General features: G+C 38.2%; 5 protein-coding genes across 10 annotated transcripts; 2 read left to right on the top strand and 3 right to left on the bottom strand.

Annotated features, from left to right (window-relative positions):
- Positions 1–29781: 29781 nt before the first annotated feature.
- UMAD1 (UBAP1-MVB12-associated (UMA) domain containing 1) lies at positions 29782–107784 on the bottom strand. 5 transcript variants are annotated; one of them, XM_058806495.1, is made up of 5 exons: positions 107738–107771; positions 105787–105892; positions 100600–100718; positions 48225–48310; positions 29782–31487 (listed from the first exon to the last, which is right to left on the bottom strand). In XM_058806495.1, exons 3-5 carry the CDS (start codon positions 100679–100681, stop codon positions 31230–31232), a joined length of 426 nt encoding a protein of 141 aa, XP_058662478.1. In that variant the 5' UTR covers positions 100682–100718; positions 105787–105892; positions 107738–107771; the 3' UTR covers positions 29782–31229. The 5 variants fall into 5 exon arrangements, with proteins under 5 accessions (XP_058662478.1, XP_058662514.1, XP_058662496.1 ...); XM_058806531.1 differs by lacking the exon at positions 107738–107771 and adding an exon at positions 104932–104983 and having other exon boundaries at positions 105787–105825; XM_058806513.1 differs by lacking the exon at positions 105787–105892 and having other exon boundaries at positions 107764–107784.
- A 3-nt stretch (positions 107785–107787) lies between these two features.
- Positions 107788–111750, top strand: RPA3 (replication protein A3). Its single transcript, XM_058806546.1, has 4 exons — positions 107788–107976; positions 108212–108286; positions 110214–110322; positions 110841–111750. Exons 1-4 carry the CDS (start codon positions 107878–107880, stop codon positions 110921–110923), a joined length of 366 nt encoding a protein of 121 aa, XP_058662529.1. The 5' UTR covers positions 107788–107877; the 3' UTR covers positions 110924–111750.
- A 2112-nt stretch (positions 111751–113862) lies between these two features.
- Positions 113863–126504, bottom strand: MIOS (meiosis regulator for oocyte development). Of its 2 annotated transcripts, XM_058804102.1 has the most exons (11): positions 126351–126504; positions 124274–125640; positions 123978–124076; positions 122781–123038; positions 121781–121950; positions 120082–120147; positions 119307–119465; positions 118408–118560; positions 117040–117244; positions 115837–115966; positions 113863–115623 (listed from the first exon to the last, which is right to left on the bottom strand). In XM_058804102.1, the coding sequence occupies exons 2-11, from the start codon at positions 125568–125570 to the stop codon at positions 115527–115529; spliced, it is 2634 nt and encodes an 877-aa protein (XP_058660085.1). In that variant the 5' UTR covers positions 125571–125640; positions 126351–126504; the 3' UTR covers positions 113863–115526. The 2 variants fall into 2 exon arrangements, with proteins under 2 accessions (XP_058660085.1, XP_058660096.1); XM_058804113.1 differs by lacking the exon at positions 126351–126504 and having other exon boundaries at positions 124274–125738.
- A 10443-nt stretch (positions 126505–136947) lies between these two features.
- Positions 136948–195043, top strand: COL28A1 (collagen type XXVIII alpha 1 chain). The gene is made up of 36 exons (XM_058812752.1): positions 136948–137066; positions 137751–137906; positions 138386–138945; positions 139603–139623; positions 140262–140318; positions 141555–141608; positions 142096–142137; positions 142782–142808; positions 143923–143967; positions 145903–145947; positions 146242–146295; positions 154514–154582; positions 155996–156064; positions 157216–157284; positions 158217–158285; positions 159045–159113; positions 159628–159696; positions 161015–161083; positions 162044–162115; positions 164000–164068; positions 164633–164704; positions 165281–165349; positions 168147–168215; positions 171982–172053; positions 174149–174217; positions 180347–180415; positions 182616–182684; positions 186482–186550; positions 188186–188266; positions 188357–188392; positions 188573–188609; positions 188912–189466; positions 190623–190804; positions 192865–193081; positions 193522–193698; positions 194322–195043. The coding sequence occupies exons 2-35, from the start codon at positions 137774–137776 to the stop codon at positions 193689–193691; spliced, it is 3498 nt and encodes a 1165-aa protein (XP_058668735.1). The 5' UTR covers positions 136948–137066; positions 137751–137773; the 3' UTR covers positions 193692–193698; positions 194322–195043.
- Positions 195044–207227: 12184 nt separating this feature from the next.
- Positions 207228–216358, bottom strand: C1GALT1 (core 1 synthase, glycoprotein-N-acetylgalactosamine 3-beta-galactosyltransferase 1). The gene is made up of 3 exons (XM_058803607.1): positions 216118–216358; positions 213825–214492; positions 207228–212627 (listed from the first exon to the last, which is right to left on the bottom strand). Exons 1-3 carry the CDS (start codon positions 216338–216340, stop codon positions 212418–212420), a joined length of 1101 nt encoding a protein of 366 aa, XP_058659590.1. The 5' UTR covers positions 216341–216358; the 3' UTR covers positions 207228–212417.
- Between the last annotated feature and the right edge of the window lie 19240 nt (positions 216359–235598).

The following is a 235598-nucleotide window of genomic DNA, read 5'->3' as shown; positions in this document are numbered from 1 at the left end:
TCTGGCGCTGTCCCTGTTCCCAGGGGACTGTCGGCCTCCTCACGCTTACTCCGCTCCCATGCGGGGAAGGCTCAGAAACAGCCAGAATTTCTCGCAACGAATTCTGTTCATGTCCATCAAACCTTGACCGTATTTCTACTTTCGTTAAGAAATCAGGATGTTCTTCAAAGTTTAAATAAGTGTGGTTTCATCATTTCCTATAAGTGTATATAGAATATGACTCTGTTTTTCCTAATATGCGTCCAAAAACACTTCTCGGAGAACATCAAGAGGAAAAGAAAAAGATTTACGGTGATATTTTTTAAAAGTGCTTTTGTTCTAGCAAAAAGAGCTGCCATTAGATGAATTCATAACCTGAAACGATGAGAAACAAATTGAGGGTTAGGATGAGTAGCTTAATAGCTAAGAAAATAAATGGCTGTGAGATCAGAAAGATAAGTTGAGCTGAGTCCATCAAGAAAACAGTGCTTATTTTGGACCTGATGCAAATAGGATGCTAATGGAGGAGAAGGGAAAATGCAGGGAGTCTTGCTATGTGGAGGAAGTCAGCTCAATGGTGGCCTCTCAGATTCAAACATTAGGAGAATAAAAAGGACATGGAATATACATAGAAGTAGAATGTTTAACAAGATACCCTCTCTTATTTTAGATACTGCCTACCAATCAGGAATCATTAAGTGTCACAGAATTAACTATATCCCTTGTACCATTTTTTGATTATACAACAAACACTAATTTTTATTTTGCATGCTTCAGATGATTGCACTTCTATACCTCCAAAGCTGTCCATAGCTATCCTTGTCCCTTGGTAGCACAGGAATCAGTCGATAGTCCCAATGAGAAACCGTATTCTCGGAAAATGCTCCTATTCATGGGCTGTTAGCAAGACTTTGTTTGCACTGGCACCATGTGACGCAGTGACCGTGGTTATGTTACAGAAAGAGTTGGAATAATACGCCGCACATCCACGTGAACGTGCTCAGCCAACAAAGCCACTCCTATAAATTCATTTTAACAAAAATCAGCAACCATGTATTTTTCCACAAGTCCGGTCTTTTTGTTTTCTGCTAGCATGAGCCAAATGTCTTTGTAAAACTGGGCTGTAGAGACTTTTTCCCCCAAGGATTTTGCACTTAATCACAGCTATGAAGTCCATCCAGTTTATTTTTTTTTTCTGCTTCACTGCACTGGGCTTAAAATGACTGGAAAGCATTCACCTGTAGTAGCCATCTGCCAAACAGTAATATCAGCAGCATTTTAAGCAGTAAGCACGTTTTCCTACATCTGTACCTCTGTCAGATGACATTGCTGATACAGTTATATCTTACAGACCAAAAATCATCTGGTGCCAGCTGAGAAATAAAGTGCACCTTTGACTAACAATAGCTGACAAATTCCAGCTATTGCCAAGGCTGAGGGTTATGTCAGACTAAAATAAGGATGAACTAATGTAACTCTTGAATTTGTCTGTTTAAATACTATTTTACAATGGCTAAATTTTACAATTTCCATGTTCTTGCGCATGGAACAAGCAAGGTACTTGGATAAGGAGAATAGATGTGTAAAGACAAGGTAAATGTCTGACAAAGAAAGTCCCACCAGCCCCAAAACAAGAACACCCACACACACCCCACAGGGCATGTTAGAGTGAAATATCATAGCATGTCTTCCTTCCCAAACAAGCTGAGGACCATGCCACAGCCTCACAGTCCAAACTGAATCACCACTTCACTTGCCTTCACAGCAGCCAGAGAAGAAAAGATCCACTGGGGCTGCTTCCAGCCAAACTGTTACCAGGCACATGAACAGCTGTACTGGAAGACTTTGCTCCCCAAAAGTTATCTCCATCCTAATTCCTTCTAAACTAGAGTTAGCATACATGTTACAGCACCATGCCATGTGCCTAGGGAAAAGTGATTTCAGAAAAGATGAAGAGAGTGTTCTTCTAGAAGAAAGTATTTTAAAGCAGGATACCAAGTGTTGAATTTTTCACTGTTTTTCATCTAGGTTCCAGAGTAGTTCCCTCAGGGAATACCACTGCTGTATAATACCAAGAAGATATTACAGGAAAAGTGAAGTAAAAACTGAGCTCCTGTCAGAATTTTCATATCTTTAAAAAACCCATGATTGCCTTAAATACCCTTTTCAACTTTCCAAAAGCCACGTTAAAGGCATTTTTTGCTTCTCTTTACCACTTTAAGGAGCTACCTTGCCAGCTGGCATGTGCTTAAGGGAGTTTATACTGGAGGTAACAGGTATTTCTGAATCTTAAATCCTCCTGGGAGACAAGGAGATCCTTAACACAGCTTCTGGGAGAGGCATCCTGAGAGCAGTGGAAATTATACATCACAGCAAGAGCACAACAGCAAGGGAGTGAACTCTAGGAGCAGGGTAGTGACAGACAAGAGTGAAACAAAATTACATCTCTCCATCTCTCCTACTATTATTGATTGATAATGGGTTCATGTCTTGAGGTCAGAAACAGATTTACATGGGTGCCATGAGCCATGGAAACTGAGAAGTTTTAAGCAGTCATTAGACACTATGCAATCCTAATCCCTATTTTGTTCCTACTTGAAGGTTTTAGAGAGGGCAAACTCTTCAAATCTGGACATAACTTTTGTTTCTATGCCCTTACCAGGGCATAAGACCATCAGTACTCTGCTCCCAGTGTATCTACCTGCTTGTTTCATCATTTTTATGTCTCTCTTATCTCCCTCTATGTTTTCTTTGCTGCCCTTTCCCCATTCCACTTGTAATCAAGTCCTTTGTGAATGTCTTTGGGATATTCACACAACACCTAAAACAGCAATGAGAAAGGGTGCATTTGTCTTCATGTATGTTCAGGTCCATTCCCTGTGTTTCTCTTATTTGCAATGAATATACAGTTGGGAATATTACATTTGGGAAGAGAGAAATAATAAGAAAAATTACTTATATCCCAGTAACATTCTGAAAGAGATGATGACCAGAAAGCATTATCTGTGGCCAAAAACTAGAACAACCCCTAATGGCCCAAACTGCAGCTCTCAAATGACAAAACTGAGGCTAAAACAGGCTTGCCTCTGTGGCCGTGGGACATCTCTAGGCAGGAATGGGAGCATCACCTGTAGTAAGGGCCCCCATGTGAAATGTAACTCCTATCTGGAGCTGAGTAACTCTGCTGAAGCAGCAGAGGCCCATTTTCCCAGAAAATATCTGTCTCAAGCTGTGGAGATGTTGGTTTCATTTTTGGCCTGTTTTGCCTTCAAACAAAGTTCTAGCCAGAATGAGACAGTAACGGGGAAAAATATATATGGAATTGTTTTTACTACAAGGATTTTTGACAGACAGACACTGCCTTCATCAACCACACTCCATCTTCTCACTGCTCCCAAATGTTCAGTGGCACAGATATGATCTCCTCAGATCAGCCAAGCACTCTCTATCCCCAAGTCTCTTGGGAATTACCTTGCATTTGAGCCCTTGAATTCTCCAGGGCTGCTGATACAACATCATTATCCCCACTGCTGGCTTTGTTGGTATGAGCTGGGGATGAGACTTACAAATCATGATCGCTCCCAAGTCTCTACATGCTCAAGTTATCTTCCAACAACCAAAGGAGACCCACTACTGAGGACTTACCTTAACACTTTTGATCATCCAATTTATGGTCAAGCATCTGGTCAAGTGTTGCGTTTCCTTTTCTCATGCCTTTTTTTCCTGGATATGGGAAATATGCATTAAGTAAAATGCTGTTAGACCTATGGTCCAACAGTATTTATACTAGGTCAAATTTGGTATTTATGAATACTCACAAACTTCAGAAAATTTCAGAATTAAGTTTACAGTCAAATTTCAGCCAGAAGGTATTATAGTACTTTCTTTTTAGTCAAATGCTATTATTCACATTATTTCGTTCAGTGCAAAGCATTGTCACTAGCAGTGAGGACTGCATAATGAACAAGCCAGGAAACTACAGGATAAGAGCCAGCTGTAAGATTTTCCCTTAAGAAAATTGAATACCATTTTGTATAATTGTCTTTTTTTTTTTTTTTCCTATCTGTCAGAAGTCTTTTTGTGATACTGAATAACTCACTTAAACCAGAACCTGCCCATTAACATTAAGTTTGTTATAACAAAGTCTTATCTCATCTGGAATCAGACCTACTACTACATTCTCTTCTCTTCAGGAAAATAGGCCAACCACTTTGGACTTTTGAATTATGTATTCCTTAGGCATCTGCTTTAACATAAAGGCAAACATTTAACACACAGCTAATATCACCAAACCTCCCTTCCAGCTCTGCATTTAGTCTGAAGTTTTTCTTTCTGTTCTTTGGTACAGCTAACTCTGTTCAAGGCTTTCCTTTACTGGCAAGTTAACCATGTCAGACCATGTCCCATGGGAAGCTGAGTTTCCTGCAGACAGCAATCCTGCCCTACATTTCTATTCTGAGTTTTGTTGCTTGACTCAACCACCATCTTCATTTCCCTTCCCCTGCTCATAATTTGTGAAAAAAGTCTGATTTGCACAGCTGGAGCTAAGCCCAGGTTCTTCAAATGAGGAGCTGAGGGATCTTGCAGGTTTATTTTCCCTCTTTTCCATTTTTAGGCATTTGGTATGAGGACACTTTTGGACAAGTATGGGTGGTTGCTATTCTCCAAAGTGAAACTGATTGAAACACAGGTAAAATGGCTGGTATTCTGATAACCTGCCATGTTAAATGTAATGGACACTTCTAGCAGTTCTTTACTATAATTTCTCTTACCACTCCCCCATCTAAAAGATATCAATAATAATAGCAAAATAATGCAACACTTCATGTTGACATAACAAAAGTGATTATTCCTTAAAATAGCTTCATACCACATCATATAACCATCTGTGAGGGGAAAAAATGTTTTCAGAGTACTTAGGTAGTGTCTATTATGCACAGCAGTAGTATTTTTAATGGAAAAGGTAGAAAGAGTAAGCAAATGCCAGTAGCAATTTCAATATAATGATATTGTTATATCTGTTATCATTCACACCAATATAATAAAAGAAAGGAGAAGCACCATTTCATGTGAGCAGTTATCTTGCTAAGGATATTAGGAAAGCACAAATGTACTTATAGTACTTTGATTTATATTATATCAAACTTTTTAAATGAGCAGCATCCCCTAACGAGGTAGATTTGAAGCCATTGTGAGCCGTTAAAACAGTAATAAGTGTCTGATAGTAGAGTCCCTGATATCTTTCTATTAAGATTTCTTGATTTGGTCTGTATCTGGTTTTGTGTTGTTTATTTTGAACTGCATTAATCATGAATGCCCCTCCCACACCAGTGTCCTAGCTGTCAGATTAGTGCTGGTGTTAATAAAGGTGCATTTTGACAACACTGGTTTAAAAGGCAAATCTGAGAGTTAGGGAACTTCAACCTTCATTTCAGAGAGTCCTTTTCTGGGTTGCTTCTACCCCTCTAGTTATCCTTCTTCACCGTTCCTGACAAATAAAGCCTTGTTCACCACGACCTTTCTTTCTAGGCACAACAAACAGGACTCAATTTTATTTGGAACTTATCATCACTGTTCCTTTACCAGCCAAATGGGATGCTGTTGAGTGACATGGTGGACTCCACTGGTAGGTAAACACGCTATGAATTTTCAAAGCAGGAGAATATTCTCTTTTAAAATAGATTTTGCTGTGCCTGATAAAAATAATAACAATAAAATGCATTAGAGAGACGCATTTAAAGAATTTTAGGGCATGCTACTCCTATAAGCAAAGCATTCTTTGTAAGAATGTTCCGTTCTGTGCATACAACAGGCTGTGGGACTGGAGCAGAGGCACAGCCCTGAGTCAAAATACTGGAAATAATTATCATTTCCAAGTAGGTAATATACTCACCTGTAGAAACAAATATTTATTTGTAAATGTGGTTTGTGGTGTGACAGCTATAAAACAGGCTTTAGGAGTTTGCCTAATGCTAATTTATAATACATTATGCTAAATACAATAAAAGTGCATTTACATGACAGTAAGCAACAAACCTGTAAATGCAAGGAAGTGTGCAGTTAGCTTAAAAGTGTTCAGTTGAGGTGGCAGAGAATTTAAGTGAAATATATGATGGATTTCTGTTTTAATTGCACGTTTCCTTGGATTTCTGAGTCCATGTCAACAGCTTTAATTGCATTTTAAAGCAAGTTTGGGGATGTGAATCTTTTACATCCCAAAGTAAAATATAATGCAAAACTTCAGCATCATTAAAAGAGAAAAGAAAGAAAGGGAGCTGCTAGTAGGCCCTCAGCAGCTGGAATAATCTCCCACGGGGAGAGGTGGAAACCTTATTCCATGAGTCATTTAATACCAAATAAACAAAGCACTGGAGAATAAATTGTAAGGCATGATTTTTTTTTATTGTTCATTGACAGAGCGAGGGCTATTAGACTCCATGGAGCTTTTCCTTTTAAACAATTCTTTAGTAATAGAAAGTGTGGACAATGTTAGAGATACAGTTTATTTCTCATTGTCGCTTTGGCCCTTACTGTCCCTGTAATAAAGGCACGAGTAACTTTAGCCCCTGCACACTATGAAGTATGCAAGATCAGGTCCTCAAGGGCTGCTGAAATTCAGGATCCTCTTAGGCAGTGGCCCTCACTTGAACTAGTTCCATAGTGGCTTAATTATAGTTCCATAAAAGGTTTTGCGCACCCAACTATCCCAGCTCCTGCCATTAAATGCTTTGCTTTAGTGACAACGCTCTGAGGAAGGCAGCTGAGTAAGCTGTGTATGTGGCATGGCGTGATCTCGGTCCCCAGTGGAATCCAGGACAGATAGAAGGCAACAAATAACCCCCTTGCATTGCACAGAGCCTGTGTGTAATCAAACATAATTATGGAATCACTACCAGTCAGAGCTGTTACAGTCTTGCCTGTAATCAAGAACAACATTATTGCAACATTTATTACTCTCAAAAGTACTCTGAGATTTATGGGTCCTTGGAAAGAAAAGCATTGTTTGGCAAATCTACCCATAAGCATTATTTGGCCATAAAGAGAGTTCTTTCTCTGAGAGATCAGAGCAGTTCCAATGAAGCACATCTACTGGATAATTTCTTCAGATTCTTTTTAGCCCTGAATGAAACAAAGCACACACGTTACTTGAAGAAATTCAAACTTCTACATGCCAGCCAAGTAGATGTAGCCAGGCATTATTTCCATGATGCTTGAGATACAATGTAACCACTGCTGGTGGAGAGAGAGCCTTCCAATAAACAGTGGGAATCAGTGCCATCATGCAGAAACCAAACTCTTTGATGTTATTGCTCAGTTATTATACACCCCTGATGAAAGGTCTCAAGGGGAAGACCTTCCCCTATTGTACTGAGTTATGGCTTAGGCTCTACCAATAAACAGGAATGTTAAACAGAAAATGTTTTTGGAAAAATGGTGATATGTGACATAACTCATAAGGAGTCTAGAAAAAGGGAGTAATAAGTACAGTTGATCATGCAAGGGTAGAAGAAGCAGTATCTTTTAATTTTGGAAAGAAAAGCAAAAAAGAATAATTTTTTGGTGACTTCTTAGCCCACAAGGAGACAGAAGAAAGCTGTATATTCACAAGTGGATGTTGGTGGGAAAGCAATGGTGAAGAAAAAACTTGTTACCTTGAAAATGTTACCTCAGAAGGCTTTGAAACCATTAATAAAACCACCTCAAAGCTCCCCAAGGAAACCGTGTGTTCTTCTCCAAGTTGCAAAGGTGATCTGTAGAGTTGATCTGGAGGGCACAGGAGCTGATGCAGACACCTCCCCATACCAAGCCTCTGAGGTTAGGAGTCAGCTCCTCTGTTTGTGTGTGTGGTGACAGTTCTGCCAAATACTTTTCAGATACAGCAGCTTTATCAGTGAGAAGGATCTGGGCTGCCCTGCAAAGATAATCCTCCCAGTGGTGTGTCAGCCTCAAAGAAGGGTGTGATTATCATTCCAAAGGAGTGCAATGTGAACCTGTGCCTCCCATTCAGCCAAGTGAAGGCTAGATCAAGGAGGCTTCTGCTCTTTGCTCACTCTTTCTTTTGTTTCTTCTCTTTATTTCCTTTTTTTTTTTTCTTCCAGCAAACAATTTATGTTCATATTAACTTCTTTTATCATGTACATTTAAGATGTCCTAAGAGTGAGCCGATGTCCTAAGGCACAGTGGTGCTTAGAAATGGATCTCCTGCTAGACCATCAGCAGAGTACTAGGTGGATGAGTTTCTCATCTTGGGATGCCTGGAAATTTGCTGGCTCTGATTAGCATTTTACAAAGATAGGAGATAGGATTTCTCTGCAAACCATCTGGTGGAGTCTTTCAGGGTACCTTCAGCTCTCCTAGGCCTGCTGTTTCAACATTTTGCTACCAGCTCTGGCCTGGAACACACAAAGCTCCTGATGTAAGGGTGACTCACCCCTTTGAGTGAACAGTTCTTAGAGATGGATGCTGTCTTTTCTGTCACTTCAAGAAAAAGGTCTTCATACAGTGAATCAGGTGTCTGATCTCCCAGGTCTCCTGAACTCATGCATGTTTGTTGTTGGTTTGTTTGTTTTCCACAGGAAGGACAAGAAAATCAAACAGCAGATGGGAGAATGGCCATCCTCTAACCATATTGAGTGGTGCTATTCATGGGTCATAACCCAAAACCAAATTGTTTGTGTTTGTCTGCATTCTTGTTCTGATCTTGCAGCAATGATTGAGTTCAGCCTGAAATTTAATGCACAAAAAATACAGAAAAGTAAGGCTGACAAAACTCAAGATTAAACAAATGCATGACAACAGCAAGTGAGTTTGATCTTTAAAACCAGAAAATTTTCTGTACCAAACTGCCTTTCCTCAGTGCAGTCTGCATAAAGGAAGGAGCAGAAGCAGCTGCAACCACCCCAGCTTCAGAGATGGAGCTCCCAGTAGTCAGTCTGTAAGAAAACACCTGGCAGGCCTTAACGAACATTATTTTCTAGAATGTTCCCAGAGCTCTGTTGGCAGGGAAATATTCATGACTTGTAAGGGAGAACATAAAGAGGCAGTTCTCCGTGGTTTGACTTATAAAAGCTTTCCTTACGGGCAGAATTAATTATATATCATAAAGATCTGTTATATATTCTGTTTATACAATTATAAAGCATTATGGTTAATTAGTTGTGGTACAGACTCCTGAAGCAGAATCTGGTTAGAGAATAAACAAAACGCTCAGTCAGCTGTGACCGTGGTTAGCAACTCACACTTTCATATCAGCTTTCACACTTAACTCTCTTGAAATGATTTATAAGTTATGCAACCCAGTGGGCTTGACCTTTGTGTATTTGGTAATTTTTTGGTTTATATAAAATTAGAATATGCTGATCAGAAATGGTCTGAGATTCAGACGTTTAAGAAATTAAATTCAAAATATTTGCCAACCAACTTTATTTCAACTATTTTCTTACCTGTTAGTTACTTGTGATGCTATTATGTCTGGCATTGTATATACACAGAAAATAAATACTTCTTCATCCCCTTATTCTGCCCTGATATGGACAATTCTGACTGGCAGCAATGGGAATCCCTATCTACATCACTATCCTAAAAATAGGGGTTAAATCTAGATTGTGAAAAGATATTGATAGAAGTGTTTGTTTGAAAACACACAAAGATTTGCTTTCAAGCTACATTTTTACAGTATTTCAATGCTATGATATGAGTTGACAATATTAATGTATCAAACCCAAACCATCTGACATTTTCAAACTTAGTTACTTTTTTGTCATCACATAATTTAGCACTGGGTCTTATTGTTGTGCATGTGCTAATACAGGTGTCTGGGCCAAGTGCTTTCTGAAATCTTATCAGTGTCATGTGAGTAGAGCTAAAAAATTAAGTTAGTATTATTTGTCATGTCATGGGATATTATACTTGTTACTGTGCATGCCCGAAAACCACTTTTTAAAACAAAAAACCCCTTGCAATATTTATAAGAGAAATTGAAAAAAAAAACCCTTAAGATGGGAGCAACAGAGGAACAGTATGTATTTAGTATAGTCTAGATATTTAGGCTGTTAAATGTAGCACACAGTATTTTTTAAAATCTACAAATAAATGAAAACAAGCACTGCCCACTGAAAATGCCACAGCCTGGTATCCATCCTGTTTCCTGAATGCATCATGAAAGTAGTGGGATTTGAGATAACTTTGAAGGAAGGCTTCACAGCCTTTTTTAAACTCTATTTTTTCTAGTTTTCTAGAAGAAAGCTTGAAATACATATATGAAAGAACTTGTGAGAGACAAAAGATGTAAGGGCAACTGAAAATGGCATTGTCGGCCTGGAACAACAAACTGCACAGTAAGATAAGAGATAAGATTACAGGTGAGTGCCCAATGGATACTCCTAACTTCTATTCAAGAAGGCACTGAAGGGAAATGAGTGCCAGGAAAGGATACAGAGAGAGGCTGATAAAATCAGAGAGAAAATTCAGGGGGGTTATCTTTACTTCAGTGTTTTAGGCTCAAGGGGAAATCCGGCATGGGTAATGAAAAGTGGAGAAGTTGCATTCTAGATATGACAGTTGCACTGACAAACTGGAAGAAATCACCTAGAAAAACCCACAAGTAGAATACTAAGAGGTAAAGAGAGAGCCTGATGAGGCATCTGTTGAAATTCAGGATGGACATCTCCCACAGCTGAAAGAAACATTAAGGAATTGGCAATAATTTGAAAAATAAGACGGAAAAAGAAAAAAAATAACCCTTTCCATCTCTTCAATGGTAAGTCAAGAGAGGACAATATTTCTGAGTGCCAGTATGAGCAATAACATCACAGGCTGTGGAGGTGGAAGGAGTCCTGAGATTTGATCACATCACTGATTGTGACCTCAAAAGATCTGAGTGGGGCATAAGCTGCTGAAATTAAAGACAACCTGGGAAAAGGTGAAGTTGTCAGAAAGCCATCTGGGGTCATAGTTACAGGTATTCTTAGTTGCATTATTTTACTTTAAAACTTATAGACAGGAGGAAAATTCAGTAGAAATATGAGAGGAAAATTAGTTCAAATGTAGGATTCAGTAAAATATGGAGACAGTATGTATACTGGGATATTTCTGAAGAGTTACAGCAAACAAGGGAAGAAACCCTACAAATAGAAATTACAGGATTACTGGTAAAGAAGGAGGGGTAAAATGAAAATCTGATAAGAATTGCCAGGAAAAGGGGTTGGGAATAGAGAAGAAAGTGGGAGAGTGAATGAAAGGAGAAAGAGCATGGTTTTGCTAATTAGATCTTCTCTTGAAAAAGAAAGAACTGATAACGCATGAGAGGAGGTAGAGGTGTGTGAAGCTGATTTCAGGAAAGCATTTTTTAAATTAGATGTTTGTATTTATAAATTAAACATACTTTCAGGTTTTAAACATGGAGAAGTTATTACATCATTTGAATCAATATGACAGATATGTACAAATTTCTTGTGTAATTTGCATCAATGTGACAGATATGTAAAAATTTTAAAACTGTTTCCAGTCTCATGTCCAAAGTGTAAATAAGACTCAGATCCTTGTACAGTGACAAAAAATTCAAATATAATCTTGAATTTGTGTAGGAACTGATTACTTTTCAAGCAACTTTCAGAGAGCTAGTTTTTGTATTCTGCCACTCAGGAAATACATATCTCTGTAGATTAAAACAAGATGACATTTTCAAAATTCTTGCTCCCTGTCAATAGTAATAATTGAATTTACACAAAGAGATTTTGAAAATAAAATCAGAAATCCTATTCCTGTGCTTTATGCAAGTGGAAGCCCACTTTTGCTGTTAGTGTTTTGCCAACTCCCAGGCATTTATTTCCCCATTCCCTCAATAGTCCTGTGGATAAACAGCCCATAACTGCTATGTTAATGTCATTATCTCCTTACAATTCTTACATTACTATAATTTAAGCTTCATGCTGCCTAATTTTAGCAGTGACATGATCAAACACATAGAGTTTGGAAGATTTAGAAGCTTGCCTTATCTATCCAATAGTCTGAAAATCTGGAACATATCATCCTGTGGAAGTTTAAGTTCCCAGATAAATCAGCTTTCCTTCTCTCAAGCAGCAAGCTTTCCAAGGAAGAATTCTTGCTCACAATTTTCCCTCAAACAGTTCATTACATTTCCATTTCTTTATTTAGTTGCCATATATACAAGCTAGCCATGCTAAACAACACTAAAAATATCCCACTTTATTATATGCAAATAAGGAATGTTAATTGGCATCAGTGTCATAGAAACACTCAAGAACATAAATAGCTGTACAGGAGGGACTTTGCCACCATGTAAAAGTAACTATAAAGTTTATGAGAGCAAAGATCCCAAGGGCTGAGCTTTTGCAATAGTAATGTGTTTAGAAAGGGTAATACATACATGGGTGGGGTCACTTTGGTCCTTTGATGCAGGCATTGGATTCCATGCATGGAATGGACATTGCTGTGACATCTGAGCACCACACTAATACACACCTCTCACTTGTAAGTGTTTGCTTTAGGCAGGTAGGCTTTTACCATTTGTGCATTGGCTTTGAGCGTGCCCACAGTGCAGCACCATCTCTCTGAGGACGGCTTAGTGTTTGGAAAATCCCTGCTTTGCCCAGAGCCAGCAGAGCCCTTGGCAGCCCAGCTCTATCCCCCAGCTTGCGTGGGCTCCGGAGCCTCTGGCACGCAACTTGGCAGCCACAGAAGCAAAAATAACTGTGCTTCCCTCCCACCGCCTTTCCACCCCAGTGCAGGGGGAAGGAAAGGATATTTAGTGCTGAAACTACAGAGAGTTCAGGTAATAATAGCATTTTAGGAATAAATTATGAAGATATGCATATTTCAGGCAGTTCCAACCTGCCCCTAAATTACAGCCTGTAGTGCATCACTCCCCTACACACTTGGTAGAAAAGTACTGGGCTGAGCCTACATAAAACTAAAATTTAACATGTTCAAAAGCAGCATAAATTAAAAGTACAGAAAAAGCTGTTGTAAGACATTTAGGTTTATCTTGAAACCACCATTTTCTTTCAAGATGTGTAGCATACTCACAAGCATGCAGCAGCAGCTCCAAAAAAACATCATCCTCCAACATTCCAGTGTTTATGGGTGTGCCTTAATTAAAAGTATTCTGCCAAAGAAGGAAACCTGACCCTTTAGGAGAAAAATATTGATTATATAAGGACACTATTACAAATTCATACAGATTCAGAAGAGAAAAGAACTTGCTTATTGTATCTACAAGACAGGCTTTTAAGAAAAAAAAAAGGTGGTAGATGTGCCAAATTTTGTTATGTATCAGCATATATGTCTTTGGAAAGAGAAATCTTGATTTCAATCTACTGCTGTCCTATAAATAAAAATAATGTTACTTCAAATGTCTGGTGTAGTCCATTTGAGAAACAAACATCTACAAGAAATTAATTGGATAATGAGAGTCAGAATTATGGGTTAATTTTTGTACCCACGTATCTTATTTTCTTCATGAGTTACTGTGTGACATACATAGAGAAAATGTGTGGCTATTCACACCAATGCAACATGCCAATGGACTTTCTATGAGATGCTTTTTCATATTTTCCCAAATCAGTCCTAAATGGTTCAAACTATATATGATTTCTTAGAAGATGTCTATTTATAGTGGTACTGGTATGTTTACTCTGGAAAGACAAGGAAGTCCCAAGGAAGTCCCACAAGGGCAATTCTGCCCTTTTGAAGGTTTATTTTTGAGTATACTTATTGCTGATAGTATATACTCTATAGTTGTCCCACTGCCTTTTTTTCTTTTTTTTTTCTGAACAGGTATTTCCTGTCTCTCAAACAGTATATTGAGATTATTTTGCACATTTTGTGCAAGACAAATACTGCTCAACACACAGTGGGCTGGCATGGATTATTCCCATTAATGGGAACACAGTGTTTGCTGTATCTTAAAGTCATCTCTCTCTTCATTGGTCTTTTTACAATCACACCGACAGGATCAGAGAGAGCTTTATCATGGTCCCTTCCTTGCCTTGGAAAAAATCCTTCAAAGGTCCACCCACCTGGCCTCACTCCTATACTACCTGTCCTGGAACAATATTTCAGTCTTGAAATAAAACACTTTGCATGCAATTATTTGCTTAAAACGTTCATGACATATGCGGGTTGGCACACGTGGATCCACAGCTGCAAGACAAGGTTAGACCTCACTGCACAGAAACCATCAAGGCTGATTTCAGAGGAGTGTTGCAAGAGGCAAAAGTTTGCTTTTCCAATGTAGGAAAATCAGAACAAAATTAATCTTTGCCATGGAGCATACTCCATAAATACTTGTTAATATTGAGATGGCCTTTTTCTAATTATTTTCTTGATGAAGCTTTGTCTCCTTTTCACAATTAACTCTCAAATAAGTTGGATACATCATAAATACAGAATCTACACATTGTAAGTGAAAAGATTATTTATGATACTACCTGAATAACACTTCAGTGGAACTGCAGTATCAACCTGCTCCATGGATTTTGGGAAATACATTGCTGACATGAAATTCAAGCACAGCAGAGCCCTTTGCACACCTCAAGTGCTGTGGTCCAGGTCACGGCTCCACCACCACTGCCCAGCGTTCCTGGAGGACAAGCACAGGGAGCGATGCCTGGGCTGCTCTCTCCGTGCTGAAGGACAGGGTTCCCCCTCACCAGCTAAAGAATGGTCTGGGCTGAAATGTAGGGACACACCACAATAGGAAGGGCCGTGTCTGGAAAGAGTAGGGAATCAGAAAGTATTCTTCCAAGCAGCACAGCTTACCCAGCTGATTCCTTTTGCAATGGAAATGAATCTAAAAATTCTTTCTTACCTCTCTGGCAGCAGCCTTTACCCTGATAAGAGCAGCTGCATGTCATCTTTTATCAAGAGAGTGGTTGCTAGCCAGAAGACCTGTGTTGCTTCTTTCTGGTTTTAACTTTTAATTTTCACCTGCAGTGGAGAGATAAAACAAATTCCAGTTTAGCTTGACAATCCTGCCTGCACAGGTGTGCTGTAAGAATACCACTGTGGTGTTCAGCTGGGTAAATGTTTTAGATGACTACAGTAATTATCAAAAGTACTGGGTTTAGTTTTCCCCCACTTTAATCTGCATCAGATTTGCCAAATAGTTTCAGCTGGCTTTTTTACCTAGATAAATAAAGCTGGAGGAGGAAACAAAAGGATTTTTGCTTCCTTTGATACAATACTTGGCACTTGAATAATGCAGAACCTGGGAGATGTATGGCCAAGACCTTCTTTCTTCTTCATGAGATTATTTGAATTGAACTTTTTAATTTCCTAAATTAGTCCTTTAATTACCATGTTATATTCCTTCCTGAGATGAGGTCCCCAATCCCTGTTCCTGATACTGGTGTGTTTTGTGCATGTGAGTGAACATCAGGTTGGAGCAGCACCTCTAAGGGCAGGGCACAGGACAGGGGAGGAGCAGCTCAGGGTCACCACCCTGAAGGTGTCCGGCTGCACACTCCTCTGCCCTCCTCAGACTGGGAAGGGAGGCAAGAGCCAGTGACTCTCCTTCTGTGCCATCATTCTTTCCATCCATTTGGCAGTGGGAAAAAAAAATTATGAGGACCAGAAGTAAAGAGTTTGTGTCTTAGGGATGGGCTCTGACTGACCTAATATTTATTATGCATTTTACATAGAGGGAGGATTAGTTATATTAGAGGAAGAGTTATAGCAGGAGAGACTGAGTGAGATTCAGCTCCAAAGATCCTGGTCCTCGAGGCTGAAGGATCCCTCCAAATTTAACCCAGTTTCTCACATCTTAGTGAGTGAAGCAGCATAACCATGCAGGTGTTCAGCGGGGGGTACCCCCACTTCCAAATTTCTGTGATCTGAGTGCTTTGATTCCTCTTGTTCTAGTTACTTCTGAATAAAAGAAGCCATTTCCTGTCAAAAGTAACAACTTATCTGAACTGGGACTTCTGCAGTTTTTCTGTTCCTCATAAAAAAAAAAAAAAAATATTTGGGGTCAGTCTAAACAAAATGCCCTCTAATTAAGAGTCATTAATTTGCACTCTGGGGTTAGTACAGAAGAAACCCTAGGATACAAAAGTATGCCTAGATGATTTCTCTCTGTGTTAGTACCAGCTGTGTCAGTCAAGTTAGGCCATCTGTAACATCCTTGTAACCTACAATTTCTAAATTCCCATCCAGCTACACCTATGCCACTCCTTTGTTTCCAGTAGCATTAAATGGGATTAAGTGAAGGAGGAATTAAGCTTCCAAAGTTAATTAAAACATTGTTGATGATGACCAGGAAGGCATACTTTGCAGCTGTAGGTGGAGAGATGTAAGTGCTCAACCTGGGGCACTTGTGCCCTGGCTTTAAAGCTCTTGATCTATGAAAGAAAAATGCCTCTGGTTTCTCGTGGCAGTGTGAGCTAACACAGAGTGAAGTGGAGCTGCTTCAGCCTCTCCCACAGGCTCCCATCCTCTCTTTCCTCTGGAGGCTCCATCTCCTCAGTCTGGTGCTGTTACATCTTTAATAAGATCAATAATCTTTCTCGACTTCAGCAGCTTCATGAATTCTGATTAAGCTCCAGGACAGCAGCCGTGTATTAAGAAAAATAGGCGAGAAGAAGACTTTAGTGTCTCAGTCCATGAAGCATGATAGTTTCTTCTTTAGGCAAACTGATATTGATTTGATTTGGGGTTTTCTCTGTAAATAAAGTGCTAGCACACAGTGCACTCAGTGTTCGACTCCTCTTCCCTGCAGACCAATTCTTTCTGTGGAAGACTTACGTTAATTGTTCCATGACTACTAATGTGTTTAATTAAGGCTCACGTGTTCAAGTCTTTGGTGAGAAAATTAGGCATGCTTACAAGAATTAATATAGTAAGAAATCACAAAGGTGCAATCAGGAACAAAAAATGGGAATGGTCTCTAGCACTGCCTTTCAACAAAGCACCGGTGTGTGAGATTCTGCACGTCATTAAAATTCAATTAAGTATTTGGGGGGAAAAAAAGCCTGGCACTGACAGGATACATCATCTGACCACAGGAAGCTGTGCTGACAAAAATTCATAAAGTGGAAATTGGAAACCCATACTCTGAAGCTTTCCTGGATTAACAGTTTAATGTCCAACTATGTAATATATAATTTATGAGAATTCTCTAATGTGATCTAGCCTTGCATATTTTGCAATTTATTATTCTTATTTAGGAAGGAGTGGAGACAAAATGAGTATTTCTGATTTCTGGAGCCATTTTTAATAATTTTTCATATATACATCTTGTGGTAATTTTCCAAAGACTGACTTTGCAAACCCCAGTTTTCAGTTCTCACTTGTGGGTTCATTTCAACTTGACTCGTGGCCACTGTTTTCCTTTTGAAAATGGAATTTTTCAGGGAATTAGACATCTGGGGCAGGGAATGATGCAATTACGAGAAACACAGATAGAAGTATATTGTTGCTTCACTGTTTTTTATGGAAGTGTCATTCTGGAATGATTCTTATTGTCAACTTTTGAGACTTTCTGTAGCCAGAAACAGCCACAAATCCTCTTTCCATATGCTGAATTACTTGTTTTCTATAGTCTTTTATACACTTTGTGTTCCAAAAGTGGATCTTTTTATTGCTTATGGTCCTTCTGTGGCTACAGTAGTGCCTAAGCATCTTGGTTTAACAACTTTATGGCTCTTGTGTATTTAAATGCTTTCATTTCTGCTACTTTTTCTGAAATACATTCTGTGAAAGAACATTCTTTGTAAATCCCATTTTTGTTTTTTAATATCTACTCCTAGTTGTAAGTGTCCACTCCACTAGGAGCCTTGAGAGATACAACACATGCCAAAAATACCATATTTGGGAGTAAACTTACAGTGGAAAAAGAATAAAAAAATCATTAACGTGCTTTATTTGGGAAGGAATCTTAAAAGTGCCTTTTAATAAAAAGACAGAGAGGAGAGTGGCCAGAGAGTATTAAAATATTGACTAGGCTAGCAGGCAGTATCTTACTGCTTAAAAAAATATGCAGGAATGCAAGGAGAAGGAGCAGTTGGTGAGCCCATGGAAAAGGTGACCATGTCCTTCAGAGCTGTTGCCTCTGCAGCTAGATTGGAAAGCAGATATCCACAGCCTTGGGGAATAGCTTGTGGCAGGATAAATATTCCACAAAGATGAGGCTAGGGGAAATTGAATTCAGAAATAGGGAAACTAAAAGTAAATGGAAAAGAACCCGATAAGGAAAAGTCAAAGAATAATCAGTGTGTGGAGACTAATAGAGGTTTTTTCTTCCAAGTTATTTCAATCAAGAGGCAAAACTTCCTCCACTAATTTCTATTTACATTTTAAAGTAGTTACTCAAGGTATCTAGAAGAGGATTAAGCTGCTTCTGGTTGGTTCAAAGGTGACATAGAAGGGTATTAAAAACAAGTTTGTTAAAAAAGTAAACTTCACCAAAGTTTGCTTTAAAGTTTTCCACACTGTTGCTCCAAGAACTGTCTGAGATTACTGGAACTGAGAAACAGAGGTAGTGGTGTGGGAAAGCTCAGTTTTAGGGTACTTATGTGTAGGATATTTTCATGCTTTCTATTTTTAATAATAATGATAACAACAATAACACTCCAGTTGGTTGTCTGGGTCTTTCATACAGCAAGAAGAAAAAAAATGTTTAGAAACTTGACTGTACAAGGCTGAGTGCTTACCCTCATTTAATGTGACATTATAAGAGAGTGACTGACTCTTGAGCTGGTGGTGTTCTCACAGATCCCACTACGACAAGTGGAAAGTTCCAGAAAAGTCTGGAACAACACCATGGACAAAGATCAGGATCTGGGTCTGACCAGCACACCATTAACTTCAGTGCACTCTCACTTGCAAGAACCTGGCTTATGGTGTTTGAGTACAACATTGCTTTTTTCTCACCAACTCCTCATGCAAAGATAAAACAGCTTTGCCACTTATGCCAATGTGTAAAATAAAGGAAATTACCCTCTTTGTCCTTTAGAATGATTCCCACATTTCCAGCCCTCTCTGGCTCATGCTGCTTTACACATGCAACTGAGGATCCCAGTAACCATGGAGATTAGGGATCAATAATATAATACTATTTGTTTATAAATTATCCATAGCCCAAATATCTTTTGAAAAAGGGAAATAGGCAAGTGAGATCCAGGCAGCATGCTCAGCTTATTGTTATTTTCTAAAATCAAATGTGATTATACTTTCTGTGGGTGCCCACCTTCCCGTTAATAATGTTCTTTTCAAATTGTTCCATACAGTATGGATTAGGGGAGGTGACTGTTTACAGCAGAAGTACAAAGCCCCTCAATATAGAAGGCATATAAACAGGAGTCATATAAAGCTGCATATATCAATATAGAAGTCCAAAAAGTTACATCTGAAGGCCATATAGAGAAAATTGCTTCTTCTTTGGACCAAAACCCTTAGTAGGTACTACCAGGCTGTGTTACATCTCATGGTGTTTTTTGGGAAAAAGTTATAAAAAGCATATGTGTCATACACAAAGCACAATTCACATTCCTAATTATTTTTTCAGTTTAAAAATGCCCATCATAAAGCTCCCAAATGGTGGCAGTCATAATTAGGTTATCTCAGATAGTATCTCAGTGAAGAACCTGGAGGAGGTTTTAAAACTTTATAGTTGCTTTGCCTATTGGATAGCTAAGGTATTTTCCAACTAAATATTGTTTCTTCCTCCTTGCTTTTAAAGAAGCAACTAATCAGTTTACTGAGAATATTTTCCACTGGAAAGTCAATAATCATCAAAATCTAAACTCTTCACATGCTTTACTATTCTGGTAACTTTTAACTTGTAGGGCAAAGAGTAGCTTGTCATTAAAAATAACTCCAAATGTTTTGTTGTTTTGAAAATTACTTTGCCAAAAAATAATATTAAAAGTGGAAAAAACATGTCACATTATTTTACAGTTTTAAGTAATGTAAACCCAGCAGTGACATATTTTATGTTTCACTCCATGTTGAGTTTGCTTCCATTGTATTCGGAATAATAATTTTAAAAAATTGTCAAAAAATGCAACATTTGTCTCCACAACATTTACATTTGAATAAAAGGCAAAGTATAGAGAAAAAAGAGCAATAATTTGTTATAGTGTTTCATTATATCCAGGGAATGAAATAAGGTAGGAAACTAGAGAATATTCTTGAATAAAATTATTGTTATCTGATCTGCATTGAGAAGCTAAGAGGATAACTGATTTTACGACAAATCCCACTTTTGTAGCAATTACATAATTATTATGTAATTGCCATGATAAATCCCTGGTTTATGATTTCACAAGAACAACTTCAGCATCTCCTGAGCTCGAGTCTGAGCTTGCTGAGCTCTCACAGTGAAGTCCTAAGGTTTAGACAGAAGGGATGAGTACATGTCAGCATTTCAGCTTGGGACTTTGGCTCCAGGAAATTCCAACTTACCATGTTTCCATTTCAATCCCAAAGTCATCTCAGGGCAGGAAAGCTGGTTTCCCTTTGGGTGAAACTAAACCAGGATATGTGATGGGGAATCCAGAGGACATTCAGCCCGTGGGGCAAGAGCAACAGCAGTCTAAACTAGAAATATGTGTGAGAGTGGGTGTTAAGCCTTCAGCCTTGGGATTTTTACTCTATAGATCCATTCCCCTTGGGCAGCATTACTTGCTGACATGGCTAATGAGAAACATTACTACTCTAAATAATAACAAAGTGTCATCTTAAACTGACCTCTATTTAAGAGGATGGATAGAGCCCCAAATTTTCTGAAAACCTCCCATCCTCCAAAGGTGCAGCCCTCCTGCATGAATTTCAAAGCCAGCAATTCCATTACTTGCTGCTCCCACTGCATCCTTGCTCTGCAGGTTGAGGAACTGCCATTACACCCTGTCCACCCAGAGACACCCCCAGTGAGCAGCAGGTGGATGTGAAGCTTGCTCTGCTGCTGTCCAGGTGCCCAAAGGCATTGGTCCCGGTGGGATGGGACAATTGCCAAGCACCTCCAGCCCAGGAGTGGCACCTCCACCTCACCTGGAGATTGCTCTGGGCTGCCTGAGGCACTGAGGGAGCTGCAGGGCTGCTGTGGTGAACCCAAGCGTGCAGAACTTGTTTGCCCATGCCATCAGGCTTACTTCATCCTTCACTCCGAGCAACACCTGGAAACATTTGTTCTCTAATGGTATTTGGCTATAAACAGACTGTACTCAAATGATCTTACTTAGGTTGTTTTTCTTAAAACTTTCATTTTTTTATAACCAGTTATATAAAGGTGGAATACATATCCTTCTGTTTAAGTAGAGGAGGAAGGTGAGGATTTAACCCCGAGGATGAGGAGCCCCTCATGAAAGCCATGAGACTGCCACTGAGTTACTGTCAGCTTTGGGAAGGGATGCTCTGGGATGTAGGAAGCTGTGTGCCAAGGCCTGGACCTCTGAGGGCTCAGGTGGGGATCTGACAAAATGCAGAACTCCTCCTCTAGCTGCACACACTCCTTCCAAATGAAGGCAAAGTAGGGGAAAAAACAGCAGATGCCACAGCCTCGTCTTGATGTGCACCCAGGATACAATTTGGGTGTGTGTCTAGGAAAGAAGTCTTTTAGACCCCTGAATTAGATGCATAATTACTAGTAATTGTGAGTTAGGAATCTGTGTCCATGAGAAGCAGAGTTCAGATCCAGCAGGAGTTTGGAAATGGGACACAGTAATGGGAGCAAAATTTTGCCTTAGTAGTCAAAAAAACTTCCTCTTTTCCAATTGATCTCCTTGCTTCCACTGAGATCAATGATTCCTCAGTCTGCAGGATCAGCAGGTGAGCCCAGTGAGGGGCTGCAGGCTCCAATCTGTGCAGTGAAGCTGGCAATTAGCAGGATGTGCTGGCCTACAAAGCACAGCTCCTGCTCTGGCTGCCTTTTAGGAACCCCAGGAACAGCCACGCTGCTGAGCTTCTGGAAATACTCCACAAGGAGAATATGCCCCCACAAAGCAGCAGAACTCCCATGCTATGCTTAGCATTGCAATATTCATGCTCTTTTAGATTCGAATGAAATGGCTTAAATGGTCTAGATTTTGAAAAGAAAGTCAACCTCAGGACAGCCTGAATGCAGCTCTTGCCCCAGAATCCGTCCCAGTGGCTCCCAGTGCCACCCCACCTGGGCTACCAACAGCACTGGGGTTCAGGGGCTGCTCAGTGGCCCCAGCAGCCTGAGAGCTGAAAGCACCATGAAAAAGGCACAGATGACTGTACTGATGAAATTCTCAGATATTTCCTAAGAGCACAGAAAAGGTGAGATGGAGTTGCCCGAAAATGGAGATGAGATGCAATTGAAGGGCGTGCACTGTTGACTGGAACACACAAGATGCAGACAGACTCCTTGGCAGGCATTGCACACACAAACAGCACATTTTAAAAAACCATGGAAGGCAGCCACATTTTAATAGACTTTCTCCCTGTCCTTTTTTTAATCTTACTTCAAAGAAGAGGTCAGCACAATTCCTTTTCTCTGAGCCTTGTACTTGGAAATATCTAAGTCATTTAGACTAAAAAAAAACTAAAAACAAAATGTAGACTACAGAAAAAGAGTTGGACTTGATCCTCTACCAAGAGGGATCACTGTTCTTGACCAGATTCTGCCAGCAATTTCCTGATGAGTATTTTTTCCACATATGACATAAAGTCAGCCATGGGGAAAGGGATAGAGAAGATGAGTAAAGAATCAAAATAATACATTATATGATGCCTGCTAGAGAATGAGTCTGTCTTTAAATGACAAGAAAAAGATAGTAATGTGTTTTCACATTAAGTCAGTATTGACGTTTTAAAAAAGCTTTAAAACATACAACCAGATTTTGTAGTTAGGATGGGAAAATATTTTAAATTGGAAATGTGAATTTAATCCCCTCAATTAAATAAAAAATATTTAAATACTTAACCTGATTGCTGCCAACTGCAATTTCCTATAATAAGGAATTATGAGGATAGAGAGCAGTTTTTAAAGGCACATGGTTCACATGGAATGAGCAAAGATTCAGGTCTGGAAACTGCAGCTTTGTCTGTGTAAATAGTCTCTTTGCCCCTTCACACAAATTACAACTGGGAAAATTTCAAGTAGTATTTTGTATGTGGCATTAAAAAAAAAGAGTCTGGTATTTTTTTCATGTGGACTGTTTGGTACCTGTTATTGACAGAAGATATGGCAAAACAACACAGGTTTTCAGCCAGTAGAGCCATATAAGGCCTCTAACTGAATTAAAGTACATACAAAAATTTTTCTGAAGATACTTAGGACCAGTCTCACTCCATGTGGAATTCCCTCTTTGTGAATAATCACCTTGTATGTCTATCCATACCTACATATACAGACACACATGTAACATATATCCACATTCTCTGTACATATATGTACCCTTTACATTAATTACATAATTACTAATACATAATTTTGCTGTGATCTTTAGGACAAACCCTGTTCTTAGTTATGATGGTGTAAGATATAACTTTGCTGGAATACAAGTTCATATAAAAATCTATTTTCCCTTCTAGAACTGCTTTTTTTGTCTGTGCATAAAATATCACTGTGCTGAGGGCAAGATGTAGGCACCAACTGGCAACTGAGCAGTGATGTGAACCCACAAGGCTGTTTTTTCACACATTTGGAGGAAGCAGCAGATTGAAAAATTCTGATTGCTGGCCTACAACTAAGCAGTATGTTCTGAAATCCACCTCAATCCATTTTAGGATGTGTGTGGTCATTATAAATTAACGTCCTCTGCATCTCCCTTCTCTGAACTGCAGTTCAATTCATGAGTAAAACTGTATCTACAGAATTAAGTTTTATTTTTATCTGACTTTTTCCTTAAATGCTACATATTCTAATTTCCTCCTCCTCCCTCCTCCATGGCTGGCAACAGACCAGCTCTTTCATTATATTTGGAGCAGAGAAACAGCCCACTGAATCTTCCCCAGACCACATCATCAGGTCTTAAACACTGTGAACAAATCAAAATACTTCTTTAAAAGTAAATTAATTCCCATTTATAATACAGCCTAGTGACAGTTCTGATCTTTGCAGATATAATCCATAGGGAGACAAGAAGGACAAAAAGCGGAAATAGATAACTTTGTCCTGTTGCAGGCATGCTGCTGGAGCTGTCTCTGGCAGCAGCTGGCTCCCTGCATAGACAGCCAAAGGAAGAGAGGACAAGCCAGAGGGTTATTCTCATCTTAATTGTGCACAAAGAGCTCCTCTTTCCCGTCCCTCCTCCCAGCAGATGGAAACTAGGATGACTGGGATTGTAATTAGGCACATCAGCATGGAGGAAGCAGAGAAGAGAGAAGATTTGTGTCTGAGAAATTCCCTGCTCAGACTCTGTGGCCTGGCCTGAGCCAGCACACCACCAGGCACTTTGGAAAGGCACCTGTAAGGTCAGGCTGGACGGACCTGGGACAAAAGGGTCAGGGAGGAAATCCTCAGGTAAGAATCATTCCCCCTATTTACCTCAAATTTCATCATCTTCATAATGTAATAAACATTACTTAATAATAATAAACACTGTGGAAAGGGATTTCTCTAGGCCAGAGGAGTTTTATGATCAATAGATACATACAAGGGGAAAAGGTAAATAGAGCAACCCAAGTGTTGCTTTGTAATTGTGTTGTTAAAAGCATTTCTGTCAGCTATTAGACCCTCAATACTTTTAAATATAAGAGCAGACAGCCAAATTGTAACCTTTTTTTTTTTCCTCCCTGATCAAAAGCTTAGGATATTCTAATTTCCAATGCCACCAGTGCTCTACACTAAATCTCACTGTGGGGATGCCTTCTCTCCTCTGTATTGCTCAGGCAAAGCCTACACTGATCCCGTTTGCTGAGACTGCTCTGCACACATCACCTGTTTGAATACCAATTTCAGTGGAAAGCCTCTAAAAGAGACAAATTATTGGTCATAATCTCCAGACAACAGTGATATTATCAGAAGTGATCTCCAGGCTGCAGTGATATATCAGAAATGGATGATGTTTCAAAGGAGAACTTTTTCAGTGTTATCTTCATCGTTTCTTTGGGAGAGCAGAATATGAGTTTGTGCACAAGCCAGAAAAACTCTTTGAAGCAAGATGAGGCAGAAGGTGCCAGAAAGGCCTTGTTCAGTTAATTTATCTAAAACCAGAATAACCTATTTGCAAATTTCCAAGTAAGATTTTATCCTTCAGTTGAATTACTTCATCTGTTTAATAAGGGTGTAGTAGGTGATTTTTATTCTTCCTAACTATATAGGAGAAAATAATCTTTGTGCAGCTAAATTGCTGTTGCCAAGGTCACACTGGGAACATTTTTCTTGCTCTGTGCCATTAAGATTATAAAACCCAATCTAATACCAACAAGTAATGTTTTGAGACAGTGTGCATGTAGTCTTATAAACAGCCAGAGACTTCCATTGCTACAGGAGATCCTTGCAGAGCAAATCTTATCTGACTTTTCTTTGATATCTGTGGTGAACAGACCAGTCTTGGAGTGACTCCCTGTTCTAGCACACAGCCTTTAGCATCACATCTGAAGTCTCCCCTCCTGGTTTAGGCAGGGTGAAGTGGCACAGGCAAACTGCTAAGGCTGGCAGATCACAGAAGACGAATTTGCTCGGTTTAAAAAAAGGCAAATTGTTTTCCAAGAAGGCAGAGTTTGACTTCATCAGCGCCTCTCATGCTTGGAGGAGCTGTGTCAGGCATCTGTGATCACCTTTGCTTTAAGCACTACCACCCTGCAGATGTGTGTCTACCAGGATATGCCCCATGCTGGAAATCATCTGTCAGTCCCAGCTGGGTGGAGCAGAGGATCTCCCAGATACTGATGTTTCTAAAATAGGGTACAGCTTTCTTCAGAAGAACAGACAGCCATCAGAGGTGGTGGTGAAGTCTCTGAGTTTGAGAAGACTCAGAAGTCTTAATTATGAAGGTGAACAGTTTTGGACAAAGCCTGGAAAATGGCTTTATTCCTACCGTTTCTCTCAGATTTGTACAAATCAATAGCTATAACAACAGTGTTACACAAAATTTCTGATGTGAATAACTGTAACATGAAATAATTTAGCTAGCTAGCCTCTAAGTAAACCAAAATATGTCAGCCATCTTTGTTCACTCGCTCTATTTTTTACAGCTGTCCTAGGATTAAATAATTTGTCTTCAATGTATGATATTAAGATTCAAGATGAATTTTAATACTCACTTGTACTGTAAAGCATTTGAGAGATCTTCAGGAAAACACTACATTTCCATTCCAATCAATGCTTCTTTATTGATGCCATTTCTTAACAGGATGGCAACTTCAAGTTTTGAAGCAGTTATTTTAACTTGATCATTGGGTAGGTGCATATACTGCAATCTACATCTGGTAAAAAGGAAGTTTTAAATTCCTCTATTAAACCAGTATCAATTGCCATTACAACACTTTCCTACTTTGCCCCCAAAACAGAAGTTCAATTACAACATGAACTACATTAAAGGATAGTGAACATTAACCCCATGTGTCCACTTTTAGCCATAATTATACTATGATTCATATGTAATACCTGCAAGTACTGTACTATTACTTGAAATAAAATTTGGCAGTCCTTTCTGGGATAAATTTAGTGCATATCTTCTATTCCACCCTGACAAATAGAGGGAGAAGTGTAGATGTTTTTTATTTGAGAGACAACTGAAGGAGAACTAGGCAAACTGCAGAAGATATAATAACAAAACCAATAAGAACAAAAAGATCCTCTGAATAAATTGATAATACAGATATTAAATATTCTACATAAGCCCTATCTAAACATATCAGAGACAAACTCAAAGGAATCTAAAGGAACAAAATGCAAAGGAATCTTAAAGTGTCTTCAAGAGCAGAATAAGCCAAGCAGTAGTTTGCACCAGTAGTTTTAAAAAACAGCTGGAAAAGGAAATTACACTACAGCTCAGCTCACAATATGTCACATGTTGCTTCATTTTCTAAAGGAAAACAGACAAATAGCAGAACTCTTCATAAAAAGGCTGGCACAAGGTCAGACTAAAGTTCTGCTAGTATCAGTTGCTTTAAATAAGTAATTCCCACCTCTGTGATGGGCTATTCCACCTGGGGCTTTGTTTTCTGAGCCCATCTGCTTCTTTTCCAGTGAGATTTAGATGGATGCTCAAAGCTGACCTCCCAGAACACTTACATGAACATTTGGATGTGAGAGGCTACTCTAACCATGATGCTGATAGCCACAAAGGGTTGGATGAAGGATGTTTATAATCAAGGCTCATCTTTTTTTTGTTTGCTTGTGAGCAGTTTCTTTCATGTTTTGTTATTGAAGTACACGTGTCAACTGACTTGAGAGGACAGCCTTGTAAATTAGATCTTTGATCTCAAGGGTTTATTTTATCTTTGCAGCAAGGAAAAGTGAATTGAATTGGCTAGCAGAACTAAGACCTCTCTTGTCTCTGGTCTACAGCTGCTGCATCCTTCTGGGGTCACCATAACTTCCACTTCCATCACTAGGTACTCTCTTTTGCTACAGAATTAATAAAAGGCTTCTCCAACACCTCATCATAACCTGTTGAAATCTTTACAACTTCTGGTTTATTTTATGAACCATACAGCCAGACTTTTGCTTTTGTAGAAGGGAGAAAACGCTGAGCTGTGATGCAACAAAGCTCTTTGAGCTACTCTGATACAGTATCAGAAAGTAAACTTTAATGGAATATTCAATGACTGTTTTTGGAGTAAAACACAATTTAGAAAGAATTCTGCATGGAAGGCTGCAGACTAAAAAGAAGGATCTGTTCCAAAATGTTCACACAGTATGTGATCCACTGATAATCTCCCATTACTTATGCTAATGGGCAGGCACTATTGTGCTGTCTACTACATGTGCACAAAAAGGACTATGGGACATGATACTGATTTGTGTCCTGATTCAGATCACCAGTATGATAGTGTCAGCATATTCTTACCATCTGCACTTCATTCAGTTTCCATGGCTGTGATTCCGGCAGGACAGCTAAGAAAGGGTCTGTGGGAACTCGTCTCTCAGAAGGACATTGAAAAGAAGAGGTAGTAGTTCTCTAGGAGGCTCAAAGTACAAAAATATCTACTGGTAAAGAACACAGTTTCAATGGAAGATACAAAAAGTTAAAATTTTTTTCTTCATTTAAGGAATTTGACATATTGATGGGAAGAAGTCTGGCCTAACACACATGCTTCCTAATTTTGTGAGCTTGTTACAGAAGGTCAGGCTTAGTGTTGATGAAAAGTTGCAGCACAGCAGGGTAGGCTGAATGAACTCAGCTTGGCTTACTAAACCTTTGTCTTGCTACAGCACCAAACAGGAGTCTACCTTTGGAATTTAAGGAGGATATTCTGCTTCTTTGTTGTTGCACAGTCTCTGGCTTCAGGAGATCTGGTTAATCAGGAATGGCCCTGTCATCAGTAGAGGAGTTGCAGTTACTCAGGAAGGGAAGGAGTTACCCCCAGGAGTTGCACTTCTGGTTCCTCTCCCTAGTCACTAGGCTGAGCAGAGAAAACCCAAAGCAAGATGAATGATCATGTCATAACAGAAGGGTGGCTGTGGGCAGGAGGGCAGTTTCTCAAGCTCCAGTTTTATGCTATCGTTCAGAACAACCCTCTCATCTTGCCCAGGAGGCTGCTTTAGTGCTTTTGTGAACGTAACAGGTTCTCCAGCTAAAAATGCAATAAACTGTGTGTTATTTTGAGATACTGTAATTGCTGTGGTGAACATGCTCTTTGCATTTCTCCTTTAGGTGCTTCAGGGTGAAGCCCTCTCCTCTGTGACAACACAAGTGTGTATTTGCTGACTGTCATATCAGGGTTTGGATCACACTGTACAGACACAGCAGAAACCAGATCTGTAAGCACCACCTTGACTGACCTGCTGGACACAGCATTGTCTGGTTCCATCTCTGACTCTGTCAGCAGGGAGTTGTCTGTAGGGACCATCCCCCAGTCAGCCTTCTGACAGGCTGCTTTGGATGCAGTTGTTCTTTGATTTACCTTTGAACACGTGCCATAAGGCATCAATCCAATTTTAGGGACATTCTCAAGCAAGGGGGAGGTTTGAGGCCCAGCCTCTGCTAAAGGGAGAGCAGTCAGGAGACACATTCCCAGTACCCTTGCTCATCAGTGGTGCTTTGCTGGGTGTAAATTTTACCCTTTACAGGAGACAAGGATGAAGACCAAATGTCTATACCTACTGTCCACATTTCTCATCATGGTGAATACAATCTCCTCCCTACTCTCCTTTGCTGCTCCTTTCCTTTTGAAAGGACACATGTGAGTGCAACAGAGCTCAAATCTGACAAGGTGTAATTATTTTAGATAAACTGTCTAACTTTAGGCAAAAAATTATTGCAAAAAATTACATACCAAGTCAGCTAGCAAATAAAGAACCAGTATTGTGAGTTTGTTTGGTCTTCAACAGTGCTTTACAGCTCTGCTTCTAGACCAGCTCAGCTGAAGAAACATTTCAGATTCAAAATGGACAGCTTGAATGGAAACATGTTATTTGTAGAATGATCCATTTTTTAACTGCTGGATATAAAATAATAATAAAAATTATTTTAGTGCTTTGAGTATGTGTTAACTAAAAAACTCAGAAAACAAAACAGTTCTGAACAACTTCATAAAATTAATTCTTCCTTCAATGTGGCCTGAGTATCTGAGTACTTCCCAGCTCCCAGCCACAGTATTCTCCAAGCAGTGTCATGGATGCCACCTAAACCATTCCAAGTCACCAACACACCACACAGAATCCATCAGATGAGAGTGTGATATATTTTATTAGAAGGACACTAATTTTAAAATGACACTGAAAAGATTTTCAAACTGAATTTCCAAGTTCAAGTTCCCATGAAAGCTGAATGGTCAGAGCTGTAGTAAACAATATAGGTGAAACCACATCATAACTCTCACATATAAAAAATAACTCATTATTACTTGGCTTTTTTATTTGAGTGCAGCACAGATATTCCCCTTGAAACAATACCTTCAAAACATTTAAGAACACAGCTGTCAAAAATATAAAATATGCACATTTAAAAAATTCTAAACCATTAATATTTAACAACCTAAGACATATTCACAATGTAATTTCTTCATCATTTTACAGTATCTATGTCAAATACTGTAAGAGGACCCAAGTCTTAAAATATACGTACTTTACGCTACCACAAGAGTGTAAGAGCATAAAAAATACAGGAAAATATCCACCAACGTTTAGCACAATCTATATATTGTACCTCAAGAGAAAAAAACAAGTGTGTACCACAGGTCACACATCCATCACAAACTGTGATGTGACATCAGAGAGCTGTTGCTGGTGGAACAGCAGCTCTGGTCTTAGCTGGTAAAATGCTCAAAGCTTGTGAGTGGGGACACAGTGGTCTGTGAGAATGTGTGTTTAGGCATTTAGCAGTTTAATTTAGTTGGATAAGAAACAATGTAATGTTTTCCTGTTGTTAAACATTGCCATCTGTACCTCTGGCACACAAATTAAAAAAAGAAGGGTGTGACCATTAAAAGTACGTGTCCTGAGATTTCCTTCTTCAGGGGGCAAAGAGGTTAAAATGGAAAAGCTGATCTGTATATAAATCAGGAACACATGTGGTAATGAGAACAAACAGCAGCCAACAGGCAGGCGGGGACAACTTCTCCAGGCAGGCACAAAATGAGACAGACAAAATACAATCTACTGGAAATGGGAAGGAAGCAATTGATTCTCACTTTAAAATTGGTAAGTTTAACCAATTCTATTAAGTCTTAATGATTACTTAAGGGCTTGTAATTAACTCTGAGTTTAAAAACTTGGTTTCACTGAAAAGCTCTCTGTCCAGTAGTGCAGAGCAGCATTGCTTTAGCATTAATATTGGTTTCTATCTGTACAAAATCAAGAGGTGATCTTAATATGTGTAACAGGATCTATGTGTTTTGTAACTAATTGAAATAACAAAACAGTTGAGACATAGACTTCCTCTTAAAGTCAAATGTTTGTGTCTGCAGCCTACCTACTGGAAGTAGATACCAGCAGCCAGTCTCCTACTGAGGCTTGATTTCTTTGGAAATAAATGCAGTATTTAATGTACTAAGTTATAGTTCTCTTAAAGCTAAGAAATATATCACAGTTGTGAATAACTACGCCTTTGATATACCAGCGGCAAGCCCCCAAATATTAGTCAATTAAAGTAAGTCTTTATCTTCAACTTAAGACTTGTTCCTTGACAGAGGCAGAAAAGATAAAGAGAACATTACGGATCACAAAGCACTGAATTTTCAAGTGTGAAGTCATACCAAAACCTTGATAAATTATCATTGATGTCGTAGGTGAGCAGCCGGTCAGGAACGTCCCCGTGGGTGCCCTGCACTGCTAACACATGTGGCGCCAGGGCAAAGGGGACATCGCTCAGGAGATCTGACATGAAAGGGCTGCTCTCCAAAGCCTGGCTCCTTTGATTTCCCATCTCTGTGCTTGATACAGGCAACTGTGACCGCTGCCCCGCATTTATCTAAAGAGAACAGAGGAACAGAAATTTACACACTGCAAATCAGGCTGCTATGGCTTTTTACTTAGAACCACAAGGACCTACTAACAAAGGGAAACAAAAGAAACCCCAAACAAATAAATAAAAGCAGTTTCAGAGTTCAGTTTAGGTAGATCTAAAATAGCAATTCTTAATACATGTTGATATAATTATTTGGTTCAGGTCCACCAGAATTAAGGCTGAAACAAAAATACGACTATTTGTAATGATTACTGAGATCACAGAAACACAGAATATGCTGAGTTGGAAGGGAAATTTGGATCATTGAGTCCAACTCCTGACTCTGCACAGAGCACCCCAAGAGTCACACCATGTGCCTGAGAATGTTGTCCAAACACTTCTTGAACTCAGACTGGCTACCCAGCATTACTCTGTATTTATGAAACCCATAAGGCTCATGGGACTTTTTGTCATTATGTTCAGTCTTGTTTAGGGGAAATTATTTCATACAATTCCTTTCATAAACTGATGAAGCTCCATCTTTTGTTCCCCTTGTGCCTTTTCAGAAGTTGTCCAAGAAAAGCATGACTTTAAGTGATTAAGAACTGTCCTATCCCAGTTATTTCAAAGGATTAATGATGTTGCTTGCCAGTGTGAAATAGAATTGCATGACAGGCTGGTAAGTTCTTTTGTATAGGGAAATATATGCAGTGCCAAATAAGTTCTTTATAGAAAAAACACAGTTCAAACTTAAAAAACAACAACAACAACCCAAGACGCAAAACCAATAAGGAATATAAAAACTTGCAGAACAACAGAAGTAGTCAACACAATTTAAGAGAATAATATTGGACACAATAGACTTGCAAGCTTTGATCCTGACCTACCAATATGATCTTACCAAGTGTTTATCCTGGCACTTTTGCCATTTAACAAACAAAGAAAATATTATTTACTCTGCCTCTAGAAATCAAATGTAATTTTTTTACTGTTTATAGCAATAAAATTCTATACAAAATGATACCTCTCATTAGGCACCCATAATGATGTTCCTGATAACAGGCTCTGAGCAACCTGGTCTAGTGGAAGGTGTCCCTGGCAATGGCAGGGGAGCTGGGATTTAAAGATGATCTTTAAGGTTCCTTCCAACCCAAACCACTCAGTGATTCTGTGATCTCTAGGAGCGAGATGTTTGTTGTAAGGATTTCTACTTTGTATCAGCACACATACAGAGATATTCAGTAACATGTTCGAAAGTGCTTAACAAGTCATGTCAGAGCCATGAACACAGACAGGAATTTTTGACTTTGATGAAGCCCAGACTTCTTCCTTTCAACCTCCCATATTCAACATGCAGCCAGAAAACTCCAAAGCTTACACAGCTATTAGGGAAGGAAGAGCACTGAAAGCTTGAAACACTAATTTGGTATTCGCTTGATCCTAAGAGTGAAATGGGTCCAGTCATATGGAGGTTGCCTGCACCCATGATTTTTAGGGGTGTAGTGCTGCTCAATATCTGACCTATGCTAAAGTTGAATATCCCAGATGATGGCTGTTCCAGAGACCCTGAGGGCGTTGCTGTCTGACAGAAGAACAGCTTGGGTGGTGGGGTGGTGGTGGGTGCTTTGTTTTCTTGCCCAGAGCATTTAGCCCAGGGAAAAGGTACTTCATCTTCTTCTGAAAGAAAGGACTGGCTTTGCCTTGAACACAGCCTGAGCACTAGTCATTCCTTACACAATCCAACATTCCCTCTGGTAGGACAGATAAACCAGCACTGTCCTGGGTGGCACGTGCTCCTCCACAGCCTGCTGGGCACAAGGGTTAGTGAGTGGTGCTGCACTCAAAGGGGCCCTGACTTGGAAGCTTTTGTTCATACAATGATTTGAAACCAAAGGCTTAAGATAAACTTCCCAAGATCTGTTACTATCATGTCAGAGGCTAATAATGGAAAATTTCTGAAGGTTAAGAAGTTTATTAAAAGGAGTGATTGCTACATACAGTTACTAACCTTACTGGTTATGATCCAATACACAACAACATTCTCCATGCTACTGTAATACTGGTATGGCTATTACTACAGAATTCCTACAGCTACAGTTTACAGATATGTCTTTATTTTCCCTGTCTTCCCTTTTCTCAGTTCTCCATTTTTAGATGTAGTTAACAGCTCTTCAGAAAGCTACATGCAACAGCAAAGGCAACAGCTCTTAGAAAAGATTTATTTTGGCTTTCCTTACTGATTCTGGCACCTTTAGAGGACAGGGACAATAGGAAAGCTAGCAGAGAAGTCAGGAAGATAGTCTGCATAATTCTCCTATTCCAGCTTTCCAAGCTGTGAGCAAAAAACAATGGGCAATAGTACTGGAATTCTGTAAGTTCAGGAAAAACACTAAAACCTCTTGTACTTTTCTCATCAGCACAGTTATCTCCAATCAGCTCTCCCTTTAAGAGGTATTAGCTTCTATGGCTGCTCATTGCTAACATTTTGAGAGAAGTCTTCCTTCTTGCCAGGGCCCAAGGTATGCATTAGAACAGAAGTCATAAACATCTTCTGGTACACACATATTCTCTTGCTAAGAACACTGCCAAACAGACAGAACATTTATTTATGTTAATATTCATCTGAAAAAATGCCCCACAACACTTCAGGTGAGTCCTTAAATTTGTTGCTGCTGTAAACTTAAAAACTTCACTTAATTTCTACTCGGCCAGAATTTATTACATTCCCTCTTGAAAGAAAGAAAGAACTTCATTTATTGAGGTGTTGGTATTTGCTTGTCTTTCATCATTCCCATATTCTGAAGGGAAGCCAGAAAGCCCCAGCTGAAAAACTGGGTTACATCTAGGAATCAATTAAACCAGATCTTCAAAGACCTTTCTGCCTCCCTCCCCTCCCACATTTCAGGGGAAAACGATCCCTCACTCACTGTCCTATTCCCATCATTCAGATGATAATCAGAAATCCCTAGAATCTAATGTTTATTTTGATTGGCAAATTATACTTTTATGAGCACCTGTTTATATCTCAATTGTCCCCCAAGCTGGGTGAAGACAATTTACAATTCAAATTAGACCATCACGTGGCGAAACTAACTTCAAAGAGGGGAAAAAAGTCAGAGCAAGAACAAAGCATCTTGGATATTTTTTCCTCCATAAACTTTACATTTGTTAGAATGGTGCTAAATGGGCAGACCCAGAAATTGAAGACCTTTCTGTACACAGCAGATACAATATACTGACAGTGATGGAGCAAGGACCAGCTTTGCTAACTCCCAAGTCCCATTCTATGGTTGAAAGCAAGATTGCAGTAAGGAAGGATGAATTATGTTAGAATTATTTTACTGTGAAAGCATCATATTACCAAAATCCATCTCTGCATACTGTCAGTGAGGTTCTTAATAGTCTTAATAGGTTATGATTCTATTTGAATAGTCAAAATATTATCAGAAAGAAAATGGTTGACATAAACACAGTACTGGTAAGAAACAAAGGAAAGTGTCAGGTCAATTTAACAAATGCCATGATCTTATCTTAATTCCAGTGGTCTTTGGGTCTTAGTTTACTCAACCCCTCATGAGAAGGTCTTGGGCCTAATATGACAAGCTCCATTCACAACACAAATGAAAAAGGAGTCTAGATTTTCTATTTCAGTTTCACATTTAATCTACTACTATCTCTCCCATGAGAACAGTTATTTTTAATGATCTTAAAAAGTTTGCCTTCACTTTTTTGTTTATAAGAAATCACATTTTATATTACTTCTCTATATGAAGAAAAAGTTCCTGTCCTGAAGAATTCAGGTAACAAGAAGTAATTTTTCAGTTCTGCCTAGAGCAGTCACCCCAGGCATTGCCCTTTGCAATGCAGAACTGCTTCTGAGCATTCCTGTAGTGATATTTAGATGCTGGCCTCCTGCGCAAGACCCTATCAAACCAGACATGTTTCTGTGCTTCCAAAATGTGAAGATAACCTTAAATGGGCTAAGATGTATCTTATCCATGTGCTGCAGCACTCACATGAGTGAAAAGGCCTTGCTGAAGCCAGGTTCCCCATCAGGCTTTCAGGTAATGTGATGAAGAACTGGACCCTCTGGTGGAGAACATCAGGCACCCATGGGTGCAAACACCAGCACAGAATGGTCAAGGTTACACACACAGGTCAAGGTTATGAAATGGCTTATGCTTTATGCATGCATTCTTCAAGCACATATAGAAGTGCAAGTCCTAGAGAATTCGATATTGCACATTAGTCACACTGGTTTCTACTGAAATGCCTAACTTGCTTAGCCAGAGTACAGTGCATTCAGAGCATATTATCTGGACATTAGCTAAACTGAGCACTGCCAAATGCTATGACACACAATCCTGTTGTGAGAAATATTAATTGAATGGACCGAGAAGATCACTGATTTATATTTCACCATACACCAAGGAGTCGAAAAATTAGTAAAAATTACATAAGGCATGGCAATAAAATTTAATTCAAATAAGCACAGTGTCTTCTGTATTCTTGGTTTGCAATCCAAAAGAACAGGGAGAAGAGAAACACTACGTAAATATATATAGTAGCTGGCCACCAGATACTAATTGTGCTCTGAAAACAATGTTATTTTGAAACAAGCAAAGTATAAAACTACCCTCTAAAGTAAATTATTCCTTTTTTCTCTTTGTTAAAAGATGTTTCTCAGCTGTTTTTAAAAACATCTAATTTGCTGCATGTCTTTGTATTAACCATAAAGTTTGCCAAGAGTCTCATAAGGAAGAAAAACCACACATTTTACAATGTACTGGAGAAACTGCATTTACAGTGTTCTGAAGGAGAATCAAAGATTAGTGCCAGCATTATTATTATCCAAACCCTCAAACAAGGTTTTCTATCAAAAATTATTATTTTTTAAAAAAATTACACATTTTGTAAGAAAGATGGGTTTTTTCCAGAAACAGACCTATTTTTCTTTTAAAAACAGCCTTGAGAAAGAAACAGTACCTTTAGTCTTCCAGAATATTTAGTAAATATCCAGCAATATAATACTTATGACAGACACTTGCTATGTGACTGGTGATAAAAAGTTATCTTTATTTTAGGCAACTTCATGGTATTACTGGAAATAGTGAATCATAAGGTATCTAGAATTCATTTAGCACTATGCAGTAGTTACTGATGTACCTAGAAATGGAAATTGTCATATGGGATTGTTCCTCCAATGTGCTTTGGTTGATGCTTTAGGGTACTCACTGGATGTCCTTAGAAAATTTGTGGGAACTCCAGAATGAGTATCTCCATTGATGACAACAATTCACTTTTCAAATAGAAATGGTAATGGCAAAGATGAACAGAGGAGGAAAGAAAAATTATTCACAAGGTTTGCATTCAAAAATTTAACCTAGAGGAACAGAATAATAGAATCAATAAGATTGGAAAAGACCTCTGGGATCACTGAGTCCAACCTATCACCAGACACCACCTTGTCAACCAGACCATGGCACTGAGAGCCACGTCCAGGATTTCCTTAAACACCTCCAGGGATTATGACTCCATGACCTCTCTGGCCAGTCCATTCCAATTTTAACAACCCCTTCTGTGAAGAAATTCTTTCTGACATCCAAAATTCCCTCTGATGTCCATGCAGGATCAGTAAAACCTTGCTGGTGGTGGGGAAAGTGCACAACATGATAATTTTCAAGTACCACAAAACCCCCAACCCAAAACATGAATACAAAACCAGCCCAACACACCCGTAAGCATGTGACGTGCTTCCTTACAGGACTGTAAGGAGGGAACAAACCCACCTGGACAAGCACAATACAGATGCCCTGTGGTTTCAGAAAACCACATGTGAATAATGAGAGATGCTATTCTTTCAAGGTTCACTCAAAATTGTAATCAGCCCTCTCCTCCAGAGACTCGAGAGAAAAGCTACTCTGAGCTGGGAGAGCAAAATTAGATGTCTTACATCTAATGTAGGACATTAGTGCTGGAGACCTTGCAGTAGCTTCTTGCTATATCCAAATTTCTTCTGGTTGGTTGCTTGCTTTCTTAGCAGAATTGCAGTGTCTGGGATTGCAGCAGAGGCCAAGGACTGGTGCTCTCAGGGGCTGCAGGAGGGCAGACCTGCAGGCTGAAGGGTTTGGGTTAACACTGAGTCCTTGAGGAGATTTTTAAAAGCAAGAATGGTTCTCAGTGGAAATCAGCTTTCCCCTTGGCTTTGGGCTCTAGTTTCCAAGCTTCTTATCAAACTTATTTTGCAATACAGCAGCAATTTGTCTTTCTTAAAGAGCTGCTGCTACCTGTACAAGTTTATCAATACTGCTATTGAGAGTAAAATAGAACCATTTTTTAAAATAAAGAGTTTAAGAATATTTTAACTAATTTTTGACATACATTTTAGGTATTTTTCTTTCTCCTCTAGAGTATGCTTTTCAGCTGTTTCTTAACTAGAATGGAATCAAGGTCAGGTAATTGTCACTGAAATCTTAAAGAAAAAAATTCTAAATAAACAATGAAAAGAGGCTCTGACATTCTACAGTTTTTCTTTATTACAGCAAAGCTCCTCATGTAGTATCTTGATCTTGGCCTGCAAAGAACAGCAGGAAAAGTTTTGCTAAACCATACTTTCAGTATCAATACTGATGTACATTTCTGAATCCTTATTGGCATTAAAGCAATTGGAAAAGGGCAATTACTAGAAGAACTCTATAGTGTAAATGCAGAATAAACTTGCTGTAATTAGATGTGATTATTACCCTCTCAAACAGCCATAAAACTGTTAATCTCTGTAGAGGGGGAGAACTGCAAGGTCACCATTTGGACTCTGGATACTCTGAATGTTCCATGGTTAAAGTGTGTTAATGTAAAAAAATGTACATTTTCTGTAAAAAATATGGTTTTTTCCAGAAGCAGACCTATTTTTCTCAATAATCCTAGTAAATACTAGAGATGCCTGTGAGTTATTTATGAGAACTTATAGAATGTAATTCTACCCTGAAAAGTATTCTAAAGTACTACAAAAGACTTCAAATCTAGTGTCTAAACCAACTACCTTATTTTGTCATCCTAGGAAAAAAAAAAATACTTTCTTTGTTACCAATTTTGCAAACTCAAACCAGTACAAGATGAAGGTTCTGGTTTTACTCAATTCCCTATAACAATACATCAAAGAAAATATTTTGAGGGGGGTTAGTGATAAATTTAGATATATTTATAAATATATATTTATAAATATATTTAATTTAACATAGCCAAAATTGTATAATGATATTTTTATTTCAAATTCATACTTTTATTCCTTTATTCCTAACTCCTATTATTTATTTCATTCAGTAATTTTTTGAAGACAGAGAACCAAAACATCACAAATGTGGGCATCTATAATAGGAAACTATTAAAAAAAAGTTCTAAACCTTTATTAAAATTATAAGGCTTAATTTCCTACCATTAAGTAAATTAATTATGCTCTTATGTTTCCTTCTATCCAAACCAATTTCCCCACTGTTGGGTCTGATAATTGAAGACCTGTATCAACCCTTGTGCCCCCTAAATATCAGGGCTCCTTTCCTTGCTGCCTCCCTGTTCCTCTCTGGAGGCCCCTGAGTTTTAGGGCACCATCTTTACAGTGCAGTCCCCTCTGCAAAACAATTATTATTATACAATAATTATACAAGATAATTATTGTAACAAAAATTATCTTAGAAGAAAGACAGGGGTGTGGGTTCAACAAGGAACAGTTTATGTAGATTCTCTGTTCCTTCATAGTATTATGCAAGCTATTCATAGCAAAGATCTCAACATAATAAGCAACATGAACAATATTTAGTATATTGTGCTTCTGCTAATGCCAGGAAATTGTACTAACAAGGCCAGATATTATTTTTCCTTTTTTTCTAAAGCATGTGTGCTGGAAGATTAAAAAGTTAATGAAAATTACTATAGTAAGTGAAATGCAAGCCAGAAGAATTTGAGTAATTGAAAATGCACACAGCTCTAGACATCCACTGCATTCCACAACCACAAATCAGAAGTGAAGGACAAGTCAATATATTGCAAAATGAACAGGCAAGTCTGATAAATGCTGATAATGGATTTGTTTTGTAACTTCAGTATCATCCAGAAGCACAAAGCATTTACATTTATTTTGCTGCTACCTTCATTCATGATGTAATGCAAAATTCAGGTAACTGAGTTTAAACATAGCCAGAGAATATACTAAGGCATTATTTTAATACAAAACTTTAACAGCATAATTAAACAAAAAAATTAAATTAAAAAACAGTATTTAAATAATTTGTTTTAATTTAGCAGCTACATTTCGTCGATGTACTTAGTGACAACAAGATGTGGTATTTTCTCTACTGCCTCAAGCAAAAAAAAAATATCCTAAAGACTTTTGGGAGGTTTATCTCCTGAACAGGAGAAACTCAGACTAACTGGGTCTCTGCATTCTTGTCTCTCTATCTCTTGTTCCCACCCCCTGCTACTGTAGAAGCTCCAACGGGGTATCCTGCTATGGTAGGAAAAAGATGACAGCTTCTCTGAGATGGCAGATGCCCATGGAGCAGAACCTCTGAAATGAGGGCTAACACTGCATTCTCTCATTACTATACTGTGTGAAAATCCAAGGATTTGAATGCAAAAGAGAGCTGTCTACAAGAAAAAAAAAAAAAAAGAAAGGATTTTGACAATTAAACAAAAACAGTAAGAAAATATTTAGCAAACATAGTTGCACACAAAAATAAAGCCAATACATTTTCCAGCAAACTAGAGCAACTGGGAAAAGTATAGATCAGAAGGTTGTTTTGTTGTTGGTTTTGGGGTTTTTTAAAGGAAAGGAAATCTTTACTTGAGTAACTGAGGGAGTCAGTAACATCAATGAAATATCTCCCTAGATTGTCAATATCAATGAGAGGAAAAAGAGGGGAAACAATTTCTATCAGAGGACAGAAAAAGAAAATTATCTTCGATTTGACCTTCAGAAAAGAAGTAGAGGGAACAGAAAAGAATTACTAGTCTGAACTCAGGTCAGTCTTCCTCCAGCAATACCTGGGAACAACATCCTCAGCTGTGCTTTCAAGAGTTTTGTTAAGTAACTAAAGCCTTGGATCTTAAAAGGATTCTTACACAGATATATCAATAAAAATTGCTGTACCAAATGCTATGTTCTGAGGATTTTATCATGCTGCTTAAATTCCAAGCCTGGGGCAAAGCTACCAATATGTCCTGTTTACAAACTTAAAATATTTTAATGCCAAAGTAAAAAAGAATTAAACAAGTATCTTCTCATACAACTTTCCACCTGCTTTCTCCATAGAGATTTGGGTCAGTAAGAGAACGGAAGGATGGGTATTTGACTTTAATTTCCTCCATAAACAGTCTGTTACTGGAACACTTGTCAACACCACCTTCAGCAAACAGGTTACCAGGAGCCAGAGTTTGTAAATCTCCAGACTACAAACAGCAACAAGACTGAGTTGTCCTCAGCACCGACTGAGCGGGTTTTCCAGATTCAGGAATAAAAGTGTCATGACTCTAAAAGCAGCAAAAACCAAATTAATTAATTAATTAATTAATTTTAAAGGAACTAATACTGGTCCACCTCTTTTAAATAAGGTAGCCTCTTTGACTCCTTGTTCTCTATGGATAGAAAATAATTGGCTCACAATGAAAAGCAAGAAAGGTACTTTTTTTTTAAAGATAGATCTGATTTTATCTAGCAGTGCTGTTAATCACATTAAAACAGTAGAAACACATTCCTAAAATTTGTAGTACTGTGGAAGCAAAGAAAATAAAACTGTAAACAAATATTTTATTTTGTATTTTTAAAAAGTGCTTTAGAACAAAATTTGAATATGTTCTTCCCAATGCACAGTCTCTCACAAGAAGGACAGGAGCTGTGAAGTTCCAGTTTGGTTTTTTTCAAAGCAAAAATTACAGCAGAACTACATTGCAGCAAAAGGATCAAACAACACTGATGGGAAGTACAGAAAAACATATTCCTGTCTACCAATATTAGCATTCTGGGCTGAAATGGGACAATTTCCGTGCCATATTTTCTTTCATTAAAATGGACTGCCCACTGCTATTTGTGGTGAGTTTAATGTTTGGTTATTCTTTTCCCTCTGAAAGTGGCAGTGCAACTAAGCTAAGGACATTGTTGTTTCCCTTATTTGCTGTTTAGAGTAATTGTGAACGAGCTGCCCTGCCCAACAGTCTTTCACCCACCATTTTATGCTAATGCACCACCTAGTAAATATCACTGTGCCATATTCACACACAGTCTCATCAAGTAATGTATGATCTACACTGCATTTTAGATCAATTTTAATATTGGGAAAGCCCAGAAGGTTTGCTCTGAGAGGCAGGATGACTAACTGATCAATTTGTTGACAGCAGCAAAGGGAACCAGCATTACTGGCTTTTAGTCTAACCACGTGTATTTGGGCAAGAGATACAGGATAATCAGTAGTTTTATCTGGGATTAGCTAGTCAGAAGATCCCAAAATTAGAGAAAGGCTAAAAAATGTGATGGGAACATATGGGCACCTAGTTTGAGCATCTCTTGCTACAAATAACCAATCAATGTAACTGAATAAGCAAGCAATTAAACCAAATATTGAGTCTCTGCCCAAACTAAATAGGGAATTATGCATAGTGTGCTGCTGCATACATGTACCTTGATCACCATTTGGTGTATATGTCTGAAAATCAGGCCAACGACACTATTTTATGAACTTTTTACATGTGGGAATATACTTTGCTATCTACAGGCACTGAATTATGAAAATATACCACGCCTGTGTGTTGTCCTTTCCCTACAGGATGTCATTTTGTCTTCTGTTGCTCAAACCTCACAAACTGTGCAATCTGACTGCAGCACTGACTCTGGACTCCACAGGCAGGGCTGTGGGAGAGGGGGCTGCTCCAATCCATTTGCTGTGTTCACATGTCTTTGCTGGCCACACAGAACATTCATGCCCCACCTGGGAAGACGGTAAGGCTTCCTCAGTTCTTGTACTGAAATCTCAGCTGAAGTTACACAAAGGGTTTAACAGCATTTCACACTTGCAAAGTGCTATAGAAAAGTGTAAGACATCACTGCATTACATTATTTTAAATGAACTGTTTCCTAAGTTCAGAGAGGAAGTTGGTGACAGCCACGTCAATTCACATCTCTCAATTCCCACCCAAGTTCCCTATATCTAAAAATATAATGCTTTCCTTTAAAAAAAAAGACAATGGACATAGTATTTATGATGCTGCTATGATTACTAAGTATCTGAATGAACACAGCTGGGTATCATGTTACAGAAACCAGTCCAGCTATTCCCCTTAGAATTGAGAAAAAAGGTGATAGTCTCGCAAGACCCTGGGTCTTACTGGTTGACCCTGGGTCAGTAGCTTGCACAAATCACAGTTTATAAAAAGCTGTTTGTGAGGCCACTGAAACGAATCCTTTGTGACATGAGGAGCAGACTTTCTCATATACATACATATACCTAATATATTTATACATAACGTGTATATAATCCCTCCCCTTCCCCCTGAGTTGTCCAATTGTTGTCCAGTAAGGTCAGACAAAAGCCCACTTGTCTACATGTTTTGGAGATTTTCCTAGAATGAAAAGATCCCCTAAACATTTTGGTAAATTATCTAACAGATAGTAATATGAACATTGTAATTTAATGCAGCTTTACAAAGTAAATATGTTATTGCACACTAATACTTGTAACACGTAACAGTTGTAAAATGTAATAGCTGTTATATGCAATGTATTTTTTTTAACTGAATAGGCTATTTACCTTTGTTCTCAGTAAGATCACAAGCATATACTGTGCCTTTCTTATCATATGCCAGCTCTACTTCATATGCACTTTCCATCTGTGGCTGCACATGGATTCCCCAATGAAGTCCCAGCTATTTACCATACACACAAAGGATGAAGGAAGCTAAGAAAGGTGATGTCCATTGCAGCTGCCAAGGCTGCCCACAAGTCATTCTTATTTAAAGATAATGTTAAAACTTCACTTCTTACAGCCTGTGATCATGCATGATAGCTGAGTAAAACATAACATCTTTCTTCTGATGGTACCAGCTTCTCTTTTCAGAGAAAAGTATATGCTTGATGACTCACTGCAGACAGTCTTATTCCAGTCCCTTCTAAGAATGGATAATTTCATTAAGTGATTATTGCTTACATATGCAATTAAGAAGAGAAAAAATATGGACCAACATGCTTTATGGGTTTTGTATATGAAAAAGAAGATCTTAGAGTTAATATGACATATGACAAGCAATTAGTCTGACCAGGCCGTGACTAGAATTCTACCTTATAAGAGCTTCTAAAAAAAAAAAAGCCAAGCTAAGCAACAACATTTTTAATAGATTCTGGATTTTGTCAAAAGAGAGCACACTAATCACAAATAATGTGATCACAATAAATTTGAAATATAAACTGCTTTCTCTAAAGTAAATGTAGGGAATTTAAACTGATGCAACAAATCTAGCCCAGAACACCCTTCTTGTGATTTTAAATATGGGACCCCCTGAACCATAAACCAAGAGTCAGTAAGTGAACAGAGACATGATCAGTAATAACTCCTTTTCCAGTAACTTGTGAAAATAATCCGGACAAACAAACTTAAGGAAAAAAGAACCAAATAATAGGTCTGATAGAAGCAAATTTTTGAATTGAAAAAAAAAAAAAAAGAAAACAAGATAACAGTAATATTATTCATGCCCTGGAATTATATCACCTGATCTGCTCTAAAGGATATCCTAAAAGTCTATCAGCTTCAGCAATACCTGCTAATTTCACTAGAAGGGTAAAAAAAATCTAAATTATTTTTCTACTACTCTGTGGATTCTCAATTCTCATTATCACTTCTACTATATATCTCTTATACTATATATATCTAAATACTATGATATATTTTATATATCATATAAAATGACTCATACATCCCCATACCAGATGTCTAGGAAACTGTTATTTACATACATGCAGAATCCTTTACACAGCAGCTGTATAAAGGATGATTTTAATGAGTCAATGCCAATTAAAACATTTTAAAAATTCCTAATTTATTTAGATACTTCCTAAAATGGTGCATACCTATTTCTATATGCATAAAATCACAGATAATTTAAAATTTACTTCAGGAACTTTGATCTGCTGTGTTCTCAGCTTTTAGCAGCAAATTATGAAAAGAAAGGGCACAAGAATCATAGCAGAACTATTACAATTCATAAAGAAAATTAAGTCCTAAGATGATAAGAATCACAGCAAGGTATATAATTAGAGTGGCTATAACAACAACATATAAATTAGATAATTATGGATTAAGTAATCCCTTGGGAGATTCTCTCTTGGCCTAGAAAACATATAACAAGCTCCTTAGATAGAAGGCAATAACTATTAAGTGTTTGAGGGAGAAGTAGGACTACAAGGAAAAACAAAACAAAAAAAAGACACAGCAAGATAAAAATCCTAATTTAAAATCTAAAGATGGCTTTCAATTTTAGTAGTTTATTTTAATACACTTACTGATCCAGTTTTCCCCCATTAAATCTGCTGACATCTGTTGGCTAAAGGGCCCATGTCAGATTACCCAGAAGTGCAAGATCAAATAAACATGAACTGCTTTTTAAGGTGACAGTAGGGAGATACAAAACACTGCAGTGATTACCAGAAATAGAATTTTTGTTGTTGTTGTTTCTTACATCAATGTAATAATCCCAGGTATGGACACCAGACATACAATAATCTTCATAAATCCTAATTCAAAGCCATACCATCTGTCAAAAATATTTTTTATGTCTCCTAATAGATATGCTACATAATTGCTCTCACAGTAGGGCAAAAATATATGGTTGTACTAATTTGCTTTACCAATTGAATAGCTCATTATCAAAACTAACCCCATCACATTACTGGGCTCTCTAGCACTCTTCATATATCAAAACTAACCTTTCCATTCTGCTATTTTCTATAACCTCAATTTCCCAATGAAAGTAGATAAAGATTGAATTATCTGGAAATTGTATGGTAATAATGGAAAAACCACAAGCATAAAAAAAAACCAACCATAGTGTCTCTTTCTATTATGATTGTGTTGCAGTTAAAATTAGCTTTGTATTTCATGGTCACTAATTTACCAATTTAGTCACTAATAAGACTGATCTAAGTTCTCAGCCCTGCAGAGCACTAACCCTTTTGGACTCAATCCAGAGAAGCACTTAAATGTGTGTGTGACTTTTAGCTCACGAGCCTGAAGCAACTTCAGAGGGATCAGCCACGCTTGATTAGGGCCAGAGCACTCATTACCCTGCTGGACAACAACACATCCCCCTAGGACTGACCAGCGCCAGGAGATGACCCTCCCAACCCCCTGCCCACACTTGAGGAGGTGGAGAGGACATTCCATATGGGAGCTGGTTCAAAGCAGGACACAAAATGTTTGGGCTTAAGTTGGCCTTTGAGAACTCCTTCCTCCAAGGAGTTTCCAATGACCTGCAGTTCCCCTAACATGCATGCAATATCCAAACAGCTGAAAACAACCCCAACTGGGGTATGGCTGGGCTTGCAAGAGGTTCTGCTACACGTTCCTAGTGACAGCAAGACCGGCTTGATGTAAACTTTGATTTGTGCAATGGTTTAAATAATTTATACAAAATGATACAAATATACGAACTTGACAATTCAGTGATTGTACAGCAAACAAATCCAATAGTACCTAAGGAAATGGGAAATTCCAAAGATGACAGCCATTACCAAAAAACAGCCCAGAAAACAATTTCTTCAAAAAATCAAACTCAATTTTTCCCCTTTGAAAATCCATGAACAAAGTATTACGTCATTCTTCTTTAAATCTCATTTCCAAAAGCATTTTTCATGTTCCACAAAGTTTATATCTAATAAGTAGTGAAAAAGCTTATATTTAAAAATAAAAGCAGGTTTCCAGCAACTGAAATGATGAAGCAGTTGATGAACTAAATGTTCTTTTGTTCAGTTCTGCATGATAAATATCAGATGCCACTTTGCAGTAACAACTATATTTTAGCATACTGTTCTACGTTTATCAAGAATTTCTGGTTTTATACTAACAAGGTTATTACTTCAATTGATGTGCTATGTCTCTATGACATATTGAATATGTAATACAATGCTTTTCCAGTTTCTCTAAATTGGTAAATTCTCCCACTAATCTACAAAAATATACTCACCACTGTAAGGAAGAACATTACTTTCCTAATGGTCAGAATTATCCATTTAATTTCCATGATCCACAATTATTCTACTTAATTTGAGAACTTGAGAATTCCTTTGAGTAAATGTAAAGTCCAAATAGTGAAATCTAGACTGGAAAAAATTGCCTAAATAGTGCTGGATCTTAATTTAACTGATTCTGTCCCAAGCCAGTTCATATTTTTGTATTTTTGTGTATTGTATATTTGTGACATGTAAGTAGTTTAATAGAAAGGTGAAAATATATCTTTGTTTCATTTTTCCTATAATATCTGCTATTTTGTTTTGAAAACTTTGCTTCTTCTCTCTAACTCATAAAACTTAAAATCAATACAAGTTCCTCTTTTCCTGAAATTCCACAGAACTGAACAAACCACCGAGTCTGCAGTAACTGGCAGTTCACCATCCCCAGCAAGGACATCACATTAAAGGACACTAGGTTTGTCCTAGTTTGTCCTGCCCAAATCTGCAGGACTTCAGTTGCAAAACACCCTGGCTCAGATGTGGATGTAAAAGTCAGACTAAAACTTTGCAATTGGTTGGAACTAATTCATACTTTAACATTATCAGAAGGCAAAGTACCCATTACTTATAATGAATTAAAGATTTCTGTACAGAATACAGTTTTAATTTTTTTATTAGAAATGAAGACTACAGGCCACACATACACAAAGACCATCCTTAAGAGGTGGAAAATTGTCACACACACCTCTACTATACCTAGGGACTCAGCAATAACAAATAGTGAAACAGCATTGAAAAGAGACAGACAGACAGACACTGTTAGTACCAAGGTGAGATATGGGAAAAAGAGACAGGATAGATTAAGATAAAATAAATGAACCATTGCAAAAGCACAAAAAGTCCAAGCCAAACATCTTCAGTCACCTTGCAAATGTCTAAAACTACATGGCAATGGAAAACAGGCCCATGCTTGGTACAAAAACATTTTCAGAGTATGTGGAGAAGATGTACAGCATACGCAGAAATATTCTGAAAAGCCCTTGCCTGTGAACATGTATCAAATATCAAATATACCAAAGAAAAAGAAGTTCAGATTTACAGCCACACAGTAGAGAAACAGAAAGGAAACACAAAAAAGACAATCTATTATACTCACATGTTTACAGGTTACTCATAATGGCAGTTGTGGAAATAGACAGTTTATGTAAATGTGTGACTTTTGCCATCACTACTCACCACAGAAATGCTTCTATGCAATTCATTAACATTCTAGCTACAGTTTCATGCTTGCACCACTCAAGTATAAAAATAAGACATTCAGCAATACCATACAGCCCAGATTTCTACTATTTCCTTTTCAAATCCACAGCAGTGGGCTTCATATTATTGCCATCTAATTAACAGCAGTGCTGCTTTTATGACAGATGACGAGGAAGGCTGGGAGTGACTCAGCCAATGGAAGATGTGAATGTGGTGAAATCATCTTCTGCAGGACATTCATGCTTCTTAAATGAGCTGCTATGGAAATTTCATGTGTGCATAAGGAAAAAGTCTCCTACCTGTGAAGGTTGACTGTACCTCGGTCTGGTCTCCGGAAATGAAGTTTTATCCTTTGAGTCTCTACTTTGATCATCAGTTGTGTCACCTACCAAAGTTAAAAAAACCCTTTTAAATCACTGAAATTTTACATAAAGTAAGAAAACCTCTTCAGTTTTCCTAAAATCAAATTATACCCTGAGAAAGGGGACTCTGTTGCCACATTTTATTTACAATTTTGAACTTGAAAGAAAATTAGAGAACTGAGAAATTTTGAACATAAAGACAAAAGCATTGCGAAGTGATCTGCAAAACCCAGGAACAAACCTGTATAAATTATTTAAAGGAAAAAATTCTTGAGGAAAAAGGGGAGAAAAGAAAAAAGCAAGGCCCCTATTTTTGCATACTTTAGGACCATTAGGTTCTAATATTTAGCAAATGGTACATAGCAGTGTGACTATGTAGTGGAAAGGAGATACCAGGTGCACATCCATCCCATCCCAATCCAATGGCAGGCTAGAAGCACTGTTACTCTATCCTCATTTGGAGCCTCATTTCCACACGGTTGATATCTGTGCATGAGTGCAGAGAGACAAAGCATTCTGAGAAATGGCCTGGTTTTGACTGTATGGGGACAGAGACTGCTTGGTAGGCTGGGCACTAATCTCCCATTGCATACATGGGGCTACCTCTGCCCAGGATTTTACCAAGAAGACACAACTCAGTTTATCCCAAAATCTGCAGCCGGTACTGATCTAAAGATGGGCAGATCACAGCAATAAACCAGGACAATTATTTCTAAATTTATTTTTAAGACAGAAGGTACATTATCAATTTTATTTTTAAAAGGTAGAAATAGTAAAAAAAAAAACAAACAAAACCAGAATTTGTTTCTCAAATGTTGCAAAACATCTACCTATCCTATCTTCCCCAACTTTCTTTGTCAATGGAAGAGTGTACCAGAAGCTGTAAAGATGTTGCAGATTATGTCCTTCTGCTGTTAGTACTAGTCAGTAAACAGTTTGTAAGAGCAGAGAACTGAGAAAGACTAAGGATTTAGTTACATAATTTTGGTTTCATTTTTATTTGAATTCATACTGCTTTCTGTAATGGCATATATTTGGAAGTCTGTATCTTTAAAGAGTCCTGCAGCAGCAATTCAAAATAAAAGGGTTCAAGTTACTGTAGTTTAACTTTGCTAAACCAGTGGTTCTGGCTCCCCTATTCCATTTTTTTCAGAGGTTTACTTAGAGCCAATGCACCAGGCAGAAGCCTTTGGAAACAGCAGCCAGCTTCTGCCAGTGCCCAGCTAGGCTGAAAAGTCAATGGCACTCAGGTCCATGCATGTTTGCTCCATACAGGTCTGACTGGTCAGATCCCTCAAGTACAATGCAATATTTGGTAGTTTTTTTATGAAAACAAGCACTAATATCTAATTTTTGTGTCTGCTTTTAGTACCCAAGTATTATTCCTAGCAGTGTATACAGAGAATCATCATCATCGTCTTTGTCACGGGTCTTTGATGCCTATTAATTTCATTATTGTCTACACTTTCCAAGGCCTTTTCCAGAGTTCAAAGATGCTTCTTAGGAAACTAGTAATTCTCTACATAAAATACTCCAAAGTACTTGCATTCACAAGAGCTATTAAAAAAAGGGGTGTGGAAGAACGAAGAAGATGGGGATTCAGTTAATCTTCCATTCCACTCCCAGTACCTTGAAAAACACAATTTGTAAGCACCTATAAGATAATAAGGTAAATAACAGTAATGAAAATCATGAATGTTAAACAACTATTTTACATTTGTAATGAAGTAGAGGCCTGCAAACAAAAATTATTATAAGCTTTGTAAATGCACCCTGCCTCAGGGACTTGTAAAAGTGATTAACAGATGCAGGAAGAGGGCAGTAAGGTGTATTTTTGGTACACTTGCTGTGGATGAGACTGCAAACAGATTTAAATTGTACCAAATTCAGGCTAGATCACTTTCTTCAGGAGTAAGGCTACTTAAGCACTTTGAACAACCTAACAAAATGGTTTCTCAATGCATACATGTTAATGCTATCCAGAATATACTTTTTCCACATGATTAGTTTTCCTTAAGATGAAAAGAGTCTTGATTCGTAATCAGGACCAAAAGGTCATAAATGATCATAAGAAAGGAAGAATAAAAACAACTCATTTAGAGAGAAATTAAATTTTTTACTTAGAACTTTGTCATCCAGCTCCCAAAATTCATAAGCTCAGTATAGGAATACCTGTATTGTTTCACAATTCAAAGTGCCTTTGTGAAACTGCACTTCAATCAGAATTTTTCTTTGTTAAAAAAAAATAAAATGGGGAAACCCCAACATCTTGCCAAATTTTCAGGCATATGGTCCTGCAAGGATAAGCCATGACTCTTTGTACAGACTTTTATTATTTGAGTTAATGGAGTTGAAGCAATGATAGGCAGCTGCCAAAGACATCAAACTGTCTAAGACATCCAGCAGGATGGAATATTTTTCCAGATAAATTGGTATTTTCAGTGTACTTATTTCACTGGTTCCTATCTCAAATATTCGACCAATTAGTCATCCTTATTTCTACTGGCCCAAATAATTAATTAACTGTGACATATCTCCCCAGCTCTATCAATTCTCAACCCTATCTAGCTTGCCATAGCTGACTCATCATGTTTAGCCACCCACAATTTATTTTGTGGTGTTTTTTTGTTTGTTTTTTTTTTCTTCTTTTTGTTTTGGTTTTTTTGTTTAGCTTGCCTTGGTTTCCCAGTGATTTACAGTCTAATCTCTTTCCTTAAGTGGAAGTCATAGTTTGTCTTTCCTCTTCAGGCTCAGCTTTTAAAATGCTTCCCTCTGCTCTGGGTTTTCCTTTTCTCCTCTGCAACCCTGTGATCTCCTCTTCCTGCCCATCTATGTGAGTAAGGGGGAAGATGCCAAACACCAAACAGACAGACATCCATGAGAGCACAGACCTTTGGGTGCAGGATCTGTGTGGGTCCTTTTGAGCACTTCAAACATTTTACTTGATAGCTTTTGACTGGGGAAAAACCCCAAACAACCAAGCCACCCTCCCCTCCAAACCTGGGAGAAACCCCCCCCAAACAAACTCAAACAAGTTCTCTTATACAATCTTGATGTAAATAGGTATATCACCATATTTTTGCCAAACTAAGCAACTGAAATCTGGCTCTGGAAAAAGATCACAAATACATGACCTTAGTGGAAAGCACCCCCATAAAGTCTTTCATCAAAACTGAAATTCATCAGAACTGCAAATATGTTCACAGATAAGGGCAAAAGGACCATGGTAATCACCTAGTCTAAACTCCTGTAAAAATATAGGCCATACGATTGCTTGAATAATTTGTTTGAACTAGAGCAACTTTAAAGCTGTATTTTAATCAGGGGATAAAAGACAAAATTGCTTATTTAAAAAACCATTTAGATTCTGGCTCATATATTCCTTGGTTTAAGCATTGTGTAAATTTCAGTCATAAAACTCCTCTAGAAAATAAATCTAAGTCATATATCAAAAAATTATGTATACTGTCTAAAGTCTATAAAAATTAGAAATAGAGGGCACTTCACAAAATGTAATATGGTTTAAATATCAGCAGCATAATCTGTAATATGCAGTATTTTACTGGGAAAATTTATCAGGAAAAAAACCAATCATGCTCATTGCTGTAAAATATTCCCTTCCTTAGCAATGGGAAAATATTAAAAGTTTGAAAGGAAAGTAGTAGGCGTATTTATCCTACTACCCAGATAAGGTTGTATTTCAAATCCTCAGTCTTGGAAGGCTGTTTTTCAGTTATATTAAGCCTTTTCCAGGCCCAAATAATCAGTATTCCACTGAAAGATCACAAATACATTTCTCCTTTCACTAAGCTGATGCTGGATTTTCACCAACATTCTCCAAGTTCCACTGGTATCTTTTTCTAAGAACTGCAGCCAGGTGTTCCACAGGAAAGAAATACCTAGTCTAGTCCTCAGTATATACTATGTATATCCTCCCTCAGAACTCAGAGGTTTTGGTGTCTTCAGAAATCTGCATTCAGCTGCCTATCTGGACCTTAGCAAACTCTTATATAGAAAGGTTCATCCACAAGTTTGGCTTCTGCTCAACAAGGAAGTGGTGTTTCTATTTATACTCTTTCCTCTTCCAGCATTTTGTTAATCTCAAACTGTGTAGTCTCAACAGACAACATTTAAAAACCTAGCCCACCCTCAGTTTAATAAATTAAAACCAATTGTAAATGTACTTTATAATGCAGACTGCCATTTGTCTGGGTCTGTGTAAAACTCCTGTGAGACACTGAAGCACGTACAACACAGCAAGCAGTGACTAGCTACCAAATACATGGATTTTCAAATGTCACCTTCAGCTTCAAAAGGAAGACAGCTATTTTCCATTATACTTTAGTTAGTTGCTTAACTCTTTGTTGCCTGTCATTATCTTCTATGTCCTGCATAGAGATGGCAAGAACAAAGAATATTCTGGCTTCTGCTTGGCAGCTAAAAGACAACAAGTTTTAAGAGAGGATTAGTAAGATCTGAAAACAGGAGAGACTGACTCTGTGGAAGCATCAAAGTTTTGCTGTAGTTTCTTTTCCTTCTTTCCTACTCATAAATCTTCCCCTCTCTCCCTGAGATAAGGAAGAAAGGTCAGACACAGCAATTTTAAGTTACCCTGCTCCAGGATAAACTAGCACAACTTCAGGCTTCAATCCATCAGTCCTGACAGTGCTTTCAATCTCAGGAGGTATTTAAGAAGTATTGTAATTCCCTCTGAACATCTGAGTCCCAGGAGTCCCTGCAATGGCACTTCCATGTAAAGGGGGCTGATAGCACCACTTTTTCAAGTCCTGCTCTCCTCTCTGCCTCCAGGCCTTTCAGCAGGGATGAAATGTGTTTCTGCTCAGTCTCTTCCAGCCCTGCTTGGTTCTCCAGCACTCACTTCCAGGGTCTCACATACTCCACTTACCAGCCAGTTTCTACCCAGTGAGTGAGCTGGGGACTGCACTGGGGTGGTGCCAGCGAACCTCGATGGCAGTACCCCAAACACAGAATTGTGCTGATTTTATGGGATCAAGACAACTAACAGAAGACAGGGAAGACAGAGGGAAGACCCTTAGAAAACTTTGCTAATGAGCTTAGAAGCACTGAATGGTTTGGGTTGGAAAGGAACTTTAAAGATCATCTATTCCACCTGTCCTGAATAGATTGTACACAATAAACTGTAAGTAATTTAACAGTTTGCATTGGTGGTCAACAGATCATTCAGTGTTCCATCTGAATCAAATAAGGCACTGGCCAGTGCTGTCCTCTTCAATGGCACATTGATGAATAGTTGGTTCCTCCATTTGCTTAAAAGTGGGACTATCACTCTGTCTATATTAGTGCTATAAAACTACATATTAATCTTCATTATCATCCACATGAGCATGGCCAAGACATTATAGCCTTATAAGAATATGTATCTAGTTGGCAAAACAATGAAGTCATCCTAGTTTCAGGTCACCTCATCCTGGTTTCATATTAAAGCTTTTCATATCAACAGCAGTTTCATTTCAACAAGCTAATAATATCCCCTAAAAAAACCCAACATATCAGCAGAAAGATTCTCCACAGCTGCAACTTCCAGAAAAACAAGAGTTTAAGAGTTTATGCTGCATAAGGGTGAGTGAGAAGGAAGTCTGGCTAAGTCCATGCTGAGGCAGAGGTCTGGCAAGTGTTTGGCAGCCTTACATTGAGTTTCAATAGTGTATTAAGAAGTCCTACAAATAAATTTTTGATAGGGGTTAGAATTTAACCAGTATCTTCTCTAATTCTCCTGATGAACCACGAGAAAAATCTATATAAAACCCACAATGAGACTCCTGAAACTGATTTCCTCAAACTTGTAAAAGGCAGGGGGAAAAGTGTAACAAGGTAAACATTATCCTGAATGGTTTTGCATTTGCAGACATGAAGCAACAGGGTTCAGTCCTTTCCCAATTAAGAAGAATAGCAAATCCAGCTACAGCACATGCCATTGGAGATTATGGGAGTGGCACTCCACATCATCACCCAGTCTGATTTTGGTATCCCATTCTTCTGCAGGCATTCTTAATGTAGAGTCTCCATTTTCCTAAACAATTCTGTCAGGGTGTCCTCAACCTGCTCCCATTATCAAGATCACACTGAACCCATAGATTAAAAACTTGCTGTGAAAAATATTTTGTTTCCCCAAACAAAAATTTTTCAGAAGATAGCAATAGAGAAACAATATAAGAGGATTAGAGGCTCCTGTAGTTTCCATATCCCAGATGTACATATTTTTAAGTTTGCAAAAAGTGTTTTATTTCTATATTTCCAACTACTTAAAAGTTTCACTTCTTTCAAAGCTTTCCTGAATCCTGAAACAAATGACCCTTAGAGTTTAGCTCTAACTCCATCTCCAACTACTTCACTGAGGCTAAATCATTCCAACTCCTCCAAGCCCCATTGCAAAGGTTCTCTTTTAAGAGGTGCCCAACTCTTCCAGAAAGCTGACGAATCCAAAGCCAAAGCTTTGTAGCAAAATTTTGGTTGGAAGGAATCCTGGAGATCACACCAGTCCAATCTCCAGTTCACTGCAGGGCTAACTTCAAAGTGAAAGAAACCATGTACCTCAGGTTGTTTGGCTGAATTTTGAGGCTCCAAAGAAGGAGCTTCCTCAGCATCTCTCATCTCTCAGTTTTATCTATCCCTCTACTGTTTGTTACGTGCAGGTTCACAGTCACATTCAAAGCAAGTTGTAGAATTAATTAGTCCATGAGCCACAATCTCTGTGATGAAATGTTATGTTTCTTTGGTTTTAAGTTATGAGACTTTCATGTCAAGCATAAAGAAATGTCAGGAATTAATCTCACTCTTATTCTCTGGTGTGATGCATCCATGTAAGTACCTTTCATCCCTTACATGTGCACGCCAGCGTTCCTCAGTAGTCCACCAAAACACTGAGCTCCCTCACCACAGCATATCTTTCCAGAGATCTCGTTTTTCCATTCTGCTATTTGGAAATGCTATTCTAGACTTCATTACCTTAGATATTACCACACCTTTCTTATCAGGTTGTGCTATCAGAATGAGCAAGTGATGGGATTTACCAGCTACTCAATACAACCTTAGGACTGAAGCAATCAACAGCATAGATCCAAGTAAGGGCTTATGACATGTTCAGTCATTTTTTAAGGAAAAAGTTGAAAGAAAAAGCTAAACAAGATAAATGTACATCTTCTAAGTCTTCTGACCCAAGATTTGTGCTTATCAGTGTGTGTGTGCCACTGCCTCAGGGAAACCTCAGAACTATTCACTGCTCTTCCGATGTTCAGCTGATACTTTGTGGACAAGCCCCCAGCATATGTATTGGATGTTGGTATTTATCATGAATATTGGCCCTAAAAAAAAAACAAATCAGCAAATCTGCCTAGAAGGTATAGATCAGATGCCATAGGCCAGTCTCTTCATGCATTAAGTCACAGATCTTCACATTCCTAGAGAAACTCTAAATCTTCCCGTCACTCACTTCATCTGTCAGTTAAGCCATTCCATATCAAAACAAATGTAACCTTCCAAGGCCAAGTGAATCACACTTTTCTGGGGAAGCAGACCATTTAATGTACTTTTTGGAAAAGTTTTATAAACTGATTTGTTCTCTTTTTATTTTAGACTCAGTGATACCTGATTGTCACGGTCAGCTAGACCAGCTGAATCATCCCACAGAACAAGTACATTGTTCTTAAGACTAGGAATAAATCAAAAAGTCCTTTACATTTTTAGATATTTAGAACAGTTTAGCATTAATTCACATAATCTCTTTCCACTTCACTCTCAAATCTGCTTCCTGGAAGATGTCTACACTTCACATAATCCCACTCTGCTGTATCAATTGGCTGGTATGCAACAAGTGCAAAAGAAGCCTCAGTTTGCAAGCTTAATTTTCTTCCAGGATTACAGTCTCCCACTAGATCCTTTTTGCTTTTCCAAGGGACGGAGATAAAGACAACATTGTTTCCCTTTATTTGTTCTATTTCTCTTGCCTAACTTTCTCTTGTTTACCTTTGAGAGAATATGACAGTCACAATCTTCACAATCCTTCCTGCGTTTTCTTATTATGCTTGTGAGGATGATGATAAATTTAATCTCAAAACAATAGAAGTCTTTACCTCTTCAGTTCCTGATGAATGGTAAAAGGCTTTGGGAAAACATCAGTAATAACAACAAACTCAGAGGAAGACAATAGTACAGCTCACACAGAGCAGTGCTGGCAAGGAACCTCCCCTTTAACATGTTTTAGCAGCATCATTTCCTTGTCACTATTTAATCCACCTATAAAACCTATCCCAGATAACAGGCTCAGTTGTTTCTCAAAGGTGTATATATACTGTAACATTCCACTTTCCACTATGAAATCAACATTATTTCAGTATCCTCACTGAACTGTGACATTAGGATTCCCTTCCTTCTGTTTTATTCATGATGTGGTTCTAAAGTCAATCCTGTCTAGAAAGCAAACAGCACATGCTGAAGCCACTGATGAGGACAGAGATTTTCCTAGCACTTAAAAACCTGCTGCATGGTCTGCCTGTTCAGTGTCTTGGCTACCCTGTGCAACTTGCATTTCAGTAGGTCCAACATGCATTAAATTTATTTGCCTGTCAAAAACTGAGGTGCTGATAGCCTGATATTTGCATATGAAGCTTGTTACATAAATGTAAATTATATTAGAAAACAAACAATGCAAATTTAAGCTGGTTTCCTATGGAATTAGATTTACATGACCAGTCTTCTGTCCTTGATAACATAGGAAAACATTGTCAAATGTGGTTGAAACTGGCACAGAAGATTTGGAGATATTTAGAATTTACAGAATATAACCATCTACACCTGGGTAGTAAAAAGAGACTAGGAGTAATGCTCCAGCTGCAGGAAAAACCCATTGCTCTGTTATTCTTGGCCTGCTTGGTCAAGTGGCAAATCCTGCTGTGGCTGGTGACTGTGAATGAAGGGAAGACAAGGGAGGCCACTGTAATAATGCAGGGAAATGCTCAGGGCTGTTCTAGCAGGGTAGAAGGACTAGGAAATCCTCAAGGAGATCCTTGATAAACTATTCCAGGGAATGCTGTGTTTTATTCTCTTGATAGCATTTCAGCTATTTGAAACAAGAAATACTCTTCTTATAAAGAGGAAAAATCCCACCTAAAAATTTGTGAATTTTTACAAATCAGTCAACTCATATTAGGGCCACTTATACCTTTGTCCCAAGATGCACTGAGATGAACTCATGATCACAGACAGCCTCATGCCAATAACCAGCCTTCAAATGAGCAGCTGCCTACAATATTCACATTACTTGTTATAAACCTTTTGTCATGTTGTCTAGAAACCCTGAAAGTACCAGAAGGCTGAGTTAATACTTTGTGGGAGAAAACTGATGATAGGACAGAACACTCATTTAAGTTAACTTTTATGTAGCATAGTTATGAGAAATCTCCAAAGTAATAATCATTTCATACCCAAATGCTACTATCCTCTCAGAGGCATGGAAACCCCACTAATTTTGAAACAAAGTTAAGCAGAATTAATTTAAAACATAAAGACCACACACAAAGTTATAGAGATACCCTGAAACACACTTAAATGTCTGCATGCCATACAGGCACAATACAACTGATGCAGAAAGTTAAATCATAATACCTAAGATTCTACTAGTAGCCTTACAAATACTGTGGTTCAAAAAATATTCCCTCCCTACTTTTTTTTTTTTTTTTTTTAAAGTTATTTTCTAGACATCAGCCTAGAAATCTTATGTCACTGTGACTATATAATGTCAATTCTGAGCAGAAAACCTTATGGTGCATCCTCTGCTGCTTTTGCATTTCTGAAACATGCTTGCAGACTATTTCTGAACAGCATGGGGTTTTTTCTCTAAAAAGCATAAATTCTCCGTATTTTTTGTAGTGACAAGCACAACTTTATAAACATACCTAAAATTGGTACAGAGAGGCTTTGAGTATTTTTTAAAAGGAAAACCTACATCCAAAAGCAATCTCAACAGATTATTCAATACCAAAGTATCTCTGCTTCCACAACTCCTTGAAAAACTACTTTTGGGTTACACTGTTAATTCTGTTGTATTAGTAACATCTTCTGATCTCAGACTTACAAAGGGATCTAAAACTAATCAACCAAGTCTCCTCACAAACTAAAACATAAATCCATTTAACATGTCCTCAGAAAGGACAAAACCCTGCATAGTAGCTGAATTTTGGATCATACCTCTGTCATGAATAACCAGCTCTGCACTGATGATTAAAGGACTACCTAATTTTATTTATTTATTTAGAGCACATAGGTCAATAATGTGGATTAACTAGGATTAAAGTGTTATTTTCTGATTATTTTTGTGCTTTAAGCTGGTTTAGTATTTCTAGGAACTTTATTCTAAATCCAGCTTTGTAGAAGAAACTATACCGAACTTCTGGATTACTCTTGACTAGTGTGTAAACAAAATGAAAATGTTCATTTCAACATATTACTGCTAGATTCCTTTGTTTTATTGGCAACAACATAAATAGTATTAAATATTCACAGATTTTTAGTATGTCTGGTTTCATTACTTTAAAACCTTTCTAACTATTCAATTGCATTTTTGCATTACACAAACATAGTAGTGCAGATCTGTAAAAAAAAAAAAAAAGAAAGAATTATCAGCAGAAAAAAGAACTAGAATAATTCTTTAAAAGTATCCAAAGAGCAGGGCAGAAGTTATTTTGAGGAGGAGAAAAAGAGATGAATAAAAATTCCTGAACAAAGGAATTTGCTTTACAAAGTCTAAAAAAGCCTCACCACATTTAAATATCCATTTACAAAGATACAAGAGCAACAGATGTAAAAGTCCAGCTGATATGTTTTTAGCTGTATTATTCAGTGAAATGCCCAAATGTTTGCATGTACACCAAAAAGTGACATTAACACTGCCCACAAAGCAAAGAGAAAAAAACATAATTGTGCAGTACTTGAATAATTCATTTTAAAGAAAAATCTGCCAGGACTTTGTACCATATTCTTTTTATATGTGGAGAAAATGAAGAAAGATCAGAGCAGCTGTTTTATTATCAGCTGTCCATGGTGTGAAACTGAGGGTTACAAATGCTTGTGTTAAGTTATGCCTACACTGTAAATCAGTGCCTTCCCTAAACTCTGCATTGAAATGGAATTTTCCAGCTGAATATTAAACATTTCGATTTGTAAGAAAAACAAAACCAAAACACCCACGTAGGATTCATGCCAGCTTCAAGAGCAGAAAGGCAGATGGTCAGCTTTCAGAAAAAGAGCATTTCTTTTTTTCCTGAGATGGCAACCACCCACCACTTCTGCAGAGGCCCTGGGGAGCTGAAGGGGTGAGCCACGGTGGGTTTCAAACTCTGCAGCCAAGGTTTCCATGGAACTCCAGGCTTAGGGGCACTTAAGATCCATGGTGATAACTGGTAAACTGCATTAACAGGGGCTACCAGATCTTCTGATAAAAACTTCACAATGTTCAAAGATGAAGGACCATTCTCTGCCTCAGGCTTTCAGGCTGGCAACACTCAGCAGAATAGAAGTACAAGTGTTTCTGAGTCCCTCCAAATGCAACAGGCAAATTGTCCCAGAAACCAAAGTACAAAGTTTTCCAGGTTCTGTGGCTCCTTATCCACTTGCTCAACAGCAAGTTCCCAGACAGGTCCGCCCTGCACATGTAATTTTTCTGCAGAACTTTTTCATGCAATAACACGATTAGAATAGAATAAGTATCTGTTTCAAAACACAGCACACTGAAAACAGACAAGGCCACCCTACAAAAACAAACTGGGTACAGCTGGTAACTCCCTTCTGGCTACTATTTGAAGAACTGTCAGTCAACCTGTAGTGTGAACATTATTACCTACGGGTGAGCTTTCACAACATGGCTGAGTCAGGCTAACACCTCAGTGCTGCCAACAGGAGCAGTCCTGCCTCTCCTCTCAGCATGGGTGCTCCAGCTTTTACTTTGTGGTGGCCCCCAAATTCCCCCAGGTGCTTGTGAGCCACCTGAGCTCACTGAATTGGCTTACAAAAAGAAAAACACATACTCCCTATTTTGCTGGGTTAGTTTTCTGCTGGTTTTGTGAGCTAAATCAGAGATGTCAAATGAGCTGGCAGAGCTGGCACATGGGTGATGGAAAGTAATCCTGCTGCCAGGAGCAAGAAGCAGTTACCCTCTCTTCAGACAGTCAAACTGCCTTGCAGAAGCAGACCCTATCGTAGAATCACTCTTGCCTTCCACCATGAAAAAGCAGGATATTTCAGATCTAAATGTACTCTTCACTCCAGACATAAGAAAAATCAACATGGAAAGTTTCAAAGGTGTGCTAGACCTCATATAACAAAAACATGAAGAAGTTCTTAAACAGGAAAAAAATCGCAAATCGCTATTATATTAGGGAATGCTAATTTTTATTATTATCAGTAGGCTGTAGGAAACTAAAGATTAATACATATTCTTAGTTTTCCTCCTTTTCTTCAAGGGTTCAACAGTGCAACTTTCTCTCTTTAGCTTTCTTCTCATGAGAAAGTTGCATTCATTTTCACTCCATCAGCCCCAGCGAATCAGACAAGTGAGCACTTTACACAATGCTGCACTGCTGTGTTGAAGGAGCCCTCTGTGGATGCAAACAGTATTCGTCTGGATGACAGCTCTTTAGCTACTTCCATAGACTAGCTTGAAAAAATGCAATGGATAAAGCAGTGTTATGAAAAATCTAAAATCTGGCTTGGTCAATGCGAAGAGTCCATCCAAGTATTTTAATTTCTTTCAGGTATTAACAAAGTAGGTGAGGTCATACAATTTTGGTAAATTCTGTTTATGATGCACTGATCTGAATCCTGAACACGAGGAATTTTGTGGACATGAGGGCTGAAACAGTCATATTGATAATCTTTCCCATTCCTAGCCATGCTACTTATCACTTCCTACTTGAACTCAGTACTCAGAGAAAAGCACAGACCAACAATGTCACCCTGATGTCTCCCTACAAAACCAATGAACCAGCCATTCCTCTGCACAAAGGGCTGTGTTACCACAGACTGATTCAACTGGCTGCAAGCTGGCAGATGAAATTCTAGGTCACAAAGACCTGCACTCCTGTATCTGATAGGCAGCTGCTGTGGTACATTAACGATTTTTCACAAAACAAGAGAGAATTAAGTTTCCATGATGCAGTTACTGCTTTATGTGTGCTCTACTCAGGAACGTGTCCTATATTCAGATCACACTGCAATTTGCTCACAATCATGCAGCCTGATAGGTAGAAAAAACTAGAAGGAAAAAAAATCCAGAGCCATAAACAACATGGCACCATTTTTTTCCCCAAAGACACAGCTTCTGTCTGGAAGACAACTGATTTCATATCTTCCTTTGTATCTCCTTCATACCTCCTTTAAGGTGAGGACAACAGATTTCATGCCTGGAATTTTACACACACAAACACTGCAACAGAGCAGAAAATGTATGTGGCTGCCAAATGCTGCCAGAATTTGTGACCTGTCTTTCCTCTCTACTCTGAGCTGTTTGCTCCTGCCATTCACCTCATCCATTCTGAGGGCAGTCTGGCTCCTTAGGCTGTCCTCTCCTCTTTCCAAATCAAAGAACTGTTGCTGCTGGCTGAATTTGCTCACATCTTAGCCCTGGTTCCAGACCTGGATCCTTGTCAGATACGTGAGCAATGAAACACTCAGAGCCAACTGAGCAGCACCAACAACCAAGGATGCATTTCTATCCATACCTCCCACTTCTGTCTTCCCTCTTGCCATACCTGCTCTATCACTCAAGCCCTTTGAACCCATTCACCTTCTTAGAACAGCATAATACTACCCCAGAAGAAAGTTCACAAAATTGCAGAAAAATTAAATAGCAGAAGAGTAGAGTCTGTAGCAGGACAAGGGGGCTGGCCTCCTTCAGGGTGACAAAAGATCAGCCCAGCTACATAAGAGCTAGCCTAAGACAGGGTGATTTTCTCAACAGAGCAACTATTTTTGCATGCAATATGATCAGTCATGTTTAACTGTAGCCTGAATAAAGGTGATGTTGTGTGAGACCACAAGAGCCCATCTAATCACTCACCACCATTAAGAAAGGGAATTTCTGTTCCCCTCACTCAAAGGCCTTTCCCTTGCACTGACTCTGACAAAAAACGAACTTTCTGCTTATGAACCCATTTTCTTCTGGGAATTGAGCCAATTGACTAAGTCCAGCAAACACCAGAGCTGCAGCAAAGCAAGATTCACTGAAGTGGAGGAAAGTAGCACCTTTGCTTTTGGGTAGTGGTGAGCTGATAAAATCTAGATTATCCTCATTTGCAAAACCACTACTGGCCAAAAAACTATTAAATGAGCAAGATCAGAAATAGGAGAAAACAACATATAGGATTATGCCTTTGAGACACTCCACACTACTTTAAAACTTTGTGGTTAGAAAAAACTCCTTTGTGTTACTGTTCTGCCCCAAAGGGATTAAATAGGAACAAAGGCCTGAAAAACATCCAGTCTCAAACTTTCTAAGCAACTTGGAGGTTAAAAGACTGTGCCTGTTGTTTGTCAAAATGCAGATGTAGTGTACAAATGTGGAGAATGTTTTGAGGCTAACTTACTGTGAAAGGGGTATAGCTGTAACACAGATCTCTAATTTAGGAGATCAGGCTCCCCACACAGGTACTGCTACCAGACTTTCCCTAAAGGTGCCCAGGAGGAACCTGTGTTAAACACCTGCTCAGTGTGCAGAGAAGCATCTTTCCATCCAGTGAGTAAATTGGAAGAATTGCTCTCAGATGAAGACATTTGAAGTCAAACACTACTACAAACAATCTAATCCGTGATTTCTACACCATCCTCCAACACAAAGGGTACACTAAACCTAGGCAGCTGTTCTGAAAGGTTGCCATCAGAAGAAAAGGTCTGCTATAATATGAAGTTTCAGATATGGCATGTGAGCATGCCTCTAGGATCACCCCAGCAACTGCAGAGATCTGGGAAAGAAGAAAAGGGAAGAGAAGTATTCTGAGTGTGTCTTGCTGGAATTTGTTTCTAAATTAATAAAAAACATTGTAAAAAGTAACTGGACTACAAGTGTATCCTGAAGGATAATTTCCTTTTCCGTACCTGCTTCTACAATCAATTTACAGTTGCAGATGTAATCAAAAGTAATGAAAATACAATATATCTTTGAATTAGTGTATCTTTATTACTGTCCCAGAATCCCAAATTAAAAGCTCAGGACAGACCAAAGAAACATTACCACTGTATAAATCGTCAATCAAACATTTTCAAAACTTTGTCACAGGAGTTCTGGCATTTAAGAAAGGGGCTCTCAGTTGCAGAAACGTGCCTGTAATTATTTTCTTTCACCATCTCAGTTCTAATGCCTGGGTGTCAGGTGAGTATATCCAAAGCTCAAATCCCCAGCAGCACAGCAGAGAAAGGAGTTCAGAAAACAACCTGACCACCTTTTGATCTATCACATGTGAGCTTAAAACATCCCTACCACTGCTCCCAGTGTTCTCAGGGGTCCAGTAGGAAAACAGGATTATTTCTGATCTCAGCCCACATGGCATGGATTTATCTACCTGTATTAACCTGAGACCAGGCTGCTCTCCTCCGAGGTCTGCATTACCTACAATCCTCATAGCTTGCTTCCCACAGAACTAAGTGTCATTTGTGCTAATCGCTACTAAGTGAACCAGAAAGGAGAGAATGGCAGGGATCCAGCTGACTCATTAATACCAGTGTAACAGATTAACCCTTTTACATTGTCTTCCCACCCCCCCCAATTAGTCAGCATCAAAGAGGTTTGAGACTGCACACACTGGAAACATAAAATGGGACAAAGTGTTTGAAAACAAAGGAGGACATCTAGGAGCAACATCATATTCTGCCACAAGGCCCCTTATTTTCATATTCCTTGGGAATAGGGTTTGTTTAAAAGTTAAGCTAAGCTTTATTTTAACATCAGTGAGGAAATGAAATAGTCTGCCTGAAGAAAGTGAAACATTCTGATAGGTATAATAAATCCATAACAAACTTGTGATGTAAATGAAAAGTGTATAGTTCAGTGAGAAACATACAACTACCCACTCCAAGTTCAAAATAGTTATTAACTGTGACTATAAAATTACTACAAAATGTTAAAACAATTTTTTAACATATGGGCAGCGCTTTTTGATTTCTTGTTTGAAACAAGATATTTTTTACTAAGTCAAACTGCTATTTAGAAAAATCCCTTCTAAAACAAACTGTCGGTCTGAGGTTTTACACTATACAAGATGGAGCACTTATTTTCACAATACTTACCTGCTTGAACAAGTTTTTCTAAATGTGTAACTGCCACCAAAGATTAATGACTCCTCTCTGTGCCTCCAGTGGCCTCCTATTCCATTTGATAAAATGCAAGCATCTTTATTTCTTATAATAAGCATCTGTATGAATGTGTGACATGCATATCTGCATTTTAACAAACACGTCCCAGACAAATTTAAGAAAGAGACCTCAACTACATTTGCAATGATGTTTTTGGAAAATTGTGGCATTTCTCGTTATGCAGTTATAGACACACTTCACCAAAACTTGGATTACTGTACTCTATAACTTGAATGTTAATGCTGAAGATTTAAATCCTGGTTTATGCAATATATGCAAGAACATCACTATACATAAAATGTTTCATCATGTAGTAAATTCTTGCCTGTATAAAAGCTTCTCATCCTTTAAAAAATTCAGTTACAGTTTAGTGAATATGCTGCTTTTAAGACATCCATCCAGCATTTATATTTGCTTCACATAGTCTGTCTCAATTATACTACAGCTGTCTCTCAGGGCAGAGCTGGCCATCTCCATCATGAACAACCATCACAGAATCTGAAGTTCTTGATTAAAAAGCAAATGGTTTTGTGAGCCAAGCTAAAACCACCGCAGCTGCTCCATTTCACAAACCAGGCGCCATTCAGCTGGGAAGAATGGCACCGACTCTGAATTGTTCTTCCTGAGAGTTTCCACAATAAAAACAAACCACACTACTTCCAAATTTTAAAAGACTGGGGGGAAAAAAAGAAAAAAAAGTCTTCACTATTCTGGAAACAAGTGTTTTCTTTTTACTTAGAGCTTTTGATTTCTACATCAATGTTCCTCTATGAATAAAAAAACAAAACTAAAGCCAACCCCTCCCCCAGGCATGCACACACCACACGGCTTCCTGGAGATGCTTTTAATGACCATCTACAGCAAGTCTGCAGATGTATTGAAGAGAAATTGCAATGCTTAACCTTAAAAAAAAAACCAACCATCAATACTGATGCTGTTAAATATCATATTCAATGACAGGATAAGGAATGGAAATAAAAATAACAACAATAACAACAAAAATATTATTTTCAATATACATTAGAACAATTATAAAAATTGCAATTTATTTCATAAGGACAAAGTATCAATCAATTCCTGATCACATCCTCTCCAAGAATATACACTTCTCTACAAAATATGAAATAAAATAATCGTATTCCAGTGAAGTTGCAACAAATGAAGTTGCAATATATATTTTGAATAAAAACTGGGTTTAGTACAACTTACGATGCACAATTTCTGTATGTGTCAACTCATTTTTTAGGTAATGACAAGAAAATGTACGTGTTGATAACAAGAAACCCAATAAGACACCCAAAATATACTTACAGAAAAGCTGAAATACAATTTTTTTCTTCGTACTGAAACCACTCTAATGAAAATATCAAAATCAAAACCATTACATAGGTTTCCTACAATATCCTAATAACACTTTCTTGGTGGTCAGGCCAGGAAACACTTTGCACCTCAGTTAAATTTTATACTTCAGCAATTGTGAATGTTTAATCAGATTTTTGGGGTTTAGTTATTTTTCTACATTAACGTTATTTGATGTCCTGGGCAGAAATAAATTGGATGTAGCTAAAAAGAGTTCCTATTTTACTGAAATGAAAATATTTGGTAGTTTTTTCCTCAAGCTAATGGTGACTGACTGATGCAAAAAGAAGAACCAACTCCTCCAAGTTGTTTAAATTCAAAGTTTCCCAGGAATGGAAAAAAAAACCTTGAGTTGCCTTAAGGATTTTTCTTTAAAATATTGTCTGTTGCTTTCCTATGACTATTTCATTTATTTTGCCTTTATTCATATTGTATTTGACCCAGATTAGAAACACCAGGCTAAGGATAGACCACACATTACACAAGGCTTCACTAAATTATAATTTTTAGCTTGTAAAAAGAGTAAAACCCCAAAACTTAGTCTACCAATTCATTCTACTTTTAGAAGCTGGAAATTATTTGATCTTGTGTTGCAAACGAATGACAGCTTTAAGGTTAGTGAGTGTTTAAGGGGCTACAAATATCACTGCAACATTTTTAGAATGATTACAAGCAAATTTTACACATTTGTTGGGTTTTTTTAATGAAGTAATAACTCAGAGTAACGATCTAGTAAGACTGAACAACTTTTGAGTATATCTTTAAAAATACCTCAGTATTTTAAGAACTTGATAGATTTGATTTTACAAGTCAAGACACTCTATAAGAAATGGTTAACAGATTTGTAAATTATTTTACAGGATTTTTTAAAGTTGGTCCTGTAAACAAAAAAAAAGGCACCCATAAAGATGAGACCAAGTAAATGTTTATCTGCAAATTTTACTTACTGATTTCAATGGGAACACTACTTTCACTTTCAAAACTCTATATTTCACAGTACAGAACTGATTTGCTTGGGGCTTTTTTAATTGTGGTTTTGTTTTGTTTATTTGGTTTTGTTTTGTTTTTCTTTAGACAAGTCCTGGTTCCTGTCACAAAATTATTGTGTTGCTTCCAAGCTGTTTGGCTTTTGGGTTTGTTTTGTTTTGTTTTGTTTTTTAAATCTTCGAGGCAGTTGAATTCAGCACAACTCCCCAGCTTCCTGAAGCAAAACTATTTGTTTCATTTTGTAGGTTACTCCTTAGTACCTGACCAGCTTATGTTCACTTTGGTAAGACTGCATATAAGATAGCATAAGAATTGAAAATTCATACTTCTAGGAGCAAAATTTAACAGCTTGAATCTACATTTGATTTTTGCTGTGCTTCCAGCTTTCAGTTTTGCTACTTGAGAACAGAGAAGTCACAGGCTGCCTGGAAGACCCACAAAATGGCAAGAAAAAGTCTGCAATTTGTTAGTGCACCCATCAAATCCAGGTCAATGGATCTGATGCACCAATGTTCCACAGCCCCTCCTCTGACACGAAAATGTTTCTGGAATTCAGGTGTTTGCAGAGTTATATGCACTTCTTTGAACACTAGCCCAGTTAAGAGATAACTTCCCCCAGCTTCCTGCAATCTTCAGGCCAGACCAAGAAGGAGAAAAGTGAACCAAACCAGGTTCAACACACAACAGTCTCTCTTTCAGGCTGTTCTTCTAAGAAGAGCAACCAACATATTTCAACCAAATGACACAAGGACAGAAGTCTCAAATATTATTACATCTTCACAGACGTCATGAACAAGGCAATGAGGTGGACAAGAATTAATGTTCTGTCTAAAGAAAAACTTTCAGCCAGATTTTACAATAAATCATAAGAAAAATCTCTAGAAGTCAGGACTACAATAATTCCAGCCCTCTCAGAAACAGCCGTGTAGCTCCTGCTCTCAGTAACTCTTTTTTTTTCTTAATTTTTTAGAATAACTAACATACAAGGAGCAGGGAGAGAGGAAGGAGGGAATATATTGAGCCTACATTCACCTTTTTTTTTAAAGTTTCTTAATAATTTCTTATTGCACTAGATCTCTTAATAATTCTCTACTTGGAAAAGTTCTAGGATTATTGCCTGCTCCAAGCCCTCCAGTAATTTTACAGAGGCAAAGTTACTTATTTGCCGGCAGTTTCCCTATTTTGAATCCTTTTTTTCAGTCATGGAAAGGACTAGACCTTGTATGGGCATGAAAAAGGCTCACATGAATTCATCAGGGAAGAGGGTGTGGGGGAGAAAATAAATTTTTAATGAAGAAGTCTTCAGATGAGAGACCTGCTACTGCAGCAATGGGAGTAAGATAAATCAGGTGACATTCTTTAAGAGCTCAAAAGAAAGCTAGTAAGTACTTAGTGAATTAAAGTCAAAAATCTAAGTGAAATCTCAAAACTCTTTTGAAGCAACATTTTCAAATATATATTCTTCATAATAGTTGCTCTCAAGGAAGCAAACACAGACATTTTAGATGTGCAAAATAAAAACTAATCCCAGTCAATATTCTTTCAGAAATATCAAAATGCACTTGGCATATACAGCAGTCTTTGTTAGGCTTTTAGCAGGGTCTGAAAGGTTGTACTGGGCATCACAAGGACATAAAATACCTGCTCTGAAATCTCAACTATTTATGATTGACAGAGATTTTGTGACAAAGTGCAAGGCACAACCTACAAAGTCTAAATCAAAAATAAGATCAGAATCAGAAATAAGCAATCCTAGCAGCATTTCAAGAGGCAACAGAAGTGTTTGGATCCAATTCCCATTTTGATGAAATACCCTCGTATTAATGGAATCAACTGGACACTCTCATAACCTTTGTTAAGAGGTAAATCTAGATAAACATTTTTTAAAAGTTAGATACATTATCATTTCCTATGAAAAGCAGTAAAATTCCAAGCATTTTCCTCCCACTTGGTATTACTATATTTTAAGGTCAAGTTCTGACTGAATAATCCAGGATTAAAACCAGTGAAATCACATGAGCCCTTTGTTCTCAGTCATCTACTTCCATTAATTTGAAAGTGGCAGTGCTGATACTGATATTTGAAAGAGTATAATACCACCAGATTCAAAGGCTACAACATGGTTTTCCATTACAAACCTCTTACAAAAAAGTCCTTTTCAGTGTGGATAGCTGAAAGAAAGAGGTAATTTCAAGAGGCCATAGATAAGCTTCAGTAGTACAACACTAATATTATCAATAAGTGGATATACATAACAAAGGATCACCAGTTTCTTCTCAGTGCAATGGAATATTTTCCACATTGTTTAATGGTAAGGTGATAGAGTTGGGTGGGTTTTTTCCACACAGTATTTACACACACTTGTTCTGAATAGGTGAGTAAGTCTAAAAGTATGCTCTGCAAGTGGCAAGCTAAAGAGCTGGAAGACAACATCAAGAGACTGAACCCACTGACATACCAGGGAAGCAGAGAAAAGCAAAAGCACAGTGCCTTTGGAAGACAGCTGGCATGTGAAGACTTTGTCTGTGTTATGTGAGTCACCATCTTGGACAGGGTTCCACTTCCAAATTTCACAGACATTCATCACCTCACACTGTTTGCACAGTGGCCTCCCTCCTCCAGCATTAGATTAGTGGCAAGTGGCTTCTGCACACTTTCATATATATTTCTCCCTAAATCTGCAGCATTTCACAGAACTGGCAAGGGCTGGTCTTACCACACAGACGTTTTAGAGATCAGAGAAGTGAAGTAACTAGTACATAGAGTCAGCAAAGTAGTGCCTGCAAGCTCCCATTGAACTGATAAAACATTTGTTCAGTAATCAAATGATGTTTTAAGTCTCCTCAGTTTAATGAGGCAATGCAAATATGGGGCTGCCATATTTGAAAGGGCTAAATGCTTTTTAAAAATACTTCTATATTTATGGTACAGCAGCAGAATGTACAACATTTCTGTCTGGTCCCATGCAAAAGTTAAGGCCAATGGGAACCATCATTTGGGAATGCTATTCCTTTGGGCTATGAGACACAGCTTAAATAGGCTACTCTTGATGGTAATATTTGTCTTTGATGACTATTGTAAGAATGACCAAAAAAGCCACCCTTTCATTCAATGCCTTCTGTCTTGTTTTGCTCTTAATTGATCTCTTCTATGCATTGTTATCTTCCAGTTACACCACTTCCTTTTTACGCTCTCCTTAGTACTTGCCATCTTTGCTAAAATATTTGTTCAACAGTAGAAAATCTTTGTGTTTTTACTGCAACTCAAGACACATGACCTCTGAATGGTATCTCCAGCTGGTTTTACAGAGTATTTACCTGAAGTAACAGAATTCAGTTTCTTATAAATTATGTACCACGCAGTCATTCGTAGCCTGTAGCTTTGGGACAGCTACGCCACAGTGACATTTCTCTAAGGGGGCTGGTCCTTCAGACTGTCTCTGCTGCTCATCTGATACTTCAGTGAGACAGTTCAGATTATTAAGCAGGCAGGAAACCCCAAAATGTGTGTGGGTGTGGGTGGGTGAGTTGTTTTTCACCAGCTTAGTGAAATGAATCAAATCACCAAGAAATCAGACAAATGGCTAGACTGAGTCAGGTGCAGGAGAGAAGCAGCCAGCCCCTTGCAGTGGCAGTGATATGTTAAATGAACTTGTCAGTCCTATCTGCACCTGAAGTGGAAGTCTCTTGGGCAAAGCCCCATGAGATTATTCTCCCATTAAACATAAATTATCTGTCCTGTTTTTTTAAACAGAAGGATGTTATAAGAATGGCCCTTGAAGCTAGTCCTAGACTGTGCCTCAGAGGGGTGTGTGTGAACACTGATGAACATTTATTGCAAATCAGCTAAAAATCAGCAATTCACTGAGCTCTAGAATTTCATCACTTATGGCACAGAATGCAGTACTGTTTATTGTATTAGGTTTTAATATGAAAACATACCAATCAAGAAGCACCATGTCTTCGGCAGTTGAAATCAGCTATTTTATATTAAATATTTGTGATGGGTACCTCCAGGGGCATATAATGAAGGTTTGTTTTAAACTTTTTCCTCTGGTTCTGAAATTATCCACAGGTAGAATGTTTCTTTAAAATTCTCAGCAGTAGAATCTTTTGGCATTTAAAGCTGCCATGGCAGAGTAAAAAGAAAAAAAACCCAACTATTAGAGCTCTGCTCAAAGTGGAGCAGGGGAATTTAAAAAAAATCCAAACACTTTATTCATGTCCAATAGAATCCAAATTACTTTTTCAAATTGCAGTTTGGGATTTAGCACAAAATGTCACATACTCTAAATTTCATTTGCCTTTGACTCTATAGTGTCTCAAGATACCAGTACTTTTTCAGCCTTTTATTACCAAGCGTTTTGGAGCATTCACAGTTTCCAAGATGCTGCCACTGCTTCTCTTTATTACATTTAAAGTACTTCTACAGTGGACAAATGTCTTAAAACACTGCAGAAGAAAAAACACACTTGGAAACATGCAAACCCAAGGCAACACAGTGAAGTTAAACATCATTAACTGCTGGACAACATCTGCATGCACGTCCTGGGCTGCAGCAGCACCACATTAAGCACATTTCACTCTGTGTATGACTGTTGGACCTCATTGCTGTGTCTAATGAACACAGTGCTGTTGCACTGGCCCAGAAGCAAATATTAAAAAAAAAAAGAAAAAAAAACACCTACTCAGACAGATCTATCTTACTTTTTTTGTGCTCTGAGTAGGGTCACTTTATTTATTTTCCAACAAGTCCATATTCCGGTTGGCAACATTCCTCTGTGGGTAAAAGAGGCAAAGCAGAGTCAAGTTGTGTTCCCCCTCTCCCTGTTCCCTCCTCATCCACTGTTTCTGGAATTGATTTACATTAGCCTTCTTCTTTCTGTTTTAAATAAGGCTAAATATTTTCCTTCCTTCTCTCCACCCCCAGCCCCTTTTCTTTTTTTAAACTTTTTGGGTGGGGAGAGAGAAGAGGGAAGGAATTGAGAGTAATTTTCCAAATAACCAAGGGAGTAACACCAGGTTACATATGCTTTGTAATCAGGCATTCAAAATACTAAGTAAACAAAACTAAAAGCAGCAGAATCAAAACCCATGGCATCACTAGCCAACTTAGCACAGCTATTAAAAATCCACTGGATATCTATATGGCATCAGTCTTTCTCAAAACAACCCCATTTCAAAAAATTGCTAAGCAGATCCCTGCATGCTGGGGAACTAAATGGAAAATTGTACCTTTCTGAGCTGCCCTGACATGTGATGTTTGGAAAAGCTTCAGAGAAGTAAGCCAGAAATTCCAGATAACAGAACATTTCCAGATAATGTTATTTCTTCCCTTAATTGTGTTACCCTTGAAATATCCTTGTATCCTCTCATGGGGCTTGATTCTGGTCCTAAGAAAAGCAATTACCTTTCATATGCAAGATCATACTATAGCAGGAGAAAGCCTCTACTGTTTATATACCGAAAATCAGCTTATTACAGACATCCACATGATGAGAAATTCAATGAAAGTACCTAAATTGGAGCCTGGTGCATTTACATGGTCACCAAAGCTTTCTGGGGGCTATTCAAGGTACTTAAGTAGAAATGCTAATTTTTTCAGTATAAGTTTCAAATTTATTACAAGAGTTTGAGCTCTTGATTTGCTTATAACTTCTTTCTCTTTGCATCTAACACAATGCTGCTGCGCCCCTCTGTTTATCCATCTTAGATCACTTCCATTATTCTGGTACTGAGGAAAAGGAAGGGAAGAAACATTAATCATATCCTTACTAGCTAACTTTGAACTGATAATCTGAGTTCTTTGCAGTTAGTTTGAGTAATGATGGCTATGCCTCGGTTGTCAAGCCTACAATTACATCCTACATATTATTTACCACAACATACATCCCCAGCCATGCTTTGTATATGTGCTTGTTTTATATAAAATACCATTGTTCAATTACTATATTAAAAAATTAAGTCTATTAATTATTGCAATATACAGAGATAGATTTCTTTGCAAAGAAATATTAAGTCAGTCCCCTTTGGTTTTTTAACTCATGACTTCTGATCCATTAATTGCCTCAGTTTTGTGATTCTTTGTATAGACTTTATGCTGTAGAGAGAGATGATGTTTCTTTGTTAAATGCTTTGCTGTTTCCTGTTGTGAGAACTTAATTGACTGTTACTATTCAAGTCCTAACAAAACAGCAATTCTACTGTCCTTTGCTAATTATGCCTTGCCTGATTTTCTCCTAACATTTCACACTACATTTGTTTTCCTCCTTTATGTTTTAGGGCAGCTTATTTGCAAGAATGTGCATTTATGTCCATATTATCTTGACCTAACAGACCAGATCTGATTGCTTTTTAAACGTATGCGAATAATTGGCTCGGAAGCAACACAGAAATACAAGTGTTGCATTTAGTGGGAGTGCAAGAAAAGTTAAATTGGGCTGGCACTTTAAATAAGCTCAACTTGCCAGTGCAAGGGCATGTTTTGTTTTGGGGCCAGTAATACAATGGATCCATCTTTGGGATAATAACAATTATGTCTATTTATCTCACAAAAATAAGGAGCCTAACCTGCTGGAGAACCCAAATAGTAGATTGTGCTAAATGTAAAATGGTGTTTAAGAAAGAGTAAAGGGGGAAATATCCAAGGTGCCTTCTTGACATTCCCACATATGGTGTGGAACCAGAATAGTCTAGTTTGTCTAATGATACTCATGTTTAGTAGGAGATATTACATCTGCCTATAAAAGTTGTTCTGCCTAAAGGCATTTTCCAAACAAGCATACAAAGTATGTAAAGCAAAACATATATGAATAAAAAACCAAAAAGACAAACTCTATACCAGTTACTGAGATCAAGTTACCTGAGAGTAACAACTGTTTAACATTTCCTTTGAGAAGCAGAGAAGGAATACAGAAGCTTTCAATATAACATGTATGTCCTCATATACTGTTTAGCAAGAGAAATCTGAACCAAAAATTCAAAGACTAATCTACTTTTGAAACACAAGGCAAATTCAATTAAATTTCTGCAATTTGAAGTTCAAAGACATTAGAGCAAAGAATCCATAGCATAAAGCAAAGATAATTTTTAAGCACAGAAAACAACGTACAGTCACATCTCAGACATTCCTATTTTAGAAAAGGCTGTTGTCATTAATTACAGCTGTTAATACGATGTGTACAGATAAACAGTTAACACAGTGTAATCAAGCCTTAACTTCTGTATTTCCTGAGGTTGCTTCTTGGTTCCATAACTGACACCATCTGGTCAAAACCTCAACTAGAGTCTTGCATACTATTGCAGTAAGGGTATGTGACACCAGCAGCCCCCTTCCTGACTGCTGGTGGCCACCAACCCTAATGAAGAGCCAGCAGAAGAGACCCTACTGATGTTCTTAATCTCATTTCAAAGCAAAATGTTAGGCCTATTTGCGCTAGAAAATACTGAGACTATGACTTGCAGGAAAATTAGTAATAATTAGTTAGGGGTAGGAAAAATTACAAAAAAAAAAAAAAACCATAAGAGTTTTCAAGACAATTCCCATAATTCTGCTCTCTGGAACATGTACACCAGGTTGCCACTTAGCAACAACCACACAAATTTTATTTTTAGAAAAGAAAAAAAACCCCTCCAAAATATTTCATATTTTTCTTGATTTGTGCAATTCTTAACCTGTCAGATGACAAATTTTGGCACAGGGACGCTTTCCATAATAACTGCATCATAAAGTTGGCTACCTGACAAAACAAAGTTATTATCAAACAGGAATTACTACTATGCAATGATATTGTTTAAATCAGAGGTGAAATTTTATTACAAAGACTAAAAGGACGGGATGAAAAAGAAGAATAAGTAACTGCAGCTGCAATTTTCTGAAGGCTACACACAACTTCTTTTATTTCATTCCTAAAGTGAAAAATGTCTTGCTTTGGCCTTCAACATGCTCATGTCTAAAGGAAGAATTAAGTCAGTTTATTACCTTGCATTTCCCTGTAATGGAATGTTTCTTTTCAAGCTTTAGCCCCTGCACAAACCCTCATCCCCCTCCCACCCAAAAAAAAAAAAGCATTTTGCTTCAGCAGGGACTTCAGAACTAGATGCACAGAAAATAATCCAATGTCCCTTCCTCTGATGATTAGCCAGGAGTGTTCAGAAACAGTATAATCACTCCTCCACTATACCCAACAATATTGCATTAAACTGTAATTTACTTGATCTACTTGTGGGAGTCATTTATTACATTCCAAGTCCTGTGGATAGTGATAGGGCCATAAATGGAGCTATAAAAAACAAACTCTTATCAGCTGGACATCTATTTCTACTACATGAAACTTTGGTAAATACAAAGATTTATTACTTGAGCAATGCTCTATGAGAACATTGTTTATTCAGTAAAGTGGAGGTGATTTTTCTTTCATTCTGCAGTTTCCTTTATTTGCTACTTGCACACTGCTTGAAAGTGGAACTGGTTACAGACTTGTAATATACACGTATTTCTTCAAGTGAGATTTCATTCTTTACAAACTGATACAGTTTTTTAAGGCATGTCTGCACAAGATTAAAACTACAGTGTCCATATCTGCATGGCTTCTTTAGGTTGGTGAGCAGTGACAAGTAAGAAATTCTATCTGCCATGTACCTAGTCCCCTGCTCTCTGATCAGAGCTTTGTGAATGCTGACATTTCATATGTAAGGCTAGATTAAAGCCCCAATCTTTACATTTTTCAATTAAAACCCTATTCTAACCCCCACATTCTATATGTGTCAAATAGCTAGAAAAAAAATCTGCTTTTTCAGTTTTAAGGAGTCAATTATTTTTGTTGCGTTTAAAAGAACTTTTTGGTAAAAACAATTTGGAAACAATCTGTCATTTAGCAGGAAGCTGCAATCAACTAACTAGACAAGTGAGACAGTATTTTTCAGTTTAAAAGAATCCCAAAATATTTATTTTACATTCTTCAAAACATCCCTACTATCACTGTAAACAAAAGTATACTATCATGCATTAAGAAAGTGTATTTATACATACATCTTCATTGACACTTAAGGATCTGCTTAATTTTTGTAATACTAAACAAAGCTGCAAAGTACAAATATATGATTAAGATCTGACTTGAAGTAATGTGCCCAAAACTGACTTAATGCAGTAAATTTTCTATGCAGAAAATTTAAAAAGCAATTCAATCACTCCACTAGTACCACAGACTTACTATGAAGCAGTATTGTCCCAGTTTTAAACTGTTTACTGTAATTGCTTGAAATCTTTACAGTTAATCAACATAGGAAGAAAAACAGTTCTGAAGGATAAGAATGTACCCAGTTTGGTGACACTTGACTGGTACACTAAAAGAAGAACTAATAAACACAACAAAAAACCTAAACAAACAAAAAAACAAAACCAAAACAACCAAAATCCCCCAAAAAACCAAACCAAAAGAAAAAAACCAAGAACAACACAAACAAAACACCAAAACAAACAAAAACCAACACAAAAGCCCCCACAAAACCAACAAGAAAAGATACTGCAGGAAAACCACCATTACTTAAGCGTCCATAAATTGACAAAATGAACCATAAATTAATGACTCTGGACATTTCAGTTGGCATGATTTTTTTGTGGAATAAAAACTTCTGGTTTCCTACCAAGAATTTTGCAGCTGCTTAAAATATGTTCCTTACTAAGAAACCAGGGTTCACATTTGCCTTAACCCATGCCAGGACAGAATTCTGCATCTACTGAAAATTCTGAGATCCCTACTTCCTCACTGGTTTAACCTGACACATACAGCTGGGTAATAGCAAAACAAAGCAATTCAGTACGAGCAGCAAGCCACATAACAGAGCTAAGTACTGAATATCTATGTTAGTGGAATCAAAACAGCCATGATACACTAACTTAAACTGATTTTTTCATTTATTTTAAGTATGTTGTCCACTTAATTCTACAATATGTCACTAGTTACTTTTTAAACTTTTTTTTAAATGATCAGTTTACAGAAAAAGGACTAGTACTGAAAACAACTCTCCCTTGCATTTTTGCCCACACATATTTTCTGATTCACACTTGTGAAAAAGAGCAATTTGTACTGTTAAAATTCACAAAACTCCAATAATTATTTTATAAGAAGCACTAGATTTTCTTCACTGCATGTTTGTTTACAAAAATGTAGTCAGGACACACATGGTCTACAGGGCTTACCTTGAGGGCTGGTTTCACAATCAATTTAACCAGCATTAAGCGCAAGCTGCAGCTGAAATCCCCTCTGCATCTCACCCCAGCCAGGCTGCATCATCACCTTCAGGCCAGACAGTGTGTACCTGATTAATTGATCAGTTCCCAGATCCAACTTGCACGCAGCCACAACACAATGTTGGCACACGAAATGCATGTGGCTGCCACTTTCCAGAGGATGCACATATAGAGAGATAATCACAGAACTATGGACTGAAAAAAACTATCTGCCAGCTTATCCCAAAATAGCATGCAAGACAGCAAATGTCATAGAAAATATCAAATGCTATATATAAATTTATCTAAATTGTCACACATGCTATTTGGAAAATACTGATTTTCTTTATTTAACCTCTCTATCGGCCCTACAGGCCTTTTACAGAAAGTTTGACATTGCGTGGACAAAAATCTTGCTAAAAAAACCCACGTCTTATGACAGGTGTCTCATTTGCTTCATTTGAAATTAAGTAGCTGAAGTCTACATTCTAGATGTCTTATTCTCATAAAGTACCTAAAGTGTCCCTTATTGTCACACAAATTCCTGTTCAGTCTATTACAGAGTCTGCACTGGGTCACTTAAGCAATCTGTTTTATTGCTAATATAAGTGTTGAACTTCTACTGCAATAAAAATGCACTATAGCTGGCTACTGGTATCTTCAGACAACAGACAGATACTGAGTTTAGTACTTTACAGAGATTTGGACATCGTTAAACTGCTATGACAGAAATCAGAATTTTCAACATTCAACTACTTGTTTTCAACAGTATACCACATGGATGTATGATTAAATGCCAAAATAGACCTTAATCATATAGCAACACACTACAATGACTCATTGAATATAAATGTCAACAAACTACCTCAGTAAAGTTAGTTTATTTTTAGTATGTTATTCAGGAGCAGCTGAACACAAAAGTGAAAGAGAAAGATCAAGGATGGGGATCTTTGCTAGCTAAACGTACTTATCACAGGATATAAAAACTAACGCGGTTTACCATATAAAGTTATAATAAAAGAAACCCACAAACATAAAACTCATTAATTGGGATGTAAGTCTAAGAGAGAAACAAATGGTGGTGAGAGCCTGGATTCCCCTACACCTTCCAAACTAATAAACGTGGTCCTTGATATCAAATAAATAGTAAAGAATCAAGATATTTAGCAAACCCAAATTTCACAATTACAGATAAACTAGAGCAGATCCATGCTATTTGTTAAAGAGCATATCTCTTGGGCAAACTGAGAAAAAAAAATTCAAACCCCAAATAAGTATTTCAAAATATTCCACATCTGCAATTTTAGTGGTTTTCTTAAAGTCAGCAGCTGACCAGAAATGCCATGGCAAAAATCAAATGTAAACACACCTGACAACTATTTTCAACATGTTGTATACAACTTTAATATTTTATTTTTAAAGTTGATATTTACAAGACTTTTCCATTAATGGAAAACTTCTCATAAGTCTTCTTCATCAAGCCCTGCCAACCTGGCTAATTTTGCTGTGCTATGGTAAACACAATCACATTAAACATTATTTTTTTTCCTGTTAGTTATTAATACAAAACACCTTTAGACATAGATAAAATGGAAATTACTTAGCCTTAATGTTAACAGTGTTAAAATAAATTTTAAAGAACATGACAGCATCTATGGCAAAATATTCCAATTTTGAACACCATGGTCACATCTGTCTTAACTGAGCATTGCTGTACCCCAATATCAAAATCATACAGCAGGAAAAGCCTAGTCTTTTCCAGTTCTCTTAATCAAGGCAGTTTCCATATCCAATATCCAGTATATTCAGCTATTAAACCTGTGATATTTTTTTTTTTTAAGGAAATGCTGAATGTATCCTTAAAGGAAAATCCAACAATTTATTTAATTGGCAAGCCTGTACATAATCAGATGTTAATTTCTGTTCTATTCTGGACAATCTATAGATCTGAAGATTGGGCCAGAACTGTTGACATTGTTACTATAAAAACAGAAGATTCCAGGTAAACAAATAAGAACATGGGAAGACACACAGATACTCTACTGTTCAAGACACTGAGGTGTGCCTGGATAATGTGCAGGATCTATGATTAAAGCAGAGATCTATAATGAGCTGGAGTCTACATCTAAGTAGTTTTTTCTCATTTCTTCTTTTTACTAATGCATAGGAACAAATGGTTAAATATGATTACTAAAAGTCAAATTTTGTGTTCTAATAATTTGATTAATTATAAGATGCAATCAGATAATTATAAAAAACACTCAAAAACCCCAATTCTGCTTTCAGATTCTAAAGATGGAATACATATCTGAAGAAAGTTTGTCATGACATGTGCCACTTAAGAAAGATGAACTCTTAAAATTGTTTGAATAAAATCCTAAGCTTTAAGGAAAACTCCCAAATTCAATTAAAAGGATTGACTAAAAATCTTAGTTTCTGAGAAAATTATACCAGTTGACAAGAGATTTAAGGAAACTTACTAAGCTAACAGGTTTGGAACAAGACTGATGCCCAAAAAAGGCATTTAACAGGACTTCCTTTTCATTAAAATCCTCAAAAGACTTAAGATATACATCTTAGTTGAAATACAGCCTCTCTGTGTTACATTTTACTGCACAGACACTATAAAGAAAGTTACAGTACAATATCTGTAGCAGACACTAGTCAAAAATAATTTTTTTTCACTTCTATTTGGCTCTTGAACCTAAAGAACCACCTCATCTCAAGAGTCTTTTAAATCAATCAGTTTCCAGACGGGAATGAGTAACACACCTGCCCCTGAGACCGAGGATGTGCCGCTATAGCTCCGTGCTGACAAACAAGCTCCTCTGCCAAGCCCTGCGCTCTGGCAGGAGCCAGCCCAGACAATGGAGCTCCATTTACCGCGGCACTCCAACCAAACCTCGCCTCCCAGCCCGCTCGCCAGCTCAGGCACAGCCCAACGCTGCTGCATATCAAAAAGTGCAGAAGTGCCATGTCCAGACAGCCTACCAAGTTCAGGCAAAATGGCCTGGGAGTCTGTCTGGACTCATACATACGGACCAGGCACACTGAGGATATGCCTAAAGTTCAATCAATCGCAAAATCCAAAGGCCAGCCGGGCATAAAGGTTTAGGAAAACCCATTGGAATATCACTACCATTCTCTTTTCTACAAGGTTTAACTAAGGCAATGGTATAGCAGCAAAAAGTTCAAAATACAGTGATGGCCTTGATCTCCACTCAGGAGTACAAGAAGCCACCCACCGCTCCAGTCTTGATTTTGACACACAAAGGTGTTGACATGGTATTGTACTCTCAGGTGCAAAAGGCAGGCCTAGGCAAACCTCTGCTGGCACAAATCACTCCTCTTCCTGCCAGCTCTGGTGTTCATCTCCCTCTGGTGGACTGTGCACACAGAGAGGAAACTGCTCCACCTAGAACAGCTCCACCTAGAAGTTCACCCTCTAGAGTACCAACACAACTCCATTTGTTTTCCAGTTATTAGAAAATCTTCACCTGAGATGCACCAGCAGGCACAACCAGCATGACCACTCAGAGTGGGTTCTGAGACACCAGTGCGGCCAGCATATGGCCAAATAGGCAAGTGCAGCTCTCTTGCTCTGCAACTCACTCAACACTTAAAAACACCACTTATTTTGATTTGATAGATGTCTCCTACTTACCTGCTGTGCAATAGAAAGCAGAACGAGAGTTCATTGTGTACTCAGACAGGATGAAATGGAACAAGGTATGAAAGACTATCTGTAATTATTAGAAACCTATCATGTGCAATCTGGATCAGTAACACATGAGAGTGTAGAGACCCAGAATGCCTAAGAGACTGCCTCACATTCCAGAAAGACTCCAAACACCATACTCTCACCATTGTCCAAATGTTAGTATCAACTGAAGTGCAAAACCAAAGGGAAAGGCAAGTCCATCAACCTTTTCTCGACTGACACTAAAATTAAGCTTCAGTCAGCAGAGCCAACAGAAGCTCTCAATGCCAGACCTACACTCAACCTTCTAGACCCACTCAACACAATCCATCTCATGAATTATTGCAGCTCTCTCATTTTTATACTGAGCATTTCCTTGAATTGCTTTGCCTCCAAATTCTGTACAAAGATTTCGGGAAATGGGCAATTGTTTGGGATCTGCTCTGCCCTTACTCAGCTATTCTATTATTTTCTAGGTCCCCCAAATTTAGCACAGTTTACACAGTGAAAGGAATACAGCAATATAGACAAAGTACATGGATGAACTGTTTTGTTATCAAACCAGTTCTACCAACTGCACTGTTCCATTCTCACAAGTCACTGGTATGAACAGAAACTGAAAGGAAGGTCTTCTCCCCAGTCAGCTGGTACAAGCTAAAACTTGCCACTGTAAACATTCAGGGTGATGATATCTGCTCTGTTCACCGCTTGGGAATTCTTAAATACTTACATTTTACTAAAAATAAATTTGAAGGTACTGTCTATAGGAAATATTAACCAACTTATCTCAATGTGTCAAGTATATGAAATTGTTACACATTCTAAAAACCACTTAAATCATGTCGAGACTTTGCAATTCTTATTGAGAGCTATCTTGTTCAACAGGAAGGAAGGAGAAAAAAGATGACTCCGGACATGGAGTAGAAATACACATGATGACTACTCTTTTTGGAGACTAACAGGGTTTTTTTGCAGACTTGCAGTGCTCTAACTTCACCTGAGTCTGCTGATAATCAGACATTTTCATGCTAGCATTGGAGTACATTTTCCAACCTCCTCCAACCTGAATTTACTGTGGGACACAGTACTAAATTAATTGTGGAAAAATGCATCTGTATATCTAAAAGCATAATGACATAAAAGCATTATGTCAGTATTTTCTCCAGCAATGCCCTTAGACTGAGGGATCTACTTTCTTTAGATTTCACTTGGCTTTAAAATTAGATGGCTCTGAAGCTATGAAGAATACCTCTGCAGACTTGACTTCTTTCTTCTATGCATCACACGTCATCCATCTATTCTCAATCACCTTCACTATATTCCTAAGCAGGAACTTCTGTTCTCAGGAACAATGCAGTGGCATCCTGCTCATAGCTAATAGGATTTTTTAAAAACATGCTTTTTGGTTTGGTTTCAGGGCTTTTTAAAAGATTTTTCTTGTATACTTGTCTTTCCTCCTATAAAGGACTCCATTTGAGCTATCACACCATTCAGGTACTTAGCTAGTGTAAATATTTACAAAAGCAAACAACTAGGGTTTTTTTCCTGGGTTTTGGTTTTAGTTTTTTGGGTTTTTTTTTTGTTTTTTTCTTTTTGGTTTTTTTTTTTTTTTTTTTTTGGTTGGTTAGGTTTTTTTGTTTCGGTTTTGGTTCTTGGGGTTTTTTGGTTTGGTTTGGTTTTTTTCTTTTTCTTTTTTTTTTTTGAAAGATACGTCCATGAAACATCATTGGTTCATCATGCTCTTAGGTCAGTTCCTGGCATATGGTTGCTCTCAGATAAATTTGCTATAATTGTTTCTACTCATATAAGTAAGCTCACTAGTGGCAGGTTTTGAACTCAATAATATGCTTTTAGGGACAGCAAAGTTCCAGCTATATTTAATCAGAAAGTCAACCTGATAAATCTACATTCCAGCATATTTATTTCAGTGCCTGCTCTCTCATTCCATTGTTCTCAATGTCTTGCATGCATTCTCATCTACTTTGAATTTCAGGATTGCAGCAAGTTTCATAACAGGAAGGCACACCCCTTAACATCCAGCTTTTATATGCCTAAATGGCTTGTCATCTTCCCCTGGCACAGGCACAAATAATGGAAAACCTACTTGCCATGTAGAACACTGAGAATCAAGTCCCTGGGAACAATCAGTGCTAATGTTTTCCACAAAATTGGTGCTAAAGTTTTCCACATAAGTAACCTTTTTGCGGCTCTCCTGAAAGTTACATTCTTAGTAACACAGAGGCAATTATAGATTTGACTACTCTTTATAAAACCAAGCAGTACACAACTAAAACTTTTTTTTTAAGGCTTTTTTAGTTGGATGGCCAATGTGTTTCCATTTGTTATTCATTAATAACTTTTGTGATCATTGGCCTGTGTCAATTAAGCTTCAAGCAAGTCCCTAAACCAGAGCTGCTAAGCCAGATCAGCTCAACCAAGGGTTAGAAGGCTGTGAGCAGGCTGTGGAGTCAGCTGCTACCCATCAGAGCCAGAGGGAAGTGCTGCACTAGGTTTATCTGGGGTGGCACCGTGTGCTGGGCCAGCAGGCCAGCTAGTCCTGGAATGCCATTCCTGGCCAGCCATGAAAGGAGAGATTTGTGGGAGAAGGGACTGAAGGGATGGGACTGAAGGAGAGCAGGGAGCAGGGCTAACTAAGGCTAGTGAGCAGTAAATGGGAGAGCAGGCTCTATGGGGTTTGCTCATAATGGAATGAGTGCTTTTGGAGGTGCTTTTCCTTTCAGACATGTAATGCACAGTGTGTTATTGCAGCCTGCACTTACCAGACTAAAAAAATGAATAATTTTGATACCTAGTTAGAAGCCAGCAAATCACACTAGTTTAGCAGATGATGGTACATAGAAAGCATAACCACCCTCCTTAAAGTTTCCACTTTTCAACTAAGAAAGAATATTAAGTTAGAACTACTGTAAAATATTTTTTATCTAATTAGCTTCAACTAGGAGGACAAAACCGAGGACTGAAATCTTTAATTTTTCCTATTAATGCAGAAATGTACCACTTAGTTCCCAAAATAACTTTTTATGGTTTTAGCACAAAAATTTATTGCATTCTTGCTTTCATCACTATTATCTGCAATTATTAAATTCCTTACCTGCCTAAAAAAAAGAGCAAAACAGGTCCAAAATGCTTTTATAAGATGGGCTCTATTTTACAGTTCTGTTTCTCAAATACAGACAGCACTCTGTGTTTTAACATTGCATTTTTAAAATAAAAATATAACACTCCACTTTTGGTTACATTATGTGTTACAGTCAGTAAAGCATATGACAAAAATAAATGTGGAGAGGAAATGAAGGTATTTTCTAGCAGTATTTATAGTAATCCAGTCATGCTGAACTGATTGTATTTCCTCCTATATTGAAAATGCACAGACAGCTGCACATGAAATACATGTCATCAACTTTCAGCTTTCATTCAATGAAAAAAGTGACAGGTAAACATACTCCTGAGTAGACTATCATTGCTTTCAGTTTACACAGAGGAAGAAAACTTTACTGTGGTCAAATCTTGAAACCAAGAATTTGAACAGATAATCATATATCTCTGTGAAATGCATTCATATAAAAGAACTCCTGAAGATTAAGCTCACTTTCTTAAGAACCAAATTTTCACATTGGTACAGTATTTATTTTAATGAAAACACGTAGGCACAAGTAAATTGTGGTAAACATTAAGTTGTTTCTATTTTTTTTTTAATTAAAAGAAGCTGTAAAGCACAATTATAACCTAAAGTTTCTCCCATGTGTCTGGAAACTGGCCAAAAACTATTGGTTTCCATGAGATGTAACTCTTATGAACAACAGAAGTTGAATTTTGAACAGGGATAGCTAATACTTTCTACCATGTCTTGGTAAGATATGCTTTTTCTGTGTGTCTGCCTTTCCATTTTAAAATTTGTTACCTTTGGGGCCAAAAGAGCACTCTAATTTACATGGACAGACATACTAGACTGGCCACCTGAAATCAGTTAGCTCAAAGGTAAATCAAAGACATATTTGGTGCCCCTCCCATTTCCTCTCATGCTCTAAGCCATTAACAGCAGATTTAGTTGCAATGGTTCCATCATACACAATGCTTAACATCCTGAAATTCCCCTTTGTCAAGAGGGCATCATCATGGAAGACAGTGACACACCTGACTCTGTGCTGGTATATTCTCATTGAAGAAGAATAGCAGGACACAAGACTTAAATGGTGCTTTGAGACCAAACCAGTTATTCAGTCTTTTCCTCACCGTTTTCCTGTTATTTGACTGCTTGGGAATCCTCCCTTAGAAGATATCACAGGGGATAGTCAAGAACTGTGGAGCTCCACTTCATTTATTAACTCCACATTTATCTTTGAATATTTTCCCCTTTAATATTACACCAAATTTATTTCTGCTGCACACACTTATTTTAATTGAAGCTATTCTTTCAGTTCACTGTTCAGAAAGCAATTAAGTGGTAACAGAAAAGAACATACATATGGATTGCTAGAAATATTTTGTTGAGAAGCAGGTGGTGTACATGCAGTAAAGTTTTAGTAGTGTTCTGTGAGAGTCAATACCACTGTCTAGTGTGTATGCTCTATTGTGTAAGCAGGGAGGGAAAAGCCAACATGACCCTCCCATGCTAAAATACAGATGGAACTTATAGGGGAAAAATGGTAACCAGACATTCAGTTCACAATAAGGTAAAATATAACAAAGCCTCCCCATCTGCAATTCTTTTCCTTCAAACTGTATTTATTTGATCTATCTACAAAACTTACATCCAAAACATCCAAACACTTCCACCCTGACTGTAGCATGAATTACGCTCACCAGCAAGCGAAGGTTGCCGACAAAAATAACTGTACATAAATCCACCTTGAAAAAGTAGGAAAGCCACAGACACAGCCCCAAGTAAACTCATCCTAAAGGCTTAATGGGAACCTACAAACTGTTCCTGGGGCCACAGATACAGCCCCAAGTAAACTCACCCTAAAGGTTTAAGGGGAACCTACAAAGTGTTCCTGAGCTGCTCCACTGCATCTCTTAGATGGTTATCCTCAGGGTGTGCAGTCATGTATACAAATAAGATGTTTTTATTTAAGAACTAAAATAATTTTTTACTAGATTATGGGGAGTCTAAGAATATAGAAAGCTCTTGGATACCTCTTTGTCCATCAAGTGTACAAGCTGAAAATCTTCTGTCTTTTGATAATAAATATGTCAGAAGTAAGGAGCATCTAAAGGTAGACAGGATTTTAACAAATGGCCAAAGTAAATACACTTCAGGGGATTTCTGCTTCTGCTTGACTAGCATTTCAGCATGTTTCTAAAGCAAGTGAGGTCACATTACTTATCCTGTTTACCTGCACGTTGTACTTCATAACTAGGTTTCACACACATCATTCAATTTATAATTCAGAATATCAGTTCTAGTTGGAAGCTGTTGTTTTGAAAGGAAGAAAGAAGGGCAAGGACATTTTATAACATTTTGTTCTGACCTTCAGATGATTTCTGGAGACAGTTTATATAGCATTTATCTATTTAATTATCTTAAATAATGCACTTAAAATCCTGAACTCAGAAACCATCAGCTTTTTTCAACACTGGTTCTGTTCTTTTGGGTGGTTTCACTGTAATAAAAAGCTTACCAGACATAAAGCAAAAGCAAAAGTCAAATAATATCCTCAGAGTACATCAGCCATCACCATCTGCTTGCAGCATGTCAGTGTAGTACATGTTCAGCCCTCTCAAAAGGGCAGAACAGACTGGACTCCTGAAGCACTACATCAATCAGCTGGTCCTTAACTTGCCTACCTGCAAGTATCACATCAGAGCACTTACACCACCTAAAGTCACACAGACAGATAACAAGATTAAGGGTTGGTCACTCTCCAGTTGGCAAAGGTAACAGGGGGTCTACATGAGGAAAGTCATCAGCAGTAGAATGGAAATAGCAGGAGTAGAATGGAAATAGAAGGTTTAAAACAAGAGCCTCTTAGAGTTTGTTCATTTGTACCCCGTGTTAAGCCCGATCTCCAGAGTCAAGATCAAAAGTGCCTAGACATGTTCTTACCAGAAATGTCTTAACTTCATAATTCATTCCCTGCACAAGAAGTTCATTGACTTTAGCTACAGAATGTAAGCAAACAGATGGCTTATGCTGCCAGGAATGTGCTGAAGACTTAAAGAAATATAAACCCAGAGGATTCAGAAGTTTCACTGGACCCAAGGGAAAGGGCAGGAAAAAAAAAGAGAAAGGAAGTAGTAGACAAGACCACTTACAGATATGACACCTTCTGAAATAAGAAAACAAAAGTGTAACATAGACATCCTTCGATTTAAATCTGATTCATCAAATAGAAAAGAAAACATTTCTTGCTCAAGAGTATCTGTTACAAAGGTCAGTATGCAAGATGTGCAGCTGAAAGTTACCTGCTGACATTAAGCAGGTATGAGCCTGTACTGCTCAACCAGTAAAAGATATAAGGAGAAATTGAGGGGGAGGGGAGTCTTTAAAGAAAAGTATAAAAGAAAGTATTGCCTTTCTGTATTAAAATAGAAGACTGCAAAAAGACCCAAACATTGCAAGACAAATTAGCTCAGGAGTATAAGGATAAAGACAAGACAAACACTATTGGACTATGGCCCTGAACAAATTTAGACCAACTTCCATAGCAGTACTGAGTGCTACAGGTTTAAAAACCTCAATAAAGCAATACGCAAGTAAGTAAAATTTTAAGAACATTTAATCTGAAGTTCTTAATGACTTCTTATAATCAAACTTGAAATCAGAATGTGCTGGACAGCTTTTACTGCACTATAGTTTTACTTTTTTTTACTATGAAGTTTTTCTTTACCTAGTTGATCAGGGAAGGGAAGCCAGTTGATGTAACTTTTTGGATTTCAGAAAAGCTTTCAATACTGTCTCCACAGGATCTTTCTGGAGAAAATGTCCAGCATTAAGCTGGAATAACACATCACGCAATGTGTGAACAGCTGGCTCGGGGGTTGGGTACAAAGGGTTACAGTGAACGGGGTGACATCAGACTGGTGACCTGTCACTAGTGGGGTTCTGCAGGCTCCATCCTTGGCCCTATGCTCTTCAACGTCTTTATTGAAGACCTGGACACAAGACTTGAAAGGATTCTAAGCAAGTTTGCAGATGATACAAAACTGGGAGGAGCTGTTGACCCCTCAAAGGCAGGGAGGCCCTGCAGAGAGACAGGAAAATCACCAACTGTATGAAATTTAACAAGGGGAAGTGCCAGATTCTGCACCTGGGATGGGGCAACCCTGGATGTACAGACAGACTGGGGAATGAGAGGCTGGAGAGCAGTGCCACAGAAAGGGACCTGGGAGTTCTGGTTGACAGAAAGTTAAATATGAGTCAGCAGTGCCCTGGTGGCCAGGAGGGCCACCCTTGTCCTGGGGGGCATCAGGCACAGCACAGCCAGGCAAGGGAGGGGATTGTCCTGCTCTGCTCTGGGCTGGGGCAGCCTCACCTTGAATAATGTGTGCAGCTTTGGGTGCCACAATATAAAAAAGACATTAAGCTGATAGAGAGTACCCAAAGGAGGGCAGCAAAGATGGTGAAGGGGCATGAGGGGAAGCCATATCAGGAGTGGCTGAGGTCACTTGGTCTCTTCAGTCTGGAGAAGAGGAGACTGAGGGGAAATCTCATTGCAGTTACAACTTCCTCATGAGGGGAAAAGAAGGGACAGATTCTGATCTCTTCTCTGGGTGACCAGGGACAGAACCAGAGGGAATGGCCTGAACTTGTGTCAGTGGTGCTTTAGGTTCAATATTAGACAAAGGGTGGCTGGGCTCTGGAACAGGCTCCCCAGGGAAGTGGTCACAGCACCATGGCTTATAGAGTTCAAGAAGTGTTTGGACAACGCTCTCAGGCACACGGTGCAACTCTGTGCAGGACAAGGAGTTGGACTTGATCTTTGTGGCTCTCTTCCAACCCAGCATATCCTGTGATACTATTATTTTACACAGAACAAGATCCCATTTCTTTTACCAGCCAGCACTGTCAGTCCCCCAGGAGGGCTGGGAGCCCCTGCCACCGGATCACAAAGCTGGCAGAAGGAATATGCACAAACAAAATGCACCCTCTTCCGCCAAACAGCTGTGCCTGCACGCACTGTCCAGCAACAAAGTAGGGCTTTTGAAAATCAAATTTTGACAGCTAATGAATGCATTCATGGCTGTCACAAGTTGAATATCACCCACAAGTATGATGCTCAATTATTTTGCTCCCTTCTTTGTTTTAAAAGTTTCTTAATACTCCTAAAAAGGTAGTGCAATAGCAAGGAGTTGCATGTATAGAATTTGACTGCTATTAATGCTACTTTAAATGAAAAGCGTATTATAACAAAGCACAACTCATTATCTTCACACAGTATGCATATTTTGCTATCAACAAGATTAGAAGTGGTAGGAAGCCTACAAAGGAATACTAGAAACAATAATCTAAGAAAGCAGCTGTCCTAAAACCCACAAAATGCATTAGGAACCTAAATTCAGTAGCTGTCACTTCTGCACCAGTGTCCTGGATCTGATTGGGAAGCAGCTTAACTCATGTCTCCCCTCACATTTCCCACTGCCTGTTTCAGACATGATGGGCACATTCCCCTTGTTTTAATTTCCAGGGAAAAGGAGAGCAGATACTGCTTTTACCCTCACCCTCTAAACCAGCCTACTCAAGAAACAATGGATCTGAAATCTGTTCCCTGTAGTCTGATGATATTCAAACTCCTGGCTGCCACAGGGAGCTCTCTCTGTCAGCTACACTTTAATTGCCTTGGGAACCTTTCTCCCCTTTCTTTGGAAGCTGGACCTGGCTCAGCCAAAAAGGAAAGGTTGCCTGGGACAGAAGTAAAACAAATCAGAACAAGTCTGAGCCTAATGCCTAGAAGCTGGCAACACATTCTGTCTCTTCATGCTGAAAATATTTTTCAAAAGCTTTAGTCATTTCATTTTAAGAAATAAAATGACTTTAAAAAAAGCACCACACACATGGGCCAGGGAGCAGAGATCAATATTCCCATTTTTGTACTCACAGGCCACTGAAGTTCAATGACTCATGCAGTATCAGAGAAGCTGCTGTGTCTTGCATTATTGAAGTAAAACCACTCTGCAAACAGTATAAACACTGGGAGTCCTCTCACTCAACTTTTAGACCTTGATGCTGGATGATGTGCATCTGACAGCACTCAGCCTATGCAGAGCTTGAGCTGAGGTCTCCTGCTTCTCAGATGAATGCTTGAATAAGCACAAATACACACCAAACATATTTCAAGAAGAACATGCTGTAACTTCAGCTTTTGGTCTTGAGTCAAGTGGACAGATGTGCTTGAGGTATGGTGCCTTGATTCAGACACTTCAACTCTGGAGCATACCGAGCATTCAAGCTTATTGCTGGTCTCTGCTTTTTGCCAGTAGGTCATTTCAGGCAAATATGCTCTAAACCGATTTTGTAAACTAAATTTCAGAGATGCTTAATTCTACTTCTTGGTTCACTCTTTCCATTTTTTTAAAAACACAGTAGACAGTACAATGAACTGAAAACTGCTACTTGTTCTTTACTGGGTCTCACCTTTGGGTTGCTCAATGGTAAAGCAGAAGTAAATTTTCATGAGAGCTGGTATATCCAACTGAAGTTTATATTCAACTGGAGTCAGTATTTAGACCTAATGAAAGCTCTTTGTGCATCTTTTTATAAGAGTGTTGACATAACTTGTGGGTTAGTAAAAGAAAACAATTCCAACCAAAAAAATCCTCTCCACAAGTTTGCCTCCTAATGAAGGGTGCATTGGTATGTGTATTTAATAAGAATCTTTTAAAGATAATATTGAATGCTTTCTGCTCCACTAGCTTTCCTAATGTTTTTGTAAAGCAAATCTTCTGTAGTCCTGCCCTTCTGCAAGACCTATGGGTGAAATAATTCAGAAAGAATCAGGTAGGCAAGTTCCCATTGAAAAACAAAATGGCAAAGAAATAGCCAGTTCCATTCCATCCCTCTCAAAAACCTCTGAAGTTTCAAACTAACTGAAATAAGGACAAAAATTAATATTATGGGTTTTGAATTGTTGCTCCCCCAGAAACACACTGTACCAACATTCTGAATTAAATCAACTTAAGCTTTTGAAGTATTTTCTGTCCATTATAATTTTTGCCCTATACACAGTTTTTATAGCGAATAACCATGTGTAAATTGAGGAAACAATATACAGAATTAAGGCTGGGATTGTATCCTGTAGTGTAGATGGGTAACTACTAACAGCAGGGGGTGTGCTAACAGATAAACAAACTGCACTAATGAATCAGCCCACTAGTTCTAGGAGGTAGTTGGGTTCTTCCTTATTTTTTATTGTCATGTAGGATATCCCCATGACAATGGAAATAGCATTAGTTTACTAAAATTAGTGGACATTTCCTAAAAGATATAAAAAGCACAAAGTTAAATGATCATGTCAGAATATAATGAATAATTTCCCCAGCAAGCCATGGTCAATGTTGTGTGCAAATGCTTCTTTTTGACTGAAGGAAGAGAGTAAATGTCATTGTTGTCCACAAAACCCTCATTTGTGGAGGAAAGCATTATGTAGAAGCTGAAGATCATTCAGCTCTGTGAGCAGACATCAGAAAGCACATTATATTTTTGGTAACCTCCAAAGACATGTTAGGGCAAAAACAGATGAAATAGCACTGAAATGCAAAATAACTGAATGGGTAAGTTCCCTATGTCCTTTAATTTATTTTTCCAGAAATGTACTGAAAATGTACTCAACTAGTATACCAAGAAGGAGCAGCTAAAAAACCCACATCTTTCTGGCCAAGATGACAAGCCACCTTTCATTTTTAAGAGAAAGCCTTACACTTATGTTACTATTTCACCTTGAGGCCTATGATATGACTGATTTGAAGCACTTGTAAAACACAGAACAAAACCTTTTGAGTTTCTTTATAATATCTAATTAAAAATAATAAAGACAATAATTTGGAAAACTAATTTTTCTTCTTCCAGTGGAAAAAAAAAAGTACAAAAACATTTATTTGCCAGAGATAGTGAGGGTAGTGTGTAAAATAAGTTCAACATAACATTTCCTTCTGAGAAAATGAACACTGATTAACATCTGTAGAAGTATGAATGACTCCAACCAGACAGGCAGTGATTGCATGAGCTAATGACTAGGGCCCTCTTTGCAAGGAATGATCATGTCAGTATGCTGTAAATTGCTGAAAGAGGGACTTCAACCTGAATTTATCACTTGCCAGAACATCAACTTGTGCTCCTGCAACACGTTTTCACCTCCTGTTTTTCAGTTAGCTGTAGCTGTGGGTCCACTGTATATAGGCAAATCAGATTTGGCCTAAAAATATGTTCTCGTACCCTGAATTATTTTCTGTGCATCATAAAGCAAAGAAACTTTTAATTCTAAAAGAGATATAATGACCAGCATGTTCTGGGAAACAAAGTTTACAACCAGCATTTGAAAATCCATACTTTTACGCTATATTTTACTGGTTTTACTCTGTTTTACAATAGGCAATTTTCCTTTTGTATATTTCAACTTGAAATTGCTTAAAGAATGCTATATAGGCCAATAGACTATGGCACTGCTATTAGAGAGTGAACTTCTACATATGGGAGTAAAACTGTCAGAAGCCAGGTGTCAAAAGTGACTGCCCTACTATAAGAAAGGTTAAAGAATACAGTCTCAGCTATGTAAACACATCATTGTAGACCAGTCACGTCAAAAAAATTTTTCTAAGAAAAAATTTCTAGCAAAAAAGGGATTTTCTTCTTCAGCACAGTCTGCTTCCATCAGTATTTGCAAAAACTAAAATCAGTAGGACCAAACCTCTGAGGAGCACTTTGGAGACCTGGATTGTAGAAAGTGACTATTATACATCAAGTCTGAAGGCAGTTAATATGAAAAACAGGAATGCAACCCCAACCAATATTTTCTTAGAGGACTGGCAGCAAACTGCCAGATGCATGTGTGACCTCAAAACAACCTTTTGCCAGATGCCTCTTTAACCTCTTACAATTACATCAGCTTCTAAAAAGACAGCTACATTTTACCATTTTCTTCCTTTGGTTATGCAAATTAAGAAGATGTGCTTAATAGACAGAATGCAAGTGTTTGGTTCCATGCATTCTGTCTCCTTAAGTTCCAAAATAAAGCTGCTTGATACAGCAGCACAAAATTCTTTATTGCCAGCATTAAAACAAGTTAAACAAGAAGTCTTCATCTTCTTTTTTTTCTCCTCCCTGGAGTCCACGGTCAAAACCAGGTAACTTTTTAAGATAGTTGTGAGTTAAGGGGCCAAGACAATATTCAGCCAAAGTAAACAGTAAATCACTTTTGATACTATTTACCATTTTTACATAAATAACCTTTTCTTTCATAAAAAGTATGCCACACATTTTATGTTACAATCAACAGAAGCCAACACAACCATTCACAATATTCAGATTCAAAACCGGCCTGTATGTTAATATTTTGAGAAGGGCATTTGCTGCAAATTTAAAAATAATAAATTCATAGGATGAAAGCATCATAAGTATGTTCCAGGGGCTCAACCCCTAGAAAGCAAAAGGAAGAGAAATTATGTGGAATGAAAAGTAACTAGGTCATGTATATTAAAGTGCTAAATATACTAACATCTGATCTGTGGCTGAGAGAACTGTTTTTAAAATCTAGAGGTGTAAAATAAATGAAGAAATGCAGTCATTTGTGAACAAAAACATTCTTTGATGATGCATTAAAGAGAAAGACTCCTTCTGCTGTATAGAATCCAAGAGGAAAAAAAAAGCATTTCCTTTAAGAAATATACCTCCTTATACAGCAAAACAATGAATTTCAGTTGTTCTGTAACCCAGATCCTTTAATCTGCATAAGAGATGCTGACTGAGTTCACTCAACCAAATCACTACTGGCTTTCAGAATACAATCAACACATGCTTTTCAACAGTATTAATATAGCATGAAGCTTGTGCTCCTAATTATTCATGTTTTTGCATTCTGTTTTTTCCCCCTGCTGTAAAATATGCAAATTTACTTCTTTGTGTTATTTAGGTCCCACATGGGCCTCAACAGATCTGTTTGGAACGAATTACAAGCCAACATCTAGATACATGCTGTCAACATTTCAAGCTTCATTGTTTTTATTAGGTTGGAATGTCATTATAGATTTGATATTAGGCTTTAAAAAGCGTTTTATAAATCTCTTGAAAACCTAGAGTCTAATCAAATGGTGCACTGATAATTACTACTAGTGCACTTTTGTGTGTGAAAGGGGGAGAGCAGAGCCCTGGGAGCCCTGAATCCGAGGGAAATCCCCATCTAGTGGCACCTCTGAAAAGCACAGGTTGTTTTTGTGCAAAATTAGTCCCAAAGAGGATTAGTTTGACTTCATCACTGAATGGAGACATTACCTCCATATGCAACTAAGGATCGGTAACAGGAGAGGACTGTTTCTTCTGAATTCCTCCTCCTCCTCCTCCCTTTTCAATCAACTCTGGCTGCAAAATTCAATGCCCAGATGAACTACTGTGGTTTTTAAGTATAAAAACCATAAAGCAGCACTTCAGGAAAGAGGTCACTTCAAATACTGTAACTTACTGTGCATCAAAAGGGTTCACTTACAGTGGCACAGGCTGACATGTATAAAGTATTCTTTAGATAAAAGTATCAACAGATATCCCCAAATCTCAGATTACTATAAAATTAGTATTAAATATTTTAACCTCAAAACCCATAAAAAAACAGTAGCTTGGTTATTCAAAAACTATAAGGTTGGAAATAACTACACAAGTGCCTCCTGTTACATAAAAAAATAGGTAATGTAAGCCCATTGATGCAGAAAATGAAAGGACATTGAGACACTGCTTTTTTCCAACTGGCACAAGGCCTTGTACATTTCTTTAATGTAACAGTATATTTTAAAACACTGCAGCCCAACCTTCCCTACTAGCACCACTCAAAAGCTCCTTAAATATTAATGAAAAAGCAAAGTAGATATTTACAGGGACTTACTACACATTACTACTAACTCCTGGAAAACAAACAGCAGCAGTAACACTAGGATTTTACAAATCTCTTGATACATTTAATCTTTGAGGTGTGTATGCAGAGGGAAGAAAGCAGAAAAAGTATTTGATTTGCAGTAATGAACTAGTAAGGACGTACTCCTTTGTTTCAGGAGTATCAATATATTAAATTTCCATTTCATAACAGATTCTCTCCAGAAAATTTATACATATATACATTTCTCTCAGACACAAACATTGAAGGGGTTCTTAAAAAAATATATGTAGAGATCTTTACTACTAAGATCAATATGGAAACTGTAAGGATTCTATTGTAAGGCCTTTTTTCATGTTGGGAAACACTGGGGGTGTCACTTAATTCAAATACGCACTTTATCCAAAGTACTCCAAAAAACTACCTGCATACAGAGTAAATTCATGGCAAAACAGAAACTGCAATTTGGAAAGGAACAAATATTCATAAAATTGTTCTTTGGAAAAACAATCTAGATTTCCAAAACTAAAAGCTGACTTGGGCTTATTATTTTACTTTTTGGTATCTTCAGTACAGAAGATTTCCCATTTATTAAAGATTTCTTCTGCAATATTAGTTCAGTTGACAAAGGGAAGCTTTCATCTGGATGTAAATCATACTTTTCACAGTTTCACAGAGGAGTGAGGATACTCCTGCCTACAGATGAGGATGATCCCCTAAGAAGGATGATTTAACTCAACAATATAGACACTGAATAGATCAGAGGAAGCTGCAAGTACCTCACTTGAAATAAGACAAAGTTCAAATGCCTTGCTGAGATTAACTTAAAAGAGTAAGTCATACCTGACCACCAAAATTTTAAGATAAGAATAGCTGTTATCATTCACCATAATTTATCAAACTCCCTGTGTATTCTTTTTGCAGCCTGACTTTGTCATAGCAGGTTGTAATCATGAAATCAACAACATCCCACTTCTCACAAAATGTTCTCAAATTTTTTACCTGTCAACTGGTATTAGTACCAGTTCTTTTCTGTATTTTTAATAAAGAAGAAATAATTGCCTTATACTGTATTTCGTCTCACAGGATGAGAAACAGTAGTTCCCACCTCCTTTTCTGTGACATTTTAGATGCTGGTGTGAGCCTGAACACGTTTGCTCTATAGAGTTTCTTCTCTTCAAACATCATCATTGAAACTGAAGGGACACTGATTAATTGAACAAATCCAAGACTCATTTAAATATCACAGAGCATTCTATTTATTTGGAAAAGATTTCAAAACCCTTAATTTCTTATGTCTGTGTCTATTTTCTATTGACAGGAAACCTGACAGGCAAAAATCGTGCTTACTCCAATAGGGATAAATATTAACAAATAAGCATTAAACCAAAAATTGCTCATAAATTCTAGATGGCTGTCCTAGATAGCTCTAAGAAAGCCCAGTAGAAAGTATGGAGGTTCACAGTGCAGAAGTGTATATTTAGTACAAAATTCCTCCAAACTGTCTTATCATGGCCACAGCCTCCCTGTGTCTGTGACAATAACTACTGTGATGAGAATCCTGTGCTTGTTCACTTTTCCTTAGGTACTTCCTCATTGAAAAAGCTTCATTACAAAATTTCCCAATCTCAGAAAATGACCTTTAGGTGACACTTAAGTGCTCCCTGTAAGTACCAATACTCCCTACCACTTGTTAAGAGGTTTGCACCTGAAGCTGAGAGCAGAACTCTGAAATGACGGCCTATGTTAACTTACATATTAAAGAACGAAAGTGAAATCTGTCCTAGGTTCAGGGAAGAAAACAGAAGTTAAATATGTTTAAAAATCAGGTTTGTCAGCACACAATTCAAAAGTAAACATAGCCTTGAACTCAGGCATGGTCAAACAACCAGATCAAGAGTTCTTCAGAGAACTGTGCTGCCTGCAGACACAGTGAGAGACAACACAACCCTCTGGCTGTCCAGGCCTGAGCACAGCACGGGGCTCAGCAGCCCCTGCCCAGTGCCAGGGCTCTGTCTCTGTGCCCATGGCCAGCACAGACCCAATGCAGCCTGAGCACATCCAGCAGGGCCAGGGGGGCTCAGCAGCCCCTGCCCAGTGCCAGGGCTCTGTCTCTGTGCCCATGGCCAGCACAGACCCAATGCAGCCTGAGCACATCCAGCAGGGCCAGGCAGAGAGCTCTGGGAGAAGCCTCATTCCTTGGTCCTTGCCAAAGCAGCCTGCAGGGATGCCTGGGAACCTGGGTGACCACAATGCTCTGACCCAACTTCCTGGCCTGGCCTCAGATGTGTCTGATCCCTGCAGAAGTGCCTGGCACCAGGGTCTCAGCTGGCCCTGGGCCCTGTCCCCAGAGCTGTGGTGTCCTTGTCCAGGGAGTGTGGCACTGCCCTGCTCCTCAGGGAGGTCTGTGCCCAAGCCCCTGCACCCTTGGCACCCTCGCTGGGCTGCAGGCTCACCTGCCTGCTGGAGCCACCAGCGTTGGCTGCTCCCTCCCTCTGGCTCACTGCAATTCTCTCAGGAAAAGTAAACAAGACCCTGCACATCGGGCTCTTAAACCAAACCTGAAGCCAAAACTAACTTCTCGCAGTCCTTTTGAAAGAGGACCTACAGAACAATATTCTAATTGATTTTAGCTATTTTTATGATATTTTAATTATGAGGGTGATAAGACACTGGAATAGGTTGCCCAAAAAGTCATATTCAAAGTCAGGTTGCACAGAGCTTTGAATGACAAGGTTTATTAAAAGATGTTCATGCCCATGGAGGCAGGTTGGACTAAATGATCTTTAAAAGTGCCTTCCAACCCATTCTATGATCTTCAGTTGCTTCAAGCAAAAACCACCCACCCCAGTTGCACCATCAGCACCGTGGGGATTTTGCAGAGTTTCCGACTGTCTTGCCAAACACACATGGGAAGCAGCATTGCTGTCTCAGTTTTTCAGTTCCTGATCTTAGACTGAGATTAGGACTACAGGACATTTGGATCTTTGAGACTGCTGGGAGATTTTTAGTTGTGTGCCAAACCAAAATGCATTAAAACTGTATTTTTCTCTAAGGCTAGCAATGAATGGTAGGTTGGAATTTATTTTCTATTACAAAACGTGAGGAATTCCTAAAGAACCACTACTCTCCAAGATTCCCAAGCTAACTGAAAATTACTTGTTTTCTTAATTCTGGCTTTCAGAATGTTAACATTAAAAACAATTTGTGATGATCAGGAAAGCCTCTGAAATGTTTTTCCATATTTCTGCATTTGATTCACTCATCAAAACCAACTGTGTGTGTTATGCCCATTTCAGATGCCTCTTTTCCCTTTTCAGAGTAATAGTTCTGCTTGTTACAGAACAGGCACCATTTTTACAGCTTCATGAAGAGATGAGATGACCACTACCCAGAAAATAAGTGAACTGGTAGTTAGACATAAAAATGTTTTAGTCTCTGGTAGGAAATTATATTTTATATTTATTTTGTAGAGAGACAATTACAAATTATTTTTGCTTGACTCCCACACATGCAATATTTACCCCAAAACAGAGAATTTCTTTCAGCTGCTAGGCTGTAAAGTTGGTTTTGTTGATTCTGCTGTTTTCATGAGTCACCTTTCTAGTCAGACACTGAATTCCCAAATGCATTGATACTTTAAAAGGAAAAGGTATATTTCAAACATAGCAATTTATAACAAGACTTGGAGAAGTTATGAAAAGAAAAGAAAAAATCATTCTCGGGATTTGACACGGCAATAGCTGTGATGGAGCTTTCTCAGTAAAGCACTGAATTTTCTTCTCACTTTTTCAAATATCAACCAATACAGAAAGATTCCTCCTATGTCCACAGTAGATTGGTGAACTAGGCTTTTTGTTCTTATATGCCCTGAATGAAAGACTAGGTTTAAGAACCAACTTAAAATGTCAGAAATTAAATTCTCACTCCCTCCAAGAGTGTTCACTGCCTACAGCAGTATTCACACTAATGGACCCAGAAATCTGCTACTGAGATGTGTTAAAGGTATTTACAATTGGATTTCCAGAATATTTTACACCAGTTTAGAAAAGCTTCAGAATATTCCATCTGAGTAACAAAATAGTAACTAACAGAATGGCTAAGTGGTGTGGTTTGGATTTTTTTTTCCCCACTGACACTGTTCCTAGACAAGAACACCCCTTCCAGATAAATATCTACTCAAGTCCTGACCCATAATTCTGCAACTACATTTGTCTTGCAAGACAGTGATATGCTTCACTGATAAGGCTGATGGCAGCTCTTCAGCCAGGGCAGTCCATTTCATTGCAGACAGCAAAATTAACTGCTGTCTGAGCAAAAAATAAAAAATAATAAAAAGGAGAAGACTCAAATGAAATTGATTGTTCTTAAATTTATATTTAACAGATAAATTTTATGCAAATTTATGTAAACAAAGTTTAAATAGACACTGACAGTATTTCAGGAAAAAGGAATGAAGCTAAATTGAATGCACAATCAGGACATAGCAACATTTGGGTGCAGAATTCTGCATATTATAGAAACTGAAATGCTAAATGGTGTCCAGACTTTTTGGGGATGATAATTATGTGTCTCCTTTGACCCTTCCACAATGCAAATGCTGGAGTGACTTGATGTAGCCATCAGAACTGCTGCAGGTGAACAAAATCTAGTGGAAAGCAGCCATTAAGCATGACAACACAGTCACAGATGTGAAACAGATTTGTTTTAATGGAGAACTTTTGCCAGAAATCTAAGTTCTCAGAAAGGGTTCCAATAGTCTCTCATACTGTAGACTTCAATAATGTAAGGGCTTCTCTAACTTGAAAATGCTCAAGAAGAAGTAACAATTAAACAGAGAAACACTGTGAGATTCCTGATAAGAATGAGTCAGTAAATCAGAGCAGAAGAAGCTGAATATTGATGATGACAGATTCACAAGGAGGAAAACAAATTGTCAAAAGAGAAAAAAGAAAAGGATCAGTTTTGGCATAACAGCAATTTTTTTTTCTCTTCTGCACACTTAAGCTGACCTGCAAAATTGTAAGACCTCGATCAAAGCTCCAAATTTAGCCAATTCACAGGTGTGTATATTTCAGATTAGTTTTTGAATAAAAAGAAGACTTTGAAAACCCCAAACTGCTTAATTCTTATCAAACTAAAGAGTCAGGTTCTGAGACAGAGCATCTACATTCACCATGACCAGAAACTCATAAACATCTCTTGGTTTCTAATACAAAAAGTCTGGGGGTAAAATGAAAATGAAGGAACCTGAATAAAAGCCAGTCCTTTAAAAACTGCAGTAAGACATTCCCTTCCCACAATTCTAATCATAAAGCTAGAAGTCTAAACTTTGACCATCACTGTTTTGTAAGGATGTAACTTCTCCCCACTCAGTATGAAAGGAAAACAAGAAATTACATTTTCAGTGGTCCTGAATATGAGTTCAGACTTATGTAAATAAAACTTCAGCTATTTAGTCCAAATGAGCAGACTAGGAAAATTAACTTGTCAGGAAAAGTTAGAATACTGAACAATTTTTATCATGCCTTCTCTTAACATTTCATTTAGTCTAAGCATCTCAAAGAAACTTCAAGGTCAAAATTTGAAAGATGAAAGAATCGCTTTATACAGAAGCACCACTTACCCACAATAACAAATCCATCTGCTTCTCTCTCTGGCACTGTGACCTTCTTTGAATCTTGACTTTTTCGGAAGAAGCTGAACATAGTCTCTTTGGGTTCTTTTTGTCTTCTAAGGTGTTATCTAAAATGAAGACAAAATATGTTAAATAAACATATGATAACAGAACTTACAGTAAGTTCACATAACAGAACCACCAACAGATATCACAAACAAGACTTTTTTTTGTCCTGCTGGGGACCTGTGGCAACTCAGTACTGACTATTCATATAAACTGCCTAAAATTCTGCTGTTACAAGTGATCAGGCACTCCAGATCATACACTATGTATGTAGTAAGGCCATATACCTAATCTTTATTACCCAATTTGAAATATCAGGCATTTTTGTGTCAGATAAATTACCTTGTTGATGCAGCAAGTTTCTTCAAGAGGCAAGAGTAGAGTGGAGCACAGAAGGCTTTTATACAAAGTTATGAATGGAGAGGAATCATCAAAAAAAATCAAACAACAAACTAACAAAAACTTTTTCTCAATGAAAATGAAAGATGGAAGCTCCTTTCAGCATTTATATTTTATATCAAAAATATGAAATATGTGTTCATATTTTTCTGCTACTTTGTATTGTGATTAGACAGGCTTTCTCTTCAAAGAGGGCAGTAACTGTTTTCAGTTTTCCAGTTCACAATCTTAAAGACAGCCTAACAGTTGAGTATGTTTGATTAACAGTTACCAATGATTTCCTTAAAAGAAAAAGCAGCAAAATCATTTGTAGCAATTTTTTGCAACAATAATTGATTAAAAGAATCTTCCAAGGCAGCTCCACTGCTAGAACAAAACAAGGAAACAATTGGGATAAAACCATGGACTGCAGAAGAAAATGCTCAGTATCCCCTCTCTCAGGACTGGAAGATTACATAGAAGCAATTATGAGTAGCTTAAATAGGACAAAAATACTAAAAACCCATGAAGGGACCCATGAGGGTCGCTCAAAGGCTGAACTTGGACCCCTGGACAACACCAATCCATGGAGCAGCCTGTGGTCTGGCTGAAACACATTATGTGCTGAACACAAAGAGGAAGGCTTAAATAAAGGCATGCAAAGACCTTCTCTACTAAAATACCCATATAAAATTGGGAAAGGTAGAATAATGTAATTTCAACTTTGAAGCAGAGTTTGAGGAGCAGAATTCTGATGTATTTTGCAGACATCAACATGTTACAGAGAAGGGACTGACAAATCAATAGCAACATCAAATATACATCTCCAACAGAGGAAAGGACTCCAGGGTAAAGAATTAAAGAGGAATACAGAGTCAAGTTTCAGTAACATTATTTCACACTGAATTTAACAAAGAAGAATCTTTAGAATGTGGGGAAAAGTGAAGAGTGCTACTGTGAAATGTGCAGATTAAAAAAAAAAAAAAAAGAAAAAAGAAAGATAAGAATCCTGGATTAACTGCTTGCTGGAGTTCTTCATTCCCCACCCAAATATTCATGATACCATAAACAAGACTTTTTTTGCCCTGGCCAGGGACCCTTGGCGACTAAGTACTGACTATTCATATAAACTACCTAAAATCTTGCTGTTACAAGTGATTGTACACTCCAGAAAGTCCTGTGTGAAGTGCAAGCACTGGCCTGGAACAGTGTATAAATAGATCATGGCAAAAGCAGCAACTATTCAAACTGTGGCCTGATACCTGAGACTTGAAGACTGAATAGCCCACAGCCTGGCCTGCTTGCTGATGCTGACACAGTGCAACTTCTGGCCACCAAATAAACTACATTAATGTGCACAAAAACAGAACAAACTATTCTGTGATCCAATCCCAGGAACACAGTTATTTTTAGAAAATGTTATTTTACAGCACTTTATTCCTTTTCACTTGTTTTCCTACCTTTGCAAGAGAAATAGTGATATTTCCAGTTCCATGGAGATTACACAGTAGAAAATCCTAATTATCTCATTTATTCCTTACCTCCCCCCACACCCAGGCTCAACACATGGCGCCAGCAGCATATTCCTTTTTCAGCCCTGAGGGAATAAGTCTTCTCCTGCTACCAATTAGGGTTGTCAGTCCCATAGCTCAAGTGGTAAAAACCTGTGCTGTAATGCTTGAGAGTCAGGTTTCTGCTCCAATGATGTATGAAGGAGAGGCATTTGTGGAACAGTTTAAAATGCAATTTTACCTTCATCCTAAGTGTGCCACAACAAGAAGCAAAATCAACTTGATGTGCAAAATCTTACAGATAGCTTTGGTAAAGGCTCAGATTCCAGTCAGTCACTTGAGGTGCCAGAGCTGCAGTTGCTCCAATCACATTTTTTTCTCTTTTGAGATCTGCATTATTGTACAGTTTTCAGCTCTATCACTTAATGTCCCCCTTCCCTTCTTTGTAGCACAAAGAAAAGCATCTTAATCAGTATATACATGGCACAAAAGGCTTGTGTAGGGAACCATGCACTTTTAGTCTTTTAAATCCTCCATACTTAACATACCTAAACGTCACTGCTTAAAAGATAATAGGCATTTAAATTCAGAGTAAATTAGCAATCAGGACAATTTGATCTAGCCAAATTAAGGTTACAAGCACTTTCACATACTAGATTTTTTACTGTCGTTGACACTATCCTATTTTTTTTTTAAAACCCAAAGGATTCATCTTATCTACATACATAAGTGCTGATCTTCATTTTGGAATTTTCGGTTTCTGATGTAGCTTAATTCCACTGCCAGCAGTATTTCTCTAACAGAAAACAAAAAACCCAAACTAAACAAAATTACAATCAAAACCCACATATCGGTTTGTCTGAGGCAGAAAACCAAGCAAAATGAACGAAAGTACATCCAAAGCTTGGGCCTCAATCCTTACGCTGTTAAAATCACCAGTCCAGCACTAGGAAAACAGAACCTGCTGTATTTTGTGCCTGTGAATGTGGGGAGGCAGTATAAAAACCACATTTTAAAAAGACTAACATGTTTCCTTCTCTAGCAGCCTCTTAGAAACAAAAGTTGTGTAGATTTTCTTGTTGAAGGAAGAGCTCACCAACTATTACTTTCAGCTTTTCGGTAGCTTTGTTGAACACACCATTAAGTATAAACTAAAAAACAAAGAATTATTAAAAAAAAAAAAAGAGGGGTGGCACAAAAACAAAAAATAGAGCTGGCACAGAAACAAAAACCAGAGCTACAGACAGTACAGCATGGGTAAGGGAAAGACTGTAGACAGGCAATGCATTTGTGATGCTCTTTTAAGAATCTTATCAACTGTGCTACTTCAAAAGTAAACATAAATCTCCCCAGCAACGGGAAATGCAACCACTAAATTTCTTGAATCACATGTTAAAAACAGAACAAAGCCCCTATCCAACAAAGAAACACAGAGCTGAATGGAAACACTCGTGCTCTTGAAGATAAGGACACAGTTTAAGCTCTTGCAGAATCAGGCTGCAGTTTTACTACTTTTAGATAAGATGAGGTTTCAGGTGATGAAAGCTCAGAACAACCAGTTTCATACAAGTTTCATTTCAGAGTAAAAATTAAACTGGAAGTTTGGAGACCTGGATGCACAGTCACACAGACCTGAGGAAAAAAACACTTAGTTGTGGGGGTTTTTTTAAAAAGCTGTCAGCACAAAATCACACAAAATACACCCACCATTCAGAGATAGTACCACATTCCTGCAGTCATTTCTGCTATATAGCACAGCACTTTTCCCTTCCAGATGGGATTAATTTTATTTCTATAGGAGACCTGAAATTGAATTCACTGCCTAAAGATAAAAATCTCCCTTGGTAGGAATATGCAATTCCCTTCCTCCTCATGTTTCTCTCTTACAAAAAAAGTGAACACAATCGCTGATAGTTAAGAATAATGCTTTTGGCACAGCTTCAGTCATTAGCAAATAATAAGCTCTGAGCTACAGCAATTCTGTGAGGCCGCAAAAAATATTTTGTGTTTCTATGAGGCTCTGAGAACATACGAGGCACTGGACAAAGATGAGTTACAGAGCTGCACAAAGGGGTTAATTTATTCCTCCTGCATTTTGTCAGTCCCCTTAACAAGAACTATAGGCGACCTTTGAGCCAAACCAATATGTTAAATCCAATAAAGTTTTTCTATACAACAAAGATCTTAGTATATATACTATTGATTTTCAGCCTTTTCTGAATGTTCACAAAACCAGAGAAGAATCATAATTTAATGTTAAAAACACCAAAGATGCAGACTAAGATGAAGAGACAATGCCCAGCAATACAGCAAAGCAGAATTGCAGTGACACTGCCAGTGATTACATAAATGATGAAATGAGGACAGAAGAAAACACAAAACTGACCTTAAAGAAAGAACTGGAATAATTTCACATCTAGCAGCTTAAGATAGACAATCTATGGAAAAAGCAAACAGAGCATCAGAGCAATTCTCACTTCCATACTACCATCTGCTGTGATTCACCAATAAAGCAGCAATCAGCAAAATAGCAAGATGTTTACAGCCCTGTGCAATCCTTCTTATCATGAAAACAACCAATTTAAGAGTCAAGAATATGTGTGTTGAAAATATTCTCTGTGACACCAAAAGAACAGTTTAAAAGCTTTTGGCCTAGTCTAAGTTACTACATGAAGAAGGAAAAAAAAAATATAATTTTTTGCTCTGGCATTAACATTAGTCATGGTTCTTTAGTTCATATTTCTTGAAAGCAGAAGAACCAAAAGTACCACAAGAAACCCATTCTTTTTTAAAAAGGGATTTATGTATAATGAAACATTAACAAAGATTTTTTTTCTGTATTACATAAAGTGTTTGTATTTCTATTTAATGTTTTTATAAAATTTAAGGAAAGCAGAAATACAAGAGCTATATAACCCAAATTACCGTAATATAAAAACACTTGAAGAGGCTGAATCATAAAAAATCAGCCACAACCAAGTCAGACAATAAAAGCACAGGTGACAAAAACAAAGCCAGGAGTGAAATAACAGCACTTAAACTGATGTAAACATTCAAAACCCTGAAGACAGGAAATGCAAAAAGAGAAAGCTAGGTGTTAGTGAAACACAATACTCGACAGGCTGAAGCCCACTGTTTTCCCTTCAAACAATTTTCTTTTGAATGCAAACCTTCAACAGCTGCTAAGTGTGATACAGACACACATTTGTAAGAACTTGTACATGTTTTTCTCGATGCTGACCTTTCAAACTCTTCAGCCCTAGGAGGGCCACTGTGCAGCAGCCTGCTGCACCTCGCTCCAACAGCTCCAGTGATGAGATCTCTCCTTTCAAAAATCTGAAGATATGCTAGGGAGGTGAGGATATTTTCTTGCAAATGAAATACTGAACAGGTGAATGTCACAGCGACACTGAGGGGACAGCAAGCAGCTAAATCTCATATAAGATTTAAGTCCAGAGCACTCCCTGATCACATGCTGGCTCTGCACAGCTTGTTTCCTTGGCAAGCTGACACAAGCCACTGCCATATAACAACACTAGCCCAGCCACCTAACCAAACCACTTGGTACTGGTTAGCAAGCTGAACGGGCCGTGCCTGGCTACAAGAGACAGTCAGCACACAGGCAGTTTCGTGATTGTCCTTTTAAGCCAGAGCAGAGTTAGATTTTCCCAAGTACTTCCTGAAACACCAGTCTTGGAAAATAAAAGGACATCACAGCCACAGAATGAGTGCACTTGGAAGGGACCTTCAGAGGCCACCTTGTCCAACCCCCTACTTAAGGAGAACCATCTTAGACCTGGCTGTTCAGGACCATATCCAGGTGGCTTTTGAGTACCTCCAAGGACGGAGACCCCACAACCTCTCTGGGCAACCTGTATCAGAGCTTGGTCACTCTCATGGTGACAAAAGCGCTCCCTGATGTTCCTGTGTTTCAGTTTGTACCTTTTGCCCCTGTTCCTTTCACTGGGCACAGCTGAATAAAGCCTGACTGTCCTCTGTGCACCCTTCCTTGAGGTATTTATATTAATGAATAAGAGCCTTCTGAGCCTTCTCCTCTCTAGGGTAAACAGTTGCAGCTCTCTCAGTCTTTTGTCATATTTAAGATGGTCCAGTCTCAATCATTGCTGTGACCCTTCTCTGGCCTCTCATCACCAGTATGTCCACATGAGCCCTTGCACCCAGCACTCTGGTGCCTCACTGGTGCTCAGCAGAGGGGAAGCAGCAGCTCCCTCCACCTGCTGGCAACACCACGTCAAATGCAGATTGGGATATGAGTCACCTTTGCCACAAAAGCAATTGGGAGGAACCTATCAATGCCAGGGATTAATTGGGAAAACACACGGAAAAAGATAAGATGCATGCAAGTGTCATGTCCAGATGCTATATTTGTCCTACATCCATCTGTCATAATTAATAGAATAGCTCAGTTGGAAAGAATCTACAGTGATCATGTGGTCCAACTGCCTGGCCACTTCAGGGAGGATGAAGAAAAAAAAAAAAAAAAAGGCACATTGTTAAGGGCATTTTCCAAATGCCTCTTAAACACTGACAGGCTTGGGGCATGGACCACCTCTCTAGAAAGCCAGTTTCAGTTTGACTACCCTCTCAGAAGAGAAATGCTTCCTAATGTTCAACGTAAACAACTTCTGGTGCAGCTTTGAATCACTGCCACATACCCTGAGATATCCACTGGATACCAGGGAGAAGAGACCAGCATCTCGTGTCTTTGCTTCCCCTCCTCAGGAAGCCGCAGAATGATGAGAATAATTCTCAGCCTCCTTTACTCCAAACCAGGCAAACCCGAAGTCCTTAGCTGATTCTCACAGACCACTGCCTTCACCAGCTTTGATTCGCTCCCCTGCAGAGCCCAGAACTACACAATATTCCAGGTGAGGCCACACCAGCGCTGACTACAGCGGGACAGGCTCCTCTGTCTGCACCGTGTTTGATGCACCCCAGGCCGCCTCCTGCCCTCTTGGCTGCCAGGGCACGCTGCCAATCTACACCTGAGCGGAACCGGTACCTGAAGGGAGAGGGAAAACGCCGGGGAGGGGAAGTACGGGGCGATTTCCAAGGATTCAATGACAGGACAGGGCTGGAAGCTGACGGCCGGCTCCCCCGGCCTGCCCGGGGCGCGGCCCCGCCGCCCTCCCCGCCGCGGCAGCACCGACAGCCGCCCCTCCATCACCCACCCTCCCGCTGCCGCCGCCGCTCTCACCGGCCTCCGCCTCCGCTTCCGGGTCGCCTCGGGCGGAAGGGAAGTCCCGCCCCGGCCGCGGCGTTCCCGGGGCCGCGTCCCTCCCTCTGCAGAAGGCGGGAAGCGGCGCCGGCGATGGGCGACATCCACGAGGTGCCGCGGCCGCGCATCGCCACGGGGCAGCTGGCGCAGCACATCGGGGAGCCCGTCTGCTTCGTGGGGCGCGTCGAGAAGGTGCGCGGGGTGCCGGGCGGGCTCCGGGAGCGGGGACGGGGCTGCCCCGGGGCTCTGCGGGGAGGGGCTGGCGCCGTCCCGGGGGCAGCCCGGCGGCCACAGGCGGCCTGGGAGCGGGCGGGAGGCGGACGCGGCTCTGCGGGAAAGAAGCGGCTGAGGCGGCCAAGGCTGTGGCGCTCCCGGCCGCCTCTGGAGCGCACAGGCCTTTTTTCTGGAATCAAATGTTCTTTTGTAGATTCATTCTAGCGGGAAGCTCGTCGTGCTTACGGATGGACTCGGAAAGCACACGACTGTGGAGCTGAGCGAGCCTGTAAGTTAAGGAGTGTTTTGGAAATACCTGATGCCGCCTCTTGTGGATTCCGGAGGTTTTGTCTCTTCTGAAACCCGTACATGCCTTCCATGTTTTGAGTTTTTCCACCTGTATTTCATTGCCTCTCTTTCTTGCATCTTTCAGCTAACTTGTAGTCAGCCTTCTTACCCATGAGCTGCCTTAGTCTTGATCAATTTTCAGCTGGTGCTAAGAGAGAACTCATTCTTTGTCAGACACACCCCTGTCTGGCTATTTCGTCTTACTCTATTAGTTGTTCACCGTGTAATACGTTCCACTACGTTTATTAGCTTTATTTTAATTTCAGTCTTTCCTCTCATTTTCTTATAGCTTCTATAATCAAAAAGAACATGGTGTTTTCATTAAAGAGTTTTTCTGACTTAACATTGTTTCATCCTCTTAGAATTCTTTGGTCATAGCGTTTCAGTAAATTCCATAGTTAGCTTGAATCATTCTTTCTTAAACAAAACCGCAAGCAATTAATGCAATGGGTATAAGATATAATTAGAACTACTGAACAAAACTACTGCCTCTTTTGTTATCACCTACCACTGAAATAATAATAATAATTCGACATTCTCTTCTAAGTATGTTTTTTCCACCAAGAAATCTTGTAGATAAAAAATTATTTTAATTGTGATGGCAAATGCTCTAGCTTGACTCAGTGCATGTGTATATTTACATCTTTTTCTCTGAATGAGTTGTTAAATGCTGAGAAACCTTGCCATTTCCATGGGAAACAATTGTATATTGTACTCTCTCAGTCTTTCAAGACAAGAGTCTGTCACTGTTGATGAAAAATGCTGTTTAATCTGGCAGAGTTTTGTCTTATAAATGTGAAAATTGCTGACATCAAACTGCAACAAAATGTCTCTTAGCTTTTTCTTGAGTTTGTGAAAACATTTCCTGCCTTGGGTTGTAAAAAATTCAGATGTTAGCATCTGACCAATTCTGTAATATTTTCTCTAATGGTGTAAGTGGTTGAACTCTGTAAATGCAAAGCTGTAGTGCTGGGCACTTCTGTCTGTGCCCCACTGCCTTGGGAGAAACTGGTGCGTGCAAAAAAACAAGGTTTCATCTCTCCAGTTCACCCAGTGTCAGTGGGGAAACTTAACAGATTTGCTAATCAAAATGCTTGCTAACTTTTTTCCCTTTCAATATATTTCACTCTTTGTGCATGTCTAGTTCCCTCTTTCAACAGAGGACCCAAAATTGTGGGGAGGGAATTATTCCAGAAGACTTACTAGAAAGTAAAAAACAAGACTTAGATATTGGAAGAGCATTACCAAAATGGTACTGCACTGTTAAAATTTGTATCTTAAAGAAAACATGCAAGCTGTATTATTTTGGTGTAAGATATAATTTTTAGCCTTTTTTTCCTTTGTTCCACCAAAGGCTTATTAGTGACAGTATCTTTGTATTCTGAACACTTACTGACAGATTACTTAAGAAATTATTTCCAGATATGCCTTCTGAATGTGAACACTGGAACTGCTCGCTGGAATGTGTGACACCTCCTTAGCTCTGTAAGAGTTCTGTAATTGACACAGGTTTGAATGCATTAAAATTAGAATTGTTCTCTCTCTGTGTCCTAGATTAGTCTCTGTTCAGTGATGAAATGACACAGTTTTATATACTTATGAACCAGCATCTTTCCTCTGATGTGTCTTAGTAATTTTTTTTTTGTGGTATTGAATTGGCTATTGCAAAACCTGTAAATCTCTAAGTGGATCAAGGTTTTTGTGGGTTTTTTGGGGGGAGGGTGACCAGGCTGTCCAGTAGTACTGTATTGTTTGACATGGAACAGAATCTGTCATGAACAAACCATCAGCTGTGGAGAGTTCCTATCTGTGCAGTAAAAACAGCAGCTATTTAGTGTTACTAATTTCATCTTTGGTATGTTTTCTAGCTGGATGAGGAGATTTCAGGAGTTATTGAAGTGGTGGGAAGAGTAACAAATCAGGCAACCATCATGTGTGCATCATATGTCCAGTTCAGAGAAGATAAAAGTTCATTTGGTGAGTAAGAATATACATTATGGCATATTCATTTGAGTTCTGAACTTGTCTTCAGTAAATAAGAAGGGAAAACCTAGTTACCTTTTTTTAACAGACAAGGTCTTTCTTCAAGCTGCCAGATAAAATACAGGGTGTAGAAAAGTGTCATGAGAGAAGTTCTGTACCAAATACAGTGGTTTACAGTTAAACTGTAGGAAGTGACTCAATGCTGGAGCCAGTCTAGATCATTGCTGTGGCCTCACTGTTCTCCCACTCCTGACCACGTGGTTCTCACCTTGCCCTACACCTTGTGTGGTTGTGCAGCTAGCAGGCCTCAAAGTAACCCTCCAGAAAACAAGCCAACAAGGAACCCTCCAGAAAAGAAGCAATGAGTGTTCCTGCCATGGGAAAACAGGAGCTTGAGGGAGACTGGGGTCTCTCAACAGTACTGCTTTAAAATAAGCAGCGCTTGAATGTTGTCAGTGACTTGTGGGGAATTGAACTTATGCATTATAACCATTTTCTCTGCTCTCTTTCAGATCTGGAACTCTACAATGAAGCACTAAAAATTATTCATGATTTCCCTGAATACTACCCATTTGGTACTGGGAGGAACACTTGATTTTTATTAACATGTATTTAGAGCTTCAGAGGGGACTACAGTACTGTGGTTTCTTGCCTGACAGCATGGTAACAGTTGCATTTATTTTCAAGAGATATACTGAAAAGACACTGTTACATGTGCTAAGTGTTGCCTATGAAGAGTATTTTCTTTGAAAATGTATTTATTCAGCAAAGAAAACAAACGTGAATGTCTCACTCACTGTATATATTTAACCCTTTTGCATCTATGAGGAGCATTCTCTTGCAAGATTAGACTTGTCAGAAACTGAAATTTTGTAAGCATCCTTTTCTAGTTGGTAGAGGTTCTAGGATACATTACAGGAAACTTGTATGGAAAAATTTGATAAAGATTTTTGATTTAATTTGCTTTGATATAAATTTATTGTATGGAAGAGGTATTTTGCATCTTGGAAATGGTATCTTCACCAATTAAAGATTCACTGCATTTAGCCATTTGTGTCAGCATTAAATGTTAGAGTACTATTTTCAGTGATATGTGGCAACTCCTGTTCTATTTGATCTGACACAGCTGAATTTAACAAAGTGGAGTACAAGGTTCTTGTCTTTGTATGATGCTAACACTTGGGAGATGTTGAATTAGGATTGGGAATTTCAAGCACAGTTGAAGTCCCATCACATCCTTCATTCTTGCTTGGAGTGACAGCAGCAGTACCAGGATTCAGCCAGTTTGTCATGGTGACTAACCATAGGAACTTCCAACAGTCCCCAATTTTGTTACTGTTCAGGCTATTTACAACTCTTGGCAAAATTTTTGCATCATTTGAGGTAACTCATTTAAAGTAAAATTGAACTTTGGAAATATTTTCTGCGAATTAATAAAGTATTTCAAAGTATTTTAAGTAAACTGTAGCCATATTCTTTGAACTTTTATACAAACAGGTTTCAGGATTAGTAGTTAGATTTACTGCCTTAATAAGACTGATAGCTTTGTGATTATTTATAGACATCTCTTTTTCTAGTCAAGGAATATGTTTCAAAAACTGACACTTTGAACTCGCTACAAACTGGAGGAATGAACAAGTTAACAGAGGATCTATTTTTTCTCCCTCCCCACCTAGAAGATGGATACTCTGTTACAGATACACAGTTACTCTGACTGGAAGAAAGTCTTCTGAAGTAGGAATCAGTCTCCTACAGCAAACAACACAAGGTCCATGTGGCACAATGCCATGCCCTGTCTATCATCACTCTTAAGTGTTCAGTAGAATCAAATCTCATTCTTAATAACTGCATGCATGTTTTCCTAGCATTTAAAACTATTTTGTTCTATTCTGCTTTAGAAAATTAGTAATTTGTGTACATATACTCTGTAAAATGTTATGTACAGTTACCCAGAGCACCCATGCCCAGGGGAGCAGCCTGCCACTAGATGGCTTTAGCACTTCAGAGACCAGCCTGGGCTGTGAGGTCTGGTGAGGGAAAGTGTGAACACACCAAGTGGGGAATGCTGGTTTCCCTTTGTCAGTCAAGACTCTCCTTGTTGTCCTGCAGCAGTGAAAGGTGGCAGGGCAAGCTGGACACAACTAAAGGTTTCCCTTACACACTTTTCATTGGTCTGCTTCTCTACAGACCATCAGTCTGTGTGAATAAATGGCCTAACCTGGCTTCATGGCTGTACAAATCACACAGCAATGCAAGGAGCTGTAAAACATTCTTGGTACTAGACTAGTGCTCACGTCATGTATGCATTTATCAGCATAATTTCCTACATTGCCATTATGAAAACTGCCAGCTACTTTAAATACCAAGGGAAAGACACAACCATGCCAGCTAGGCTTGATGGTTAGCAGGGCCCCAGGCACCATACACAATGAAAGGTGAGAAACTGCCAGCCCTCATAGATAACAAAAATGGGAACTAGGGGCTTCCTGGGGCACTGACCAAAGGGGAGGCACCAGGGCAACTGGAATCAGAAACACCAGACAGGGATGTCACCAATGCCAGTAATGGAAGGCATGAAGAGGAGCTGATGGCTTCTTTGGGAGGACAAGAGGCTGGTGCATAGTGGGAACCTGGCAGAGGAGAAGGGGCATAGGAAGTGAATGCTGTAACTGGAGCAGACTTCTAGAAGTTCATGCTATTTGGAGGAGGACGACTGCCACTACATTCATTACTTATTTCTGAGACTTGGTACCTTTTTGCTGGGCTCTTGGCTGACCCTGCTTGCCTGCTGTGCTGTCCTGGTTTGGGCATGGACACATTCACAGTTCATGTGGTGCTCATGAGCAAGCAGCCTGTGTGACAATAAAGTGCTTGTACTTAATCAAGGAAGGGCTGCAAGGCTGGAACATCTATCAAAATTACAACAATGGAATGTCATCAGCATGAGCCACAGGATCACAACATTTTAGCATGCAAGGACACCTTCAGCAGAGTTGAGCTGAGATTTACCAGGCAACAGTAAACAAAAAAATAACTGCAGCTAATAAAATGGGTGTAGCTATATTTTTGTTAGAAAACAAGAAATCACCCCAAAAGTGACAGATCTATTAATTTAAAAACAAAACAAGGAAAAAAGAATCTGGTAATTAAAAAACATAGAACTTTAGCTTTGTAAATTTTGCAAATCATGTAACTACTGACCTGAAAGCCTGATTATTAATTTCAACAACCAAAACCCATAGTGCCAGAATATACACATTCATAATCCAAAACACTGTAAAGATATGAGTATTAGAGTGAGCATGTAATTTAACTTAGTGATAGAACTTGAAACACATAGTTATAATCGAGGTGAAAATGTTACAGATTAATTTTCTTTACATGAGAAAATGAGACACTATGTTGGTAGTTGCATTCACCTCAACATGGAAATTATCAGAGAAATTTACTAAATGTTACTACATAAGAATAAAAAACAAACTCTTGACACTTACCAATCCTCATTTACATAAACCAAAACCTTTATTGCCCGTATTTATATAAATAGGGTATCATACAGTAAGCCCCAGTTTACATTTATAAATGGAGAACATTTTGAAGAGCTTTTCAACAGCAATGTGAAGTGTGCAAAAATACTGGAATGAGAAATAAATATTTTAAAGAGAAAAAAAAGGAACTGCTCTCCCATGCCTAGAAATATCAAGTACCTCTTAGATTTTTAACTTTAAAAATTATCTTTGCCAATTTTAGATCAAAATAAATGCAGCAGATGTGTTACAACATTAATGCTAACTCAGAAAATATAACCCAAAGTCCTGAATGTAATCTTGTACATCCACAGTACATGTACATCTTGTACATTTCCACATTTTATCTTCTTGAAACTACACTAGAGCACATAGAACTAGTGGTATATTACAATATATTCTCTTTGAAACAGCAATTTTCACAGTCCTGGCAAACAGTACCAGTTTATTGCTAGCATTCCATTTCATATTTCATAGCACACAAGTGTTGAGTAACTCATATACTGTAAATAAACACACACCAAGTAAACTGATGTTATTATCACATACCTTAAAACAGGTTTGGTTTTTTTCCCTAATTTGTGTGAATGTTGCCTACAAAGTCAAGGACAACAATACCAATTAGCTCCTAGCACAGTATTATCAAAATATCATTGATGTTCTCTCAAGTTAATAAATAATCTTAATTCCACCTGGTAACACATCTAGAAGTACTCTGATCAATTACTCAAAACTGGGAGCAGATGGGTGTCCCCTAGTGACCAGAAGCAGGATTTATACAGGTTGATTCCACACTTCCCAATATATTTCAGAAGTACAGGGAAATGCTGATTATCTCAAAGTCTTCAAATATCTTTGCAGTCAAAACTTCACGTAGTTTAAAACTTACATATTTACAAGTCTCCAGTCCTTGAGATTTCAGATCTTCACAGTACTAAGTTAAAAATTTATCAGATACAACCTCCTATAGTTTACCTGCACTCTGCACTGAAACAGTCACATGACTTCACAGGGAACTCTTCTCTAAGATACAGTCATCACTAGGAGAGAAAACCCCCAAATTCTTCAGCATTAAAATCTGCATCAGCTAGATATGTAGCCTAGTTAAGTAAGAACTTGAATTGTAAAGATATTGCTTTACTATCAACAAAACCTGGGAACAGAAAGAAAAGAATTTTTCTTTAAAATAAAAATGTTTAGAAGGCAGTTAGCAGTGGCAGTTTAAATAAACTTAAAAGGAAACAAACAAACATTTGCATACAAGACAGTGATCAAACAATGAACAGAGGAATCCATAGCATAACTTTGCCATCTTCTTTTCAAGTGTTTATTTTGAAGGTCTGCTTTCACAGCATATAAACTCAGCTTTGGGCCAATCAGCATTATCATGAAAACTTTTTAAATAAAGGTCTTCTTTGCATTTTAGCAAATTCAAAGAGTCCACAATTCTAGGAGTGCTTTTCTTCAGTCCTCTGAATAAGGGCCATGCACTGTACCTATAGGTTCACCTCAGGAATATCTGTTTCTACCAAGCACAGTCATACACACATCATTTTACTACTTTGATAGCAATTTATTTTTTCACAGTAAATCACAAATTACCTTTGTCTAAAATATCTGCTTGGACTATGATGGACATCCATCAGAGAGCCACACATGTTCTAACAGTATTTATGCCTGGACAGTCTCTGCTGGAACGAGATTCCCTGTTGTATCCAGCTGCATACACTTACAAGAGCAGGCAGAAACTGGGCACTCAGTATGGTCCCTAAATAGCAACAGTCAAAAAAAGAAAAAACAGGTAACATAATTTTGCAATTATACATTTAACCATGTGCAGAGGTATAGCATCTCAGAAAAACTCAGTATCACAGTTCAGTTCTGTTATTTAAACTTTGTAATGATAGATACAGGGAAGGAGACATGTTCTACTCAGTGCAGAACACACACGTGAAATAACAAAATTTTGACACTGACTTACCTGAACCAGCTCAGCATATGTCCAGCATGTCCACCATGCCTACAGTTGTGACACCAAGTAAACCAGTTGTTGAACTGGGCTAACTTCTTGTCTTTGCTAAGATCCACTTTTTCATCTGACTTGGATCCTCCTGTCCAGAGGCAAACCCACCCCCACAAATATGGCTGTAAATCATTACACTTCATTTACATTTCAGTCCCAGAAACACCATTAAAATTATTTTGAAATAAGGAACATAATGTGAAAAAGCATTGTGATTTTAAAATAGAAGTAAAAAATATTAAGAACTGGAGGAGTGCCAAAAAAGAATTAGACTGCTAAACTGTTGCTTATCTTATCTTTTAGATATGCTAAGCTAGCCTATTAAACAAGTTTTACAGACAGAATCTTGTTCAATGGTGATTTATGTCTTATTGATTGATTTATAATCCATTTAATTATCCATGGCCTGTTCTGCTGCACATGAAATCTTCTGCTTTAGAAAAAAAATCAACAAAATCTAAGTTATGAGTTGGAAAAAATTCAGTATAGAAGTCATAACAAAGATCAGTGAAAGAATGAGAAAGGTAAAAAAAAACTACAACTGTACAGCTGCTCATGGCTCTGTAATAAGATTGACTTAAAAATATGGTCAAAATCCTTTTAATTTAGACATTATATAATGCTGAGCCAAAGGCATTTACAAGCAAACAATTCCAGTCATAATACCTCTTAGTTCTGACAGCATGACCCATGCTTTCTTTCATACTTAATAACAGAAAGTACACCACAACTCTCTTCCAGCTAAAAATTAATTACTTTACATTCAATGATTTGTGTTGCATGCCTGCAATTGATCTCAAGAAAACACACTCCCCATTTCTTTCAGTGGTAAAGCTCACAATACTGATCCTCGCAATACTTGGATCTTTACATCTGTCTAACCATGGAATTTGACTGACAGTCTCATGGAAACTGTGAGAATCAAGCAACTATGCATACTGTGTGACCATTAAGAATTGAAACAAAGGTTTCATCCCAAAATCAGATGGGATGTAAGCAAGTTCTCAATTATGGTCCTTCTCCCTTCAAAATGATGAGTATGAATATTTACAGTATAAGCACAAATAGAAAAAAGAAGTGCAACAGATCTTTCAATAGGAACTGCTAATTTGGCCTCCAACTAGTGCTGTAGCTGAATAACTAAAACCCTCTGTGTCATACCTGGACAGCTGGAAACTGGTGTTCCCATATTTATCAGGCAAAGTGCACAGCGGGGAAGGGGCTTACGGCAACCAGGACAGCTCGTAACTTTGGACTTGGTGGGGGAACCGCTGACTCCATACTGGCTAAAACCGCGCCCCTGGTGAGGAATAGCTGAGCAGCTGTAAGAGATTGATTTCCCACAGAAATTGCAACTCACAAACACCTAAAGAGAACAGATGCCCATTAATTTTTTGGTTTGGTTCCACTTTTGCTATACCTGTGAGTGAATCATTCAAGGTAATTAACATTTATTTACCAGATATTCTAGAGAGTGCTCTGGAAAGCCAAGCCTACTTGTGAAGGAGTTCTTAACATCTTGGCTTATAGATGAGGCACACAGCCCTGAGAAGTAGGCCTTAATGATGCTCACTAGCTTCAAAAGCACATAAAAACATACACAATTGCTAAAACTTTAAAAGATATTATTTAAGGTATTATAATAAAAGCTGTATCTTCAGTAATGGAAGAAATTAGGTTTATTCTACTTACTATATAAAGTTTGGTCTCTCTCTTATAGTCAGATGACTCACACTACAACCCCCAACATAAGGATTATCCTAATATTATTTATCTACATCCCTTGTGTCACAAGTTGTGACTTGATACCAAGGAGCACATACTTCAAATTCTTTAGGGCTATTTATCTTAAACAACATAAGGAAGGAGCAGTAAACTCAACTCCCTCCCACTTGGAACAACTCTGCTTCAACAGCTATGACCGATAAATTAATTCAAAACTAGAAACTCTCAAGCCCTAAAGCTCATAATGAACATACTTAGCAGACATGAGAGAATAAAAGGTGCCATGGTAAGACCATGTTGGCTGAAACTGCCACCAGATGTTAAGAAGATAGCACTTGGGCAGGGCGTTAGTTTTTAGGTCAGTGTACATTCAGAACTGATAATGAAAGTTGCTGCTGTTCACTTCAGTTTCAGGTTGAAGGGCTTCAAAACAGCTTTAAAGTTTTTTCAATTAAAACAAAAGCAATTTGTACTAGTTCCATGGTTTCAGGATCAGTCTCACCCTGACACTAAATTCAGCTGGGTGATACATCTCTGACTTCATTTTTCAGCATGTGAGAAAAAAAAAATCTGAGTTTCCAGTTTCCCCAGAAGAAAAGTGTTGATAGGTTACAGTTTCTGAAAGACCTGTTATTTGAAAAAAAAGTGACACCTCCTTTTTTTTAGGGCAGGCTAAGCTGAAGTCTTTCTTTTGCACATAAATCCTCATGAAAACCAAAATATGAGTAGCAAGGTTTTTTTACACAAGTACCATGTCACGTTCCTTTCTGGACTGGTCTTATTTCATTTAGGATTTATATTTACCTGGGCTAAAGGCTTTGAGCTGGGATCCAGCTTACTCCTATGAATATCAAATTCTGCACGTTTATGCCAAAACCTCCAGGCATCTAAAAGATTCCTGTAGTTCTCAATCCAGTACTGAACCCTTTCATCCTTAAGTACATCTGATGGAGAACCCTAAAGTAGGCAGGAAAAAATGTCAGAGACACATTAAAGGCACACAATACATATTACTCACTTTTTCAAAAGCCTTTACAAAGTGTACTACAAGATATAAGAAATAATACAGTGTCATTTATTCCAAAAAATATGAATTTTCTGTGAAATTGTAATGTGAGTTTGATAAATATTTTCTTCAGTTTCTCCCTGGTTGAAAATAATTGTGTTGTCACGTCCTCCTAAGAACTCCTGTCTGTGAGATGAAGGATTTGAAAGTTCTGCCATGTTTCACAATTTGTCATGATTGCATATGCAGTTAAATACACCACTGGCAATAGCTGCTACTGTGTAAGGGCCAAGGTAAATCCATTATTTAAAAAAAAAAACCTCAAAGCCTACAAGAAAACAAAAAACCTCATTTTTGTTCCCTATCAAAATCCTGAAAGCAAAAAAAAAAAAAATTCCTGAAAATGTCAGGAAACACATCAGCAATAAGCAGATAAATGGGTATTCCCAGTTCAGCTGTGAAAAGGATTACGATTTTCTTTTGCCTCTTTCCCCTACTACCTCCTCAAGCTACCTCAAACCAGAGAGTGTGAAGACACATACTTAGCAGTTAGCACTGAGTTTTTCAGATGACTCCACAAAAATAACCAAACAACCAATTGTCTCAATTTAATACAGAAAATACTTTTTAGTTCACAAGATAAAGAAACTACGTTTAGTTTTCCTCCACAAAATTTATTTTGGAATGAAACACTAACCTGTAGCATGCAATAGCTTGCTGTCTGGACATCTCCAGTTCTATCAACATAACTTTCCATCAAGTCAACTCCATCTTTTGTCAGCCCTGTTAACAGTATTCCCTCCAAATTCCCAGCCTCTTTCATTTCATTTGTCAGTTTTTCAATAAACCTGTTGAGCTATAAAAAAATATATATGAAGAAATACATAAATACATGTAAAAACAGCATCTGCAGCTAATAGAATACATTGCTTGCTGGATGTTATGCAGAAGAAGTTAAATTACTATATCATATGAAACTGCATGAAATAAAGTGTTTATAAACAAACTTTAGGCTTCCTGATAGAAAATGCAAGGAGAGAAGTTATGTATTCTTAGAATACTTTGGTGAATTTAAAATAGAACATTGCTGCTGCAAAACCAAACCATAATTTGAGAGAACATTAACATCTGGAAATAAATACTGAAGACATAGAAATACTCTCCAGTAAAACAGGTGTACAGTTAATGCAACTGCATCTGAACTACCGTGTAATGAATACTCACAAAACCTCCAAAACCACAAAACCAATAAAGCCCCCAAATCAACCAACCAAAAGCAGAATCTAAAATTAAGCTGGAAGTACAAACTCAAAACCAGATTAATACCATAGGTTATATACTACTGTGATAAGAAAAAACAAATCACTCATGACTCATTATTTCCACTGGTCACCCCTCTACCCCAGAGTTTCTTCTGCCACTGAATAAAGCCCAGTTTAAAAGTTTGTTTAAATGTGCAACCACAAACTTACCTGAGCATCACTGAGGAACTTGCAAGCAAATGCCACTCTGTCTCGTACAGCTACGTTATTTTCATACTTCAGAGAGAAAAATGGGAATTACTGACATCAGATACATGTTTCCATTTTTCCAACACATTGTAAAAATCAGAACAGTTGCACTACTGTCTAACTAATACAATGAAATTGATTGTGTACAAAGAAAATGTGGCATGTGGAGAAGGCTAACTCTAAATATCAGCTTACTTGTTTGTACTCAGATACAGGTATCAGAGGAAGACTGTGGGTATGGGAACAATCTACCCAGAAAGTCTGGTACAACACATCCTACATGGTTTATGAAACTCTACAAAAATAAACTTTGCAAGTACTATAGAGGACTTAGTGCTTCCAGCATGTATAGCCAGGTGTCCCACCAAGTCACAGGCAGAAGAAAAACAAACCAAGTTTCGCTTACTGTATTTACATAATAACTAGCCTAACCACTCATTCCTTCCTTAAATTGCAAACAAAAGTTAACAAAGCAAACAAAACACCCTAAGCAAACAAAAACTAAACACCCAGAATTAATTTCCCAGAAGTATATTAACACTTGAGGTACAGCAGTGTATCAATACTTCTGCTTTTTATTCATTTTACTAGACGTGACACCACAGAAAAAAAATACTTCTCTGTATCAATTCTCGCACTTAGCTATGCCCATATTTTTCCCTCTGATATTCTGAGATTAGAAATTGTGACTGACACTGCCAAAACAAGATGTGCTTGGCAAAATCTTTCATGCAGACATCAACAGATCTCACTGAAGGAAAACTAAAATTAAACCCAAACAAACAGTACCTTATCACATATGAGCTGCCAGTTCATAATAAAAAAATCTATAAAAGTACTACCCAAAATCCAGAGAACAACAATACTCTCTCTCAAAGACAGACAGAAAGAAAGAAAAAAAAATAAATTCAGGTTTTTCTCCTCTGGGATTCTAGCCATTTTTATTTTTCATTACCCTAAGAGCAACAAATTACGACAACTTCACTTTCAACAGCTTTGGGTCAATTACTCTGCTGCACCACAACAGTTTCTCTCCTAGGCTAAATAATTCCTACTGAATCAGGTATTTCTACTGTTCTCTAACCAGGAATCAAATACATTAACTCCTCCAAAGGCTCAAAGTATCTCATGTTTAGTTTGCCCTTTAAATGGCATGTCTGTAGCACTTTCAGAAGCCCTGGAACTACTCTATTTACTCCTTCAACAAAGTGAAATTATCTTGACAAGTAAGCAAGGGAAAATAAAATACACTTCATTGCAAATGTAGCTTGATCAAAGTTCTGCAAACTCTCCTGCATTTAGTCTGCTTTTTGCAATTCCACTATTAATTGCTTCTGTTTCTTCCCACTCCTTGCATTACTTTGATATTGTATTTCTAGAGGTTCAATAACTCCATGCTAAATATAAAATTCCTCTAAAAATGTGTTACCTATAATCTATATTTTGGCCATTCATGCACGACTTCTTCACTAACATAACATTCACTGACATGAGATGTCTCTTCTGCAGATAGATATGCTATTTGCCAGCACCAGGATAAAAGAATAGGTTTAAATTTGATTAATTCTTGGAGTACAGAGGACTCCCCCTACATAAGTGCATGTATCTCCAGGCTCCTATTGCATAAAGAAATTTTAACCTCACACAGAAATTTACTCACCAAAACACCATCATATGAACCAGACTCACTCGTCAGGAAAGCAAACATAGCACACAAGTAGGGATTGTTCAACTGCAGTCTCAGAGTACTGCACATTTCTCTCCAAAGTGAGTTCTTCTCATCTGTGTAGCCTGACAGAGCCATTGCTACAACATTAAGGTTCAAATCACCTGATTTATGAAAAGTGAAAGAATATTATTCAAGTTAAGAATTTTAAAAAGCTCCAGTTAAAACTGTAAATGAAACATCCATTTGAAACACAATGTGTTGTCAGGATGCAACATAAAATGCAGTAGAATTAACACTACCTAAATTAATGTGCATACACTACCATGTATAGTAGCTTCTGCTTTAAATGCCTTTGCTCAGGTAAATTAGCATCTACATGCATGACAGCCTCTTTAACAACATCACACTACTTGTGGTATTTTGAAATAGCTATCACAAAAGATTGTAATTATCTTAATTGATATCCATAAGAAGTGAAAAGACAGGATTGTATATCCAGCCATTGTTTAACAGACCTAGCTGGAGGATGACAATTTTATACAAAAGTTTCAAGCTAAGAAGTTTCCTAAAAACAGGAAAACTATTAAATCTAAATATTCATTCTGTTAGAAAGTCCAATTTTATTCTTGAATTTGAAAACAGCACGTCTCCAGTCTGAACCCTCCCTGTGGAAAGCACAGACAGACACTCTTTCCCCCAGCAGTTCTATTAAAGCAAAAAGAATCCCACTAGTTCTAAACATAAGCCTTTCTGGGGCTTTTATGAGGAAGGAAATTCTGAAACACGTGTCCTATTTTAAATAAACAGTATGGCATATGGTAGTCTGAGGAGTGAAATAGCAGGATTTGTCAAGCTCCAATACCAGTGTTTTAAGTAACAATTTTACAACATAACAGGCATCTCTTCCACACTATCTTCCATAATTGTGTTAACAGAAAAAATCTACTAATGTGATATAGTGCCAAAATAAAAAGCTAAACACAATACACACCTTTTCCTGAGGAAGCCCCTTTATTCAGAATTTGTATTGCTCGCCGTATGTCCAAGTTGAAAAGTGCTACAGCAGCAGCTCGCTCCCAGTCTCCCTCCTGTTCCAATGAATTCAGGAAAGGCTCCACATCTAAGTCTGTTCCCTTCTTTATCCACCCACAGAGCTGCAAAGCCAAAGATCTCTCCTCACTCAGATACTGAATAATATCAGCCTGTCTATCAGATCCACTCCTGCTGTGCCTGAGGTTCTCTGTTGTTCCTACAAATGGGAAGTTAAATTATGCTTAAATGACAGCTTCAATTGCAATCACAACACAGAGATTTGACTTCAATCATAAAGCAGGGTACAAAAGCTGAGTATTGCATTTTAGTACTTTAACATTGCTTACAACTCCATGCAAGGAGCAGCATGCACAAAATTATTTTGATCTACTAAAAATTATGCACCTAAGCTTGACATATATTTCTCAGTCTTTTTTCTTTCTTCTATACTTGTTACATTTGACAGGAGCTCTCAGTATGTTCAAATTGAAAATAGATAATACATTGTCAAGCACCTCCTCTACCAGCTCTCAGCCAGCATCAGTGTGTCAGAAGCTTTCCCAAAATGAAGACTCATTTTCTGCTCCAAGAAGCATAGTTATTAATAAGACATATATTGAAGAGAGAAAGAAGTATTCAAATATTGAATTATACTATGAAAGATTTCAGCCAGCATGAGAGGCAGAATGTGATGACCCAGGGTTGATCACCACTTCAGAACAGGTCAGCTTATTTAAACACAGTCATACAAATGTACTTAATACAACAGCAGTGACAGCAGCAAAGTCACCTTTCTAGAACCACACCCTGATGTGGAGCTTTGAAAAATACAATATTCTGCAGGGAATATAATATTATGCAAAAAAGTATAATATGCAGGGAGCAAGAATTTTTAGCGCCATAATAAAAACTCAAATGTTTGAAACAGTTCAAAGATTTACTTCTGAGGATACTATGCTTCTACAATTACTGACTTTCCAAGAACACTGAACTCTGGAAATTACTGTTAACTTACATTATTAAAACACAAACAGAAAGACTTTGTTTTTATATTTTTGAATAGTCTCTTTGAACAATTGCCAAAGACAAACTCATCAGTGCATCATTCTGCAAACATACTACAACAATACTTATAGCAAAGTTAGAACATTCTTACCCAAAGATGACTTCACAATTGATTTAATGCCAGTGTAAACTAAGGGACCTTTGTTTCCTGTAAGTTTTTGATCCATATCTTCAGTATACTGCTTCATAAGTATTTTCATATATAGGAAGCTTAATTTTTCACAAAAAATGTTTTTAAAAATTTTAAGTCACATCCTGTTAACATATTCAAAGCATTTACAGGACATTGCATTGTATTTAAAAATTTTAATGCATTTTATGTAAGTGATTTATATCTAAAGGTATATTACTTCCTTAGGACAAAAACTACAATAAAATAAAGGATATAATGCAGAGTGTACCAAAGGGACTTCAGCTGAGGATCTTCATTTCCAGCTAGGAGGTGATTTCTCCAAACTTGTTCAGTATCAAGACCATACCTTGAGAGAGCTCTGAGGCGCATTTTGGTTGCTATGTCTTTTTCCAAGGAGCTAGCCTTTCCCTCTTCTGTACACTCATACAAATGTCGTCCACAGGCCCACATTAAGGATGTCACTGGGCTCCATGCAAGAGAAATTCTTTCAAAAACAGTGAAGTCGGTCATAGTCCTGTTGGGAGTCACTACCACCATTCGGTTCTGGCTTGTGGGATGCCAGGCAAATGAAGCAATGTAATTTTCACATGGTTGGACACTTCTCTCAATTATTGTTGGCTCAGTTTCATCTCCAATAGGGGTGGGAGTATGCTGCATGTCATACAGTCTAATGATGTTACTATCCCTTGTTAAAGTAGCTAACAGTCCAGTCCTTGTTGGACACCATGCAACTTTTGTTAAGGGTTTTGGTTGCTCTGTCAGGGTCAAAACAGGCTTTTCAAACTTTCTTAAATCCCATATGGCAACCTGACCTTCATAGAAGGAAGCAACACGATCGTGGAAATAGGGATCAACAGTCACTCCTTGGACAGCCTTGGTGTTTACAAATATTTTTTGGCTTGTGTTCCTAAGATCAAAGATAGCCAAATTTCGATGCATTCCAGCTAAGAGCAGTTTCTGATCCCGTGGAAGCCAACAGAGAGAAAGACAAGCATCATTCTGCCCTAATTCATACAGTGGTTTTGTAACTACCAGGCCTGCCTCTGCATCTCCTGCTGAAAGCCTCACTTTCTCTGTAGCAACTGCAGTCTCTGGGGCATATTTGCTGCTGATGTCCCAGATCAGCACAGAAAAGTCAGCCCGATGTTTATCCAGCCCAGCAGCAAGCCAGTTGCTGTCCAGGGGGTTCCAGGCCAGGGTATTGCACTGCCGAGCGTGCTTGGGAACAAACTCCTTGCCTATCAAATCCTTGGATTTGGAGTTGTGATCTTGCCCGAGGCTGGTAAGCACCACTCGGCCATTGGCCTGTCCAACAGCAAGGAGACACTCTGGATCATACTTGGGATACCAAGCCACACATTTCATGTAGGGAGTGTCCGAGTTTATGGACAGCAGCGTGGCCGTAGTCTCCTCCGACAGCCGCAGGGACCCTGCCTTGAGCTCCGAGCTCACAGCAGAGTCAATGTGATACAGGCTCAGCTCTGAATCGCACACAACAAATCTGTCAACGTGGTGTGGGGCCCACAGGATATCAGGTTTGGAGCCACTCATGGCTAGGGTAAGCTGACACACAATTTAAGGTCTGCTAAGAAGATTCAGGTGATATCCATGCATACGGAAACTGTTGAGAAAATAATTTGTAGGAACGTTATCAAAACCCAAGTCCTTTATCTGAAATCATCATTAAACAAACAAAACCAAATTATTTTTAGCTAAGAGTTTATCTCATGACACATTACAGGCCAAATCATTAAGCAATCTCCTCACAACACTTGTTGTTTTTGCTGGTATGTACATACCGAGGCAGAACCAACACGGCCACCTACAAACTGATGACAACAGGATTTGCTGTGTTTACAAACTCCACACCAGCATTAAGCAAGAAGACATTACCTGAGATGCGCTGTGCCAGGACACGTGGGTGTGCCGCTGGGAAAGAGCCACGCCCTCAAACATCTAGAAGAGAATGTCCCTACCTAATTAAAAAACACTAAGTGACAAAAATTAGAGGCTGGCAGTTTTGTCTAAAGTCTGCTCCATAGCCTAGAATGGCTTCATGTCTTGGAAGACTTCAACTTAAATTCAAATTGTCATCTTACTGCACACTTCCCACTCCCACCACCTGCCCCAATGCTACGCTGTCTCAGTTCGTATCTGATCCAGCAACATTCAAAAAGGCACATTACTGCCAAAACTCCCTTTACACTTGCGGCAGCTACCAGCACCACACGTGCCTACCTGCAAACAGACCCCACAGATCCTACACACCTCTGCTATTACCGTGGAACAGACAGGCAAGATCGGGAAGTATGAAAAATCAGCATTATTTACCACGCTTGGGCCGCCCCTGTGTGCCTGCAGGTCACCCCCGCCTCCGCCCGCCGCCCGTTCCCGGCAGGAGACGCGGAGCGCGGAGGCGGCCGCAAGAGCGGACCGGAGCCGAGAGACCGCCACGCTGCCACCCACCGTCCGTCCGTCCGTCCGTTCCCGGGCGCTTCCAGCGCTCACCCAGCCCGCGGAGGCTCCAGCCCGGCCGCCGCCAGCGGCCCCGCCGCCCGCGCACGGGAACGGGGAGCGCACAGGGCTTCCGGCCGCGGCCGCGGCGCTTCCGGCGCGCCGGGGAAGCGGAAGCACCGCCCGCCAGGGCACGCTTCCGGCCGCGGTCCGCCCCTCTCCGGGAGAGCGGGCTGGGCCGGACCGGGCAGGGAGCGGGCAGGGAGCGGGCAGGGCCCCGGGCTGAAGAGAGCCGGCAGCCTTCGAGACTCATTCCCGGCTATGGGCGCCAGGGTGGCCCTGCTGGAGCAGGGGGGTTGTACCAGAGCCTCCACTCCGGCCCCTTCCACCCTGAAGCATTCTGTGCCCACAAAGAGCATCTCAGTCTGATGCCTTTTGAGATTACTTAAAAACAGAGACCAGACAAAATTACGAGAATAAAAAGCGGTTGTATTTATTAAAGAGTCTGCAGGTACTTTAAAGTCAGACGAAGATCCCCAAGGGGCTGCACCCAAAAATGGACCGCAGGTCACAGGTTTTCATACTTTCATAAGTTTGATCCCTTTGCATATTGGGGGTTAATCTCCCAGTTACAGCTTCAGGTAATGAAGTCATTACCCAAATTTGCTCCCCGCCCCCCTCACTTTTGTTTACGTTTCTTACTGCTCGCCCTCTATATGGAGTTTAGATTTATACACTAAAGAATTGCAGGATTACAAATATATGAAATACAAAAAAGCTGAAGTTTTAAGGTATCAATTCCAACGCCCCTGCCAAGGACAGCTCCCAGTGTACCAGGTGCTCAGAACCCCGTCCAGCCTGGCCTTGAACACTTCCAAGGATGGGACATCCCAGCTTCTGTGGGCACCCTGTGCCACTGCCTCGCCACCCGCACAGCAAAGAGTTTCTCCCTCGCATCCAGCCTCACTCTGTCCCCTCTTTCTGGGGACCTACAAACAGCCAAAGCACAGGGGCTGGGGGCTATGTACCATCTCTGGGTGACTTTTCCCATTATTTGATGACACAATGATAAAGTTTTCTTACATATAAATTACCTGGGAAAAAAACCAAACATATTTCCTCACTTCTATGTGCTAGGATTTTACAACCTGTTTTTCTGCAAGCCTTGGAGATGTGAACTGTTACCTTTTTCCTTTTGTTTTCAATGCTCTTTAAAATTGTCTGTAATAAAAGTTATAAACTGAAGTACTAATTCGACAATTTCAGTCTCTCAGAGTAACTTCCTTCATATGGAAACAGTGATATTTGGCCTGGAAATATTTAAACATCACATTTTAAAAGTTTTGTTCCACTCTGTTAGAATCAGGATATTAGCTCCTTACTTTAGTTGGTTTTCTTACATTCTTTTTTATAAAACAAAGGAAATTAATATACTTTGGCTTCCTTATTAAATATTTTCCTACTTAATTTTTTTAATTACAGCATATAATTTTAATGGTCTTTCCAATGTTCTTATAACTTAGCAGAACATTTTAAAGAAAATGTATGGTACATCATTGTTCATCCATCTTTTCAATAGTCTGCATATATTCAGTGCCTTTAAAAATGTGTATGGAGTGGCTTTGGACATCATTTGGGTTAATGTGTGTTGTCTTTTTTTCTTGTCTCTAGGCACAGTGGAGATTTTGTATAATAAACTACATTTTATTTGGTAATTTTTCGCAGGGTTCATTAATTTAAGCCACAAATGTCATTTAGTGCTGCAACAACTAGTTGTTTTAGATTTTGTTGTAATATTCTTTCCATTTAAAAAGCACTTTTCTTCATAAAACGAGCTGATTTAAGAGCCCAGCAGTTTTGATAAATAAAATAGACCAAACCATGTGGGAAAATACAAAAGTAATTCAGATTAAGTGGTCTATCATATGTCAGAGGCAAAATTGGCAGACTGGATTTTCATGTTTATCTGTTTCAGTTTCATTATTCCGTTTCCTTTGCAGCTGTTGAAGGGGAACATAGTGACTTTTTCACATCTGTTTCTAAGAATCACCAAAATTTCCAAGAATCACTGGTGGTTCTTTTTCTAACAGAGATGAAAATCAGATTGTGTATTCATAACATTTTTCCATGGCAAAGTATGGGAGTTCAGTTTATAAATGTAGGTAATACCTGCAATAATCACATCATCTAACTTCGATGCTAAGGGTAAGTTTTCAGGTCCTAGGGAATCAGCAGCTTAACTATCTGATATCCTGCTCATTTCTTGAGTCCCAATGAAGATCTGAATAAACTGCTAACAAATGCACGAGCTACAGAAGAGCTGGTTCCTGTGTCTTTGGCACAGGAGAGATTCAGAGAGGTTAAAAATGAAAGATGGTATTTTGAAGCAGTAGCTGCTGTTAGTGCAATGGCAGGTACAAAGTAAGTTAATAGAAACATAAGAGCTATTTGGTGTTTCAGGATGCAAAAGAATGTTACCACCCGAGGGATCACTGTGTCACAGTTACTAGAAATGTTACATGAACTTCTGGGACGTTGATGTTTTATATTTGATCATTCCACCACATGCAGAAGTTATGTTTCCTGTGCTGATCTCAAAATAAATACTGCAGCAGTATTTCATTAGTGAGGTTGTGAATTCCTCTAAGGTTTCTGAACCTTTGAAGCTATTGGATCTTTGCTTTTGCTTTCCATGCCCTGATTTACCCTTTTGGTTTGCATCTAGCTGTCTCCACATATGCATCTTTGTCCAATAGCAGCATCTTTATTTGTAAATAATACAGAATATTTGTTTAATTTTGAGGTTGTACCTAGGTGATTATTAATCTCTTCATCACCATTGCATAACAAGTGATTTTTATGTTTTGTTTTTTCTTGTAATTGATACAGTTAAATAAACACTTACACATTTAAACCCCCAAATCATTAAGGATCTAATTCAGCTTGACTTTCATAAAGTCTCATTTTAATCCTACATTTTTTGGCCTCTCAAACGTTGCCTGCACTTATGATCAGTCCCTGTTATATTCCTTGTAAGATCTGCTTATTTCTAATGTGAATTTATATGTAACAATTGCTTTTATGCCGTAGTATCTCAAACTATTTTAAGCAATTTCTCTTTATTGATGATGTATATATTTTTTTCTTTGCTCTGACTGCACAGTATTCCAAGTTTGCTCTATGTACAAATCTCTGAGTGCTTTAAGAATTTTTAATGCTATGGAGGCTTTGTGCAGTGAAACTCCAATTTGAACTTATCTTCTTCTTTAAAGAAACATTAAAATTCATAAGAGGTCAAGGTATACCAAGGTTAGTTAATATTTTTTTTTGATATTTGATTTCCTATAGCTTTGTTATGCTTTTTCATATTTGATTCCTGGAAAGCTAGCTTTTTGTTTAGTTTATGTTAATCTTTGGGATTTGTTATGTTTGTGTCATGTCTGTCCAAAATAGCTAAATCATTTCAGGAACACAGAAACACCTCAGTACTGCTGGAGTTTTGTATATTGCAATGCAATGTTAACACTGGGTTTAAAGACATGTCAATTATTAATTTAGTTATCTAAGTCTACTGCTGCTCTTCCTTTAAGAAAAAGCACATATTCCATTACTGCTATTTTTAACATTACTGCTGGCTTGGGTTTTGATTACTTAAACTTGCAGAAGCTTGATGGAGCCTAGCAGACTGTTTCACATATAGTGTTTTACTTCTCCATGCCATGAGGCATACCTGGTAGTATTGCTTTATCTGATTTTTGGTAAGAGAAGAAAGTATTCATTACATAGAGAGTTTGAAGGTGGAGTTCAAATCTCTCAGTCTATGTAAAATGTATGTCTCTTTATAAGATTCCAAATTACATTCAGCAGCGTGGTTGCCAAGGTCATGGGCACAAGTTGCAAGACTGTTTCCTCCAGACTTTAGTATTCTACTGAAAATTCTTTTGTTTGCCTAGATAATACTTTTTTTCTTTGTGTATGTTGGGTTTTCTTAATTTTATACAATTCCCTGTTAAAAACATAATGCAAATTACTGTATTCAAATGCCATATATTTTCGAGGCGAAAAAGGTTCAGAGGATCCAGTAGGTTCAGTTGGCCCCCCAGGTCTTTCACCTTGGTCATTCATTAATTGAGGTATTCAAAACAAAAATCCTTTTAAGTAAGGAAGGTGACTCTTCTGTTGATGGCAGAATGGCCTTTGTCAACTGCACAGGCTTGGATAAGTGTGCAAAAACTCTCAGCTTCACCTACTCCATTAATGTTACTGGTGGTTGCTCTACTTGTTTTTCAGTGGGATGCATAGAAATGTGAGGAAGGGGAATTGGAATAAGTACAGCAAGAATATCACAGGTACATTTGGGTTTTTTTGAAGTTAACTACTGCATTTTATTAACTGAAAAACTGATCTGTGGAAGTGATTTTAGAAGGATAGAGCAGGGGATATATGTGACAGAGGACAAGGCTTTCTATATATTGAAGCTTGTAGTCTTCTAGGAAAACTCATGAAATAAAAGGTAACTCTTCAGTTTTGATCACTATAGGCTGTTAGAGAGAGAGCTCAGCTTGAGCTCTATCATATGTTATGATAAACAGAAGCACAGAGGATATACAAAGGTTGTTTAAAGAATTTGAAAATGAAATATGCTGTTTTTTAACAATATTCCACGTTGCTGAGCCTGACCAAAGCCCTTATTCAAACCAACAATTTTTTGTAGCCACAAAGTGACTACACAATGGGTGCTGCAATGGCAACACGTTTGGCCATCTTTGCTTTAAGCTGTTAGTAAAGTAAAACATTTACACAGATAATTCACAGATAATTCTAAATTTGGAATTTTGGATGTTTTTTGGAGTTGTGGTTTTTGTGGTTTTTGGTTTGGTTTGGGGTTTTTTTTTCTGTTTTGGCCACTGGGGGTGTGTGTGTGTTTGTCTTTTCTTTAAGGAAAACAAAGAGAGCCTAGTCCAAATGGAAACTGTGGAATTTCAGAAATGGGACTGCCAGGAAGTAAAGTGAATCTGTTGTAAACAGTTACCATTTTGATCCATGCTCTGTTTTCTTACAAATATAAGTAATAATTCACCTTATTACTAATGCCAAGCACTTCTCAGATGAATGCTACGTAAGTAACACAAGACAGTAATTTCGCTTCTCTGACAGCCTAGAACTGTACTTACTTCAGCAGCTGATACTGCTTTGCCAATACATTCACTTTTAGCTTTCATTATCTTTGCAGTACTCAGGAGGTCCCTGTGATGTACTGGTGCTCTTAACCTGGGTATCTAAAAGAGAGGAATGTGTGAAATGGGTATTTTGAATCTCAGGATCAGGTAGGAGCTAAGGAGTAAAACCAATTTTTCAGGACATATCCTCCCTCCTCAAAGTGTTTCTCAGTCTTTTAGTATCTTGGTCTTTAGCTTCCACCTTCTATTACAAGGGCACAAATGTTTTGCCTAGACAGTAGCCTCCTTTACTAGGTGTGTATAAATGATTAAATGCTGAATGAGGCACCCAGTATGAAGTATTATCATTCATACTATCATTACTATCATTATGCATTATCATGTGGATACACCAGAGGGCAGGATTTAAATAGCATAAATGTCTTCATAGCTTAAATATTCAGCAACTAAGTGATCCTTTTGACACACTTACTGCAATCTGGTTTTTAAAAGTCAAGTAATCAAAAGTTTCCTTGCACAGTGTATGAATAACAACAGCACTGAGTCAATATACAGCTAGTACTAGGAACACTGATTTTAAAAAACTGTTTAAAATATTTATTTCAAGTTGCACCTACTAGTGATGTCTCCTAGCCAGAGAACAAAATATCTGCTATTCTTTGTAGTAATTATTGTCATTCTTATTGAGTGAAGAGCACACTGGGGCAAAAAAATATAAATTTAAGGCAGTGAGTTTTGATTGATATCATCAAACCAACTGACCCATAGTATAACTCCTCTGACATTTTACATTCATATACTCTAGAGTACTCACCTTCTTTCAGACTTGTATAGATTGTATCACATTGGCATTCCATTGTGGCTTTTCAAGCAACAGAATCATGATTTACTTTGTCTTCATACAGAAACTCTTTCTTATCTTTGTCAACTCTCTCTTTTTATTTCTCCTTTACCATCTTTTGAGTTTCAGTGATGAGAATAGCAGGAACTATTCAAGGAGTGCAGGTATGTACCAGGAACAAAAGATATACATTGTTTTTTCCAGTAGAAGAGATGACTTAGCATGTAAGCAGGTATTGAAGGCTTTTTATTGAAATTCACTAGCAACACAAAATGAGTTGTACAGATAAATTTTTTTCTTGCAGACTAGAGTTTAGTATGGTCATATAATGAGTGCCTTTAGACAGATTCATTAGTCCTGGCAGCTGAATATGCTGAGCATCTGGTTCAGAGCATGTGGTTCAGGGCAGCCATTGGAACACTGCTGTACTGACAAGCTTTGCAGGAAGTATTAATGTTAAAACAGTGCTGTAAATCTGGAGGCATTACTTCCATCAAATTTGAATTCTAAGTAAATACAAAGCTATGAAAATATGTACTACAAAGCTATGAAAATATATACTACAAACTACTAGTGAAAAAAAATTTAAAAAGCTCTGAATTGTAAATCAACAACCCTGTTTTCAAACTGTCAAGATTCTTACTGTACTTTCAAAACACCGTAAGAAGTGAAGAAGAGCTTATGCTGATCCCAGAGACCAGTTACAGACTAATATGTAACAGATTTACAGATGTTCTAGACAGAAAATGCAACCAAACTTGACCCCATTACTATCCAAATATAGCATGTGCTTCTACCAGGGTACATGTATGTTTGACTAGTCAAATTCTTATGTCTAAAAATCATAAGTGTTTACATTTTCTGATCTCTGCCAGATGAAAGTCATGTTTGCAGGTCCTTCAATAAAGTGAGAAATCTTTGAACACATCTGGAAATCCATTCATTCAATTCTGTTTTAACACATAGTGCAGATAAAACTTGCTGGAAAAAGTGGTTTTTTTTCCATAGCTGTTGATGTGATAGGCTGTTTGCAGTCTTGATCTGAGCATGCATTAAGGGTAAGAATAAGTATGTAACAGTATGAGTGATCTGTGTGAATAATTTGTTGCTAATGAAATGTTTGATCATCACCAGTGTCTCTATTACAACAGATGCTGGGTGCTAGCAATAATTATCATTTGTTGTACTAACAGATATTTAGTGTAAAATATTGTCTTCCATTGAAAATCTTTGTTTTCCCTGTGTAATGAAGGCAGCATTTACTTAATGAAGATAATTAGCCTCAATAAAGATGACACATATTTGATAGGAGACAATGTAGAGGTTTCTAGGAAGGAAGCCCTTTAGGATGAGGCTGCAGCTGCTGGGCCAGCAAGTCCTTCCTCACTTGAACTGGGTGAAGAGGGTGAGCAGTGGTGGCATGTAGGATTTTTTCTGTTAGCAGCATGTTCCTTCAGTACATTCCATGTTAACAGAGCGTGAACAGACTGACAAATCTGTGTGGGAATGGTACTGTGTATAGTCATAGGGCAAAGGTCTCACATGCAACCTGTCATGGCTTGACCCCAGCCAGCAGCTAAGCACTGCACAGCCTCTTGCTTACCCCAGCCTCATCAGGATGGGAGGAACACAATTGGAAAGGTAAAAATAAGAAAACACACGGGTTGAGAGAACAACAGTTTATTAATTTTTTCCAATTAATTAACCTATTAATTTTTTAAACCTATAAAAATAATAATATTGTAATGAAAAGGAAAATAGCAAAGAGAAACAAAACCACAAAATTGGTGCAAATGAAAGCAATTGCTCATCACCAGCTGGCACATGCCCAGTCAGTCACTGAGCCTTGACCCCACAAGCAACCTTTCTCCAGCTTTATATCCTGATTGTGATAGCATATGGTCTGGGATATCCCTTGGGTCAGCTGGGGTCAGCTGTCCTGGCTGTGTCCGCTGCCAACTCCTTGTGCATCCACAGCCCACTCCCTGCTGGGGTGAGATGAGGAGAAAAGGCCTTGACCCTGCATAAGCACTACTCAGCAACAGCTGAAATATCCCTGAATTTTCAGCACTGTTTCCAGCATGAACCCAAAGCAGCCCCATACCAGCTACTGTGGAGAAAATCAACTCTGCCCCAGCCAAAATCAGCAACAGAAACAGATTAGTGTTATCTCCATCTTTGCTAAGAGCTAAGATCTCTTTGAATTCCTTCATATTTGTCTCACCCTTCAATTAAGTTAAAGTTACATATGGTATCATCCTCATGGCTCACAGCACACACAAATAGACAATGGTACTGGCAAAGGTGTATTTCTAGCTGAAAGTGTCTATAAAGGGATATAGCCTTGGAGAAGCAGAAAGGGAGTGCTTAAGGAAGTGTTCAGTCTATCAATAGAGAGAGCATGCACCCAGGCTACATGAAGGATGTTTGTATTGACCTTAATGAAGACATTGGTCAGTTGTGCTTTATTCTTTTCCTCCCTATTCTTTCCCTTTAACCACATTTTTTAAAATCATCAGGAAATGTCCTCTGCTTATGTAAAAGCTTAATGTACTTGGCTTACTTACAAGCTCCTAGTCAATATATCCCAGCCAACCCTAAACCAGTGTGGTATTTACTGCTGCAGCTGGATTCTGCTAAGTGTATAGGGCCTGGTGGGATTCATTCCATCGTACTCAAAGGAATTATGTCCTTGTGAGACCTCAGTCAAGGATTTTTCAATGGTTTGGGAATCTGGAGAGGTTTCAGTCGTCTGGAAGCTGGCAAATGTTGGCCAAATTTTCAAGAAAATCTAGACAATTACTCTGATAACTACAGGTCTGTCAGTCTCACATCAGTGCTTGGTAAAATTATGGATAAGATTATTCTGGGAAGTAGTGAAAAACTCCTGAAGGACAACAAAGTCATCATTGGTCACAGCCAGCATGCCTTCATGAGGGAAATATCCTGCTTGTCTAAGTTAATTTCCTTTTATGACAAGTAACCCACCTAGCTGATCAAAGAAAGCCAGTTAATACTATATTTTTGGATTTCAGTAAAGTTTTTTTATACTGTCTCTCGCAGGATGCTTTTGGACAAAATATCAATCACACAACTGGATAAACACATCATGTGATGGGTGAGCAACAGACTCAGGGGCACAGGGTTACAGTGAACAGGGTAATCTGGTGACCTGTCACTAGTGGGGTTCTGGAGGCTCTATCTTCGGCCCTGTGCTCTTCAACATTTTTTGTAAATGATTGGGACACGGGTCTGTAAGGTATACTAAGTAAATTTGCTGATGTTACTAAATTGAGAGGAGCTGTTGACTCCATCAGTGAGGGCCTGCAGGGAGACCTTGACAAATTAGAGGGCTCAGCAATCACCTTTTGTATAAAGTTTAACATGAAGTCCCAGATTCAGCACCTGAGACAGGATAACCTTGCATGTAAGGACAGACTGGGGAACAAGAAGAAAAGGGCTGTAGAGGTCCTGGGTGATAGCAAGGTGAGCATGAGTTGACAGTGTGTCCTGGCAGCCAGGACAGACACTGGAACAGGCTCCCCAGGAAAGTGGTCACACCCCAAGCCTGTAAGAGTTCAAGAAACATTTCTACAACTCCTTTGGCACATGGTGTGATTTTTGATGTTGGCCTGTGCAGGGCGAGGAGTTGGACTACATTCTTGTGGGTCCCTAACAATTCAGGGTATTCTGTGATTTTGTCCTGTGACCAGGGTGCTGAAGGATGTCTTGCCTGCTAGGCAGTGTCTGTCTAGAGGAAATTCGGCTGGGCATTAGCACTTAACTCCCTTGGGGCATGTTTTGATTCCTTGAGGCTTATCATTGGCATGCTTTCTCTCACCCCATGCTTTTACTTAACACTGTGATAACAAAATTTTACTCTGAAGCCTGCCAGTAGATAGAGCAAATATAATTTCCATGCAACATTCTGAAAGCTGCCTGCATGACTGCCTTTTAGAAACCATGTCTGTGTCTGATCCCTCAGAGGATTTAAAAAGCAGGAAGAATTTCTGAGGAAACCAGCTCAAGAAGAATTTTTTCTTTTTAAGTTGTCTTTTATTATTGTCATTGCTACTTCAGTTTTCACCTTTGAGTCCTGCAGTCCTGGCAGACTCTCAAACCATCAGGTCAGACTTCAGTTCTAGCCTGCTAGTGATGTACTGCTCTCACATTTCTGATCTAGCCAGTGCTGCAACAGTAACACAGACAAGCTGAAGACATGTGACTGGCAGAGTGAAAGGTAAAGATGTAGGTTGTCTAAGAGTGGGGTTTTTAAATTTAAAAGTGCAGTTACTTGAAGTGGGAAAACCCTTGTGCTCCCAGACTGACATTGTCCCTTTAATGAAATGGCTCAGTCTCTGGCTCAGCACTGGCCAAGTGCCCAACTGTCTTCATTTGAACTTTGGCCAACTAAACAGCAGCAATAAAAGATAATTTACAAGTGGATAGGGTATTTATTTGTAGATTGCTTTATTTTGGTTAACAAATGGTATTTTCCAGTATGACCTACAGGACAAATTTTCTACACTGAAAATTTTTAATCCACAATTTGCTTTCTGGATGCCTTCAAAGGTAAGAGACTTTGTTATTTCCTCTCTAGTTTTAGAGGACTGCACTTATGGTTTTGCTATATGTAACTGCTTGATGGACTTGAAAAGAAGATTTAGGAAGGATTTTTACATTTAACATATTGTCTATATTATTAATGATATTTAAAATTAATTTGTGTAAATCACATGCTTTTTTGTGTAAATCAGTTTTAATTCAGTATTTAATTTAGTTCAGTAATCTCTAAAAATATGTTGAATCACTCATTTAAATATTCTAATTTTAATTTTATCAATATATTGTCATTATAATAGAATATAATCCTTATGAAAAATACTGCACATATTCTGTAACATCCATGTAATATTAATAATATATTCTTTTATTGAATTTCATTATTAAGCTCCCGTTTCTTAGATGAATATATTGTTCATACTCATGCTTCAGGCTTTTTGTTAAGAAGGAAAAGGCAGTGCTATACCCATATTTCATCTGTAATAAACAGGTTCTACTATCCATGTGAGCTACAGTTGAAGTATTGCTGGTTATTGTGCTTAAACTACCTACAAAATTACTTTTTATAAGTGTTTTTAATATATTTTCTCTAGAAGTATGGTTCCCACAAATATGTACTTAAAGTATCTTTATTTATTTATTTATTTACTTCTATTAATGAGGTATTCACAGGTGGCTTTTTACTTTTAACAGGAAGGAAAAGTTGTCTATTTGGGATGAAAGTCACTATGAGGAAAAAATGTTTTTTCTTTTACTTTATACTTCTGGCTGTGATAACAAACCAGAGAGTACATGGGCAAAACAGAAAAAGAGGAAAGAATATTTACTCTCCTACACCAAAAGATGAAGGTAAAACCATTTTCTTAAAATTTCTGCTTGACTGTGTTGCATGTATCCATGCATTTTAGCATAATTATTTAGTAATTGATAACTTCCGTGTGAATATGTAAAATGTGATTTATTTTGATTATGAGGGCTGGAAAATACTTTTTGACTATTTGGAGATGAATTCCAGTTTGATCAATGATTTTCATGGACATGCATGTCTCTTAAGAGAAATTATAAGAAACCTGATTTATTGTTTGAAATTGTATGTGGTAGATTTTCTGTACAAAATCAACTAAAATACTAAAACAATCCCATCAAGACCCTAACTTAACCATTTTCATTAGAATTTATTGGAGTTTTACAGTGGAATTTATCCTTAGAATTTTTACTGGGAAGACAGAGGAATCTTTGGGAAAATTATTTTTTGCAGAGAATTATCTGAAATCTGTTGTGCAGGTGTTCCCATCATTCATAGATGTAACTTTCTTGTTCCCTTACAGGTGATGAGTGTCTCATTGATATAGTCTTTATCATAGACAGTTCAGAAAGTGCCAAAAATCAGTTGTTTGATATACAGAAGAATTTTGTTCATAACATAACTGACAGCATTTTCCAGATGAAGCCAGTTAAGTCCCACATGTATAGTGTCAAACTAGCAAGTATGCAGTTCAGCAGCACAGTCATCATTGATCATCCATTTACAGCCTGGAAAAATGTCCAGAATTTTAAGGAGAAAATCAGTTCTCTGGGCTTTATTGGCCAAGGCACTTACTCCTATTATGCAGTTTCAAATGCCACTCATCTCTTCAAAACTGAAAGTCGTAAGAGAAGTGTGAAAGTGGCTTTTTTGATGACTGATGGTGTGGATCACCCAAACAGCCCTAATGTCCAGGGTATAGCCACAACAGCTAGAAGTCTTGGGATACATTTTGTTACCATTGGCCTTTCTAAGAAAGCAGTCCAAAAACAAAAATTGCGCATGATATCTGGTGATTCGTCCTCTGAACGTGTCCTGTGCCTGGATGATGAGAATCTGGTAGTTGATGTAGCATTGGAACTGGTAAGTTATGCTGATGTTAATCTTGTCATGTGTCTATCCTTGGTAGATTTCATTTAATTTTGGTTAGGTAAGCCCTGGAGACAGTGCAGAGGGTTTTGTGGTCCCTTCTCTGCTACAGCAGGGGTCAGGGCAGATGGAGCTTCCCTCTGGCAGTCACTCTGCAATGAGTTGTGTGCTTGGATGATAGTAGCTCAGCTGTTCTGATCACATATCCCAGCACAGAGAGTGTTTCTCTGAGCATATTAAAATACTTTAGAAGGTGGCTTGATCTCATGCATAATCACTGAGTCCTTCCCCTACATATTTTGTTTGTAGGGCCTTCTAAAAGAAGGTCTCTGATTAGGAAGTCTTTTCACAGTCCCTGTTGTTAGCACTGTGCCTTAATACCGTCTGTTTAGCTATCCCATTAATTCTCATGTCTTGTCTAATCACTGTGTGTCACCTGGAATAACCCTCTCTTCCTACCAAGAACTCCTTTCTGTGTGAGTAGTTCCACAGACTGGTTCTCTCCCCTTTGAGGAAAGAATGAAGGATGAAGGTATTTATCATCTCTACCATTCACCTCGGGGAGTCTATAAACTAGAGAGGAAAAATTAGTACTCTGTTAAATTAAATCATATCTATATTAAAGTAATAGGTTTTTTATTTCATTTTTAGGAAGCCTTGCTACAGAAGCAGGTAGGTGTTTTGAGCTTTGTGTTTGGTTACTCTTATTGGCACTAGATTTCCCAAAATCTGCTTCTTCTATAACAAAACTATACTTGAAGATTAATCAACCTTCCATCTCTGGTTAAATTTTTTGACCATGATTACTTTTTTTTTTTAACTTTCCTGCATTTCTTCTGTCCTTTCTCCTGAGAAATCTAGATTTTAGCTCATTAGTGAGTAGTGTCAATAGTAAGACATAAAGAACTCTTCCTACAAGAGTGGAATAGGTCTAATGCAAGATATGCAAATTCATTTGTGGTCTTGTTAGAAAACAATAGCAATGTTAAATGGTTCAAAATTTATGTAAGGTTTCACAGTACTGTTGACTATGTATATGCTATCTTAAGCATTTGTATTTATTACAGTGACTACAGTCACTACAGTAAGATATTTATTTTTGTTATAAATAAATCAAGTAATGGATGTTCATTGCTCTATATGGAAGTTTAATGATTATGTGAGAAATAAATAAATTAGAATATCATTTATTTCCTATTATTCCACTATTATTTCATCTGTGACTAGGCAAAACCAAATTTTTTCGCTTAAAAATTTTGAAATAATATATTTGAAAAACATTCTCCTTTATCTTTCCATTAACCTTGTAGTGTGTGCAGAAGACCTGTGAGTGTGAAAAGGGAGAAAAAGGAGACAAAGGTGAAAAAGTAAGTATGTGTTTATTTGAGTAGGCTCAAGAATTTGAATTTTAATAAAGATCAAAGCTGCACTGTACTTTATTGGTTACTAAGTGAACAAGACATTAGCTGTGCATGCACTGCAAAAAGATTGATTTTTAGCATGTTGTGTTGGTAGTGAAAGGCCACTGTTAAAAGAGGTCAGAAAAAAAAAATCTATCCATAATCAGATACTATCTTGAAAATATGTTTTTATTATTGGGTAATAAAACACTGTGGATAAATAGTTGCTTTTGGAGCCCAAATAAAAACGATATTCTTGAATCTTGCAAGGAAAGGGGAAGAAAAGATCCATTAGACAAAGGTTTTCACCAACCACCAACTTCTATTTTTGTAAGGGGTAAAGGTTCAAAAGTCTGAGGGAAATAGATGTATGAGGAAAGGTCTAAAACTCTGCCTCCAACTCTCTCTTTTCTCTTGTGACACTTCAGCACATATTTCTTGGCTCTAGTAAGGAACAGAGAAGTGTGAGTTCAGACAGTGCGTGACCTCTCTGACCATTTTTCTGTCTTTAATCGTTCCCCAGAGACAAGCAAGTTACATTCAGAAGTTTTTTCCTTTCTCCCTATTCTCCAATGGGTCAGCCATACCATTATCAGGTTATGACACCAGGGCTTATCATTCAATCCTTGTGGATAATGTGCATCTGGATAATGTGCACCAGAACCTCTGTTTGCAATTTAAAATTTTAGATCCAAGAATTTTTAAGTTATTGTATCTCAAATTTTTAAATGTAGTCTGTTATATAGATGTGTATTCACCAAACTTTTTAGTCCCAACCATCATGATCCTCCAAAGAGAAACAAAAAAAGGTGCAGTAATTTTTTCCTTAGGGCTGCTGAATATTGACCCTAAACTGTTCTGTACAGTTTTTCTAAGCAGAGAAGATGAGATAGTGGTGGTTAATTGAGAAATGGGAAGGAAGAACTGTGTTTGTTTTCTGTAATGCCTTCCTGATTAGATTTTTCAGATGCTCTGTAGAAAATTTATTTATCACTGAATATTGTTTAAAAAAGTATTTGTAGATACCTTATAATACCAGAATGGGTTTAGCTAAATGAATGTTGTGTCACATGTACCATACTTGAATCAATGGGGGTTTCTACCAAGCTTACTGCAGGATGATTTTGGACCAAAATATAGTGTTAGACAAGCTGGAGAATTTTATCTTCATAATGATAATAACATTTTCCTGCTGTGTTTCAGGGCAATGATGGCAGCAAAGGGGATAAAGGTGACCCAGGACCAAAAGGAAACAAGGTAATGTGAATTTAAAAGAAATAAAGCAAATTTCTATCCAGTTATTCAAACCACAGATGTCAATATAGCAAAGTATGTTAAAATAAGTTCTAAATGTTGAGTTTATAGTTGGTAGTTTATAGTTGGCTGCTTTAGAAGTGTGAGATAAAAATCTAAAACTAAACTGCTATCAAGATAGCACTGCCTATCATTCCAGTTTTTCTCTGACAGCAGATGTTTCTGAATAGAGCTGAAGGCTCTTTCTTGAGAGCTTTCTAACAGTGCACAGATCCCTTGATCAGAGTGGTTCACTCTAATAACTAAGGTTTCAGTCATTTAATGACAATAGTTCAGTTTTCTATGTTAATGATCAGGAAATGTGTATCTTTAATTGTGGAAGGAAGAAGTGTGAATGTTACTAAATAGGAAACAACAGCCATGCTTGTTTAACAGTGTTCTTAGTTTTAATGAAATACATATTTCAATTGTATTCCTTTGTTTCCAATAGGGTGACGCTCAAAAAGGAGAACATGGAGAGAAAGGGGAAGAGGTATGTGACTGCTACAGTGCTAACTCATATTTCGTCTTTTCACATTTTCTGTACTAAAAATGTTATTTTCATTTTTTATGTGTCTACTTTATTCAACAATTTAAAGCACCTACACTTAGGTGGGGTTTACAGAAGCATGTATACTGAAAGAAACTGTCTAATAATGTGCTTAAATATAGAGATGAGATGCCACTGGGAGAAGGAACTTCTGAAGCTGTGTGATTTTGAATTGACTTGCATTAGACTTATCCCAAAGAGAGACCTGATAAAAACACTGCATGGTTCTTTGGTGGGTTCTAACACCTGATAATTCTCTGTCTTCTTGTTGATTCACTGGAGAAAGATTAACACTACTCCCTGTATAAGAATAACTCAGTTGAAAAGGCAGCATATATTTGCTAGGAGGTGGCAAACTGAGTGGCATATTTACAGCTAATATCTGAGAAAAAAAATAGACTTCTAGATTTGCTGAGAATAATATGTTAAACAATTTCAGAGAGATATTTTATTGCAGTGAATAGTTGAACTTCTGAAACAGTTCTTTACTATGGGGGGGATTGGGGCTTTTTCTACTTAAATTAGGAGTATGTTAGGCCTTTGCTTTGTCTTTTATGATTTTTTTCGTTTTTTCAATTTTTGAATAGGGAGCTCCTGGCTACAAGGGAGACAAGGTAAGTTTTTTATAGAAGTAGTCTGAAAATAAATTGTCACTTGCTGACAGTGTATGTGAAAGAATGAAAAAAATAGAGCTTGTCTTGTCTTTTTGTCATGAAAGCTCTTGATACAATCCCCAGAAGTAAATTCAAATTTTATGTAAATTCTTACAGACTGGAATGCTGTAAATAAAAAAAAAAAAAAAAAAAAAAAAGCCACACAAAGTCAGAGATTGTAGTCTAAAGATAAAAAAAGAAAAGTATCAGCGACCAGAAAAAGAGTTTTTGGAAGGAAAAGGGAGTTGTGGGTTGAGTAAGAGATTAAGTGGGAAGAAAGAGAAAATGCTTAATGCAAACATAATGTGACAGCCATCAGCTTTTGAAAAACTTACCACAAGGAAGTTTGCTTTTAACCTATTTATAATTTGCAAGGGCTAATGCTCTATCAAGAAAATTTTCCATATAGTCTCTCCAAGAAGATAAAAAAACTATGCATTTCAGTGCATAGTTGGAGGATTCTAGAGATGAATTTCAAAGTGGACCATCATAGTCAAAAATGAAACACATAATTCCATTTTGACTTTTCTTCATTTGACACTTATATCTCCACATTGTTAATAAAAGCAGTGCGTCTATGAATCTTTGTATTTATTAGTAAAATGCTTCAGTGAATTTTGTGATAAGATTTCATGAAAATGGGAACAGTAAACTCATAGATCTGCTTTTCATGTGTCTGTAGATATGTTAAATCATCAGTGAAATACTTAATTCTTTCTTCATTCCATATGTGCAATATCACAATTGTTAGGAAAATCTCAGACATCACAGTAATGAAATCAGAGCATGGAAATGATCTCTGGAGACAGTGCAGTGATGTGAAAAACTGCAGTAAAACTTATTAGGTATTAAATGTATTATCCTCTGATATAAGTTGGATGTTTTGCAGGCATTTTCAGGAACAACCTATCCTGAGTAGAGCAGATCTTATCTCCTACAGACCATATATAATGATGCAACTTCTAAGTCCTCAGAGTCAACTAAACCCCTTGTGCTACTGCTTGCAGAGTCTTTAATGCATATAGCATAATCAAATAATCTTGTTTAGCTGTAAACCCTTTGATTTCTTATAAAGGGTGAAAGAGGAGAATGTGGAGCCCCAGGACCAAAAGGAGAAATAGTAAGTATAATTTTTATTTGAACTGTTTCATGTTGATGAAAATACCAGAAAATTGTGGAACATATTCATAAACACAGCTTGAAAAGACTATTGTAAGTTTGGAATACCTTATAATTCCCTGGTGGTAGAGATACATTTATAGTAGAAGAACGATTTGTAAGAACTGAACCAACTGTTCACCACATTCTTTTTCCATTTTGCCTAAGAAATACAGATCCTTACCTAAAACAGAAGCTGCCCTGACCACTGCCAAGCCTTGCTTACACAGGACTGAGCATCTTGCAGAGAGCACCCAGTTTATTTCCTTACAAGTTTAATTTCAATTTGAGTGTATATTGCAATAAAAGCAGGTTCTTACCCAACATGAACAACTTTCAGGTCTACAAGCCCATCTATGCTGATTGATATGAATTCACACTTCTATCCTGTTCTCCTTTCTTTTTAACCTGGAGTGTAGTAGTGTTGCAAGTGAATTCAGATTTTTATCTGGTTTATTTACATTCTGAAAGATGGAAGGATAATGGACTGCTAAGTGAGATAATCATGTATCTTGAGTTCATACAAGCAGATTTGTATGAGTCATGCAAACCACTGGTTTATAGTTCAAATAGATAAGAACTACCAATTAGTTTGCATTTTTCCTTCTATTAAAGCACATTTCTTCAGTTTTAACACCCATATTATGTTTACCTTTATCAAAGACCACCTTGAAAAGTTTTTTATTTCCTGAAAGCTGCTATTTTATGCTTAATTTCAAATAGGAATTAATAAATATTCATTCCAGAAGTATTTATTGCAAAGAAAAAAAGGCATTATACAATAATGAAAATCTAAAGACTGAGAATATCTTGTGGGATACTGTGGTTCAAAATGGCAGCAAATTTCAGACTTCAGTGAATCAGAAAAGTCTGACATATCAATGGAAAAGGAGAGAGCTGCATCTCTCAGAGGAATAAAGAAAGATCATACCTTTTTTATCCAGGCATGTGAGAAATAGCATGACATTATGTGAAACATCTACTAAGGTAAAAGGAAAATGTTCAGAAGCTGGCAAAGAACATAATCAAAGTAGCCAAGAAATCTAGATATAGAAAATGTGCCGGGGCTGCCAAAAATCTGCTTGCTTCATTTCTCTTGAGGACAGTGCTGAGAAAAACTTTGTCCTCTGATGGGGATCAGTCAGTTCCAGAATTCCCACCTTCACATTCACAAATCCTGAAGACAGAACAATGTTATGGCTTTATTTTTAAGGAAAGCATTCTAGGCTAGACAAAATCAGACACAGAACACATATATACAGCTGTATGAGAAGCAAATTCAGTATTCTGAGGTTGATCTTTAACTGGGGTGATGGATATTGAAGTATGATTGGGGGTCCAATTTGAAAATGTTGCATTTATCCATTACCACTTTCCAGTCTCACTAATCAGACTGAATCCAGTGGTTTTAGTGCTGTATATCAGAACTTTTTGGATGCATTTTTAATGGATTTTGTGAACTTTTAGTGTGATTCTGCCAGGCAAGTAATTAATCTGATTCATCAGCAGTTTGAGTTAGTGAGACAAAGTTATCTGAAGTTATTCTGGTATAGACATTGCAGCATTTTTATTAAGAATTCTGTACCTAATATGCTTTTAGGAATTAAATTTTAAGAACTGTATCAAATAAAACCTTCTAAATCAAATAATTAAGATGTTAATTAGACATTCACTATGCTGTTGTATATGAAAAACATTTTAACCAAATATATAGGGTGGAATGTAGCAATTACTGAACACAGTATGAGACCAGCAGTACTCTGGTGAGAGGATAAAGTCTCTAGAAAGTGCTTCCAACAGAGCTTTGAGCCATTACATGTACATGTCAAGTGCTTGACATTTGAAAGCAGATTGGAATTTCCTTTTAATCTGATAATTGAATCTATTTTTTCTTCAGGGTTTGCAGGGCTCTGTGGGCCCTACGGGACCTCGGGGACCTCAGGTAAGGGAACAAAAAGCTACCAAATAAAAAGGAAAAAATATATTCTGTAAGGTTCTTCTGCTTAAAACCTGTTAATTCTGTGAAAAACAGCCATGTTTTTCTGCTGGCACTGGTTTTTAAATATTAACAATATTCAATGTATTTGGCATACACAGGGTATGAGGCAGAAAACTCTTGTCCTTTAGAGCTTAGAATTGTGCTATATTCTAATGTACTCCATTTGGGGGAAATAAACCCCTAACATTTATATAGGTATTTAAAGGCAGCTCATTCTTTGCTTTGACTTTTCCGTAGGGTATCAGGGGAGATCCAGGTCAGCAAGGCCCAAAAGGCATCCAAGGAAACAAGGTAAGATGTAGTTGTGAATGTGTTGTTGAATATGTTATTTATATAGGGAGAGAGGATGCAGAAATTCTGTAGAACTTTTATAGTCTACTGTCCTTTTCTTTTCAGTAGCTTTTTTACTAGTGGTGTTATTTGCACAGCAATAATGTCCCCATATGGGTGGTGCACCTTCATGTGATGAGGGCTTGGTATTGTTGGCACATGCATCTGCTTTCTTATCTGGGTCTCCAAGAACATTTTGTAAGAACATTTCTCCAAGAACATCCACAAAAGGATGCAACCCTGGACCCACAGCACTTATGCCAGAATTTCAGTCACTTGAATATGTCTTGACTTTCGCCATCACTTGGTGATTATTTCTAGAATATTTTTGCCTACAATGCATGTGTTTAAAGATTTGAAGTATTTCTACATGAAGGTTAAGACCTTCAGACTGATAATTTATAATAATTTTTAATTGCTCGTGTGCTGTATAAACTTTGAAATTGGACAAGGTAGGAGATTTTATGACAATTAATGCCTCAGTGGTATTTTAAATGGATAATTTAGAGTTAATGACTACACCTTGTCAAGCAAAATCAGTTGGATAGAGTGTGTGATTAATTTAGGAGGTTTTCTGGTTTGCTAAACTTTGGGAAATTGCTGTATGTGAATATGGTTCTCTTGCTCATGGGAGAGTTATTAACATCAAAGTTTGGTACAGAAAGATCTTCAATTTATCAATTTGATACAAAGACTTTCTACGACAGAATCATTGATCGCCTGGCTAACAAGTTATACAAGACAAATTAATTAATACAAAGCTGCTTTGTAAAAGATTCACTATATAAACACTCATGTTTTGTTTCTTAGGCAACAATTTAATTAGAAAATTCACAGAAATAAATTTAGATATGGGAAACATTTATTACTAAAAGTTTAGAATATTGTCATCTATCATGATTTTCCTCCTCCTGACAAATGCTTTTTCATACTTCTCATTTCTTCATCTTCTCAAAAAAAATGTTTGATTGGGAAAGCCACTGCAGAGTACTTCAGAAGTGGAAAAAGAAATGTGATGAAGTTTGAAAGAAACTATTCATCCATGTGGTGGAAAAATCATGTCTGTCTCTAACTTTAGCACAGCAAATGACAGTAATTTTTTGTCTGTCATTTCACACTGATGAGTCCAAGACGGTAGACCCAGATACTTCTATTATATACAAAACCATATTTGTTGAATCTTGTATGTCTTCCTGTCAGTCTTTTCATATATTTTCATGGCTGTATAATACATACATCTTTCTCTGGAATCCCTCTACATGGATACAATATTTATGGTCTGTTAGGCTTTAGCTGCAGATTTTCAGTAAGAATGAGGAACTTTCCTCTCTTATCAGCTCTCAACTCCCCACCCTGATGTTTAAAGTCTGTAGTCAAGAATTTTCTATGCTCAAACATCTATAATAATAAAAATACTGTCAGACAAGTTTAGCTAATACACTTAGATAATTATACTTAAAGAGTATGGAAGAATCATATGTATGTTTAGGGGTTTTGTCTTGTCCTTACCTAATGCCAAAGCTAACCTTTGGCATTTTGGAGCTTATTTGAGATGAGTGAAAAATGTTTTAATGATCAGTACAGATAATCAGTGGTTGTTTTCAGATTAATAAACAGCCATTCAGCTAGTAAAGGTCAAGGCCTTTTTTTGGTTCAGACATGTAGCAGTCTCTCCAATATTTTTTGTCCTCACAGAAGAATTATTAAAGTGCTCTTTTAAAATTAGTTTTCATTACACATAATACCATATCTCTGAAAAGTGGCAGGTATTTATAATAGCCTTGGATAAAATAAATGAGTCTATTCTTAGTGCAGTTCCTTGGCCTTTCCATTCTAATACTTTCTGCTTTTTGAATTGAACTGGTGACTTCCTCTTGGTGGCATTGGTACTGGTGTGACATAACAAAGAACATTGCTGCTGAACTTTTATTCTTTGTTATGGGGCCATGTTGAGGTTTGAAAGAATAGATTCAGTTCCTCCAAATTCAAACTCCAGATCAAGCTCAGCCTACAGATAGTTTAGGTCTCAGTTGTGGAATGTACAGTCCACTCATGTGCTGGCTGGCTCTGTGCCTCCCACACCTCTGTAGTGTAGATTTTAGTACAGATGAATCCTCTCACTTTGCAGCGCCAGGTGGCAGACACGGGTGGGGACAGTGTCATCTGGGTTCTGTCTGGGTGCCACTGGCTCTGGAAGCCACCAGCAGGAGAGGCTTGGCAGCATTGCACCTTCAACTAATTCAATTTGACTTGTCTGAAGCAAGGTAGCATGGTGTCCAGAAACATTATCCAAGAAATTACTCAAAGGAACTTCTCATTCTTTGCTTCTCTTATTCATATGCATTTTCTTATTCTCAAGCTGCTAGCTAATCTCTCAGTGTGAAGTTTCACTGATTGCACAATACTTTCCTTCTAATGATACTGCTTTATTTTGTTGACAGTAGTGAGTTGAAGCTAAGTCGCACTGCCTGCACTGAACAGTTTTCCACTGACAGGAGCTCAGCCAACCTGTTCCCATGCAGACATGAAAGTTTAGGAGCTATCATATGGAGCTGAATCACATCCTTAACCTCTTAGTCTTTCTAATGCACTTTATAATCAATCCTTACCTTTAATAACTTCTTTATTATGCAAGTAAATTTCATCACTTTATTTCCACCTTCTTTTCAAACCATGTGTGGATACGTTGAACAACCTGTATCCTGCCCAGAAGGCAGCCCAGTGTGTCATTAACCAGAACCTGGTTTTGCCGTTATGCAAATTTTTATAATTTTTTCTCTTATTTGCAATCCTGCAAAGTTCTAACATCTCAAAACCACCTAAATAATCTTATTACCATATATAAACATTCTCTAAAAAGGTCAAGGCATTTAAAATGAGACATTTGAGCTCCATTTTTATTTTAAACACCATAAAAGCATGTTGATGATGATGATGATGATGATGATGATGATGATTATTATTATTATTATTATTATTATTACTAATTTACCTGACTAAATACATTTCCATTTAACCAGTTCTAAACTGTTCACAGTTCACATGCTAACAATAAACTTACAACACAGAATTTAATGACTTTAAGAAAAAAACATTAGAGAGTTACAGGGCACTTCACTCAAACAGTTGTTAGGAATTGGGAACTGGCAGTTTTCACTGTGGATCTCCTGTGTTTTGAACTAGACAACTTGGTCCTGTTTCTAGAGCAAATCCTGAGCAATGAACAAAGATTCTTCTGCTGTTTCCTGGTTTACTGACTTTTTATTGCCCATTGACAAGTTTCATACAAAGATGTTAAATTTATCAAAGAAAACGATTTTTAAAGCCAAATTCTATGCTGCTTTGTCTGTTTCACTAACTTGAAATACCAAAATAAATACTATTCACATCTGTGCTTTTTATTTTCTTAGACATTTGCTTCACTTTAAGGCACTCTTCAACTTCATCAGCCATCACATATTATCTATACTGTAACATAAAATAAAAATTTGGATCAAAGTATACCTCATTCAGCTATAAAACTTAAAGAGAATTACAAAGAAAACCAGTAGGAAAAAATTCACACAGAGATAATTAATTGAATTTGCAGAACACCAATTTAGAACCCTGGATCTAAGGTAAAGACACTCAACTCTTGTCATACTGCAGCTTATATGAGCAAGGAACTCGGATTTTGTGTTCCTTGTCTCACTAAGAATTCAAGGGTGGCCCATGATATGATTTTGCTGGATGATTCAACAATTTCCAAAACACAGAAGACACTATCTCACTTAGTAAAATACTAAAAATAGAAGAAATGGAAAGTTGGCAAAGAGAAAAGCCATGCTACAGTTGGTTATGCTCTGTTAATGTAATATAGTCCATCATAAGCAGTAATGACCATAAAGATTATCCAGTGAGAATCCCATCTGTTGTCTGACTTTCCCAGTAGTCTGATTTCTGTCATTTTCCTACTTAAATTCTACACATCTCTTAACTCAGTTGGTTAATACAATTCAAAAGCATCTGAACTGGTTACTTCATGCCTTTTGCTGGATTTGCCAACATATTGTTGTGTTGTCATTAAAATACAGCTTTGCCCTTCAATAGCAATACAACCCTGGAAAAATCCAACATTCTAAGACAAAAAGACTTAAGTCATCTTGATTTCCTCTCCAGGAAAGAAACAGAATGATCATGATTTTTATGGAAAACAGAGTTCTAGTAATCAATATAGCATTTTTACAAAGCTAAATTGGGGTCCCCCTAGTATTCTCAGTGTTGGATAAAAAAATTCTTTTAGACATGCATACATCTATTGATTTACTCAGACTAGTTGACATTTTTTTTTCTTTTTTTAAATTTATTTTCAGATGCTTAACTAATATTTATTTCAAAAAACCCAAGCCAACAACAATGTATTCTATGCTATAGCACCAGTAAGGTTCCATAAGAGTAAATTCAAGGTAATTTTTGAAGATTTTTTTTTTAGTGAGGGCAATAATAGTGACTATTCACAAATTTCAGTGAATAAATTACAAACTGAATTATATGGTTACAGATTATAAAATTGAGTCATGAAATCCATTTATGACCTGTGTTCCACTTATAAAAAAGTGATGAGCAGGGAGTACTTATGGTTATTGTTTCAGAATTGACATGGGGTTTATTTAAACTCTTGAACCAGCTCCTAGATATAAAATGCATGTTTCTAGAGATCACAATATATTCATGGAAAGGCTGAGAATGATGTTCTTAAAATCCACTGCTGTAGTAAGGAACCTTTCTGGAAAATTTGATTTGCGTAGTAGGATTTTCAATTAAAGGCCAAAGTTTTATGAACAGACATATATTCAAACTTCTAAGGAAAAGGTTAAGTTTAAATGTGGATATTCAAAGCAGTTTTTCCCATAAAATTATCCTGGGACAATTCTGTAAAAAAATCCATCAGTGCATATTTTCCTGAATACATTTCCCAGAACAAGCTGCTATGGGATCTGCTTCTTCTCTGATGACATATGAATTCTTTCCTCACTTATGTGGCAAGTTGCAACTTTCCCAGAAGACTGGGAAAAATTCCAATTTTCCTATGAACAAGTTTAGTTCCTAGATGTCTCAACTAAGAAATACAAAATATCAAGAATATCTGTTAAAATATCTAAATCTATTTGCATTGTTGTTGCCAATGTTCACTTTAAAGATAAAATAATTAAATTTGAAAGATTTTTTTTTTACTGTTGCTTAATCATTATCACATTGTAGACTGAAATACAGTCTGTTTGTGTTCCTTACAGTATGCACGGGCTTTCTAAAAAGGAAATAAATTATTTATGCTGGCACTAACTGGAACTCATCCTAACATAATGAACAGTGAGGGGGAGTGGATGGCGAGTTTTTTGGGTTGGACTGTTAGGTATGTTCCAGGCTTAAAATGGTACAATTTCAATATGTAGAAACATTAAGCTCACATCAAGTTTAATTTTCCTTCCCATTGTTCAAGATGATACTACATGCCACCTGAAGGAAAATCCCAATAAGGGGAGAAGAAAGAATGTGAGCAAAGCATTAAACAAAGACAATTCTTACCAAAAACCTTTCTGAAAGAGCAGAATTTTCTTTTTACGTGTAGACATAACATGATATTATTGCCAGAACTTCATGGTTTTCATAAATTCCACATTACCTGTTGCAACAAGACCACAGAAGATAAAACCCAGATTTGTTAATAGCCATTTGAAGTTTGAAACATTCTGTCTTTAAAAAGGACTGAATCATTTACGTTTCCAAGTTTTGCATGTTGTCTGCTAGAAGGTTGAGTTTCTTTCTCCATTAATATTCATGCATCCTCTTCTATCCATAAAAAGTTGTTTCACAGAACAATATTTTCATACAGCCCTACATGACTTTTATCACAAGGCTTCTTACTCTCCCTACCCCATCACCTAACAGTACCATACCTACAACAACAGCTCCTGCAAGGCACATGACACCAGTTACTGGAAGGAAAACTGTGTCATGTTTTTATCATGGTTAAAAAATAGAGCTTTTGGAAAAATATTAATTTCAGCAGGACTCCCATCTGCATTCAAGGCATGGCTCTGTCATGTGGCTGAACTTGCAAAGAAGTGAATTATTTGTGATAGGAAGCATTCCTCAGAGTTAATGTCCTTGAGAAATTTTGTCAGGGACTGTCAACATAGACAGGAAAAACAATGTCCTTTTGGGTGACAGAAAAAAAAATTGGAGAGCAGAATGAAGGTGAAGAAGGGGGTTGGCTTATTGTTTCAGCTGAGGGATGAGCCTGTATTTATCAAATACCATTTTTCAGCATGCAACAAGTTCCTACACCATTTCAGAGGTTTTGTTTTATCAGCTGGAGGCAATGTGCTGAGTGGCATTTGCCATGCCCAGGGCATAGTGGTGCTGTGTACAGCTGAAATATTTTTTTTACCTGATGGATATTTTTAAAAATATGTTTTCAACTTCACATATTTTTTTGATTCATTCTGGATTCATACATCCTGGCATGACAGAAATTTCAGCCTGCCTTCTCCATTGAAGAAGCAAGGATTGTGAGCAGCAGCTAACACTTAGCATACTGCCTTGCCTTGCAGCAGCCTGTGCCTGTTCCCCTCTCTCTCTCTGGCACCTCTTGCATCCATCCCTGTCCATCCTAAACTGTCTCCAGGCCCTGAAGCTGCACGGGGCTGAACCTGTTCATGTGGCTTGTCAAGTGGAAAGGTACTGAGGCCAGAGATGGTGCTGAGGCAAGGAAGCCTGTGGGCTGAAAGTCAAAACTTCATAGGCACCAGGCTGTAGGAAGCATAGAAGATGGGTTGTTTGAGGGATTTTTGTTGTTTTTGTTTGATCACAAACACATAAGGAAAAACGTAGGTATGAGGAAAACTGGTAAATTTTCAATTGGACTTATATCAGTAAAAATTGCATTATTTATAATCTGTATACAAATGAACTGAATTGTGACTCTGGTCCAAAGGTTTAATGAAAATATTATTAGGAAACCCAAACAATAAGTTCTATCAAGGAAGACAGTCAACCTTTTAGCTATGTTCTGTATTTTTACAATAGCTGCATGCACAGAATCCACATTAACACAGTATCAGTTGTTGTTAATACCCTATCAGTGTTCTATGTGGAGATATGCTATTCCACTGAGTGATAGCAGTTTTGTTTGTGCCTTTTAAAACATAACTTCTCATGGTGCTGTATTGATCTATTAGATTATGAATATGTGCCAGCAAATCTTGCATTTTGAATGTCTTAAATTTCCAAACTATTATATTGTTTCCAAATTATTATACTGTTCTGTAGTGGAACTAATTTAAGTCTGGGCATCAAGTTCCATGTTATTCTAGATCTAAAGCTGCAGCAGTAGCACTATAAGTGCATAGTTATCAGAAATTAAGGTTCAAGAAAAGTCTGTTTATTTACCTCTGCTGTATCTTTACTTATATGCATCTTAGCTTCATTCTTTGGCTGATTAAAAACTGATTGATTTTGTGAGGAAATGTAACTTTTTATACTTCTATTGACTTCTCAAGTGCAAACTTCTCATTGAAAGGTTGCAGAACTCAGCATATAGCATTTATAAGTAAATAAAAGTTTCAATCCCAAAAATGAACACCTTCCCACAAAGCAAACACATTTTGGAAAAAAGAAAATTAGTAACTATGTGGCTGTGTTGGCTTTGTTAGGAACACAGTATACTGGAGAGAATGAGAAGAAGAAGCTGCAGTCAAAGATAGCAGTAGGAACAACAGTCATGCTATGTGTGCATTTGTTGTAACAACAAGAACCTTGAGTGCAATGGAAGCTTAAGCACTGCTTCATTTCCAAATACCATCTTTCTATCAAGAAAAGTCTGTGGAAGCACTGAAATATTGGATGAAAGATAGAACAAAGATAGAACAAAAAAAGAGTTTTTTTAAAATTTTATTCTTTCATGACACATATAAAAGAGTGACTTTATAAAATTATTATATTTGTATGGCCAGGATATTGGCCTTGCTTCTAATCTAAACATATTTCTTCAAGACAGGTTTAGATTGTTTTGTATATTTGTTTTTTACTTGAAAAATGTATTTCTCTAGCCCTAAATGAGGCTTTGGAATGACACTCTGTCAGAATTTGCTTAAACTTCTACTTATACTAATAGTTTCTTTCCATTTTTTCTCTTTAGGGAGAACAAGGCCCTCCAGGTCCCTATGGTCCTGCAGGACCCGCTGGCATTGGAGAGCCAGGACCCAAGGTAACTCTCAGAAATGTGTTTCTTAAATGATAGCTCTGGATAGTCATTGTTTTGAATTAAATTTCTCACCTACAGTTTTATCAAAGTCAAAATCTTATCACTGATTGACAGGTTTTTATATTCACATAGGATAGAGATAAAAGACCTGCATTTCCAGCAACTCTTGAATTTCATGATGGTCCTATTGATAGAGGTCAGAAACAATGCCATTTAAATGAGGGTTACCTGTGTGAGATAATTTTCAAGCACTAGCAGATGCTTGCGCTAATGAGTAAACTACACTTCCAGGTATAGAAATGCATCTCAGTCACTGTGATATATGGCCAAGTGAGAGATTTGCCTTGTCATTCACTAGGGAACAGATGTTCTTACAAGATTCTCTCATGCAGCGTTTCATTCCTCCATCTCATTTCACTGCAAAAGACTAGAAGGTGGAATCCAGTCTTGGAAAAGTCATGTCTGCCTATGCTGGCCAGCCAGATCTTCTCATGAAAAACTACAAAAGCATCTGCATAGGAAACATGGCTCCTTATTTACAAGTTTTGTCAGAGACCTGCATCTCAGAGTCAGACATATGTAAATTGGGCAGAACTAGACCTCACTCTAGTTCTAGTGCTGAGTCTCTGGTGTAGCTTTCTGCCATCTTTTCCCTGTGGTTTGGATCCAAAAGCCACCATCTAACACACTTACACTTTTTTGCTTTTAGTGCTCTAATTTGTACATTGATTGAATTCCTGCATATTTCCTGTGCAGTAGGGCAGACCTGAGAACACAGAGAGGGTTTATGAGCTCAGAAACCAGTATTTTGCCATGTAAAAGGAGCAACACTCGGTCTTTCCAGAAGGGAAAATAGTTTATTGAGAAGAAATATCACCCCCCTGTCTCTTTACTGCTTTGTAGAAAGATAAAAATCTCTGTGCCCTTATGCTTGAAGCACACAGTCCTCAGTAAAATGGAGAAATTGTGAAGATTATGATGCCTTGTAAGTAGAAGATGCAGAAACTGTACAGCTCCTGGAGTTCCCATGCAATCCCATATTCCACTGAAGCAGGCTTCAATTCAAGTATCTAGATAGAGGCTACAGTGTGCATCCCTCACACCTGAGCATTCCTGCAGCCAAATTTAGTCTGAGTTAACTCCCTCATCCATTTCATCTCTTAGACTTTGCAATTTTAAGCAATTACCCCTTAGTCTTCAGTGCTGGAATGCAATCTTGGGTTTCAAGTATTCATAGAAAGGTACTTTCAAATATTCTAGAACACCATGTATGGATTTTTTTCCTTTAGGAGAAGTTGCACATTAGATTTCAAGCCTTTGTGGTGATGCCATTAAATCACCTATATATAAATGTTATGCTCTTCAAAAGTACCAAGTTGAATTGGGATTGAACTTTCTCATTTTCTTTTTCACAAGGGTGCTGAAGGTCGAGAAGGTAGAATTGGATTGCGAGGACCTCCTGGAATTGGTGAACCAGGATTACCTGTAAGTCAGTGATATATGCATTGAGAATTTAAATGCAACAAGATAAGTCTTAGTAAGTGTATTTGATTGTCAGTAGTTGTATTGGCTACTGATTCCATAACTACCTTGTGCTTAGTCTGAAGCAGCACAAGCTATTCCAGCCCAATACATCAGTAGCTGCATGTGGCCTGTCCAAGCAGGAGAATAAAACCATATCCAAGTCAGTTTTGGGAAAATATTTTTTTAATATATGTGAGTATATATATATATATGTACTTCTACTTGTTTAAGTTGATGATAATCTTTAAAAATTGTCTACATTAAAATTTTAAGAATATTAAAATAAAAGAGATGAAACATCCCTCAACTCTTATGTGTAATTTGGATCCCATCAAGAACAAGGACCCAAATTACATGCTTTTAATTATATCTTTATTTTCCGAAATACAGAATTTTGGCAAGCTCTTGATTTAATACTCAATGGCTGCTTTTTCGTCCTGAAATGTATAAAATGTATGGTTCATATGAAGCCACAAATGTAGATGGGTGTTAGATTAATTCTAATATTTTTGAAAGTTACTTTCATTTGTGAAAGACTGTTTTTCTCACAAAAATATGTGGAAAACTTTTTGTTTAATCAAGATTATCCTTAAAAAATACTTACTAGCTTTAAAAACTGAAAGTTAGCTGAGTTTTGCAAGAGGACAGAAAGTGTTAGAAAAATACTTATTTCTGTATTTGTTTAAATCAAAATTAACATTCTCTAGTGTTGCCTATATAACCTGTCATTATGTACAAAATATATGTTCAAATTGATGATTTTCATTGTGACAATAATGAAATCATGTGAAATTATAGGGAATACATTTCACTGTAATACTAATCCTTTTATACATAAATCTGCAGATTCATTTGAGTTGTAAGAGTACAGTCTTTAGATATTAATTATGTAATTCACATGAATTGAGCATTGGCTTATTCTATTCCAAATGACCCAACTAATGGTTGCTACAGTTCATTTTAATTGTTAGGGCTCACTCAGATATTGTGGAAGCATTTTCTCTTACCAGTGTCATAAGTGTTGCAAAATCCTGTACTAGCAAATTACATAAAATTTCTATAAAAAATGGAACTGCTGGTATAGTTTGAATATATATTTGCTTTTCTTTCAGGGACCACCTGGCCCTCCTGGTTCACCAGGTGAAAAAGGTTCGACAGGACAGGGCATTCCAGGAGATAAGGTAGTTTTATGGAAATTACTTTCTTTAACATTGTGGACCAAATTTGAAGTAGTGTCTAAGTTATTTAAGGCCACTGATAGTTCCATTGGTATAAAATTCTGGATGATGGATCTTGGATTTCTGAATCACTGTGCTCCCAGAATATCCCACTGATTTCAGAATTTCTATCCAGGTAATTACAAAAAAATTGTACAGTCCTGTCTACCAGTAGTAAGTTAATGATTCTCTTATTTATGTGTTTAATAAGAGAACTTCTTTTGATAGCATTAGTGCGACAAACTGTCTTCCAGAAAACTACTGAGCTATTTATGTTCTTTATTGGAAGAAGATATTCAGCAACTGCTTTCATTTTGCCTTACCATTTTGGGAAACTGAAAGATGAGTTATATGAGTCTCTGTGGACAGTTATCTCATTTAGGGCGTTTGCTAGGTTAATACATGTCAACTTCTTAAAAAATATACAAACAATAATTGTACAAACAAAATTTATGAATAAATAATAACTGGGTTTCCCATCAAAATATATCCCTCTGTTTTATTGGCTTCAAGATTCTCTAGAGCCTTGAATTACTAAACCGAGATTTTTCTTCCTTTTATGGAAACGGCATCAGTCACATCCTTGCACTGTCTGAACTGATTTCTTTGACTAGTGAGCATACTGTCATGTTTTCAAAATGTAACTTCCTTCCTCCTAGTATTTCATTTTCTCCTTTTGAAGTCCTATGTTCAAAAACACGAGTGCAGATGAAGTATGCTATGAATTGTAACCAATTTCTTTTCTCTAATTTGGTAATTCCACTGATTATTTTTCTAGTTTGTTTGTAAAGGAATACATTTTTCCTCATTATCCACATTGTGATGACCTGTTTGTCTAAGACAGTGTTCTTTATAAGTTCCCAAATACAAGTTTCAAAACTGTCATCGATTTCTAGGGTGAAAAAGGCTCTGACGGTGCCCGTGGTCCTGCTGGACCAAAAGGTGACCAAGTCAAAGGTGACAAGGTGAGGCATAGAGTACATTTATAATTGTATGTGTAATCAATTATATTTGTAGTTAAATTACAATTAATTTTTTACAATATCACAACTATACAAAGGCATGTTTTACCTGAATCTGAGCAGCTATGTTACACTGTTCCATGCAGCTCCATCAATGCAAGTAGCTGAGCCTGTTAGTGTTAAATTAGAGCACCAATGACTCTATTCTATGCAGCTGGGAGTATGAGGGAAGAAATGTACTTCTTTTTTCTCCTAAAATAATTTCAGAAATATCCCAGTTAAAATCTTGTAATTAAAAAAAAAAATTAAAATGCAAAAATCCCTGAGTCATCTAATCTAATGGGTGTGGAACAGGCAAAGAAACACTGATATTTTTAGGTTTTTGATATACTCTGCAGTTGCTGTGTTTACATTTGTGAGTTTTTCTTCTGTGTTGTGCAAGAAGCTGTCTATATTTCTGCACAAGATAATGTTTAAAATTGATCTCAGTATGAAAAGATGAACTATGGATCCTTCTAATAATAAAATTACAGGTGTGATCATCTAATGTTATAAACAACATAGTTTGTAGGGACGAAGGGGCATTATTTTTGTTAGATCAGTTTTCATAGGCAGAATTCCAGAGCTCCATTTAATTCAGATAGATGCAGCAGACTTCAAGATAGTACAGCTTGAAGCCTACTACTCTGTGTTTGGTTTAAATATGTTAATCAGATAGCATGGACTATTGCAATTTAGTTCTTGGGAATACCTTTTCTGTAGGGTGACCAAGGCCAGGTAGGACCACAGGGCCCACCAGGACCACCAGGACCAAGCCATCAAGGAAGGCAGGTAAGTCTACATTTTGGACATGTAATGAGCATTGGCATAAAGTTTTCATTTTATATTTTATCAGAGCCCTAATTTCAATGTAAAGACATGAAAAATCTCATAGTGATTTTTTATTTTCAAAAGTATCAACTAATTTTTAAGCAAAGCTTGTAATACAACTGATTTTGATTGATTTGAATGGTCTTAGAATCAAGCAAATGTAAATTTGGTCTAATCTGCATAATAATTTGCATAGGAGGTAAATCAGATAGCATTGCTTTGGCAGTTGTATACATAAGAATTTTACAAGGCTAAGTACCTATCAATTCTGAATGTCAAGCCCTTTGAAACTTGAACACACCTTTTAGCAATTGATAAACTGAAACATTCCAAAAGATCTGGGTTCTGTTAATTTTGGAAGGAAGATTTCTTATAAAGATAAGATAAAATTATTATCAACTGAAAGATGGACACGTGGTGATTTTCAGATGTGGAAGAGTGTAATGCACTAAAACTAACTTATTTTGCTTTATAGGGTGCACAGGGTCCACCAGGAAACCCTGGGGCAAAAGGCTCTCGAGGTTCTGGTTGGCCAGGACCAAAGGTAATGGTTCAGACATTGTTTTTTAAAAGCAGCACTGTCACAAAACAGTATCTTTTCCAGGCTTTTCAAAAATGTGTTTGATGAGAAGAAAATGTAACTTTAGTGGGGATAATAATTCCTTTTGAATCTTGGAAAGAAAGCCATCCATGTTATCAAGATCTTCCCCAAATGGAATATATGGCTTCTACCTGCTTAGAATTATCCCTTAGCCTTTTTGAATATGAACTTCTGTTTCCATAGAAACACATATTTTTAAGAAGAGGATATTTCAGACATCTTAGCGTCCAATGAGTTTGGTGCCACATATATGCTGTATTCAAGTAAATCATTTTATCAAACAGTTTAGCTTTAGTTCAGTGACGGTTTTGAGACTTCAGGCTAATCCCACCACACCTTCAGCCTGGCCTTCAGCCTTCGATGGTTGTTGTGAGAAAGAAACGAAACCAAAGACAGAAAGACTGGGACAGAAAAAAGAAATAAAGTGTACCTAGTGACCCTGCACTGCAGAAGGAGGGAAAGCTGGAAGAGAACACAAAAGTGAGGAAAACAATTATTGCTGTGAAAGCCCAGGCCTCTAGTGGTACAGTGTCAAGTGAACACTGTCAGATGAGGAAAGGGGAATTGCTGAAATATGACAAGACCAAATGGAATGAACTGATGAACTGTAAATCAGAAGTGTTCTTAGTAATCACCTTGATCTTTAAAGGGAAGATATTAGTCAGTGTAGAAAAAGCATGAGAAAACCAGTAATTTTATTCTGGGTATAATTTTGGCATGCAAGCAGCAGTTAAAGCAGCAATATTTAATATTAATGTAGAGAAAAATAGGTACCTGTGAAACATGTTATGTGGTAGGCCAGTTCTCTTCAGGTGGTAAAGCAAAATTGAAAAATGGAATTCCTATCTCTTTAACTGTTTTAGAGCTACAGGAGGAAAGAATTAGGAGGCTAAAACTTTCTCTTAAACAGGACCTCTGATTTTTCTTTATTTGGACTCATTTTTCATTCAGGGACCAAAGAGTTTTTGAGGTAGTCCTCTAAAGTAAAAAATAAAATGCTTTGAGGCATAAGGAATAAAGTTGGAGTGATTCACTTTGACTTTCTGCCCTCTGCAGGGTTAAATAAAATAGATGCAGTCCTACAAGTTACAGGGGATTTTAAAGAACATAATTTTCCAGTTGAAATCTTGACCACTTAGGATCATAGAATTGTAGAATGTCATCACATCCTCCTCTCTGTGTAAGCAGTTAATTAGATTGTGCAAAAGTCAATGACGCCAAAGTGTGTTTCTCTATTAAACTAAAGACTTTTTGTTGCTAGGGTGAACCAGGTAAAGCTGGACAAAAAGGAGAACCAGGACTTCCAGGAATTAGCTCATCAGGAATTAAAGTGAGCCTGCTCTTATTTTTAATTGTTCTTTACATGGTCTTTTAATTCTTCCAGTAATTGCTAATAAACCAAGTAGAAGATTTTTTGGTATAAATCAACTGGGGTCAAAATAAGAAGGAATTTCAGTGAGGGTTGTAAAAGCATTGCCACTACCATAACTGGAACAAAGTTTTCCCCTAATCTTTTCTAAATTAATGGGGTCTTTCCAGGGCCTGTTAGAAAGGTTGCTAACTCTGTCCCCCTGTTTTTTCTGATGGGAAAAAAAAGCCAGTCTGTGTCAACAGGGTTGTCAGTGTTACTGCCTGTGTGTTGGAAGAGATGTAAAAAACTTAAAGCTTTGGCTTCAGATGCCGTTTTGAAGACTGTTAACCATATCTTTAATGACTTAAGCAGGGCTTCCAAAATCAGGCAAGGTGGCACATACATCTTATTTTTAATGATTTTTTCTTGGATCTTGAAAGAAATGCTTCGCAGGACTGCTTCTTATGAATTCTTTCAACTCTTTCTGGTAAAAGTTAAAAATAATGCCTTGGTCAATTTGTACAAATGATGAGGGGTTAGTGTCCAGTCAATTATTGGACATTTTTGTTTAATCATCCTTTAAGTCCCAGATGTTTGACTTAGCAAGTGAATTACGTTCATATAACATTGTTATTGTGCACAGACTAACAAACAGCATTCAGTCATGGTTTTATTCACTGAATAAATACAAATTTATTTAATACAAGTCCTAGATTTACGAAATAGGTGGGGAACTTGGAGAGAAATTTCAAATACTTACTTTATGGGTATTAAAAATTAGTGTCTTTATATAGTATTTAACTTACTGGAAATAACAACCTTTATTTGAGGAAAAATACTATTTATCTTTAATTAATATTTTCACAAACTGTTAAATCCATTTTACAGAATAAATGATTTTTTAAAATAAGCAGATGTAACATTTTTTTCTTCTGTAAGGGAGCTACAGGTCTTCCAGGAACCCCAGGAGAGAAGGGGGTGAAGGGAGAGAAAGGGTTGACAGGGAACAAGGTAAGGAATATATTTTACCACATGTAGAAGGTGTACTAAAAGGGTGATGAAGGAAGAACAGAATATTTGCAGGTTTGCAGTGGAGTTCACCCTTGAGGAAAGCAAATGCCAATACTTTTGCCAGGGATAAGGAAGTGGGTGAGATGTGTCCAACAAACTCTACTTACAGTGGTTACCAGCTGAATGAGCAACTGAGCTGCAGGCAAGCAGCTTGGCTTTTGTGGGTAACTAACTGCTGTCACATGTCACAATCTCCCTGGAGAGCAGGCAGCTCATGGCTTTAGCCTGTTCCTCGTGGCCTGCTCGGGTCTTTCCTGACTCTGAGGAGCAATGCTGCACCAGTGGGACTTAGGGCATCTCACAGCGTGCTGAGCTGTGGCTGCAAGCTGCCAGCTGTGGTGCAGGACCCTACACAAACAGCTGAACCCCGGGCTGATGTTCTCAAAGAAAACTCTGAGGATCTCGGAGAAACTCCACCACATTTGGAAAAAGAAGCGTACATTTCAAAATGGCGGGCAGTAATTTAGAGGGGTGCAAAGCAGAGTGGCCAAAATAGTAATTTTAGAGGAAATTAAATGAAAGCTTTAAATTGTACTCTTTACAAAATTAATGAGCCACTGAGTAAGCAAAAATTAGTGCTTTGCATTTTTAACTGCTGCTGAGATTCCAGGTGCCTTCATACAGCTACTGTGCAGCTCTTACAAGAGGGTAGCAGCTGGCTGACATGTAGAATTGATAAACGAAACATAATTTGGAGTAAGCAAATCAGCATTTTTGACTGTGGGCTTTAAATAGAAAATATTTGAATAGTAATAAATATTGCTATTAAGAATGCAGCTTCACATTTTTGTCACCTAAAAGTGCAATACCAGTCAGACAAGCTCCAGCCTGAAGTGGTAAGCCTTGCACTGTGAGAAAATAATTAGCATTTCTGGTGATACTTAATTATATTTTCAAAATTTGTATCATCCCCTGCTCAAAAAGTAAGATTCCAGTGTATCAGAAGTGCATCAGCATTAAGAGTAAATGTTGGGTTAGAGTTACAGATGGTCAGGCTGGGTTTTTGGTCTTTTCTCTTGCATATTGCCTTTAGTCTGATGATTAATTCTGTTGTCACTTTTCCTGTTGCAAGCCATTGAAGGTTAAAATAGTAGAACTGAGCAGCTACCCTGGGTATTCAGGGCAGTGCACAGAACAGCTGGATGCCTGCAGTGAGTAGCATGGTGATATTACAGCAGTTATTTGCAGGTGTGACAGTGTCTCACCATAGTGGGATCCAGACTGATGCCTATCAACAACAGGCTCTGTAATATCCCTTTCATCAACAGTTCAAATCAGAAAGGGATTTTAACCTCATTTTAATCTACCTTTAACTCTCTAAATTACCTACAGGTATCCCTATATACTAATCTGGCTTGTATTATGCATGAATGTTTTGTAGGTAATGTTCCTTAATAGAATGTTTTGTGTGGGCTATTTTTGAGTTATTTAATGCAATGTTCCTGGCAAATATTTTCAGCCTGGATTGGCCACTGGCTATAGATTGGTCTAAAATTACTTCTCAGAATTGGTCCATCAAGACATTTTCTGTTAAGTTTGCAAGCATTTCTCTTCCTCTTATAAGTATATGCATGGAATCCTTCCTGCAAAAGATTGATGTAGTTGCAAATGACACTATTACAAATGTCTGTGAAAATAAGGACTATGAATGTAGGAGATTGCAGGGCTTTAAGAGACAGAATACTTTATTCTTTGGAGGAAAAAAAAAATAACCAGATATTTACTGACATTTTTGGGAAAAGTATTTATGCAAGCATTTTTTCTCATAAGTCTATCAGTAAAATTAACTATGTGAAAAGTAATTAATAATTTAATCTCTGTTAGGGGGAAAAGGGAGAAGAAGGTCCAAGAGGCCCAGAAGGACCCCCTGGCAAAGGACTTTTAGGTCAAAAGGTATGACTTGATGTGCATGCTGGGCAAATAGTACAGACTTTTGTAAGAGTTTGGCTTCTGACCTACTTTTTCATTCATTATGTCATAAGTATCAATTCTATTTTAACTGATGACTTAGAAGGATTGAAGAGAGAGAGCAATGTGTAGTGTAGCCTGAACAAGTGCAGCAAAATCAGACCCTAAACACAGAGACTAAAGTTAATAGGGCAGTAGAGATTTCCTAAAAATTCAGTACAGAATTTTCATTAAAGTTCAGAACTGACAGATTAGCTTAGTGTGTTGATAGAGAGAGAGAAACTTAGAGAAATTAGGAGAATAGTTAGATATCTTAATATGAAATTAAAAGTCTGGAAATATGTATTAGTAGAGAGACAACTTTTATCTCCCATTTCATAAAATTTGAGACATTTGGGTCACATTCTAGAAATGAGCAGGATTTCAGTTGGAGTGGAACATCTAAATGTCTCTATGGGCTAATAATTATTGTTGTGGTTTGGGGTATTTCTGTAGCTGCAGCTGTGAATGAATCTTTACTGTGACTGAAAAAAAAGTTTTTTTCTTCAGGGTGACCCTGGAGAAAAAGGATCCAAAGGAATGATTGGTCCTAAAGGACTAATAGGCCCAGCTGGACCAAAAGTAAGCTTGTTCTTTCATGGTAATGCTTCTCTTTGTATTTTATTAAAAAAGCTATGAAGCTTATGCAGTGTAAAAATTTCTCAAGCATCTGATGCTTATAGACTTAACAGAACAGAGGGAAAGCAGAAATATTTCCATCATCTATCCTAAATGACACAGTAGTCTCAAGGAGAAAAAGAATAGTTAAAGATATAATTACATATAGTTATGCATGAGCACTAGCAAGCTAAACTAAAGTTGTCTGAGTGATTCTAACCATGAGTATTTCTGTTATAATATTTTGTAAGTGTTGCTCTGAATGAATTATAAGGAAATTTAAATAATATGTGTTCTTGTTATTCCATTGGATTGTAAGCCAGACAAAAAAAATTAATTAAAACTAAAAAAATTCAAATACATAGTTCAACCAATAGTTATTTAAAACATTAAATTTAGACCAGCTTTCATAAGAACAATATGTTGATTTAAGTATTTTTTACAATATTGCTCGTTTTGCAGGTAGATCTATATTGTTGCTATTTTTAGTTCAGAAAGTCAAACTCTCTATTAAGTCTACATTATACCCTTGTGTAACAGGGTGATCGTGGAGAGACAGGACCCCCTGGTGTACCTGGACAATCTGTTTGGGGACCTCCTGGACCAAAGGTGACTATCTGATACATATTTCTTAGAGACCACAGATTGGAAATTTCTAGTGTACATTTCTGTCAAAATTAAAAGAATCTGGTTTCAGGAACTTAAAATTCCTTGTTGTAGGGACAAAAATACTGAATTTAAGAAATAAGGACTAAAAAGTATTAAAAATTAACAGTAAGTGTTAAGGGCCAGGACCTTTAATAGCACGCTGAACTTGATACATAATGATTTCCTCCTGAAGCCATTTGTTTAAAAAAACCCAAAAACTTATTAGATTTCTGTTTTGGTTGGGTCGCTTCTGTGAAATTAATTAGTTTGAAGTTGGTGTTTTTTTTCCATATTTGCCATGCTTTTTGCTTCTTATGGCATTAAACTCCTGCCAGAATATGTTTATGTATAGTTCTAGGGTGTTATATGCTGGGGTTTTTTTGAGATGAGTGTTTGTATGTCACTTCCAAATGAACAGCTGGCCTGTATGTCCTACTTGAAATGAATTGTCATGTACAAGATAGCTAGGGCTTCATCCATCTCATTTTCTCTATGGGAAAAATGTACTTGAAATATCTGGGACTTGTCCTCTTGAGTAAAATAGGTGGATTCAGCAAAAAACCCCTAACTTTGAAGGTTTTAAAAATATTTGAAAATTCAGTGATATTTGAACAATAAAGTACTTTTGTTACTTAAATTATTCTTATTATAAAATTCAGTGATAATTAAATAATAAAGTACTCTTGTTACTTAAATAATTCTTGTTTTAATATGTCATGTAACTTCACATTGAGTTGATATTTTTTACCTTTGGTGTTAGTTTTTAGAATCAGGGAATCATAATGCATATTGTATCATTCTGAAGCAATATCATCCCCATTTTTCTTCTTCCTTAAAAATATATATGCCTCACTCCACAAGTACAAGGTAGGGTATGGTATATACAATATATCTGACATATACAGTCTGGCAATAGGACATCACAGAGGGATATTATGAGTTTTGGACTTCCTTGTGCATGGAGGAGAAAAAAGACAAAAATGCAAAATGCTCAGGGTATTCCTAGAGTAAAAATAAAATCATGTAGAAGAAAAAAAGAAGATTGTGAGGTGCTCATATCTCCTATATTGGTTTCAAGCCATAATAATGTGACAAACTTTATGTGAGGAGAATACAGGTGACATGCTAAAAGGCACAACTTGTATGAGGACAAGTTTCATTAAATCAGTCATCCTTCTTCATGTTTTTCCAGTTACTGTGGCATTTTTAAATAAACAAGTAAGGGAGTCAAGATTGTTCATTAATAAATTCATGCTGAAAAATAATTTTGTAGAGTTCCTTATCTTTTCTCCTATGATTTTATTCTGTTCAGTACAGTTCATGCAACTTTCATAGCAGATGGGTCATTATCCAATACCCAATGAAGTCTGTAGGAGTCTTTTGAAATTCTTTACTAAATTTTAGAGTGGGGTTTATATGGGCAGTAGCTGGTGGAAAAACCCCAAGCATTTGAGTAATTATAAAATGCAAGTTGATTTTTCAAAAATATTCAAAACTTTGTCTCTTCAGTTCCATCATAACTTCTTTGATTTAAACAAATATCCACTATGTTTTGGACAGTTGATCAATAATGTAACAGACTACACAGGTCTGGTTTATCTTTCAGCTATGGAAAGTACAATGATAACTATTAATTTTGTTCCTAAAACATTCTGGTGTCAGCAATTGAGAAGACAGACATGATAAATTTCTAATGCAGAGAATGTTTCTGAAAGCTTGGAGTTATTTCTGGGAGTCTGAGGTCTTTTTGGGACATCTCTAAGTATCTGAGATGGTGATTAGTGATTGATAGAGGTCTTACCTCCTGGGCAGCCATGGTTGTGTCCATTGGGAGTTTATTTCTTTTAAGCTACACCCACATTTGAGGACTAGAGTTTTATTTCCCTTAACAATCATTATGCCGTTATTAATATGGTGACAGTGACATTAGAAAGCTGTTTTTTCTAAAATTTTTTTGTCATGGTTACAGCTGCTCAGTGGTTTAGAGCATTAGAGCATTTCATTGCATTCCCTAGTGAATGTTTCCTGAAATACTGCATGTTCTTCTCACTGAGAAATTGCAAGTGTTTCATTGCAAATTTCGATTTTCTTAGTAAGTTCCTTAATGTAGAGTGAAACATCTGTTTCCAAAGTTTAAACACCAGAAGGAGCCAAATTCTGTGCCATGAAGGGTTAACATAAGGAATGTGAGTTCTAAGCCTGACTGCTTTCCCGGAAAGCCACTGACAGAGCTGTTACCAAAGAGTTGAGCTGTGTGATATTTGTGGAAAACTCGAGTTTCTTCCTGAGACTTCAGACTATGGAACTTGCAATTTTGAAGTGCTGTGCCATTGCATCTATAGGCTTTCTAGACATACTCTGTCTCAGCACTAGTCTTTGAATTTCCTTGCTGTTCTCTTTGTGCTCTGACAGAAACAAGGTTATGCAGCCTGCTTGTGGGCAAAAGCAGGCAGGAGCCACAGGTGCATCTGGGCTCTCAAAGTGAATTATGACATTCAGCCTTCATCTGAAAACTAAAGCCATCAAGTTATTTGTCAAGGTAGAACAAACTCTTTTACACAGCTGGGGTGAAGCAGAGGTGTGAAAGAGGTCAGAATCAAGGTAGTGAAACCTTCCTCTAGAAATACTGGTTTCATGTTACCTAGCTCAAAAATTGTCTCTGTAAGAAAGAACTGAATACTTGTTCTTCTCTGTAAAACTTTTGAAGTTAAAACTGAATATAGTTAATATAATTCTGAATATGTTTCTTTTTGCATAGGGGGATCCAGGATACCAGGGACCACCAGGAGATGATGGACATCCTGGAAATTCAATAATGGGACCAACGGTAGGAGTTTTTAGACAAAAGATAAAAAGTAAATAAGTGTGAGACATATGCAAAACTCCTGTGAAAATATAGACACCACTTGAACCTTTTAAGTAAAGGAATTCACTAATTCTTCAACTTTTCCATCATTCCATGTTATGTCTGTTTTTAAAATAAACTTCTTATCTTTACAAAGAAGAAACACAAAATTGTATAGGTAACTAGTCCAGTGTACCTCACCCTACAACTTCCCATAGGAAGTCTTCATCAGGAACACAGTTCTTTAAATTCACCTCTTCCCCTCTAACACACTTTATATCATATTGTACTTCTGTCACTTGTCATCTGGGCTGCAACTTTCTCTAAGACTTCTGCCACTTCTGATAAGGGAGTATTTTAGGGAAAGGTACCATTCTTATGATCTCTCTTGCAGACTAAAATTTGGAACCTTCTTCAGAAACTTTTTTTTTCCTTTACCATGTCTGCACATAAAATATTCTGCTCAATTCCATCACTTCACTTTGTGGAAATCTAGACAATATACCCAAATTCAGAAATCAATTAGTGTATGCCAACCTAACACAATGTAGCTCAAAGTAAAGCCACTTAAGTCAATAGATTTTGCATGATAATGTTTTACCAGTAGTGGTATTTACTCCTGGCTCGACACAGTTCTACCAGTGCCTCTACCAGAGGATGCTGAATAGCACATTGAAGCATTCAGAAACTTTTATTTCTGATTTTTGAAAACTCCAAATTTCCTTTGTCTGTAATATAGAAATTACTTCACTCTATTATTCTTATAAAAAGGAGTGATGAATGTGACTTAGTTGTGCAGTCGTATCCTTAATCAATTAGGTTTTGATTATAATAGCTGCTTAATTTCATTTTTAATCACCATGGATGCAAGATTTATGTTTATATACATTTTTTGTTGCTGTTTTGAAAGGGTGTAGAAGCAACTATCTTCATATCATTACTTTGGAAAACCACTTTAGTGTGGAGGCCCTGCCCTATTAGAGAAACTTCAGGGATATTGCCCTGGAAGAATTTACCACTGCCTTGGAGAATGCCTCTCGGTTAGGGAGAGTCGAAGGGGGCTCCTCCCTTGATGCTCTGCGGTGTTATGTTAATCTGCCCTTTCCCCATAGGTCGTTGCCTTTTGCCCTGCCCTTTGTTCTGCCCCTGTGCCCCCAAATGACTGGCTGTGACCCCATACATAACCCAGGACCCTGCCCAGTTTGTTTGCCTTTTGTCCCTGGACTGCTTTGGCATGACTCTACAATAAACCTTGCTGGAGCTCTACACAGAGACCCTTTCCCTCTTTCCTGGCTGACCTAGCTGTGGTGTGAGTGTGGGTTGAGTGACTGTACTTGCCCAAGTGGTTTTCTCAGAAGATGCTTTCAGGAAGGCAGCAGCAAACACCATCCATTTTACCACACTGCTACACTATAGAACCTGCCCTGGAAAGGTGGAAAAGCAGATAAATTCATTTAGCAGACTGTCTGTGGCACCAGGGGCATTTACTCTCTTACCAGTGCACTGACTTGGAATGAGTCACTGTGATTTTCTCTTCCAGACACCACAAAACTGTGGGAAGCAGTAATCTCAGAATTGCTTCTAGGCCATTCCTTGTGTGACTGTTTAAAAAGCCCCAACAACATAATCTGGACTGGAGAACTGTTTCTTATATAAGATTTGGCCGTAGATTTGACCTAAGTAGATTTATTGCATTTATGGTTATGCTACTAATAGCTAGCCCAGACACATGACAAAATCCCAATTCTCACAGAAGAGAATGTGTTAGTATGTATTTGATATTTACAGTGGCCTGCTGGGATTAAATGAAAACATCTGTTTGGCTGTTTTTTACTGTAGTGAGATTAGAAATAAAAACAGATATGAACCCATGATTTATGTTTTCCTTTCTTGTTAAATAAAAATATTATCAAACATTTCTGAAACATTTCTCATTTTATTCACAGTTTAAGATCTATGAATATTAAGAATCAAGAAGAGGTAAAATTGAATTTCCATTATAAAGCTATTTATGATCTAGAAGCATGCTGGTTGTTTAAATTTTTACAGAGGTGAATCGAAATTCCATCATTTGAAATTTAGGAGACATGAAGAGACATCTTCAAGAGCTGACACAGTTTGAATCTGGTGGTCAACATCTGTTTAAAGTCTCTCAGTGAAACTCTCCCATTGGGTTCAAGAATGGACATGATTCATACAGGAATGACCTACTTTATAAAATTTACTTAGGCATAAGGCATGCTTGGATCACTATCTATTTTTCATCTAAAGTAATTTCAGGGTTTCATCTTACCCAGAACATTGAGCCTACCTTGTCTTTCTTCATTTACCTACCTGCTAGCCTAAACCTATGATGTATAACTTAAAACATCTCTTCGATTTTTCTGATAGGACTAAATTGGTTAATAAGAATACATTATTTGTGTCTATGGTAGAGACATTCATGGGACAGGAGATTTTGGCCAAAAGTTTGTTTTAGCTGTATACCCTACTAAAATACAAGCTGGTTTGTTGTCCAGACATGGACATTGTATTCAGACAGACCATGTGCTGAGGTCTGAGCTGCTAACTGGTCTCTCTTCTTGATTTCTTGGAGTATTATATTATTGTAGAAAATTACAGGCACAATGCACAATGAAAGAATGGTTTTCTGTCCCTTGTAGTTTCATTTTCCTTTATTTCCTTTTACTGAAGTAGACAGGGAAATACTCATATATTTGTGTGTAATCATTCTTGAGGATATGTTGTACCTATGTACATTAACAACACTCAAGAAGTTGTTGACAGATCTCTGCAGCTCTCTTTCATAGAGTGTATTGACATTTCTTGGTTCTGTGGGACAGAGCGAAGGGTGTGCAGCTCTCTCTGTACAGCCACAATATCCATACTGTGCTCAGAGGGACCTACACACATCCATGAGGATTTTCCATTGCTGGTGCTCTCACGTGAGCATCTACACTACAGAGCAGCAGCATACCCTCAAAGCAACATGTTTTCTTCCTGAGTTCTGTGAACAGCCTGTTTCAAGCTCAGCTAATTTTCTCAAAAAAGGTCAGGAAAACTCTCACTGGAGTGAGGAAAGAGGAAAAGTTTGCTATCTGCTTCTTGTCTGGCCATGAAAGGAAACATTGAGGTTTTGCAGATGCACAAACCTTTAGTGGGAGTTGGTGGAAGGGTCAACAGAAGGAGTGATTGTCTCTTGATAAGAGAGCATTTTAGACTGCTCTTTTTCTTATAACTGTTGTATTTCTTTCTTTTCCTACTTTCCCTTACAGAATGAAGTTTTGCTTTACTGTATGAGAGAACCAATGTGATTACTTGGAAGTGCAAAATGTGCACATATAACTTAAGGGTGGCATATCGTGTTTCAGTATTCTGAATTCAGTTCTTATTGCTCAGACTTACCCCTAAACTGATAAAAGTTTGTTTTTGAAAATAAATTTAACTTTGTATGGGCTGAATACAAAGTCAATGCTCTGGAAATTTCTCTCTGCAACAACAAATCCAGAAATTAACAACTTCCTAATAAGAATTCTTATTCTTCTAAATTTTTAATTAATTCAATTGAAACCACAATTTAAAAAGCATAGCAATTCCTGAACTTTGTGAACGAATTTTAAGAGCTGGTAACTGGTATTCTATGTTTTCAAAAATATTTTAAACAGCTTCCTTACATATTTGTTAATATTCTTTATACTGTGATAGTTCAGGTAGTGGCATGATTTCTGACTTCCTGTTTTGTGTTTAGGGGCACCGAGGACTACCTGGACCACCTGGACCCGAAGGACCAAAAGCTGACAAAGGTGACAAAGGTGAAGCTGTAAGTAGAGTTTTAATTCTGTACTTTGTGTACAAAAAAACCAAACCAACCAAACAAACAAACAAAAAAAACCCCCAACAAAATTACAATGTGATACCACAATATTTAGTTGCTTAAATTTAGTTACCTAACTAAGTGCAGTTAATCATCCTTTAGGTAATTTAAATGTGTCATGGATATTTTGAAGCCCTTTACTAGATACAACAGCAGTTGTACAAGCAGTTGGAACTGGATATAAATGGTTCTCATTTCATTGTCATGAAAGGGATACCATGTAATTCCATAAAAATCTTTATGGCTGCTCATTCATGTTTAAATATAATCACTGTTTTGAATTATTTTTTCTGCCTCCCTTTTCTTTACTCTTCACTGATCAAGTTTTCTAATACCATCTGCTTGACCAAATTTTGCAGTTCCAGTTCCTTGGATTTTCAGCTGTTTTTTTTAACATAGTGGACAGTTAAATCCTCTAATTTGAAGATTTTTTCGCCTCTTGCTTTTCTGATTCTTGGCTTCAGAAGGAATTAATATCTGAGTTTTTCAGCTGGCACATTCCATTACAAGGACCTATCATCCTAAATTTCAGTCACCCAAAACCACATAGACATGTTTGACCAGCCTCTCTCTTTTCCACTAGAAAACTTTTCCACTGTTGCCATCCTTCAACTATCACATGTCAAACTTCCACTAGCACTATTTTCTTTATGTGTCTAATCCAGCTTTATTTCAAACTACAACCCTCCCAAGCATTCCCAAATGCACTGAGGTGGGACCTGAGTGCTTCCAAATTCCTACTCAGCTCCAATTTCCTATCATTCAAACTGATGCTGAGAAGGTCCTTTGGGATCAGAATTATTACATGCGGCATTCACTCAGAACTCCTGGTGTAATGCCATGTACCTGACACATTTCATGTTGTGTAATGTGCAATGGTTCTGTTGTGCTGTCTCATGGTAACATCTTTCCCCTGCCATTCTGTGCCCCATGAGCTGGAAAGACCAACTTCATAAAGCACTGTCAGACATGGACAGGATTTATGTGGCTAAGTAGGTAGCAGGGTGGTGTGGGAACCCAGAACATCCCTCTGGCTGTCCAGGACGGCCAGGACCCCTGCCAGGGGGCTCAGAAGCCCTGGCACAGAGCCCAAAACACCTGTGGGTTTGATTATGACCCGTGGAGCAAATTACCAACCTTGTATGAAAATCAGCAAGCCACAACAGTTTAAGAATATTAGTGAAGTTATCATGGGGAGGAAAAGTAGATTTTAGGGTTTTTGGTATGGGGGTTCAGGAGGCAAGATGGAGGGAGCTGGGTGTGTCCAGCCTTTTTCCTTCTTCTTGGCCTCCATCTTCTGCTGTGATGTTGGCACTTACAGATTGGTCTAGAGTAGAAGTTCACTGTCTAACATAGGTGATAGGTATTGGAACATAATTGTAAACATTGTATATGTAGTTTTTTATTATTAAGACATAACACTACCCCGGGGGCAGGCAGTGTGCCTGGAACTGTCCTGCTGGGCAGACCTCGGCAGGGCAGGAGAAATTTTTTATAGATAAGATGCAATAAACAACCTTGAGACCGAGAACTGAAGAGCTCTGACTCCTTCTTCAAGCACCCGGGCTGGGAAAAGAGACTTTTAACAATCTTGGGGTCGCAGCGACCCAGAAAGACCCCGAGAGGGTGGGTGAAAGCCATCTGCCCTATGAATGCTGAAAGGGAGCCTGGGAATGCCTCCAGCAGCATGAAAGGCAGCTGAAGGGGCAGATGAATTGAGCAGGGAGTTCAGGAGAACAGACTACCAAACACAAGTGCACACAAATATTTTGGGGTTACCTAACCCCTAAATTTAGATCAGTTAGCTCTGGTATTTCAGTTGTCTAATGCAGCATATGAATCATGGAGCAATATCTGCTTTCTCACTGTTTTCCTTGAGCTGAGGATGATGTTCTTAAGTCAAGAGTTGTACTTTTTTCCACCAATCTGAGTCTTTTTAGGTTTTCCTAAAAAGAAATGTGAAGAAATTCTCTGCTTTGTTGTAAAACACAAGTACAATAAGACAACTACTGACACATGCTTTATTTCTCTGCTGTACCAGGGACCTCCAGGCCCAGCAGGCCCTGCAGGACCAGAAGGACCAAAAGGCGTGGGAGATGCTGGACCAAAGGTATTTGTCCAATGGTAGACCAATGCACCTGACTTGTAAACAAGGTAGACATCTTCCAAAAAATGCATTGGATAAGAACGACAAATATATGACAAAATGCTGCATTCTAATCTCCCACTTTTCATTTCTGTTAGAAGAAAAGCTTGTGATAGGCTTTTCTGATGTGACAGAAACTAGTTCTCACTTTATCCTCAGACTGGATACAAATTTGCAGGTTTTCCATATATCCAAAGCCCAGGAAGCTTCTAGATGCTGGTGGAAGTCAGGATCCAACACAAGCACAGTATTGCCTAGTAATTATGCCCTTCCTTTCTCTGGCAGAAGTGTGAGGGATGAGGCCAAAAAATGAGTTAAGGGTTACATGGATGTACTGAGATATCTTTTAAGTTGGATTCCTAAGAGAAGAGTATAAACCTTTATCTAAAATAATTTGGTTTTTTGTTTAGAGACAAAACTCACAAAAAATCCCAAACAAACAAAAAAACTGATAAAGGTATTTGAAGTACAACACTGAAACTCTTCCAAGGTTTTCCATAAGGCACAGAATAGCTAAAGTCTTATGAAACTATAAGCAGTATATAACTCACCTAAAAAATCACATAGTAATTGTTATGTTATAAAAAGTTGGGAAAAGAGACTTAAGGCTAGAATCATACAACAAATTGCTTTAAAATATCCCAGAGTGGTTTTATTAATGATTTCCTCATTGCATATGTGAAATAAGAAACAGGCAGCCTGTTGCAGAAGGAAGCAAAAGAAATATTGCCCAAACAAGTTTTTTCCCAAACAGAAGGAACTTTCAACTTCAGCTCTCTGAACAGGAGAATTTACATTTTAAATAAACTGCAATAACCTCTCAAAAACATCCACAATAAAGGAAAAATTGAAGGACATTCATTCTTAGAATGACTAGAATTACCACAGGATGGTCCCAATGGCATTGGGATCTGGGAAACTTGGCTTTATGCTTCTCTTTTGAATTAATGCCTATCAGTACAAGGCATTTCACATCAAGTAATGCAAGAACTAAAAGTGATTTCAGTTATGTTATTCAATATAAATTTACAAAAAATGGCTAAACTAATCAGAGATTCAAAGGTGGCTCACAAGTCCATTCTGTTCTTACAACCATGAATTAATGTAATTGCTGGGACAGAAACTTTTCAGCTGTGTAATTATCGGAAAAGTTCCAACCTAGATCACGAAAGGTGGAAGTACAATATGGAATCATGAAATGCATTGGGGATGAAGGGGTAAAAGGTGTAAAGTAAAAGTAAATATGCCCACTTTTTGCAGTGGTGAACATGACATCTAGTATTTTTATCACAGTTATTCTTAAATCACTGTAAGTCTTGTGATAAAATAACATATATATTTGATTAAATCCTAGGTTAGCTGTTATATGGCCTTGGGCTAAGGGAGATTCAGATTAGATATTAGAAAAAAGTTTTTCACTGGTAGGGTGGTCAAGCACTGGGATAGTTTGCCTGGGGAGGTGGTGGAGTCACCATTCCTAGAGGTGTTTAAGAGGTGTCTGGCTCTGGCGCTGGGTGATGTTGTTCAGTGGATGTGGGGTTGCTGTGCTGCTGCCAGGTTGACATTCAAACTTGATGAATTTGGCTCTGAGTCATGTTAATCATTGCCAGTTGAAGAGTGCTGTTCATATTCCTTTATGAAGACATAAAATCCTTATTTGCTCCAGCCATGAACAGCATAAAAAGTATCACCTTCCTCAACATGTGTGGAGTGAATTCTATTCATGGTGCCAGTAAAGGGGATTTATTGGTAGCATCTTTTTGTGATGGGATATGATCTGTGTTGTGTTAGTGGAAATTATAAATTAATAATAAATTTGGCAAAAGGCCTGCAGTACTGTGATCCAGATTTGACTAAGTCAAGGTGAAATAGCTGAGACCAGCATGTGAAGTTCTAATAATTTCATTATATTTAATATTGCTAATAGTACAATTGAATGTCTAGTAATAGATTGTCTTATCTTAGGCAAAACCAAACTGATAAAAAGTTCTCACTAATCTTGTGTTTCCTGACAATTCCAGGTCAGATCAGAGTTGCCATGTAAACTAAAAGTATCTTATTTCCATCAAGTCATCTCCATTGTCACAAAAATTGTCAAAATTAGGTAGTTTGAATCTAAGGTCCAAGTTACTGAAAAGCAGAACCCTGCAAAGTAGCTGTCTTTGCAAGTAGCACAACACAATTAGGGCAAATCACGCGTACGCCAAATTTTGTATGAAATTTTTTCATGGATCTACATGTTTTATTTTGTTGCAGTGTGATATTGTCCACCAAACCTGCCTGCTCAGAGTAATGCTTGTCTAACACTCTGTCAGGATAATAAAAAATTCAAGAGTTAAAAACATCTGGTAAAAAAATTAATTTGTATTTTTTATTTTGAAATAGGTAGGCTTCTTTTTGATGATGCCCTTAGATATGTGTGTTAGTTATGCTGAATGAAATGTTTGTTGTTCTATGCAGAGTGAGCAGCTGTAGCTTTTGCACTCTATGAGTGCAAAGCAAGCATTATCCAACAAGATGTAAAATGTCTGATTTACTTCTCTTTATCCACACCAGACATAGTAAAGAGTGAACTGGGAAAAAAAGAAACTAAATACATAAACATTTCTTCTCATTCCCATATTACAGTCTGATTTAATTTTTGCACAACTTCTTGATAGTAAAGGTGCCACAAGGAAAAAGAATTCACTTGAATTGAAAGAATTCCCCTAGAACTTAGTTCATAAAATGGAAAATCTTCTGTTTTTTCAAATGAAATGTAAATGCACTGGCTACGTCTTATACACCCCCCCCCCAAAAAAAACCAAAAAGAGCAGCAACAATCTCTGCATATAAAAAATGAACATTTATTTGATAAAAGAGGCTCATAAATTTACACACTAGCTAATTTGAAATTCCTTTGAGGATCATTATATAGGAATGTTCCACTCATCTGAATCAAAGCTCTGTTCTCTCTGCTTTTAGAAATGGCTCACATATGTGCACACTGCTCGACAGGAATTTTATGTATCAGAGGTCAAATTCACATGAAAACAAAACTGAAACATGTGGGATGCATTCAGTCTTGGCAGAACCCTATGTTCTGTAGCATTAAAACAGAAGCACATAATGTCAGAATATAATAAAAAATTGATTTAAAAGCACTGTTGCCAGCTAGGAGGTGAGTTACAGACATGGAAGAGCAAGAGTCCAGCACTAGAAATAAAGCAAGTAACTGGATAGCAGAAAGATTATTGAAATCCTTAGCACAGTCCCTCGTGCATGAACATTTGGGGTGGATCCAGTTGCAATATAAACAACTTTTGCAGCTTGGGGCTTGCGTATTTGAACTAAAATGTGGAAAGTAGAAATGCGATTCCTTTTTTAAAAATATGTTATTCTTACAAATACTGTTATATCCATTAATTCTCGCTAAAGAGAGTATTGCAGTGTCTGCTGTATGTTTCAGTATCAAACACACATCCTTCACAGTAAATGAGGTATATATATTGGAAAATCCAAGATTTACTTTTCAGTTGACCATTAGGCCATTTAATGTTTTTTTTCTTGAAAAAAGGTACAGAATAGACATTGGAATTCTGCACTTTACAGTGTCTTGACTCAGCTCTTTATTTCTTGCTTCAGCAATGTTTTTCTAGTTCACTGTTTTACTGATGGTGTCAAGCTTGTCTACAAGCACAATGCAGGAAATAAATTAGACCTCATCAAAGAACAGTATTAATCGTTTTTGAAATGAATTCCCTGAAGGACGATTTATTCTGACACTTTAGGAAAAAGAACTTCTCCACTTCACAACTCATAAAGCAAAAGAAAAGTCTTTTTCTTTAAACCAAGAAATACAGAAACGGTGAGGATTACTATAAAGCTCTACAAAAGAGCTTTTCAATGGCACATCTGGTATTAACTAAGCATGTAAGGCTAAAATTCAATCCTTCACCTGCAACGACCCTGTGGAAGACTGTGTTACCCATGGGAGGAAGAGGCAGATGACTTCAGGTCACCCTTAGGCTGGTTTTGGTCAGGGCTGGTCTAAGAGTAGGTTTTAGGTGTACTGGGTACTGGGCCATAAGGAATCATTTATGTTTGGTAACCTCCCATTTAGTTTCCACTACAGTAGCTCACAGGCTGTTTTACAGGCCACAGTATTCCAGGATCTCCTAAAAAGTACCTTTTAATGCAATATCTGTATTTCTTAGATCTGACATCTCTGGCAGATTTCAGAGAGAGGCTTCGACAGAGAAAGCTTTGGCTGCTCTGCACAACTTCTGCTCATGAAGAGCTTAAAATTGTATTGGGGTTGTGGGGACACTGAGAACAAATAAATATTCCTTTAATAATAGAAGGTACTAGGTAGGAAGATGGATACATTGCCAATGTCTTGGCTCTTTGCATTGGCAAGGAAGGTCTGATGAAAATGCCTTAGGTCATCTGAGGGAAAAATTTCCTCCCAGCTGAACATGGCACTTAGTTTTACCCAATCACCCTGACACAACAATCTAAAGCTAAGAGCATCCATGTACCATGTCTGTGTCATGACTCAAACCGGCCAGTCTCTAGTGCTTTGGATGAAACAGGAAAGAAATTCAAAAGCTAAATGTTACATCAGGAAGAAGAGCATTATAAATGTAGTCTGAGCCTTAGCCTTTGTAATCAGAGTTCCCACCTCTTCAAATCCTTCATACCTGAGCATAGTTTGGGCCCTAGTATGTTTGCATAACTAGAGACAGAACCTTGGGAATTGCACCTAAAAGCAGTCACTATAATGACTACACATATTCTTCCCAGAATGTAAAGAAAATCAGTGGAAGATTCTGGTTTTTTTTTTTTCCTTTTTAATCTGTTTGATATGCTGTTTCATTTCACCTACCACAACTCAAGTGACATCTGTGATTTATGATTTATACTTGCACCTCTGTCCTAGATCGAATGCTCCCTCTGCAGGCACAACCCTTTCTACAGTTTTTCCAAGTGCAAAAATAAGTACAATTAAGAGTTTGTATAATGATTTCTTTTTAATTTTGTCAAGAAATACCATTTCTTCTGCTTTGTTTTTAATATATTGGATGATCAACAGCTTCTCAGTGCATTTCTTTATTTGCACCTGCCTGCAGAGGAAGAGGTTTAGGAATATCAAGCTACACACAAATCAGAATAACCTGCATCTCTAATTTATTAGTTATAAGCTACTTTTTTCTTTTCAAGGAATGGATGGGACTTTTCTAGTAATCATGTGTTGAATGTGTGCCTACTCCCTCACTTGTACAACCACAGTCTGAGGGAAACAAAACTGCCTCATGTGTCCCTGTGCATTCCCTTTGTCACTGATGTCCCCTGGTTCCCCACCTCCTTTGCTGGGTTTGTCTGCAGCACGAGGGGCAGCACCAGGCTCTCTGTTGCCCTCATTTTCTCCTTACCAGAGGGCTCCTGCCTTTTCTCTGCCTGATGGTTGAGGGATGAGTTCTGTCTGGATTTTCTTTGTTCTTCAGTAAAAGCATAAATTGACAATGTCAAAAAGTTGTCTCCATTACCTAGCTTCCAGCTATCACCAAAACTGTTGAAAGTTAATAGGGTGAAGTTTGGCTGAAATCAACCGATGAGTTCAAAATACTCTGGAAGAAAAAAGGAGAATGAACACAGACAAGCAGAAGCACAGGCAGACTATATAACTTAAGCTTTATTTCCTTCAGAAGTCCAGCTAAATATATGTACATTAGGGCTGCATCCTGCTAATGTGATCACTGCAAAATATGATGGGAAAACAGTGATGTTTCAAAATGGGTTTGCTTGCACTTTTTGTTTGTTTGTTTGTTTGTTTTGGGTTTTTAAAAACTGATAAGCCTGCAAAGTAGAGTCCTAACTCTGTTGGGGACTTTGATTGCATGGATTGCTAGGGAAATAATATTCTTCACCTAGAGCTTAAATGATGTGGGTGCCTGCATTTTTTTTTTTTAATGCCTATCTATAAAGCTGCTGTTTATTTATGTAGCATTTGTTTGGCTTGTTTTTTAAACTCAGTGGTTTGACTGTTTTGTAAGTGGATGGCAGATGTAACATTTGCTAGGTGGTGACTGACATTTCTGTGACTATTTTCAGGGCGACCATGGAATCAAAGGTGATCCTGGGCCCCCAGGACCTCCAGGATGGGGACACATGGGTCCCAAGGTTGGTATGATGCCATGTTGAAGTTTTTTGTGATCTTTTGTGATGCTGGCTGCCAGACCCTGATCTCTCAGGTGCCAAACAATCTTCATCAGTTATTGATTTACATTGGTGCAGCTTCAGGAGAAATCAAGCATGTAAACATGGTCACTAACCATACACTTCTAGCAACTGGATTAGGAAGAATACTAATGGGATGAAAATTGCATTTGCAGCTAAACTTTATGAGATTACATCTGGAGATTGAACAGAGCTATCAGACTGGTAAATTAGCTAAATGATGCATTTCTTCTGCTTGTATCTATCCTGTTTCCAAGATATTATTTTGTGCTGGAAAATACATTAAATGTGAATTTTATGTTTGCAATTTTTGCTCAATCAAATTTAATCCAATTTATTTTGTCATTAAAGCCATTAGGAAAGAAATATGAAAACAAAAAGTTAATTCTATAAGCAACCAGCATGCAACATCTGGGCAATTTTTTCTCCCTTCACTAAAATGATTTATAATTTAAAAAAGACATACTGATAAGAAAAGAAATTCAGTACTTGCCTGGGTTTCTTTATTAGAGGTTTCTCTATAAATTTTTTTGACAAAGGCAATAAGGAGAAACATTGTGTATATTTTCCCACTTTCTGATAGTTTAAGATACGCCTTTGTAACTTTTTGCATAGTAGCAGAGAGTAACAGAACCCTCCAGTGCCATTTTGTATAAACTAGTATCTGAATGAAGAAACATTGCTATTACCAACTGCGGATATGCAATAAACAGCAGGGCATGAATACTTTTAAATCAGGATGGGTCTGATTTTACCTTGTTTTCTGAAAGCTGCAACAATTTCTTGGTTAATCATACTGACGCAGCCTGTTTGAAAAGAGTAAGTTTGGACTGAGTGTCAAAATCCTAGTATGACACTACTTGCTCTTTCCACAAAGCCTGTGAGAAGGATAAATGTGAGGGGAATTCTCTGTGGGGAAACAACATTTTGTTTTCAAGAGTGAGGATGTGTATGTAGTCCCTCTCCTATGAAGAAAGCCTGAGAGAACTGGGATTGTTCAGACAAAGAGAAGGCTTTGTGGTTGACATGATCTATATATATATATGCATATGCATATGTATATGTATGCATGTATATGTATACATGTATATATATATACATATATATGTGTGTGTATATATCTGCATATATAGAGAGAGTATTTTTGAAAGAGGTTTTGTGAAAACTTGTAACAAACTTTTTGTCTCCAGAGATGATAATGATGACTTTTCAAACATCACTAACATCTAGAAGTTAAATGTTTAGATCTATAAATTTATATTTCATGATGACCAAGTTTTCCTCTACTTCTGCCTAAATATTCAACATATACAAAATCTAGGTAATATACATACCACTGAATGATTTCCACTTACTATACTGGAGCACAGTGATTATTTATTATAAGATAGTAATCAAAAGTCCAACCTGAGTTTGACAGAAGCTTATATGAAGTGTGCTCAAATTTTGAAAAGTTTTTCAATTAAAAATAAATTTTTAGAAAAAGGAAAATCAAACATTTAATTTTTATGTAATCAGAAAGATATACTTCACTTGGTCACTTTCAAATGTTAGATTAGCCTGCCTGCAAACACAAGGACTCTGTCTGACTTAGACTGTGTGGATACAAATCAGCACATCCTGCTTTGGCTTTTCTCTCGTCCCTTCCCACTTAGGATTTTCTGAATGACTGGTGCTCCTAGAACTGTGGCACCTCAGGGGCTTGGCACATGCCCATAGTGCCAAAGAACTAGCTAAAATACCTGGCAGATTTACTTATACTAGGTTTTACAGCTCTCGTCCTTTGTGTCTCTGCTGCTGTGCCTCTCTTTTGTGACTACGTGAGGCTGTTCTGTTAACATGGTTTCTGTTGTCTTCTATGCAGGGAAAAATGAGGAAAATATCACTCTGTGCCATGAGTAAATTTTATTATTTTATTATTTTCAAATTAATTGTTCCTTTGCTTTCCTGAGAGTTTGCCAGGATAATTACTAAGACCCACAGCGAGAAACCCTAAACCAAAGAAGAATCAGAGCCAGAATCTTTAACCTGGTTTTACTTCTTTTGCTCGCGGTGACTTTGGGATTATTTCCTTAGTGTTACCAGGAGTTTACCTGGTAACACTAGGGATTCTTTTTTTGCTTTTTTTTGCTGACTGTTACAGGGTATTATGGGACGTGATGGCTTGCCTGGTCCTCCTGGCCCCCCTGGCATCAGCATACAAGGAGACAAGGTAATTCATGCTAATGTGATATCTGTTCATTTTCTTCTCAAACTGTTTCTTAAAGAGATTCATTATCTTCTTTCTGTCTTTGCCACCAAATCAGTGAACTCCTGGAAATATTAATTTTACACTTAATTTTTGTATTCATAAGATATGCAATATTTGCTTTATTTGCTGGATTTTCAGTATTGTTTGCATCCAATTTCTCTCCTATTGTTCTTGTAATGAAAAATATATTCAATCTGGAGACAAAAGGTTTATCTCTGCCACATCTTATTGATTTACTTAGATCCATAGTTTTCTCTGGATTGCACTTGTAAGAGGCAGTAAGAGAGACCTACTGTGACAAAGTAAGTTAAACACATGTAGGAATATAAATGAAATTAGGCAGTCACCTACATACTCTTAATTGTGTTTTTAGTCACCCAGTTCCAGCCACAAGTTGTCTTCTTAAAAGGAGAAATACAAACATATTCTGAACATTCAGTAGTTAAATTGCCTTGTCATATATGCATGGAAAAATGTATTAAAACTGGATGCTCCAGTGAAGAACAACCCAAATTTCTCCAATTTTCATTAAATCAATGTGCTTAAAATTGAGCATATGATTGAATATTTCCCTGGATCAAGAGTATTGTGCTCAGGTCTCCAACTCTGAGTGGTCAACCACCAGTGATTCAGTAAAAGGGTCAATGTTCTAGTTTGGTTAGAAAAGGTGCCTCTTCATACTGTGATTTTGGATGTAGATACTAAAAACATCAGAGAATTCACTGGCAAACAGGTCTTCATTGGAAAACATTCAGTGACATTCTGAAACAAAAAACCAAATTTATGAAAATGTATATTGTTTGCAAATTGATTCAGAGGATAATCTTTCTTTGATCCATTGTGGAATTATTTCATATAAGCTTTACCAGAAAAGCACAGATTCCTTCAGAATTTATTTTCTTCATGACTTGCCAGTTCACTGACACACCATCAAACAAAGGCATGTTTCTAATACAGGGCAGTGAAATTTAGGGATGTTGGAAAGTAATGTGTCCTGTTTATGAAATGTCTTTGGGTGTGAAAACAAAACTGTAATGATATGGTGGATCAAACTCAGCTCCTGTTGTAGTGTTCCATGGCTTGTGTAGGTACTATCGCTCTTGCCATTTCTATTTTCTTAACAATTGCTTTTAAAAATTATAATTATTTTTATATCATTCTTAGGAACAGCTTATTTCTGAGCAACTTTTGCAACTGTCTTGCTCTGGTAGTGCCAGTTTCCTCCACTTACTAATTCTTGTTGACTTTTGTCTATTTTATCCTTCTGTTTCTTCACATATCAAACTTCATTCTTTTTGGCCACTCTTCATCAGATTTAAGTTACTCTGATCCTGCACTTTAGCTACCAGTATCACTCCAAGTATTTTTTTTATATATAGAGAGAGATCTCAGTCAGCATTTGGGAAGAATGGAATGCCAAAAATTAGTTGGTTTTCAAGTTACTTTATGTTGACAGCTATATTCACAGATTTTTTTTTTTTAATGCTTGGTTCCCTTTCAAAACCACAGTCTAGACATTCTCAGATCTGCACTCAGTTCATTTTGGTAATACTGGTGGTCAGGTTTGAATTTATTATGTACATGAATTAAACTGTCAAAGCCATAAATATTTTTAAATAGCTCCTTGGGTTTTACTAAGTTATAGAACCTATGATAAACCCTTCTAATGTTGATTGATACTTGTTGCACAAGTAGAGGAAGGAGGATTTGATTCTGTGGTTGATGTTTTAAAGGATGAAACTCACATGTGTGCTTGTGAGAAATGTCAGCTGTCTGGGTATGAGTTTACTTAGAACAGTAGGTCCCATTCAGTTTTCATTGCCTGAACACCATCATAACAATGTCAAATGGGCAGTAACAAATGGCAGCAAGAAATCTACCATTTTGTTGGGTCTGACATTTATTACTAGTGAAGGACCACTGGAATACACAGCATATCCTCATTTTGGTTCATATGTATGTGCTCTGCAGAGGAGTTAACCAGGAAACTGTGTGATGACCCGAGTGGAAAGGAGAGACTGTCCCAGTGCTGAACAGCGAGGCTTGAAACAAACTGGCACACTGTTTCACTGTGTTTAAAAGCCATTTGCATTAATACCTAAATAAGGGCTCCGAGAAGCACAACCCTGCTAAAAAGTGACTTAAAGGAAATTAGATTAAAGAGCCACTGTGAGTTCCTGTAACAGGGCAAAATAAATTGCCTTGTGCATCCCATCACCTTAGGAGTATTCCCTATTTACAGGAAATCCCCCTAGTGGATCAGCTATGGAATTTGATACATCCACTGTTTTTCAGTCAACCTAATACTGTCTGAACTGCTGCTGCTGTGAGAACCTGGGGAGAGAGGAAGTTCTGCTTCCAGAGGCAAGAGGCTACTGGTTAGCAGGTCAGGGATAGGTCGCCCTGGTGGCAAGCAGAGCATTTCACTCCCCAAGCTGGGGCCAGTGGACCAAGAGATGCTCTCAGGGCAAGGCTGTGAAAGCAGTGCTCCAGTGCAAGCAGAAACTGGCATCTCAGCAGGATCTCTGTCAGATCTGGCATCTGAACAGGGAAAACCATCCATGGACATGACTTGTCATGCACTGTCTTCGAGGAGCTGCTTCTCATTACCTAACTCCTGCTGAATTCCCAGCTCGTGGGAGCCAGGAGCCCTCAGTACAAGGAAGAGAAGGTTGGCGAAGTGTGCAGTTTTGTCTTTGCCTGCAGAAATCCATAAACCCCTATCCAGGACAGCAGGAATAGTCAGTGATCAGTCCTGCTGCACTGGTGCACCTTAGGTGAAGGCTGGAAATACTTGGAAACGCTTTTGCGTTTCTCTGTCTATTATGAGCAATATGACCCCTTTAGACCCATTTGTGAGCACCAATACAAGCATTAAAAAAGAGATGATAGCAAAAAGATCATAGTTAGGTTTGATACATGTGGTAGCTGCTCCTAATGTCATTGACGTTCTCTGGAACTGCTTTTGCTATCTTCATCAGGCACTGCTGTTATGTGAATTAATTGTGTAATGTGAATTTTGGTGAAGCATTTATGTACCAGGAAATATAATCACTTCTAACTGTGTTTAAAATGCATACAGCAGTTGATCTGTAAAAAGTATTTGTGTTACACTATTAAATAAAGCAAGAAAGTTTTTGGAAGTCAGAAGCTATGAATCATTTTCTGTATATAATAGCTGTGTTTTATAACATTGTGGTCCCCCACATGGATGTGCTTTTTGAGTCTAAGTACATGCAGCAGGGTATGTGTAGCAATCCTTATAAACAATTTTGAGCTTTGTAACTGGACAGATACTGTCTTTTGAATTATCAGCAGAAAGGTGTTCTGCTTTCCACACTGTGAATAGTAGAGATGTCTTCTCATTTACTTAAGATCAGAAAAAAAGAGTCAGCCCTGGAGAGGTCATGAATGGGTATTTCTAGAGAAAATTTGGTTTGGACCACATTTTACTGCTTCTAGACAGGATGAGCCTCTGAAAAGTTACTTTTGTCTTTCATCTCTTTCAGTGGAATGGCAAATTTTCATTTAATTAATCAGGAATATATTCTTCATTATATACTTTTCTTATTGTATGTTCTGAATAATAGCCAATTGCTTATTTCTCCAACCTTAGACCACTTTTGTTTTGAAAATTGTGTGCTTCATCACATAGTACAAATGTGTAATAGTACATAGTACAAATACAAATGTGTAATACAAACAGCATAGATTTTACATTAATTTTCAGTTAAACTTAAGTTTCATACTTTGTTCAGGGAGAAAAAGGAAGTAAAGGTTTTCCTGGACCAAAGGGATCAGTAGGAACTGGCATTCCTGGACGAAAGGTAAATCCTAGGTTTGCAGTAAGGAAGAGAAGGGGGTTTTCTTCCTTTATTGGTTATTTGGTGTGACAGGTCTGAAGAGAAACAGAAGACAAAGACCTTACCTTATAGAGCTAGCATGGTGAGTACCTACTACTCATTGTCAGCTTTGAAGTCTGTGAAAATCCTAATGGTCATTAAGGATCAGATTACAAAGTAGGATCTAGAATGAGGTTATCCCCATTGGCAGAAGAATAATTCTAAGTTATTAAAATTATGTATTCATTTATTTTTCATACTTTTCAAGTATTACAAAATGCCCTTTTATTTGCCAGGCTCTGTCAAAAAAAAAAAAAAAAAGGAAGGAATTACTTTATGATTAACATCATTTAAGGGCTTTGCTTTGCTTGACTTGGTTTTTTCTACAATGATTGAAACCCAAGCTTAAGTCTTTCCTTACTGAATAACTTCCTGGTTGTTATAAAAATTGTGAGAATTTCCTACACTTAGCTATTCACATCTAACAGCTTGGGAGCTTTCATGTGAATATCAAGCTCTTTCACACAGATTCAAATTCCTGCCTCCTAGTTCTATTTTCACTCACATTCCAAATGCCACAATATAATAGTAATAACTGGAATATTTTCACGAATTGTCATATTCATCTTGTATATTGACTAATCTTTGTGACCCAATGTAAATCTCTCCAAATACTCACTTTTTGTTTGCTATTAATAGAGCAGACTTGACACAGCTGATAAGGAATGGTTTAGTTCAGCAGGAATTTTGTATATGTACCAAAAAGATCAGGTCTTAGTATATTTAAGTGTAAGAACTGTAACACAGGAGTTAGCTGTGCTATTCCATTGGCTGGGCAATGATGAGGAATAACATCAAAATGGACAGTAATCTAGATAAATTCATACGCTTTAAAATTTCAAGTGAAATGTAAGCTGGTTAGTAATTTCCAGAGAAAAGTAAAAAATCTGTCCTGGACAATCTTCTTCTTGAAAAAAGGGTCTAATTAAGAAGTTGAATCTTATTTATGATGTTTCATACCTGCATTGTGTGAAAATTGTCTTATAATGCAGAACCCACTCACTTTTTGGAAGCCAAAAGGTCTAGTCAGTTGAGGGAAAAATTGTAAATTTGCTTCTAAATGTGAATCATTGCATTTTCCAATGGATTTAGTAGCCCAAGCATGCCTCTTCATTTATCCTTTGAAAGCTCACAGGTTTTTGTTTGGCTTTTATGCAGAGGTGGAGTGAGTTTCAGCACAGTGGCTGATCTGAGGCAGTTATCTCTCCTTAAGCATAAATTAGCATAGGTCCAGTATAAACATTGTTTTAGACTTCAAGAAAATCAAAGAGCAGTAAACATTATATATTCTTTGCATACAGATGTCTTTACTCTCCCTCCAGAACTAGGGTAATTTTTCACAGAAATTTCTTAAAGATGCTTTTACTGCCCATTTTGGTTTCTCTGAGAGCCTGCTTTCAGATATTCTCCTTATAATACATACAGTAGAAATTATTAATTAAAAAAACAACCAAAAGAGCCAGAAAATTTATCTTTAAAGCTCATTGAACCTTACTTCCAGCTCTGACAATCAACAAAACTGGAGCTATGACTGTATTTAATACAGTTGTTTTCAATTAGGGAGACTATGGAGATAAAGGTGATACAGGGAGCAAAGGTGCCAAAGGAGAGATTGGAGACCCAGGACCTCCAGGGCCAAAGGTAAAGCACATTTTCATGTTACTTAAAATTACAGAGTAGAAACTAGGCAAATTTGGCTTTTGTTAAGTATCTCACTCTGCACATTTCTAGGGATCTGGGGGAAGAAAAGGTGAACCTGGTCTTTCGGTAAGTAGGTAAATAAATTATTTGAAGCAATAACAGTTTATCTGGGAAAATTATTTGATGGTTATGTGATCTTACACAAGGCTGTTTATGAGATATTGCACTGCCTGCATTTTTGTAAATAAATAAATATTTCAGCATTCTCAACACTAGAACACATAACAAATGAATACTCTTTTTCAGAGAGAAGACGTTATCAGACTTATCCATGAAATATGTGGTAAGCATTCCAGTATGGAAAAAAAAAGTAGTTCTGATAAAACACAGTGAATTTATATTGACTGAATGGATTTTTCCTCTGCATGTTTGTGTGTCAGGATACCATTGATATTAAAACAATTCTCACTATGTTGCCAGAACTCTACCTGAAATAATTTGGTCCAGCTCTGTTCCTGTGATCAGTACCAGTAACTGGAAATTAATTAATTAATTGAGTTTTAACTGACTAAATCTGATATGTGAGTCCAATTCATTTTTTGAAGGTTGTCTCTCATAAAATGTCTGAAATGGTTATTCTTCTAGGTTGTGGTATCAAATGTAAAACAACACCACTGGAACTAGTATTCGTCATTGACAGCTCAGAAAGTGTTGGGCCAGAAAACTTCAAAATTATCAAAACCTTTATGAAAACATTCATTGACAAGGTTTCGGCCAACCACGCTACAACCCGCATTGGCATTATCAACTTCAGCCACAGAGTGGACCTGGTGTCTTCTCTGAAGCAATACACCAGCAAGGAGCGCCTGAAATCGGCTGTTGACGAGATGCCCTACCTGGGAGAAGGCACGTACACAGCCTCTGCCATCCAGGAAGCCATCCACCTGTTCCAGGCAGCGCGCCCGGCCGTCAGGAAGGTGGCTGTTGTCATAACGGACGGACAGGCGGACAACCGGGATAAAGTACGGCTGGACACCATCGTAAGAGAGGCCCACGCTACAAATATTGAGATTTTTGTCATTGGGATTGTACAAAGGACTGATCCTCATTTTGATGACTTCCTGAAAGAAATGCAGCTCATTGCAACAGACCCTGATGAAGAACATGTTTATCAGATAGACGACTTCGTAACGCTTTCAGGTAAAATAAACTATTTCAGTAAGAGGAAGCTGGAAAGAATGTTTGTTCCCTCCCATGGCCAGGCAAGGCAGCCTGAGTGGCAGCTTTTATTTCTCTTTTGGATAAAGCTCACTCTTGTTTCACATCATCTTTGGCCAGATGAAACCTTTGCCAAATTTTTTACCTCTTGCAGAGGCAAGAAACCACAATTAACATCAGTTTTCTAAGCCTAGGTCTTCTTTGGGGTACTCCTCTTCTGTGAGAGATTGCATCAGCCTTGCTTCACAGTCCTTTTGTGCTTGGCCAGAGTTTCATCCTGGAGAGATGCAGGTTTCCTTCCACTTTGGTGTAACACCTCAAACTCTCTCTTTCTTTTGCGTTTTGTGAGTCTTGGAATCCCTCCACTTTCTCTTGCAAGGACTCTTTCTCTTTTTTTTTTTTTTCTCTTTCTGAAAGCCATAAGGAAACCTGTGCTTCCACCCTAGTTTCAGGGAAAAAAAACGTATGTGGCTTGAAAAATATCTGTGGCTATGGGTGAAATCAGGAGAAAATCCAGAGGAAATCTATAATGACCCATAAAAAAAAGAGGTACATTGATCTAGACTAACTGTAGACCAGCCTATACTTTTCCTGAGCGTCAACTTATTTTGCTATGCTGAGATTGTAAATGAAGTTAAGTCTGGATTGAAGACATTGACAAAAATCCAAGCTCTGGTCTGGTTCCCACTGGGATTAAATATAAGTCCTTTACTCAGACTCCAGCATTCAACATAAAAATATTCCCAGTCCCTGGTATTTTTTAGTTTTACAAATAAGTAGAAAACTGTCGCCCAGTTTTTCTTTTTCTTTCTTATGTGTAAACACTTCTTTTCATTTACCCTCATTTTTTTAACTGTTATTCTCTTTTCTGCTATGACTTCTACTTCTTAGAGGGACTTGGTATTTTTATCAGTTTTTTCTTAAAATAACAACATGGCACTAAAATAAAATAATTCAGAGACTGTGTTACTTCATTACTTATCATTTGCATTTTGACATAACTACAGAAGATGGTCTTTTTCACAAGTCACTGTAATTAAAACTTTAGGACTAATACTGCACTGAAACCTTGTTCTGAATCATTGTGACTTCTTTTCATTACCCTTTAAAAATGTCATTATTTCATGAATCTTTTCAGTTCTTGAAAATAAACTGATCACAAAAATCTGTGAGAACGAGTCTGCAGTGTACACCAGATATTACAATATTTTATCTCCAAGTCCGGAACCTGAAACTGCCAGGAAAGATGCTAATAGCCTGTTACCTAAAACAACCACTTCAAAGATTGATATACTTCCTACAGAAGGATCTAGTAACTCAGTGAGTAAACTAGTAGCAGTTGTCAAATGTTTTTAAAATATGTGTCTTAATTTGAATTTGAATATTTTGCCATCTTTATTTAACCATTTATTCACATTTTAATATGCAAATAATGTGTCATTTGACTAGACCAAAGTGTTTGAAAAAAACTTTTCAAATTGGAGTGAATTTATTTGTTGAGAACAAATGTTTACAAAAGAAATAAGGCAAGGCTGCCTCTTGGTTGCAATAAATGCTGAGAGTCCTCGCATTTTTTTGTAGGTCTTATTAATCTTAGAAGCAAGTTAAAACTCTTACATTTCTATTGTGGCAGGTGCACAGTAGATAAGACATTTATTTATATGCAAGCTGATTATATTAGTCAGTCCAATCCTTCTTGTCATGGTCAGACACTTTCCAGGTTGTTCCCAGCCATATTTCTAAGTCATTAATCTTTTGGTGTTCTTTCACTTTCCACATTGGGCTGTACTTCTAGGAGTCCTTATCTGTTACTCTTGGTTCTCCAGCTTTGAATTTCTCCTGACCTGCATTGAGGTTCTTCTCTCTAAAACAGTGCTGCTGCACAGACAGACAGGACAGGAGAGCTTTGATGCAATAGATGATATTTTCTGCAGGTGTGGATCACCTTAGCTCCCTTATTAGGTGTCTGGTATTTTTCAGCCACTGTTGGAGCATCAGATTAGGATATTTGTCAACTCTTTAAGACATTTTTATTGCTTTGCCTAAAATAGTCAAGAAAAACTTAGAGCTTTACAAAATAAGCTTTGCTTGCCCTTATAACCAGATGGATAAACTGTTTAAAATATATGATATACAAACCTGTGTAGCTGCATGAAATGGATATAGCAGACCATGATACTGGTATTCAAATATTAATTGAATACAGATTGCAGATAATTAAATATCAGTGTCTTCCTGTGGAGGAGCCAATGGATTATCCACTATTAATCCTTGTAGTATTGTTTATAAAATATCAGTCATAATTAAATAGTTCACTTTCAAAATCTAGGTTAATTTCCAAGAATAAGAGCTTCTTTGGTAAGTGTGATTAATTTAGATTTTGGGCTTATAATATATCTAGACAGATCTGTGAGACACTGAGGGTCAGTTTTGACATTCTGTATTTTTAAGAAAAATAAATGTAAACCTAGATAGATGCTGATTTTATAAAACATGTGATAAGAATCAGAAAGGATTCTTAGGTAGGTTCATAGATATATCAGATAGGATTAGATGCTCACACACTTGGTTCTGGCTGGCTGTTGTTATGGATAAATCTTCAAACTGTTGAATTACTATCATAAACACAGTCTTTTTGCAGACCTAGAGAAGAAATGCAAAATTCAAAGGACTGGACGAATTGTCTGCATCTTTACATTCCACCAAGACTGAGTTCCAATACTCTGAAGAGTTTTCTTAAATTGACTTTGCCAGTGGTGGCTGTAAATGGGAAGATAGTGAATAGTATCAAATTCCTTTCTGCTCTCAGTAGGTGATCAATGTCTGATTAAGGCAGTTGTTTGTACTATACTGTACTAGGGACCTTACAAATCTTCTTGAATATACTAAAATATTAGGCAAATCTTTAGATAATAGTTGCAATTTGAAGAGCAGGGTTGACTGCTTAACACTTCTATCAAGGTAAATTCTAAAATTCTAATGATTAGCAACTGGCTGTTAACCAGAAACAGGACAGATTGAAGATGTCAGATCATGCCCAATGAGTGTACTAGATGTTAAGCAGCAGTGACTTACCCAAAAATTATTCCCATTTTTTGTTTTATTTGTATTGCAGACTAAGTAGTGACTGGAATTTAGCTTAAATTGAATGAATTCAGCTTAGTGGCTAAATCAGAGGCATTACTTTCCCTTTTCATTATGCTCTCATGGGCAGAAAATTATGGCTCCATACTAAATCATCACAGTAACCAATCTGCTTTCAGTAGTGTTTTTTCGCATGTTGTTTAGCAAAAGTTTCCTGCATAATTCTATCTTTTTTTTCTTTTTTTTTTTTTGCATAACGCCCAGATAGAGTTTTAAGATTTTGACTCCTTTTGCAGCATAGTCCATCGCGATCTGCACACACTGAACCTCTGCCATCTGCTCAGGACCACAATGTGACCACCTCTCCTCGCAGTCAATCAATACTTCCCCCAGTTTATAACATATCTGAAATCAGAGCCCTGAGCCCAGCTGTCAATCCTTTTGTTGGTGGAACTGCTACTGAAGATCACCAGCCAGCTGCATGGCAAGCAGAGGTTGCAAGAACCCAAAAAAGTGAGTAATAAATTCTGTCTGCAGGTTCTGGGTAGCAAGTCTGTACCAAAAAAAAAAAAAAAAAAAAAAAAACAAAAGCAAAAAAAAAAAGCGCAAACCCCACTCCCTCTTCCAATATAATTTAGATTTTGTTACTTTTTGTATTTCTGTGTGCTCTGTCTACAGACATCACACACACTCATATGATACTTTTGTTTAACTGCATGCTTAGGTATTTAAATAGCAGCTTGATTCTTGCATCAGGATTTAGGCAGTCTTTTTTCCAGCTAATCCTTTATTTTTTTTTAAGCCTGTTCAGGTAGTCATTTATGGAAGGGGAATTTGGCCAGGCACTACAAGAAAGAAAACAAGAGGGGTGCTTTTCTTACTGAAGGAGGCGCTTCTAAGATAACATAACTTATTCCCAGAATCCAAGCTAACTTTTACTGATGCACTTTCAGATCCAAGGTGCTTGGAACCTATGAGACCAGGAGATTGTTGGAACTATGTGGTGAAATGGTATTATGACAAGGCTGGCAATTCTTGTGGCCAGTTCTGGTATGGAGGTTGTGATGGTACCAACAATAGATTTGAAACAGAAAAAGAATGTCAAGAAACCTGTGTCGATTGATGAATAAGTAAGTTGTCTCCTTCTGGTCCTCCATCAATCACCTCTTTTCTTGCTTATGTGTGATTTTACATTAATCAAAACTCAGTTTTCCTTTTCAGCTCATAGCCTGTATTCTGCAATTTCTCGCAGTCATTCCTTTTCTTTACTGCTTTACTATGGTGCTTAACTTTAGAGGGACACAATATTGTCACCAACTCCAACTTTGTCACCTCCCTATTTACTCACTTCTCTAGATCACTTATCTTGAGTAGGACAGACTGTGGCATTCATCTTTCAGTGACATCTCTCCACTGACTCTTTATCCCAATTTTAGTTTTATTTATTTCACAGCTTATAAGGCTGTCCCTCCAAATCTATGACTTTCCCTTGGGGAGGGACCTTACATTTTGGAAATCCAGTCAGACTATACTGGCTATCTTTGATACATCTGCTTAGTGAGCAAGGCATGGCCTTCAGAGAAGTTTCTTATCAGTAGTGCATAATTGCCTTTACAAAAGCCATATAACTTATCCCAAATAACTTGCATTAAATACTCTATTTCAACTTTCAGTATAGGAAAATTTTATTGAGCTGCAGAGCATGTTTTTCAAAACTTTTCAGGAAAATTAAACAATTTCTTATTAATTCCAGAAATTACTTCTGTTGGGAACTCTCAGAGTTGGAAGTCCATGTGTACTGAGGAAGAACTGACTGAGAAGAATCCAAAATAATGTGTTAGCTTGAAATTATTACTGCTGTGCTTTATTGCTTTCCCCACTGCTGTCTGCACATTAAACAGGTTCCTGCATAATGTATGTTAGCTGCAACACCATAGCAATAACTTGAAGTCACACATACACACACTTTTCCCTCTGAATTTACAGTAACTTGATACTACTGCTCATGGAAATAATGAGATTCTATTTTTAGGATTAAAATATCAAAAGTGTTTACACTTGGTTAATGACCAAGGTCTCTTAGTCTCGTGGAAGAATAAAACATGCTCTAGATTTAAACAGTAGTGAGTAGTTCCTGAAATTAGCACTCTTAATACAGCATTTAGAGACATAAATAAAGATTTCCATTTATTAGAGTTCTTCTTTGGAATGTAAGTAACACAGCTATTGGTAATTAGGCGTTTTTTTCCATTTTTAAAGCACACTTGGATTAACATCAATGTAATAGTTTCAATTATAAAGGTTGGACTTTCATTTAGAATTACATTAAAAACTGGGTTCTTCATGTCCTTTAAGCTAGTCAGTACATTTCAATTTCTCAGGGTCTCTGGGTTAAAAAATAAAGAGTTATTTCACTCCAATACTCTAATATATGCTATTAAACTAAAAAAAGGGAAAAGCACTGTAAGATATGTATTAATGTTTACTGATATCCTTTCTACTTTTAGCCATAACCCTATATGAGGTCATTGCTAAAACTGAAAATGACAAATATGAATAAATTGGGAAGTAATACCTGATAAAGAGTCAAGCATCATTATTTCTTTGTAAACAAAATAATGGAATCTACATAGGCTGTATGGACAACTCTTGATATGTTCAAACACTGACTTGCACAATTTGTAAATAAATGACAGGATGTACTTTGCAAAATGAACTTGTTTTGCAGCAAATAGGATGCAAACCTAATTCTGTGTAAAACTGTGCTTGAAGTAGAGTTTAAAGTTTTTAATTTTTTTCCCAAAAATCTGGCCTTTAATTAAAAAATTGAGAGCAGCCCCAGAAAACATCCTAATCTTATACTCAGAACTAAAATTATGATAATATAATAACATGATGACCATTCAAAAAACCTCCAAGGGCACAATTAATTTCTGTGTGACATGGAACAGTAAAACTGAAAGATGCTATCTTGTACTATGCATTCTATGAAGATCCCCTTAATCCTACCAGGAACATTTTACATTTAGCTGCACCTGGAAACTCACAGCAGCAAAGCCCCCTGGAATTGCAAGAGAGATTAGGAATCTGCAAGATCTTTCAAAACTGCTCTAATCTTGCATGCTTGGGTAGTTGCTTCAGGGGTGGAATTAGCTGTGTGTTCAGCTCCAGATCTCCAGACAAAGAGATACATCTGTCTAAGAAATACTGGGGATAATGAGATTGGGAATAAATATGAAGATGTAGGTTATGGGTTTGCAATATCTTCTATAAAGTTTGTTGAAAACCTTTCTGGTAAAGCTGACAGACTTTAGTACAAATAGTGAAATCATTTGTTACTTAACAAGGATATAAAATAAGCAGTTACTCTTTAACATGCATACAAGGACTTGTTTAAAGGCAGTTAAACAAGGGTTATAAAAACGACCACTGCTTTATTTTCCATTTTCATGTAGGGCTGACTAAACCTTTTGTAGCAAAGAGGGAAAAGTGAAGCTATAAGGTTGTTTTGAAAGTTGTATGCTGCTCAAATCAGATTATCCTGAAATGAACACTTTTCTGTTCAGGTCTTTCTGTGTGGCTCCAGACTGCAAACTCTGAATTTATGCTCTGACATTTAGCAAACCATGGAAAAGCACATAAGTCCCTCCTAAAGGACTCTTCCCTAAATCTGCATCAGCAGTGACTGGCAGCACTGGCTCCCGTGTCTCCTCACGCAGCTCTGCCATGCCAAGGGTGTCATGGGGCAATGAACCAGGAGAGGGCCCTGCTTGCCAAACATCCACTGGTTTATTCTTGACTCGTGTCAAATCAGACAAGATCATTGCTGAGAGAATTACAGTTCTCACAGGCAAACAAACCCTTTATTTTTGTCATGGGCAAATTTTAAAAGCTAGAATAGTTTAATCCTTAAATCTTCTGCTAGACCAGGCAAAATGCTACAAACCTTAAAAGCTAATAGTGAATAACAGTCTTTTCTATAGAACTGATCATTATAAGATAAATACTTTTTCTGACATCCTTGATTCTAAGAGTTCAGATAAAGACTCAGAAAATTAACAGGAAAATAGTGTTTCATTTGCTCAGCATAGAACAGCAGCAGCTTTTCACTTTGAGAAGCTCTACCACTCTCTTGTTCACAACTATCAAACAGAATTAATCTTTTGCCTTAACCCAGTTCACTCACTGTCTGTCCCTAGGACTCGCTCAAACATTAGTAACACTGCCTCTGCATTGACCATCCTGCTGTCTGCTCTCTGAAACTCCTCTGTTTCTTTTACATCTTCAAATTTCCTTTCTGTTACCCTAAATTGACTGAAAATATGCAACATTTCCTGCCCTGCACTTTTGAACATCCTTGGAAGACTGATTGATGTGTTTCCTCATTTGGAACTTGTCATCAAAAACATTCCCTGGAAGGAAAAGTGGAAAGAAAAAGAAAAATAAAGAAGAAGAAAAGGGTGAATTAAAAATTATGCTACTGATAGCATGGCTGAGACCAATATCCCCATTTGTAAGGAAACATTTTATGGACAGTATAGACTTGGTGCCACATTCCCACACTTCTTGGTTGCTTCCTGAACTCTTTTGATACCATCTGTACATACAGAACACCCTTCCCCAAAGCTTGCAAGGGCATCACAGCACAGAGTTACAAACATGTTCTCACCGGTAACCCGATGATTCTTTGTTATTAACAAAACAAATAATTCCTCCTTCTCCTCCACCCCTCAGTGAAAGGGCCAAAGCATTCATGGGCAGGTGTGTGGCCTGGGACACCCCAGCTCTACCAGCAAGTAGAGCAATTTTTTTGCTGACCCATGAGAAACTATAAGTTCAGCACTGAAATCTTAGATGTTACTGTTATTCCTCCTGCAGCTTCTTATCAATCATTCTTTGGAATCATTTTTGTCTCTCTAGGCTGACATTTTACCTTCCCTGTTGTAGAACTCTTGCAGGTGCTGCTGAAGCCAATCTGCAGCAGGTCAAGGTTTTGAAATTCCACAGGCAAATGTAAGCAGACATCTCAGCTGCCATGCTTGGTAGATAGACAACAAAATACGAATTATAAATTACATTTACTTACTAGATTTGTTTACTTAAGACTGGCTTAAATATAAGGGTCTTTACTTCCAAGAGAATTATTATATTTTTTCATGAGACAAAATCAGTTCTAAGCTTTAGGGATAAGTGAAACTCAAATTTTTAGCCAAATGCTACTGAAGTGTGAATTTTTTTCCTAACCAGGAATATGTAGAAATTCAGCCAAATGCTCTGAAACGTAATCCATAAAGATTTTCTATTTTGGCATTCTAATGTATGTGAGACCTATTTTAGAGCAATTTGTAAGACAAAAGAAGGAGAGATTGTCCCACAATCCCTGCTTTTAGCAGCTGTAGCCTTCCTACATGTGGACAAGGAGGGAGAAGGGAGATTTTTTGCATTTTATTGGTTTGGCAAAAGGGATCACCAACATCTGGCATAGTTAACCCTGGGGCACAAAGAAACCATTTCTTATTATAAAAGGAGTGGTCAATAAGTGCTTTGACAAGAATAAATCTGGCAAGCCAAAGCTCAACATGTGAGTAAAACCCCCAAAGAGTTTTGGATTAGCTTTAAAATAACTAAACTAATCCCAAATGCTGCTGGAATTTTGACTGGTGTTCCTGTCTCAGCAGTTTAAAGCTTTCAGGACACTTTAAAAAAAAAACCCTGCCAGAGCAGTAAAACACTGATCAACAAATCAGAAAGGCCCCCAGGATGTGCCTTCAGAAACAGAGGCTGGGAAGAGGGGTAATGTCACTGTAAGACACAAAATAACACGATGCACACACACTGCTGTTCTCAAGGTAAAAAAGGGAAGTTTATTTTCTGACTCCAACATTTATAGATTTTTTAAAGTGACAGTGGATTGGAGGGTGAAAGTGCCACCTCTCCAATGACACTGGACAAACCAACAGTCCATCAAATTTCTCTTCCTCTATAGAAGAATGTAAAACAATAAGTTATTTACAGAAAGTGTGTGAGAAAGTTTGTTACAAGAATGTAAACATCAGAAGGCTAAGAAAAATCTTAAAAATTCAGGGCAACAGGGATGCAGGGGAGAGAGATTCTCAGCACTGGAGAGCATGAAGGAGTTCAGGGGTTTTGTGGCCTGGTTGCTGCCTGCTGCCCCTGGGGTGCCTTGGGCTGGCTGAGCACACAGACATGGGTGTGGGGATTGAGCCTGGGGACAGATTTTTCCATGGAAAGCAAATAGCTAGTAATTCTTCTGAATTACATTCATGACATAATTGGTAATTTCAGCTACTTCTTACTTCATTCAGGGCAACTCCCTAGTGCATCATGTTTTCTCAAAGGATAGTTTCTATCAGTCTTAACTACATTGTAAATTAATAGGTAAGGTATATTTCTGCTGACCAGAGAGGCGGTATTTTCAAATTAATTAACACATAATGAGATTCACATATAAAATCTGGGTTTGAAGATTAATATTTTCATTCCAAGCTCCCTCCGAGAACTATGACTGGATGCTTTTAGTCTGCACACCATGTAACTGAACAGATCATAAGTGACTTGAGGCAAAGGCTGCCAAAATACACAGTATCAGTAATAACTGGAAAGTATACTGATGAGGGCAGTGCTGGAGGCAGCTCCATGTTCTTCCTGAAGGGAACAATCATGTTTCCAAGTAGAAATCTTCCATTCTTTTTCCATATGAACCATACAATATAGTCAATCAAAAGTCACAGTACTTGCTGGACATTCTAAAGGATACAAGTGAATGTGTCTGAGTGAAAACCATCCTTTGAGCAGAGTTTTCAAGAATTTAGCAGTCATATGTCAGGCTTTTTTGAGGTTTTTTACACTCTCATTGGTGTGTCTGATTTGTTTACAGTTCATAAGCTGTCCGAAGCTCTTTCCTTTTTAAGAGGAGAAAATCATCCAACATAGGTCCCATCAAATAAGTTATAGGTTGTCATGGAGTAAGGGTGTTGTACTGGTCCTCAAGTCAAGCATAACAGAACTTGTGTCAGCAAGAAGATGTCCCAGCATCTTAAATGATGCAGCTGCAGTACAGGGCCCCAAGGACCGCAGTGTTATCCTGCAGTGCCACCAGGAGGAAAACAACAAAATGCCTCTGTAAAACAAACAGCGAGACATCAACAAGCTTTTAGAAGGAATATCAAAGTAACAACTTTCAAAACTCAGCAGAAGCTGCTTAAATTGCCTCTTAATTCATCTCACAACTTACATTTTCTACAGGCCACTGCAGCTGCTCCTTGGTCACCTTGGAAAATTCTTAAGTTGTCTTAAAACTGGCTTAACCTGAACATTGTGTAAACAGGATGTTCCACAAACCAGATTCTGAGAATTGCAGGGCCAAGGTATTTACACTAAGCAGGAACACAGCTGTAAAAAGGGCTTGTATGCACTGTACCATACTATGAAAGCCAAAGAGCAACACACCCCATAATCACATTGTGAATCCCCTGGCAGAAACCCCCTCCATCTATAACCATTGCAATACTGCTGAATCTGCAAATCAAGAAAAAATTCTAACAATCAGTCAATAAATAAAAAGTGAAGGGCTCCAGAGCTCATGAGCTGGTGTTCAAGGTGGTGCAGGAGGTTTGAAACAGGAGTAAAAGTTTCAGACTCTGCTTTTGGGCTGTGCCTCAATACACCCAGCGTGGCCCCTCCTGGATACAGCCTGGGGCACAGGCTGAACCCACCCCTCCAGTCAGCTCAAACTGGCCATGGCCCAGCACACCCATTCTCTGCAAAGCTTTCTGACATTACAACCCTGAGAACATGCTTCATTCAGAACATCATTTCACTAAACTCCTCTCTTTTTTTTTTTTTTTTTTTTAATTGGTACATTTTGCACAGGGAAATATTTTTACTTTCATCTTAGACTTTTTTCTGTAGCATCTTGTTCTGTCATGGGAGCCCACTCCAGCACTACCTCTTAATCACACAGCTACAATAGGAGAGGGCAGCATTATTATCAGATCTGGAAGCTATTTGTGATATAAAATTCATTCAAATAGTCACATCAAGTCATTCTTACCCTCAGGTGAATGTTGACTTCTCACACCCGTGACATGCTGGTAGCACTCTTGGTCTCCAGCTTCTCCATGAGGCACAAAGAAGGGGCGGACACTGATCTTCTCTGTGGTGACCAGGGACAGCATCCTAGGGAGTGGCCTGCAGTTGTGTCAGGGGAGGTTAAAGCTGGATATTAGGAAAGGTTCTTTCACCCACAGGGTGGTTGGGCACTGGAACAGGCTCCTGAGGGAAGTGTCACAGCACCAGGCCTGATGGAGTTCAGGAAGTGTTTGGACATTGGCCTCAGGCACTTGGCATGACTCTTGGGGCTGTCCTGTGCAGGACCAGGAGTTAGACTTTGATCTTTGTGGATCGCTGCCAACTCAGAATATTCTGTTAATCCATGATCTCCACCTCCGCTCAGGCAGTTACTTGCCAGCTGGTTACCAGAGGGTAGCACGCATTTATTTGGACATTTCCTCCTGTGGTTGTCAACATACAGTTTTTGGGTGCTAGCTAAAGTTTAACTGTGCTTTCTTCAACCAGCTTGCTTCCTGCTCTAATATTGAGCAGATGTATTTGTGAAACAGCAGTGAAATGCTAAATATCAGCATGATGCTGAATGAACATCAAGGGAAAGTGTTTCCTGCCTTGCTGCATTTCTTTCCTGGTCTTTATGCATGCACTTTTTAAGAATAGCAAATAATTCATAAGCACTGGGCTTAAGTTACGCACAGGTGCTACAAGCAGCACTGGCCCCACTTTATTACTTAAAAAACATTTTGGATCCTGTTCTCACGTTGCCTATAATCATCATTTTTAACAGCAGCTACCTCCTTCTAATCTCTCCTCAGAGATTAGAAGCTTTTGTAACAGAAAAAGGAACTGTGCCAACACCAAGGTTACCAATACCAAGGAAATGCAAGATCATTGTTCAGCAAGCAATAGGCATGGTGATTGTACAGGGACAGAGAAAAGGACTTTTAGATCCATAAACCCCAGTGTGCATTAACCAGGGCACAACACTGGAAGGAGGGCAAACTCCCCTTGTAGTTAGGCAATCTAACAGAACAATTCCTTTCCCACATAATGGAAATGGCACAGACACAAAAGATATTTTAACCACCCTTCTATAATATGGGACTATAAAGAGATGCTTAGTGTAGTGCTGCTCAGAATGACTAGCAGAACTTTCACAATGCCACTGTTGCTCTGGAAGGAAAGGGAGAACATGAAGACTCAAAGGGTGAGATGGGCACAATCAGCACTGCTGATGGTCAGGCAGGGGCTCCCTGGGCTGCAGAAGGGAGATGAATGCAAGCAGCAGCAGGGACTAACAAAAAAATACATGGGGGAGCTGAAGGTAAAACATGGAGGTGCAAAACATGTGCAAAGCTGACATTTCTAGGGTTGTAGGAAAATTCAGGTAGGAAAAGACCACAGAAATCATCCAGTCTATTCAGGATTCCCTCTCAAAGGAAAGTCAACTACAAGGTCAGGTTGCCTTACTCAAGCTTCTACACTCCTGCACACAGGCACAGATCCTGGGGAAGTGATCGTCCTCAAGTCTCGTCCTCAAACCTGACCCTCCTGAACAGTCCAAAGCCCCCAAGGGCAGTCAGGGAAATAAAGAATGTGCAGACTGGCAGCGGGAAGCCAGGAGCTGTGCAGAAAACCCACTGTTAAGGTGTTCCCTTGATGAAGTGCTCCTGCTAGAACATTTTGGAGTTCAGCCATCCAAGCACATTACAAAAGAGTAAAATCAAAAGGTGTTGCCCTCTCTTCAGTCCTTCAGAGTCTCTCCACTACTGACTAATAACTAGCATGGGACATACACATTCTTCATACTACTGTTTTCTTACCTCATGCTCATCTTAGAAGCAATGCTTCTGCATACACAATTATATATTTAAAAGTCAAGGGACTAGCTGGTCCAGCTGAACATGTGTAATTTACCTTTGTTTAACTGCAAAAGCCATGGGAAACCTCCTAATGTTTTTGGTTGATTTATATGTTGCAACAGCTTTCTCAGTCTCTCCTGGGCCCAGACATCTAGCCCACAAATATGTGTGGCTAATAGGACACAGCAAATTTTTTCCAACCATTCTTTCACCATGGGGTTTTTTTCATACTGTTAAACATTTGTAATAGTTTCCTCATTTTGCCCTGAAGTGAAGAATAAAATTCCTAGATGCTACATGTAAGAGAAACTCATGCTCCCTCCGCTTCTTTGAGACTCCCAAGGACTGAGAGTTCAGGGTGGCAGCTCACCACCAGTACCTCCGGATCTTTTAGAAAGCTTTTGCTTTTAAAATATGTGTAAAATCTACAACTCTGACTCACAAAATGAAACAAACAAAAAATAATTCAGCAACACTGAAACTGTTTGCTGCAAAGACCAGGCCAAATCAGAGAGCCACCACACATCTGTAAGGCTCTGGTTCTCAGTTGGTATTGCTGACACTTCTTGAACAAGAAGTGCTGGCCAGTACAGGGACTGGCAGAACTGGAAATTTTGTGCAATTACAATAGGTTTATATGAAATAATCAAGGCTCTGTGAATCTAACTTATTCTCCTGGAGAAAGTACTAGTAGTTGTACAATTACTAATGAGACTCAAATGCTACTTTTGTATAGTTTAAAGCAAGAAGATGGAGCTGATGCATGAGACTTCTCCCGCTGGGAACAGTACCAATTTGTGCATATTTCAGATCTACGTTTGATAAGACAACTTCTATGTTTGATAAGACAGTTTCTGCATTTAGACATCATAAAGCTTACCCAAAAAGAAGACATGTCCAGTGTCTTTTGGGAACTATTTCCTTGAATGAGTCTGAACAAGATATATGAAATGCAGCTTTGAAAGCTGGCAAAGATAAAGTGCATAGAGCCCAGTAGGGAAATAGTTTAAAAGCAGGATGCTGTTGATTAGACTGACAAATAATGTTTTAGTCTGGGTAAACAGACACCGCCTATTCTCTGCAATAAAACCCCTGAGTAACGTTGGTCAGGAATAGGAACAAAGGCTTCATTGTCCCCAGGGAAAATTGCCAGCTTCTGAACAGCAGTTTGCTTTTCTAAATGATTGAAAATTTAGTTTAGACATGATTACCCTACCTGTCCTTGAAACATTAACCATATTTCAGCTATGACTTCAACAGATCCTACAGAGGAATATGTGAAACCTGCTGTTCTCACTGGTAAATGGTCAAATGCTGGTGAAGCATTCTCCTGTGATGGGAAAATTTCAAGCCCTCAGGTGTGATTTTCATTTGATTTAGGATTAATCCCTGCAGAGTGCTCAACTGGATTACAAATCTAGGAAGGACATAGGCTCTAGTTTACAGCCACATCCTCCACTTGAAAAATAGTAAGAGAACAGATATTTAACAGTACTCCCACATTTTTTTTTTATTTACAGTAACTAGATTGAATAAAACATGCATTAAAAAATTAGAGACCTATCTATTTGTTTTGATTTCTACTAAGTACTTGCTTGGCCCTAAGTTAACATTTATGTTAAATCTTATGCTCTCCATCTCCAGGGGCAGGAAGCAGGAAGCCGGCACTTAATAGCACAACATTTGAGTGATTCACAGAACTCATGTGGGACAGTGAAAGAAAAAACCCAACAAAAAATCCAAGGTTTTAAAGGTGCAGGGAATGCACATTAATTCCCAAGTCTTTTTTACCAGTTCTTTGACAGAGGAGGAAGAGTCAAAACCTTGACTCGCTGAGACCATGCAGGATCCAGCTCAGTTGGGGAACACTGAAAGCACAGGGTGGAACTGGGAAGTAACAGCACCAGAAGGCTGATATGGTTCTTTAGGTGACTGAAGCTATTGACAAAGCTCCTTTCCTTGCAGCCACCTAGAATTTTATCCTAGGAGGGGAATGAGAAGGTGCTGAGGAGTTGCTGGAAGCCAGGTTAGAAATTCAAAGAAGCAAACCAGCCTTTTTGACTTCAAGATGCCAAAGTGGTGTGTTCAGAGACATCACAGTTTGGTGGTGTACCACTGAAGAACAGTACTGCAAACTTACACACCTACTCAAGTAAAGCAGAGTTTACATGAAATAAATAAACTGGTCACAGCAACTTTTGATGTGACAAACACTCCCGTGAAACTCCCATCTCTATTCAGATACAAATTTGAAACTCTATTGCCATGAAGGCATCTTTCTAAGACTGTTCACCTCTCTGCAAAAGTGAAAAATAAGACAGTGACTTCAGCAACGCTCAGAAGACAGGTGGAAAGCTCGTATTCCTTTCCAGACCACATTGCTACAAGTAATTCCCTCTTCCTGAGGAAAAATTTTTCATACTTCTTTAGCACAACTGGCTGCTGGAATCTCCAGCCAGTCCACCTGTCCATCCTACCAAACTGAGAAGTATTTTAAGCACTAAGTGATAAAACCTGCCTCCAACTCTTGCTTCGAAGTGATTGGCTTTAGGCTGACTCTAAAACCTGCTGTAAGTCAGCAAGTTTACTGCAGACAGGTCTGTCTGTCTGTCTGTCTGTCTGTGGGATCATACACGGCCCTCAGCTCCCATTGGTACCATGTACTCCTCAAACAGCACTTCGCAGATCAGGTGGTGCAACCACTGACAGAAAAAGGAGACTAAAAAAGAGAAAGGATAGGAATGTTTAAAAGACAAATCACGCCTCTGAAGAAGAGAACACCTGAGCTATGGCAAAAGAATTGACACTTTCTTATCCCCACAGGTGTGTAACACAGAAGTGGATGATATTTTGGTCAGTACAGTGCAGACTCTAAAACCTGAGGCTTCAGCCTCCCTAAATAAAAGAAAGCTTACAGAAGAGCATTTCTGGGGAGGAGGAAAAAAGGGGACTCTACTGGTCCTGTAGTATCACAACAAAGGAGCAGCATTATACACAACAGAACAGGGGCTGAAGATGTCTGAAAAGGAGGAGAGGAGAGTGTGTGGGGCACAGCTCAAAACCACATCAGGTCCAAATTAAAGTGTTAACAAAAACAAACACAGAATTAGCCTCCCTCCAACGTTCTTTTTACTAATCAGTGACAAAAAAATCTTTACAGTTTATTTTTATTGGCATTTTAAGAAGTCTTGGACCATATATTAGAAAGCTGGAAAAAATGAAGACCTCAGGCTACATTTCTGAATTAAATAACCCCTTTCCCTTTAAAAATGCCAAATATCACCCTAACCTAGAAGTGAGATCCCACGATCCATCTGTTTTCCCAAGTCTGTCTTAAATTTCTATACACGTGTAACAGTGAAAATGTTTACTGCAGAGCTCTGATTTTCTCACTTACTCTTCATACAAGTCAGAAAAAGCTCCTCACCACCAAATTTCAGGAACCGATGGAAGGGCTTCATTAAGGTGAAATATTGTCAGAAAGGAAGACAGGCTGCTAAACATTCAGGAGCAAGAGCTGGAATGAGCAATACAAAAGCTTATCTTCCCTGCAGCTTAGAACAAACTTAGCAGTTCCTGGGTGTAAAATGTTTACTTACTTTTTAGTTGGCACTAGTGCACAGGGAAGAGCTCTAGGAAAATTCCCTTGAGCAAATGAAGCTTTCTGTGAACTGGCGAGAAGAGCTTACCGTCATTTGTGGACATTGCACTGTGCCTGCAACTTCTGGTAATCAAATGGGTGAGTCTGTTATATATTGATATTGTAAAAAAATCCAAAAAGCAAGCAAATCAAACACACACTTATGAAACAGCTTTTATCCAGCGTAGCAGCTGCAGCTTTTGCTCTGCTCCAGCACTTGCATTGCCCTGCAATGTGTTGGATGTAGTCTGATCCCGACAATTTGTAAGTTACAGCAGCAGCACCACAGGAAAGCATAAACTTTGCCTGAAACTTGACAGGAGCTTTTCTGGTCTGTTCAATTGGCTCTTGTTCCCTTAAATATCGCAGCCTATGAGCTCAGTTAAACTGGTTGCCACCCGTTTGCTGCACTTTGAAATGAAACAGTTCATTAATCCGGGTTAATGGTATTAGCAGGGTCTATTACAGTACTTAAGGTAATGACACACAGCTGTACTGTGCTTCTGCCAACACCTCCTCCAACAACCAGAGTTCCAGATGTGAAGACACCTCCCAGCTGTCCAAGTGCCAGCACTTTTACTGCTCAATGCTGTTCTGCACAAACATTTAGGCTAGAAAGCACAACTTTTAAATTTTAACAGGTCTTTTTCTTTTTAGAAATAAGAGTTTCACTGAAAGAATTAATTTTTTTTTAAACAAGATGGTTAATTTTGGACAGTTTTGCTTCACTTCTGAGGTATCAGTTGTAGTCAGTTCACTCAGGAATCTGTAATAACATGGAGACACTGAAGAATCAGAACAATGCAGAAACAACTGCCTGTTTATGTGAATCTGGTACTAGCATTTAATCATTTTACACTTTAAAAATCTACTATTTTTTATGGCTAGTTTGCTATTTTTTTAATTGCATAAATATAGAATCATAGAATCATAACAAGTGAGAAAAGCTTTTTGAATTTCCCATACCCACCCTAGAGAAAAAGCAAGAACATTTTTATTAGACTAGACTGTGCTGCTATGCGACACCACTAGCATGCAGAAGGTGTAAATGAAGACAGACATGAACTGTGTATGAGATAACTTATTTTATTTATTCAATTCTCAACTTAATTTTGATGCTAAAAATTGGTCAAAGGCACTTCAAAGAAGGTATTTAAGAAAGAAATCCATATGGTGACCATTCCAGACAAATCACCAACTTTTATCTGCCATTAGGAACACAAGTATCTATAATTGCAAAGTGAAACATTCACAGGTTTTAAGTGGAGCATACTGTCCAGCAGCAATATTTAATTCTTTTAGACTATTAACAACATTTGTGGAGTATTTTAAATACAATATGGTAAAACAAAGCAAATTACACTTTTGGAGTTCCACAGAAGATTTCTTGACAGAAAAAGGACAAAGACTGCCTTTCCTAGTGGTCCTGTATTGAGGGGTCTATTTTTATCTGTGCGTGCACTGTCAGCATCAGTAACAGGTACAGCAGAGAAATAACCCACACTTTTCTGTCATACAAAGACAAAACACCCTGCTCAGATAACAAAGCATTTATAACAGGTCTGTCAATCAGCTACTCAAATACTGACATTTATACTTCTGCAAGCATGACAGATCAAATGGTAACAGCTGAAGAAAAAGTGATTTTTAATATACACCCCCACCAAACAAAGCAAAGACAGTGTCCTTAAAGGCAAAAGTACTGTGAAAAGAGCTTCCACAAAATGAGATGGTATAATCACCAGTGTAATCTCTTAAATAACACAGACTGCAAAAATTAATTGGGAGTAAAAGAAGATTAAAATTGGTCTTTTTTTGCAAACAAAGATTAATACTCTCCTCTGCAAACAAACACTAATACTATCCTCTGATTAAGACTAGTGATCAGAAAGTGACTTCTTGCCATTGTCAATCTTTCCTGAAGTGAAATCACATTAACCACTTTCTTAAGTGAAATCACATTTAACCACAAAGTTAAAATGTTACTCTGTCACACATGGGGACACTCCCACATCCACTGCCTAGTAATTTCAAGAAAATAGTTCAAAACTTTTAGATGGGTAATTTAAATCACTATGGTGCTAAGGAAAGCTTTTCAGTTTTAGAAAATCAAGAAACATCTTTCAGAAACCAAACCACAGAGAAATAATCTGCATGGCCTAAGTAAGCCCACGTAGCTGTGCATCAGGAAGTCTCTCCATCTGAAATACAGTCTCCTTGGGCTGCAAAAATTCTCAAACTCAGCAAATACTTTCTCAAAGCACAAAGACCCGAGAGTGAAATAGCAGACTACTAATATTAGTGTAATATTGTATAGTATAGGTGGCCTTTGAGTCCTACTAAAATATCTGTATTGAACTTGAATATCTGTATATAGGCCTTGCCTGGTAAGTCCCGGTTGTTCTTGATGGGCTGCAGCTGTGGCTAGTGAAGATAACTGGGATAAAAGGGGGGGAAGGGGGCCAGGCCAGGCCAGTCAGGGAGAGCCTTAGAGGAGCCCCTAATTAAGAAGGAACAGCATGCAGAAGAGGGAGTCTGTGCTGTGAAGGTCTGCAGCCATAAGAAAACACTGAGAGGAAGGTATGGGACTCTAGAAATATCGTAACAACAATTGGTAACCCCGATGTGATAGAGATAAGACAGCCAAGAGCTGTGGAAAAGCATGGCCTTTGAGCCAGGAGCTGTGGAAGAAAAGGCAGTCTGAGAGTTGCCAGGGATAAGGCAGCCAAGAGCTGTGGAGGAACATGGCCTTTGAGCAAGGAGCTGTGGGGAGGAACATGGCCTTTGAGTCATGGGAGAACGTATGGTATTGTACTTGAATATCTGTGTAACTGTTAACTCTAAGCAGGATATGTAAATATCTCTATGTAAAACCTGGTTCTGTAAGTAAAAGAAAAGGGGGAAATATAGTATAGGTGGCCTTTGAGTCTAGTAAAATATCAGTATTGTACTTGAATATCTGTATATATAGGTCTTTCCCTGATAAGCCCTGGTTGTTCTTGATGGGCTGCAGCTGTGATGTCCTTAATTGGGTGGCAGCTGTGGCTAATGAAGGTAGCTGGGATAAAGGGGGTGGGATTGGCCAGTCAAGGAGAGCCTGGAAAAGAAGAAAATGCATGCAGAAGAAGGAGTTTGTGCTGTGAAGATCTACAGCCGTAAAAAAACACCAAGGAGGTATGGGAGTTTAGAAATATGATAACAACAGTATGGGACTCTAGAAATAAAACAATAACAATATTGTACATGAAAATTATACTGTTCACATTCCAACCTTGTCTACTGAGGCTTCTGAAGGCAGTGAGATAGAAACCAATTATTTCAGAGGTATCAGCTCATGGTTATGGCAATACAATTCAACAGAGAACAACAGGACTCTGTTATAATCACAGAATGTAAAACCTGATACTTTTCTAGCTTGTCTGGAAAGAAAAATAATTCTTTGCAGTGCTATTATAAAGGCAAAAGAAATAGATTCAGAGGCCTACGCACAAGGACACTTTAAAACAAAAACTGACATTTAAAAGAAAAAGCTACTTATTTCTCCGGAGAGGCCACCCATTTCTCACAAGGTAGTATGTCCTTAGTCTTACTCCCTTCAGAAAGGGAACTTGCTCTTTTACTTTTCCAGTCTCTCTGTGGTCCTGCACATTTTGTGGCAGGAGATATTCCCACCCTGCTCTGCTAAACCCACAAGTCTCAGCTGGGCAGCAGATATGAACTAGAACTGCTGCTGAGAAAAGGCTTCACCCTGAGCTCAGCAGTGGCTGGTTTGCCTTGTTATCCCAGCAAACAACCTGTGTGGAGCTCAAACATCCTGCTTCCTCCTGTCCACCTGAGACATGCTGGGTGAAACTGGAAAGCCAGACACAGCATAGTCAGGGCAGTAAGGAACATGAAGAGGAAACGCTTCACAGGACAGCACAGGGCAAACACACGACACAAGTCTGCAGAAAATATGCAGAATTAGTTCTGCCTGTTGTGGTAGAAAATCTTTAAATCCCCATGGATGAACTGAAAAAGAAAGAAATAAAGAAACTGTACAGTAGCTCAACAGATCTTTTACATGGGCTGAATTTACAAAGAGATTAGGTTGGGATCTCAATTTCATTTTGTAACTTCTTAAAGTATTCCTGAATATTTTAACTGCTTGTTTGAACAATGCCATTGGAGTTATCAATTCCATATGGATTTCACAATACAATTGGTTTGTGCTGCATGTGGGATAAACATTTAGCTCACAGAAGGAAGCACCTTTCAGCATGTTAACATCCACTGTCCTCTGGACAAGCATCCCTCTGACTACAGCAAACTGGAGACTTTCTCCTTTCTTTAACCAATGCAGTTTTAATGGTCTACTTAACTGAATTAACATAAAATAAAGCTCGTGTCCCTATCAGTACTTCAGAAGCAGTGCTGCTCAAAAAGACCAACAGATTTAACCCTGCAGGAACTATTTAACCAATACCTGATGGATAAACTCAGCCTACATTCAGGCAGAGAAGATGCATGCAGCATTTCAACACCATGAGCTGTTTCAGTAATTACCATTGTGCTGCAGAGCAATGCTCAGAAAGAAAGTAATGACTTTACTGCTGGACAACAGAAAGAACTCCAATCTGTACTAGAACTACCTTTGGGAAAAAAAAAATCCAGTACTTTATGGTAACATCATCTTCCAGGAACATCCTGAAGGACCAGCAGTAGTAAATAAGGCTGTCTGCTACCACTATGTGCCCTTTTAAAAACAAAGACTGGAGGTAATTAGGTTATGTCCAAATTCATCAATATGATGAAAGTGAAAAATAACAAAGATGAAGAAACTTCTGTTCAAGTGTGGAATAAAACACAACATGTCACGCTTAATCCCATTCTCCATACTGCTACTCACTCAATTTGAAAAGGAGAAAACCAGAAGGTTTTATATTAACTCTAGAAAACATACATTTGATCTCTGAGGAAAAAAAAAAAAATCAGTAATTAAAACAACTGTTTTGTCCCTCCCCAAGAAAGTGTTTCCTGTTAAAGGCAGAGATACTTATGAAATAGTGGAAAAAGTTAATGCACTCTGAAAGATTCCTGCATTCAGGCCTGCTTACATAATAACTATGCACTTCAGCTCCAAAAACAATAAAAAAAAGAATCATTTAACACTTTGTGCTGAAAAAGGTAACAAGAAGCAGATACAGAAAAAAATTTTAAAGTGGAAGAAAAAAATGTTCAGAAAAGTGAAATTAAGTACTTCAACCAAATAAACTGGCTTTGGCGCAGTTTTAAAATAGGACATTTCTCGATCTGAGGATTTTAACCTCTAGTGAAAATTAAAATGGAAACAAACTAATTATAATAGTGGCTGAAACCAAGTTGTTACAATGCAACTTCACTAAGATCCTGTTCTTCCTGGTTGATGTGGCAGGTGGGATGAAAGAATAGAAAACAGACTTTTATTTTCAAAAGCATCTACCTTAGGCTGAGAAATGCTAAGATGAATTTTTATATCCATTCAACCAAAAGGATAAGTTAATAAAACTGAAAAAAAAAAAAGAGCCACAGGCAAATATGTAAGCAGCTTGCATCACCTCAGCAATTTAAACTACAGCAGCTGTTTCTGGTTTCTCCCCAGAAGAGTATTCCTCCCTGAAAACTTGATATTGTTTTCCACAACAGAATTTAAAACTTTATAAGTAATTCACAGCAGTGAATTCTGTTTCTCAAATAATTCCGATTAATCTTGTGGGTGAAATTCTGCCACTCTGTTGTTAAGGCAAAGCAGACTGGAGAATCTAATTCCATGTCTCTGCCTTACTTTTAGGGCAAGGTATAGAAAGTAACTTCAAGAGGTTGAGAATACTTCAGAAAGCCATCATGATGTGTTTGACTGGGCAGCATCCAATTTCTAATATTAGAACTGACTTAATGGAAAGGAAATAGAGGAGAACAGAAATGGGGTAAGATCATCTCTGAACCTGTCCACTATGATTTTCATACAAATTCTCCCAAATATTATTGTAGCAGAGCAACCTCCAAATTCACAGCTTTAGGGCCCGAAATCTTTGTGGGCAGAGCTGCAAGGTCACACCATCCCAAGCAGTCAGAGCAGCACCAGACTCTACTGTACACAGGGTGACTGGAAGTGCTGCCAACTTGATTTTTGAAATAAGAATCGCCAGGAGTAATTTCAGTCCGCAAGCTTCATGCACAAGTTTGAGGAGACTCTTACTCATGGTACTGGCTTCTTTTTGGTTTCTTCAAACTCCAATTAGCTCTCAGAAGATTTTTGCTTTAGCTTTTGATCATTCTCAAGTGCTTCATTTTTGCTCTGCGCTTCTGGATTCTTTGATGAATCAGGATTGTACCTATACAAATACCCATATGGACGAAGATGATAAATCAAATATTCCAAATGATACATAGTCACAGAGTCAACATAGTGGAATGAAACTGCTAGATCAGAGCAGCATCCAGGACCCTGAAACACAAAACAAAGCAAAACAATCAACAAGAATTGCCAAGCATGTCCTGGATTAAAGATCTGGGGAGAATTCAAAGAAATATTTGATTTAATGGTAAGAAATCCACTACTATCAGTCATATGTATACTTCAAAAATTAATGCTAGGCAAGGAAAATGTACCAGACATATCTGCCAAGGCTTCCTTCCAAAATGAAGCTGACAAAGTCTCTTGCTCCTGTGATCAAGCCAGTGAAAAAACTAGCTGCCTTCATTAACGTCAGAGGTTTTCTGCTTTTCCATTTTTAATTTTTGATGCTGGGGTTTAAACAGCACAAAGAAGCAGCAAGCAGGCCTAAATGAGTAACATTTATATATGAAACAATAAATGCCTGTTACTTATGTCAGCATCCAGACAGAATGTATAAACAAAACGTGTGTGTACGTGCACCTGTTTGTGTTGACATATTATACAGTTTGGCAGTATTGTTGGTATCTAACTTCCTACTGATAAAAACCTGTAACAAGTAATTGCAGAATTTTCTTTTAAATGTCTTGATTTCATTGACATTCAAGAGCTATAGGATCGTTGTTAACAAATTTGTAAAAACTTTTATTTTATAGCTCAAGTTTGAGAACACTTTCCTGGAGCACAGTTTTGGGGTTTCTTTTTTCAGCAGCTTTGATTGCAGAGTTGCTAATATTTCAAATCCAACTGGAACGAAGATTAAATATTTAAAGACACCAAAGAGAACAATTGCTACGTAACTGTCATTGTTTCAATACTAATGAAGTTTGATCAATATAGTTTGACTTTGTCACCAGATGCAGTAGTCTCTGTCCAAGCACAGGTAGCACAGGACAGGACCACACAGGCAATTTCCATTCTGAATCAGTTACAGATGGAACTGTCCACAGCTCAGCCACCCAGCACTGCAGCCTTAGCTAAAGCTGCTGTATGACACTAAATACAGTGTCATACAGCAGCTTTAAGCTACAGAAATGCTTTAGCTGCTGAATACAAGTATAAAAATAGATTGCTGCTTTACAATGAAAAAAATCTACTGAATAACCAGACTCTTTTTCAGCTTTAATATGTAAAAATTCCAAATCCTGTTTTTGAATTCTTTCACCTAATGCTAATTCACACATCACAGGCTCACACACATCATAAGATGCACTTGACAAAATGGACACCAGGCTCCTCAGGACTCACCTCTACAGCAGGATAGTAATTGTAGTTCCAGTACCAGAATGTTTTTGGTAGGTATCCTCTGATTAAGTGATGTTCTGGAACGAACGGATGAAAGGTTTCTCTGCCACTCATATCCCTAGAATCTCCTGCTTCCACATTGATGATCTCCATGCATTTTCCTAGTGCCAGATCTTCAATAGAGGAACTGTGAGTGCATTTGTTTGTTTTAAATGCAGCAACAAATCTCTTCAGAGCTTCTTTGCTCAGAACATATCCTGCTCCTCCACTCATGTAGCCCTGTTTCACATAAGGCTTAAACCTTCTCCCAAAGTATATTGGTTGCTCAGGACTGTATTTTGAAAGAAGCCATCTCAAATTGTCCAATATAACATATGTATCATCATCTGCTTTCATAAACCAATCAGCATCATCAAAATAATGGTCATATACATATTGAAAAGCTTTAATAGTCTTCCAGTACAGTTGATCCCTGCCTTCTTTGGTTTCTAGGCCCACAGCTGGGAAGTCTTTATTTTCCTCAGAGCTCATGAAAAGTACTTTATTACAGCGTTGGGCCCAGGTGGCCTTAACATGCTTGGCTTTCTTTTCTAGATTTTGAGGTCCAGTCATAACCCAGCACAGTATTTTCACTTTGTGATACAGTCCTTCTGCAATATTTTTATCCTCATCTAAAAAAAAGAGGAAAGTTGTAAAACCATATTAGACATGATTGCCAAACAACTAACAGCAACGTCCCCCTCCTCAGATACTCTGTTTCTAGATAGAAAAGACATGCAGACAGAAAAGAGGCTTTTGCTTCCAAATGTACCAGTTAATGAATTCCACACTAGATTCTGGAAGGAAACAAACAAGACTCTCAAAGATTAAAATTCTTAAAGCTATTTCAATTTCACAAGATAAAGGAGAGTGTAAGAGTTATATCAAAATGAGTGTCTGTTCAGGGAAGTGTGGCTTTAGCAAACCTTGACTTCTACATAAAAACTGCTCACAGGCAACCTCTTTATGGTCTTGGAAGACTAATGAAAATTTTAAAACAGAGTATTTTTGCCATTCACAATGAATACAACTTAATTATTACAACACAGAAAGCAAATAAGCTCTTTTTTATATATTCATGTTAACAAAAAAACCCTAATGAATATTTCTAAACCAGCAAAATGTGTTTTAAGAATAAAGCAAATGGTAAACCAGAAATAATTTATCAGATTAAGTAATTTATGATACTATGAAACTACTGTTATTGTTGATAACATGTTTTTATTTGCACCAATCCAGCAGAATAAAGACAGTTATCAGAGGTGTGAAACAATGTTTTTCAAAGCATTCATTGCTCTTAAAGAAACATTTTCACTTGATACATACAGAAAGATTTTAGCTCACATAAAAGAATATTTCATGGACAGTGAAATCTGCATAACTGGTACTAAAATATTCCTGCTTACACTTTATGCAACTATAGATCAGACTTCTCTGTAACAATGGTCTACAATCACATGTGAAACACAGACTCGTCTTACAATGCTTGGAGGTTAAATATGTCTAAATTCACAATTCCTTACTAACATCTTCAACAAATGCATTGCAGCGCAATTGTTCTCATCCAAGCTGTCCCTACTCAAACATCCTCTGTATTTGGGATTTAGAATGAACTCATTTAATGAAATATATAAGGTGTAAAAGTATTCCTGAAGTATTGGAAGGGTCTACCTTCCCTGGAAAAATAAAAATAACCAGAGTGCAAGAGAATTTCTCTGGCTTTGACTGCAAACAGCAATCTGTGCAATCAGCTTGGCAAATCATACCCACAGTGACTCCCTTTGCCCCCCTGTTCCAAGTTTGTGTTTTACTGATTGTACCAAAAAGCGATTTTTAAAAAATTGTATTTTGGCTTTATCTTAGAGGCTAGATCAAAAGTTAGAAGTTGTCCAAAATTAGCTTCTTAAGGCTAAAAAGCAATCCAGCCACATCTACAATGCTAGCAAAGATATCTGCTTAGCCAAACTGCCATTTGGTGTCACTAGCTCATTTGAGAAGTTGCTGCTCCACAAGTCTGGATGCACAAGTTGGACAAACAGCTGGACTCTAAAGGAAAAAAATTACTACTGTAATAAAAATGTAAACAAAGAAAACCACTATTCAGTAGACCTCAGGAGAAAAAAGTTATTTAGATGTAACCTGAACATAAGGAAACTGAATAAAAATTATTCATATAAATTCTTGGCAGTGAAGAGCAATGTTTTGCAATGCATGAAAAGGGAGGACATTTGCTAACCAGCCAGGTGTAACAAAATACCTTTATGCTGTCCAGCATCTGCATTGAAATTCATTTGTCCTTGCAGCTGATTGTTGTCAGTATCTGCTGAGTGCTGACCATGTGGATCATTGTGAAGAACATGAGGCTGGATCTTAACCTCTTCTTCTAGTATAATGCTGAACAGAAGGTAGCAGACAAAAAATCCTATTGCTGAGCCGAAAGTGAAGGTCAGAAGGTTCATCAAAGACTTAGAAGAGGCCATCTCCTGAAGGTGAGACACTGTCAAAACCAAATGAAAAATACATTAGACTCAACATAGTAATCAAATCTAAAACTATAGGAAGAAATCAAGAACTAAATTTCTGAAAGCAGAGAACTCAGCTCTAGCTTAGTTTCAGCTGCCTCGGGCTTGCACAGAAATTTAAGTCCAAGAGCAATGCAAATATCAATATAAAATTGTACATCCATTGAGAATGGCTGTACAGAAAAAAAACCTATTAATTACATTTATACAACATTTAAACAAGAATGTATACACTGAAGTGCAGTAGCTTTATAAAACTGTAATATACATACACTTTTTTATTCTATTTTATTCTCAGCCTACAACACTGCACTTTAAAATGTAATACCTGAGTCTATTATGAAGCTAAAAGATGATGATCAATGGCAATCTACAGGTCAAGATACAAAATGGTCACAAGATGTTCTTAAAACTCCAGCCAAATGAATATTACAGGAATTCTTAACATACGTCCATGACAGGCAGATTTTGAAGAGTTATAAAAGAAAATCTACTCCCAAAGTAGGGCAGTTGTCCTTACACTTTTAGGAATTACTGAGGATTGACTTTCAGAAAAAAGAGTAAGGCAACATTTGAATTTTCATATAGAAACACTAATCTTTCAAAGGAAGAGAAGAAGCAAGTAGATCAGCCTTGAAGCCTCTTCTACACTTCAAAAACTTTGTATTCCAGTAATAAAACACCCCTTCATATCAGCCACACCCTTGCTCCTCAAAAACTACAGGACTTCATTGACCATTTTTATTAAACCAAATCAGCAGCTATGCCTGCATAAAGGGAGTTCTATGCATCAAAAATGAGTGTGAATTTTAATATATTAAACACTTGAAAACCAATTTCAAGTTGTTGAAAGCTTTTCATCTTTGGAAAAAGTTATTTTCTAATAACTCATGACTAAACTACAAAAACATTGACTAATAAATACACACTGAATTCAAGCCAGAGCCTTACAAACAAGTCAATGATGTTCCCTCCATTAGGATCATTATTAATGACAGTGAGCAGAACCCAATTTAGTTCATGAGAGAGCCCAAAAAAGAAAATTATGGACTGCACAGAGCATCGATGAAAACCATCGATCAGAGAGGAGCTGCAGCCACCAAAACAACTCATTTAGCCTGCAGCCCTGCTCTCACTGCCTGGGCACGTACTGGAAACAGCCTGTCCCCAAGCAAGCTGCATCAATCACTGCGCAGCAACACACACTCCAGACTCCAGCTTTCTGTCTGCTCTCCTGAACACGTGCGTGCATCTTGTTGGGCTGGCACTGTCAGAAATCCATCAGATTCACTGTACACATGCAGATCAAGAACATTTGAGAGTGAAGCAGCTCTTACATGTGGTAATGCTTTTCTTTCCACACTGCTAGAAACAGGAAAGAAATTTGAAAATGCAACTCAAAGCACAAAATAAAAATCAAGAAATATACAGGGCATATATATATACAAAATATTATAGCTGTGGTTGATAAGGAGCTGTAGTTATTTAATATGAACAAGCACATTATGCAATTTTTTAATTGCCCATCGTCTTCCCTAAATTCAGTACACATCTTGGTGGAGACAAATGATTGCCTTTAGACATCATGTCACAAAGTGAAAAACTTACTGTTGAATCATTTGTGACCCAGACCTTAAAAAAATTACTTGATTGACAGCTTTATTTCCATTGTCTTGTACACCACTAAATTGAGAAGAAAACATGAAAACTTTTATCAGGTACCCAAAAAAAAAAAAAAAAAAAAAAAGCCCATGCACACAAGCAGCCTATGACAATGCAAAGGATCTGCTGTACTAAGATTATTTTTGCTTGTTTTTGCTTTCCCCATCTCTCACCACAAAGTCCCCTCAAAATTTGCAATATACACAGGGAGATGGCCAAAATAAAACAATGCCTTCTTTTGGTACATTCAAAGTGGGGAAATATACAAACCCATGCATGCCCACAGGGTACCTACACCACCTTCTAGAAGAAAAGGTTTCCACTGTTCTACTTTCCAATATTAGGTGTTTCTCTGCCCTACAATTTCAGTTATCTGCTCCAACACCTGTTAAAATTACTCTTGCTAGGAGAGAAAAAAAATGAAAATAACTTGAAAATAATTACTGCTCATTTAAGTATGAAATTATGTACAACTGAATTCTATAGAAAAAAAATTAAATGTGCTGGAAATGCTAAGAAATGGAAAAAGCACACCCACCACATTGGAAATCAGAAGCTGATTTGGCAGTACTTCACAGACAAAGAGGATTTCTCAGGGCAGGTAGTAGCTGTATTTCATATTTGATACAAAATGTCTCTAATTACAGTTTTCAATCTAAAATAATCTGCTTATCATTCTATCAATTTTATACCAAAAGAATGGGTCACTATAAACATGTGTGGGTGTATATCCACATGTCTACAAACTCCAACAGTATACAGGGCAGAAATTTTTCATTTTTTTATGAAAACTTGATGTTTCACATAAATTGAGTATTTTAACTTGACAGCAAAAATAACACTACAGCATTACACTAGAAGAACCAGAAAATGCCTTAAAGGAAGGTCAGTTGTCAGATGATAAACATCCCCACTCCTTGCTGATATTCTCTTCTACACACAGATTTATTCTGGGGGAAGACATGCAAAACAATAAAGGCCAGGCTGGACGAGGCTTTCAGCCACCTGAGCTAATGAGAGCCGTCCCTGCTCATGGCAGGGGGTTGACTTTAAAAGGAGTTGGATGATTTTTAAAGGTTCATTCTTCCTTCCAACTCAAACCATTTTGTGTTGTTATGAGTCTATGACATTTAGAGAAGGAAATGTCTATTTTTACTTCTTGAGTTAAAAAACACCTACAACAAAAGGCTAGGTTTGATTTTATGCTCCACTGCTCTATCATGGAAGCTTAACTTTCAAATTCTATCACAATGCAAGAGTCATTGAAGATTCGGTTCTAAATTTAGGTTTCCTGAGTCAACAATTTCTACATCTTCAAGCTTACAGAAAAACTATTTTTCCTGTGTTAGGGGCTGCTGAACCTGGCAGCCCACTGACAACAAGGCTGCTGCAACTCCATGTGCCAGATCCAGCCAGGCTGAGGATGTATTCCCAGAGCTGTGCATGCAAAGATGCAAATACACATGGCTGACCACAGAGATCGGCACAGATAAAAACAAGTGTTCAGGCAGACACAAACATAACATAAAAGTGTTCAGGCAGACACAAACATGGCCTGGCCTTATGCTGCTCCTCCCCACAGCTGCCCGGGACAAAGGCCTGCTGCTGGGGAATATATACACACAATGTGGATCACTCTGTACCTGGTCTCAGACCCTCAACCTACTCAGCAGCTAAGCCTGAATCCTCAGAGCCCCCAGAGCCCTGCTCCTTGTCAAACTGACGACCCTCTGATCTCACTGGTACCTGTCCCACACTTACAGCTGCCTCAAAGCCCGGCTCCCAAGCCTCTTAATCCTGCTCACTGCCTGGCCTGTGTGATACTCACGAGCAAGCACAGGCTGGCATCCTTGCCAAGGCTGTGCCCACGCACTCCGCTCTCCCTGTTAGGGGCACTGCAGGCACACGAGCCCCTGTGGCTCCCAGCTCCTGGGCATTAGGGCCTCACTCACTGCAGTCCCTCCAGCTGCTGGCACAGAGATCCTACAACTTACACCATCTCCAGCATCACTTAGAGCTCAGTATGCACACGAGAACAGGGCACAGAGTCCTCTCACCCAGCAGAACAGCTAGAAAGGCACCTTAATGAGAAAAGGGGACACACTGTGGCAAGCTGGCCTAGGACACAGTCAAACAGACTGACCAGGCCCTTTTATTTACCCATACTTGTTCCTCCTGAAACCACCTTCCTCTAGCCCCTCCCAGGAGCACCCCATAATTTCATGCAGTCACAAGATATTTGTCTCTTGCATCCCATGTGACCCATGTTCTCCAGGCAGTTAGCCCCCGATCTTGTGAGCTGTTCCCGACAGCCCTCCTGGGGACCGCTCTTGCTGCACGTCACACGTGGGCAGTGGGGCTGGTGGCTCCCCAGTGACAGCCCGGGGCTGACTCCTCTGATGACACTGTGCCTCTGTGCATCCCGCTGCTGAGCCTTCGAACACGCTCATCTAAATTACTGCTCTCACCCTGCTGCTCTGGTAAGGGCTTTGGGTCACTTCCACAAGCCAATGCAAATTTAAGGGAAAACCATGCAACATGAGTACATAGAGCTTGACCGCACCACCAAAAGAAAACAACCAAACCACTTTTAAAATTAATACTTTTACACAAACTCAGATGAACTTGGACCATGTACAGAAAAACATTAAACAAAATACCAAACAAACAAGTGGAAATACCCCAACCCCAAAACAACATAACGAAAAACCCCCCAAAAAACTCCACAGCCATCATATTTGGGATATTGAAATTTACAGAATGCAGACCATAACTCTAATTTTAAACATGTTTATCCCACTACCATTCCATAATCACTTTAAGATTCTATTAAGTTAAACCCACATACAGGGCTGATTATTTCTTGTATCCCTTACTGAGGAATCAAGGGGGAAGCTCTGAGGCCCCACGATGAAACAATGTAAATGTCCTTTGAGACTTGCATGATCAGCAATGAAATTGATATCTACCACCACCTCACCAGTCAAGAAACACATCAGAATAATTCGACCAAAATGTAGGAAAAAACAGCTAGCTGTGCGAACACCTTCTGCTCCTGAAGTCACATTTATTGCTAGCTGCTCTGTATATTCGTATGCTTCTGAAATGCAGCTAAATGCACAAGTTGTGCATTCGCTAACGTTGTCTGCATCTAGGATTTCCGTGAGCCTCTGCAGTTTCCCATCGACTAAGCACAGATCGTATCCTTCCACTTCAAATATCTGATATTATAAGCATTCCTTTCAAATTAATTCCTGCTTGTTCTACCAGAAAATACAAACCATCAAAATAAGCTACTTCGGCATAGGAGGCCAACAACCACACTGAAACGAGACGTGTAACAATCCACAGCACCGGGGAGCTGGAAGGAAGGTTTGGCTCCTCCTTCCTCATTCCAAAAGCTGACGCCGTCCTTCGGCAACAAGTGCCCGCGGCCGAAGCTCGGCTCCCAGCCCTCAGCCAGCGCTGCCCTCCCTGCGGGCGTCCGCCCAGGAAGTCCCCGCGGCGGGGGCGGGCGCGGCGGCTCTCCGGGCACCGCGCTGCCTCCCTGGGCTCGGGGGGACTCGCGCTGCTCCAGGCATGCCCCTGCTCTGGCGCCTCTCCTTCCCAGGCCTGCAGCCGGGCACCTGCGGTCCCTTCTCGCCGCCGGGGTGACACGCAGCGCCCCGGTACCGCGGGCGGGACGCTGGCCCGAGGCCCGACCCCGACCCCGCCGCCGCCCCCAGCCCCGCCCGGCCCGGTCCCCCCTCACCTCTCGGGCCGCCGCGCGGGGCCCCGGAGCGCGCTCAGCCGCGCGACAGCGCGCGGGCACCCGCTGGGCGCGCGCAGGGCAGGCCCCGGCCCGGGCCCCCGCCGGCCCCGCCGCCCCGCGCCGCCGGCCCCATCGCGCGCCCGCCCCGCGCCATGCCGCGCGCCGCCCCGGGGCGGGCCGGGGAGCGGCGGCGACGCTGCCCCCCCGCGCGGTGATTGGCCGGCGGGCGGCCCGGGGGCGGGGCCTCCGGCACGCGCGGCTTTAACCCCGTTCCCGCCGCGGCGCCGGCCCCGCCGCGTGCCGGCGCGCCCCCGTCAGCTCCGGCCCGTTCCACGGGAGCGGGAACCCGGCCCTTCCTCCCCATCCGCAGGGAGCCCGGGCACGCCGCCGGGCCGCGCCGCGAGCAGCGCCCGCGCCTCCCGGCTGCGGCGGTGGGCGAGGGCGGGCTCCCCAGGCCGAAGCCGCAGTGCGAGTGCAGTGACCGGCCTGTCTGCCCCGCGCTCGGCCCGGGCTTCGAGGGATGCGGGGAAAAAATGTCCCGGCGGGAAGGGGAGGGCGCGGGAGGCACTGAGGAGCGCCGAGCGGCAGCTCCCGGCAGTCGGTGAGGGACGCGGCCGGCGGTGCATGCCCCGGGCAGCGGTGTCCCCGGCCCTCCGCCGCGTTACCTCGCTCCCGGCCGCCCGGTCCCGCCTGGCAGCGGCTGTGCCGGGCGCTCAGGCCGGGCTGCGGAGCTCCGCCGCGCTCAGCCCCTCATTTCCCCCACTTCAGCCGCTCTGGAGCCGCTGCTCTTCCAAAATACCATTAGGCAACTGCAAGGATGTTGCTAGGATACCGGGCCCTCTGCAATCGCTTCTTGTCTCCCTGTGCTAACGCTGCCTACCTTTCCAACAGCTCTTGACGTTTTTCTGTCGGTGATTTTCTTAGGCAAAAGCCATATTAAATAAGAGGATTTTGGGATTTGAAAGGTGTTTTTCATTACAGTGTAACTGAAAAAATAGCATTTTGCAAGCATTGGATAGATAATGGAGTTCTGTATTTAACAGATAGAAGGTTTGTGTTGTGGTTTGGTTGGGGGGTTTGTGTGTGTGTGTTGTTTTTTAACTGGGTGCAGGTACGTGCAGAGAAGGACTGGTCCATGCTGAGGGCCATTAGTGTTTCTGTAAATGGCGGTCACTGCACACACTGTTTGTGGCTTTCCTGCTCTTCTCCGTCCTTTGTCCAGCCTGTTCATGGGTTCAGTCCAAACTGTAGGTTTCCCTCATCATAGCTGTAGATCTGTGTATTTTCCTTCTGTCTCCTCTCTCCCCAAAACAATTATCACCTTAGGAGTGCGCCCTTTCATCTCCATTTTCATGTCTATTTTTACTTCTTTTTCTGTGGACGATGGGTCACACAGAATCACAGAACCATTTAGGCTGGAAAAGACCTCCAAGATCACCAAGTCTCACCTATGACCGAACACCACCTTGTCAACTAGACCATGGCACTAAGAGCCACATCCAGGCATGTCTTGAATGCCTCCAGGGACAGTGACTCCACACCTCCCTGGGCACTCCATTCCAATGTTTAACAACCCCTTCCATGAAGAAATTCTTCATTATGTCAAATCTGAGCCTCCCCATGTGCAGCTTGAGGCCCCTTCCTCTTGTCCTGTCGCTGGCTGCCCAGGAGAAGAGCACAGCCCTCCCCTGGCTTCAGCCTCCTTTCAGGCAGCTTTGGGGGTGACGGGGTCTCCCTGACCCTTTTTTTTTTTTCCAGGCTGAACACCCCCAGCTCTCTCTGCTGCTCCTCACATGACTAACTCTCCAGACTGTTCAGCAGCTCCACTGCTGTTTTCTGGACATGCTCCAGTACCTCAATGTCTTTCCTGAAGTGAAGGACCCACAGTTGGACCCAGCGCTTGAAGTGTGGCCTTGAGTCATTTAGGAGATGCTGAATGTACCAATTTAGGAAGCTCCCACATGTCTCTGGGTCATAGTTTCTCATTCCTGCCCCATCCCACTCTGCTACCCCCTTTAAATTAAAATTACAGGCAACTTGGTGAATAGTATCTTCTTGAACTAATTTCATCAGAAGAAAGGACAGGCTTCTTGTAGTGCAGAAGTTTGATTTGCTTTAAGAAAACTAACAATAAACAATAACAAAGATGGGCAGTTGCAAAGGCTGTAAAACAAACAAAAAAGTATTTATGTACTTTTTCCCCTTTTTTTCACTCCTACCAAATTTGGATACAATTACTGTCCATTCCATGTTCGGTGCATGCTTTAAATTCCCAAAACAGATTAAGCAAAGTTTTCAAACTGTTTTATAATACAGATTATGCAGCATGTCTGAGTTGAATACAAGACTTCCATTTTGCCCAGTGAACTTTAAACCCTGGTCAAGGACTGGGGCCCATGTATATTACACACCTATACATTTATGCATGAAGTGCTACACTTTTTTCATACTGACATGTTCACTGAGCTGTTTCACTCTGTTAGGCTAGTTTGAAAAGGAAATTTCAGAGAGAAGGTAGAATGTGCTGTAAATTAACAAAAGCCACATCTTGCCTATTAATTGTGGTACCAAAAGTTTGCTTTAACAAATGTGACTGGTTTGGCCGTGTTGTAATGGCTGTCTAATATTTTGGATATATTAAGAGAGATATTTACATACCACATACATAAGCAGGTTTCCTTGGTTGATCTTTTGCTCAGGGAGAGATGAGCAGTCTCTCTTACAGCTCTCTGGCAGCAATCTCTTACAGTTCAGGGTAAGGAATTTAGGTTCAGGCCCATCCAAGGGACTACCTTGCATGTGTAATGGTGGCAAACACTTCCACAGCTTCTCTGCAGCACTGCTTTGCTCAACACACTGTCTCTGGGTGGATGGCCAAGGGAAAAGCTGTTCTCTTGTTCTGAGGCAGAAGGAGCAGCCTGGTGCTCTGTCTTCCTTCCACGATGTGCAGATCTACATGACCATAGTCCCTTTCTATACAAATGTACCACCTCTAGGGGAAATTCTCAGCTGCTGAGAAAGCCCAGCAGTGTTGGGGGACACAGTCATATCACAGTGATATGGCAAGGAGATTCACATCTCTTACCTTCCAGCACATGCGGCTAGGAACAAATGAAAGGAAAATTAAATTTCTAGTATTTTAATTTTAAAAGGAATCAAGCCCTTTGGTCTTCACATTGGTAAACACAAAGAATGAGACTTTCCCCTGCCTAGGAGGGCCAGCCATATGCAATATAAAAACTGTTTAGAGCAGGGCAAAAGCAGAGTAGCAGGCCCTTAATCCCTCTGCTCATCCCTAGGGAGATCTCTGTGAGGTAATTGTCTGAGCATTTCTGTGCTTACACCCTCTGGAGGGCACTCTGGAGTAGGGAACTTCGATAAAAGCCCACTCAAAGATCAGCTACTGCCCTCAAATCCTCCCATTTCCACGCAGGGGAGTCTGGAAACACAAAAAAGGAAAGCTCACACAAAATTAAGGCAGAAGGCAAAATGCAACAGCTGCTGTGAGGCTCTGCAATTTGGCGACTCACTGACTGCGGACATACCATTTAAATATGTATCTCAAGTTTAGCTGGGTGTATATTCAATTACCATCTGTTAAAAGTAGGGTAGTTATCCTCTGTTAATTGGGCAGTTTACTTTCTCTCTTCCACAACCAATCCTCCGTCTGGGGAGATATCTTTGGTTAATGGGACATTGAGTGTCACTGCAGGACTGATAAAAATTACATCATCCCATTATGGGATACTCCACCCAGAGAGAAGAACCAAGCATTCCTACCTAGATATAATCTGAGATTTAGAACAACAGAAACAGCCTTTTCCACTGGACTCCCAGAGGAACAGCCTTTCCTCACTAAATTCCAAGAAGAGCAGCTTTCTTCTCCACTGAATTCCTGGAGAAAGACCAAGCCCATCTACACCACCAGTTGACTTTCAAGAGAAAACTACACCCTTCTACAGGATCACTGCTTCAGCAGAACCACAGCTGTCTCTCCAGGAGGACTGCAGTCACCACTCAACCAGACTGCTACCAACACCCTGACCCACAGGGTGTCAGGTTGTAATCTGACTCTGTCTGTGGTTTTGATTGTACTATTGCATTTGTATTTTTAAATTTTCCTAGTAAAGAACTGCCATTCCTATTCCCATACCTCTACCTAAGAACCTCTTAATTTCAAAAATTATAAGAATTTGGAGGGAGGAGGTTTATATTTTCCATTTCAAGAAAGGCTCCTGCCTTCCTTAGCAAACACCTGTCTTTTCAAACCAAAACAATACGTAAATGGTATCTAATAAATATCTGTGGTGAGACTGATTGCCTTCTGTAGATAGCTTTCTACAAGCTAATGGTTGTTAAGGAATGATGTTGTCTTAACATTTTGTTTAATTTTAAATAGTCTTATATTGATGTGATTATCCATCATTGAAATGAGACGTAACAATACATTTATGCAATTGCTTTTACAGGTTATTAGCAAGACTGTGAAAATATAAGTTATATAGGTAATTTCCATTTTGACTGAAAGCTACTTTTGTGCTTTCTTTTCACTCCTATTTGATCAGACAGCCAGATTAAATTGAATGCCTTGCTTGTTTAATATTATTAATAAAGGATCTCACTAACTTGATGTCCTAGGTTACAACATAAAGAAGTATTCTATTCCCACCCTCAAGAGCTGCTGAAACCAGGAGGGGCATTGTTTTTCCTTATCTCCTGTTAATGGGCCCATCAATGCCTTGCACATAACTCAGAGATAACTCCCTCCAGGAGCCATTTCTGTTTAATCAGAAATGGGCTAATCAAGAACCCACCATGTGACTCAGAACAATATCAGCCCATTGTGAGATGCTCCACCCAGGAGGGAGGAGCTAAACATCCCCACCTGGATATAATTTGAGTTTTGAGACAGAACAGGCAATCCTTACCCACTGGTTTCCAGAGAACAAGAGCTACCAGATCTTTTCTATGGGATCACCACTTCAACAAGGCCATTTCATCTGGATGCTGCCACCACCCTAACTAGCAGGGTGTCAGGTTGTATTCTGACTCTGTCAGTGGTTTTTTCTTTTGTATTATTGCATGTATTTGTATTTTTTCCCCTTTTCCTAATAAATTGTATTTCTGACTTGGAGTCTCTCACTGGTTTTGCTTTCAAACTAGAACACTTGACCATTCAGATTTAGTAAGGCCATTTTACTCTCTAAAAAACCTATTATCCATTCTGTGCCCACTTATGAACCCGCAAATTGTAGCTGCAGGCACACTGGACCAGATCAAGTTTGAGATTTACACATACCAACCCTAATTCTTAGAACAGAACAAAGGCCTTTAGAAAAGTCCATAGAGTTTCAATTTACCACCACACCTTTGCCCACTGGAATTGGGGCAGGCAGGGAACAATTGATTGTCCGGGAACAATCAAAACCATGCATGGACCTGTAAAACTAAATTATTTACTGTGCTAAGATTACTGTGGGAGATAATCTGTATATAAATATAATAAAGAAGTAGGAATGTATCACCCTAACTTCCTTTTACCAGTAAGAACAGCAGCTGGCTGAAAGTCTGACATCCTGTTATGACACAGAACTTTACCCACTGTGGAACTTTACCCACTGTTTGTGTTTCTTGCACAAACAATAGTGGAACTGCCAGGAATGGAATAATACATTACTGATCAGTGAAGTTAGAAGTATTGTCTTCATTTAAACAATTGTACAAGCTCTATGCTGCTGTTCCTGCTAACCAGATCTCCTTGCTAGAAATAATTGACTTAAAACAAGCCATTGTGAACGTCAAGATTGGTATTCAGTGTAGATTCGTATTCAGTGTATGCCAAACATTCAGGCTGTACATTTCAAGTGGCAGAATAAGGAATTAATCACTGGATCTTGATAAAAATGTGAAATTCAAAAGAACACTTCTAAAAAGCTTGAAGTAAAGGGAATCTTCTTTCTTATCAAAATAAAAAATACTAAATGTCTTCGTATTTTCTTTGAAAATACCAGACAAATTGTAATGGACTCTCATTCTGGAGACTGCCAGAAAAGCACTTGTCACAATGTTTCTATCCTGTTTACAGACCTGCCCCAAAGCCCACTTCAAAAAGCCCTACAGTTGTGTTTCTAAAGATGAAACAGTGCCAGGGACCATCCTTTGACAGAGATATTTCACAATTTTTTAGTTCAAAGTAAATTGAAAGCTGTGTTGTTTCCCATCAGAAGGAGATTTTTGTATCATAACACTGAAAACAACACTAATTTTCAGTGTTGTGGAACATGATGGACAGGCATACAGAACCACTGACTGGTTAGGAAGTCTGCTGGGATTCTCCTGGATGGACCCAAATCTCAGCCTTGTCTGCTCCTTAGAAATAACTCTTGGCAAACATTACTTTATTACCTTGCCCAGAGATTTTCTCAAGGAAATACTACCTGGCAGGGACATAGATCACACCAATGAGTGTGTTAATAATAAGCCTCCCATACTTTATTTTCTGGCTCTGATTTATTTGTAGAAATAGCTTTGCAAACCTTTAAGCACTTGAGAAAAATGCATGTCTCTCTTTATTCTTGTTGCTGATATATTTCTGTATGGATAAGTGTTTTTACATTTATTTTACATATGCACACAACTTAGGACAAGTGCAGATATTTTATCTGTCAGATCCTACAGTAGAAATAATATGTTCTCTGATAATAAAAACTCCAATAAGAGATGAATTTCAGAACAGATCGAGGAATAGCCAACTCTTGCAGATAGATCCTTTCATTTGCCCACCTGGTACCTGGCAAAAGTCAAAAGATTCTGAGAGTTGCTGTTAAGCAAAGCAAGATTCAATGTAATGCTGCTATAAAGTATAATGCTTATTTAACTGTATTTCTATGAGAATTGACAGAAGATTTTAGTTGGCTCAAGTTTCTTCTCTTTGGAAAAAAAAAGCTTAATAAAAATGCTGGCATTTATACTAGAAAACACATTCTTATCAGGCATCCACAATAAGAGATGAGATATTGTTCAGTAAGAATTAGAATGCAGAACTAAGTCTTCTTTGAAGTCATTCACTATTTAATTATTTTAATCCTTTTGAATGGATACTGCATTTGAGCTCCTTTGGAACTGGCTTTCTTTGCTTTTGAATCAGGAAGACTTCCCTTTCGTCTCTTTATAGGTAAAAAGACAAAGCTATTTTTATGAAGTCTGTTGGTAGTTTCTAGCTAGGGAAGAAATGGGAGGAGAGACACCAGATTTTACTGTTTATGTGACAACAATCGAAGTTTACTTCTGTACAGAATTCAGAATCAATTCTTGGTAAAAAGTGAGCACAAGCAGCTATAATAACCAAATAACCTTTGAAGACTTCAGTGCTGGTGATTTAATACAGTTAGTAAGACATGCTGTGTCTTAGTGAACTTAGAGAAGTGAGCTCTATTTTAGTGTGTGCTTCAGTGAGAAAATGGGGGGAAATGGCTTTCATTATTAATTTTTTTTCTTTTACAGAAATAATTTACTTAGTGTGTGGTAGTGCAGCTGTTTATTTTCCACACTGCAAAGGTTACAACAGCCAGTCTAATTATTTCACTGCAGACCTTTGTTGTATTTGTTCTACACCTCTATTTCTGGTAACAATAGTACTAGCAGGGCAATGGCTTCTTATTTTGAGGTAATAGCTCGACCTAGCAATGAGAAAGAGCTCCTACACTCATAGATTTTATAACAGTTTCTCAATCTTGTATAAACCAAAGACCATCTAACTTTCTTTAAAAAAAATTTCACGCAGTGTCCAATAACTGTTATCATTCTTTCTCTGTTGTTCCTAACTGTACTTAGCAGAACATAATTGTGCCTTTTTAGCACATTTTACTGAACCCTTTATTTTTGTCTTCCAGAAACAAATCACAAGATTAAATACACTTTAAAAGACCAAAGCAGCACAATGGAGGGTGCAAAATAACTTTTTATTAAAATTATGGCCATTTATTCCAGCTGAAAAAATACATATCAGTGTATTTTAAAACTCAGTTATATATGTTCAAGTATGAATTTAGTCGTTACAATTTTATAACAGCAAACCAGCTGAATATTAGCTCTATTCTAGGCAAAAAGAAATCTTGTTCATATAAACAAAACATCTATTGAATGGGGCAGAATTTCACAATGGGTGAATTACAATGAAAAAGTGAACTGAAGATTGTAATTTGCAGTTAATCCTGCTGTATTGACTACAAGAGTTAGTTTAAATGCTAATTCAGCTGACACGTAATCTTTACTACTATATGAAAAAGAGCCAGAATTTGAATTAGTTCTACCATTGTGGTTCTAGGAACTCTAGAGAATTATGCTGGGTTATGTTGCAGAGTCAATATCAGACAGCTAGTTTTTCTTTCTTATTCTGTAAGTGGTTAAAAAAGCATATATATATATACACACCTTTGGTTTTGTGGTTTGTTCCTGTCTCCACCTCCCCAGGAAGAGAATAAATTACACTGGATTCCTTCTCATTAGGCAAGAGCACTACTGAGTTAAAGTCAGGAATGTTTCATTCCTCTGTGGTCCTGGCCTGGACAATAGAGCCATTGGTGTGCCATATGCCATGCCTGCCATGTGCACTGTATGGCCAACAGCTCTTTCAACAACCCTTTCTTGTCTGTGCTAAGAAACACGGGGGATGATGGAAGGGCTGGGATGCTAAAAAAAGGATGCAGCAGTGGTGAAAAATGCTTAGTCTTTTGTGCAGGCAATAACAAATCACCTTACTTTGTGTTCTCCCTTGCTGCTGCACTAGCCATGCCTTCCTAGTGTTTTACTCAAGTCCTGAATGCCTGGGCTCTAGAGAAGATTTTCTTTCAACACTCAGCAGTGCTGTGACCTCTAAGTCCGAGGTCAGAGCAAGTCTTATTTGTTTTGAAGCTTAACATAATTAAGCAGGAAGAAAAGAAAAAGGATTAAATAAGAGAGACTACAGCAATAGGAACTCCCAGTGGGAGAGACAACTACTTTTTATACTATGAGAAAAAAGATTTTGTCTGGGGGAGGCACAAGTAGACTGTATGTCCTTTAAATATCTTTGAAAAGAAAGGAACAGACAAGAAAAAATGGAAAACTAAATAAATTCAAAATTATAGGAACAAAGAGCTCTGTTAGGTTGATAAGTTTTTTAAAAGCTGCAAGCTTGCTGGCATGTGATATAGTCCCTCTGGGTAAAAGCCAGACTAAATAACACAAATGGGAGCCTACCTTACTTCAAACAGGTTTTGAATTTGACAGGTTTTTTTTTTCATTTTTTTCTCTACTCGGGAATTAAAGTATGGTTCTCCCTGAGATTTTGAGTGCAAGCAAAATCTTGAGATTTTGCAATCTCAAGCAAAATCTCTTGAGATTCAGACTTCAAGAGCACATACTGTTACTATCTCTTGGGGAAGGAAAATCAGCATAGGTAAAGGCCTTTGCTCTCTGCGTGTGCATATTCTTGACTACAAATGTGCATTTCAGATGTCAGATGGGTTAGCAGAATGCCTGCCACTACAGCCAGGTGAATGTAGGCATGTCCAACAAGCCTCTACCTTTAAAAGATTGCCAGGTGTGAGATACATTGTTTATGTCAGCCAAGGTGAGTGGGGAGGAGGAACTGATTTCCACCTTTCCCTGAGCCCTGCCCACCACTGATCTCTCTCAGGATAATGGGCTGCCGTGCCACTGTGGTATATGGATCTTTCTGTGCAGCTCCATTAGGGGGAACAACCTTCTGCTTTCAAGCCAAGCCCCTGTCCCAGAAAACATTCAGCCACTGTATGCTGAAAAAAGGATCATTTTAGGTGTCTGGAAACCTGGAATTGCCTATTCCCACACCTCCATTATTACATAAGTTGGGAGAAGGAAAAGACAAGTCTTGCTATTACAATTTGGGATGCATTCAAGGCCAGATTGAGAACAGTTGGTCCAAGCTAAAAATGGACACTGGTTGCAAAGGGAGTCCTAGAAGCGTAGACAAGATACATCTCCTTCCCACAGCCAAAATGTTCCATTTTTGAAAACCAGAAATTGTTTCAGCATTTTCATTATTATCCTTCAGATTGTTGGTGATGAAGCATTTTAAACAGTCTGTGACTAAGTAGGTGGCCTGGTAGGGTGCAGAATGCCTCTCCTCTAGTAATTTCTGTGCAAAGGGTTGGTGTAAGGCTGTGCTGAGACACACAAATAGAATTTCTGGTGTTTTACTGTCCTGCCCATCTTAATGATCCATTTGTAGCAACTTTCACCATCAGCAAAGGGTGTTGAATTCCTGCCTGAGAAACTCCAGAGAATGTGTATTGGATGCTAGCAGAAAATGGAAAGTCCTTCTCTAATATTGGAGTTTTGCCATTGTTTTCCCCTTCAGATCTTGTTTTCTTGTACAGCTCCAGTGACAGCAAAGGATGGTACTAGAGAGCTGGGAGAGCCACTATCACAAAACCAGCTGAAATGTGTTCTCTCATGCAAAAAGCCCTCTCCTTAGGGCTATCTTCAGGAGACTATGCCCTGTAAAAACCCCTGCGACACAGGTTGTTAATTTGTTAGTCATTGCTGTGAAAGCAAAAAGACCTTCACCATTTGCCTTTGTTAATCCAAATCTCCAGTTCTCCCCTTCCCCTCAGTTCTCTCTCCTGCCCAAACACATTTCATTAATCTCACAGAACTCAGATATTTCCAGTCTTCCAAGCATGCTGGTGGCACCACATTCAACAGATGCACCAAAGCCACTCATCTTTAATGGGACAAAATAAGGAACACAGACTTCATTTATGAGCAATGCTCAATTGAGAGCTGAGCTGACAGTGACCAGCTCACTGTGAGACATGAAACTGCACCAGTTCATTCTACATTGTATTCACTTGCCTGTTAGCTTTGGGTTAACTGTTAACCTTTTATTTGACCTTTTATTTACTCATTTACCTCTTGCCTTCAGAGGTACCTCTTAGCCTTTCATCTCAGCTGATTAGAAACAAAACTAAGACAAGCACTTCCTAATTCATTAATCAGGACCTTTCTTACAAGGTTTTTCAGCCATTGTTAAATGGCTTTATTCTGTGGCCAAGCGGTCATTCTCAGGTACATATCACAAAGCAGAAAGTCTCCTAGCTACTAATGGCACCCAATATTTACATGCATACATGTTCTCTCAACCCAGCCAGATGCAATGTAAATTTCTTTCAATAAAAATGTAAGGAAAACATTTAGAGGAGTAGAGTGGAGATGACAATGCTTTGGAGAAAGTATTACACATGACCTCTGCAGGAATGAGAAAACTGAGAGGGAAGATGTGCCTTGAGAAGATCACAGGTGAGAGACTGAGGTGTAATTACATCTAGTGCTGTCTGCAGATATGCTCAAAGAAAAGACTGGATATTGAAGAATAAGACTTAACATAAATATAATGGGCTACTTGACAATAGTAGAGAAAAGGCCAGGGACATATCAGTTTTTTCTTGTGCTTTTATAACTACCAAACACTAACATGGCCGATATTAAAACCAGATCGTGCGTAGCATTTCTGCCAATAGCCCCATATATCACACCATCAACTTCATTAAAATTGGGCATTAAATGTGCAAGACACAGTTCAATGCAGCAGTTATCCCTGTTTTTTAGAAGTGATAATAAAGGGTAGGATAAATTACCCAGTGCACCCTAAGGATGCAGGCTCTAGTGAGGATTTGGGAGGTTTTGCTCTACCCTGGCTGTACCCATCCAGCTACTTACCAAGACGCTTTCTCCAAGTCATTTCTCAGTCTCCCTCCTTCAGTTTCTTCATTAAAAGATTTTTATTGCACCAAATGGTTTGTAACTATCATAAAGTACTTTATGACATTTAGCTATGAACCAGGAATTCATAAGTTAGGAACCATCAATGAAAGTGCCCAGACAACAATTTGAGCCTAGGCAGACCCATCAAAAAGTCTCTTCTGCATGGAGAAAAGAAAGATGTAAAGAAAGTCTGCTTACAAAAGCTTCTGACGAACAAACAACCACCAAAACAACCTAAGCTAGTACAAGGTTTGTCTACTATTTATTGTAGCTTTCCAAAGTGCAGAGTGACATTTAGATCTCTGGGAAAAACCTCAAGAGATAAGGTGTTCCTCACCACAACCACTTCTCTTCTGTGAGCAGTGACTCCATGTGCCATTGCACACATTTATAACCTGCCCTTCCAAGCAGTGCACAGCTCTGGGAGCTGCACACATGGCATATGCAGGCTGCCTGTGCTCAGGTGAAGCTCTGCTGAACAGAAACATCCTACATCTATTCTTGATCAGCACTGGAGTCTATTTCTCATGCACAGGTTGCTTCAGCACATTGTTCTTTCTGAAGCCTAAAAATATAATTTTAATGGCTTCTTAAAGGTCCTTTTAAAATTCTACACACAGACCAGACTTACTGCCGACAAACTGCCTGACCTGAAAAACTTTATGCACAGTACTGCAGTTTTACAGTAACTCCGCTAAAGCTAGATACGAAAGCACACTGCATGCAAATTACTAATTGCTCTCTTGAAGTATTGGTGGAGAATTAAGCTTTATGTTTAACACTTCACATCCTAATATTCAGAGTTGAATTTCATTTACTTTAGCACTCTCAAAGACAAATAGGCAAAACTGTCCAATAACGAAGTTCAGGTAAGCACCAAAATCCTGTTTTACTCATTGTGCCTATGATTCAGAACTTAGTTTTGCACAGAAAAATCATACATCCTTGGCAAATGCTTCCAAAGGTGTGAGTTTTGCATGGACTTGTGAAATACAAAGCTGTGTTTCATGCCAGGTACATACAGGCAATGTGTGTACTTGTGATTGTGATATGTGTGGAAACTGACCATGGGACAGTTATAAAGACGAATTCTAATAATAATTGAGGAAAGTAAAGCATGGAAGAAGGCCTTTGAACCTATCTTTTGTTTACAATTAACCTTAGTTGATTTAGGAACTTTTGAATTAAAGTGTTAAGGATGTTGCTCTTTGCTTGTAGTTAAGCCTTAAAGAGTTTTGCAATAATAACCTTTTGAAGCATAATTTTAGAATATTGCTTGTATCCTTGAAACTATAGCTTTGGAATATATATAAAGGAAACATGCTTATCTCACGCCTTAACAAAACAGAGGAAAGCAGCTTGAGAAAGGAAGATGAACATCAACTCAAGGATTTATAGTTTTGACCAAGGGAAGCTGGACATCACTGTTATGAGATTTATAGTCCTTGTTAGGACTATTAAAAGGCGGACCCACATTGGGAAGCTGGACTTCACCAGATGGGATTCATCTTTCTTCCTTTGGAAACCGGACCACCACCATCTGGGGATACTCCTTTCTGGGATACATCTGAGAAAAACTAAATCACAATAGTGTATAGAATTGTGACATAAAAAACGGGAATAGAAACTGCTGATGAGTAAAAATTGGAATAGAAACGGCTGAGAAAGCTTATAAGTACCCCTATAAACACCTGTAAACCTCAACTATCGATGTGCAGTTGGAGGGAAAACTTCCCCCACTGTACCCAGCGCTGTATTGCTCATACTTTACCATAGTAATTAATAAATTGCTGCTTGAATATTGGCCTAGTCAAGCTTATTTGTAACAGACTCGCCTCTCCCAGACCAAATAAAGCAGCTTTAGGGCAATGCCTTAGCTCTTTTCCCTACACACACGCAAGGCAAGGCTCGGAGCACACCCGCAGGGACAGGATTTCTGAGAGCTACACATGTCCCCCTGAGCCCACGACACCCGGAGCGCCCAGCGGTGCCTGCCGGACTCGCTTTCCCCACCGC

The sequence above is a fragment of the Ammospiza caudacuta genome, chromosome 1 (assembly GCF_027887145.1).
Source record: "Ammospiza caudacuta isolate bAmmCau1 chromosome 1, bAmmCau1.pri, whole genome shotgun sequence".
Taxonomy (NCBI): Eukaryota; Metazoa; Chordata; class Aves; order Passeriformes; family Passerellidae; genus Ammospiza; species Ammospiza caudacuta.
Note: the sequence above shows the minus strand (reverse complement) of the source record. Positions and strands in the feature narration are given on the sequence as shown.

Bases quoted from the DNA above. Each gene is read 5' to 3' on its own strand.
- C1GALT1 (XM_058803607.1), bottom strand. From the start codon at position 216,340: ATGGCCTCTTCTAAGTCTTTGATGAACCTTCTGACCTTCACTTTCGGC. The intron at 214,493-216,117 runs GTATTTTGTTAC...TCTTTTTTTTAG, and splicing joins AGATGCTGGACAGCATAAAG to ATGAGGATAAAAATATTGCA. The intron at 212,628-213,824 runs GTGAGTCCTGAG...TTTGTGTTTCAG, and splicing joins ATTACTATCCTGCTGTAGAG to GGTCCTGGATGCTGCTCTGA.
- UMAD1 (XM_058806513.1), bottom strand. From the start codon at position 100,681: ATGTTCAGCTTCTTCCGAAAAAGTCAAGATTCAAAGAAGGTCACAGTG. The intron at 48,311-100,599 runs GTAAGTGGTGCT...TAACTTTGGTAG, and splicing joins AGATGGATTTGTTATTGTGG to GTGACACAACTGATGATCAA. The intron at 31,488-48,224 runs GTAGGAGACTTT...TGTTCTCTTTAG, and splicing joins GGTACAGTCAACCTTCACAG to ATAAATGCGGGGCAGCGGTC.
- MIOS (XM_058804102.1), bottom strand. From the start codon at position 125,570: ATGAGTGGCTCCAAACCTGATATCCTGTGGGCCCCACACCACGTTGAC. The intron at 121,951-122,780 runs GTGTGTATTGTG...TTCATAAATCAG, and splicing joins AGGGGCTTCCTCAGGAAAAG to GTGATTTGAACCTTAATGTT. The intron at 120,148-121,780 runs GTGAGTAAATTT...TTCTCTCTGAAG, and splicing joins GTTCATATGATGGTGTTTTG to TATGAAAATAACGTAGCTGT.
- RPA3 (XM_058806546.1), top strand. From the start codon at position 107,878: ATGGGCGACATCCACGAGGTGCCGCGGCCGCGCATCGCCACGGGGCAG. The intron at 107,977-108,211 runs GTGCGCGGGGTG...GTTCTTTTGTAG, and splicing joins TCGTGGGGCGCGTCGAGAAG to ATTCATTCTAGCGGGAAGCT. The intron at 108,287-110,213 runs GTAAGTTAAGGA...TATGTTTTCTAG, and splicing joins CTGTGGAGCTGAGCGAGCCT to CTGGATGAGGAGATTTCAGG.
- COL28A1 (XM_058812752.1), top strand. From the start codon at position 137,774: ATGAAAGTCACTATGAGGAAAAAATGTTTTTTCTTTTACTTTATACTT. The intron at 141,609-142,095 runs GTAATGTGAATT...TGTTTCCAATAG, and splicing joins CAGGACCAAAAGGAAACAAG to GGTGACGCTCAAAAAGGAGA. The intron at 142,809-143,922 runs GTAAGTTTTTTA...TTTCTTATAAAG, and splicing joins CTGGCTACAAGGGAGACAAG to GGTGAAAGAGGAGAATGTGG.